The sequence below is a fragment of the Saccoglossus kowalevskii genome, chromosome 3 (genome assembly GCF_978046115.1).
Source record: "Saccoglossus kowalevskii chromosome 3, keSacKowa6.1, whole genome shotgun sequence".
NCBI classification, from domain to species: domain Eukaryota; kingdom Metazoa; phylum Hemichordata; class Enteropneusta; family Harrimaniidae; genus Saccoglossus; species Saccoglossus kowalevskii.
In genome coordinates this window covers 3,306,766-3,582,185 of record NC_140643.1, presented here as the reverse complement: position 1 = coordinate 3,582,185, position 275,420 = coordinate 3,306,766, and the positions used below count along the sequence as shown (strand labels likewise).

Genomic DNA, 275,420 nt, shown 5'->3' with positions numbered 1-275,420 from the left:
TTGAGTTACAAAAACATCAAATTACAAACTTGACCATGCCCATATTTTAGAAACCATGTCCACTTTGGCGAAAACATGCCAAAATTGTAACTCAATGTTCAATTAAATATTAACCAAACTTTGAGTTACGAGCAACATAAATTGTTCCTGTTGTTTAACGTCCACATAACTCAAACTTTAATTAACAGTTAAAGTACAGTAGTTTTCGCGCCACGCATGTGCGACATTTGTGTTGATAAACATTGATTTTCCCACAACTTGAATCCAATGCGCTTTTCTGATAGACTCCTTCCATACACCTGAAAATTCTTAATTAAAGCTTTGTAACCTCTCATTTTGTACTCGTTGATCTGCACAACAGTCAAAGTCGCCATCTTTTTTTATATGATGATACCCATATATCTTGCGCATGCGTGGTACGACTACCACCCTTTAACTGAACTACGAGTTACGGGCAACATATATGTTTTGTTTTGTTTAACATTTTATATTTCCCCGTAACTAGAAATTCTGTTAATTGAGAATTGAGTTACAATTTGGAGGATGTCTCGCAAAACTGGGCGTGGTTTCTAAAATGTAGGTGTAACTCAAAGTAACTCAAACAATTGAGCATTTTTATTTGTTATTAATGAACCACACACTGCAGTTCCAAGGTTATTAATGAACCACACACTGCAGTTCCAAGGTTATTAATGAACCACACACTGCAGTTCCAAGGTTATTAATGAACCACACACTGCAGTTCCAAGGTTATTAATGAACCACACACTGCAGTTCCAAGGTTATTAATGAACCACACACTGCAGTTCCAAGGTTATTAATGGACCACACACTGCAGTTCCAAGGTTATTAATGAACCACACACTGCAGTTCCAAGGTTATTAATGAACCACACACTGCAGTTCCAAGGTTATTAATGAACCACACACTGCAGTTCCAAGGTTATTAATGAACCACACACTGCAGTTCCAAGGTTATTAATGAACCACACACTGCAGTTCCAAGGTTATTAATGAACCACACACTGCAGTTCCAAGGTTATTAATGAACCACACACTGCAGTTCCAAGGTTTTTGTGAACCTTTATAAAGCAATGACAACTTTATTTATAATAACTTTATAGCTTATTTTAATTATCAAAAGTGTTAGTTGTTGTCATGGTTGCAATAAGTAGGAAGATTCATACACTTTTACAATTTGAAGGCTCTATATTAATATTAAAAGAATATATTAATAAATGATTTAAAATTATCCACATACTGATGTGTAAATGATTATTTATTATTTAAAATGGGCATTATCAATGTTTTTTCTCTCTTTCTTTTTATATTATGTTTAGTTCTGACAATATCAACCATCCAACATAGTGTACAAGTTCACAGGAAACAAAGCAACACTCTAGAAGCTAGTTAATTTCGAGTTTTCCTGACCAACTGTGAAACTCAAGCTGAGAGAATTACCAATTTGCATAATCATTACCCAGTGCAAACAGATATTTAAAATAAAGTGGCCATAACTCTCACATAAACACAACGATTGCTGTTTTGTAAATGTTATTAATAGTAAATATATGGATATTCTGATACCACCTTTCACAATCAAATTATATATGTACTATGTACACATTTGAAATTTATGGAAAGTGTTCAAAAAAAAAAAAAAAATACAATTAATGAATTTGCTCTAGCAAAAACCTTTTTTTAGGCTTGCCAATGCTCATCTATACCTTGATTTTTAATTCTTTAATAACAATTTGCAAAAGTTATTTCGACTCACAGATTGACGCACACTCAAACCACTATAATAATCGTCACAGTCTGACTGATTAAAATAAGATCCTAGCTTTTTTATTTTATTCTATTTTTTTTAAATATGTATTTATATATTTGTTTTTCATATATGATATTTTATTTCATTTCAATTTATAATTTACATGTATTTGCTGGTAGTCACTCGTAAGGGTTGGTGAATTAAGCCTTATTGGCACTTTAAACAAACTACCAGCAACTAAATATTAAAATAAAATAAAATAAAATAAAATAAAATAAAATAAAATATCTTAGGATCTTTATTTCAGTCATACTGCAGAGTAGAGCGATAACAGTTTGTTATCCTCTCAGCCTCGATTTGGCAATTGACATGCACAATCCTATTGGTCAATATTGACCCATAACCTGGACCTGTTCTTCACCGGAAAAGAAAGAACACACAACGCGATGGCGGGGCATATGAGTAGGCTAAAACTCGCTTTAGGACTTGTAATCAACTTATTTTCTTCCATCTGTATTGTTTTTCTAAACAAATGGATTTACGTGTCATATGGCTTCCCCAACATGACGCTGACGTGTATGCACTTCCTCGTCACTTCGCTGGGATTGATTATTTGCGAGAGATGGAATATATTTTACCGAAAAAATCTGCCTATAAGTGGTATGCTTCCACTTAGCTTGACTTTCTGTGGGTTTGTCGTCTTTACTAACTTATCCCTACAGAGTAATACAGTAGGCACGTATCAACTAGCTAAGACCATGACAACACCGACAATTATTTGTATACACTGGGCGTTTTACAACAAGCCGTACTCCACAAGGGTGAAGGCAACTTTGGTGAGTTACCCCATATAAATATTCGATGATACTGTATTTAATTTTATCCCATGTACCGTTCCCGTTCTACGTGATACATCTCAAATGATATTTTAATATCCCTCCACTGATATAAATCCGATTGGCTACTCATGATTTGATTGGCAGTGCAGTGGTGCGCGCGATTCGAAATTATGACGTCATTCACAAATATGTCAAAACATTTGACCACTCAGCAATATTTGAAAAAAAAAATAATTGTCAGGAACATGCGTAAGATTAATGTTTTCACTATATACTGGTAATTTCAGACATTCACAAAAGTGTCGCATATACACAAAATATTTCGGGATTCTACGAACCACAACTTAATTGCTTCTAGCAGCACAAGAGAATTTGTTACCCTGTTATATGGCTCATTAAATTCCCATAAAATTTGTAAAATAAACTTACTTCAAAAATTAGTAATTATGTTACCAATTTATCGTAAAATCAAAAATATATTTCCCAAGATGAATTGTTTGTAAAGTAATGACTTTCCAGTATGCAAATGAGATACAGATATGTATTGGCATTTCCCATTTATCCATAACATTACTATGCAGAGAATGCTTGTCCAAGATGGCTGCAATAATTTTTTTTTTGCAATTACATTATTCTATTACATCTGAGGGGTGTGAATATCAATATGATGTTTTTTTAAGGTTTTTCATTTGTTTTTGCAGAGCCATGCACTCAACAGATTTCAATACTAATGTGCATGTGCTCTGAAATACTACACAGACCTGATTAACATCTGAACATGTTATCAACTCTTTCTTACGCATGCAACGGCTTTGTACTGACATAACTCATGATGGGTTAATGATGCATCAAATATAGACAGGAACTACGTCACTAACAATGACTTTTTTGTTATATTTATTTTGTAGATTCCAATAACAATAGGAGTATTTTTAAATTCTTATTATGATGTGAAATTCAATGTATTAGGAACAGTATATGCAACGTTGGGTGTTTTAGTCACATCTCTCTATCAAGTGGTAAGTTTCATTAACTTGTTGATTTTGTATGCATTTTTTTATTTAATTGTTGAATTTTATAGCCTCCAATAAATTAAAAATGGTTTTAAAATTTATATGTTTTGAAACAACACAGTGTCACACTATATATGTTGTTTTCCATATTGGTGTTGGTTATACAACCAACAATTTCAACCACCCAGGCTATGTGCTATCCAGTTTTCTGCAACCACCCAGGCTATATGCTATCCAGTTTTCTGCAACCACCCAGGCTATATGCTATCCAGTTTTCTGCAACCACCCAGGCTATGTGCTATCCAGTTTTCTGCAACCACCCAGGCTATGTGCTATCCAGTTTTCTGCAACCACCCAGGCTATATGCTATCCAGTTTTCTGCAACCACCCAGGCTATGTGCTATCCAGTTTTCTGCAACCACCCAGGCTATATGCTATCCAGTTTTCTGCAACCACCCAGGCTATGTGCTATCCAGTTTTCTGCAACCACCCAGGCTATGTGCTATCCAGTTTTCTGCAACCACCCAGGCTATATGCTATCCAGTTTTCTGCAACCACCCAGGCTATGTGTTGTCTATTTTTCTGCAACCACCCAGGCTACCGGGTATATGCTATCCAGTTTTCTGCAACCACCCAGGCTATATGCTATCCAGTTTTCTGCAACCACCCAGGCTATGTGCTATCCAGTTTTCTGCAACCACCCAGGCTATGTGCTATCCAGTTTTCTGCAACCACCCAGGCTATGTGCTATCCAGTTTTCTGCAACCACCCTGGCTATGTGTTGTCCAGTTTTCTGCAACCACCCTGGCTATATGTTTGTCTAGTTGTGTTGTCTATCCTATGTCTGCACCGTACAACATATGACATTTTATTAGTTGCTCTAGGATAATGTGCAGACCTGATTAGTTTTTAGTTGAAATCAATGTGATGTGATGTGATGTAGGTATTGGAGTTATAAAGTATAAAAAAAGGAATGCTGTATTTATTATATACATGTATATTTTACAGTTAGCACATATGCTTCATATGCATATCATTTAAAATATAACTGCAAGCAATGATAAGTGTGGTTCCAAGTAGCTGTGGTTTAACAAATATTTAATGAAATAATGTTCATATATGATGATAGTTTATACAATGAAGCACCAGTTGCATGTTCCTATCTGCAACAGTACTCAATATATATTTTGAGAGGCTATTATCTTGGATATAATTTGAGTGGTTGAATCATAAAAACGAAAAAGAAACACCGATTTTGAGACAAAAAATTTGCCGATGGCCGTTACATGCACCACACCAGCACCACACAGTAAAAGACTTTATTGTAGTGTTTAGTAAACAATGTCTCAGTTCATTCTCGCTGCCTCAAAAAAAATACACTCGCCCAATCATTCTGTCATGGTATGGTTTATCTTTTTCAGGATTTGGTAGCCCTGGTACAATTCCGTTTTTACTTCCCAATAGCATGAGCATCGTCAAATCCCTGGTGCTAAAATGTGTGTTTGCAGATTACACAACGTTTTTTCTCGTCGAAAGCTATTTGGCCAATCAAAAATCATAATTCACGCATCGGTGAGGTGATTAGCACATGACATCATTTTGACCCCAAAGACGCACTTAGAGAATAATTTTCAGGCGTTTCGAAAAACAACTTTCGTAAATTAATTTGCCAAACTAAAATATGGCAACTTTTTGAAAATAGCACAATTCAACAAACAAAAAAAATATGGTAATTTCGTCCTTCTTAGGCATGCATTCAACCATTTGCATTTTTTTTGAAGATATATGTGAAACTAAAACACTCCAACGTTCTTTTAAATAGCATGATACAAGTAAAAATTACGATAATTTGATCAGCAGATGTTATATTTTATCGAAAACAGGCAAAACATATTTCCAACGACGACTACATCACGATCCCCAAACGTTGCCAGGACCAATCACAAACAAGAAAAAAGACAATGAATTTTCGGATTAGCACTTCTGTTTTTCCCCACGCTAACGAAAAAATCCTTTGTCTTCTACTGACCTGCTGACACAAAACAAGTCGGCGCAGCCATTTCCGGTCCTGGGTGACAGTTCGTAAATTTCGGAACAACAACTTTTGAACACTGATTTGCCCAACTAACAAACACTAATGTTTGAAATTAGTATGATTTTAGTCATCATCAAGACTAATTCCCGTATATACATTAGTTGTCGTTTTCAGAATAGTCAGTACAGAAAAAAGTCTGACAAATATTACGATTACTAATAGAATCGTGGATTCAAACAAAAGTGATGCAAATATCAAAATTGATAGTGATGATGAATAAACATTGCATTGTCATTGAAACTTTTACGCACAAATTAAACTTGGGTTGTTTATTTTTGTAGGTCTAGTGAGGTTGCGCTGCAAAATTAACCAACTTACATGACATTCGATGTTTTTTCGACTTCAGCATTTGAAAGTTTAGAGTACATTCCAAAAATAAAGAAATCATTTTTTGAATGCAAATACCGGTAATACTCTCGCTATGAAGTGAATGTAAGTGGTAGTAGCTTCGGCGACTTGAAGTCTGGATGCCTCAGGAATGTTTCAAAACAATGTTTATTGTAGCAAACCAGGGAGCTACAATTTTGTTTGTAGCTTCACAAGCAAACCAACATCAATAACTGACAAAGCAATTATATTTACCATCTTGAGAATTTTAATTTTGCTTGTTTTGTTGGGTTGCATTTATCACGTGGCTATGAGTATGAAGCCATGCAAATTACAGTTGTGTGCGTGAAGCTGTGAGCACGTCTGTTTTTGTAAAATACTAGACAGTGCAAAGACACGCAAGTTGTTGGCGTTGGAACTTCATAAAATCCCATGATGAAATACAAAAGAAGTGGCCGATGGAATGAGTACAATGAAGTGAAACATTGTTTCAACTACGTAACGGTAGACCTAGATTGCATCATATAAAACAACATTACATTGATGGCGCAGAATGACAGCTCAACTAGTGGGCAATTTCGATAAAAAAGGACTGTAAAATTAATATTGTACTCGACCGCGTTAGCGCCCATACTTGGTCTTGCGTAACGGATCTTGGTAATCGTTTTTATATGATACAGCGTGGATATCGACTGCTGTGAACATGTTGTGAATGCGTAGAACACAGTAACCGTGCATAAACTACGCTTTGACAATGACCTGTTGATACAAGTAAAATGCGGTAATTATTTCATGCCATATTCAGTTTACCTCTCAAAAATGACTAGTTATTAGTTTTTTTGGAAAAACCATGTCGTTTATTCGCTGAAATCAATTCCAACAGATTGTACTTCGACATCGATAATTCACTTTCGCATTGCATTACTGGAAAGTCTTCGAGAATTTCTGAAGAATTGCGTCAGTACAACACAGCATTCTGATTAGTTAATAACCAACTTGACCCATTAGGTCAAAGTACGCTGCTGCAGGTCAAATCTGCAAATGCATCATGGCGGAAAGTGATTTTCATCAAGCGTTTGTGTACGGGATCCAACATCTTCGTCAGTGGAGATAATATGACAATTTTGACTGTGTTCCAACAGACAAATGATTTTAATTTCGTAAATTTTGGTGGTACGTAATTAATATTGTAATAAAATGTGCATATTTTTTTTTATCATTTCTGTTTCTTCATTGTGAAAATCAATGACGACTCAACTAATTTCGTAATTTGATTTTCCCTCAAAGACGTATTCTGTCACTTGATGAATCAAATTTTTCATTTGGCACTCTTTTTCGAGGGGGGTGCTTGGGTAAGTGCCCACCCCTAAAAAATCATGAATTTTTGAGTTGAGGCCCCTGGGCGCTAACGCGGTAGAGTACGGTAGATCAAGAATGGAAATATTGTTTAAACTTGGTTACAATTGACCTAGATTGCGTCCTTGCATACAAAAATAGTTCGTACGCAAATAATGAGAGCAGAATGATTTGTTAGTTTCCAATAATTTTGTACTTTTCGATGCCCCTACAAATGTAATAACAGTATTTCACATAAAACCATCCCGATTGCGTTGATAGACAAGATTGAAAATCAATCATTTTGAACCCAGAATGGGGCACAGTATGAATTTCTCGATGGCGCAGAATGAGGGGCGCAGAATACGGCGCAGACTGGTGGCGCAACTAGGTAGCACACAATGTTTATTTTGGGTAATGTGCCGGTGCATTCCAGTGGTGCAGAGTACCAATTTCAAGCCTCACACATACCTCCTACATCTCTTCCTTTCAGTTCGCCACAAGATGGGGGCAGCACCACATGAACCACTATTCATGCTTCCTGAAAGAATACCACTCGACTGTGCCCATTTCACCAACTCACCCCGGTTTCTTCTTGCTAGGCTCGGCTTCAAAGCTCGCCTCTTTGTGGGACATTCATTTTGCATTGGGGCAGCCACAATTGCAGCAAGTGTGCATCTCCCATACAACCTTAATCAAACAATGGGCAGAGGGTCGAGCAACTGTTATCGCACATACATCATAACACCTGAAGAGTTGCTTCAGTCAGCTTTTAGTACACTTGCTTTTATATGATTATTCGAACTATACCAATCACTCTTGCTGTAAACCTGACATTCTGCTGCGTGCATTTAGCTTTTAGCAAATTGTATTTCCTTTTTACATCGTGTACACAATTCATTTTGCCTTTGCCTATTTTTATTTGTCTACATGTTTGCTCCCCCAGGCCGATGTACCAGTTACATCCTCTGGGTCGAGCAGCATTCACAACTACTTTCTCACCTGGGCCGTCATGCCTGTCTTCCAGCCACCACCCCCCAGACAGACATACCAATTATGTCCTCTGGGTCGGGCTCTGTTCTCATTCCTCTCTCTCGCATTTCTTCATGGGGGGGTCCCTTTGGTCACCACTTTATGCCTCCCTCGGTTTGGGCTCATGGACTCCATCCTGCCCCCGATTCAGGGCTCGGCGGCCAACTTCTTGGTCACCTCCCATCTATCTCAGCTTCGCAGCAGGATCTCCTTGACCCATCAAGGTCAAGACCTTGACCTACCTTGCGGGTGGGTCTCGGCTTTGACCTCTGTAGTGTGACTGAAGGAGCCCCTTCCAAATTTTGTACATGTAGTTATTTTTATTATTCCCTGTTCGAATGAAGTCCGAAAACGAGGACTTATAATTCGGTCTTCGTTCGTTCGTCCGTCCATCCAGAGTCATATTTCAGAATCCTTTCGACCGATTCTGTTCATTCTTTGCATGTGTCTAGTACTTTATGTGGGACATGTGCACAAGCAGTGGTTTAGTGATTATTTTGAACTGATATTTATTAAAACTGCAAATTTGAGGACACTGCCTTCACCATATTATTAAACACAAGAGGGCGCTTGACTTGTACAAAGGATCTATTAGCCACTTTAGTCCATAACTAACGATGCAATTACAAGGAGTAATTTTAGTGCCTCATTCCGATCCTCAGACTTGCTTTTTCTCAAACATACTTTAAACAATTTTAGCAAGTGCAATCATAGACATGCACCTCAATTTGTTTTACTTTCACTTGTAATCTATGTTTTTCTTTGCTATGTCTTAAACTGGAGGGGTCGTCTCGTAACACGTGTTCAAATTTGATGTAAATGAACAATCTGTTTTATATGCCACTTGGGACTCAAGTTTCAAAGACACGCTTGCGACAACCCCTCCACTTTAATATGACGAGCACAAAGGGAACTTTCAAAAATTGGGATTGATATTGTGATTTGTGCTTCTGTATTTGAATGTATCAATTACAATTATCAACAGCTCAAGTGGAGGTGAGGTTTCTATTACATACATACTGCAATCGCTAAATGGGCACAACACTTAACAAAATAAACAAACATTACACTGTACAATCTTTTGAATATAGGCATAACTCAAATTTAGGCGTCAGGGAAGAGTGATAAGCATCACTCAGCATAAAAAAAAACTTTTCACATTATAAAAAATTACTCAGTATATTTAATGTAATTTATATGCATTTATTGCTTTTAATTTTCTTCGTAATGGAAAGTATATTCTGACAGAAGTTTCAAATAAAAACAAACATGAATGCAATGCTTAGAAGAAAATGATCATGGTACGGCGCGGTTACTAAAAAAAGTACGATACCATGGTTACGGTAACAGAAACTGGCCATGCTTCGACCACGGAGCTATTTTTGCCTTGCCCGTAGTGTAGTGTAAACGAAGGGGAAGGTATAGTAAGGGGAAGATTTTGGCGGCGGCGACGTTGTTGGTGTTGTTGTTATTGGCATGACTTGTGGGTGTGATAACTCAAGTAATTTTTACATGATTGGTTTCAAATTTATGTATGTTATAAAAAAACATGCAAAGATGGCCAAGTTCGATGTTGGTGTATTTTTCTTACATAATTAATGAGAGATGGCTACTGATTGGTTTTCGCTTGTGGGTGCAATAACTTGAGCAATTTTTACATGATCGGTTACAAATTGATATATGGTATAAACAAACATGCAACAATGGCCAAGTTCGATGTTGGTGTATTTTTCTTGCATAATTAATGAGAGATGACTACTGATTGGTTTTCGCTTGTGGGTGCAATAACTTGAGTAATTTTTACCCGATCGGTTTCAAAGTTATAAACATGTATGTTATGAACAAAGGTGTAAGGATAACCAAGTTCAATATTGGTGCAATTTACATGCATAATTAATGAGATATGGAGTAATTATTTTTTCAGTTAAAACATAATTGTTGTGAAAGCTTTTTTTAGTTAAAGAAAAGTAATTTAAATGTTTTGAAATTCAATCCACCTAATCTGTATCAGGATTTAACCAGAAAATCCATAGTGTAATAGTTGTTTTGAAATCCTTTGGAATTTTTCATTGTTGTGTGATTATGTATACATTTTCATCTTATTGAAACCAGTGCCATCTTAAGTTCATTGTAGACAATGCCTTTGTTTTTACTCTAGTTAATATTTGACCTTTGTGTGAAGTCATTGTATGGTAATTAAATCTGTTCAAAGTTTATTTTCAAACACATTTGTGAGTTTATACTGTGAGCAGTAATATTCTCAAATAGCCGCATTGGGTTAATTTTGTACAAACCTGGTGCATAGATGCTCTGGGCCAATGCACAGATTTGATTAGGTTTTGATAGAAATCCATGCATATTAATTAATTTGCATGATAATTAGCTCATTTTTAGCTGTTCCATGACTGTTCCACTGATATCTAAACAACCACTCATTGTATTTTGATGAAACTTGGTGCATAAATGCACTGAACTTGTGCGCAGATTTGATTAGTTTTGGGTAAAATTCTGTGTTTATTAATTACCTAATTTGCATAATGATTAGTAAATTTTCTGCTTTTATACTGATATCTCAACTACTAATCATCACATTTCAATGAAACTTATTACATAGATGCTCAAGAACAATGTACAAATCTGATCAGTTTTGGGTTAAAATCTGTTCATATTAATTCCCTAATTAACATAATAATTCATAATTTGTTGGTTTTGATCACATTTCATTGGAACTTGGTACATAGATGGTCTGTTACATTGCACAGACCTTATTAGTTTTACACTCAAATTCGTTCATTTAATTTTTCTGATTTGCATTTCCATCAATATCTCGATTTTGAATTAATTTTTACTGTGTCTCTAATACTCTCAGCACACGGGTGTTCTTTCTAAGCTTTCTTTGACTCCATCTTACTATAATCAGAGCCATCTGGAGTTCATTATTAGAAAATGCCTTCTATTATACATTAGTTAACATTTGATCTTTGTGAGAAGTCATTGTATGGTAACTCGATACTTGTTCGCATTGTTCAGTGAGTTACAAACTATGCGCAATAAGCTTTGTAAAGTTGTTACTGTACATGTACAATAAGTTATGAAGGCGCGACAATGTCATATAAATCATTGGCCATTGTGTTTTTCTGTGATTTTCAACATTTTATGAGTAAAAATTTGCCGGAAAAATCCAAGTTTTAATGACATCTCGCAAGAGAACTGGCATTACCGTATTGCGCATGCGCCAGTCTAACCGCTGAGGAAATCGGCATCGTTTTCGTCTGAGGATATTGTATTCCGGGACTGTATCGTTCTTTGCACAAGGCTTATATAGATTAAATTCTATCTCAAAGGTAAGAAACTGTGCTTATGGTATTTATTATGAACTTTGATTTATCCTTTTGTGTCCTGACTTTAGTGAGAAACTAGCGATCACACAGTGTCACACTTTGCCAGAAAAACAGTCCTGCTATTAGTTCAAGAACTGGTTATGAAACGCGTAAATCGAAAGATTATCTCGTCATTTAGGAGGCTGGGGAATAACGTTTGGCATATAAAATACTGGAATAATAAAAACGTAAAAGTTTAGAACACGCTGATCGTGATTCTGTTATGCACGATTTTTATTTCCGGTGTTTATTGGCAACGGCTAGCGAATTGAAACTTGGTTTCATGACGACATATTAGACTAGAATTATCGAGAAAACACAAGTCAAGTTCGGCGAACCGTGACTGCTTGAAAGCAGTGATGAAATTGAAAAGTACTGTAATTCAATATCATTGAATCTATCATCACTGTTAAATTACCTTTGAAGTAAATATGATACCCGAGTGCGTTACCGGGACCTCCATGCTCCATTTATCGGTAAATCGAAGCTCTGTCAACAGAGACACATTTCCTCAATCAGCTATTTATTTGGGTACTGAAGTCAGGGTGGCAATTTCAATGTTTAGCTCCCATAATTTATCTCCATTATGAGCAGGAAAATAAATTACGGACCTTGATTGAGATGGATTTAATGGCGGCCATGTTTTTAATTGTTGACATTGTGCATTATGTGAAACAATATTAGGAAGGAGGTCAAATTCACGTAATCCTCAATTTTAATGATGTTGACTTTACAGCAATTCCAGGCACTGATTTGACGCTGAAATAGTGCTAGATGTTGATAACTTACTACAATAAGTTACATACTTCGTTTTCACAATTACAGAAGTTGTTACAAATAATGCATACAGCATATCTGCAATTTGAAGCGCACCGGAAGAAAGCTCCGCCCATAAAAGAGGCGGTACATTAGTTTTGAATTTCTCCTCCAATAAATGATCGAGGCTCTCAACTTAGTTTTCTATTTCAATTTGCGTCATACATGTATGTTATTTCAATGAGAGAGGCGCATAACGTGGTAGCTCTGCAAAGAACGTTATTTTACAGAACCAGCTGACCGACTGATCATGACAGAATTATTGATCAAAGTGCATTCATTATTCCTACTGTGGAAATATCCGTATCACGCTGATGTATATAACTGAAAGCTGCCTGCAACAAATGTCCTATGAAGACTTCATCCAGTACATCAATAATGAAATTGAATACATAAGTAGAATGGGTGTTATTCGATTATTAGTTCTCAACGATGAGAACTAAAAGGTTGATGTGCCACCAAATAATCGCTTTAAAAAGCTTATCACTGGCACACATGATCACACGTCCGGGGAGGGTCGATTCGTCTCGCCTCGCAAGTTAATTCGCCCCACAAGACGATTCGTCAGATTTAAGGTTAGCCCACTACTAACTCGCCAAATAAGCACAACAAGATCTGAACAACAAACTGTTCACGTGCTCGTCATGCACTGGCATGCGTAATTGTTCGTTTGTTTTTGCCGACGTTGGGTTATACCACGGTTTCTAGTAACGGAACGGAAAAATAAACTACAAGACTTGAAAAAAAAGTTAAATCTGAATTAAAACTGTTCCTCTTTTTTCCCCTACTATCTTCCATGCACGGAACGTTCACGGAAGTTGTATATATTTATAAGATAAATAAAACTCTTGTTCTCACTTCAACTGGTTTTTCGACTCCTTGCTTCTCAATCGTGGTGCTTAAACAACTTGGACAAACGGTGATTTGTAGACACGCAATCGACACGATGACCGACCAAAAGTGAATGAAAGACAGACGCGCCTCAAAGTCTAGGTGTACCGGACTTTGTAGCAAAAATAGAAAACATTGTGGGCAATATCTGTCAATCATTCATCTGATTTGCAGCCGATGTTTATATTTCCAGTTACAACTTATGTAAGTTTGTAAACAAAGTATGTAATCTTGTAGGACGCAAACAAAAAGGCTAATGATCGGTCCCTTGTTGGATTATTGGGAGTTGTCAATGCGCTCTCCAAAAATATAAGAAACAAATGTCCGAACATAAACTTGACACTTTATTCCTTTCCACCACTGAGAAACGATTGACTGAAAGGTATACAGAGAAATAAAGCACATAAGTAAACAATACATTTCACGTAATCGATTGATATGCATAGTATACATGTACATTTTGTACAGTAATATTACTATCATCACAGTTAGCGACTACCTCACAAAAGGTAAAGATATCACAACACATCTTAGAAATACATGGAATTACACGCAGTAGATCGTAAAGCGTAAAGACTAGCGTGATCGGTAAACACGAGTCACATGTATACGAAGCAATGACCTCAAACAAACGTCGCAAAAGTCAGCAGTTCGTAACAAAGAAATCATATTTATGCTCACCGTAATATTAGACCCCAACAACCAACAACCTAAACTTCGCTTAGTGTAGTTCACTCGACTGCTGTAATTCATGCAAATGCGTCAAAACACCAGCAAGACATGATGCGATCCGCCATTTCTCTCTGCTTTTTCCCGGTGCTATAAATAGCCACCTTACCAAATCTCAACTACAGAGGGCGATGGACTGTACAATAGCAAATTAGTATAACGTTATTTGGCCATAACAAATCTATTGTAGTAGGTTATCAACATCTCGCACTACTTCAGCGTCAAATCAGTGTCTGGAATTGCTGTAATAGTCATAATTTTTGGCTCATCCGGCCTTAAGGCCTGATGAGCCTATGCCATGGCGAGGCGTCTGTCGTCCAGAAATTACAAAATCCATGAATAAGGATGCCATTCACTGATTCTAGGTTAGCTATTTGTGATATATCTGTATGTTTTTAAGAGAATAAAGTTCATTTAGGCAGTCAATGGGTGCATTCTTTCTTTCTTGATACATTGATTTAAAACCTTCCCCACACGTGTTCTAATGGAATTACCCAGAATGCTTAGCGCAACCAGCAGCGCTCTGCACATGCGCAGTTAATATTTCTCCCATAATGCACTCATTATCACGAAATTTAAAATGGTGGATCATTGCGGTCGCACATGTGGATCTTCTTGGCTATCCCCACAAAATTGGTGCCGAGAAACCAGGATTCTGCGAGTCGATTGATTCATCTACCAGTCAACTTCCAGGGAAGATCCACGATTCATCCCGACTTTCAAGTTAATCATCGTTATGCCAAGAGCAACGCAACTAATTCAACGGAGGAACAAAGCAAAGGCACAACTACAAGCCATTCTCACACACAGGCGCTCGAAACGTTTCCTGGATAATGAAAAATGACCTAAAGTGGGATCGGCATAGTTAGTCAGTCGCTGGTAAATTCCCCTACTACTAGTACTCATATAATAACACAAGGTAGGAAAGCGTTGACACCAAAACTTCCCGAAAATAACACTATTTTCCAAATTATATTTTGATCGGCTTCACATAACTCAAGCATGATATCAGTAGAAACCATTGATCGACTTACATTACCGTTATTCGAACTAAAACAGGTTAAATCCTGTGAAAATCGAAACACCAGAGCAATATGAATCAACCCATCTACGCAGTTATTTTGAAGCAGAGGCCCGAGCATGCGTATATGTTTGGAACTGTGCATGTTTGGAACTGCGCATGCTCGGGCCTCTGCTTCAAAATATCCGCATAGATGGGTTGATTCATATTGCTTGGGTGTTATTCATGTCTTGGTGTCAAAGCTTTCCTACCTTGTGTTATTATATGAGTAGTGGGGGAATTTACCGGCGACTGACTAACTATGCCGATCCCACTTTAGGTCATTTTTTATTATCCAGAAAACGTTCCATGCGCCTGTGTCCTCACACTGATTGAAGAGCTAATCACGCTGTACCCGATGCCAATGACAAAAACGCTGCGTACCGGGAAAAACTCACACGGAAATTAGCTGTCGACAACCGGCTATCAGCGCTAGTCAACGCGGACCAACAAGTCATCGATCATTACGATGAAGACCGTGCCGAATTTACCAAGACTGAGTCATATGAAGTCGAAATACACCCCCCGCTTCGCTCGACATCCAGAATTCCAGACTATTCGATTTCAACAACCAGTCATCCAACAAGCACCTCTCGATCACAACATGGCCGCCCTACAACCGGATCAACAAACCCACTACAAGTCAGTTTGTCTTCTGCATTTAGAAATACCCACTTTTCACGGCGATCTACTCACTTGGGCTGAATTCATTGATAATTTCAAAGCCGCTGTCCACAACGACCCTCATATATCCGATATCCAAAAGTTCACGTTCCTCCCAACCACCACCGGATTACAATACAACAAGTTTACGAGGATTTCCTGATGCATGAGAAACAACAGTACGAGCTTTGGATTTCTAGTCACCTCGATCCCTATCCCGTTCGACCCTGGACACCTCGACCCCAAATATAACACCTTGACCCCTTGCCCCCTAGTCACGTCAACCCCCGGAGTTACACACTGTGCGTCACTTCGATCCAAGAATTATACAACACTGATACGACAATATCATACTTTCCCTGAGTGTGTCGGCCACCGATTACATTTCACTGACTAGTTAATGTTCGTTGCTTGTCGATTTCTGTTCATTTTATCGCACGCAACTGCAAAATGACGCCATCTTGGACTGAACCACTGTACTTGATCGGTGACACCCTATTATCCTGCAAATGAGGTGACTTGATTTCTAGCTTTGAAATCCCGATGTTGTCAAAACTACCGCTTAATTTTCAACAACAACTGATACGTTCGAACGGTAACAAGGACTGGACATTAGCCACGCCAAGTACGAGTAAATGCATGCTTCAAAAAATGTGTGTTCTCAACGTCAACGTCCCTCATCAGTCACCGCGTTCAACATGGGGAGGCAGGCCATTCAAAACAACCGCCATAAAATATCCGCGTTTCACGGTTCGACTCAACACAGCCCTTCAAACCCACCAGCGACGACCGCCAACCATAGATCAAATTCACCACCTCCCACAACTCAACACTACAGTAAATCTGCAACGAAATCACGATTTATTCCGCGACCCTGCAGCTACTGTAAAAGCCGGCATTCGTCGAACGATTGCCAAACCGTAAGTACATGCGAATCCCGCTTAGACATTGTCAGACGTAATAAACTCTGTTTTAATTGTTTAGGCAAGCATGGTGTAAAACAGTGCCGTTCACGCTTCACCTGTAGGTAATGTAAAAGTGATCATCATGCGTGCCTACAATCGGACATGTCGATTCAATTCAATCTGTCACCTTTGCTGTTGCTCCACCATCTTGTTGTCTCTTGGTGTCCGAAATAAATCTATCAAATGACTAACTGATTCTCTCATTAAAAGGTGTAGTTGTTGTTGTTATCCATCGATATTATTGTCAGTTATATGAAATGCAATTTTAAATTTAGCGTTTACGATTTGTTTGAGATGTTTACGATGTCGAACGCAGAACATCACCATCAATAAAAGGCATGATGCAAAAAAAAAAAAGATTCTGAAATTTTGAAAACCCGGAGCTGCAGAAGAAAGCTCCCTGAAAAAAAACAACTCAGCATGGCAGCATGTGTACCTCCTGTGACTTTTGTCCTCAGTATCCATCATGCAGTGTGACAAAATAATTATTTTATTCTACTTTTTGAAAATTGTAATTTTGAAGCATGGTAATACATTGTATTTTTTTCATTTTTATTTTTTTAGTTTGTCTACTATTACAGTATTTTAATGCATATTTAAAACTCAACTGACTGAAAATACTCGACCTAAATTTTAGAATGTTGAATGTCAGACTAAAATTATAAACATAGTTGAACTCTGGTGACCTTGCCCTTTGTTATATAATATAATTCCCTTTAACATATTTTGTTTCAATATAAATATGCATTGTCATAATTAATTTTGAATACAAACAAGTTTTGGGGTTGAACCAACAGTGGGGAATCAGTCTACCAAATGTCCTTAAAAGATGTAAATATGTTACAAAAACATTGGTGCCTTATTTGTTTAATTATTTTAAGGGACATAATTTCCAGCTTTATTCAAAGTAATTCGTATAAAAACAAATGCCTCATCGCAACACAAAAAAAGTGCTGCATTTAGACGTGAATAAATTCATAAAACATGCAAGATAACAGAAAATCTTAGCTGGCTTTTATCCAAGTATTTTGTACAGGTGTCTGTCAAAAATTAATGATTCACTGAGACAAATATGAACTGCCTCATTGTGGGACTACTGTATTATATGAAAAGTAAAAAAAAAAAACACCCTTTATGAATAGCTATCATGTTGCAAGCTCTGCTTTGTATGCAAATCAACTTAAATAGTTACATGTAGTTGGTGTCCAGTGGAGGGAGAAGTCAACAGTACTGTTGTCTCCTGAAAATCTACATCTTCAAACACTGCAATCTTTGAAGTGCGTTTTTAAACCAGTATTATAAAAACTCTATCATTCTGTTCTAATAGCTGAAACATATTCCTGTGAGTTTTCATTTGTCGAATGAACTGTTTGTCAAATACAGAATACATATATTTTAGAACAATTTTCTTTTTAAAATGTGGATGAAATGTTTTGCTTTTTATGTATTTTTTATGTATTGTTTTTGATTTGATAACTTTGAACTAAACAGATTTTCTATTAGCTTCAGATCTTGATCAAAGTTTGGCACCCAGTTCATAGGAGTGCTTATATTGATTTTCTGACATCTTGTTTTCTATAAAGATTTTATTGGTAGGTTTGCAAATGTGTATCAGACTGTGCAATCTCTCCATGAGTTGGTTTTGAAACCCAGTATGGGATTCTGAGATACATTACCAAGGATATTATTACATAAATCATTTGCTTCATTGAACACATACAACAATGCATATTTCCACTGAGATCAGTGACCTTTGATGTGTATCACCAGTGATCAGTCAAGTAGAAACAGTCAAAATATTTTATCAGATTTTCTCAATTTTTGCATGATATTTTCATACAGGACATCTGTTGTTCAAACTCAGGGAAGACTTTATACTGATGAATAAGGTGACCAAGTTTGATGAAGTTTGGAATAGAATTAGTAAAGTTATTATGCACACAATAACAATTATTAACAACAACGACGACGACAACAACAACAACAACGCAGGACAAAATTTTTCCCTTAATATCTTTCCCTTCCATCTTTGATGGTACGGGCAAGGTAACAAAACAACTCGAAATTGTAAAATTATACTGGCCAACAAATCTGCCCGACACTGGCAGGACATACTGACCATGAACAAATTAAGATCCATTCCAGAATGGCATTTAGTTTTAACAAACGATTTTTAAAAACATACTTCAAGGCTGAAGTTGATTTGCATACAAAGCAGAGCTTGCAACATGATAGTTACCCTGAGAGGGCGCTTTTTACTTTTCAAATAATATTGTCATGGTACAATGAATATAATGTGACAGTTCATATTTGTCTCAGTAAATCATTAGTTTTTAACTGAGATACCTGTACAAAATCCAACTAAAATTTTCTGTTATCTTGCATGTTGTACAATTCAATACATGTCTAAATGCAGCACTTTTTTTCTGAGTTGAGGCATTTGTTTTTATTCTAAAATATCTGAATTAATTATCTGAAATAATATTAATACAGAAGTACAATTGATGTTTAATTATTACTGATTTGATGTATTGAGATGGAAATCACTACTATAAATACTTTTATTTTATTTTCTGTCTTTTGTATTCTAATTAAGTACAAAGTGGGGATATCCCTTAACATTTTATTTCTTTGAAATGTGTTTTCAAATTAGTATTATACAAATGTAAAATTACATCCTAATAGCTGAGGCAAATTGCTGCGAATTTTGATTCTCAAAGTTTATATACTTCAACAAAGAAACTTTTTTTTTTTTTCAAATGAACTGTATGTCAAATACAGAATACATATTTTTGAGTATAATTTTCCTCTCAAAATGTGGATGAGACTAAACAGACATAATTTTCTATCGGCTTCAGATCTTAACCAAAAGTTTGGCACCCACTTCATAGGAGTGCTTATATTGATTATCTGACATCTTGTTTTCTGTTAAGATTTTATTGGTAGGTTTGCAAATCTGTATCAGACTGCAACAACTCTCTCCATGAGTTTGCATTGAAATCCAGTCTAGCATATATATACATTACCAAGGATATTATTACAAGATAAATGATTTGCTTCATTGAACACATACAGCAATGCACATTCACACTGGGATCAGTGACCTTTGAATGTGTATCACGAGTTATCAGTCAAGTAGAAAATATTTTATCAGATTTTCTCAATTTTTGCGTGATATTTTCATACAGGACATCTGTTCTTCATACCCAGGGAAGACTTTATACTCATGAATAAGGTGACCAAGTTTGATAAAGTTTGGATTAGAATTAGTAAAGTTATTGTGCACACAATAACATTATTAACGACGACGACGACAACGACGACGACGACAACGCCGGACAGAAATTTTTCCCTTAATATACCTTTCCCTTCCATCTTTGATGTTACGGGCAAGGTAAAAACTCATTTCTCATAAAAAGATTACTGGTAGGTTGATTAAAACAAAAACATTAGATTGAAAGTTTGTTTTTACACCAAAATGTTTTTGGTTTAATTTTTTTTAAAGATAATTCCAAATATCCTATTGTATGACGTTGGTACAAAAATAAGTTTTTTTTTTGTTTTTTTAAGTATAGTGCTACATGTATGCTAGTTAATCAGACTATTATTATGCAATGTTACAATAACATAGTGAATAGACTATGCACAGACTAGCTCGAATGCTTCAATATTTAGTATATACTTTGGGTGGACCTCTACTAGATTTGTTCATTTCATGACCATGTCTTCAATTCTCTATTTTTGGCGAATATTTCGTAATTTTTGGTCAAAAATGTAATTTTCGATTTCTTCAAAACCGGTAGCCCGAATGCTTCGTAACTTAGATTTTTGTCTGATTTGTTTATTTTATGTTGCGTCATTTTATGTTATTTACGACTTTAGCTCTATTTACATTTATAGACATTTTTAGAGATTATTAGACGCCCAGACAGACCTGTCTTACCTAGTCATTATTAGACATTGTTAGACGATATTATCGATAATATCGGAAAAAACAAATTGTCCCAATAGTTGCCCAGACAGACCTGTCTAACTTACACATTATTAGACGATTTTATCGATAATATTGGAGAAAAACGAACTGTCCCAATAGTTGCCCAGACAGACCTGTCTAACTTAGACATTGTTAGACGATTTTATCGATATTATCAATAATATCAAAGAAAAACGAACTGCCCCAATAGTTGCCTAAGAAAGGCTTGTCTAACTTTGACATTTTTTGACGATAATTTCGGATAACGTTAAAAAGTGCAATGTCGCGCCTTCCTCCAATAAGTTATATCCTAGAGTTCACATAAAATAATTATACTATAAATTGCTATAAAGCATATACAGTATTGTTCAGTGCAATAAGTTTTCTAAAGTTATTACTGTACAATCAGTTATATCCTATTAAGTCACATAAGATAATTAGTCCCCGTTCAGGCGCAGCCTGAAAAGGGGACTTATAATTCAGGTTTTGTCTTTTTTCCGTCTCCAACATTTTCTCAGAAATTCTACAGCAGGTATCAGTGAAACTTGGCAGGTTGATGAGTATGCACGTAATTTTTTTTTCCAGATCTGAAAATTCCAAGTGGGTCTTTTTCACGATTTTCATCAAAAATTATCTCTCCCGGCAACATTGACAGAACGTCTGCGCATGCTCAGAATAAATTAATTACTGTAAAATACTTTATTTTTGCTTGCAACATTTTTTTGCTATTTTCGCTGAAGGAATGTTTCAGTTAAAATAAAATCCAGCGAATATACCCTTTTCTTATATTTTACAGTCAACTTGTCAAAAATCAATGAAAATAAATTCAATACAAAACAGCCAGAAAAAGTCTTTTCAGCGAATGATAATTCCAGCTGAAATAAAATATTTTACAGCAGATTAGATCTGTGAGTAACGCTGCTGTTATTATGGCATGTGATTTCTCCATTGCGTGCAATTTATGATAGTACTGTTTATACATGTGTTCTGTTTGGCTCAGTGGTCTCATTCACTAGTTGCTAGAAGAACTAGTAACCTTATTTGATTTCAAGAACTTCAAGAAGGCGGCATAAGAGACGTGTTTGCAAAGGTAAGTTTCCCAGTTTCTACAAAATTGAATGTATTTTGGGGTACGATTGGTGTACATTCCGTGACGTACATACGGACGTGAATATTATGATGATTGCCAGCTTTATATTCTTGTGAAAAGCCAAAAAAGCAAACAATTGTCTCCAATCTACGAAACTAGTTTGTAAATTGTATACCCTGTCAAATTATTGTACACGGACGATTAATTCATGGGGACATAGTTTCAAGTTAGTAAATCGTTATCCGGTCTTTTGCTTGTGATGCGATTTCTGAAATATCCACAACTCGGGGGGGGGGGGGGGGGATGTCCCTGTGTCGATCAATTTATTCATTATATAATAGTAGGTTGCATATGATTATATTCGTATTTTTATGTTGTGAGCATTAAACTGTTAGTTGTAATGAAGATTTTGCCGATCTCGTACGATTCAACATGGCCGATGTGCAGTGACAACACGTGTATGGACGTTCGGTCGAGTAGTCTGCAACGGACCATGAAATCGCCCGGCGTTTTTTCGGCATTTTTTTTTTAGTTTTTTTTTTAAATATTTTAGATATTTCATTCACTCCTGACGCCTAAAAGAGTCTACTTTATATTTTACCGTAGTCATTGACACCTATTGTGAATAGCCCGAATGGGTAAGCTTCGTTTCGACAATGAGCTGTTATTTCTGCGAACAATGTTAAATTATTCTTTGAATGCTCAGTTTATATTTTGAAAACAACTAATTTTTTGATTAAAAAAAGATCATTCCGTTTTCCCTGTCAAAATCAAAGCATAAAGATCTTGCCAGAACATCGGTAAATCTACTACCGCGTTGCGTTCACCACGAGGTCACTGAACCGTCATTAACATATTTAAATGAGCCACGTGTAAATGAGAACAAGGCGGATATCTATCGCTTCGCGCATTTACATTCGACCGAAATCATTCGTTTACGATGAAACTAAGTTGAATATTACTTCCAATTTATAAAAATTCAACGAATTAAATTTTTGTGCGTTATTATAATCATTACTGAATAATAATCAACAATTGCAATACTTCGAAAACAAGTTATTCACTTGCGAAACACAGAATGACCAGATTGTGCTACCGTGATCATTCGCTACCGGTACTAACCACTAAGCAATGTATTCGTGTTTGTATTTATTCAAACCTTCTTTTAGAACATACTTTTCGTTATCAACAAGATTATAAAAAAATAATGGATGTTACAGTATGTGAATTTTTGGGGGGATTCAATTGATTATTCCAACATTTCGCGATGCCTATGAACCAAAGGCTTTTCACTCTTCTCTGAGTGTGACACCTAAACCAGAGGTTTTATGGTGTATAAATTGGCACTAAATGAAAAGGCCGTTGAACCTTATTCAAATTTATAAATACATGTTATTATGTATTTCATTATGAAAACTGACTAAATTAAATGTGATCTTATTTTTAATTATGATTATGATTTATATCGGTAATGACGTTTTCATCCAATATTAATTGTGCAATTGTTAAAATGCCTACCTACACATTTATTGTTTTTGTTTCTGTTGCCCTGAAATAGACATTTGTAAAAAAAAAAAAAAAAAAAAAAAAAAAATCATGCTTGATTAAAATTAAAAAAAAAAGATGTAGTCATGTAGCCCCTTCCTGTTACCTGTTTTCAACTTCTTCCAAAGTAAAACTGGCGAAGCCTTGTAATTGCCATACAATCATCAACTTGTATGTTATTGAAAATCTTTATTTTGTTGTCTGTGAATTAATATAATATTTGAAATGGCGTAATGGTGCAAAATATTCTCAAACAATCAGTCTTCTGATGACACTACACTGCGCATTTATGCACAGTCAGTATCCCAATGCGCGATCACAGCTTACTAAGTGATGATTGTGGTTGAAATGGAAAACTGAATACAAAAATCCAGTAATATCTCAAACGAATTTCCGTCTGCTGTGAATGCATGTTTCGTTACATTAAATAAATAACCCAATTTTATGATAGAAACTTGCAATCTTGTGCCATACAGGGTCAAGTGATTGAGCAATAACAAATGTGATTTTATGTATTTGATCATTGAATGTATCCAAAAACATGGTACCAATGATCTGAAATTTCAGGAGTGCTCGCTGAAGGTTTATCAATCCTGCGTATTGTCTTGTTCTTTTTCAATCCTGCATTTCAGTTACTAGAATTCATACTAAAAATAGTTTGTTTTTTTTCTAATAATTTGTCCACTTTCAAAAACAAATATTTTTCCATAGTCGAAATGCTAGAAGAATACAAAACTACTGTGATTTCATAGCGATACCTGTAGAGCCATTGTCAATTAGTTCGCCTGATCAACACAGCGTTATACATAGGACTGATATTGAATCACGGAGAGTAAAATCTGGTGATACTAATCCCTAGAACCACTCAGATTGGGACATATGTCTTATGAACCCACATGTGTATGTCTTTGACTATACTTATTTTAACCTTTTTTTTTTTTTTTTTTTTTTACAGTGGTGCTGTGAACTGCTTTAATTTCGCAAGGCAATTTTTTCTGGGTTCCTACAACATGGAGTGTCAGGGACTTTATTGAAATGTTGTACACAAATTTCACAAAATCCTGAATATATCTAGAAGTGAAAATTAAATGGTTTACAGTATCTTATACCCATTAATAATGATTGAAATGCAATAATATCACTGCACTAAAAAGACTTCAAACAATTATTTGTTTCTTCTCCATTGAAGGGAATGAGCAGACCAACCTTTATCGCAACTGGCTTTCTTAATTATTACATGTACTTGCTCTGAAAACATAGCTTTTACAATTGTTTAAATTAACAGATGTTGTTCTATGTACAATGAATACATTTTAAATAATAAACCTTACTGTGTTAATAACAAATTGTATTTGACAACATGAGAATGATTCTGATGCCCAGTGGTGATGTTGAAACAAACCCAGGTCCTGGTAATATACTAAGACCTGATTAACAAAGAAGTACCAGTACATCAAGGTTCACTCAGATTTATGAATGCAGTTTCTTGAGCAAGTATATATGTATGACAAATAGTTTTGTTGCACTTGTGTACTCTGAGATTCTGAACATGGGTCAGTGGAAGTTTTTAGTTGTCAGTACAAAACTAGATCATCGGAAATCACTTTATGATGAGTTGTAACTACAAAGAGTACATATTTATTCATCTGTTTGCAGATGTTCCTTGTACAACTTTATAATCAAATAACGGGGACTGTGACATTTCATGTCTTGTTATACTATAAGTTGCTGTAAAGCATATTCAGTATTGTTCAGTGCAATAAGTTTTCTAAAGTTATTACTGTACAATCAGTTATATCCTATATATTCAGTCACATAAGATAATTATACTATAAGTTGGCATATATAGTAGTTGTTAACTGAGCAGTATTTGCTAATATCCAGACTATTGAGTTAACTTTGCACAATTTTTCTGTTGACTTACTCAATGTTAAACTCCCATTATTCTATTACACTTTACTAAAACAGTGGAGTGAAGTTCGGCCTAATAAAAACATCTCGCATGAATATGAAATCATATGGAATAACAAAAATATCCTCATTCAAAATAAAAGTATCTTTTACAGAGCGTTTTTTAATGCAGGAATAATTTATATTGCAGATATATTTGACACAAATGGTAAAATTAAAAATTGGGCTAATTTCCAGGCACTAGGGCTCAATTATGTTCAGCTACTTCAGTGGTATGGCATTATCTCTGCACTGCCATTAGACTGGAGGAATAGTCGTGCAATTTGTGTACGTCCAGAGCCTCCTATTAGTCTAGTCACCGGTGAACAAATAATTATACTTGAAAATACCACCCAAAAGCAATTACGTAAGCTGTTCACCTCCCATGTTTTTACAACACCCAAAAGTCAACTCTTTCTTAATACTTTGTGTAATCTGGATAACAAGGATTGGGAATTTTATTATTCCATGCCTTTTTTGGTAACTCTATGCAGCAAACTACGGGAGTTTCAGTGGAAATTAAACCACAATATCCTGTACACAAATGAAATGTTATTCCATATGAATTCACCATTAGTATCGTCAGATTTATGCTCATTTTGTCATGGTACCACCGAGAACCTAGTGCATCTTTTTGTCGAATGCGAGTCTATTAAAGTCGTCTGGACATCAATTTTTAATCTATGGGGAACAAAACTAGGATGCCCAAGAACATTGTCAGCAAAACAGATTATATTAGGAGACAAGGACTTCTCCCCTCTACTAAACCATATAATTATAATTGTTAAAAGAAATATCTATACGTGTAAATTAAAAAAGGAACTACCATGCCTTAATCTCATAAAATCTGACATACGTTACACGCAGAAGATAGAGTTAGAAATTTCAAATAGAAGACATACAATGTCCATTTTCCTGGACAAGTGGGGAGACTTCAATTGTTAATGGGTATTCAGTGTCTATTTTGTATGGGTTATACTAGCTGTGACATTTGTTGTATGTTGACATTGTGCTGTAAAGAATTTCTATTATATGGAATAAAAGATAGTTAAAATGAAAAAAAAAAAAAAAAAAAAAAAAAAAAAAAAAAAAAAAAAAAAACTTTGCACAATTATATGCGAGTCACAGCTTGAACAGTACAGTAAACAACACAACTTTGAAGTAAATAGTGAAGTATTTTCTCAGGTAATCATGTAGAATTAGATGTTGTTACCCATAAAGTTGATAATCTTATGAATCAATTAATGAACAAATTTAACTGACTTAAATCAAAGTGAAATATCTTCAAATGTAATGCAATTACTAAATCAGTTTCACCTGTATCAAAAGAATATTGTGAGTACTGATTGGATAGATATTATAAATAGACTCCCTGGTGCTGGTTTACAAAACCGTGGCCTTGTTATCAAAATGTTATTATACAAGTATTAATACATACTCCAGCATTTGCAAGCTACATTCTTAACAAATCAAAAACCCATCAATGCAGAAAAAATAAAACACCATCTTGTTTGTCATGTGAATGGGAATCATTTATAATCCACATGTATTTGGATAACAACAGTTTTAATAGTGCAGCATGGTTACATAAATACAATAAAAGTACAGATTTATTTAATCCTCTTGTAGAAAATGCTGCCCATGAGTTTCTTGTGATTATATTTGATATATTAGAACAATATGACGTAAACAGTAATAATATGTCAGTACATACGTTTTTTTAACTATCCTTTATTCCATACAGTAGAAATTATTTACAGCACAAAGTATTTACATAGTATCTATAATAACACATATAAATTAAAACACTGTAAATATCACAATGTAAGACTTGAACCGGTCAATGGTTTACAACTTCCTATCACATATTCTAGTAATAATGAACCAGTTTCTATTTCAAATTGCCTTAATGATTATTTTAGTGAAGAAACAATACATGAATATTCGTGTAGTCATTGCAACAATCAGAGAAGAAGAAGAATGCAATGAGATTAAGGTAGAGGTTTGTGGGCACTTGGGAGTGAATTTTTTTTATTGCTTTTTATTATCCAAAAAGTCTTGGCTATAGACTGTTAAAATTGTGTAGAATTGTGAATAGTGGAACATACTCAAAAAACGATTTTAAAATTTACTACATGGACCTTATCAAACATGTGCATAAACCCAACTATTTTTCATCTGGGATCCACCAGTCAGTAAAAACAAATTTTATGTGTCAGTTTACATTATTACTATATCAGGGATTTTCAGGGTAGGGAACAGAAGCGCAGTACCCCTCTGCCATGGCCATGCACCCCCTTACTCTGGGGAGCAGATCCTCTGGCAACCATAAAATTCTGATTGACCAGGGATCACATGTGGCCATAGTCTTCAACTGTGACCCCAAGGAAGCCATAGAATGCTCCATTTTAAACTAGAATTATCAAAAACGTCACACCCTGGTAGGGAAAACTCTATCTCCCCCACTTGGTGGCGCCGCTGAATTATAAAATGAATTGAGAACATCTTATAAATGCAAGTTAATTCACCACTCACCAAATAAAAATGTGAGCATGCTGTTTTCATGAACTTACCCGCACTTCTATCTGTATTCTCGCGTACATCACTCAACTGCATGGCTAAAGTTCCTTCAAAACCCTATGTGATATATAGGGTATCAATGCTTTTGACCCATGATACAATGAATTTGTATGAATATTTTCTATGAAAATTTATAAAATATAAAATCTTTCACTTTATTCAAAATCCCCCCAAAAGTCTGTGTTTCCTGCATTCATTGGACGATTTACCAGCATGCATATGAAAGATATCATAAACAAACAGTATGGTCTTAATAAGGCACTGTGATTGGTCAAGTTGTTTTCATACACCAGTTGAAAGCAACTTGACCAGTCACAGTGCAAAACAATTTTTTTTTATTGCTTTTTATTATCCAAAAAGTTTTGGCTATAGAATGTTGAAACTTTGTAGAATTGTGAATAGTAGAACATACTCAAAAAACGATTTTAAAATATAGATAACAGGTGCAGACATTCTCTCTTTTGAATGCTTAGCAAGATTTAGCAAGGCTGTACATAAATAATAAAAAAGAAACATGGTGGAAAAAAGAAATGACGGGATCTCCATATTATGCACTATATTTAACTTTTAACAAAACTATAATATATTTAAATTTGGAACTGTTACAGCCATTATAATTATGAGCATTTTCTGAGTGAATTGTTATGCAAATTAGCAATTATCTCTGCTTCTTTTTAGTGCACATCCCTTTGCTTTGACCTTTTGTTCTGAAATTTTCACAAATGATTGACAATGTGTTTATCTTGAAACTCCGTCGGGCATTGTTTTTGGTTGAACAGTGTTGCAACAATCGTACAGACAACTAGCCTGGGTGTTAATTAATATGCATAAACTTGAAGTAGTGAAATTTGGGCTGCTGCCCTGCACAATTGACAACTGGTAGACAGTTTTCAAGATGGCGCTTTCTTCATAGTAAACAGATGTACCCACAAACTAATTTTGACAGGAAACAGAAGCATGGTTTAGGAGCTAATTTTTTTTTAAATCACTTTTGACCAAAAAAGCACATTTTTGTGCATATTTCAAACTACAGTGTCCATAAAAAAAAAAAAAATACTAAAAATTTGTTAAAATTCATACAATAAGTTTTTCGAAAATATATAGTTTTGTGGACAAGGGAGGTCATCTTGGTTTTCTAATTAACTAATTAAAATACCTGTCAGGCAAACTGCATCTCTACCTTAAGTTGAAAAAATTACAGATTCAACAAATTCAAAACACTGCAAATGTATCAATTTGTAAATGTAAATTAAAAGATACACTTACAGCTGGTGCACTGAAAGCTTCTAATGGCATTGAAAAACTTGTAAACATAGATCAAGGATTCAGAGTATTTAAAACTTTTCATGGTTTGCCTCTCTATTTTGAAAAAGCTAAACGAGATTTATTTGCCATGATCAGACAGTTAGCTATTATCTTTTTCTGCAGCTGAAACTAGATGGCTACATTTAGTCCGAATACTTGGATGTATGCAAGATAGTATAGAATACAGTGATGATCAACTTAATGCTATGGCATGGAAAAAATAGTGTAATTTCATTCAATCAGATCACTATGACTTCATGGTTCAAAAACTGTTACATAATATGCTAAAGTCAGATGATGCTCCTATTGTCAAATCTCCACATATTCATATGTTAACTGAGAGGTGCCCCACAGTATGGTATTAACAGTTATTAGTGTTATTAACAAACACATTTTTGTACGAATGGTTTTGATCTGGAAGAACTGATTAACTATCAAATACATAAACATACTAAAACATGTAGAAAGAAAGGTCAAAAGATATGTTGTTTTAACTTTCCACAGCCACCTATGGCTACAAACTTTCCACAGCCACCTATGGCTACAAACTTTCCACAGCCACCTATGGCTACAACTGTGATGTTGAAACCACTATGGCTACAACTGTGATGTTGAAACCACTTTCCACAGCCACCTATGGCTACAACTGTGATGTTGAAACCACTTCCCACAGAATTTGATAATGAGAACAATCAAAGTCATAAAAATAATTATGAGAAAGTTAAATCTTTACTAGATGAGATGAAGTTTGGAGAAAATATCACATTTGACATATTTTTAGTGAAATTAGGGATGTCATATGATAGCTATATATTAGCTATACATTCTTCTTTAAGTAAAAATACAATATTTCTTAAAAGAGAACCATCTGTAATTAGAATCAATAATTACAATCCATAAAACACATTTCAATTCATCGCCAAGTAAATCCCACCAACAGTACCAGTAATAGCTGCAGAGCTTTTAACTCGATGAAGACGCTTCCAAAGGTTTTCTCTTCATAATGATCAACCACTATTCTAGAGAAACTACAAAAATCTATGGAAGCAGAACATCACAAAATCAACATTCCCTCCCCCAAATGTATAGCTTAGAGTGATATTTGGTAATAAGAAATGAAAATTATGTTATAAAATTTTACTATTTCATAAATTTAGCCAATTCTTGGTCTCAACATAACCAGTTGCATCAACTACAATGTATTCCCTTGCGGGCAAGGATTCAATAGTTTTGCTATGTTTTCAGCTTCATGCTTTGGCTCACAAATGAATAACTTGCTTGTTTTTGAAGTGTTGAAATTGTTGATTATTACTCAGTTGTCATTATAATAACGCACGGAAAATAAATTCGTTGAATTGTTATCAAATTTCAAGTAAAATTCAACTTTGTTTCACCGTAAGCAAATTATTTCGGTCACATGTAAACGATCGATGCGATACGATATCCGCCATGTTTGAATACACTCAAGACTAGTTTCTTGATCGGATAGGTCAAGTTGCTAATTAACCAATCAAAATCAATATGCTAATTTTCCCCTAAGAGGTCTTGTATCCGCTACTAAATACCCGAGCGTAACTTGTAAAGTTACTAATAGGCCGCTGGAAAAAAGCATTATTGCTTGGGTGAAGCTTACTTGTATAATTTAGAATGGCCATAACAGGACAAAGTGGGAAGTCTGTTTTGTACATCTGTTTCTCTGATTCAAAGTCATCCTTCAAATCCCTGGGGTGGTTTTTGGTTGCTTCCAAATAGGCCAAAGTGATATAATTTTTCTTTAAAACAAAACTGTTTTTGTGTAAACCCCGAAGACCCTCCCGTCCCCTTTGTCAGAAAAACTCCACATAAAACCACACCAAACGTAAAAGGGACACCGGGTCACGGTCGGACAGTGTCCTGATGGTAAACATCTTACTCATGTCTCCCACACTAATAACCGTTTTGTGTTGGATTTTATCTTCCCCCTCCCGCTTCAAACTTTTTACTTTCTCTATAAATACATTATTGGTAGTTTGGAATTCCCAATCTTTGATAATGTTAATGGGGCGATTGAATAGGACATTGGTTATGTGGCGATGGATTGCTGCTTGAATTCCAGCGTAGATTCTTATGCTGTATTCTTTCTCGTCTCTAGCCCTGACCTTGGCATAAAAATGCTTCAATATTTTCGCCAGCTCATGCACTTCCACCATTTTGAAGGCTCAGTCCAAAAACGAAGTCCAAAAACGGGGACTTACGATTCGGTCTCCGTCCGTGCGTCCGTCTGTGCGTCCGTCCGGAGTCATATCTCAGAATCCCTCAGACCGATTCTGTTCATTCTTTGCATGTGCCTAGTACTTTATGTGGGACATATGCACATGCAGTGGTTTAGCGATTCGATTCAAAATGGCCGACTGGCAGCCATCTTGTTTTTTGAAAATGTTGTATTTTGGACATGCTTTGTCAGTTTTCATTCAAACTTAGTACATAGATTATACATGTTAAGATACATGTCCATGATGATTTATTTCACAATTGGATCAAAGATGGCCGACTGGCAGCCATCTTGTTTGTGAAATTGTCGTTTTTTGGACATGCTTTGTCAGTTTTCATTCAAATTTAGTACATAGATCATATGTGTTAGGATACATGTCCCCGGCCGTCCGTGAGTTCCTGAGTCTGTCCATCCGTCCGTCTGTGTGTCCGTCCGTCTATGCGTCAGTCTGTTCAGAGTCATATTTCAGAATCCTGTGGACCGATTCTGTTCATTGTTTGCATGTGTCTAGTACCTTATGTGGGACATATGCACATGCAGTGGTTTAGCAATTCGATTCAAAATGGCCGACTGGCAGCCATCTTGTTTTTTTGAAAATGTTGTATTTTGGACATGCTTTATCAGTTGTCATTCAAACTTGGTACATAGATTATACATGTTAGGATACATGTCCATGACGATTTATTTCGCAATTGGATTAAAGATGGTCAACTGGCAGTCATCTTGTTTTGGTTTTTTTAAGAGGTATCTTGGACGTGCTCTGTCAGTTTTCATTCAAATTTGGCACATACATGTACTTTATACATGTTAGGATGCATGTCCATGACAATTTGTTTCAAAATCAAGGATGGCCGATTGACAGCCACCCGACTTTTTGGCCTTACTACTATATTTCCACAATTTATGTACCATTTTCATTCGTATTTGGCACATACATCATACATATCAGTGTGTTTCATAATCAGATCAAAGATGGTTGAATAACGGCTGTTTTTATTTTTGGCCATATTATTACTACATGGAACACGTGTTTTACAATCTGTTGTATATGCCACTTGGAACTCAAGTTTCAAGGACATGCTCGCGACAACCCCTCAGCTTTAATGCGACGAGCACAAAGAGAACTTTCAAAAATTTAACGGGGACTGTGTCATTTTCAATGACTTGTTCGTTCAGAACACCACACTATACAAAAAAAAAACATAATTTTAGTACGGAAATTGGGTCATCATGGGGTCAAATGGTGGCGTTCGCTGGTACAAACTATAGTTACAATATGTCATTTATTTTTAATTTTGACTTTTATCACACTTACATTTGAGTAATTTCACACCCTATTTTGTGGAGGCGTTAGTATTCACTTCATTTTTCATTGCTGCCAAATTTTTGACCATTTCTTCAGAAAATTCTGGGAATCTGTTAATCTAGCTTGTTATTACCGCCGGCGTTCTGCTGCTCCCATTCAATTGTAGCTTGAAGAAGTATTTCATCAGTAGCGTCAATTTGATCCAGCTGGTTCCATTTGAAATTAAGATCAAAATTGATCTGAGGCTCGTCGTCTGACATAATTACTATGTTCTGAAAATGCTGCTTGTGACTTGCAGACAACAATATTTATTATATTTCAATCTAGTTTATTCCAGTTTTTGTTTTATTAATAATTCATCAAACAGGACCTGAGTCGTATATTGCCAGATATAAACCCTGGCTTCAGCCAATTAGATGGCTAGATTCACACTGGTCATATTATAATGACAGTTCAGCGACTTCATGGTGAATGCAGCTCGGAAGAGATTTACTGATAATGTAGTGCGATCTTTTGGCTTTGATTTCCGTGGGAAAACGACATGATTTTTTTTTAAATCAAGAAATTAGTTGAAAAAGAATTTAACAGTTTTAGGGTGATAACAGCACATTGTCAAAAACTTGCGAAACACGTATTCGTCACTGCATAAGGAGTATTGACAAAGCTTGCCGCAAGAACAAAAGCAGTTTCACTGCGTGTCGGACTTCTTATCACTGCTGAACAATAAAGAGGTGTGAATATTTTTAGGCATGTTGTCGAAACAAATGAATAGGATTAGGAACAATGCTGTTTTCGACCAGCTGGTTGAAACAAAGTCAGTCACGGTCTTGCTGAATTGGGGGTGCGGTTAGTAATAAGTACTTTTCCTGTTTTCAATTTTTGTTGAGAACTCTTTTTAACACTGAAGCCAAAATCGGGGGTGCAGTTACTATTACATATGCGGTTTATATTAGGATTTTAATGGTAATACTTATTTACTATTCTACATTAATGTGAGTTATTGTTTTGAAAAGTGCTGTAAAATAAGTATGTGGAAGTGCAAATGTCACATATTTATCATATCATATAGGATGTAGGACAATGAGGGCGCCATCACAGAAGGCCAGTAAAATCCTTCAACACACAGCATTAAACATACAATATTTTCCCAAAGATGGCTTTACAAATTTACGTCAACCGTCAACCAAAAATAAAAAAATGTTTTCCCACCACACACCATCTGTCCAGTCTGGAAAACATGTGAATTCTTATCAATGCAATATTTTTTAGTCCGCAGTCCGAAAACGGGGACTTATGTTTTGACCTCTGTGCGTGTGTGCGAGTGTGCGAGTGTGCGTGCATCTGTGCGTGCGTCCGGACCTGTATCTTAGAAATGCCTGGACCAATCACAATCAAACTTCACACATACATCATACATGATATTATGCATATGCACGTCAATTTGTTTCACGATCTGATTCAAGATGGCCGAATGGTGGCCATTTTTGTGCTAAAAATCAAAATCAAGCATTTCTTGGCTGTTTACAGATGGATTTTGTTCAAACTTGGTATATACATTATACATTATAGAACCTTGATGCACATCATTTTGTTTTACCATCTGATTCAAGATAGCCGAATGGCGGCCATTTTTGTGCTAAAAAATCCTAAAAAATCAAGCATTTCTCAGCTGTTTACAGATGTATTTTGTTCAAACTTGTTACATATATTAGACATTACAGGTTCCTGATGCACATCATCTATTTTTGACTCCCATGTGCGAAGCACATAATGGGAGTCTTTGCAGTTAGTGTGTGTGTGTGTGTGTGTGTGTGTGTGTGTGTGTGTGTCCGACTGTTCCACTGCTATCTCAAGAACCATACTTCGTTTTTTTATGAAACTTGGTGCATAGATGCTCTGGGCCAATGCGCAGATTTAATTAGGTTTTGGTAAAAATCCGTGCATATTAATTACCTAATTTGCATGATAATTAGCTAATTTTTAGCTGTTCTATGACTGTTCCACTGATTTTTGAAGAACCACTCATTGGATTTTGATGAAACTTGGTACATATATGCTCTGAACTAATGCTAGGTTTTGATTAGTTTTTGGTAATAATCCGTGGATACTAATTACCTAATTTGCATAATGATTAGTCAATTTTTGGTTTTTACACTGATATCTCAAGTACTAATCATCACATTTCAATGAAACTTGGTACATATATGTCATATGACACTGCACAGACCTGATAGTCTTTATGGTAATATCAGTACATATTAATTACCTAATTTGCATAATTAATAAATTTTCAGCATTTGATATAAGAAGTGAGCATTACATTTCAATGAAACTTGGTACTTATATACTCAAGGACTATGCAGAGATTGATTGTTTCCGATAAATATTTGTGCATATTAATCACCTAATTTGCATAGTTAGTTAATTTTCAGCTTTTCCACGGGTATCTCAAGTACGCATTTCAATGAAACTTGGTACATAGATCCTTTAGGACTATGCAGAGACCTGATTAGTTTTAGGGTAAATAATTGTGCATATTAATTACCTAATTTGCATAATTAATTTTCAGCTTTTCTACTGATATCTAAAGTACTAATCATCACATTTCAATGAATCTAGAATTATGCAGAGACCCAATTAGTTTTCGGTAAATGTTTGTGCATAGTAATCACCTAATTTGCATAATTAACCAATTTCCAACTTTCACACTGATATCTCAGGTACTAAACATCACATATTAATGAATGTTTGTACATGGATGCTGTAGGACAATAGACAGACCTGGATAATTGTGGGTTAAAATCTGTACATATTAATTACCTAATTTGCATAATTAACCAAGCATTCACATTGATATCTAAAATACTAATTATTCCATTTCAATGAAACTTAGTACAAAGATGCTCTAGGACAATGTACAAACCTAATTAGTTTGGGGTAAAAATCTGTTCATATTAATTCCCTAATAAGCATAATAATTCATAATTTTTTGGTTCTAATCACATTTCAATTAAACTTGGAAACATAGATTTTCTGTTACATTGCGCAGACCTCATTAGTTTTACACTCAAATCAGTTCATATTAATTTTCTGATTTGCATAATTAGTTTTCAGCTAAGTAATTTCGAATTATATTTAATGTGTCTCCAATACTCTCAGCACATGGGAGTTCTTTCTAAGTTTTCTTTGATTCAGATTGGATTCAAAATGGCTGTCTGGTAGCCATTTTGTTTTAATGAATAGGCATCTAGAGCCATATCTCTTAAATGCTTTGACTGATTATATTCAAATTTTATATATTCGTTATACATCATGTTATATATATATACATGTATTCAAAATGGCTGATTTTGAATGCTGTTTCAGAGCAATATCTCTCAATATGGACAAGTACCTGTTTGACGATCAGATACAAATGTCAATCATTTTAATGTTAAAAAATCATATTCCTGACATGGTCATATTCCAGCTTTATTACTGTAAACAAAACTATATATCTTAAATTTGATAACTAACGGGGACTGTGCCATGCATGACTTGTTTTTCTTATCATGTGATTTTTTGTTTTCAAAGACTGTTTGCTTAGAACATTTTTTGTATAATCAGCTTGTTCTATTGTTGATTACTTTCACTGTATGCAGTTTGTTTTATTTCATATAATTATTTTGTTTTCTTTATTAGTGGGTTGGTACAAAACAACATGAATATCAAGTAAATTCAATGCAGTTACTGTTCTACCAAGCACCACTTTCAGCTACATTATTAGTCTTTGTCTTACCAGCCTTTGAACCTCCCTGGCATCAGGATGGATTGTTTCATGTCCACTGGCCATTTGAGGCTTTGGTAAGCATTTTTCACTTAATTTTAGAATCTTTTTGAATTATTTGAGATTATTGTTCATGTTTACACTAAGACATTTTAAATATAGACTAATAGCTTCGAGGGGAGTAGGGCTTTGTCTCAGTAACTGTTCCTTTCATCCTTGTTGAGAATTGAAGTTTTATGTTTCTTTAACAACTGGCACTATTCTGGGAATACCATCCTGGCAGGAGTTCCAAAATAAAACCCATGCTCTGATAATGCCTCTAGTTTCAAGGAGCAATAAACATTACCATTATGATCTTATTGGTGTTGCAAAGGATAGTTTAAGATAGAATATTGTTTATTGAAATTAATAATCCCCTTAACCGTTTTCCAATATAGTTAAATTGAAGTACGTAACAAACTGTATAACTCAGTCTCAACAATCAAATAAAAGAATGTATATATATATTTACATTATTACTAATGCATTGCAATGCAACTAATTCAAATTGAAAGAAATTACAATATAACATATTCTATCAGTAATACTTCTCAAAGGCGTATTTCGCGGTCAGTGTTATTTAAAAAATATTTGTTTATAATTTTATACACTTGCTTGGCAATACCCACCCCAATTAGATATAATGTGTACATATTTTAATAAATAAAGATATACTAACAAAAGAGAAATATTAATTATTTCATATTTTATTATATAACAGGAATCAATATTTTTCCTTGCTAGAATGATGTGTAACTTCATACGGAAATCCTGATAAAGTTCACAACTGGCAATTTAGCACTATTTGGGATTATCAACTTGTCAGCAAATAATTAAGCCAAAGCGGTTTCGATATCGAAATCGAGAATCTCTCCGATTTTACATAAAGTAGAACATTCCGAAGGAGGTGAAACAGAAGAGCCATTTTTAACGCGTAAAAAGAGAAAGTGTAATTTGACCTCTATGTGGCCAACCAATGGCTGGACACGATACGTTTATGGTCGTTGCCAAAGAGCCCCGCGACCATCGCCTGGCGATGCTATTCTGTTTCATCCCCTCCAGAATGTTCTACTTTCGCAGCCTAATCACAGGTTTTTTGAAAAACGTCGAAAAAACACAAGAATTAGTAGAAATGTTGGATTATTGATGGAGAATAATGTCTTTATTACAATAATGCTGAAAAACCGTGAGTTTTTGCCTTAGTTATTTTTTTATCGGCGAAAAACTCGGCAAATTTAGTTGCACAACTTTCCTCTATCATATACACCCAGCGACACCGATGCCAGCTGACTATGGTTTTGTAATAGCAGTGTTCAAATGACCATGCTTTTTATTTTGGCTACGTTGCGCGCTGGTAGGAGATCGCCGGCACCGACATTGTTACCACTGTCAACGTAATCCCAACGCAACTTTGAACTTTGAATGAACTGTAAATGCTGCCTTCATTCTAGAAAATACTATCGCAAAACGATTGGAAATAATAAATGTAACAGCAGAATACGTCCTAGTAATAAACTAAGTGACTTCTAAAGACTGAATGTTTTTTGAAAACTTTGTATATAGGCCCATTTAGTTATAAACCAACGTTAGCGTCACGTTTATGCCACAACCAAAACATGTTGCTTGTTTTTGAGCGAAGCGGATCGTCAACCAGCCTACCGGCTTGTAGATTTGTATGTGTGTGTCTGTGTGTGTGATTTCCAGTGTTTTCACGTATTATTTCTTCTGTTATTTTTTTCGCTTGGCCGATTTCGCTCAAAATTGGCAGATAGGTCACACCTTCACCCTAGTTATTGGAAAAAATCTTAAAAAAAAAATTTGGCCCACCGTTGCCGTAGCAGCAGCCAAAAAAAATGTTTGGATAGTTTCGCGCCAAATGTATCTCCTCCTACAAATTTGGGATAAAACACTTCAGACATAGCTCATTCTACTCAGCTTGAGTGTGGGCACAAAATTACTACTTGAATTTTTGATATCTTTTTTCATTACCGAGAAATTTGACCCCAAAATTGGGGTAACTGTTCACCAAAACTGGCTTTTTAACTCTTCTGTGATTTTTTAGGCTTGGCTGATTTTGTTCATATTTGACAGGCAGGTCGCACTGCCACTAATTGGAATACTTTTGCCCCTAATTTATTACCTCTTACCAGTCTTGTAATAGCAGTGTTTAAATGATCATGCTTTTTATTTTGGCTACGTTGCCTGCACACCGGTAAGATTTCACTGGCGTCAACACTGTTACACTGTATCAACGTATTCCCAACGCAACTTTGAACTTTGAATGAACTGTAAATGCTGCCTTCATTCTAGAAAATACTATCGCAAAACGATTGGAAATAATAAATGTAACAGCAGAATACGTCCTAGTAATAAACTAAGTGACTTCTAAAGACTGAATGTTTTTTGAAAACTTTGTATATAGGCCCATTTAGTTATAAACCAACGTTAGCGTCACGTTTATGCCACAACCAAAACTTGTTGCTTGTTTTTGAGCGAAGCGGATCGTCAACCAGCCTACCGGCTTGTAGATTTGTATGTGTGTGTCTGTGTGTGTGATTTCCAGTGTTTTCACGTATTATTTCTTCTGTTATTTTTTTCGCTTGGCCGATTTCGCTCAAAATTGGCAGATAGGTCACACCTTCACCCTAGTTATTGGAAAAAATCTTAAAAAAAAAATTTGGCCCACCGTTGCCGTAGTAGCAGCCAAAAAAAAATGTTTGGATAGTTTCGCGCCAAATGTATCTCCTCCTACAAATTTGGGATAAAACACTTCAGACATAGCTCATTCTACTCAGCTTGAGTGTGGGCACAAAGTTACTACTTGAATTTTTGATATCTTTTTTCATTACCGAGAAATTTGACCCCAAAATTGGGGTAACTGTTCACCAAAACTGGCTTTTTAACTCTTCTGTGATTTTTTAAGCTTGGCTGATTTTGTTCATATTTGACAGGCAGGTCGCACTGCCACTAATTGGAATACTTTTGCCCCTAATTTATTACCTCTTACCAGTCTTGTAATAGCAGTGTTTAAATGATCATGCTTTTTATTTTGGCTACGTTGCCTGCACACCGGTAAGATTTCACTGGCGTCAACACTGTTACACTGTATCAACGTATTCCCAAGGCAACTCTGAACTTTGAATGAACTGTAAATGCTGCCTTCAATCTAGAAAATACTATTGCAAAACGGTTGGAAATAATACATTTAACAGCAGAATACATCCTAGCAATAAAATAAAGTGACTTCTAAAGACTAAGTGTTTTTTTGCCGAACTTCGCATACGGTGCCTACCGTGGCAACAACCGAAAACATGTTACTTGTTTTTTGAGTGGAGCCGATTGCAAACCAGCCCACCGGCTTGTTTTAGTATAAGCTAGTAACAACTTGTCAATAATTATGGGATGATTTGTAAGCATAAGATTGTTATGTGAACTTGGTTCATTAATGGAATACTGTGCAATGATGCTATTTTCAGGGCCTAACCGATTCTGACTCCTATATCGACTATGTCCTGGGCTGTTTACTAGTACCAACCTACTTACTTGTCAGTGTCTAACTGTTATATACAGCCCAGAACACGTCAGAATAGTAAAAAAAAAGTCAGAGCCGGCCACAGAACCAAAACAATCTGTCAGCCTTTGCTGCCCACAGCATCGATATGATTTTATATTGCATAGAAATGAACACTAAATGCAGCTATCCCGGTCAGCAATCGAATCATCAATCTTAGTGGTCCATATGTGAATGTTGTCAAGTTCGAGAGTGTGTTTTAACGTAATCATTATTGCTACAATTTTGGGCTTGAACATCTTCTATATTCACCCAAAACAACAACAAACCTGAAACAAAAGCAACCGTCTGATCTAAACAACCTGAGTCTATGAAAATCGAGTCTTATCTCCTTTGCGTTTCAGAAAGTCAGGGCCAATCTACCATGATTGTTTGCTTATCATCAATTCACAAAGGTCAAAAATGTTTTTAAACATGAATTTAACGACGAACGTTTTTGGAACAAACTTGAGGGACTGTAAAACGCAATTTATGATATGCGACTTAAAAACGCAATTTATACGTGAATTTCCCAACAAAGGTTTGAATGTTTTAGTTGTATCTGGTGTGGCACTGGCGTGGAAAGTGGTTGAATAAAATGGCGAAAACCTTCGAATGCATTGTTATGCTAATTTGATTTCCAGCATGTTCGTTGACAAAGAAAAGAAAGATTTCTTGAATTTTCGGCAATAGCTACGTGGATTTGAACCAAAATGTTATCGCAAGACTCAGAATATGACAGTGACAGCCACTGAAACGTAATTGAAGGCAAATGAACACGTCAAGCAAAAAGGACTTTTTCCAGTAAAATGGAGGCACATACCATTTTGACTCTTGAGAGGAAAGGAAATCAGTTGATTTAAGGGTGTCACAATAATCAAGGGAGCAAATCATTTTTATGCTACGAAAAAAATGCAGACTTTGAACGTACTTTTTGGACTTTAGTACTACGTCATTTTTGTTTGATTACCTAACGTTTTTATGTTCATGATCTGTAAGTAACAGAGCATATACCTAAGCGGCAATCCCTCAGCAAATAATGAAGCAAAGGCATTTTCGATGTTGAAATTGCGAAACTCGCCCTTTTTACGCAAACTGGGAAGTTTGAATTACTAAACGAAGTACAGGACTACGAAAATAAAATATCCAAGAATAACACATACCAACAATTATATCATAAAAGTGAATATTCGTGGTGTATTTTAGGTCTAACCGGACCATAAGTGGAAATTTGTTAGTACTCTAAATATTCAAATATATTTTAGTATAAGGTAGTAATAATTACTATTGATTGGTTTATTTGTTTCATGGCAACATGGCATGCTACATTGTTCTGTCAAGAGCAGGAAAATGAGTCGTAATTAGGGGTTATCAAAGAAAACTAACTGACTACAGCCATGATAATTGGGAAGGTGTGAATTAATTATTTAACATTGTTAAATCTATCAGATTAGGAATGATAGCGTCATTCTTACTCTTTATGCCCACACAAATATGTAAATGTTGAAACTAATAATTATCACTACAATTTATTTTCAGATATTGGTTTTTCTGTCTAGTCTTGTGGCATTTTCAGTTAACCTTTCCATCTATTGGATTATTGGCAACACTTCTCCAGTCACGTATCCTTTTTACTTCCCTTTCAAACATGTTCAGAAGACAGTGGGTTACATGTATGTTTGGTTTCCACCCATGCTTTTGTGTAGCTAGAGTGATTTTCCAGATGTACCTTGCACTGGTTGTATAAAAAATTGGTATGTAGACAAGACATGTACAAGGACATGCCTGGACTGACTGTATTAAAAATTGGTATGTAGAAAAGACGTGTACATGGACATCCCTGGACTGACTGTATTAAAAATTGGTATGTAGACAAGACATGTACAAGGACATCCCTGGACTGACTGTATTAAAAATTGGTATGTAGACAAGACATGTACAAGGACATGCCTGGACTGACTGTATTAAAAATTGGTATGTAGACAAGACATGTACATGGACATTCCTGGACTGACTGTATTAAAAATTGGTATGTAGAAAAGACATGGACATGCCTGGACAGACTGTATTAAAAATTGGTATGTAGAAAAGACATGGACATGCCTGGACTGACTGTATTAAAAATTGGTATGTAGACAAGACATGTACATGTACATGCCTGGACTGACTGTATTAAAAATTGGTATGTAGAAAAGACATGTACAAGGACATGCCTGGACTGACTGTATTAAAAATTGGTATGTAGACAAGACATGTGCATGGACATGCCTGGACTGACTGTATTAAAAATTGGTATGTAGACAAGACATGTACATGGACATGCCTGGACTGACTGTATTAAAAATTGGTATGTAGAAAAGACGTGTACATGGACATGCCTGGACTGACTGTATTAAAAATTGGTATGTAGACAAGACACGTACAAGGACATGCCTGGACTGACTGTATTAAAAATTGGTATGTAGAAAAGACGTGTAAGTGGACATGCCTGGACTGACTGTATTAAAAATTGGTATGTTGACAAGACATGTACATGGACATGCCTGGACTGACTGTATTAAAAATTGGTATGTAGAAAAGATATGTACATGGACATGCCTGGACTGACTGTATTAAAATTGGTATATAGACAAGACATGTACATAGACATGCCTGGACTGACTGTATTAAAAATTGGTATGTAGAAAAGACATGGACATGCCTGGACTGACTGTATTGTATGTAGACAAGACATGTACATGGACAAGCCTGGACTGACTGTATTAAAAATTTGTATGTAGACAAGACATGTATATGGACATGCCTAGACTGACTGTATTAAAAATTGGTATGTAGACAAGACATGTACATAGACATGCCTGGACTGACTGTATTAAAAATTGGTATGTAGACAAGACATGTACATAGATATGCCTGGACTGACTGTATTAAAAATTGGTATGTAGACAAGACATGTACATGCCTGGACTGACTGTAGTAAAAATTGGTATGTAGACAAGACATGGACATGCCTGGACTGACTGTAGTAAAAATTGGTATGTAGACAAGACATGTACATGGACATGCCTGGACTGACTGTATTAAAAATTGGTATGTGGACAAGACATGTACATGGACTGACTGTATTAAAAATTGGTATGTAGAAAAGACGTGTACATGGACATGCCTGGACTGACTGTATTAAAAATTGGTATGTAGACAAGACATGTACATGGACATGCCTGGACTGACTGTATTAAAAATTGGTATGTAGACAAGACATGTATATGGACATGCCTGGACTGACTGTATTAAAAATTGGTATGTAGACAAGACATGTACATGGACATTCCTGGACTGACTGTATTAAAAATTGGTATGTAGAAAAGACATGGACATGCCTGGACAGACTGTATTAAAAATTGGTATGTAGAAAAGACATGGACATGCCTGGACTGACTGTATTAAAAATTGGTATGTAGACAAGACATGTACATGTACATGCCTGGACTGACTGTATTAAAAATTGGTATGTAGAAAAGACATGTACAAGGACATGCCTGGACTGACTGTATTAAAAATTGGTATGTAGACAAGACATGTGCATGGACATGCCTGGACTGACTGTATTAAAAATTGGTATGTAGACAAGACATGTACATGGACATGCCTGGACTGACTGTATTAAAAATTGGTATGTAGAAAAGACGTGTACATGGACATGCCTGGACTGACTGTATTAAAAATTGGTATGTAGACAAGACACGTACAAGGACATGCCTGGACTGACTGTATTAAAAATTGGTATGTAGAAAAGACGTGTAAGTGGACATGCCTGGACTGACTGTATTAAAAATTGGTATGTTAACAAGACATGTACATGCCTGGACTGACTGTATTAAAAATTGGTATGTAGAAAAGATATGTACATGGACATGCCTGGACTGACTGTATTAAAATTGGTATATAGACAAGACATGTACATAGACATGCCTGGACTGACTGTATTAAAAATTGGTATGTAGACAAGACATGTACATAGACATGCCTGGACTGACTGTATTAAAAATTGGTATGTAGACAAGACATGTACATAGATATGCCTGGACTGACTGTATTAAAAATTGGTATGTAGACAAGACATGTACATGCCTGGACTGACTGTAGTAAAAATTGGTATGTAGACAAGACATGGACATGCCTGGACTGACTGTAGTAAAAATTGGTATGTAGACAAGACATGTACATGGACATGCCTGGACTGACTGTATTAAAAATTGGTATGTGGACAAGACATGTACATGGACTGACTGTATTAAAAATTGGTATGTAGAAAAGACGTGTACATGGACATGCCTGGACTGACTGTATTAAAAATTGGTATGTAGACAAGACATGTACATGGACATGCCTGGACTGACTGTATTAAAAATTGGTATGTAGACAAGACATGTATATGGACATGCCTGGACTGACTGTATTAAAAATTGGTATGTAGACAAGACATGTACATGGACATTCCTGGACTGACTGTATTAAAAATTGGTATGTAGAAAAGACATGGACATGCCTGGACAGACTGTATTAAAAATTGGTATGTAGAAAAGACATGGACATGCCTGGACTGACTGTATTAAAAATTGGTATGTAGACAAGACATGTACATGTACATGCCTGGACTGACTGTATTAAAAATTGGTATGTAGAAAAGACATGTACAAGGACATGCCTGGACTGACTGTATTAAAAATTGGTATGTAGACAAGACATGTGCATGGACATGCCTGGACTGACTGTATTAAAAATTGGTATGTAGACAAGACATGTACATGGACATGCCTGGACTGACTGTATTAAAAATTGGTATGTAGAAAAGACGTGTACATGGACATGCCTGGACTGACTGTATTAAAAATTGGTATGTAGACAAGACACGTACAAGGACATGCCTGGACTGACTGTATTAAAAATTGGTATGTAGAAAAGACGTGTAAGTGGACATGCCTGGACTGACTGTATTAAAAATTGGTATGTTAACAAGACATGTACATGCCTGGACTGACTGTATTAAAAATTGGTATGTAGAAAAGATATGTACATGGACATGCCTGGACTGACTGTATTAAAATTGGTATATAGACAAGACATGTACATAGACATGCCTGGACTGACTGTATTAAAAATTGGTATGTAGAAAAGACATGGACATGCCTGGACTGACTGTATTGTATGTAGACAAGACATGTACATGGACAAGCCTGGACTGACTGTATTAAAAATTTGTATGTAGACAAGACATGTATATGGACATGCCTAGACTGACTGTATTAAAAATTGGTATGTAGACAAGACATGTACATAGACATGCCTGGACTGACTGTATTAAAAATTGGTATGTAGACAATACATGTACATAGATATGCCTGGACTGACTGTATTAAAAATTGGTATGTAGACAAGACATGTACATGCCTGGACTGACTGTAGTAAAAATTGGTATGTAGACAAGACATGGACATGCCTGGACTGACTGTAGTAAAAATTGGTATGTAGACAAGACATGTACATGGACATGCCTGGACTGACTGTATTAAAAATTGGTATGTGGACAAGACATGTACATGGACTGACTGTATTAAAAATTGGTATGTAGAAAAGACGTGTACATGGACATGCCTGGACTGACTGTATTAAAAATTGGTATGTAGACAAGACATGTACATGGACATGCCTGGACTGACTGTATTAAAAATTGGTATGTAGACAAGACATGTATATGGACATGCCTAGACTGACTGTATTAAAAATTGGTATGTAGACAAGACATGTACATGGACATGCCTGGACTGACTGTATTAAAAATTGGTATGTAGACAAGACATGTACCGGTACATAGACATGCCTGGACTGACTGTATTAAAAATTGGTATGTAGACAAGACATGTACATGCCTGGACTGACTGTATTAAAAATTGGTATGTAGAAAAGACATGGACATGCATGGACTGACTGTAGTAAAAATTGGTATGTAGACAAGACATGTACATGGACATGCCTGGACTGACTGTATTAAAAATTGGTATGTGGACAAGACATGTACATGGACATGCCTGGACTGACTATTAAAAATTGGTATGTAGACAAGACATGTACAAGGACATGCCTGGACTGACTGTATTAAAAATTGGTATGTAGAAAAGACGTGTACATGGACATGCCTGGACTGACTGTATTAAAAATTGGTATGTAGACAAGACATGTACATGGACATGCCTGGACTGACTGTATTAAAAATTGGTATGTAGACAAGACATGTACATGCCTGGACTGACTGTATTAAAAATTGGTATGTAGACAAGACATGTACATGCCTGGACTGACTGTATTAAAAATTGGTATTTAGACAAGACATGTACATGGACATCCCTGGACTGACTGTATTAAAAATTGGTATGTAGACAAGGCATGTACATGGACATGCCTGGACTGACTGTATTAAAAATTGGTATGTAGACAAGACATGTATATGGACATGCCTAGACTGACTGTATTAAAAATTGGTATGTAGACAAGACATGTACATGGACATGCCTGGACTGACTGTATTAAAAATTGGTATGTAGACAAGACATGTACATGCCTGGACTGACTGTATTAAAATTGGTATGTAGAAAAGACATGGACATGTCTGTACTGACTGTATTAAAAATTGGTATGTAGACAAGACGTGTACATGTCTGGGCTGACTGTATTAAAAATTGGTATGTAGAAAAGACATGTACATGCCTGGACTGACTGTATGTATACTTTTGGGCATATTCTTGTAATATTTATGGATGTAATGACATGCTTCATATTCTTTAACTTGATATCATTAGATACAACATGGTTGGTCATTTTAAGTTTTGTCTGACTTTGCTGGGTGGTTATTTCCTGTTTGATGACCAACTCCAAACTAATCAATTACTTGGCATAGGCATGACGTTAACTGGCATCATTTTGTACACTCACTTCAAAATGCAAGAAAGAGAACTTCCATCAAGAACAGTTATTAGAGCTTAGCATAGTAAATGAACCCATGTTTGTAGGCTCTAGTTGACCTCAATGCATCCGTGCCCAACGTATCTTGTGTTCAAACTTTACGTATACATCACATCCAATCCAATTCAAGATGGCCAAATGGCAGCCACTTAACGTATGAAAGCAACAAAATTAATAGACCTCAGCCATGCATATAGAGATACAGAAAACTTTGCACATACATTGAATATAATAGGACCATGATGCACATCATATTGTTTTTATGATCAGATTTAAAATGGCTGACTAGTTGCAATTTTGTTTTAAAGTGAATGCTGCATACTTCAGACATGTCTGAACCGTTCATGTCCAAACTTTCACACATCATGGTATACACCTGCATATGCATTTGTTTCCAATCCAATTAAAGAATCCTGAATGGTGTATATTTAAAAGCTTAAATTATATCAATAGTTCAAATGCAACTGATGTCAGTCATGTTTACTATATTGCATGATAAGAACTGTGTGTTGTCAATGACTGGTTAATTATTTAATTTTTGTTAGCCTCAATGGAGAAGCAACTGCTCAATGGCTTTTATGAATGTTAAAAAATTGCCTTATGGGGCATGTACTGTGAACAAAATAAATAGAATATATTATTTGTTATATCATTTTAATTGCTGAAGATGTAATTGTGATTGAGTGAAAGCATATTTAGCTCTGCTGTCATAGTATATAGCATGGCTGGTCATATAAGTGATTGTCCGTCCATCAACAATTTTCCATTCTCTTCCTAAAAACTACCAGCTCAACTGCTGAAATTTATGTTTAGTATGTACCAGTAGGTATTTTGAAGTGGACCTCTGTCGGATTTGTTCATTTTGTGACAATATCTTCAATTCTCTACTTTTTGTGAATATTTTTGCCATTATTTAGGTTATTTTCGACTTCTTCTTGAAAACTGCTACTCTATTTGCTTTGATATATACTTGATATCCCTCTGTGACTTTGGGGGAACTTTCAAAGCTCTGCTGAAACAGTGGAACTATTTCACTTGACTTGTTTAGAAGTAGGGTTTATTTGAAACTATGTTTCAAGGCATATCAGTATTTCTGTTACCAAAAATAAATGTGGACCTTGTAGTAAATACAGGTACGAATTTTTACCATCACTTTGATGTATTCATGTATGCTGGTTCATTTAACCAAGGTTGAACGTTTTTAATGGTGTGTCACATTATGTTTTTTTGTTATTTCCATGTATCAGAATTGCATTTATAATGAAGTTGGTCTGTATAATGTACAGTCAATGCAGTCAAGTATACCCCTTGATATTGCACAATTCACTCCATACTGATGTATTAACTTGCCTGTGCCTGTATGATGTGAATTGTGTATCTTAAGGTATACTTGATTACAGCGGTGATTTATTTTATTAAATAATACGGTATTATTTGTTTCCATGAACAAACTGTCAACTTGTAATGTACATTATTTGAGGTATATTATGATCATTACTTCAGTGACAGATTATTGTATGAAATTGGCAAAGTATTCAGTTCAGGCGAAGCCTGAAAGGGGAATACTCGTTTTACTTTCTTCCTCATTTTCAAGTTGCTGCAAGTTATCTCCAACATTTTCTCAGAAACTCTGCAGCAAATGTCAATGAAACTTGGCAGGTTGATGAAAAAGGCTGTGTTACATATGCACGTAATTTTTTTTCCAGATCTGAAAATCCTAAGTGGTTTTTTTTCAAGATTTTCATTCAAAATTACCTCTCTCTACTACACTGACAGAGCAACTGAGCATGCTCAGAATAATTGATTCTGTTAAATTCAGATTCAGATTCATGAATTCCTGATTTCTGATTCACAAGTTTTACCAAATGTATTTGATCTGTAGTGTATAATTTTCAGAACTCAGAACCAACTTTACAGAACCTCAGAACCAAATTTCAAAATACAAGCTTCGTTATCATCGAAAGACATCTTTTAGGTTATTATTGATATGACCATACCCTACCCAAAAAATATGCAAATTAGCTAAATCCAGTTACTGTGAAATACTTTATTTTCACTTGGAATTAATTTTCACTATTTTCGCAAAACACCCAAAACGTCTTTTCAGCGAAAATTAATTACAGCTAAAATAAATTATTTTACAGTACTTCCTTTGATCTCAGCAACCATTGAGCTGATTCTGTTCATATTTGGTAGGATTACACCTTGACACGAGTAGATGTGCTTCTGACAGTAATGGCCACACCCTTACAAAAATATGCAAATTAGATCAATGCAGTTATTTGCTGCTATCTCTACCACCACAGTGTCAATTTTATTCATATTTGGTTTGATTACACCTTGGCACGAGTAGATGTGCTTCTTACAGTAATGACCACACCCTCCCAAAAATATGCAAATTAGATCAATGCAGTTATTTGCTGCTATCTCTACCACCACCGTGTCAATTTTATTCATATTTGGTATGATTACACCTTGACACGAGTAGATGTGCTTCTGACAGTAATGACCTCGCCCTCTCAAAAATATGCAAATTAGATCAATGCAGTTATTTGCTGCTATCTCTACCACCACCGTGTCAATTTTATTCATATTTGGTATGATTACACCTTGACACGAGTAGATGTGCTTTTGGCAATAATGACCACACCTTCCCAAAAATATGCAAATTAGATCAATGCAGTTATTTGCTGCAATCTCTACCACCACCGTGTCAATTTTATTTATATTTGGTATGATTACACCTTTGCATGAGTCAATGTGCTTTTGGCAATAATGACCACACCCTCCCAAAAATATGCAAATGCAAATTAGATCAATGCAGTTATTTGTTGCTATCTCTACCACCACGGTGTCAATTTTATTCATATTTGGTATGATTACACCTTGGCACGAGTAGATGTGCTTTTGGCAATAATGACCACACCCTCGCAAAAATATGCAAATTAGATCAATGCAGTTATTTGCTGCAATCTCTACCACCACCGTGTCAATTTTATTTATATTTGGTATGATTACACCTTTGCATGAGTCAATGTGCTTTTGGCAATAATGACCACACCCTCCCAAAAATATGCAAATGCAAATTAGATCAATGCAGTTATTTGCTGCTATCTCTACCACCACCGTGTCAATTTTATTCATATTTGGTATGATTACACCTTGGCACGAGTAGATGTGCTTTTGGCAATAATGATCACACCCTCCCAAAAATATGCAAATTAAAACTGCAGTTATTTGGTCTTTGATTTGACCCAGGTCCTGGTAATATACTAAAACCTTAAATAACAAAGAAGTCATATACATCAAAGTTCACTCAGATTTATGAATGCACCTTTTTGAGCAAGTATACATGTATGACAAATAGTTTTGTTGCACTTGTGTACTTGATTCTGAACATGGGTCAGTGGAAGTTTTTAGTTGTCAGTACAAAACTAGATTATGGGGAATCACTTTATGACGAGTTGTAACCACAAAGAGTACATATTCACCTATTTGCAGATGTTCCTTGTACTACTTTATAATCAAATAACTAAGACTGTGACATTCATGTCTTGTTATATCTATATAATTAATGTATTTAAAACTATGTATTCACTTTATAAATTTTGTTACCATTGCGTATCATATTCTTGGCACACAGTGTTGTTTACTCTCTGTGTGTGCATATGCTATGTATGTCATCTGTGAGGCTGTTAGCATTAGTAAATTTGATTGTCTTTTAACCTACTCAACCAACAATTGGATTTGTGGATATAATAGAACTATTGGGCAGTGTTTTAATTATGAGAGAAATGACAAAATAAATAAGTTGATACAAAGGCAGATTAATTAGGAATTTTCAGTTCTACTTGAAACAGTGACTCAAAATAACATGAAACAAGTTCAATTTTATGCATTATGGGAGAGAGTCTTTCATTGTTTATAATGGAATAATATTACCCTGGAAACTAAATTATATATTCAGGTATTTCAGTTTAACCACTTTCTGTGAGAAATGTGAACTGAATTTTGGAATGTATTCATATGGTACAACTCGCCATCTGGTCACAATTACCTCATTACCGTCTTAAATTTACATGTGCATATTTACTGGTTTTATTAGAACTGACTAATTATTATGCAAATTTGGTAATTACCATGAACAGATTTTAATCCATAATTGAGCAGGGTTGTGGATTGTCCTCAAACATCCAAGTTTCATTAAAATCCATTGAATTGTTGCAAATTAGGTAATTGATATGCACAAATTTCAATCAAAAACTAATAAATTATGTACATTATCCCAGGATCTATGCATCAAGAAACCAACCTAACTTTCATGTTCAGTGGAACTGACATACACACACTCTAACTGCAGATTCCCATTGTGTGCTTCACATACAGGCGTCAAAAATGAGCTATGGAAGGTGGAATTAGCGAGATAATTGCATGAAAACTGCAAATTTTGGAAGGTGAGAATATTGCCCGACATGCCATAATCTTAAAAAAATGTGATACGAGAAGGTGTGAATGTTTCAAGAAAAGTCATAAAAGACATGTTCACAAAGCTGCCAAAGATTTGTAATGTCACCTTGGAAAGTTGCCTGAAAAGTCACCAAAGCTTAAGAATGTTCTGAAACGGAATCTGGAAATCCAGAAGAGTATGGGAAAAAAAAATTGGCCTTTTGTCACGATTTTTTATTTATGTTCACAATAACAGTGGAAGTTTTACCCCATATCTTGACACCAAAACTACTACATACATATACATACTGTATTAATCTCATTGACAAGATCGTTTTGAAAGAACTGCACACCAGATTCAACAACTTCAACAGCAATATTTTTTTTAATATTATCAGACTTCAAAAATGTGTTCACATACAACACATTTAAAACAATAACAATCTTATTTGTGCTATCACTACTTTCTCCATTGCCATATGAACTTCACTCCTTTGTTTCCATCCCAGAGTTAGTCCTGTGTCTATGTCTTTATATCATTAAGTACAATACAATAGCAAACAATGAGCTGTAATACAACTTTGAAAAATAAAAATTCATTTTATACACAAATAAATGACCATTTCAACAGCTAAACACAAAAATATTAAAAGGGTTGCATCAAACTTGGTCAATATATTTCGCATTTTAGTTAATTTGCTATAATAGAAAAATTGCCGACGATCAGTTACCTTGTCAATATATTTTTAATCACATTACAACTTATAAACATTTAACCTGGAAGGCCCCCCATGTTACATTCAAATTATCATGATTAATATAAGGGAAACATTCACTCACAGATATACAATGAGTATCTTCACTACAGTTTAGCACTGAACATTTAAATTGTCATGTTGTGCCAAATAAAGACCTTACTGACCAGTATGATATTTTAAACAGTTATTGTCATTTGAGATAGCTTCACTGTCAGCAATGCACATTTCAATTAGAGAATTCTAAATGTCATCACAATAGGAACAAATCTGAGATACGTATTTGTATAATATTAAACTGTCGAAAATATCACTTTACCAAAAATATTCATCGCTAAAAAGTCTATAATCCCTAAGTGAAATTCAGTGTGCACACTTGTGAATATGAATCAGCAATTTTTACATAAATAAGCATTAAAAATGATTTACCTGCAAGAATCCATTCAAAATTATGTAAAACTGATGCTTATTGCTAACAGTAAAACCATGCTAGATACATAAATTATTATGAAAGTGTTGAAACTTATTGCAGGAATCTGATTTCTATATAAGTATTATAAAATGGATATTGTTTAGGAAATTCCTTGTAGATCATGAGAGAAAACGTGAGTTGTAGATTAGTGGAAAATGATTATTACAGGTACCCATACAAGCCGTTTTGAGATGCTTATAAAAAAAGAAGTTGACTAGTTGGCTCCAGCATTTGATGGTGGTTCTCTATCCTGAAATGAGATAACATTCAATCAGTGCTCACTCTTGTGTATATGATGTTGGAACTTCAATAACCAATGGCCACCAGTATGTACAATCTCAGTGCTGTCACCAGACATGAAACATTTGCCTCATACATATTAATTAAATTTTTTGTCCCAGTTTTTTTACACTCATGACAAATTGTTTCACAAAAATGTAAAAAAAATACAAGCAACAATTTAATAATAAACATTTGAGTACACTTTCTCCACTATAAGAGAAACAAAATAGTTCCACATGGATGGGTAATTGTCTCATAAGCTGAAGAATCAATTCCATGTATTTAATTCCTGGTGAGAACACTGCAGTCATAATACTGAGTTTGATTAAAATAGAAATACCAACAAAATCAGGTATAGTGTGTCTGAGATCAAGTTAGAATAATGAAAAAGTAACAGCTGACTGGTAAGACGTATCTAAGACGGATGGACATGCACACACAAGTGAAATTTTAAGTTTGAATGAAGACTAATTTGGTGGTAGTCCATAATCTGTGTTGTCACTGAATTCATGCTTACTTACCATTTGCAAGAAATCAACCAGTTTATTGAGATCATTGCCATGACTCAGATCAATAAAATCTGCCGGCATTCTGTGGAGATGAACGGGATTAGGCAATATACATACAGCAGTCTTAACATATCTCAACAAACCACTCTGTAACAAACAAAAAAAACAAATCTTATAATTTACTGGTAATGTTTTTAACATTGGATTTATGCATTACACATGACATACTGCATCCATCATATGTAGTATTGAAGTATTGTAGTACAAAGTTAAACTTCTTAACCTACACAAAAAAAATAAAAAAAATAAACTCAAGTGCAACACTGAAAACAGAATATATTTTTAGGTTCAGATTATTGTAATTGAACTGAATCAGTGTACATTGGCGCTATTTTTCTTCATGCTGTTGTATGCTTTGTATATTCTGGAAATCCTCCATGTCCAAAGAATGTAAATGAATGCTGTGACTTTAAACCACAAAGGTTTTTCATATTATATGACCAGATAAATTCCCTACCTGAGACACACCCGGTACTACTGCATCACTGTCACTAGATGGTGCACTAACTGCTAGATCATCGGTTGAAATAAGTTCTTGCCAACTGAACAACAAAGGATCGGTGACTTCTCCAAATGCATTGAAATCCACAACCAAAATGCCACCCTGCAATAGAAAGCAATCAGAATGATTTTGATACAAACATCAGTTATATTAGTCATCATTATTATATTCTGTGATTAGAATTTTATTTATTATGTAAAACCGGACATTTAACTAGATACTTCTTGACTGTGACTAATATAACATGACGGATATCACACAGTAAATGATCATCAGTTGTGCATGTCATAAATGACTACCTGCTAATAATAGTCTAAGTATGGCCCAACATAAGCTACCAGACCATAACTATTTTGAATCATATCCACAAGTGACAATGCTCCATTACAATACATTCATGTACACCAAGTTATGTGCCAAGTATGTAAGTCTGCGAAAGAGCCTAATCCACCAGTTGGCCATATTGAATCACTGTAACCCAATATGTGTATCCACCAGTTGACCATATTGGATGACTGTAACCCAATATGTATATCCACCAGTTGGCCATATTGGATGACTGTAATCAATATGTATATCCACCAGTTGGCCATATTGGATGACTGTAACCCAATATGTATATCCACCAGTTGACCATATTGGATGACTGTGACCCAATATGTATATCCACCAGTTGACCATATTGGATGACTGTGACCCAATATGTATATCCACCAGTTGGCCATATTGGATGACTGTAACCCAATATGTATATCTACCAGTTGGCCATATTGGATCACTGTAACCCAATATGTATATCCACCAGTTGGCCATATTGGATGACTGTAATCCAATATGTATATCCACCAGTTGGCCATATTGAATGACTGTAACCCAATATGTATATCCACCAGTTGGCCATATTGAATGACTGTAACCCAATATGTATATCCACCAGTTGGCCATATTGGATGACTGTAACCCAATATGTATATCCACCAGTTGGCCATATTGGATCACTGTAACCCAATATGTATATCCACCAGTTGGCCATATTGGATGACTGTAATCCAATATGTATATCCACCAGTTGGCCATATTGGATGACTGTAATCCAATATGTATATCCACCAGTTGGCCATATTGGATGACTGTAACCCAATATGTATATCCACCAGTTGGCCATATTGAATGACTGTAACCCAATATGTATATCCACCAGTTGACCATATTGGATGACTGTAACCCAATATGTATATCCACCAGTTGGCCATATTGGATGACTGTAACCCAATATGTATATCCACCAGTTGGCCATATTGGATGACTGTAACCCAATATGTATATCCACCAGTTGGCCATATTGGATGACTGTAACCCAATATGTATATCCACCAGTTGGCCATATTGGATGACTGTAACCCAATATGTATATCCACCAGTTGGCCATAAAGAATGACTGTAACCCAATATGTATATCCACCAGTTGGCCATAAAGAATGACTGTAACCCAATATGTGTATCCACCAGTTGGCCATAAAGAATGACTGTAACCCAATATGTATATCCACCAGTTGACCATATTGGATGACTGTAACCCAATATGTATATCCACCAGTTGACCACATTGGATGACTGTAATCCAATATGTATATCCACCAGTTGGTCATATTGAATGACTGTAACCCAATATGTATATCCACCAGTTGACCATATTGGATGACTGTAACCCAATATGTATATCCACCAGTTGGCCATATTGGATGACTGTAACCCAATATGTATATCCACCAGTTGGCCATATTGGATGACTGTAACCCAATATGTATATCCACCAGTTGGCCATATTGGATCACTGTAACCCAATATGTATATCCACCAGTTGGCCATATTGGATGACTGTAATCCAATATGTATATCCACCAGTTGGCCATATTGGATGACTGTAATCCAATATGTATATCCACCAGTTGGCCATATTGGATGACTGTAATCCAATATGTATATCCACCAGTTGGCCATATTGGATGACTGTAACCCAATATGTATATCCACCAGTTGGCCATATTGAATGACTGTAACCCAATATGTATATCCACCAGTTGACCATATTGGATGACTGTAACCCAATATGTATATCCACCAGTTGGCCATATTGGATGACTGTAACCCAATATGTATATCCACCAGTTGGCCATATTGGATGACTGTAACCCAATATGTATATCCACCAGTTGGCCATATTGGATGACTGTAACCCAATATGTATATCCACCAGTTGGCCATATTGGATGACTGTAACCCAATATGTATATCCACCAGTTGGCCATAAAGAATGACTGTAACCCAATATGTATATCCACCAGTTGGCCATAAAGAATGACTGTAACCCAATATGTGTATCCACCAGTTGGCCATAAAGAATGACTGTAACCCAATATGTATATCCACCAGTTGACCATATTGGATGACTGTAACCCAATATGTATATCCACCAGTTGACCACATTGGATGACTGTAATCCAATATGTATATCCACCAGTTGGTCATATTGAATGACTGTAACCCAATATGTATATCCACCAGTTGACCATATTGGATGACTGTAACCCAATATGTATATCCACCAGTTGGCCATATTGGATGACTGTAACCCAATATGTATATCCACCAGTTGGCCATATTGGATGACTGTAATCCAATATGTATATCCACCAGTTGGCCATATTGAATGACTGTAACCCAATATGTATATCCACCAGTTGACCATATTGGATGACTGTAACCCAATATGTATATCCACCAGTTGGCCATATTGGATGACTGTAACCCAATATGTATATCCACCAGTTGGCCATATTGGATGACTGTAACCCAATATGTATATCCACCAGTTGACCATATTGGATGACTGAAACCCAATATGTATATCTACCAGTTGGCCATATTGGATCACTGTAACCCAATATGTGTATCCACCAGTTGGCCATATTGAATGACTGTAACCCAATATGTGTATCCACCAGTTGACCATATTGGATCACTGTAACCCAATATGTATATCCACCAGTTGACCATATTGGATCACTGTAACCCAATATGTATATCCACCAGTTGACCATATTGGATCACTGTAACCCAATATGTATATCCACCAGTTGACCATATTGGATGACTGTAACCCAATATGTATATCCACCAGTTGGCCATATTGGATGACTGTAACCAAATATGTATATCCACCAGTTGACCATATTGGATGACTGTAACCCAATATGTATATCCACCAGTTGGCCATATTGGACTACTGTAACCCAATATGTATATCCACCAGTTGACCATATTGGATGACTGTAACCCAATATGTATATCCACCGGTTGGCCATATTGGATGACTGTAACCAAATATGTATATCCACCAGTTGACCATATTGGATGACTGTAACCCAATATGTATATCCACCAGTTGGCCATATTGGACTACTGTAACCCAATATGTATATCCACCAGTTGGCCATATTGGATGACTGTAACCAAATATGTATATCCACCAGTTGACCATATTGGATGACTGTAACCCAATATGTATATCCACCAGTTGGCCATATTGGATGACTGTAACCCAATATGTATATCCACCAGTTGGCCATATTGAATGACTGTAACCCAATATGTATATCCACCAGTTGACCATATTGGATGACTGTAACCCAATGTCTATCCACCAGTTGACCATATTGGATGACTGTAACCCAATGTCTATCCACCAGTTGGCCATATTGGATGACTGTAACCCAATATGAATATCCACCAGTTGACCATATTGAATGACTGTAACCCAATATGTATATCCACCAGTTGGCCATATTGGATGACTGTAACCCAATATGTATATCCACCAGTTGACCATATTGGATGACTGTAACCCAATATGTATATCCACCAGTTGGCCATATTGGACTACTGTAACCCAATATGTATATCCACCAGTTGGCCATATTGGATCACTGTAACCCAATATGTCTATCCACCAGTTGACCATATTGGATGACTGTAACCCAATATGTATATCCACCAGTTGGCCATATTGGATGACTGTAATCCAATATGTATATCCACCAGTTGGCCATATTGAATGACTGTAACCCAATATGTATATCCACCAATTGACCATATTGGATGACTGTAACCCAATATGTAATAATAATAATAATAATAATAATCTTTATTGAAACCGTATCCCGGAGTGGGATCTTAGTTGAAAATACAATAAAGTAATACAAAAAAGATAAAAAATAACACAAGACATTCAAAGACAATAGAAAATAAAAAATAAAATTAAATTATTTGGCGGTTGGTTGAGGCAACTGGCATTTTAAGATTTTTTCTTGTCGTAATTTGAAACAAGTGTGGATGAATTTTCCTAGTTCAATGATTGTTTTGTCATTTTTAATTTTTAGTATATTTGTAAGTTTTTCGTCATCCGTCCCCAAGTTGCTTATATTGTATTTAATATTCTTGATCATGATTTCTCGTTCCTTCTTGTATAAATCACAATTGAGAAGAAAATGTTTTTCGTTTTCAATTTCCTGTTTGTCACAAACTGGGCAAATTCGGTCCTCCGCTAAAATGTTATTATATGTATATCCACCAGTTGGCCATATTGGATGACTGTAACCCAATATGTATATCCACCAGTTGGCCATATTGGGTGACTGTAACCCAATATGTATATCCACCAGTTGGCCATATTGAATGACTGTAACCCAATATGTATATCCACCAGTTGACCATATTGGATGACTGTAATCCAATATGTATATCCACCAGTTGGCCATATTGGATGACTGTAACTCAATATGTTTATCTACCAGTTGGCCATATTGGATGAATGTAACCAAATATGTATATCCACCAGGTGGCCATATTGAATGACTGTAACCCAATATGTATATCCACCAGTTGGCCATAAAGAATGACTGTAACCCAATATGTATATCCACCAGTTGACCATATTGGATGACTGTAACCCAATATGTATATCCACCAGTTGACCATATTGGATGACTGTAACCCAATATGTATATCCACCAGTTGGCCATATTGAATGACTGTAACCCAATATGTATATCCACCAGTTGGCCATACTGGATGACTGTAACCCAATATGTATATCCACCAGTTGGCCATATTGGATGACTGTAATCCAATATGTATATCCACCAGTTGGCCATATTGAATGACTGTAACCCAATATGTATATCCACCAGTTGACCATATTGGATGACTGTAACCCAATATGTATATCCACCAGTTGGCCATATTGGATGACTGTAACCCAATATGTATATCCACCAGTTGGCCATATTGGATGACTGTAACCCAATATGTATATCCACCAGTTGGCCATATTGAATGACTGTAACCAAATATGTATATCCACCAGGTGGCCATATTGGATGACTGTAACCCAATATGTATATCCACCAGTTGGCCATAAAGAATGACTGTAACCCAATATGTATATCCACCAGTTGGCCATAAAGAATGACTGTAACCCAATATGTATATCCACCAGTTGACCATATTGAATGACTGTAACCCAATATGTGTATCCACCAGTTGACCATATTGGATGACTGTAACCCAATATGTATATCCACCAGTTGACCATATTGAATGACTGTAACCCAATATGTGTATCCACCAGTTGGCCATATTGGATGACTGTAACCCAATATGTATATCCACCAGTTGGCCATAAAGAATGACTGTAACCCAATATGTATATCCACCAGTTGGCCATAAAGAATGACTGTAACCCAATATGTGTATCCACCAGTTGACCATATTGGATGACTGTAATTCAATATGTATATCCACCAGTTGGCCATATTGGATGACTGTAACCCAATATGTATATCCACCAGTTGACCATATTGAATGACTGTAACCCAATATGTGTATCCACCAGTTGGCCATATTGGATGACTGTAACCCAATATGTGTATCCACCAGTTGGCCATATTGGATGACTGTAACCCAATATGTATATCAACCAGTTGACCATATTGGATCACTGTAACCCAATATGTATATCCACCAGTTGACCATATTGGATGACTGAAACCCAATATGTATATCCACCAGTTGGCCATATTGGACTACTGTAACCCAATTAGTATATCTACCAGTTGGCCATATTGGATCACTGTAACCCAATATGTGAATCCACCAGTTGGCCATATTGGATCACTAACCCAATATGTATATCCACCAGTTGGCCATATTGGATGACTGTAATCCAATATGTATATCCACCAGTTGGCCATATTGAATGACTGTAACCCAATATGTGTATCCACCAGTTGACCATATTGGATCACTGTAACCCACCCAATATGTATATCCACCAGTTGACCATATTGGATCACTGTAACCCAATATGTATATCCACCAGTTGACCATATTGGATCACTGTAACCCAATATGTATATCCACCAGTTGACCATATTGGATCACTGTAACCCAATATGTATATCCACCAGTTGACCATATTGGATCACTGTAACCCAATATGTATATCCACCAGTTGACCATATTGGATGACTGTAACCCAATATGTATATCCACCAGTTGGCCATATTGGACTACTGTAACCCAATATGTATATCCACCAGTTGGCCATATTGGATCACTGTAACCCAATATGTCTATCCACCAGTTGACCATATTGGATGACTGTAACCCAATATGTATATCCACCAGTTGGCCATATTGGATGACTGTAATCCAATATGTATATCCACCAGTTGGCCATATTGAATGACTGTAACCCAATATGTATATCCACCAATTGACCATATTGGATGACTGTAACCCAATATGTATATCCACCAGTTGGCCATATTGGATGACTGTAATCCAATATGTATATCCACCAGTTGGCCATATTGAATGACTGTAACCCAATATGTATATCCACCAGTTGACCATATTGGATGACTGTAACCCAATATGTATATCCACCAGTTGGCCATATTGGATGACTGTAACCCAATATGTATATCCACCAGTTGACCATATTGGATGACTGTAACCCAATATGTATATCCACCAGTTGGCCATATTGGATGACTGTAACCCAATATGTATATCCACCAGTTGACCATATTGGATGACTGTAACCCAATATGTATATCCACCAGTTGGCCATATTGGATGACTGTAACCCAATATGTATATCAACCAGTTGACCATATTGGATCACTGTAACCCAATATGTATATCCACCAGTTGACCATATTGGATGACTGAAACCCAATATGTATATCTACCAGTTGGCCATATTGGATCACTGTAACCCAATATGTGTATCCACCAGTTGGCCATATTGAATGACTGTAACCCAATATGTGTATCCACCAGTTGACCATAATGGATCACTGTAACCCAATATGTATATCCACCAGTTGACCATATTGGATCACTGTAACCCAATATGTATATCCACCAGTTGACCATATTGGATCACTGTAACCCAATATGTATATCCACCAGTTGACCATATTGGATCACTGTAACCCAATATGTATATCCACCAGTTGACCATATTGGATGACTGTAACCCAATATGTATATCCACCAGTTGGCCATATTGGATGACTGTAACCAAATATGTATATCCACCAGTTGACCATATTGGATGACTGTAACCCAATATGTATATCCACCAGTTGGCCATATTGGACTACTGTAACCCAATATGTATATCCACCAGTTGACCATATTGGATGACTGTAACCCAATATGTATATCCACCAGTTGGCCATATTGGATGACTGTAACCAAATATGTATATCCACCAGTTGACCATATTGGATGACTGTAACCCAATATGTATATCCACCAGTTGGCCATATTGGACTACTGTAACCCAATATGTATATCCACCAGTTGGCCATATTGGATGACTGTAACCAAATATGTATATCCACCAGTTGACCATATTGGATGACTGTAACCCAATATGTATATCCACCAGTTGGCCATATTGGATGACTGTAACCCAATATGTATATCCACCAGTTGGCCATATTGAATGACTGTAACCCAATATGTATATCCACCAGTTGACCATATTGGATGACTGTAACCCAATGTCTATCCACCAGTTGACCATATTGGATGACTGTAACCCAATGTCTATCCACCAGTTGGCCATATTGGATGACTGTAACCCAATATGAATATCCACCAGTTGACCATATTGAATGACTGTAACCCAATATGTATATCCACCAGTTGGCCATATTGGATGACTGTAACCCAATATGTATATCCACCAGTTGACCATATTGGATGACTGTAACCCAATATGTATATCCACCAGTTGGCCATATTGGACTACTGTAACCCAATATGTATATCCACCAGTTGGCCATATTGGATCACTGTAACCCAATATGTATATCCACCAGTTGACCATATTGGATGACTGTAACCCAATATGTATATCCACCAGTTGGCCATATTGGATGACTGTAACCCAATATGTATATCCACCAGTTGGCCATATTGGATCACTGTAACCCAATATGTATATCCACCAGTTGACCATATTGGATGACTGAAACCCAATATGTATATCTACCAGTTGGCCATATTGGATCACTGTAACCCAATATGTGTATCCACCAGTTGGCCATATTGAATGACTGTAACCCAATATGTGTATCCACCAGTTGACCATAATGGATCACTGTAACCCAATATGTATATCCACCAGTTGACCATATTGGATCACTGTAACCCAATATGTATATCCACCAGTTGACCATATTGGATCACTGTAACCCAATATGTATATCCACCAGTTGACCATATTGGATGACTGTAACCCAATATGTATATCCACCAGTTGGCCATATTGGATGACTGTAACCAAATATGTATATCCACCAGTTGACCATATTGGATGACTGTAACCCAATATGTATATCCACCAGTTGGCCATATTGGACTACTGTAACCCAATATGTATATCCACCAGTTGACCATATTGGATGACTGTAACCCAATATGTATATCCACCAGTTGGCCATATTGGATGACTGTAACCAAATATGTATATCCACCAGTTGACCATATTGGATGACTGTAACCCAATATGTATATCCACCAGTTGGCCATATTGGACTACTGTAACCCAATATGTATATCCACCAGTTGGCCATATTGGATGACTGTAACCAAATATGTATATCCACCAGTTGACCATATTGGATGACTGTAACCCAATATGTATATCCACCAGTTGGCCATATTGGATGACTGTAACCCAATATGTATATCCACCAGTTGGCCATATTGAATGACTGTAACCCAATATGTATATCCACCAGTTGACCATATTGGATGACTGTAACCCAATGTCTATCCACCAGTTGACCATATTGGATGACTGTAACCCAATGTCTATCCACCAGTTGGCCATATTGGATGACTGTAACCCAATATGAATATCCACCAGTTGACCATATTGAATGACTGTAACCCAATATGTATATCCACCAGTTGGCCATATTGGATGACTGTAACCCAATATGTATATCCACCAGTTGACCATATTGGATGACTGTAACCCAATATGTATATCCACCAGTTGGCCATATTGGACTACTGTAACCCAATATGTATATCCACCAGTTGGCCATATTGGATCACTGTAACCCAATATGTCTATCCACCAGTTGACCATATTGGATGACTGTAACCCAATATGTATATCCACCAGTTGGCCATATTGGATGACTGTAATCCAATATGTATATCCACCAGTTGGCCATATTGAATGACTGTAACCCAATATGTATATCCACCAATTGACCATATTGGATGACTGTAACCCAATATGTATATCCACCAGTTGGCCATATTGGATGACTGTAACCCAATATGTATATCCACCAGTTGGCCATATTGGATGACTGTAACCCAATATGTATATCCACCAGTTGGCCATATTGAATGACTGTAACCCAATATGTATATCCACCAGTTGACCATATTGGATGACTGTAATCCAATATGTATATCCACCAGTTGGCCATATTGGATGACTGTAACTCAATATGTTTATCTACCAGTTGGCCATATTGGATGAATGTAACCAAATATGTATATCCACCAGGTGGCCATATTGGATGACTGTAACCCAATATGTATATCCACCAGTTGGCCATAAAGAATGACTGTAACCCAATATGTATATCCACCAGTTGACCATATTGGATGACTGTAACCCAATATGTATATCCACCAGTTGACCATATTGGATGACTGTAACCCAATATGTATATCCACCAGTTGGCCATATTGAATGACTGTAACCCAATATGTATATCCACCAGTTGGCCATATTGGATGACTGTAACCCAATATGTATATCCACCAGTTGGCCATATTGGATGACTGTAATCCAATATGTATATCCACCAGTTGGCCATATTGAATGACTGTAACCCAATATGTATATCCACCAGTTGACCATATTGGATGACTGTAACCCAATATGTATATCCACCAGTTGGCCATATTGGATGACTGTAACCCAATATGTATATCCACCAGTTGGCCATATTGGATGACTGTAACCCAATATGTATATCCACCAGTTGGCCATATTGAATGACTGTAACCCAATATGTTTATCTACCAGTTGGCCATATTGGATGACTGTAACCAAATATGTATATCCACCAGGTGGCCATATTGGATGACTGTAACCCAATATGTATATCCACCAGTTGGCCATAAAGAATGACTGTAACCCAATATGTATATCCACCAGTTGGCCATAAAGAATGACTGTAACCCAATATGTATATCCACCAGTTGGCCATAAAGAATGACTGTAACCCAATATGTATATCCACCAGTTGACCATATTGAATGACTGTAACCCAATATGTGTATCCACCAGTTGACCATATTGGATGACTGTAACCCAATATGTATATCCACCAGTTGACCATATTGAATGACTGTAACCCAATATGTGTATCCACCAGTTGGCCATATTGGATGACTGTAACCCAATATGTATATCCACCAGTTGGCCATAAAGAATGACTGTAACCCAATATGTATATCCACCAGTTGGCCATAAAGAATGACTGTAACCCAATATGTGTATCCACCAGTTGACCATATTGGATGACTGTAATTCAATATGTATATCCACCAGTTGGCCATATTGGATGACTGTAACCCAATATGTATATCCACCAGTTGACCATATTGAATGACTGTAACCCAATATGTGTATCCACCAGTTGGCCATATTGGATGACTGTAACCCAATATGTGTATCCACCAGTTGGCCATATTGGATGACTGTAACCCAATATGTATATCAACCAGTTGACCATATTGGATCACTGTAACCCAATATGTATATCCACCAGTTGACCATATTGGATGACTGAAACCCAATATGTATATCCACCAGTTGGCCATATTGGACTACTGTAACCCAATTAGTATATCTACCAGTTGGCCATATTGGATCACTGTAACCCAATATGTGAATCCACCAGTTGGCCATATTGGATCACTAACCCAATATGTATATCCACCAGTTGGCCATATTGGATGACTGTAATCCAATATGTATATCCACCAGTTGGCCATATTGAATGACTGTAACCCAATATGTGTATCCACCAGTTGACCATATTGGATCACTGTAACCCACCCAATATGTATATCCACCAGTTGACCATATTGGATCACTGTAACCCAATATGTATATCCACCAGTTGACCATATTGGATCACTGTAACCCAATATGTATATCCACCAGTTGACCATATTGGATGACTGTAACCCAATATGTATATCCACCAGTTGGCCATATTGGACTACTGTAACCCAATATGTATATCCACCAGTTGGCCATATTGGATCACTGTAACCCAATATGTCTATCCACCAGTTGACCATATTGGATGACTGTAACCCAATATGTATATCCACCAGTTGGCCATATTGGATGACTGTAATCCAATATGTATATCCACCAGTTGGCCATATTGAATGACTGTAACCCAATATGTATATCCACCAATTGACCATATTGGATGACTGTAACCCAATATGTATATCCACCAGTTGGCCATATTGGATGACTGTAACCCAATATGTATATCCACCAGTTGGCCATATTGGATGACTGTAACCCAATATGTATATCCACCAGTTGGCCATATTGAATGACTGTAACCCAATATGTATATCCACCAGTTGACCATATTGGATGACTGTAATCCAATATGTATATCCACCAGTTGGCCATATTGGATGACTGTAACTCAATATGTTTATCTACCAGTTGGCCATATTGGATGAATGTAACCAAATATGTATATCCACCAGGTGGCCATATTGGATGACTGTAACCCAATATGTATATCCACCAGGTGGCCATATTGGATGACTGTAACCCAATATGTATATCCACCAGTTGGCCATAAAGAATGACTGTAACCCAATATGTATATCCACCAGTTGGCCATATTGGATGACTGTAATCCAATATGTATATCCACCAGTTGGCCATATTGAATGACTGTAACCCAATATGTATATCCACCAGTTGACCATATTGGATGACTGTAACCCAATATGTATATCCACCAGTTGGCCATATTGGATGACTGTAACCCAATATGTATATCCACCAGTTGGCCATATTGGATGACTGTAACCCAATATGTATATCCACCAGTTGGCCATATTGAATGACTGTAACCCAATATGTTTATCTACCAGTTGGCCATATTGGATGACTGTAACCAAATATGTATATCCACCAGGTGGCCATATTGGATGACTGTAACCCAATATGTATATCCACCAGTTGGCCATAAAGAATGACTGTAACCCAATATGTATATCCACCAGTTGACCATATTGGATGACTGTAACCCAATATGTGTATCCACCAGTTGGCCATATTGGATGACTGTAACCCAATATGTATATCCACCATTTGGCCATAAAGAATGACTGTAACCCAATATGTATATCCACCAGTTGGCCATAAAGAATGACTGTAACCCAATATGTGTATCCACCAGTTGACCATATTGGATGACTGTAATTCAATATGTATATCCACCAGTTGGCCATATTGGATGACTGTAACCCAATATGTATATCCACCAGTTGACCATATTGAATGACTGTAACCCAATATGTGTATCCACCAGTTGGCCATATTGGATGACTGTAACCCAATATGTGTATCCACCAGTTGGCCATATTGGATGACTGTAACCCAATATGTATATCAACCAGTTGACCATATTGGATCACTGTAACCCAATATGTATATCCACCAGTTGACCATATTGGATGACTGAAACCCAATATGTATATCCACCAGTTGGCCATATTGGACTACTGTAACCCAATTAGTATATCTACCAGTTGGCCATATTGGATCACTGTAACCCAATATGTGAATCCACCAGTTGGCCATATTGGATCACTAACCCAATATGTATATCCACCAGTTGGCCATATTGGATGACTGTAATCCAATATGTATATCCACCAGTTGGCCATATTGAATGACTGTAACCCAATATGTGTATCCACCAGTTGACCATATTGGATCACTGTAACCCACCCAATATGTATATCCACCAGTTGACCATATTGGATCACTGTAACCCAATATGTATATCCACCAGTTGACCATATTGGATCACTGTAACCCAATATGTATATCCACCAGTTGACCATATTGGATGACTGTAACCCAATATGTATATCCACCAGTTGGCCATATTGGACTACTGTAACCCAATATGTATATCCACCAGTTGGCCATATTGGATCACTGTAACCCAATATGTCTATCCACCAGTTGACCATATTGGATGACTGTAACCCAATATGTATATCCACCAGATGGCCATATTGGATGACTGTAATCCAATATGTATATCCACCAGTTGGCCATATTGAATGACTGTAACCCAATATGTATATCCACCAATTGACCATATTGGATGACTGTAACCCAATATGTATATCCACCAGTTGGCCATATTGGATGACTGTAATCCAATATGTATATCCACCAGTTGGCCATATTGAATGACTGTAACCTAATATGTATATCCACCAGTTGACCATATTGGATGACTGTAACCCAATATGTATATCCACCAGTTGGCCATATTGGATGACTGTAACCCAATATGTATATCCACCAGTTGACCATATTGGATGACTGTAACCCAATATGTATATCCACCAGTTGGCCATATTGGATGACTGTAACCCAATATGTATATCCACCAGTTGACCATATTGGATGACTGTAACCCAATATGTATATCCACCAGTTGGCCATATTGGATGACTGTAACCCAATATGTATATCAACCAGTTGACCATATTGGATCACTGTAACCCAATATGTATATCCACCAGTTGACCATATTGGATGACTGAAACCCAATATGTATATCTACCAGTTGGCCATATTGGATCACTGTAACCCAATATGTGTATCCACCAGTTGGCCATATTGAATGACTGTAACCCAATATGTGTATCCACCAGTTGACCATATTGGATCACTGTAACCCAATATGTATATCCACCAGTTGACCATATTGGATCACTGTAACCCAATATGTATATCCACCAGTTGACCATATTGGATCACTGTAACCCAATATGTATATCCACCAGTTGACCATATTGGATGACTGTAACCCAATATGTATATCCACCAGTTGGCCATATTGGATGACTGTAACCAAATATGTATATCCACCAGTTGACCATATTGGATGACTGTAACCCAATATGTATATCCACCAGTTGGCCATATTGGACTACTGTAACCCAATATGTATATCCACCAGTTGACCATATTGGATGACTGTAACCCAATATGTATATCCACCAGTTGGCCATATTGGATGACTGTAACCAAATATGTATATCCACCAGTTGACCATATTGGATGACTGTAACCCAATATGTATATCCACCAGTTGGCCATATTGGACTACTGTAACCCAATATGTATATCCACCAGTTGGCCATATTGGATGACTGTAACCAAATATGTATATCCACCAGTTGACCATATTGGATGACTGTAACCCAATATGTATATCCACCAGTTGGCCATATTGGATGACTGTAACCCAATATGTATATCCACCAGTTGGCCATATTGAATGACTGTAACCCAATATGTATATCCACCAGTTGACCATATTGGATGACTGTAACCCAATGTCTATCCACCAGTTGACCATATTGGATGACTGTAACCCAATGTCTATCCACCAGTTGGCCATATTGGATGACTGTAACCCAATATGAATATCCACCAGTTGACCATATTGAATGACTGTAACCCAATATGTATATCCACCAGTTGGCCATATTGGATGACTGTAACCCAATATGTATATCCACCAGTTGACCATATTGGATGACTGTAACCCAATATGTATATCCACCAGTTGGCCATATTGGACTACTGTAACCCAATATGTATATCCACCAGTTGGCCATATTGGATCACTGTAACCCAATATGTCTATCCACCAGTTGACCATATTGGATGACTGTAACCCAATATGTATATCCACCAGTTGGCCATATTGGATGACTGTAATCCAATATGTATATCCACCAGTTGGCCATATTGGATGACTGTAACCCAATATGTATATCCACCAGTTGGCCATATTGGATGACTGTAACCCAATATGTATATCCACCAGTTGGCCATATTGAATGACTGTAACCCAATATGTATATCCACCAGTTGACCATATTGGATGACTGTAATCCAATATGTATATCCACCAGTTGGCCATATTGGATGACTGTAACTCAATATGTTTATCTACCAGTTGGCCATATTGGATGAATGTAACCAAATATGTATATCCACCAGGTGGCCATATTGGATGACTGTAACCCAATATGTATATCCACCAGTTGGCCATAAAGAATGACTGTAACCCAATATGTATATCCACCAGTTGACCATATTGGATGACTGTAACCCAATATGTATATCCACCAGTTGACCATATTGGATGACTGTAACCCAATATGTATATCCACCAGTTGGCCATATTGAATGACTGTAACCCAATATGTATATCCACCAGTTGGCCATATTGGATGACTGTAACCCAATATGTATATCCACCAGTTGGCCATATTGGATGACTGTAATCCAATATGTATATCCACCAGTTGGCCATATTGAATGACTGTAACCCAATATGTATATCCACCAGTTGACCATATTGGATGACTGTAACCCAATATGTATATCCACCAGTTGGCCATATTGGATGACTGTAACCCAATATGTATATCCACCAGTTGGCCATATTGGATGACTGTAACCCAATATGTATATCCACCAGTTGGCCATATTGAATGACTGTAACCCAATATGTTTATCTACCAGTTGGCCATATTGGATGACTGTAACCAAATATGTATATCCACCAGGTGGCCATATTGGATGACTGTAACCCAATATGTATATCCACCAGTTGGCCATAAAGAATGACTGTAACCCAATATGTATATCCACCAGTTGGCCATAAAGAATGACTGTAACCCAATATGTATATCCACCAGTTGGCCATAAAGAATGACTGTAACCCAATATGTATATCCACCAGTTGACCATATTGAATGACTGTAACCCAATATGTGTATCCACCAGTTGACCATATTGAATGACTGTAACCCAATATGTGTATCCACCAGTTGACCATATTGGATGACTGTAACCCAATATGTATATCCACCAGTTGACCATATTGAATGACTGTAACCCAATATGTGTATCCACCAGTTGGCCATATTGGATGACTGTAACCCAATATGTATATCCACCAGTTGGCCATAAAGAATGACTGTAACCCAATATGTATATCCACCAGTTGGCCATATTGGATGACTGTAACCCAATATGTATATCCACCAGTTGGCCATATTGGATGACTGTAACCCAATATGTATATCCACCAGTTGGCCATATTGAATGACTGTAACCCAATATGTATATCCACCAGTTGACCATATTGGATGACTGTAATCCAATATGTATATCCACCAGTTGGCCATATTGGATGACTGTAACTCAATATGTTTATCTACCAGTTGGCCATATTGGATGAATGTAACCAAATATGTATATCCACCAGGTGGCCATATTGGATGACTGTAACCCAATATGTATATCCACCAGTTGGCCATAAAGAATGACTGTAACCCAATATGTATATCCACCAGTTGACCATATTGGATGACTGTAACCCAATATGTATATCCACCAGTTGACCATATTGGATGACTGTAACCCAATATGTATATCCACCAGTTGGCCATATTGAATGACTGTAACCCAATATGTATATCCACCAGTTGGCCATATTGGATGACTGTAACCCAATATGTATATCCACCAGTTGGCCATATTGGATGACTGTAATCCAATATGTATATCCACCAGTTGGCCATATTGAATGACTGTAACCCAATATGTATATCCACCAGTTGACCATATTGGATGACTGTAACCCAATATGTATATCCACCAGTTGGCCATATTGGATGACTGTAACCCAATATGTATATCCACCAGTTGGCCATATTGGATGACTGTAACCCAATATGTATATCCACCAGTTGGCCATATTGAATGACTGTAACCCAATATGTTTATCTACCAGTTGGCCATATTGGATGACTGTAACCAAATATGTATATCCACCAGGTGGCCATATTGGATGACTGTAACCCAATATGTATATCCACCAGTTGGCCATAAAGAATGACTGTAACCCAATATGTATATCCACCAGTTGGCCATAAAGAATGACTGTAACCCAATATGTATATCCACCAGTTGACCATATTGAATGACTGTAACCCAATATGTGTATCCACCAGTTGACCATATTGGATGACTGTAACCCAATATGTATATCCACCAGTTGACCATATTGAATGACTGTAACCCAATATGTGTATCCACCAGTTGGCCATATTGGATGACTGTAACCCAATATGTATATCCACCAGTTGGCCATAAAGAATGACTGTAACCCAATATGTATATCCACCAGTTGGCCATAAAGAATGACTGTAACCCAATATGTGTATCCACCAGTTGACCATATTGGATGACTGTAATTCAATATGTATATCCACCAGTTGGCCATATTGGATGACTGTAACCCAATATGTATATCCACCAGTTGACCATATTGAATGACTGTAACCCAATATGTGTATCCACCAGTTGGCCATATTGGATGACTGTAACCCAATATGTGTATCCACCAGTTGGCCATATTGGATGACTGTAACCCAATATGTATATCCACCAGTTGACCATATTGGATGACTGAAACCCAATATGTATATCCACCAGTTGGCCATATTGGACTACTGTAACCCAATTAGTATATCTACCAGTTGGCCATATTGGATCACTGTAACCCAATATGTGAATCCACCAGTTGGCCATATTGGATCACTAACCCAATATGTATATCCACCAGTTGGCCATATTGGATGACTGTAATCCAATATGTATATCCACCAGTTGGCCATATTGAATGACTGTAACCCAATATGTGTATCCACCAGTTGACCATATTGGATCACTGTAACCCACCCAATATGTATATCCACCAGTTGACCATATTGGATCACTGTAACCCAATATGTATATCCACCAGTTGACCATATTGGATCACTGTAACCCAATATGTATATCCACCAGTTGACCATATTGGATGACTGTAACCCAATATGTATATCCACCAGTTGGCCATATTGGACTACTGTAACCCAATATGTATATCCACCAGTTGGCCATATTGGATCACTGTAACCCAATATGTCTATCCACCAGTTGACCATATTGGATGACTGTAACCCAATATGTATATCCACCAGTTGGCCATATTGGATGACTGTAATCCAATATGTATATCCACCAGTTGGCCATATTGAATGACTGTAACCCAATATGTATATCCACCAATTGACCATATTGGATGACTGTAACCCAATATGTATATCCACCAGTTGGCCATATTGGATGACTGTAACCCAATATGTATATCCACCAGTTGGCCATATTGGATGACTGTAACCCAATATGTATATCCACCAGTTGGCCATATTGAATGACTGTAACCCAATATGTATATCCACCAGTTGACCATATTGGATGACTGTAATCCAATATGTATATCCACCAGTTGGCCATATTGGATGACTGTAACTCAATATGTTTATCTACCAGTTGGCCATATTGGATGAATGTAACCAAATATGTATATCCACCAGGTGGCCATATTGGATGACTGTAACCCAATATGTATATCCACCAGGTGGCCATATTGGATGACTGTAACCCAATATGTATATCCACCAGTTGGCCATAAAGAATGACTGTAACCCAATATGTATATCCACCAGTTGACCATATTGGATGACTGTAACCCAATATGTATATCCACCAGTTGGCCATATTGAATGACTGTAACCCAATATGTATATCCACCAGTTGACCATATTGGATGACTGTAACCCAATATGTATATCCACCAGTTGGCCATATTGGATGACTGTAATCCAATATGTATATCCACCAGTTGGCCATATTGAATGACTGTAACCCAATATGTATATCCACCAGTTGACCATATTGGATGACTGTAACCCAATATGTATATCCACCAGTTGGCCATATTGGATGACTGTAACCCAATATGTATATCCACCAGTTGGCCATATTGGATGACTGTAACCCAATATGTATATCCACCAGTTGGCCATATTGAATGACTGTAACCCAATATGTTTATCTACCAGTTGGCCATATTGGATGACTGTAACCAAATATGTATATCCACCAGGTGGCCATATTGGATGACTGTAACCCAATATGTATATCCACCAGTTGGCCATAAAGAATGACTGTAACCCAATATGTATATCCACCAGTTGGCCATAAAGAATGACTGTAACCCAATATGTGTATCCACCAGTTGGCCATATTGGATGACTGTAACCCAATATGTATATCCACCAGTTGACCATATTGGATGACTGAAACCCAATATGTATATCCACCAGTTGGCCATATTGGACTACTGTAACCCAATTAGTATATCTACCAGTTGGCCATATTGGATCACTGTAACCCAATATGTGAATCCACCAGTTGGCCATATTGGATCACTAACCCAATATGTATATCCACCAGTTGGCCATATTGGATGACTGTAACCCAATATGTATATCCACCAGTTGACCATATTGGATCACTGTAACCCAATATGTATATCCACCAGTTGACCATATTGGATGACTGAAACCCAATATGTATATCCACCAGTTGGCCATATTGGACTACTGTAACCCAATTAGTATATCTACCAGTTGGCCATATTGGATCACTGTAACCCAATATGTGAATCCACCAGTTGGCCATATTGGATCACTAACCCAATATGTATATCCACCAGTTGGCCATATTGGATGACTGTAATCCAATATGTATATCCACCAGTTGGCCATATTGAATGACTGTAACCCAATATGTATATCCACCAGTTGGCCATATTGAATGACTGTAACCCAATATGTATATCCACCAGTTGACCATATTGGATGACTGTAACCCAATATGTATATCCACCAGTTGACCATATTGGATGACTGTAATTCAATATGTATATCCACCAGTTGACCACATTGGATGACTGTAATCCAATATGTATATCCACCAGTTGGTCATATTGAATGACTGTAACCCAATATGTATATCCACCAGTTGACCATATTGGATGACTGTAACCCAATATGTATATCCACCAGTTGGCCATATTGGATGACTGTAACCCAATATGTATATCCACCAGTTGGCCATATTGGATGACTGTAATCCAATATGTATATCCACCAGTTGGCCATATTGAATGACTGTAACCCAATATGTATATCCACCAGTTGACCATATTGGATGACTGTAACCCAATATGTATATCCACCAGTTGGCCATATTGGATGACTGTAACCCAATATGTATATCCACCAGTTGGCCATATTGGATGACTGTAACCCAATATGTATATCCACCAGTTGGCCATATTGAATGACTGTAACCCAATATGTATATCCACCAGTTGACCATATTGGATGACTGTAATCCAATATGTATATCCACCAGTTGGCCATATTGGATGACTGTAACCAAATATGTATATCCACCAGGTGGCCATATTGGATGACTGTAACCCAATATGTATATCCACCAGTTGGCCATAAAGAATGACTGTAACCCAATATGTGTATCCACCAGTTGGCCATATTGGATCACTGTAACCCAATATGTGTATCCACCAGTTGGCCATATTGGATGACTGTAACCCAATATGTATATCCACCAGTTGACCATATTGGATGACTGTAACCCAATATGTATATCCACCAGTTGGCCATATTGGATGACTGTAACCAAATATGTATATCCACCAGGTGGCCATATTGGATGACTGTAACCCAATGTGTATATCCACCAGTTGGCCATAAAGAATGACTGTAACCCAATATGTATATCCACCAGTTGGCCATAAAGAATGACTGTAACCCAATATGTGTATCCACCAGTTGGCCATATTGGATGACTGTAACCCAATATGTATATCAACCAGTTGACCATATTGGATCACTGTAACCCAATATGTATATCCACCAGTTGACCATATTGGATGACTGAAACCCAATATGTATATCTACCAGTTGGCCATATTGGATCACTGTAACCCAATATGTGTATCCACCAGTTGGCCATATTGAATGACTGTAACCCAATATGTGTATCCACCAGTTGACCATATTGGATCACTGTAACCCAATATGTATATCCACCAGTTGACCATATTGGATCACTGTAACCCAATATGTATATCCACCAGTTGACCATATTGGATCACTGTAACCCAATATGTATATCCACCAGTTGACCATATTGGATGACTGTAACCCAATATGTATATCCACCAGTTGGCCATATTGGACTACTGTAACCCAATATGTATATCCACCAGTTGGCCATATTGGATGACTGTAACCAAATATGTATATCCACCAGTTGACCATATTGGATGACTGTAACCCAATATGTATATCCACCAGTTGGCCATATTGGACTACTGTAACCCAATATGTATATCCACCAGTTGGCCATATTGGATGACTGTAACCAAATATGTATATCCACCAGTTGACCATATTGGATGACTGTAACCCAATATGTATATCCACCAGTTGGCCATATTGGATGACTGTAACCCAATATGTATATCCACCAGTTGGCCATATTGAATGACTGTAACCCAATGTCTATCCACCAGTTGACCATATTGGATCACTGTAACCCAATATGTATATCCACCAGTTGGCCATATTGGATCACTGTAACCCAATATGTATATCCACCAGTTGGCCATATTGGATGACTGTAACCCAATATGTATATCCACCAGTTGGCCATATTGGATGACTGTAATCCAATATGTATATCCACCAGTTGGCCATATTGAATGACTGTAACCCAATATGTATATCCACCAGTTGACCATATTGGATGACTGTAACCCAATGTCTATCCACCAGTTGACCATATTGGATGACTGTAACCCAATGTCTATCCACCAGTTGGCCATATTGGATGACTGTAACCCAATATGAATATCCACCAGTTGACCATATTGAATGACTGTAACCCAATATGTATATCCACCAGTTGGCCATATTGGATGACTGTAACCCAATATGTATATCCACCAGTTGACCATATTGGATGACTGTAACCCAATATGTATATCCACCAGTTGGCCATATTGGACTACTGTAACCCAATATGTATATCCACCAGTTGGCCATATTGGATCACTGTAACCCAATATGTCTATCCACCAGTTGACCATATTGGATGACTGTAACCCAATATGTATATCCACCAGTTGGCCATATTGGATGACTGTAATCCAATATGTATATCCACCAGTTGGCCATATTGAATGACTGTAACCCAATATGTATATCCACCAATTGACCATATTGGATGACTGTAACCCAATATGTATATCCACCAGTTGGCCATATTGGATGACTGTAACCCAATATGTATATCCACCAGTTGGCCATATTGGATGACTGTAACCCAATATGTATATCCACCAGTTGGCCATATTGAATGACTGTAACCCAATATGTATATCCACCAGTTGACCATATTGGATGACTGTAATCCAATATGTATATCCACCAGTTGGCCATATTGGATGACTGTAACTCAATATGTTTATCTACCAGTTGGCCATATTGGATGAATGTAACCAAATATGTATATCCACCAGGTGGCCATATTGGATGACTGTAACCCAATATGTATATCCACCAGTTGGCCATAAAGAATGACTGTAACCCAATATGTATATCCACCAGTTGACCATATTGGATGACTGTAACCCAATATGTATATCCACCAGTTGACCATATTGGATGACTGTAACCCAATATGTATATCCACCAGTTGGCCATATTGAATGACTGTAACCCAATATGTATATCCACCAGTTGGCCATATTGGATGACTGTAACCCAATATGTATATCCACCAGTTGGCCATATTGGATGACTGTAATCCAATATGTATATCCACCAGTTGGCCATATTGAATGACTGTAACCCAATATGTATATCCACCAGTTGACCATATTGGATGACTGTAACCCAATATGTATATCCACCAGTTGGCCATATTGGATGACTGTAACCCAATATGTATATCCACCAGTTGGCCATATTGGATGACTGTAACCCAATATGTATATCCACCAGTTGGCCATATTGAATGACTGTAACCCAATATGTTTATCTACCAGTTGGCCATATTGGATGACTGTAACCAAATATGTATATCCACCAGGTGGCCATATTGGATGACTGTAACCCAATATGTATATCCACCAGTTGGCCATAAAGAATGACTGTAACCCAATATGTATATCCACCAGTTGGCCATAAAGAATGACTGTAACCCAATATGTGTATCCACCAGTTGACCATATTGAATGACTGTAACCCAATATGTGTATCCACCAGTTGACCATATTGGATGACTGTAACCCAATATGTATATCCACCAGTTGACCATATTGAATGACTGTAACCCAATATGTGTATCCACCAGTTGGCCATATTGGATGACTGTAACCCAATATGTATATCCACCAGTTGGCCATAAAGAATGACTGTAACCCAATATGTATATCCACCAGTTGGCCATAAAGAATGACTGTAACCCAATATGTGTATCCACCAGTTGACCATATTGGATGACTGTAATTCAATATGTATATCCACCAGTTGGCCATATTGGATGACTGTAACCCAATATGTATATCCACCAGTTGACCATATTGAATGACTGTAACCCAATATGTGTATCCACCAGTTGGCCATATTGGATGACTGTAACCCAATATGTGTATCCACCAGTTGGCCATATTGGATGACTGTAACCCAATATGTATATCCACCAGTTGACCATATTGGATGACTGAAACCCAATATGTATATCCACCAGTTGGCCATATTGGACTACTGTAACCCAATTAGTATATCTACCAGTTGGCCATATTGGATCACTGTAACCCAATATGTGAATCCACCAGTTGGCCATATTGGATCACTAACCCAATATGTATATCCACCAGTTGGCCATATTGGATGACTGTAATCCAATATGTATATCCACCAGTTGGCCATATTGAATGACTGTAACCCAATATGTGTATCCACCAGTTGACCATATTGGATCACTGTAACCCACCCAATATGTATATCCACCAGTTGACCATATTGGATCACTGTAACCCAATATGTATATCCACCAGTTGACCATATTGGATCACTGTAACCCAATATGTATATCCACCAGTTGACCATATTGGATGACTGTAACCCAATATGTATATCCACCAGTTGGCCATATTGGACTACTGTAACCCAATATGTATATCCACCAGTTGGCCATATTGGATCACTGTAACCCAATATGTCTATCCACCAGTTGACCATATTGGATGACTGTAACCCAATATGTATATCCACCAGTTGGCCATATTGGATGACTGTAATCCAATATGTATATCCACCAGTTGGCCATATTGAATGACTGTAACCCAATATGTATATCCACCAATTGACCATATTGGATGACTGTAACCCAATATGTATATCCACCAGTTGGCCATATTGGATGACTGTAACCCAATATGTATATCCACCAGTTGGCCATATTGGATGACTGTAACCCAATATGTATATCCACCAGTTGGCCATATTGAATGACTGTAACCCAATATGTATATCCACCAGTTGACCATATTGGATGACTGTAATCCAATATGTATATCCACCAGTTGGCCATATTGCATGACTGTAACTCAATATGTTTATCTACCAGTTGGCCATATTGGATGAATGTAACCAAATATGTATATCCACCAGGTGGCCATATTGGATGACTGTAACCCAATATGTATATCCACCAGTTGGCCATAAAGAATGACTGTAACCCAATATGTATATCCACCAGTTGACCATATTGGATGACTGTAACCCAATATGTATATCCACCAGTTGACCATATTGGATGACTGTAACCCAATATGTATATCCACCAGTTGGCCATATTGAATGACTGTAACCCAATATGTATATCCACCAGTTGACCATATTGGATGACTGTAACCCAATATGTATATCCACCAGTTGGCCATATTGGATGACTGTAATCCAATATGTATATCCACCAGTTGGCCATATTGAATGACTGTAACCCAATATGTATATCCACCAGTTGACCATATTGGATGACTGTAACCCAATATGTATATCCACCAGTTGGCCATATTGGATGACTGTAACCCAATATGTATATCCACCAGTTGGCCATATTGGATGACTGTAACCCAATATGTATATCCACCAGTTGGCCATATTGAATGACTGTAACCCAATATGTTTATCTACCAGTTGGCCATATTGGATGACTGTAACCAAATATGTATATCCACCAGGTGGCCATATTGGATGACTGTAACCCAATATGTATATCCACCAGTTGGCCATAAAGAATGACTGTAACCCAATATGTATATCCACCAGTTGGCCATAAAGAATGACTGTAACCCAATATGTGTATCCACCAGTTGGCCATATTGGATGACTGTAACCCAATATGTGTATCCACCAGTTGGCCATATTGGATGACTGTAACCCAATATGTATATCAACCAGTTGACCATATTGGATCACTGTAACCCAATATTTATATCCACCAGTTGACCATATTGGATGACTGAAACCCAATATGTATATCCACCAGTTGGCCATATTGGACTACTGTAACCCAATTAGTATATCTACCAGTTGGCCATATTGGATCACTGTAACCCAATATGTGAATCCACCAGTTGGCCATATTGGATCACTAACCCAATATGTATATCCACCAGTTGGCCATATTGGATGACTGTAATCCAATATGTATATCCACCAGTTGGCCATATTGAATGACTGTAACCCAATATGTGTATCCACCAGTTGACCATATTGGATCACTGTAACCCACCCAATATGTATATCCACCAGTTGACCATATTGGATCACTGTAACCCAATATGTATATCCACCAGTTGACCATATTAGATCACTGTAACCCAATATGTATATCCACCAGTTGACCATATTGGATGACTGTAACCCAATATGTATATCCACCAGTTGGCCATATTGGACTACTGTAACCCAATATGTATATCCACCAGTTGGCCATATTGAATGACTGTAACCCAATATGTCTATCCACCAGTTGACCATATTGGATCACTGTAACCCAATATGTATATCCACCAGTTGGCCATATTGGACTACTGTAACCCAATATGTATATCCACCAGTTGGCCATATTGGATCACTGTAACCCAATACGTCTATCCACCAGTTGACCATATTGGATCACTGTAACCCAATATGTGTATCCACCAGTTGACCATATTGGATCACTGTAACCCAATATGTATATCCACCAGTTGACCATATTGGATGACTGTAACCCAATATGTATATCCACCAGTTGGCCATATTGGACTACTGTAACCCAATATGTATATCCACCAGTTGGCCATATTGGATCACTGTAACCCAATATGTCTATCCACCAGTTGACCATATTGGATGACTGTAACCCAATATGTATATCCACCAGTTGGCCATATTGGATGACTGTAATCCAATATGTATATCCACCAGTTGGCCATATTGAATGACTGTAACCCAATATGTATATCCACCAATTGACCATATTGGATGACTGTAACCCAATATGTATATCCACCAGTTGGCCATATTGGATGACTGTAACCCAATATGTATATCCACCAGTTGGCCATATTGGATGACTGTAACCCAATATGTATATCCACCAGTTGGCCATATTGAATGACTGTAACCCAATATGTATATCCACCAGTTGACCATATTGGATGACTGTAATCCAATATGTATATCCACCAGTTGGCCATATTGCATGACTGTAACTCAATATGTTTATCTACCAGTTGGCCATATTGGATGAATGTAACCAAATATGTATATCCACCAGGTGGCCATATTGGATGACTGTAACCCAATATGTATATCCACCAGTTGGCCATAAAGAATGACTGTAACCCAATATGTATATCCACCAGTTGACCATATTGGATGACTGTAACCCAATATGTATATCCACCAGTTGACCATATTGGATGACTGTAACCCAATATGTATATCCACCAGTTGGCCATATTGAATGACTGTAACCCAATATGTATATCCACCAGTTGACCATATTGGATGACTGTAACCCAATATGTATATCCACCAGTTGGCCATATTGGATGACTGTAATCCAATATGTATATCCACCAGTTGGCCATATTGAATGACTGTAACCCAATATGTATATCCACCAGTTGACCATATTGGATGACTGTAACCCAATATGTATATCCACCAGTTGGCCATATTGGATGACTGTAACCCAATATGTATATCCACCAGTTGGCCATATTGGATGACTGTAACCCAATATGTATATCCACCAGTTGGCCATATTGAATGACTGTAACCCAATATGTTTATCTACCAGTTGGCCATATTGGATGACTGTAACCAAATATGTATATCCACCAGGTGGCCATATTGGATGACTGTAACCCAATATGTATATCCACCAGTTGGCCATAAAGAATGACTGTAACCCAATATGTATATCCACCAGTTGGCCATAAAGAATGACTGTAACCCAATATGTGTATCCACCAGTTGGCCATATTGGATGACTGTAACCCAATATGTGTATCCACCAGTTGGCCATATTGGATGACTGTAACCCAATATGTATATCAACCAGTTGACCATATTGGATCACTGTAACCCAATATTTATATCCACCAGTTGACCATATTGGATGACTGAAACCCAATATGTATATCCACCAGTTGGCCATATTGGACTACTGTAACCCAATTAGTATATCTACCAGTTGGCCATATTGGATCACTGTAACCCAATATGTGAATCCACCAGTTGGCCATATTGGATCACTAACCCAATATGTATATCCACCAGTTGGCCATATTGGATGACTGTAATCCAATATGTATATCCACCAGTTGGCCATATTGAATGACTGTAACCCAATATGTGTATCCACCAGTTGACCATATTGGATCACTGTAACCCACCCAATATGTATATCCACCAGTTGACCATATTGGATCACTGTAACCCAATATGTATATCCACCAGTTGACCATATTAGATCACTGTAACCCAATATGTATATCCACCAGTTGACCATATTGGATGACTGTAACCCAATATGTATATCCACCAGTTGGCCATATTGGACTACTGTAACCCAATATGTATATCCACCAGTTGGCCATATTGAATGACTGTAACCCAATATGTCTATCCACCAGTTGACCATATTGGATCACTGTAACCCAATATGTATATCCACCAGTTGGCCATATTGGACTACTGTAACCCAATATGTATATCCACCAGTTGGCCATATTGGATCACTGTAACCCAATACGTCTATCCACCAGTTGACCATATTGGATCACTGTAACCCAATATGTGTATCCACCAGTTGGCCATATTGGATCACTGTAACCCAATATGTATATCCACCAGTTGACCATATTGGATGACTGTAACCCAATATGTGTATCCACCAGTTGGCCATATTGGATCACTGTAACCCAATATGTATATCCACCAGTTGACCATATTGGATGACTGTAACCCAATATGTATATCCACCAGTTGGCCATATTGGACTACTGTAACCCAATATGTATATCCACCAGTTGGCCATATTGGATCACTGTAACCTAATATGTCTATCCACCAGTTGACCATATTGGATCACTGTAACCCAATATGTGTATCCACCAGTTGGCCATATTGGATCACTGTAATCCAATATGTATATCCACCAGTTGGCCATATTGGATCACTGTAACCCAATATGTCTATCCACCAGTTGACTATATTGGATCACTGTAACCCAATATGTGTATCCACCAGTTGGCCATATTGGATCACTGTAACCCAATATGTATATCCACCAGTTGACCATATTGGATGACTGTAACCCAATATGTATATCCACCAGTTGGCCATATTGGATGACTGTAATCCAATATGTATATCCGCCAGTTGGCCATATTGAATGACTGTAACCCAATATGTATATCCACCAGTTGACCATATTGAATGACTGTAGCCCAATATGTATATCCACCAGTTGACCATATTGGATGACTGTAATCCAATATGTATATCCACCAGTTGGCCACATTGAATGACTGTAACTCAATATGTCTATCCACCAGTTGGCCATATTGGATGACTGTAACCCAATATGTATATCCACCAGTTGGCCATATTGGATGACTGTAATCCAATATGAATATCCACCAGTTGGCCATATTGGATGACTGTAACCCAATATGTATATCCACCAGTTGGCCATATTGGATGACTGTAACCCAATATGTATATCCACCAGTTGGCCATATTGGATGACTGTAACCCAATATGTGTATCCACCAGTTGGCCATATTGGATCACTGTAACCCAATATGTATATCCACCAGTTGACCATATTGGATGACTGTAACCCAATATGTATATCCACCAGTTGGCCATATTGGATGACTGTAATCCAATATGTATATCCGCCAGTTGGCCATATTGAATGACTGTAACCCAATATGTATATCCACCAGTTGACCATATTGAATGACTGTAGCCCAATATGTATATCCACCAGTTGACCATATTGGATGACTGTAATCCAATATGTATATCCACCAGTTGGCCACATTGAATGACTGTAACTCAATATGTCTATCCACCAGTTGGCCATATTGGATGACTGTAACCCAATATGTATATCCACCAGTTGGCCATATTGGATGACTGTAATCCAATATGAATATCCACCAGTTGGCCATATTGGATGACTGTAACCCAATATGTATATCCACCAGTTGGCCATATTGGATGACTGTAACCCAATATGTATATCCACCAGTTGGCCATATTGGATGACTGTAACCCAATATGTATATCCACCAGTTGGCCATATTGGATGACTGTAACCCAATATGTATATCCACCAGTTGGCCATATTGGATGAATGTAACCCAATATGTATATCCACCAGTTGGCCATATTGGATGACTGTAACCAAATATGTATATCCACCAGGTGGCCATATTGGATGACTGTAACCAAATATGTATATCCACCAGGTGGCCATATTGGATGACTGTAATCCAATATGTATATCCACCAGTTGGCCATATTGGATGACTGTAACCCAATATGTATATCCACCAGTTGGCCATATTGGATGACTGTAACCCAATATGTATATCCACCAGTTGGCCATATTGGATGACTGTAACCAAATATGTATATCCACCAGGTGGCCATATTGGATGACTGTAACCAAATATGTATATCCACCAGGTGGCCATATTGGATGACTGTAATCCAATATGTATATCCACCAGTTGGCCATATTGAATGACTGTAACTCAATATGTCTATCCACCAGTTGGCCATATTGGATGACTGTAACCAAATATGTATATCCACCAGGTGGCCATATTGGATGACTGTAATCCAATATGTATATCCACCAGTTGGCCATATTGGATGACTGTAACCCAATATGTATATCCACCAGTTGGCCATATTGGATGACTGTAACCCAATATGTATATCTGTTGGCCATATTGGATGACTGTAATCCAATATGTATATCCACCAGTTGGCCATATTGGATGACTGTAACCCAATATGTATATCCACCAGTTGGCCATATTGGATGACTGTAATCCAATATGTATATCCACCAGTTGGCCATATTGGATGACTGTAACCCAATATGTATATCCACCAGTTGGCCATATTGGATGACTGTAACCCAATATGTATATCCACCAGTTGGCCATATTGGATGACTGTAATCCAATATGTATATCCACCAGTTGGCCATATTGGATGACTGTAACCCAATATGTATATCCACCAGTTGGCCATATTGGATGACTGTAATCCAATATGTATATCCACCAGTTGGCCATATTGGATGACTGTAACCCAATATATATATCCACCAGTTGGCCATATTGGATGACTGTAACCCAATATATATATCCACCAGTTGGCCATATTGGATGACTGTAACCCAATATGTATATCCACCAGTTGGCCATATTTGATGAATGTAACCCAATATGTATATCCACCAGTTGGCCATATTGGATGACTGTAATCCAATATGTATATCCACCAGTTGGCCATATTGGATGACTGTAACCCAATATGTATATCCACCAGTTGGCCATATTGGATGACTGTAATTCAATATGTCTATCCACCAATTGACCATATTGGATCACTGTAACCCAATATGTATATCCACCAGTTGGCCATATTGGATGACTGTAACCCAATATGTATATCCACCAGTTGGCCATATTGGATGACTGTAACCCAATATGTATATCCACCAGTTGGCCATGTTGGCCATATTGGATGACTGTAACCCAATAGTTTTGACCAGAACAATCACAATTAGGTCATATTTGATTAGATACATGTGGATCTTCCTTACCTGTCGTCTTCTGTAAATATCAACAACAACTGAAAATAAAGAATATAACAAAATGACTAAATTTGTTAAGTCTTGGTAAGTCATCTAATCAAAAACTCACTCACAAAGTACAGGGCCTAAAATGGAGAATGTCTATTTTCGTCAGAGGGAAACCTAACATGAAAACAGGTTTCTAATTTGGACAACCGTGAAAATATATACAGTAACCAAACTATAACATAGGCTAATACAGCATTTTCATTTTAGTAACACATGAAATCTTACTGGTGAATCGTCTAAAAAAAAGGAAGATGTATGGCCATGACAGACAAACAAACTTCTAATTGAGCAAATACAATATTTACAAATATAACTGCAAGCAGTGATCCTGGTGGTTCTTAGTACATGTAGCTTTGGTTTCAACAAATATTTTGGTAATGTATCTTATTCGACAAAAACATAATATTGGTTACTGCTATGTGCAACACTTGAGATATTACATAAATGAGGTAACATGGTCATCTGATACATTAGTCATCTCTTGATCTAAGCATTCAATATAGCACTGGTTGCATGACACGATCTGCAGCACTGCTAAAAATACTATAGTTATGCATATTAATTAGGTTTCATATGGCCACATTTTGTATATTATAGTATTATTTGTATGTCTCAAACCATACTTTATGCATAATAATGACGTCACATAAATATATATATGGCTTCCAAAAAGCATAGATCTTGTCTGATGCTTTCAATATTATACTGACTGAATTGTCCTACATGTATCTGCAACAGAGTTTAAGATATTACAGTTACTATAATGAGGTCACACGACCATATATGGACATGCGATGAGACATTTTTCTTGTCCAATGTCTATCTGCAATAGTTCTCTAAATATTGAAATTAAACATGTCTGACATGTACTAGCGCTTATGGTCTCTTAAAATTATCCCACTTCTTTGTGATTTCTACCAGTGTATTTCTACTTGTATAAAGTATTGTTTATGATAATATCACAACAATCAGAATATGGAATAACCATAGCATTAAATTCACAGGTAGTGTTATTTATGACGGATCAAATCTTCTAATTATACACACAATGTGTGTGAAGACTACGGCACACAATCTGTGATTTACAATTTTGCAACTTACAATGATCATCTGGAAACTGAGTTTTGATGTGCTCTTCAAAGAAATCAACAATTTCTTCTTGTATCTCTTCTTTCATTTTATCAATATGAGGATAATGGTTTGTGTAATGTCTCTGGGATATACCTACAAAGAAATACACAAGTCATTCAAGGCTATTACCAGAGATAACATTTGGTATTACCACTCATTTAACATGTTTAGAATTGGCTGTGAATGACCTCTTTATGATTTGTGCAACTGTAAAGACATGACACTAAGCATGATAAAGTGTAGCAGCATAAAAAGAAGAAAACCAAGATTAGTCTATGGCTGTATCAGAGATAACAGTACTGTGCATTGTGTAGAACATTGTAGAATACACTAATATTTCATGTGTGGGTTATATGACTTAATTTAATGATTCCAAAGAGATCCTAAACTCACAACAAGTTAAATATATATTTAGTTTTTTTCATGGTGCTATTAAGTATTTTAAATATATGAACAATTCAGCATGTACTCATTTCTAAAATATCCACATTATGAAATGAAATAAACCAAAGACTACAGGTACGTACTACTAACTATTGGTTTCAATAAATTAAGTAATGATTGTGAATCACCATACCTATAATTTTTCTATTCTTCACAAATATTCGAAATTCCATACCATCTATTATGTTATACCATTTTCTTAAAACAAGCTTGGAAGATATAATAATGCATTTGTTACTGGGATAAAGCTTAAAAGTACGATGTAGCACTTTGGTTGATTAAAATCACCACTGCCATTAACTACAGGTTTGGATGCATGTTTAAGTATTTTCACATCAAACATGGCCACTTGGGTTTGATTACAACCCAATATGTACCATGCAAGGTTTAATTATGACCACCCTGTATTCCCATGCCATGCAAGGTTTAATTATGACCACCCTGTATTCCCATGCCATTTTGTGCTGCAGTCGTTCCAAACCACAAATAGATGTATTTCTCAGCTGAACTTTGATTGACAATATGTTATACTAAGCTACATTTAAAGCTGACTAGAAAATACACAAGTGAATGGATTATTATACCTCATATTGCACGTTTTCCTTCTCTTCACAGTCTGTACAACCAGCAAACCTTGTAAAGACAACACATATTGCACATTTCTATTTAGCTCAATTGATATAAATTTGCTTTTGACTTTAAAAAATGAATCTTTGCATTGTTTTTAGGTTTATTCAGGTTTTTTTAGTTAACAAGTCGTGAATGACACTGCCTTCGCTAGTTGTCATTCTAAAGTTACATGGACATAAATTGGCAAACGTGATTTCTATGGCATTTTCAAGTTTATAGCACTCTCCATCCAGGTCAGCATTATTCTTAGCAAGGAAACCAGATAGCACCAAACCAGTACAACAGGTACCGTAAAATGACAAGTAAGTATACAAATCAGATCTGCAAATATGTAGAGTCAGTGTTGTGTCAGTTTGGATAAACTAGTTTGTGGCCCTGGATTAGTTTCAATATCTCTAATAAGGACAAGAGTAATTCTCATATGACAATGATACAAATAAAGTGCAAAAATCCAGAAGAATATTATCAATTTTTTATTATCATACATTAATATTAACAAATCGTGTGAAATTTTATGTACAGAGAAACACATATTTTATGCTTTGGTTGACAGAACTTCTCAAAGTAAGAAACAGAGGACCTGCGAAACTTTATACAATTGTCGGACACGCAGTGAATAGTACCGGTATGTTTTTGTAATACATGCAGTTCCAGTGGCTTTGCTTTCTGAGAGAAAAAAATCTGGCTATGCACCTGAAAAAAAAACAAAAAAAACCATTTAGCCCAAAATAAGCAGAGGTTGTAGCAAATGTGCTCCCATTGGCTGTTAGATTTAATTAAAAAAGATATTTGAGTCTTTTTAGTACGAAAAAATCTTACTTAATAAATTTATACCAGCCAGAAAGAAATTGCAGTTCACACTGTACTATTTTAAACATGTTCTATAAAAGTCTAGGATGAACTAATTCAACAGTCTGTTTCCACTCTACAAAGTTGTCAAATAAATATTTACGGGATTAAGAATGTGCAAAAAGCCACTTGAGCTGAACCAAATGGATGCCAAGCTATCAAAAGAAATAACAAGCAGCCTCTCGGCTGAGATAGCTCTGTTGTTAGCACTGCACATTTCAATTAAAGAACAGAAGATATCATTAGAAAATGAACAATATGCATAGTATCAATGCAACGGGGCTTGCTGTTTTCAACAAGAATTCAAAAATATCATTTTTCACCATAAATGATTGTGGTTTTTAACAAGAAGTCGAAAATATCACTTTTTACCAAAAATGATAAAAATATTCATCAAAATTAGAGAATTAAAGATATCATTACAAAATGAACAAATCTGAGAGAAGTCCACATGTAGTACCTATATATGTAATATCAAAGCATTTCGACTTGTGGTTTTTAACAAGAAGTCAAAAATATCCTTTTTTACCAAAAATGACAAAAATATTCACCAAAATTAAGAGAATTAAAGATATCATTACAAAATGAACAAATCTGAGAGCGGTCCACATGTAGTACCTATATATGTAATATCAAAGCAATTGGACTTGCGGTTTTTAACAAGAAGTTGAAAATATCACTTTTTACCAAAAATGACAAAAATATTCACCAAAATTAGAGAATTAAAGATATCATTACAAAATGAACAAATCTGAGAGAGGTCCACATGTAGTACCTATACATGTATTATCAAAGCAATTGAACTTGCGGTTTTTAAGAAGAAGTCGAAAATATCACTTTTTACCAAAAATTACAAAAATATTCACTAAAATTAGAGAACTAAAGATATCATTACAAAATGAACAAATCTGAGAGAGGTCCACATGTAGTACCAATATATGTAATATCAAAGCAATTGGACTTGCGGTTTTTAACAAGAAGTCGAAAATATCACTTTTTACCAAAAATGACAAAAATATTCACCAAAATTAGAGAATTGAAGATATGATCATGAAATGAACAAATCTGAGAGAGGTCTACTCAAGGTACATATACACCAAGTATCAAAGCATTCAGGCTTGTAGTTTTCAAGAAGAAGTCGAAAAAGTCAAACATTGACACGGACGACGACGACGGACAATCACTCATATGATAAGCTCCGCTCGACAAAGTCGACAGCGGAGCTAAAAAAAAACTATTGAGAAAAATACAAAAAAATACATTTAATATAAAAGCAGATAGAAGTGCATTGGCTGCTAATTTGCATATTAATTTGCATACTAATTAACATATTGTAGTTGTATTGAAATATATAAAATAATATCCGAAGTTTTGAAAAAAAAAATTATGACTATTAAGGTAGCGGGACTATTATTTGCATACTTTTTTTTCATTCATCTTCTAATTGGGACCAAACGACTACAAATAGACCCAGGAAAGTATATATTTTTGGAATCGCCAGACTTCAAGCTTTTCAAAGGTGTGTTTGTCATGCCCGTATCTGCATTCTGCGGTGCGTTACTTAATCAAAAGTGAAAAATTACTTTTTTTGTAAAAAAAATAATTACGCATTTATGCTGGTGATAATAAGTTTTGTTTTCACTTTTTCTAGTTGTGCAATAGTCCGGTAAATTGAATGTGTCTGATCAGTTTTATTCAAGCAACGCGTTTTGAAAAATAGTGTCCTAAATTTTAATTTCTGTTTTAGTCACATTGACCCCAACTCAAACCACAACACATTGGTAAATAATCCATGAAATAGTTTGTCTGGACACATTCAAGTTCCTCTCATTGTCACCTTAAAGATGTGAAAATTTGGTGTTAATCCAACGACAATAAGTATACGTTATTTTTTGTTAAAAACCTTGTATTTTGAAAAACATAAACTCCTAGAAAACGTCCATGAAGTCACAGCAAAGATTTTCAAGCTTGTTTATCGGCACAAACGATTTGTTTTCCCATCAAGGTCTGTTTACATGTGTAGGGACATCCAAATGTGTAAGGCTATTGGAAACCAAAAAATTAAAGGAATGGGATAGCTATAGTTCGATAAAACGGCAGATGAAAACACTAAAATCAATGATTTTTTTCAGTGGCTGTGTGACCTTGTGTCTGACACATTCATATGCAAATGACTAATCTGTGAAATAAACAGGGGCGGAGACAAACCACTCAATTGTTTGGAAACACTCATTGTGTGTCAGATAGCTACTGATAACACATCCTAACATTGCTTTGTCTTGAGTTAATCTTTGAAACTTATAGGCACACAAATTAAACCTGTGTTGTTGGTTTTAGAAAACACTACTGAAGCTGCCTTGCTTCCCTTCAGAAAATCTACATTTTAACCAACTTACATGACATTCTAGGTTACGTTGACTTTGTCAGATGAAAGTTTATAGTGCATTTCATCAATTAATAAATAAATGTGAAAATCGGAATTTTCAACACAAATAATAGTCTCGCTACCTTAAGTCAACATCATTAAAATTGAGGATTACGTGAATTTGACCCCCTCCCTAATATTGTTTCACATATCCCTTAAAAACATGGCCGCCGTTAAATCCATCTCAATCGAGGTCCGTAATTTATTTTCCTGCTCATAATGGGGATAAATTATGGTAGCTAAACATTGAAATTGCCACCCTGACTTCAGTACCCAAATAAATAGCTGATTGGGAAAATGTGTCTCTGTCGACAGAGGTTCGATTTACCGATAAACTTCAACACAGCATGGAGCATAGAGGTCCCGGTCACGAGTGCAGTAACACACTCGGTTATCATATTTACTTCAAAGGTAATTTAAAAGCGATGATAGATTCATTGATATTTAATTACAGTACTTTTCAATTTCATCATTGCTTTCGGTTGGCCGAACTTGACTTGTGTTTTCTCGATAATTCTAGTCTAATATGTCGTCAGGAAACCAAGTTTCAATCTGCTAGCAGTTGCCAATGAACACCGGCAACAGCAATCGTACATAACAGAATCACGATCAGCGTGTTCTAAACTTTTTATTATTCCAGTATTTTATATGCCAAACGTTATTCCCAAGCCTCCTAAATGACGAGATAAACTTTCGATTTACACGTTTCATAACCAGTTCTTGAACTAATAGCAGGAGTGTTTTTCTGGCAAAGTGTGACACTGTGTGATCGCTAGTTTCTCACTAAAGTCAGGACACAAAAGGATAAATCAAAGTTCATAATAAATACCATAAGCACAGTTTCTTACCTTTGAGATAGAATTTAATCTATGTAAGCCTTGTGCAAAGAAAGATACAGTCCCAGAATACAATATCCTCAGACGAAATCGACGGCGATTTCCTTAGCGGTTAGACTGGCGCATGCGCAATACGGTATGCCAGTTCTCTTGTGAGATGTCGTTAAAACTCAGATTTTTCCGGCAAATTTCGGTACTTGTACATGTACTCGTAAAATGTTGAAAATCACAGAAAAACACAATGAAACTTTGGCGAATCAAAAAAATACTTGGCGTGCATATGTATGGCAGTGAGAATTACATTTGCACCAACTTTGAAAAAAATTGGACAGAGCATATAAAAGTTATAAGAGGTAAAAGACGGATGAACGAACAGACGGACGGACGGACAGACAGACAGAACGAACCCAATCTATAGGCCTTCGGCAGACTTCGTCTGCGAAGGCTAAAGTATATTGCAAGCATTTTTAGAACATGAAGGAGACAATAATGGTTTCTTTGCAAATTGTAGAGAGAAGAGAACAAATATTTTTATTCTGATGTTTTTTAAACACATGAAAACATTCTTTCAAACACAAATGAATCACTATTATAGCTAATTATTCCACTAAATTCCATTAAAGTATGATAAAAATCCATACAATTCTGTAGAATTCAATAGAAATTCTTCAGATCATTTCTGTAAGAGGTTTTGAGATCCAATGCTTTGCCCCAGAATAATGACCCATCAAAGGTGTTAAAGCTGAGGGGTATAGTCACCTGAGCATGTCCCAAGTGACGATAACAACGCACAATTAAAACGCAAATGCTCACAGGTAAACGTTAGTTTGTAAACAACGAGTGCACAAGTGGCACTTCTCTGTAAACAATTATAACACAAGTTCTAACAAGCAGCTTGACGGCTGAGATAGCTCCGCTGTTAGCAATGCACATTTCAATTAAAGAACAGAAGATATCATTAGAAAATGAACAATATGTATAGTATCAAAGACTTGCTGTTTTCAACAATTCAAAAATATCACTTTTCACCAAAAATAATCATCAAAATTAATTAATTGAAGATATCACCACGAAATTAACAAATCTGAAAGAGGTCCACATTTACTACCTATATATGTAATATAAAAGCAATCAGACTTGCGGTTTTCAACAAGAAATCGAAAATATCACTTTTTATCAAAAATTACAAAAATATTCACCAAAATTAGAGAGTTAAAGATATCATTACAAAATGAACAAATCTGAGAGAAGTCCACATGTAGTACCTATATATGTAATATCAAAGCATTTTGACTTGTGGTTTTTAACAAGAAGTCAAAAATATCACTTTTTAACAAAAACGACAAAAAATATTCACCAAAATTAGAGAATTAAAGATATCACTACAAAATGAACAAATCTGAGAGAGGTCTACCCAAGGTACATATACACCAAGTATCAAAGTTTTCAAGAAGAAGTCGAAAAAGTAAAACATTGACACGGACAACGACAACAGACAATCACTCATATGATAAGCTCCGCTCGACAAAGTCGACAGCGAAGCTAAAAAGCAATCGAGATACGTTTACATAAACTTAGTAAGACTTAGGGCATACTGTAAATTTCAGCAAGAAATACTGCAGTGTTTTCTTAAAATCATGTAATTAGTGGGATCATGGATGCTTATGTCAACAAATGACTTCCTATGTTCAAATGTGTTCCTCTGAATCCAGGCTTTCAAACAATGTATGGTAAATGGAAGTTATGAATGAATGAGACAAAAACGTTGCAACACCCTTTCAGCTACCTTAACATCAGCTTGGTATTATGAACATGTATCCTGCCTTTTGTGTCAACTTTGAACATAATGTATATCATTATGTCTTGCTATTACACTTAGTCAAGTTTAAATCTGAAAGTCAATTACAGTAAAACCTGTCAAAACCGAACCCTGGATAAACCGACCCACTGTAAGAACCGACCGATTTATGCAGCCCCAAAAATTTCTCAATAGACGCGTATGTTAAAACAACCTGTGAAATCCGACCACTGTCTACTCCGAACACCGACCGCATTGATCGGTCCCAAGTCCAATTTTCACACTGAATACATCGACCATCCGACCAGTTGCATCACATCCGCTGTCTAGTAATCCGGTCTGTCCGACCTGAAAAGTGTGCATTGTGTTCAATTTACCGTGAACAATACCAAATCTCACACTCCAAGTAACGTCCCGCGTAAAACAATGGCAACTTATTAAGTTTCTCACACCACACGCCCAGACATCGCGTGGTGTCTGGACAGTATAATGACACCAGATATAAACAAAAAGATTGTTTACAGGAAAAGTGTGAAATAATGTTTTATCAGTTTTCTGTAATTAAAACAAAAGAATTTTTCCCATAAGAAGACCTTTCGATCAGTTTTCCAGTCACTCTGTTTTTGACAGCAATCACTACAAGCACCACGCTCTACAACTATCGATATCGTTTATTTACTGCTTTTATTTACCATGAGCCGACCACCACAGAAACGTCGTAGGGTAGAACTTACCCTAGCTGACAAAGTCAAGCTTATCAAGGATTCCGAGTCAACGAATCTAACTCGACAACAACTTGGCCAGAAGTATGGCATCGGGAAATCTACAGTGACAGACATCATAAAGAAAAAGGCGGACTACATGAAGCAGTTTGAAAATAACATCGATGGATCCAGACAGCGCATCAAAACTTCATCGAAATTTGAAGAAATCAATGGCTTAGTTTGGACATGGTTTCAGCAGGCTCGTGCAAAGCATATTCAGGCCAGAAGATATTTTTAATACCGATGAAACTGGTGTTTATTTTAGAGCCTTGCCTGATAGAACACTTGGAACAAAATCAGACGATTGTAAAGGCGGCAAAGTTTCAAAGGAGAGACTGACCGCGTTGTTTACATGCAGCATGAAAATAAAACCGTTCGTCATCGGAAAGGCAGCGAAACCACGCTGTTTTAAAAATATTGATCCAAAAACTTTGCCTGTATACTGGAATTCAAATAAAAAAGCCTGGATGACAAGTGCCTTATTTGAAGAATATCTCCGTGATTTGAACAATCAAATGCGTCGTAAACGTCGAAAAATCTTGCTTTTTCTTGACAACGCCACTTCACACTGCCCGAACATTAGGCTATCGCATGTCACTCTGAAATTCTTTCCTGCCAATACCACATCTGTTTTACAACCGCTAGACCAGGGAATTATTAGAGCATTTAAAGCTCGATACAGAAAGAGACTCCTACGTTCTGTTATTGCAAAGATTGACACAGAATCGAGTGCGAGTGAAGTGGCGAAATCCGTAAATGTACTCGACGCCGTACACTGGATCAACAGTTCGTGGATTGACACGAAATCTGAGACAATAACAAAATGTTTTCACAAAGGTGGTTTCCATCAACTGGACAGTGAAATCACCGATGTGGAAGAAGCAGACGACACAGAAGAGATAAGAAATCTTATCAATGAAGTCACAGGGCCAGATGTTCAATGCACCGTTGACGAATATCTTAACTTCGATGACAATATGCCGACAGAGGAAACTTACGATGGCGAATGGGAACAACAAATTTTAGAGAATTTTATTGAAGACAAAGAAAACCAAGACTGTCTAGATGATGATACAGAAAGCAGTGAAAATCAAATCGTCAATGAATGTGACGAGGGCAGCGACATGACACATCAGGATGTGCTGCACATGTTGACAAAAATAAAGAACTTCGCAATAAACAAAGACTCGTGTTACCTGACTGCAGTCCAAGACCTGCAAACCATGACTGAACGAAAAATTGTACAGAAAAGATGTTCTTTGAGGCAGTCAACTTTGGACAGTTTTTCACACCATAAACTGACATTTATTGACGTACTTAACCTAAGTTTAGTGACTTTTTTCAACGTGAATCAGTGACGTCATTAAAAATGGATGCCTTCATTAACATGTATACGTACCTGTCATCAGCCGACGATCTCCAGTTGTTGTTTTTTTTCTTTGTACATGTACAAATTAATTCATAAATGTACAGTACTACATGTAATAAAATAATGTGTGAACTTTCGTTTTATTGATAATAAACGTAAATACAATGACGTTTACAATGTTGGTATTGTGATCTCTCTGATTAAAAATAAGTGCAAATATATGCCCCATTTTTTTAAAGCCACGCCCACCCTGGATAAACCGACTCCCTCTGAAAACCGACCATACATTATGGGCCCACTCAAGGTCGGTTTTGACAGGTTTTACTGTATATTATTTTGTCTTTTGCTTGTATCAATACAAAATGTAAAAACTTGATTAATTCGCAGTCTCTATTAATTCGCGCACCCATTTTATTTTCAAACGCTAATTTTTAAATGTATTCTTTTAATTCGCGGCGTTTAAAAACATGTTTAAAATTGTATCCTTTTAATTCGCGGGCCAGAATAAAGTGGATAACTAAGAATATATTGCATGAAGACATTAAAAATACACATTTTATTTGAGTTTTTATGTTATCAGTACTTGGTGTAGCCGCAATCGCAGATAATTTCCATCATCACAGCCTTTCAGTTAGCAAGCAGAAGCAGTTCAGGTTCGGTCAAGATTTGACCTGAAAAAAATCCCCCACGACACTATAGATGTTGGGCAAGATTATTACTTAGTCGATAAATATCCATCGGTCAGCACATCGATTAAGAATTTCCGTGATGGAAAGCTTAGTACAGGGCTTTTCGTAGCTGGTCCACAGGGTTGCATCGACCATGTGTCCGCCATTTTGGAAAGTGATTTGATTCTATTACGTCATTTAAGTGAACCGCCCTATGGCGGATTCGGTAAAAAACAGAGTTAAGCGGTCATGTACATTCTATAAATCTAACCTTACACACATAATCTTGTACTGACGTGTTTTTTGTCCAAAAAGACGTTCCTTTTCATTTAACCCCTAGTTAACTCTTCGCATTCATGGTATTTGTGAGAGTTGAAAGATTTTTTGAACAAATGACAAATAACTATATTGATTTGCGTCAAGCTGGGTGGCCCAAATTTAAATATGAGTGCATGAACGCGTGGTTATTAGAGTTCAGTCGAAATGTACGTGAATGAAATGTATGCGATCGAAGTGCGCTGCCCAGAGTTTATTATATTATAGTAAAATTTAATTTGACGTATGGTATGTTTATGTTTGCGTAATTATTACGAATGCAACGCATTATCGCGTCGGTGATATTGAAATATTCACAGACCCAATACCCCGGGTCAGTCAATAGTAAAAAAAAATAATTTTCATGAGAGCAACACATTACGAAGTTGAAATATTCAGAGCCGGTACAATATGTTACAATATGCTGATGTTCTTTTGTTTGCATGACCTTTATGACCGTTACGCGCATGCTCTGTGTTGTTGTTGTTTTTTTTACCCAAGATGTCGGCTTAATAAATGTTGCGTCTGCAATGCATCCAGACCACGGTCTCTTCGTGACTACTTTCACTTATAAGCCCGTATCGAAACATGGTGGCAGCATAGCGACTGGAAGTCCTGAAGATTTCTGAACAAGTGAAAGAATCCACAGACTGTCGATAGAACTGAATTCTGATCACAAAACGCAGTGAGTGAATTGAACTTTCCCGCATTACTGTAATCACGTGACCTGGTCGTGTCGAGTTAAAAACTCTACATAATTAGCCAGTGACATCAAAATATAGACATTGTTGAATTAATTATGGCTGACCCCCCTGTTATCGATCAACAACCTAGCCAGAATGTACCAAACCCTGTCTTACCACCAACTGCACCACAAATTCCATTGCCTGCCCACTTGGATATGGGTGACAGCGCCACCAGTGTTGACAAATGGAAACTCTGGAAACAGATTTGGAGCAATTATAGCATTATTACTAACCTGCAGAACCAAGCTCCAGCGTACCAACTAGCACTGTTTTTACATTCTATTGGGCCTGAAGCTCTAAGTGTATACAACAGCTTTGATTATGGTGCTGGGGAAGATAAAAGTCTAGTTGATACAGTTATCAAGAAAATTGACAAGCATTTTATTGGAGAAACGAATGAAACCTACGAGAGATATCTATTTAACAAGAGAGTCCAAGAGCCGGGTGAGAGTATTGATGTATATGTAACTGCTCTCAGAACACTAGCAAAAACGTGTAATTTTTGTCAGTGTCTGCATGACTCCATCATCCGCGACCAGATAGTGATTGGTATAAAAGACAACGTAGTCCGTAAATGTCTACTACAAGAGCGTGACCTGAAATTAAACGCCTGTATTGATATTTGCCGCGGGGCTGAAGCAACTGCCTCACAACTGAAGGAAATGGGAGGTCAACATGAAGTGCACAAGGTGAAGTCAACTCAGTCCAGAGAGCCACGAAAGAAAATGGAGAAAAAATATTCAAAGCCTGAAGCAAAAACTAGGGATATTGACTGTAAATTTTGCGGTTATAAACATGTTTCTGACAAATTGAAATGCCCAGCGTGGGGTAAAACTTGTTCATTCTGTAAGGGTAGAAATCATTTTTCAAAGAAATGTAGGAAATCTAGTAGGGCACATGCTGTACTTGACTGCGACTATGACACTAACAACCGACCTGACAGTGACTCTGACTCTGACTCTGACTCTGACCCTGAGTGGATATCCTGTGTAAAAGTCTACACTGTTGGTTCTCAAGGGAAACAAGTCTATGCTGAAATGGTCATTGATAGGCAACCAGTGAAATTTCATTTGGACAGTGGAGCTAGTGTCAACCTTTTGCCTGCTAGATACGTTAAAGAGAGACAAATCAAGCCTTGTACCACAACCTTAGTAATGTGGAATGGTACTAAAGTAAAGCCTGTTGGAGTTTGCAATCCTAAGTCGGGCAGGAAATTTTCCGTAGAGTTCATCATAGTGGGAGATAACTTAACTCCACTACTTGGTCTTCGTGCTACTGAACAAATGAACTTATTTTAATACATAGGGGAAATTTCAAGCAAGTCAATGCAGTGAAGACTGACAGCAAAGATAATATCATCGCCAACTATCCTGATGTGTTCGATGACACTGCCCTAGGCAAGTTTGAGGGCGAAGTGCACCTCCATGTGAATCCTGCTGCAGTCCCTGTCACTCTTCTGTGTCGACCAGTCGCAGTTTCAGTTCGAAGTAAACTGAAAGCTGAACTTGACCGACTTGAGAACTTAGGAGCTCTAGCCCCGGTAGACAAACCCACAGAATGGTCTGGTCAGTTTGTTACTACCACTAAAAAATCAGGTGAAATCCGAGTATGCATTGACCCGAAACCCCTCAACGAAGCTCTTCGACGAGAAAGGTACCAGTTGCCGACACTTGACGAGTACCTACCTAATTTAGCGAAGTCTAAAGTCTTCACAAAAGTTGATCTGTCTTCTGCATACTGGCATCTAGTCCTTGACGAAGAGTCTAGTCTTTTAACTACATTCATTACTCCATATGGCAGATACCGTTGGCTTAGACTCCCATTTGGTCTCAATGTCTCAAGTGAGATATTTCAAAAACGATTACATCAAGCTTTAGAAAACTTGCCTGGTGTAATATGTATTGCTGATGACGTTATTGTTCACTCCGAGACTGTTACTGAACATGATACTCACCTTGAGAAACTGCTGAACAGATGTCGTGAGAAAGGGATAAAGCTCAATAAGGAAAAACTTGAACTTCGTTGTTCTGAGATTCGCTTCCATGGACATTTGTTAACATCAGAAGGTCTCAAAGTTGACCCGGATAAAGTGAAGGCAATACAAGACATGCCTACCCCAAGAAATACTGAAGACGTCCAACGTCTCAATGGCATGGTGAACTACCTCAGCCGATTCCTACCTCATCTGTCTGATATAATGAAGCCAATTCGACTGCTGACACATTCTGATACCCCATGGGAATGGAGCGCAGTTCACAAATCAGCTTTCACTGAACTTAAGTCTAAGATTGGTTCAGCACCTATTCTAGCCTACTACAATCCAAGCAAAGACCTGGAAATACAATGCGATAGTAGTCAGTTTGGACTTGGTACTGTTCTAATGCAAGAGGGTCGTCCGATTGCCTACGCCAGTAAAGCACTAACACCTACTGAAGTCAGGTATGCTCAAATTGAGAAGGAGATGCTCGCGATAGTTTTCTCTATGGAGAAATTCCACCAGTACACATACGGCCACCACACCATTGTTTATAGTGATCATAAACCACTAGAATCAATAGTGAAGAAGCAGCTACACAAAGCACCCAAACGACTACAACGTATGATGATACGATTACAGAATTATGACATTCGTGTTGTGTACTGCAAAGGTAAAACAATGTACATTGCAGATACACTGTCAAGGGCACACCCACCCACCACTGCAAGTACAAAAGAAACGGTCTTTGACAGAATTAATATGATTAGTTTCCTACCCATCAGAGAAGAACGACTGGCCAAAATTCGTGACGCTACTGAGAATGATGAGTCATTACAACTGCTGCAGAAAACAATTATCGCAGGATGGCCACACAGCAAACACCAACTTCCTGCGCAGGTCACACCATACTTCAACTGTAGAGATGAACTCTCTATTCAAGATGGCCTGATATTTCGAGGAGAGAGAGTAGTCATTCCGCATAGCATAAGAAAAGACATGCTAATTCGCATACACTCATCTCATATTGGTGTGGAGGGATGCCTACGAAGAGCACGCATTAGCCTGTATTGGCCGGGCATGTCAGCAGAAGTGAAACATCATATCTCATCATGTGAAACCTGCAGAACTTACGAGACTAGTCAAGCAAAGGAAACACTGATGAGTCATGAGTTACCTCAACGCCCATGGCAGAAGGTTGCGACTGATCTCTTTACACATGACAACACTGACTATCTCGTGACTGTTGACTATTACAGCGACTTTTACGAACTAGATAAACTACCAAACACACGATCAGCGACTGTGATAAAGGCAACAAAGAGCCATTTTGCAAGACATGGTATACCTGAACAAGTCGTATCCGACAATGGACCCCAATATGTTTCATCTGAGTTTAGAACATTTGCACAAGCATGGGACTTTGAACACTTGGTCACCAGTCCTTACAATAGCAAAGCCAATGGAAAGGTAGAGTCTGCAGTCAAGAAAGCAAAACGCATTCTAAGGAAGTGCAAGGACTCCAATAGCGATACATACCTTGCCATACTCGACCAGCGCAACACCCCTACACAAGGAGTAGAATCCAGTCCAGTACAAAGACTCATGAATCGACGTACAAGAACACTACTCCCTACAACAGCTAGACTACTGCAACCAAGGTATGTCAACTCAGAACAAGAGCTGGAAAAAATGAGACACAAACAACTCATACAAGCTAAGTATTACAACAGACAAGCCCATGATCTACCAGTTTTAGAGAAGGGTGATGTCATCAGGATGAAACCGTTTGTCCTCGGCGAGAAGAAATGGCGTAAAGGCATCGTGACACAACGTCTCGATCAGAGATCTTATACCATAGACACACCAGATGGCACCTACCGACGCAACAGAATGCACCTGAAAAAATCTGCTGAATCACCACCTGTTGAATCTCACTACACTCCTGACAGACAAACATCACCACCTCATGACAGACGTACAGTACCCACAAATACTCGGTCGAATACCACATCTGATTTGAAATCAGCTGCTGCACTGCCGGCTACACCCACGCTGACTGCACCATACAAATCACCCACCAAGACACGAAGCGGACGTACTGTCAAACCACCAGCCTACCTTGACCAATACACCACTTGACTGACTATGTGACATGAAAGTCTGTTTTAGTAGCCAGTTTACTGTTATTAGTTTGCACCTGTTGAGTATTTTTACTGTTTGAAATGTTATTGGCGATCCGCTCCGCTAGGATTGCCCTTATAATCACTTTTGTCGTTTTGTGTGTGTGTGTGTGTCTGTGTGTGTACATTTCCAGTGTTCCAGTGTTCACGTATTATTTCTTCTGTGATTTTTTTGGCTTGGCCGATTTCGTTCAAACTTGGCAGGTAGGTCACACCTTAACCCTAGTTATAAGGAAAAATCTGGAAAATTGTTTTGGCCCGCCGTTGCCATAGCAACAGCCAAAAAACTGATTTTTGGATAGCTTCGCGCCAAATGTATCTCCTCCTACAAATTTGGGATAAAATACTTCAAACATAGCTCATTCTACTCAGCTTGAGTGTGGGCACAAAGTTACCATTTGAATTTTTGATATCTGTTTTCATTACCGAGAAATTTGACCCTAAAGTTGAGGTAACTTTTCACCAGCAATGGCTTTTAACTCCTCTGTGATTGTTTCCGCTCGGCCGGTTTTGTTCATACTTCACAGGTAGGTCGTGCCGTCACTAATTGGAAAACAATCCTGGCCCACCATTGCCATTGCAACATCCAAAAACTGATTTTTGAATACTTTCGCCCCAAATGTATTACCTCCTACCAGTTTTATCGGTGTCGCTGGGTGTATATGATAAAGGGAAGTTGTGCAACCAAATTTGCCGAGTTCGCAGTTTTTCGCCAATAAAAAAATAACTAAGGCAACAACTCACGGTTTTTCAGCATTTTTGTAATAAAGACATTATTCTCCATCAATAATCCGCCCAAAACAGGAACATTTCTACTAATTCTTGTGTTTTTTCTACGTTTTTCGAAAAACCTGCGATTAGGCTGTGAAAGTAAAACATTCCGGAGGGGGCGAAATGGAAGAGCCATATTTAACGCCTAAAAATAGAACGCGTATTTTGACCTCTATGCGGTCGTCGCCAAAGAGCCCCGCGTCCATCGCCTGGCAATGCTCTTCCGTTTCACCAGTTGCGTTTTTTTGACTAAAATTTGGGCAGTACTGTCAATCACGAAAATTGATGAATAAATTAATACACATAAAAAATGAATCACGGGCTAATTCAATGGTCACCGAACACTCCACTGTGGCAAGATAGTAGCGTACTGTATATTTGACCCAGATTTGACAAGCGTGGTACAGTTTTTTGCGCGTGTCCATAATAACACGCACAAAGGATTGTGGGGCAGAGTCCTTTATTTGCTGGCATTCTTGACTTTTGACTGCAGTTCTTTTTTATATTTTAGAGTAAATGCTTTTGATATGCTCTTAGGTTTCTTAATATCCGTCTGAAATTCTGGACTGTGGTCATATTTTTCGATTAGGAGTCGTATATTTAAATAACTCACCGTGACTAATGTTTTGCATTATGAAGTATATTATTATGAAGGTCAACACACTGTACTTTAGGTAAATATTTACCATCTCGTTATTTCATTATTTCGCTTTCCAGCATTTACAGGAAACGCTTCATTCTAGAAAATGCTATCGCAAAACGGTTGGAAATAATAAATGTAACAGCAGAATACGTCCTAGCACAGTCACTCGACTAGGAGAGTGATTGTGGTCCTTGTAATAAACTAAGTGACTTCCAAAAACTGAATGGTGTTTGCGAACTTCGTATTAGTTATAAACCGACGTTAGCTTCGCGTTTATGTCACACCATGGAAACAGCCAAAAACATGGTGCTTGTTTTTGAGCGGAGCGGATCGCCAACCAGCCTACCGGCTTGTTATTATAAATGTTATTCAGTATTTAGCATATCCAGATGGAGCATGTACTTTATATTCATACCCTAATGTGAATGCGATTGTTTCATTATGAACTATTCACAAGCACTGCCAGAACTCTTATATACAACAAATTGTAGTTCATCAACTCATTCTTTGAAAAGGAAGGATGTTACAATATGCTGATGTTCTTTTGTTTGCATGACCTTTATAACCGTTACGCGCATGCTCTGTGTTGTTGTTGTTTTTTTTACCCAAGATGTCGGCTTAATAAATGTTGCGTCTGCAACGCATCCAGACCACGGTCTCTTCGTGACTACTTTCACTTATAAGCCCGTATCGAAACACAATATTGTAAACAAATTTGCGTAATTAGAAAAGCAATGCACTAAGTAAACGACGTTGATATACTAGTATTCAAAGCCAGTACAGTGTTGCATACAAGTTGCGTAATTACAGTACCATCGGATATAATAACAATTTTACTAGATTGACGCGCAGGGCACGAAAGAAAAAGGTTGCTAAGTTAACGCGCCAGTTCAGTGCGTGACTTGGGTTCAAACTTCGGTCAACACACACTTGATGTCAGCATCGCCGCGCATCAAGTTTTGCAAAGAAGTACTTGAAGTTCAATTGCGTCCCAAAATGATGTCGCTGATCACTCAGTGGTCGCAGCGTGTGTTGTGTCATGCACCCCGTTTCGACTTTGGCTTGCTTTTCCTTCTTAGTGCATGTTCTTGTTCACGTAAAATGCAATCTCTCACCAATGTATTAAAACACTTTGAATTTATACTTTGCATGATTATATTTGGTCAAACGCAAAACATTATTTTTTCTAAACATTTTCTGAGACCATTTTTATCAACGCAGGGTTATTATTCCAGACAAGATGGGCTTCGTAATATCTGCCATAACATCGCCCGGGCAATCTTTTGGTCCACATTTTTCTAAAAAAAATCGAATCCTCCATATGATCGCCCAGGGCGGGGTATCAGCCGAATCCGGTAGATGAAAGTGCTTGACAAAAAAAAATTATGTAAACAATGAACACATGGCTACAAAAATGCAATCAACGGGGCAGAAGACCACCTTATCCGAAGCAACACTGAAATAGCAGAAATCATTGCCGATCTGCTGTTAAACGACGATGTCGTCGACGAAGATGGTGATTGGTTTGACGGCTTCACTGCCGACGACCTGTCGAACAATTAATAATTTGTGTACTGCTGAGAAAAATAAAAAAAGGCCGTGCAGCCAGACGGCTACTTTGTAGCCACGTGTTCATTGTTGTTTGTGCACAGTGTGACCTTTGCCATTTCACTGTTCCATTTCAAGTGTAACACGGTGCATGGTTCTTGACGCAGTGCGTGTTCTCTGTCCGACTATACGCCATGAATGTCGCTAGCCACGAGTCTCAGAGGCACTAAAACAACGTCCTGTAATTGTGTTCATTGGAAAACAAAACAAATTACTAATAAATTTATGAAAACGACTCCTTTTTGAATCGATCTAAAAGTACTCTTTTAATTCGTGCACCAAAAACCAATAATTTCCGTTTTGACGCTATTAATTCGTGCACTTGAAAAAATAATTATTTTTACTACCGTGAATTAATCGAGTTTTTACGGTATGTCCCAGAAACAAAACAATACACAGATAGTTTTGAGATTACACTGAGGGAAAGGATGAAAGTAATGGTGATAGACTTACGGTTTAGTCAAATCATGTGTAATATAATCAGAACTTTTTAAAAGTAAGTAAACATCATTTGGGGAAGAGCATTTCAGTGATCCATTGAACGCTATCCATGTGGCATCCTAGGAATATAAAGATGACATAATAAATGAATTTATGAATATAGGTCAAAATGGATTGAGTTTCCTTGATTAAGTAGGTATGTTCAATCTATATTGCATATGCTCGTTTTTGGACATCATCTCATGACATGTCTCACTAAGTTATTTCTCGCATATGCTTGTTTCTGAACACCATCTCATTACGTCACACTAAGTTATTTCTCACATATGCTTCTTTCTGAACACCATCTCATGACATGTCTCACTGTGTTATTTCTCGCATATGCTTGTTTCTGAACACCATCTCATTACGTCTCACGAAGTTATTTCTCACATATGCTTGTTTCTGAACACCATCTCATGACATGTCTCACTAAGTTATTTTTCACATATGCTTGTTTCTGAATATATCTCATTACATCTCACTAAGTTATTTCTCACATATGCTTCTTTTTGAACACCATCTCATGACATGTCTCACTGTTATTTCTCACATAATGCTTGTTTCTGAACACCATCTCATTACATCTCACTAAGTTATTTCTCACATATGCTTGTTTCTGAACACCATCTCATGACATGTCTCACTAAGTTATTTCTCACATATGCTTGTTTCTGAACACCATCTCATGACATGTCTCACTGTGTTATTTCTCACATATGCTTGTTTCTGAACATATCTCATTACATCTCACTAAGTTATTTCTCACATATGCTTGTTTCTAAACACCATCTCATTACGTCTCACTAACTTATTTCTCACATATGCTTGTTTCTGAACACCATCTCATGACATGTCTCACTAAGTTATTTCTCACATATGCTTGTTTCTGAACACCATCTCATTACGTCTCACGAAGTTATTTCTCACATATGCTTGTTTCTGAATATATCTCATTACGTCTCACTAAGTTATTTCTCACATATGCTTGTTTCTGAACACCATCTCATTACGTCTCACTAAGTTATTTCTCGCATATGCTTGTTTCTGAACACCATCTCATAACATGTCTCACTGTGTTATTTCTCGCATATGCCTGTTTCTGAACACCATCTCATAACATGTCTCACTGTGTTATTTCTCACATATGCTTCTTTCTGAACACCATCTCATTATGTATCACTAAGTTATTTCTCACATATGCTTCTTTCTGAACACCATCTCATGACATGTCTCACTGTTATTTCTCACATATGCTTGTTTCTGAACACCATCTCATTATGTTTCACTGTGTCATTTCTCACATAATGCTTGTTTCAGAACACCATCTCATTACGTCTCACTAAGTTATTTCTCACATATGCTTCTTTCTGAACACCATCTCATGACATGTCTCACTGTGTTTTTTCTCACATATGCTTGTTTGGTGTTCACCATCTCATTACATGTCTCACTGTGTTATTTCTCACATATGCTTGTTTCTGAACACCATCTCATTACGTCTCACTAAGTTATTTCTCACATATGCTTGTTTCTGAACACCATCTCATTACGTCTCACTAAGTTATTTCTCACATATGCTTGTTTCTGAACACCATCTCATTAGGTCTCACTAAGTTATTTCTTGCATATGCTTGTTTCTGAACACCATCTCATAACATGTCTCACTGTGTTATTTCTCACATATGCTTGTTTCTGAACACCATCTCATAACATGTCTCACTAAGTTATTTTTCACATATGCTTGTTTCTGAACATCATCTCATTATTAGTCCCCGTTCGGACGAAGTCCGAAAACGGGGACTTATAATTCGGTCTCCGTCCGTCCGTGTGTCCGTGCGTCCGTCCGGAGTCATATCTCAGAATCCCTTGGACCGATTCCTTTCATTCTTTGCATGTGCCTAGTACTTTATGTGGACATATGCACATGCAGTGGTTCAGCGATTCGATTCAAAATGGCCGACTGGCAGCCATCTTGTTTTTTGAAAATGTTGTATTTTGGACATGCTTTGTCCGTTTTCATTCAAACTTGGTACATAGATTATACATGTTAGGATACATGTCCATAACGATTTATTTCACAATTGGATCAAAGATGGCCGACTGGCAGCCATCTTGTTTTTTGAAAATGTTGTATTTTGGACATGCTTTGTCAGTTTTCATTCAAATTTAGTACATAGATCATACATGTTAGGATACATGTCCTGACCGTCCGTGAGTTCCTGAGTCTGTCTGTCCGTCCATCCGTGTGTCCGTATGTCCATGCATCAGTCTGTCCAGAGTCATATTTCAGAATCCTGTTGACCAATTCCCTTCATTATTTGCATGTGCCTAGCACCTTATTTGGGACATATGCATATGCAGTGGTTGAGCGATTCGATTCAAAATGGCCGACTGGCAGCCATCTTGTTTTTTGAAAATGTTGTATTTTGGACATGCTTTGTCAGTTTTCATTCAAACTTGGTACATAGATTATACATGTTAGGATACATGTTCATGACGATTTATTTGGCAATTGGATCAAAGATAGTTGACTGGCAGGCATCTTGTTTTTTTTTTATGCGGTATCTTGGACGTGCTCTGTCAGTTTTCATTCAAATTTGGCACATACATGTTTATACATGTTAGGATGCATGTCCATGACAATTTGTTTCAAAATCTGGTCAAAGCTGGCCGATTGACAGCCATCGGACTTTTTGGCCTTACTACTATATTTCCACAATTTATGTACCATTTTCATTCATATTTGGCACATACATCATACATATCAGTTTGTTTCATAATCAGATCAAAGATGGCCGAATTACGGCTGTTTTAATTTTTTGCCATATTACTACTACACAGAACACGTGTTTTAATGAAAATAAACAATCTGTTGTATACGCCACTTGGAACTCAAGTTTCAAGAACATGCTCACGACAACCCCTCCGCTTTAATATGATGAGCACAAAGAGAACTTTCAAACATTTAACGGGGACTGTGTCATTTTTAATGACTTGTGTTTCACTAAGTTATTTCTCACATATGCTTGTTTCTGAACACCATCGCATGACATATCTCACTAAGTTTTTTCTCACATATGCTTGTTTGGTGTTCACCATCTCATGACATGTCTCACTGTGTTATTTCTCACATATGCTTGTTTCTGAACACCATCTCTTTATGTTTCACTAAGTTTTTTTTCAGATATGCTTGTTTCTGAACACCATCACATGACATGTCTCACTAAGTTTTTTCTCACATATGCTTGTTTGGTGTTCACTATCTCATGACATGTCTCACTGTGTTATTTCTCACATATGCATGTTTCTGAACACCATCTCATGACATGTCTCACTAAGTTTTTTCTCACATATGCTTGTTTGGTGTTCACCATCTCATGACATGTCTCACTGTGTTATTTCTCACATATGCTTGTTTCTGAACTCCATCTCATGACATGTCTCACTGTGTTAAAGACAGTACAAGATAATAATTGCTACACCTAACTGTAGATAACATAATGAAAATTTACCCTTGGGGAACTCCAGTTCAATTTGGGAAAAACTGAACCACCAAGCTCCTTTATTGTTTCTTTAACTTTACAGCTAAATGTTGGAAAACATGGAACCTGAAATAAGAACATAATTACTATAAGTGTTATGAATATAATTCACATACACCTCAGTCACTGATATCCAATTGCTATAATATAATTCACATACACCTCAGTCACTGATATCCAATTGCCATAATATAATTAACATACACCTCAGTCACTGATATCCAAATGCCATAATTTGATTTACATACACCTCAGTCACTGATATCCAAATGCCATCATATAATTCACATACACTGATATCCAAATGCCATAATACAATTCACATAAAACTGATATCCAAATGCTATAAAATAATTCACATACACCTCAGTCACTGATATCCAAATGCCATAATATAATTCACATACTGAGTACACCTCAGTCACTGATATCCAAAATGCCATAATATAATTCACATACACCTCAGTCACTGATATCCAAATGCCATGATATAATTCACATACACTTCAGTCACTGATATCCAAATGCCATAATACAATTCACATACACTAATATCCAAATGCTATAATATAATTCACATACACCTCAGTCACTGATATCAAATGCCATAATATAATTCACATACACCTCAGTCACTGATATCCAAATGCCATAATATAATTCACATACACCTCAGTCACTGATATCCAAATGCCATAATACAATTCACATACACTGATATCCAAATGCTATAATATAATTCACATACACCTCAGTCACTGATATCAAATGCCATAATATAATTCACATACACCTCAGTCACTGATATCCAAAATGCCATAATACAATTCACATACACTGATATTAAAATGCCATAATATAATTTACATACACCTCAGTCACTGATATCCAAATGCCATAATATAATTCACATACACTTCAGTCACTGATATCCAAATGCCATAATACAATTCACATACACCTCAGACACTGATATCCAAATGCTATAATATAATTCACATACACCTCAGTCACTGATATCCAAAATGCCATAATACAATTCACATACACTGATATTAAAATGCCATAATATAATTCACATACACCTCAGTCACTGATATCCAAATGCCATAATATAATTCACATACACTTCAGTCACTGATATCCAAATGCCATAATACAATTCACATACACCTCAGTCACTGATATCCAAATGCTATAATATAATTCACATACACCTCAGTCACTGATATCAAATGCCATAATATAATTCACATACACCTAGGTCACTGATATCCAAAATGCCATAATATAATTCACATACACCTCAGTCACTGATATCCAAATGCCATAATATAATTCACATACACTTCAGTCACTGATATCCAAATGCCATAATACAATTCACATACACTGATATCCAAATGCTATAATATAATTCACATACACCTCAGTCACTGATATCCAAATGCCATAATATAATTCACATACACCTCAGTCACTGATATCCAAATGCCATAATATAATTCACATACACCTCGGTCACTGATATCCAAATGCCATAATATAATTCACATACACCTCAGTCACTGATATCCAATTGCCATAATATAATTCACATACACCTGTCACTGATATCCAAATGCCATAATTTAATTTACATACACCTCAGTCACTGATATCCAAATGCCATCATATAATTCACATATACTTCAGTCACTGATATCCAAATGCCATAATACAATTCACATAAACTGATATCCAAATGCTATAAAATAATTCACATACACCTCAGTCACTGATATCAAAATGCCATAATATAATTCACATACACCTCAGTCACTGATATCCAAATGCTATAATATAATTCACATACACTTCAGTCACTGATATCCAAATGCCATAATACAATTCACATACACTGATATCCAAATGCCATAATATAATTCACATACACCTCAGTCACTGATATCCAAATGCCATAATTTAATTCACAGACACCTCAGTCACTTATATCCAAATGCCATAATATAATTCACATACACCTCAGTCACTGATATCTAAATGCCATAATATAATTCACATACACTTCAGTCGCTGATATCCAAATGCCATAATACAATTCACATACACTGATATCCAAATGCCATAATATAATTCACATACACCTCAGTCACTGATATCCAAATGCCATAGTATAATTCACATACACTTCAGTCACTGATATCCAAATGCCATAATATAATTCACATACACCTCAGTCACTGATATCCAAATGCCATAATATAATTCACATACACCTCAGTCACTGATATCCAAAATGCCATAATATAATTCACATACACCTCAGTCACTGATATCCAAATGCCATAATATAATTCACATACACCTCAGTCACTGATATCTAAATGCCATAATATAATTCACATACACTTCAGTCGCTGATATCCAAATGCCATAATACAATTCACATACACTGATATCCAAATGCCATAATATAATTCACATACACCTCAGTCACTGATATCCAAATGCCATAGTATAATTCACATACACTTCAGTCACTGATATCCAAATGCCATAATATAATTCACATACACCTCAGTCACTGATATCCAAATGCCATAATATAATTCACATACACCTCAGTCACTGATATCCAAAATGCCATAATATAATTCACATACACCTCAGTCACTGATATCCAAATGCCATAATATAATTCACATACACCTCAGTCACTGATATCCAAATGCGATAATATAATTCACATACACCTCGGTCACTGATATCCAAATGCCATAATATAATTCACATACACCTCAGTCACTGATATCCAATTGCCATAATATAATTCACATACACCTGTCACTGATATCCAAATGCCATAATTTAATTTACATACACCTCAGTCACTGATATCCAAATGCCATCATATAATTCACATATACTTCAGTCACTGATATCCAAATGCCATAATACAATTCACATAAACTGATATCCAAATGCTATAAAATAATTCACATACACCTCAGTCACTGATATCAAAATGCCATAATATAATTCACATACACCTCAGTCACTGATATCCAAATGCTATAATATAATTCACATACACTTCAGTCACTGATATCCAAATGCCATAATACAATTCACATACACTGATATCCAAATGCCATAATATAATTCACATACACCTCAGTCACTGATATCCAAATGCCATAATTTAATTCACAGACACCTCAGTCACTTATATCCAAATGCCATAATATAATTCACATACACCTCAGTCACTGATATCTAAATGCCATAATATAATTCACATACACTTCAGTCGCTGATATCCAAATGCCATAATACAATTCACATACACTGATATCCAAATGCCATAATATAATTCACATACACCTCAGTCACTGATATCCAAATGCCATAGTATAATTCACATACACTTCAGTCACTGATATCCAAATGCCATAATATAATTCACATACACCTCAGTCACTGATATCCAAATGCCATAATATAATTCACATACACCTCAGTCACTGATATCCAAAATGCCATAATATAATTCACATACACCTCAGTCACTGATATCCAAATGCCATAATATAATTCACATACACCTCAGTCACTGATATCCAAATGCGATAATATAATTCACATACACCTCAGTCACTGATATCCAAATGCCATAATATAATTCACATACACCCCAGTCACTGATATCCAAATGCCATAATTCAATTCACATACACCTCAGTCACTGATATCCAAATGCCATAATGTAATTCACATACACCTCAGTCACTGATATCTAAATGCAGTAATATAATTCACATACACCTCAGTCCCTGATATCCAAATGCCATAATTCAATTCACATACACCTCAGTCACTGATATCCAAATGCAGTAATATAATTCACATACACTGATATTCAAATGCCATAATTTAATTCACATACACCTCAGTCACTGATATCCAAATGCCATAATTCAATTCACATACACTGATATCCAAATGCCATAATTTAATTCACATACACTGATATCCAAATGCCATAATTTAATTCACATACACCGATATCCAAATGCCATAATATAATTCACATACACCGATATCCAAATGCCATAATTCAATTCACATACACCGATATCCAAATGCCATAATATAATTCACATACACCTCAGTCACTGATATCCAAATGCCATAATTTAATTCACATACACTGATATCTAAATGCCATAATTTAATTCACATACACTGATATCCAAATGCCATAATTTAATTCACATACACCGATATCCAAATGCCATAATTCAATTCACATACACTGATATCCAAATGCCATAATTTAATTCACATACAGATATCCAAATGCCATAATTTAATTCACATACACCGATATCCAAATGCCATAATTCAATTCACATACACCGATATCCAAATCCCATAATATAATTCACATACACCTCAGTCACTGATATCCAAATGCCATAATTTAATTCACATACACCGATATCCAAATGCCATAATTCAATTCACATACACTGATATCCAAATGCCATATTATAATTCACATACACCTCAGTCACTGATATCCAAATGCCATAATTCAATTCACATACACTGATATCCAAATGCCATAATTCAATTCACATACACTGATATCCAAATGCCATAATTTAATTCACATACACTGATATCCAAATGCCATAATTTAATTCACATACACTGATATCCAAATGCCGTAATTTAATTCACATACACTGATATCCAAATGCCATAATTCAATTCACATACACTGATATCCAAATGCCATAATTTAATTCACATACACTGATATCCAAATGCCATAATTCAATTCACATACACTGATATCCAAATGCCATAATTTAATTCACATACACTGATATCCAAATGCCATAATTTAATTCACATACACTGATATCCAAATGCCATAATTTAATTCACATACACTGATATTCAAATGCCATAATTCAATTCACATACACTGATATCCAAATGCCATAATTTAATTCACATACACCTCAGTCACTGATATCCAAATGCCATAATTTAATTCACATACACTGATATCCAAATGCCATAATTTAATTTACATACACTGATATTCAAATGCCATAATTCAATTCACATACACTGATATCCAAATGCCATAATATAATTCACATACACCTCAGTCACTGATATCCAAATGCCATAATTTAATTCACATACACTGATATCCAAATGCCATAATTTAATTCACATACACTGATATTCAAATGCCATAATTTAATTCACATACACTGATATCCAAATGCCATAATTTAATTCACTTACACTGATATCCAAATGCCATAATTTAATTCACATACACTGATATCCAAATGCCATAATTTAATTCACTTACACTGATATCCAAATGCCATAATTTAATTCACATACACTGATATCCAAATGCCATAATTTATTTCACTTACACTGATATCCAAATGCCATAATTTAATTCACATACACTGATATCCAAATGCCGTAATTTAATTCACATACACCTCAGTCACTGATATCCAAATGCCATAATTCAATTCACATACACTGATATCCAAATGCCATAATTTAATTCACTTACACTGATATTCAAATGCCATAATTTAATTCACTTACACTGATATCCAAATGCCATAATTTAATTCACTTACACTGATATTCAAATGCCATAATTTAATTCACATACACTGATATCCAAATGCCATAATTTAATTCACATACACCTCAGTCACTGATATCCAAATGCCATAATTCAATTCACATACACTGATATCCAAATGCCATAATTTAATTCACTTACACTGATATTCAAATGCCATAATTTAATTCACATACACTGATATCCAAATGCCATAATTTAATTCACATACACTGATATTCAAATATACATACCTTAGCACCATCATTCTGGAATAAGAACAAACAAGTTATTTGTCAATGACAGAATATACATTTATTGGATAGTCAAATATTTGATTTTTAAAGATGTCATGAATCACAGTGTAAAGTGTTTTGCTGTCTTAGAAGAGATGATGCCATAATCAATCCATCTATACTACCAATCAAATAAATACTAAATATACTATCAAGAATTTTGATGCTCCACAGAAATGATTTTGTGAGTGAGGATATTACCTTTGTTGCTAAGGACACACCCACTGACATCTCATCAATGGGCAACATAAAAACACCATTCTATAATATTCTAGACAAAAACATTCCCCTACAAGAGATTGTAGTAATGACCAGAATATTCTCTGACAGGTACTCAAACACATAGCAAGAAAGTTGTAACTTGCCCTAGCACAGTTTCACTTTGCATTGGACAACATTTTTGTTGAAATTTTGGAGTACAATATTAATTAAAAATAAACAAGACATGAAATGTCACAGCCCCCGTTATTTGATTATAAAGTTGTACAAAGAACATTTGCAAACAGGTGAATAAATATGTACTCTTTGTGGTTACAACTCATCATAAAGTGATTTCCGATGATCTAGTTTTGTACTGACAACTAAAAACTTCCACTGACCCATGTTCAGAATCTCAGAGTATACAAGTGCAACAAAACTATTTGTCATACATGTATACTTGCTCAAGAAACTGCATTCATAAATCTGAGTGAACCTTGATGTACATGACTTCTTTGTTAATCAGGTCTTAGTATATTACCAGGACCTGGGTTTGTTTGAACATCATCACTGGGCATCAGAATCATTCTCATGTTGTCAAATACAATTTGTTATTAACACAGTAAGGTTTATTATTTAAAATGTATTCATTGTACATAGAACAACATCTGTTAATTTAAACAATTGTAAAAGCCATGTTTTCAGAGCAAGTAAAGGTTGGTCTGCTCATAACCTTCAATGGAGAAGTAACAATAATTGTTTGAAGTCTTTTTAGTGCAGTGATATTATTGCATTTCAATTATTAATGGGTATAAAATACTGTAAACCATTTAATTTTGACTTCTAGATATATTCAGGATTTTATGAAATTTGTGTACAACATTTCAATAAAGTCCCTGACACTCCATGTTGTAGGAACCCAGACAAAATTCAGTTCACAGCACCACTGTAAAAAAAAAAAAGTTTAAAATGAGTATAGTCAAAGATATACACATGTGGGTTCATAAGACATGTGTACCAATCTGAGTTGGTTCTAGAGATTAGTATCACAAAATTTTACTCTCCGTGATTCAATATCAGTCCTATGAATAATGCTGTGTTGATCAGACGAACTAATTGACAATGGCCCTACAGGTATCGCTATGAAATCACAGTAGTTTTGTATTCTTCTTGCATTTCGACCATGGAAAAATATTTGTTTTTGAAAGTGGCCGAATTATTAGAAGAAAAACAGAAACTATTTTTTTAGTATGAATTCTAGTAACTGAAATGCAGGATTGATAAACCTTCAGCGAGCACTCCTGAAATTTCAGATCATTGGTACCATGTTTTTGGATACATTCAATGACCTAATACATAAAATCACATTTGTTATTGCTCAATCACTTGACCCTGTCTGGCACAAGATTGCAAGCTTCTATCATAAAATTGGGTTATTTATTTGATGCAACGAAACATGCATTCACAGCAGATGGAAATTTGTTTGAGATATTACTGGATTTTTGTATTCAGTTTTCCATTTCAACCACCATCATCACTTAGTAAGCTGTGATTGTGCATTGGGATACTGACTGTGCATAAATGTGCTGTGTAGTGTCATCAGAAGACCGATTGTTTGAGAATATTTTGCACCATTACGCCATTTCAAATATTATATTAATTCACAGACAAGAAAATAAAGATTTTCAATAACATATAAGTTTTCCCACAGTTGATGATTGTATGGCAATTACAAGGCTTCGCCAGTTTTACTTTGGAAGAAGTTGAAAACAGGTAACAGGAAGGGGCTACATGACTACATCTTTTTTTTTTTAATTTTAATGAAGCATGATTTCTTTACTTTTTATTTTTTTTTACAAATGTCTATTTCAGGGCAACAGAAACAAAAACAATAAATGTGTAGGTAGGCATTTTAACAATTGCACAATTAATATTGGATGAAAACATCATTACCGATATAAATCATAATCATAATTAAAAATAAGATCACATTTAATTTAGTCAGTTTTCATAATGAAATGCATAATAACATGTACTTATAAATTTGAATAAGGTTCAATGGCCATTTCATTTAGTGGCACAGTTTATTCACCATAAAACCTCTGGTTTAGGTGTCACACTCAGAGAAGAGTGAAAGGCCTTTGGTTCATAGGCATCGCGAAATGTTGGAATTGAATCCCCCCAAAAAATTCACATACTGTAACATGCATTATTTTTTTTATAATCTTGTTGATAACGAAAAGTAAAGTATGTTCTAAAAGAAGTTTTGAATAAATACAAACACGAATACATTGCTTAGTCGTTAGTACCGGTAGCGAATGATCACGGTGGCACAATCTGGTCATGCTGTGTTTCGCAAGTGAATAACTTACTTGTTTTCGAAGTATTGCAATTGTTGATTATTATTCAGTAATGATTATAAAAACGCACAAAAATTTAATTCGTTGAATATATATAAATTGGAAGTAATATTCAACTTAGTTTCATCGTAAATGAATGATTTCGGTCGAATGTAAATGTTCGAAGAGATACGATATCCGCCATGTTCTCATTTACTTGTGGCTCATTTAAATATGTTAATGACGGTTCAGTGACCTCGTGGTGAACGCAACGCGGTAGTAGATTTACCGATGTTCCGGCAAGATCTTTATGCTTTGATTTTGACAGGGAAAACGGCATGATTTTTTTTTAATCAAAAAATTAGTTGTTTTCAAAATATAAACTGAGCATTCAAAGAATAATTTAACATTGTTCGCAGAAATAACAGCTTCGAAACGAAGCTTACCCATTCAGGCTATTCACAATATGTGTCAATGACTACTATGGTACAATATAAATTAGACTCTTTTAGGCGCCAGGAGTGAATGAAGTATCTAAAATATTTTTAAATAAAACTATCAAAAAATGCCGAAAAAACGCCGGGCGATTTCATGGTCCGTTGCAGACTACTCGACCGACCGTCCATACACGTGTTGTCACTGCACATTGGCCATGTTGAATTGCACGAGATCGACAAAATCTTCATTACAACTAACAGTTTAATGCTCACAACATAAAAATACGAATATAATCATAGGCAACCTACTATTATATAATGAATAAGTTGATCGACACAGGGACCCCCCCCCCCCCCGAGTTGTGGATATTCCGGAAATCGCGACACAAGCAAAAGACCGGATAACGATTTTACTTGAAACTATGTCCCCATGAATTAATTGTCCGTGTACAATAATTTGACAGGGTATACAATTTACAAACTAGTTTTGTAGATTGGAGACAATTGTTTGCTTTTTTGGCTTTTCACAAGAATATAAAACTGGCAATCATCATAATATTCACGTACGTCGATCACGGAATGTACACCAATCGCACCCCAAAATACATTCAATTTTGTAGAAACTGGAGAACTTACCTTTGCAAACACGTCTCTTATGCCGCCTTCTTGAAGTTCTTGAAATCAAATAAGGTTACTAGTTCTTCTAGTAACTAGTGAATGAGACCACTGAGCCGAACAGAATACATGTATAAACAGTACTATAATAAATTGCACGCAATGGAGAAATCACGTGCTGTAGCGTTACTCACAGATCTAATCAACTGTAAAATATTTTATTTCAGCTGGAATTATCATTCGCAGAAAAGACTTTTTCTGGCTGTTTTTGTATTGAATTTATTTTCATTGATTTTTGACAAGTTTGACTGTAAAATATAGGAAAAAGGGAATATTCGCTGGATTTTATTTTAACTGAAACATTCCTTCAGCGAAAATAGCAAAAAAATGTTGCAAGCAAAAATAAAGTATTTTACAGTAATTAATTTATTCTGAGCATGCGCAGACGTTCTGTCAATGTTGCCGGGAGAGGTAATTTTTGATACAAATCGTGAAAAAGACCCAATTAGGGTTTTCAGATCTGGAAAAAAAATTACGTGCATACTCGGAATACACTTGTTCATCAACCTGCCAAGTTTCACTGATACCTGCTGTAGAATTTCTGAGAAAATGTTGGAGACGGAAAACGGACAAAACCTGAATTATAACTCCCTTTTAAGGCTGCGCCTGAACGGGGACTAATAAATATACTAACCTCTTCATCACTGGAATCATCTGAATCACTGAAAATATAATTTAGATATTAGACATTTACTGTGCTATTGTATTTGGATGATTAACCAGTTCCCTCGTTTGTAGTCTGCACTTTCCTTCAGAAGATTGGAACAAAAAGCTGAGAATTTACTTAGATTTTTTCTGTTGGCTCCAAAATTAGGGTATATTTCCAGAAATATTGAAGAATATTAGAAATATGTGCAGAAAAATTTGGGTGAGAAAGGTTGGTGGTGAAAAGGTTTAAATAGTAATTACTGCTATGATAAGTTTGTGTGAATCTATGCAATAACAAATGAATGAATTAAATAGTTAGTAATTACTGCTATGATAACTTTGTGTAAATCTATGCAATAACAAATGAATGAATTAAATAGTTAGTAATTACTGCTATGATAAGTTTGTGTGAATCTATGCAATAACAAATGAATGAATTAAATAGTTAGTAATTACTGCTATGATAACTTTGTGTGAATCTATGCAATAACAAATGAATGAATTAAATAGTTAGTAATTACTGCTATGATAAGTTTGTGTGAATATATGCAATAACAAATGAATGAATTAAATAGTTAGTAATTACTGCTATGATAAGTTTGTGTGAATCTATGCAATAACAAATGAATGAATTAAATAGTTAGTAATTACTGCTATGATAAGTTTGTGTGAATCTATGCAATAACAAATGAATGAATTAAATAGTTAGTAATTACTGCTATGATAACTTTGTGTGAATCTATGCAATAACAAATGAATGAATTAAATAGTTAGTAATTACTGCTATGATAACTTTGTGTGAATCTATGAAATAACAAATGAATGAATTAAATAGTTAGTAATTACTGCTATGATAACTTTGTGTGAATCTATGCAATAATAAATGAATGAATTAAATAGTTAGTAATTACTGCTATGATAACTTTGTGTGAATCTATGAAATAACAAATGAATGAATTAAATAGTTAGTAATTACTGCTATGATAACTTTGTGTGAATCTATGCAATAACAAATGAATGAATTAAATAGTTAGTAATTACTGCTATGATAACTTTGTGTGAATCTATGCAATAACAAATGAATGAATTAAATAGTTAGTAATTACTGCTATGATAACTTTGTGTGAATCTATGCAATAACAAATGAATGAATTAAATAGTTAGTAATTACTGCTATGATAAGTTTGTGTGAATCTATGCAATAACAAATGAATGAATTAAATAGTTAGTAATTACTGCTATGATAACTTTGTGTGAATCTATGAAATAACAAATGAATGAATTAAATAGTTAGTAATTACTGCTATGATAACTTTGTGTGAATCTATGCAATAACAAATGAATGAATTAAATAGTTAGTAATTACTGCTATGATAAGTTTGTGTGAATCTATGCAATAACAAATGAATGAATTAAATAGTTAGTAATTACTGCTATGATAACTTTGTGTGAATCTATGCAATAACAAATGAATGAATTAAATAGTTAGTAATTACTGCTATGATAAGTTTGTGTGAATCTATGCAATAACAAATGAATGAATTAAATAGTTAGTAATTACTGCTATGATAACTTTGTGTGAATCTATGCAATAACAAATGAATGAATTAAATAGTATCAAGTATAATATAAGAGTACATGCAAGCAGTATGATATGAAATGAAGATCTAGCATGAATTTATGAAGTCATTCCAATTGGAAGATTATTATTATTCTAGAAATACTGATTGCAAATTACTGATTCTGTGAAAGTACTCTTTTTCTAGTGTCCTTGCTTTGAAAATGCCTTTTTTAGAATACTGTAAAAAACTTTTAGCTGTAATTAATTTACGCTGAAATAATCTTTTTGGTGTTTCTTATGGAATTTATTTTCACTTATGTTTGATGAGTTAAATGCAAGATACAATGTATAAGGAAAAAAGTATATTATCTGGATTTGATTTTTGATGAAGCACACCTGCAGCAAGAAGTATTTGACAGTACTGTGATAATATTGCTCATTTCTGTGTACTCTTATAAATCCTTAATAATAATTATTTTGGCTTTATTGTTTTCAATTATTCTTTCAAAGCTAAAACCTGACCAAAAATATTGAACCACTCAACTTTTGTGAGTCAGTGCAGCTTGGCTGCTGTTTCTGTAAGCATTCAATGGATGATAACTTTGAAAACATCTTCTCATCTTGAACTAAAAGGTATTTAAACCTGAAACTGAGAAATCAACTTACCTTTGAGGGAGGACCAGACTGCCATCAGACATCAAATAATCATGAAAGTTTTGGGAGAAAGGCAGAACTTTACTACAAAATGAAAATAGAGTTGTAATATAGTTAGATTTTGTCATTGCTATAGTCTGGTAAGTAAATTACCGGTACACTAAACTTGTCCCAAACTGACAGCAATCAAGTAACTAAATTGCGCCCTCACACAACCAAATGTAATTATTTATTTTCACCTAAACAACACACCTCAGGCAAAAAAAATTCTTAGCAGGTGGGCAGAAACAATAAATTGTTGCTGTTCTTTCAAATTGACAATGCTGGTGTGCTGGTCCCAGTAATCATTCAATGTTTGTAACACTGTGGTGGGGGGGGGGGGGCATTGTCATTAGTGCACCCCAATCAACACAACACTATACTAGGGATAATACATATATACAGAATAGAATAGAATATTGCTTTATTACAACGTTAAAGAAAATTTGACAATTCTTTTTTGGTTTCTACACATGTAGAAGGTAATAAAGTTAAAAACAAACAAAACAAAAAGTGTGACAAACAAACAAGAATCAAAGAAAGCTTATAAAGAACTCCCGTGTGCTGAGAGTTTTGGAGACACATTAAAAATTAATTCAAAATTACTTATACTTGAGATATTGATGGAATAGCTGAAAACTAATTATGCAAATAAGGTAACTAATATGAACAGATTTAGGTGTAAAACTAATAAGGTCTGCACAATGTACCAAGTTTCATTGAAATATGATTAGAACCAAAAAAATATTAATTATTATACTAATTAGAGAATTAATATGAACAGATTATAACCCAAAATTAATAAGGCTGTCTATTGTCCTAGAGCATTTATGTACCAAGTTTTATTCAAATGTGATGATCAATACTTGAGATATCAGTATTAATTAATTATGTTAATTATATGATTAAGAAGCATAAATATTTACCAAAAACTAATATGGTGCATAGTCTTAGGTTCATTGAAATGTGATGGGTACTCTTTAAAAGTTTCATTAAAATCCAATGAGTGGTTTTTAGACATCAGTGCAATAGCCATAGAACAGCAAAAAATTAACTAAGTATGCAAATTAGGTAATTGATATGCACACATATTTACCCAAAAACTAATCAGGGGTCTGCACAGTCCTCAAGTAACTATGTACCAAGTTTCATTGAAACGTGATCATTACTACTCGAAATATCAAAAGCTAAAAATTAATTAATTATGCAAATTAGGTAATTAATAAGAACTGATATTACCCTGAAAACTATCAGGTCTGTGCAGTGTCATATGACATCTATGTACCAAGTTTTATTGAAATGTTATAATTAGTACTTTAGATATCAGTGGAAAAGCAGAAAATTGATTAATCTTTATGTAAATTAGATAATTAATATTGCACAGATTTTTACCCAAAACTAATCAAATCTGCGCATTAGTTCAGAGCATCCATGTGCCAAGTTTCATTGAAATCCAATGAGTGGTTCTTCAAAAATCAGTGGGACAGTCATAAAACAGCTTGAAATCAGTTAATTATCATTCAAATTAGGTAATTAATATTCATAGATTTTTACCTAAAACTAATCAAATCTTCGCACTAGTTCAGAGCATCCATGTGCCAAGTTTCATCAAAATCCAATGAGTGGTTCTTCAGATATCAGTGGAACAGTCTTGCAACAGCTAAAAATCAGCTAATTATCATGCAAATTAGGTAATTAATATTCATAGATTTTTACCAAAACCTAATCAACTCTGCGCATTATCCCAGAGCATCTATGTACCAAGTTTCAACAAAATTTGATTAGTAGTTCTTGAGATAACGGTGGAACAAAAAAAGTGACATACATACATACAGACAGGGTAACTGCAAAGACTCCCTTTTGTGCTTCGCACACGGGAGTCAAAAAGTAAGCTACTGTGGTAATATTATTTGCTCTCTTATTGCTCTTTTATATATACAACAAAAACCATAGGAAGTTTACTGCATATATGATAGATGGACTGTGATATATGTATAGCATAGTGTCAATTTAGTTATTCATATGAACAGACAAAACTGACTGACTAAATATTACAATATTTTGTGTACACGAAAATAAAAGCATTATCTTTCCCGCTTATATAATACGGCGTTCATTTTTATTATATATTTTTGTAGTGGAGGTACTAATTTTTGTCTTAAGTCGTTATTAAATGTTCTGGACATAACCGCCCCTCCCCCAACAAAATACTGAACATCGGACTGAAATCGAAGACGACTCGTCCGTCTACGGATAACAATCAAAACGAATTAATTGAACTTACATACCTTTTTATAGTTAAGTGTTTGAACTTTGGATACCATGATGAAAACATGCAATTAATAACGTTCTCTTTCTTCATTTTAAAACAACTGCGAGAAAACTCTAATCTTCAATTTTTGAAACTGCACTGTCGATAGGTGAGAATTAAAAAAAACGATTGCTTTTAGAGCGATGTAACAGTGCGATGACTGGATTCTGCCATTAGTTTACAGTAGATATTGTTCGCAAAGTTATAAACGGAATTTGCCAACGACATGTACACCAATAATGATGAAATTCAGTCCAGATCTTGAAGACCCCACCTAATTATATCATGGAGGTAGCCATTTTGTTTTTTTAGCGACTGAATTAAAGTGAGGCTTGTTGTCGTAAAATGTATTATTGTGCACTTGTATACAGTTAATCAAAATTACAATTTTTATATAAAATATAGATGTTGCTGTAATTTGGAAATTATTGATAAAAACAACATGGCAAGATTAATCTAGAATTAAAATTATTTTGCGACAATACCCACGAATGTTGCCGTAGTTGGCGCTTGTTACTGAGGAAGACAATCTGGTTCTGCACTTGAAGTGCTTGTGATGAGACAGTCATGGACATCCCAGAAGACGACGAATCGGACGAAGTTGTAGTTTTTGAGGTATATAATTAAGTAATCGGGAAAGACTTGCCTATGAACTCCCACCTCTAATCCTACCTCTACCCAAACTCTCTACCCCCCCCCCCTCCAAATTAATAGTATATGTCCCTCTTGAGGACACCTATAGATATCTAGGGGGCATGTGCAGCTGAACTGGGAGGCTGGAGGGTTAGGATTAGTATTTGAGTAAGGGGTGGGGTACATTGGTAAGTCTTTCCAGTACGTGTTGTCTATCATTCAGTTATATAGAATAGAATATATCATTTTACACAGCATATAACAATCAAATGGATGGTGTCAGCAGAGAGCATGGGAAAGATGAGTGATGGAAGTAGAGTGGACAAACTAGAAAACATATAATGGTACTGAAATATTGGGTATCAAATTAAGTAGAAAAAAGATTGTACCTCAAAATTTCAGGCATTCAAAACTCTTAACCACCCTCTCAACACCAACAAATTGGGGTACCCAACTTTAAATTTTACACCAAGCATAGCGGTAAAAAGTTTTTTTATTTAAAATTACCGTTGCTGCATGTAGTGTTTGAACAGCAATGCAGTGCTTAAGTGACCAAATTGCTAGTCAATCTGTTAATGATGTTGCTTTCTGACAAGCATCCAGTACTTAAATTGATTGTGACAAGGTTGTGGACAAACATGATAAACCAGTAATTTTCCAATGTAAACCAGGACTTCCATAGTTTGTAGAAATTTCAAAATAAGATATTAATTTAAGAGCAAAAATAAAAATAGAGAAAATGTTTCATATGTGAAGCTAAATGACAAGGCTACAAGTAATTCTACTGAAAAAGGACACATTCTTAAACAACGTAGTATACCACAACAACTAGAACATTTGATAATCAGTGACTCTCAATCTAAACACATCTATAACAGTGATCTTGCAAAGAACCAGACGGTTCTCACTTTAGTGGTGCAAAGATTGAAACATTCCAACAAGTTATTAACAATAATCATTTCCCACAAAGTCTAAAAAGTACAAGTAACCTGTAGAATGCTGTGTGGGTAATATTTTTATATTGATTTTTGTTGCATTTGCAGCAAATAGTTACCAAACAATGAGAAATCTATTGGATTGGATCAGCTGGCTTCAAATACATAGTTCAAGCCTGCCTAACCGGTACTTATACCAGGATTTAGCTACAGAACATAGACAGTCTGTGGTTACAGCTTCATGTTCCGAGTAATCGCAAAAAATTGACATTACAATAGAAAAATAAAAGACTGGCACACCAATGCAATTAAATGCAATTAATCCTCGGATTGAAACGTAGACTTTGAAGTCAATGGTGTAAGCAATGAATAACTTCAAGTTGGCATAGAGACGAGATAGTTTATTTAACCAGTGCTGAACTAGAAGCTGAAATTATAATTAAGTTCGTTGTCATATAATTTGTTTATTTCAATTTCTCCTGAGAAGTCAAATAGAATACATCGGTGAATGGATGTTTTGGGGGTGTAGTTTACACTGTGTATGGAATGGTAGGGTTGGGTGTCATATAATTTGTTCATTTCCAACTCTCATGAAGTCATATAGAATTTCACTTAATTATTTTTAACTCCGCTGTCGACTTTGTCGAGCTGAGCTTATCATATGAGTGATTGTCCGTCGTCGTCCGTCTCCGTCTGTCGTCCGTGTCAATGTTTGACTTTTTCGACTTCTTCTTGAAAACTACAAGCCTGAATGCTTTGATACTTGGTGTGTATGTACCTTGGGTAGACCTCTCTTAGGTTTGTTCATTTCAATGTGATATCTTCAATTCTCTAATTTTGGTGAATATTTTTGTCATTTTTGGTAAAAAGTGATATTTTCGACTTCTTGATAAAAACCGCAAGTCCGATTGCTTTGATATTACATATATAGGTACTACATGTGGACCTCTCTCAGATTTGTACATTTTGTGATGATATTTTCAATTCTCTAATTTTGGTAAATATTTTTGTAATATTTGGTAAAAAGTGATATTTTCGACTTCTTGTTAAAAACCAATAGTTCAATTGCTTTGATATTACATATATAGATACTACATGTAGACCTTTCTCAGATTTGTTCATTTTGTGATGATATCTTCAGTTCTCTAATTTTGGTGAATATTTTTGTCATTTTTGGTAAAAAGTGATATTTTCGACTTCTTGTTGAAAACTGTAAGTCCGATTGCTTTGATATTACATATATAGGTACTACATGTGGACCTCTCTCAGATTTGTTTGTTTTGTGATGATATCTTCAATTCTCTATTTATTTTGGTGAATATTTTTGTAATTTTCGGTAAAAAGTGATATTTTCGACTTCTTGTTAAAAACTGTAAGTCCGATTGCTTTGATACTATTCATATTGTTCATTTTCTAATGATGTCTTCAGTTCTTTAATTGAAATGTGCATTGCTAACAGCGGAGCTATCTCAGCCGACAGGCTGCTTGTTGTTTTCAAGCATCACGTGTGAATCCAATTTTTACTGTGCTGTGTCAAGTCTCAATGGGGTATGTGGGAAATGGCATTTTCACTGGAATTTATTTTAGCGGAAAAATGTTTACAGTGAAAATGAAGTATTCCACATTATTGCATATGTACTGCAGTTTATTTTGATTCGTCCCTGAAATCAAAATCGGTATTTCCACACCACATATGCAAATGAGGTCTTTCAAGAGTAGCGTTTTTCGAAACATAGCAGAAATAAACTATATTTAGAAGTACGATATTTTACGCTTGGGTACATGGATGTACTTGCCGAGTGAAATGAAATTTGAACAAGAGTAATGGTACTTCTAGGCAGTCACTTATTTTGACTAAAATTATTAAATTTGCATATCGGTATTTTCACGGTCGATATGCAAATGAACATGGTATTGGCGATCCGCTCCACTGGGTTTGCTCTTACAGCCAAAACAAAGTCAGCTTGGACGTTCAGTTGCGAGACGTAACAAAAAAAAAACGCAGCCAGTGATACATTTTGAAAATAAAAATACAAAATAAATGCAATCAGAGGTGCCGACCACGCGCGTTGGTAATGAATAGAACGCGTTGTGACACAGTCTCATCAGCCTCTTTCACTGACACAATATAATTATGCTATTTCCCAATGCACTTATATTTAATACATTGACAAAAAACATCCCAAGAAAAATGTAAATCAAGCTTGTAATTACAAGTAACTCAACTCAAACGCAATATTCATCACTGTAAAAGTGGATAAATTCGAACCAGCCAGCTCATGATCGGAGACGTCCCGTCGTCTTCGTTGATAACTCGCCAATTCACCATAATCGTGGTGGTGAACTGTTTTAATAGCTGATTTGTAAAAGATGGACATTCAATTCATATTTATCCCAACTTATTTGAATATTCTTTCGGAAATTTGAGACATTGTTAAAAAATCCTGTACAGGGTTATGTCTGATGTAAACTAATAATACGCAATTATCCAGGCAGTACTAGAAATTATTGCTGATACTAAAAAAAATTTGTATTGGGAAGTTGGATACTTGAACGTGTAGTCCCGGGGCATGTAGTAGACGAACATAATCGTACTGTCACATGTTTTTCGTCTTAGCCTTGTCTTTTCGTCTTAACCGTCGCAGTCCGCTTCATTGAATGTTTAGTTTGATAATTTATAAACATATATTCAGTGTGAAACTGTTGCTTTCAAAGATGATTTAAACTTGTCCCTTCCGCTGCCAAAGTATTCAATATACGGAAATAGCATGCGTGTGTGCATTTGCGTGAGTGAAAGATGCAGGTGAGATTTCACATCGCAACGTGTTCTATTTATTTCCAACGCACGTGGTCGGCTCCTTTGATTGCGTTTATTTTGTTCTTTCATACTCAAAATCTATCGCTGGCACAGTTTATTTTGTCATGTCTCACAATTGAACGTCCAAGCTTTGTTGATAACTTCTCACTAAACGTATCTCCTGCTACAAATTTAGGATACAACACCCCAGACATAGCTCATTTTACTTAGCTTGAGTGTGGGCACAAAGTTACTTTTTGTAAAATCCGAAAACAAATTCTGACCACCGTTTCCATGGCAACATCCAAAAACTGATTCTTTTAATACCTTCACGCCAAATGTATCACACCTTACATTACTTTAATTAAAAAGCACGGACATAGCTCATTCTACTCAGCTTGAGTGTAGGCAACAATTTACTGTTTTTTATGTCTATTTTCATTATCGAGAAAATGGACCCCAACGTTGGGGTAACTCTTCACCAGCAACAGCTTCTAACTCCTCTCTTGGCTAATTTTGTTCATACATGACAGGCAGGTTGTACCGTCACTAATTGGAAAAACAATCCTAGCCCACAGCTACCATGGCAACAGTCAGAAACTGCCAAGTGTTTTTTTGAATACTTTCGCACCAACTTTATTACCTCCTACCAGTCTTGTGATAGCAGTGTTTAAATGATTATGCCTTTTATTTTGGCTACGTTGCACACCGGCGCCGATGGACATTGTTACACTGTATCAACGTAATCTCAACGCAACTTTGAACTTTGACTGAAATGTAAATACTGCCTCCAATCTAGAAAATACTATCGCAAAACGGTTGGAAATAATACATTTAATGGCAGAATACGTCCTAGCAATACAATTAAGTGACTTCTAAAGACTGAATGTTTTTTGCGAACTTAATATACGGTGCCCGGTTTTAGTTATAAACCGACGTTAGCTTCATGTTCATGTCCTACCATCGCCAACCAGCCTACCGGCTTGTTTTCATTGGCAACCGGACTACTTTTATTTTGTATACAATTTTTCGTCTGCTATTTTTATCCAGTTCAAATCGTTAAGCGACATTTTTGGCATATTAAGTGTACATCACATGGAATACTACGATTGAGAGAACTTGGTGTACCGGTATGTTGAGTTTTATAAACCCTGAAGGGCTCTCGGAAGATCCCCCCCCCCCCCCCGCAGTAAGATTAGCGATTGCCATGGAGGCGCAACCGTCAAGATCAAAGTACCAGGAGGTTTCTGCTGGCGACGTTGCCCAGTTACCAATAAAGATTACCAACGCCAAATGAACAACATTTTAACCGGTAATGAAGATTCATTCAATCCACGGCTAACAAGTTACATCACAAGCGAAGTTGTAGCGTGCGGCTCAGCGACGACCGCTGTCGACGAAAGTCATCCCGTCAGTGGAGTACCGCAGTAGCATGACATGTTTGCCAATGCAAAATTCTGTGGAGAAACTTTTAACTTCAACATAAATTTGTGTCAACCCTTCACCATTGTATTCAAACGAATCACGTGGTGTGCCGTTCTTCTTCAAACCCGACATTCAATCAATAGGGGAGTTTCAGTTAAAAAAAAACATCGGGAGTGAGACTATTCGACTCTGTCACTAAAAAATAGGGGTGTTTTCAGCAAAAAACGAATAACCCTGGAATACACACAATATACTGAATTTCAGAACAAATCGTGCATTACTTACAGCAGCAGAATATCACAGAAATATCAGACGAAACATGAAAACACTATATATTGTATTTCGGCCTGAACCCTCTCTATTGCAATTCAAGGAATTACCGTAACCCATATGTGCATCCATTTCCCACCCTGGTATCACCCACCCCTGAAAACAAACTCTTAATACCATGCTGAAGCGTTTGGTAATAACAATGAATATTGGTGGAAATGACATAGATAAAGAGACAGACTCTGAATCAATCAAGAATGAACTCCGTCAACAGGAATTTTTCTGTGTGAAATGATACCACGTCAACACTGGAAGATAAAGAGAACAAATATAATGTACAAAATAAATTCTTACATTAGGAGTGAAGAAACTAAAAATGTATATATTATACCACTAGGCAATATCACCACTGCATGAAAAATCGAATTTCCGTCGTAACCGCTTGCCGGATTAGCAACGTGTTTTGCAGTAAATTCGTTGTTAACATTTGGGTGTGTAAACGTTTGAATTTTCCTCGCGTAACCGTCGAAACTGAAACAACGTAAATTTAGAAGTTGTGCATTCAAGTATCTTGAACTGCTGCACTACTGGCTTGACATGGTAGAAATTATTCACTTTTCATATAAACCTGTATTTCTAACTAATCCGTTTATAATTTACTAATTTATCGTCAACTATATATTTTTTGTTGTGTGCATATATTTATAATGGTGTCGTTTGAACTAATACTCAATGATTAGATTGTGGCGAAGTGCTTATCTAGCGACTGTAATTGTACATTACATAAATATGCTATTATAGCGACATATAATAATTTATTACATATGCATACGTAGTGACTAATAATAATATTACTTCTGTTATTGTGTCCTCGCCGATATCATATCCAGTTGAACTTTACAATTCATGCGCCCTCTGTAAATTGTGTATGTTTGTCTATGGAATTAACACTTTAGCGACTATTGACATTTTGTGAAGTGGCCTTGAACCTTCCATGGATAAGGTGTTGGTTTGACCTGCACCTTCGCTAATCCTACGAGCGCGAAATATGTTTTGAGGTTAACCTGAATTTGAGATTTACTGGATTCCGGCAGAGCAAGATCCCGGCAGACATTATCTCAGAAAACATGTGTTTAGATAATGTACTTTTATAAGTTACTGCCAACACATTACAATAAAACACGATCGTCAAGAAACGTTGATGTAGATCTAAAAGGTCACCAATTTCATTTTAAAATACAAATAGGGGCTTTATAAATCATGTAAAATAATATATAGTCAAAAAAAATAGGTGGTTTAACAATTAACGGATTATGGTATTATTATGAGTTTGTTCTACCCGGATTGTGTCTACCGGGAATGTTTTCTATATCATCACTTAAATTACAATTTAAACAAAATGCTATAATACATTGTAGTGTATTGCAATACTTGATGACCATGTAATTTTCATGATCTTGTTTTATAAATGAGTTATGAGTTACTGTAGCACACGAATCTACAGGAGTGTTTTTGTGAACGGCAGGTCGGCCCTGGGATTCTGGCCCTGGATTTACGCGACTAATTGACGTAATATTAAAACATACGACAATTCGTTCCACTCAAACCACTCTGTAAAATAGCGTTATTTCAAAAAACACCAATTAGCATTAAGTAGTAATTATCCCTCGAGGGTGTATATTCGGACAAATTGAAGCGGGTGAGACAACATAGTGACAGGCGTATTTATAACTGTTGAGACGTTGCTTCTCTTTCACGGGCTAAAAATCGTTCTACGATTACATCACTTCCGCTTTAGGATCTCGTAATCGTGACAAGCACTATGGTTGACGCTGTGACATCACGTCTGTAAATAAACAACATGTTTAATACGTCGCTATGAGTCCGTATCGAACACGACGCGGCGCGACGACCATCGCATTTCAATCCCAAGATTAGGTGGCCCACAGTAGAGGGACTGTGGGTGGCCTAACTGCAGCATGATCAAGCGCTAGATTGCATAACCGCAACTATCATTGACCATGGAGGTATAAACAGGTACCTCCATGCATTGACTAAATTAGGTTCATGACATTTGTTTTTACACTTGCAACATCGATGGCTGCGAGAGGTGTCAATTACCAAGGAAACAAAACCAATGGTTGGTATATTAAAAAAATACTAATTTCTCAATGGTTATTTCAAAGACAGCATTGTAAAAAAAGAAAGCAGAGACTTCTATTTAAGACACTGTTCCGATGATGCAGACTACCTTTTTGTCGAAATTTGCACATAAAGGAAAACACTGAAAAACAGAGAAACGACACGCTGAGGTCCGGCGTGTTGGACACTTCTTACGTAGCCAAACTGCCGGCCTAAATAATAATGTGTCAAAGTAGCGAAAAAAGTAACTGATGTCACTTCCTTTTATACTGCAATCTGAATTTTCTGAATTTGCTTTGGCATCGTTTTATAACTATAAATCGAACATGTATACCTTCCTTGTTACTTTACTGAGTAATCATATTTAAATATGACTGAAGATTAGGTTTAGGTCCAGTGGATGGACGTTTCTGCCAAGGGTTTCGACCAGCACGGACATTTCGGTCCATGATTCTCTTCTGTAAAATAAACGATCTTCGCACCCATCATTATATGTGTAGGTATCAGTTACTAGTATTTCATTAGTATGATTTTTTGGCCATTGAAAAAATGATGTATGCTTGTATTTTGTGCATGTATTTATAACCAATTTCAACAGTAAGAGTCGTAACTTTTGAAAGTACAAGTATCGTGACTCGTCCATACATTTCACTTACGTTCATTACACTTGAATAAAGTCACCGCTTGAAAAGAATGCTATTTACGAAGTTTAAAATAGCCAAGCCTTCCGGATTCAAGCCTCTTGGTTGAATTGACAACGGTGGGTATAATTTATTCTAAAAAGGTAAAGATCGGTAAACATGAAACTAAACTAAAATTTCTCCTGCGTTTTACGTGTGACATCTTTACGAAAGAAACAGAGTTAAGCAAATTTATTTAGATATGAGTGCATTGCCGCACATAATTCAAACACATTGTTACTGCCATCGCCATAATGTTCCGAACACCAAAAACATGCCCTGACCAAAACAGTAACATTGCCAGCTAAGTTGCTGACTGCTTTGGTGTGTGCGTCTGAAGATCGTTATCTTACTTGACCCCCCTTGGATCAAACTAACACCAGAGGGAGACGTCGCACTCACTAATTACGAGGTGTCACACGCAACGTAATATTACCGTAATTGGTATAGTACAGGTGTGATGGTTCAAATACCAAAATGGCAACAGTAACAGAAAGACTTCCCTGGCGGCGATGATAAAATACGAACACGGTGCCAACAGATGAGGTTTCAACTGGTACTGGTGTTATTATACTCTGCAAACATCAAGTACAATAACGCGGTAAAACTCCACTACTCCAATAACTAGATACTTAAATTCCAATACAATTCAACGAGATCTCCGATCCGATCTGAACTCAATGCTGAACAACTCCCTCTATATATACCCCCACTGTCTATAAATAGACCATTACATCAGCATACATAATGAGTCTGGAACTTACTACAAATTTCTAGAATGTTCCATTACCTTCTATTGCCTCCTACAGTGTTCTATTACCTATTCAACCAGTTTCTAAAAATTCCACCCAGACACAGTACGGTTCTAGAACATTCTCAGTGACACGGAAGTGGTAAATAAGTTGTATGCGACATAAGGAATACATACAAGTCAAGTGTTCTGGAAATCGGATCAGAGATTACACCCCAAATTTCAATGTATTTAAATATTCTGTTTACGTTGCCATATATTACAATGTATGAGATATCACAATATAGGAAACACTGTATGTACTGTGTCGAACTAAAAGCGACAGCCCCCAAATTATAATGAAATGTTCTATCTGTTGAAGTTTTGCGCGCAAGTTTGTGTTTATTATTACATTATATTGCGTTGTTCAATAAAGTGTTATCGGTAAAACGTACGTAATTTTTTTTCATGACTATTTTAATAATTTCACAATGCAAAATTCTAGGTTCGTTGATCCTACAACCCGGTCATATATAGTACGTCAGAGACTGAATGGATTTTCATTGCGATATTTAGCCAATGACTGGGAGGTCAATCAGTACTATACGCAAAGTCGAAAAACTCGGGGAAACGGAATCAACTCGTGCCTCTAAGTCGACCGGTCAACACGTACAAAGGCGACCCCCGAAGTAGTGGAATTTACTGAGTTTTTGAAGGCCAGAAAGCATCTATGTCAGCTAGCGAAGTGAAATGAATGCTGTTGGATGAGGGTGTTTGTACGCCCAACAGACTGCCATACGCAATAAGATTTAGACTACTCATACTCAGCCCAAAAAGATGTCGCTGATCACTCAGTTGTCGCAGCGTGTGTTGTACCTAGTCCATGATGCACCAAGTTTCGACTTCTGTAAAATGCGACAGTAAAAATATACGTTTCCCTTGGTATCACATTAGGATAAAGCTGTGGGGTGGGGCGCTAAACGGCAGGATATTAGATACCCTTAAACATGCAATTAAAATCACGTGTGTACAGTGCTTTCTAATTATTCGTCACAAATAAAACAACAACACAAATAAGTACTTTTCATTATCTAATTTACATAATACTGTACATAATAATGACCGAGAAGACCGTTTGTTACAGTTGTTTACAGAAATATATAATACATAGTCTATTACGTGATGTCGGCATTCAGTTTTACAAAAATATTAAAACATACTAGTAATCTATTACGTGATATCGGTGATCAGTTGTTCACAGGAATATTTAATACGTAGTCTATTACGTGATGTCGGCATTCAGTTTTACAAAAATATTAAAACATACTAGTAATCTATTACGTGATATCGGTGATCAGTTGTTCACAGGAATATTTAATACGTAGTCTATTACGTGATGTCGGCATTCAGTTTTACAAAAATATTAAAACATACTAGTAATCTATTACGTGATATCGGTGATCAGTTGTTCACAGGAATATTTAATACGTAGTCTATTACGTGATGTCGGCATTCAGTTTTACAAAAATATTAAAACATACTAGTAATCTATTACGTGATATCGGTGATCAGTTGTTCACAGGAATATTTAATACGTAGTCTATTACGTGATGTCGGCATTCAGTTTTACAAAAATATTAAAACATACTAGTAATCTATTACGTGATATCGGTGATCAGTTGTTCACAGGAATATTTAATACGTAGTCTATTACGTGATGTCGGCATTCAGTTTTACAAAAATATTAAAACATACTAGTAATCTATTACGTGATATCGGTGATCAGTTGTTCACAGGAATATTTAATACGTAGTCTATTACGTGATGTCGGCATTCAGTTTTACAAAAATATTAAAACATACTAGTAATCTATTACGTGATATCGGTGATCAGTTGTTCACAGGAATATTTAATACGTAGTCTATTACGTGATGTCGGCATTCAGTTTTACAAAAATATTAAAACATACTAGTAATCTATTACGTGATATCGGTGATCAGTTGTTCACAGGAATATTTAATACGTAGTCTATTACGTGATGTCGGCATTCAGTTTTACAAAAATATTAAAACATACTAGTAATCTATTTCGTGATTTCGGCGTAGAGTATAGTTGTTTACATGAATATTTAGTGTATAACCACTTTTCGGAATAACGTTTTTTAAAATGTTATTTTCCAAACTAAAAAACGCCAACATCCTTGAAAATGGTATGATACAGGTAAACATTTGATGGGCGCTGGTCGTTGCGCAGCGCGTTTTCGTACTTCATGTAATGAAGCAATGTTTACATGTGTTGTATACGTCGCTATGAGTCCCCTATCCAACAGGACGCGATGACCGCCATTTGAACAAAAGATTTTTAGCTCTGCTGTCGACTTTGTCGAGCGGAGCTTATCATATGAGTGATTGTCTGTCGTCGTCCGTCGTCGTCGTCCGTGTCAATGTTTTACTTTTTCGACTTCTTCTTGAAAACTACAAGTCTGAATGCTTTGATACTTGGTGTATATGTACCTTGGGTAGACCTCTCTTAGGTTTGTTCATTTCATGTTGATATCTTCAATTCTCTAATTTTGGTGAATATTTTTGTCATTTTTGGTAAAAAGTGATATTTTTGACTTCTCGATAAAAACCGCAAGTCCAATTGCTTTGATATTACAAATATAGATACTACATGTGGACCTCTCTCAGATTTGTTCATTTCGTGATGATATCTTAAATTTTCTAATTTTGGTGAATATTTTTGTAATTATTGGTAAAAAGTGATATTTTTGACTTCTTGTTAAAAACCGCAAGTGCAATTGCTTTGATATTACATATATAGGTACTACATGTGGACCTCTCTCAGATTTGTTCATTTTGTAATGATATCTTTAATTCTCTAATTTTGGTGAATATTTTTGTCATTTTTGGTAAAAAGTGATATTTTCGACTTCTTGTTAAAAACCGCAAGTGCAATTGCTTTGATATTACATATATAGGTACTACATGTGGACCTCTCTCAGAATTGTTCATTTTGTAATGATATCTTTAATTCTCTAATTTTGGTGAATATTTTTATCATTTTTGGTAAAAAGTGATATTTTCGACTTCTTGTTAAAAACCGCAAGTCCAATTGCTTTGATACTACATATATAGGTACTACATGTGGACCTCTCTCAGATTTGTTCATTTTGTGATGATATCTTCAATTCTCTAATTTTGGTGAATATTTTTGTAATTTTTGGTAAAAAGTGATATTTTCGACTTCTTGTTAAAAACCACAAGTCTGATTGCTTTGATATTACATATATAGGTACTACATGTGGACCTCTCTCAGATTTGTTCATTTTGTGATGATGTCTTCAATTCTCTAATTTTGGTGAATATTTTGGTCATTTTTGGTAGAAAGTGATATTTTCGACTTCTTGTTAAAAACTGTAAGTCTGATTGCTTTAATACTATACATATTGTTCATTTTCTAATGATATCTTCAGTTCATTATTTGAAATGTGCATTGCTAACAGCGGAGCTATCTCAGCCGACAGGCTGCTTGTTTATTTTATATGCTGACCAACAAATTTCAGAATAACAATGTTTTAAACGTTTGTAAAACTATCAACGCAAATCTTCCTGAAAATGGTGCGAATTGAAAAAAAAACAACATATTTTGAGGAGGTGTTAAGAGATGCCGCGGTGTAAATATACATTGCAAACAGGGTATGTTTCGTTCGTAAAATTTTTGTTTATTTTGGCTCATTAAAAAAATACGTGCTGCATTTGTTTCTGTATTTTGCGTACTTCAGAATGTTTATTCGTTAACCCATGTGAACGCAAGCCTAATTTTCTATTAACATAAAATTAGCATATGGTATGACTTAATTTTTAACAAAAGCCTTTTTGAATCACATCTACGCATGCGTATACATTTCGTTACGATGTTTGGCACAACGCGAGAGACAGTACATTATTTACCGAAATGTGGGAAAACTACAAGGATTTTGTCGATTTTGATATCGATTAGAATGATATATTGCAAGAGGGACCACAGAATGTTGCTGCTGAATGCATGAAACAAGGCTACAGAAACGGAGACATCGACGCAGCCATCCATTCTGTCAGGGCTGTAAAAACGTATCAAACGTAGTTTATGTGTTAAAACACGATCGAAAAAAAAAAAAAAAAATTAACAGAACTGCCATTAAACAGCAGTGGGCACTTTTTTGCCATCTTGATATAACATGAACAAAATTTGTATGCTTTAAAAGTGGGCACTTTTTCGAACTTCCACCTTAATATTAATAAAATAATAGTTCAAGCTGGAAAAGTGTGTTTGGGAGGTTTGTTAGGATCAGATACTCTCACTATAACATCGAATTTGGTCATTCGTATCGCCATCTTGATATAACAATATAAAAAAATGTGTACGTTCTGAATTAGGGAGCTGTTTAATTCAGTGATTTTCTGAGAAGAATATCGGAATCCGACTACACCAAAATGATTCGGTTATTTCTAAGATATAAATCAATGGTTCTTCAAAATTGTAGGCATCAATATTAAAAAAAAAACAATACTCGACGACCATCGAGTACCTACGGGGCCAAAACCACAGTCCCTCTCATTACAGCTCCCTGATCATAGATAGATAGAGGGACTGTGGCAAAACTAACGATCAAATAATCAACTGAAATGAACCAATTAATACTGCTTCTTCACAAAATAATCTATATTGGGGAACAATTAAAATATGACAAGTGTGATCGTTTTAGATATAGGGAAGCATTTTCACAGGGTGAAAACTTACAGAAACTCCATAACACATCTCCCTGCAATGAACAGTGCTGGCTGTGACGGTCTGAAAATCTTATATTATATCTATATTTAATTTCTTCACCGATTTGACACGTACTGGATATTCTCGGGCCGACATCCGGGCATTTTCATTGCATGGCAACCATCACCGTGAAAACAACTCAGAAAACGGTACTTTGGGATGGTTGTTGAGACTCCCCTGAACAGTGTAACAAGATTACCGCTGCATGTGTGACGCATTTGATTGTTCAGAATTACTTTAAAGTTGAATTTCTGTTGTTTTCTCGAATTTTCACCGATTCTTCGGTCCGCGTTCCGTGTTCCTCAGCAGCGTGCGCAGATCCCGTAGAAATATGTGGTACTGTGGTCCATGTCTCAGCAATGTGGAACGTAGCTCCGCCCTGAGAATATTGAGGAAGCAGTGCGCATACAAGAGAGTTGTAAACAATATTTAGTGTCGGCAAGGGGTAATTTCGTAAGCTGTAATCAATTATTTTTATTTTCTTAATAATGTAATTTAAATAAACAAAAAACGTAAATTCGTAGACATGGACAATGCGTTAAATGTAATCAGTTATTTTGTTCGTCCGTAATTTGTAGAAAGATATTATTTTTTGTAAGCGTATAAAGTATTCTCCACATTAAATGTTGTAATTCTTTGTTTCTTAAACACAAATTATGAAAAATGTAAAATGGAATTTGCTTTATTTGTAAATTGTAAAAACCTGTAAATGAAACTTTCATTTTATTTCCTGTAAAAACATAAAATGCATTTTTAGCTTTGTTTGATTGCTTTGATATTACATATACAGGTATTACATGTGGACCTCTCTCAGATTTGTTCATTTCGTATTTATATCTTCAATTATCTAATTTTGATGAATATTTATGTCATTTTTGGTAAAAAGTGATATTTTTGAATTCTTGTTGAAAACAGCAAGTCCGATTGCTATACATACTATACATATTGTTCATTTTCTAATGATATCTTCAGTTCTTTAATTGAAATGTGCCTTGCTAACAGCGGAGCTATCTCAGCCGAGAGGCTGCTTGTTTTAGCTTTGCTGTCGACTTTGTCGAGCGGAGCTTATCATATGAGTGATTGTCCATCGTCCATGTCAATGTTTTACTTTTTCGACTTCTTCTTGAAAACTACAAGCCTGAATGCTTTGATACTTGGTGTATATGTACCGTGGGTAGACCTCTAAATAAACTGCAAGATTATTGCCAAAAATGGGAAATCAAAGTAAATCTTGCGAAAACTAAAATTCTTGTATTCAGAAGGGGAACATTACAAAGAAATGAACAATTGTTTTATCAAAATGAAAAACTTTGCTGTGTCAAATCATATAATTATCTTGGAATAATCTTTCAGTCAAATGGTAAATTTACAGAAGCTAGAGACAACCTAGCAGATAAAGCAATCAAAGCCATGTATGTACTAAACCAGTCTTTACCAGAAATGTACATCCATCTGTTTAATATATGTATCAAACCAATTTTACTGTATGGATCTGAAATTTGGGGAATGGAAAATATGAGTAACAATAACTCTGACAAAATGAAAACAGGAAACAACTACTTGGGCTTAATAAATACACAGCGAATAGTGCATGTCAGGGTGAAATTGGAGCATTTCCATTGATAACTGAAGTGAAAATCAATATGATTAAGTTCTGGTCCCGTGTCACAGACAAGTCACAAAATAAGCGATCAGACTTTGTCAAAAGCACAATGGGAAACATCAGTCAAAAATATCTTGAAAGATGCATCACAGCTATCACATCAAAATATTAAGGAAATTAGCAGCACTATTAAACAACAATACATAACATACTGGATAGAGAATATGACAAAAGAAAAAACAAAACTGAGAACATACATTAAATTTAAAATTAATTACAATCTGGAAATTTTTTTGGATTAATTAATTAATGTTTTGGATAATAATCAAAGAATATCAATGACTAGATTCAGGACAAGTAGTCACAATCTAGCCATTGAAAAAGGCAGACATACATGTACCAATCCAAAAACCCCATTAGAAAATAGAATTTGTAAACAATGCCCATTACAGGAAGTTGAAGACGAATTACACTTACTTTTAGTTTGCCCACGATATCAAACAGATAGAAATGATTTTATTTCCAATATTTTATTCCCCAAAGAAATCATTACCAACCTGCAAAAATTCACATATTTAATGAAAAGTAATGACAGAAATATAATAAAACTTTTAGGGGAATTTTTACATAAATCATTTATTTTAAGAAATGAGCTTTTTTTGGATATAATACCTTGACTCTTTTTTTTTCTATTTTTTTACGTTATCATACTTTGATATTATTTTAATCACTTATATATTTATTGATGTAAACCAATAGAATATTTGTACTTCTAAGGATGCAATAAAGTTATTATTATTATTAAACATTGTGGTTTGGCAGTATGTGGCGTCAAACATTGTGGTTTGGCAGTATATGACGTCAAACATTGTGGTTTGAAAGTATGTGGCGTCAAACATTGTGGTTTGAAAGTATGTGGCGTCAAACATTGTGGTTTGGCAGTATGTGGCGTCAAACATTGTGGTTTGGTAGTATATGACGTCAAACATTGTGGCTTGGCAGTATGTGACATCAAACATTGTGGTTTGGCAGTATGTGACGTCAAACATTGTGGTTTGGCAGTATGTGACGTCAAACATTGTGGTTTGGCAGTATGTGGCGTCAAACATTGTGGTTTGGTAGTATATGACGTCAAACATTGTGGCTTGGTAGTATATGACGTCAAACATTGTGGCTTGGCAGTATGTGACGTCAAACATTGTGGTTTGGCAGTATGTGACATCAAACATTGTGGTTTGGCAGTATGTGGCGTCAAACATTGTGGTTTGGCAGTATGTGGCGTCAAACATTGTGGTTTGGCAGTATGTGACGTCAAACATTGTGGTTTGGCAGTATGTGGCGTCAAACATTGTGGTTTGGCAGTATGTGACGTCAAACATTGTGGTTTGGCAGTATGTGGCGTCAAACATTGTGGTTTGGCAGTATGTGAAGTCAAACATCGTGGTTTGGCAGTATGTGAAGTCAAACATCGTGGTTTGGCAGTATGTGACGTCAAACATTGTGGTTTGGCAGTGTGTGATGTCAAACATCGTGGTTTGGCAGTATGTGACATCAAACATTGTGGTTTGGCAGTGTGTGATGTCAAACATTGTGGTTTGGCAGTATGTGGCGTCAAACATTGTGGTTTGGCAGTATGTGACGTCAAACATTGTGGTTTGGCAGTATGTGACATCAAACATTGTGGTTTGGCAGTGTGTGATGTCAAACATCGTGGTTTGGCAGTATGTGACATCAAACATTGTGGTTTGGCAGTGTGTGATGTCAAACATTGTGGTTTGGCAGTATGTGGCGTCAAACATTGTGGTTTGGCAGTATGTGACGTCAAACATTGTGGTTTGGCAGTATGTGACGTCAAACATTGTGGTTTGGCAGTGTGTGATGTCAAACATCGTGGTTTGGCAGTATGTGATGTCAAACATTGTGGTTTGGCAGTGTGTGATGTCAAACATTGTGGTTTGGCAGTGTGTGATGTCAAACATTGTGGTTTGGCAGTATGTGGCGTCAAACATTGTGGTTTGGCAGTATGTGACGTCAAACATTGTTGTTTGGCAGTATGTGACATCAAACATTGTGGTTTGACAGTACATGTATGTGAAGTCAAACATCGTGGTTTGGCAGTATGTGACATCAAACATTGTGGTTTGACAGTACATGTATGTGATGTCAAACATTGTGGTTTGGCAGTATGTGACGTCAAACATTGTGGTTTGGCAGTGTGTGATGTCAAACATTGTGGTTTGGCAGTATGTGACATCAAACATTGTGGTTTGGCAGTATGTGGCATCAAACATTGTGGTTTGGCAGTATGTGAAGTCAAACATTGTGGTTTAGCAGTATGTGGCATCAAACATTGTGGTTTGGCAGTATGTGAAGTCAAACATTGTGGTTTGGCAGTATGTGAAGTCAAACATTGTGGTTTGGCAGTATGTGAAGTCAAACATTGTGGTTTGGCAGTATGTGGCATCAAACATTGTGGTTTGGCAGTATATGACGTCAAACATTGTGGTTTGGCAGTATGTGGCGTCAAACATTGTGGTTTGGCAGTATGTGACGTCAAACATTGTGGTTTGGCAGTATGTGACGTCAAACATTGTGGTTTGGCAGTATGTGACGTCAAACATTGTGGTTTGGCAGTGTGTGATGTCAAACATCGTGGTTTGGCAGTATGTGACATCAAACATTGTGGTTTGGCAGTGTGTGATGTCAAACATTGTGGTTTGGCAGTATGTGGCGTCAAACATTGTGGTTTGGCAGTATGTGACGTCAAACATTGTGGTTTGGCAGTATGTGACATCAAACATTGTGGTTTGACAGTACATGTATGTGAAGTCAAACATCGTGGTTTGGCAGTATGTGACATCAAACATTGTGGTTTGACAGTACATGTATGTGACGTCAAACATTGTGGTTTGGCAGTATGTGACGTCAAACATTGTGGTTTGGCAGTGTGTGATGTCAAACATTGTGGTTTGGCAGTATGTGACATCAAACATTGTGGTTTGGCAGTATGTGGCATCAAACATTGTGGTTTGGCAGTATGTGAAGTCAAACATTGTGGTTTGGCAGTATGTGGCATCAAACATTGTGGTTTGGCAGTATGTGAAGTCAAACATTGTGGTTTGGCAGTATGTGAAGTCAAACATTGTGGTTTGGCAGTATGTGAAGTCAAACATTGTGGTTTGGCAGTATGTGGCATCAAACATTGTGGTTTGGCAGTATATGACGTCAAACATTGTGGTTTGGCAGTGTGTGATGTCAAACATCGTGGTTTGGCAGTATGTGAAGTCAAACATTGTGGTTTGGCAGTATGTGGCGTCAAACATTGTGGTTTGGCAGTATGTGAAGTCAAACATTGTGGTTTGGCAGTATGTGGCGTCAAACATTGTGGTTTGGCAGTATGTGGCATCAACTATTGTGGTTTGGCAGTATGTGAAGTCAAACATTGTGGTTTGGCAGTATGTGAAGTCAAACATTGTGGTTTGGCAGTATGTGGCGTCAAACATTGTGGTTTGGCAGTATGTGGCATCAAACATTGTGGTTTGGCAGTATGTGGCATCAACTATTGTGGTTTGGCAGTATGTGAAGTCAAACATTGTGGTTTGGCAGTATGTGAAGTCAAACATTGTGGTTTGGCAGTATGTGACGTCAAACATCGTGGTTTGGCAGTATGTGGCATCAAACATTGTGGTTTGGCAGTATATGGCATCAAACATTGTGGTTTGGCAGTATGTGAAGTCAAACATTGTGGTTTGGCAGTATGTGAAGTCAAACATTGTGGTTTGGCAGTATGTGACATCAAACATTGTGGTTTGGCAGTATGTGATGTCAAACATTGTGGTTTGGCAGTATGTGAAGTCAAACATTGTGGTTTGGCAGTATGTGGCGTCAAACATTGTGGTTTGGCAGTATGTGGCATCAAACATTGTGGTTTGGCAGTATGTGGCATCAAACATTGTGGTTTGGCAGTATGTGGCGTCAAACATTGTGGTTTGGCAGTATGTGAAGTCAAACATTGTGGTTTGGCAGTATGTGGCGTCAAACATTGTGGTTTGGCAGTATGTGAAGTCAAACATTGTGGTTTGGCAGTGTGTGATGTCAAACATCGTGGTTTGGCAGTATGTGACATCAAACATTGTGGTTTGGCAGTGTGTGATGTCAAACATTGTGGTTTGGCAGTATGTGGCGTCAAACATTGTGGTTTGGCAGTATGTGACGTCAAACATTGTGGTTTGGCAGTATGTGGCATCAAACATTGTGGTTTGGCAGTATGTGAAGTCAAACATTGTGGTTTGGCAGTATGTGGCATCAAACATTGTGGTTTGGCAGTATGTGAAGTCAAACATTGTGGTTTGGCAGTATGTGAAGTCAAACATTGTGGTTTGGCAGTATGTGAAGTCAAACATTGTGGTTTGGCAGTATGTGGCATCAAACATTGTGGTTTGGCAGTATATGACGTCAAACATTGTGGTTTGGCAGTGTGTGATGTCAAACATCGTGGTTTGGCAGTATGTGAAGTCAAACATTGTGGTTTGGCAGTATGTGGCGTCAAACATTGTGGTTTGGCAGTATGTGAAGTCAAACATTGTGGTTTGGCAGTATGTGGCGTCAAACATTGTGGTTTGGCAGTATGTGGCATCAACTATTGTGGTTTGGCAGTATGTGAAGTCAAACATTGTGGTTTGGCAGTATGTGAAGTCAAACATTGTGGTTTGGCAGTATGTGGCGTCAAACATTGTGGTTTGGCAGTATGTGGCATCAAACATTGTGGTTTGGCAGTATGTGGCATCAACTATTGTGGTTTGGCAGTATGTGAAGTCAAACATTGTGGTTTGGCAGTATGTGATGTCAAACATCGTGGTTTGGCAGTATGTGATGTCAAACATTGTGGTTTGGCAGTGTGTGATGTCAAACATTGTGGTTTGGCAGTGTGTGATGTCAAACATTGTGGTTTGGCAGTATGTGGCGTCAAACATTGTGGTTTGGCAGTATGTGACGTCAAACATTGTTGTTTGGCAGTATGTGACATCAAACATTGTGGTTTGACAGTACATGTATGTGAAGTCAAACATCGTGGTTTGGCAGTATGTGACATCAAACATTGTGGTTTGACAGTACATGTATGTGATGTCAAACATTGTGGTTTGGCAGTATGTGACGTCAAACATTGTGGTTTGGCAGTGTGTGATGTCAAACATTGTGGTTTGGCAGTATGTGACATCAAACATTGTGGTTTGGCAGTATGTGGCATCAAACATTGTGGTTTGGCAGTATGTGAAGTCAAACATTGTGGTTTAGCAGTATGTGGCATCAAACATTGTGGTTTGGCAGTATGTGAAGTCAAACATTGTGGTTTGGCAGTATGTGAAGTCAAACATTGTGGTTTGGCAGTATGTGAAGTCAAACATTGTGGTTTGGCAGTATGTGGCATCAAACATTGTGGTTTGGCAGTATATGACGTCAAACATTGTGGTTTGGCAGTATGTGGCGTCAAACATTGTGGTTTGGCAGTATGTGACGTCAAACATTGTGGTTTGGCAGTATGTGACGTCAAACATTGTGGTTTGGCAGTATGTGACGTCAAACATTGTGGTTTGGCAGTGTGTGATGTCAAACATCGTGGTTTGGCAGTATGTGACATCAAACATTGTGGTTTGGCAGTGTGTGATGTCAAACATTGTGGTTTGGCAGTATGTGGCGTCAAACATTGTGGTTTGGCAGTATGTGACGTCAAACATTGTGGTTTGGCAGTATGTGACATCAAACATTGTGGTTTGACAGTACATGTATGTGAAGTCAAACATCGTGGTTTGGCAGTATGTGACATCAAACATTGTGGTTTGACAGTACATGTATGTGACGTCAAACATTGTGGTTTGGCAGTATGTGACGTCAAACATTGTGGTTTGGCAGTGTGTGATGTCAAACATTGTGGTTTGGCAGTATGTGACATCAAACATTGTGGTTTGGCAGTATGTGGCATCAAACAATGTGATATAAATTTATCAGTAACATTTTTATTTTCCTAAGTACTAGTAAATATTAACACAAAACATACACGTGTTCTTTCTAAAGATATGTACACTGCCATGGCTGCATTCTTAATAATAGTTCTAATCACATTTAAACTATTATTCATTTTTTCTCACTACCTCAAAGCCATTAATGAAAACACTAAGTTTCTTTTCTTTTGACAGAATTCTCCACTTTACCATCATTTGAAGGATGTGGGATGTGAGGATTTTGAGGTATCACCATTATTGAGTTCTACAAGACCTTCACAGCAAACTATACCAACATCATTAAATCTTTTACATAAATTAAAGGTAATGCAGTTTACATATTTTGGTTGGTGTTAATATAATGTATTTATAAACATCTTCTAAAAAGGTTATTACTTTAACCCTTGTCCAGATGATGTATTATATTAAACAGTCGGATTCCCCCGGTCCGTACCAGTTCTGAGCCGGCCTCTTCTCGCCGGCCGAGGCTTCCGCTGAGGACAGACTGCCCAGCCCAGGTCCGACGCCCACCCGCGAAGGAGGGAGAACGAAAAAGAACCGAGAGCACCCTGACGGCCGCACAGCTGAGACGGTCCACGGGAAGGAACCCGACGCGTCCGAGCTTGAATCGAAACCGCCCCGAGAGAACCCTTGCCCTCACCCTCCAAGCGAACACCCCGCAAAGGAAACCGAAGAAGGAGAGAGGGAGGAGAACAAACGAGTAGGCAACGAGCCTCGCACAGCCGCGGTGCCGGTTCTGGTCCCGCCTCTCGCCCCAGCCCAACCGACCCGGCCCATCAGAACCAATCCTTGTCCCGAAGTTACGGATCTGACTTGCCGACTTCCCTTACCTACATTGTTCTATCGGCCAGAGGCTGTGCACATTGGAGACCTGCTGTGGATATGGGTACGACCCGGCACGAGAATCACTGGCATCTCCCTCAGATTTTCAAGGTCCGGCACCGGCGCACCGCACACCGCAAGACTCGCGGCTCTTTTCGGGGCTTTGGCCTCTATCTCCGGTCGAGCCGATTCCAGGCACGTCCGCCCCCCTTACAAAGAAAAGGGAACTCTTTCCGGGGCCACCGCCGGTGTCTCCGAGTTCGTTTGCGTCGTCGCACTGGCCGAGCCCCGACCAACGCCCCGCGCCAGCTCCTCGCGAAAGGAACGTGGAACGAAAACGCGACCGGGAGGGACGGCAATCTCCGTGCTTGGGTTCGAGAATATTGACCCAATTCTCTTTCGAGGAGGTGCGAGGGGAAAGTTGCGGGCACACCGACGAACGGTGACCCGAACGCCCCGGCATCCAAGCGGAACTCTCCTGTCTCTTAGAATCGACTGACCCATGTTCAACTGCTGTTCACATGGAACCCTTCTCCACTTCGGCCTTCAAGGTTCTCACTTGAATATTTGCTACTACCACCAAGATCTGCATCTGCGGCGCTCACCACAGCGGCCCTCCTACACGCCGCGGCCTAAACCAGGAGTACGGTTAGCTTCCCTCTGCCGCGGCGGCCGGGTATGGGCTCGTCGGACGCTCCAGCGCCATCCATTTTCAGGGCTAGTTGATTCGGCAGGTGAGTTGTTACACACTCCTTAGCGGATTCCGACTTCCATGGCCACCATCCTGCTGTCTGTATCAACCAATGCCTTTCATGGACTCTGATGAGCGTCCCCGTCGGGCGCCTTAACTCGGCGTTCGGTTCATCCCGCAGCGCTAGTCCTGCTTACCAAGAGTGGCCCACTTGGTACTCGCGTTCGTACGGCCCAGCTCCAATCGAGCGATTCGGACTTCTCACCAATTTAAAGTTTGAGAATGGGACGAGGGCGTTTCGCCCCAGAGACACCTAATCATTCGCTTTACCAGATGAAACCGCGTCTTCTCGAGCGCCAGCTATCCTGAGGGAAACTTCGGAGGGAACCGCTACTAGACGGTTCGATTAGTCTATACCCAAGTTTGATGATCGATTTGCACGTCAGAATCGCTGCGGGCTTCCACCAGAGTTTCCTCTGGCTTCTCCCTGCTCGGGCATAGTTCACCATCTTTCGGGTCCCAACGCGTGCGCTCTTGCTCGACCTCACCGACGCAGCGGACGAGATCGGCCGGTGGTGCGCCCGCCAGCCTCTTACGAAGACAGGACGGAATCCCACTTCGGGCGGACCGGGCCGCCTTTCACCTTCACTGCGCCCGAGGGTTTCGCTCGACCCTGCAATTCGCGCACGTGTTAGACTCCTTGGTCAGTGTTTCAAGACGGGTCAGGTGGGCGACCGATGCTCCTCGCTGACCACAGGCGCCCGTTCATCCCGGCCCTCCCTTTGGAAAAAAGGAGAGCGGGCGCGTCATAGTCCTCGGTCCGGCCCAAGCTCCCCGACGCCAAAGCCAGCTGTAAGCTCCGCGGTGAGACGAAAAAACCCTTAATAAGGGCACGCCCCGAACCACTGCCATCTTCCGATCAGAGACGGGTCGTGGCCGAGGCCGAACCGGTCGCGAGCACTTCGCCCGGGGAGCAGTGCGCCCGACTCTGGTGCCAGGGGCCGTACCCCGCGTTCCTCGACGGATCTGCCGACGCGGGCAGGCCAGGCACCGAACGAAGCCGAGCTGAATCTCCCAGGCCGACACTGCAGGCCCACCCGTTTACTTCTCGGCACTTTCACGTACTCTTGAACTCAACTTACCCTCGCGGTACTTGTTCGCTATCGGCCTCGTGCCAGTAGTATGACCGGCACTTCCTTACGCCACAGTTCCTGCCCGCTGCTAGAAGGACGAGGGGATTCGGCGCTGGGCTCTTCACGCTTCACTCGCCGTTACTGGGGAAATCCTGGTTAGTTTCTTTTCCTCCGCTTAGTGGTATGCTTAAATTCAGCGGGTAGTCACGTCTGATCTGAGGTCGCTTGGGTGAATCGAATCGAGTCACATCGAATACGGTGAGCGTTGGGTGAAACCACACTGCCTCGTCGCGCCGCGTCGCACTTGACTCGCCCAACGCATTACCAGTGTCTTTTTTATATTGGGAGCCGAGAGATGGAAAGGAGAGGCAGTGTGCGACGCGGAGACGGTTGGTGCGAGGTGTCCCCAGCATCGGGCCTCGTCTTCTATAGCGCTCGCAGGCACCAAGCCGGCAAGAGGAAGGAAGAGAATGAGGGAAGAAAGGGGAACAGTGCCTTACTTGCTCCACCTCACCTCGCCAAACTCGTTGCCGTGCCCCTCGATAGCTCAGCGTCTGCCAATTGTGCACCAGTCCAAGGTGGTCGTGGTGAGGCAGGAAGAATCCTACAAGCAAACCAGACAACCGAGAACGGCGCGATCGCCCTTACGAACTGTCGCCGACCCTCAGACAGGCGTGGCCCCGAGCATGAAACCCGGGGCTGCAATGTGCGTTCGAAGTGTCAGTGATCGATGTGTCCTGCAATTCACACTAGTTCACGCAGCTGGCTCCGTTCTTCATCGACGCACGAGCTGAGTGATCCACCGCAGCGAATTGTCGGTGTTATTTTGTTCGTTCAATATGAAGTAGCAAAACCAGAGAGAGACAACAACAAATAAAACATGGGGAGAGGGAGCTTGTCGTTCGATCGAACGAACGAACACGACCTCCGCATCAAACCGAGATGCACCGTCCCCTTGACGGTGACCTGCCAGGCCCTCTTGAAAAAAGGCCCGGACCACATGGGTACTCCCCGCAACGAGACGCAATTGCAGAGCACACAGACCACTCGCGGAACCGAGAGATTCACACTGATTCAGCCCTGCCTCCTGTTCGACAGTAGCAGCAGAGGAGTAGGAGGTAGTGGTGAACGAAGTCAATCGCACACCACCGACCAGCCGACCGACCGACCGACCGCTGCCGAGGAGGCGACGGTGACGTGGCGAGAAAAGAGAGAAGCATCTCTCCTCTTCGAGATGGTAATGATCCTTCCGCAGGTTCACCTACGGAAACCTTGTTATGACTTTTACTTTCTCTAAACGATCAAGTTCGATCGTCTTCTCGGCGCGCGAGCGAGGCCGGCAGAACCAGTCCCCGTCGCATGCCGATCCGAAGATCTCACTAAACCGTTCAATCGTTAGTAGTGACGGGTGGTGTGTACAAAGGGCAGGGACGTAATCGACACGAGCATATGACTCGCGCCTACTGGGAATTCCTCGTTCAAGGGAAATAATTACAATTCCCTATCCCTAGCACGTAGGGGGCTCATCGGATTGCCTGGGTCCTGTCGGCCAGGGAGGCGACACCCGCTGATCCCTTCAGTGTAGCGTGCGTGCGGCCCCGGACATCTAAGGGCATCACAGACCTGTTATTGCTCAATCTCGGGTGGCTGAACGCCGCTTGTCCCTCTAAGAAGTCGGTCACTGACACGTTAAGGGTCGCACGACTATTTAGCAAGCCAGAGTCTCATTCGTTATCGGAATCAACCTGTCAAATCGCTCCACCAACTAAGAACGGCCATGCACCACCACCCACAAAATCAAGAAAGAGCTCTCAATCTGTCAATCCTCAACGTGTCTGGGCAGGGTGAGTTTTCCCGTGTTGAGTCAAATTAATTTGGGGTCTAAAGACACTAGAACTTCCGTTACTTTCTTTGGGGGTCCAAGCCTTTCATTTCTGCTTTAGTTCTTTTCTTCGTCTGCCAGTTTTTCATCAGGTAGTTTAAGGGAATCGCTGAGCAAAATTGTCTGAAACTTTCTATACTCATGGGCTAATTTTTTTTTTTTTTTTTTTTTTATTTAATAATAATAACAAAAATGTTGTCGTCATCTTGAATTTTTGGCAAATATGCCAACAAATGTTGACATTTTTTTTGTCATCCGTGCTTAATTTAACCATATATATGATTTTATGTATGACCTAAGCTATTTATAAGAAAAAAAATGTTGGATAACATCACAATTACTGTATGCAGTGATTGTTTATGAATGGCAGCACAACATGTCACTTAACATTAATTTATACCATCTGCATAGACATTACCATGGTTACATACATGTATAGGGTTGAAATGCTTTTTTCCATTTTACAATTTTCTCCCTCAATCCCTCCATTGTGTCATCCATCAAGATCAAGTCATCGGCATACAACATCTCTCCCATCAGCCCTTCTCTTGCGCTCTCTGTAACTACATCAATGACAACTGCAAATATCAATGGTGATAGTACAGAGCCTTGATGCACACCCACCTTCACCTCAAACTCCTCTGACAACTCCGATCCTACTCTAACTCTTGTCTTTGCTCCTTCATATAAACTCATCACTGCTCTTACCATTGCCTCTGGTATACCTCTCTTCCGCATTGCCCACTCCATCACCTTCCTCGGGACTCTATCAAAGGCCTTCTCCAAATCCACAAAACACATATACAGTTTCTTCCCTTTTGCACGATATTCCTCTTGCATCCTCCTCAGAATAAACACTGCATAAATTGTTCCTTTCCCTGGCATAAAACCAAACTGCATCTCATTCAAACTTGGTACTTAGATTATACATGTTAGGATACATGTCCTATACATCTAAGGGCATCACAGACCTGTTATTGCTCAATCTCGGGTGGCTGAACGCCGCTTGTCCCTCTAAGAAGTCGGTCACTGACACGTTAAGGGTCGCACGACTATTTAGCAAGCCAGAGTCTCATTCGTTATCGGAATCAACCTGTCAAATCGCTCCACCAACTAAGAACGGCCATGCACCACCACCCACAAAATCAAGAAAGAGCTCTCAATCTGTCAATCCTCAACGTGTCTGGGCTGGGTGAGTTTTCCCGTGTTGAGTCAAATTAATTTGGGGTCTAAAGACACTAGAACTTCCGTTACTTTCTTTGGGGGTCCAAGCCTTTCATTTCTGCTTTAGTTCTTTTCTTCGTCTGCCAGTTTTTCATCAGGTAGTTTAAGGGAATCGCTGAGCAAAATTGTCTGAAACTTTCTATACTCATGGGCTAATTTTTTTTTTTTTTTTTTTTTTATTTAATAATAATAACAAAAATGTTGTCGTCATCTTGAATTTTTGGCAAATATGCCAACAAATGTTGACATTTTTTTTGTCATCCGTGCTTAATTTAACCATATATATGATTTTATGTATGACCTAAGCTATTTATAAGAAAAAAAATGTTGGATAACATCACAATTACTGTATGCAGTGATTGTTTATGAATGGCAGCACAACATGTCACTTAACATTAATTTATACCATCTGCATAGACATTACCATGGTTACATACATGTATAGGGTTGAAATGCTTTTTTCCATTTTACAATTTTCTCCCTCAATCCCTCCATTGTGTCATCCATCAAGATCAAGTCATCGGCATACAACATCTCTCCCATCAGCCCTTCTCTTGCGCTCTCTGTAACTACATCAATGACAACTGCAAATATCAATGGTGATAGTACAGAGCCTTGATGCACACCCACCTTCACCTCAAACTCCTCTGACAACTCCGATCCTACTCTAACTCTTGTCTTTGCTCCTTCATATAAACTCATCACTGCTCTTACCATTGCCTCTGGTATACCTCTCTTCCGCATTGCCCACTCCATCACCTTCCTCGGGACTCTATCAAAGGCCTTCTCCAAATCCACAAAACACATATACAGTTTCTTCCCTTTTGCACGATATTCCTCTTGCATCCTCCTCAGAATAAACACTGCATAAATTGTTCCTTTCCCTGGCATAAAACCAAACTGCATCTCATTCAAACTTGGTACTTAGATTATACATGTTAGGATACATGTCCTATACAATTGTTTTGCAATTGGATCAAAGATGGCCGACTGGCAGGAATCTTGTTGTTTTTTTTAAGTGTGATATTTTTGACATGCTTTGTCAGTTTTCATTTAAATTTGGCACATACTTTATACATGTTAGGATACATGTCCATGACAATTTGTTTCAAAATTGGATCAAGGATGGCTGATTGACAGCCATTTGACTTTTTGGCCTTACTACTATATTTCCAAGATTTATGTACCATATTCATTTGTATTTGGCACATACATCATACATGTCAGTTTGTTTCATAATCAGATCAAAGATGGCTGAATAACAGCTGTTTTTATTTTTGGCCATATTACCATATCACTGTCACCCATGTATCATTTTCATTGATGTTTAGCATGTCATAAATGGATACATGTACATGTCAATTCAATTTGCAATTTGATCAAATATGGCCGACTGATGGCCATCTTGTTTGTTTAAAATGTGATAACTTAGACAAGCTTTCACTTGTGATCTATGTTTTTCTTTGCTATGTCTAAAACTAGATGGGTCATCACCCAAACGTGTTTGAATTTGATGTAAATAAACAATCTGTTGTATATTCCCCTTGGGACTCAAGTTTCAGGGACACGCGCGCGACAACCCCTCCACATTAATATATGACGAGCACAAAGAGAACTTTCAAAAATTTAATAGGGACTGTGTCATTTTCAATGACTTGTGAAATTTCAATGACATTGGAGGGCTGGGATAGTCCACAGACCTGATCAGTTTTGGGTTAAAATCAGTGCATATTAATTGGACCTATTTTACGTATGTAAATTTGCCAATATTTTTGAATTTCAATTTATCAGATTTGAATTGAACTTGGCACATAGATGTAACTTAGTGTATTGATGCTTTCAAATAATCCCCTGTCCTGATTAGTTTAGATTTGAAATCTATACAAACTGAAAACATATCGGTAATCAAATTGTTTTGTTGTCTTATAATGCCAGAGTATTCTCTCAGTTATAACATTTGTTGTTGTAGATCTGATTACTTTCACATTTTGTATCTCAAAGCTACATTAACTTTAGCTGACATTATAGTTGTTGTTCAAAATTCTTTTCTTCAATTTTTAATTCTGCTATTCTACTGCATAAAATTGTGTTTGTTATGATGTACATTTGTATATGAAACAAATCTGTTAATGCATAGAGACTTCAGGTGTTAAGTTTCAGAAATAAACACATGCTGAGGACAATGAGTCAGATATGAGTATAAAACTATATTATACATGAACATGTTCTGTTTTCTCACTAATTCCATGTAAGTTATGATGATGACAATTCTTCTATTATGTACTATGTTAATGACAGGATGCAACATGGTATGTATTGAGATTTGTAAAAGATAAATTGTTCATTGGTGACAGTTTTACAGCATCAGAGACTGCATTTGTGAGTATTGTATGTATTTCATGTATAATTGTCTCTTTTTAGCTTCCATAATTTTTAGCTCAGTTTGTCTGTCCAAACTACATATTTTCTGCAATGATTTTACTCAAAATTAGAAGATTTGTAATGGTGTACATTCATACAAACATACATACCTGCATGTAGATTTATTGTCTGCCCTTGGGCTGTTGGTCATGACCATAATATTGATGATACCTTCGGCTCTGGCATCATCAATATTATGGTCATGACCACCATCTGCAGCATCCCTTGGGCAGGCAACAATTACCTTCACAAGCATGTGTTATTATTTAAATAACAAGCGGCAAGGTCACCAGAGTTCAACTATGTTTTTGATTTGATGATCTATGACTATCTGACCATTTTTGTACAAATCATCAAATGTTTCTTAACATGGGCCAAACTTTGACATGACTCTTAGTGGGTCAAGTGGCAGACATTTTTTTTTACCAATATTTGTTATTGTGCAAGTTGAATTCATATTGGTAATTTGTACAACAATCAATGTTCTATCATATACATGCTAATGTATCATTTCATCTATAGAGTGTAGCTCCTTGTTATAGGGATGTTGATTCATGTATGTGTTTTATTTCAGAGTTCATATTTGATGTACCGATGTCTTTACAAAACATCACTCTTACTGCCTGGTGATAAAGAGCTCATACAGTCATATGGCAATAACACCAATCAATGTGTACCAATTAAGGATGGAAAAGTCACTTCACAAATTATGGGGTATGTTGAATATCCCACCACTCCCCAATATACAATTTTTAGCTCTGCTGTCATCAATCAGCTGCATTGCTATGATGGTATGACTAATTGTCTGGTGCTAGTATCTGGCATCACTTATGGTATGACTGATTGTCTGGTGTAAGTGTCTGGCATCATCTTATGGTATCACTGATTGTCTGGTGTAAGTGTCTGGCATCATCTTATGGTATGACTGATTGTCTGGTGTTAGTGTCTGGTATCATCTTATGGTATGACTGATTGTCTGGTGTTAGTGTCTGGCATCATCTTATGGTATGACTGATTGTCTGGTGTTAGTGTCTGGCATCATCTTATGGTATGACTGATTGTCTGGTGTAAGTGTCTGGCATCATCTTATGGTATGACTGATTGTCTGGTGTTAGTGTCTGGCATCATCTTATGGTATGACTGATTGTCTGGTGTTAGTGTCTGGCATCATCTTATGGTATGACTGATTGTCTGGTGTTAGTGTCTGGCATCATCTTATGGTATAGTAGTGTCAGCCAATCATAGTAGTGTCGGCCATTCATACTGCTTAATCATTATTCTTACCTTCTCATTTTAATGACATTGTTTTCCCAGATTGTCAGCATCAGTTGTTTTGTTGGTGGGTTGTCTGACTGGTATCGTCTTACAGTATCATATTGACAGATTTAACAGTGCCCTCACACTGCTGTCACTATCTATTTTATTGGTACTTCTGTCATGCACTGTAATGATTGCAAAATCTTGTGTCACAGTTTTTAAACTGAAACACTTAAATCAATCAAATCTCAATATATTACGCACATTCTTAGAAGATAGTGAAAAATATTCAACCAATATGAAGAAGTCTCTCAGATTGATCCAAGAGTTTGAAGTCATAGCAAGAGGATTTCTTCTGTAAGTATATTGGTCATATCATTTGTTATCAGCACTAAGTTATAATAATATTAATCATGACATAGATACCAAGTTATAATGATATCAATCAAGGCATAGGTACCAAGTTATAATGATATCAATCATGGCATTGGTACCACGTTATAACAATATCAATCATGGCATTGGTACCAAGTTATAATGATATTAATCATGGCATTGGTACCAAGTTATAATAATATCAATCATGGCATTGGTACCAAGTTATAATGATATTAATCATGGCATAGGTACCAAGTTATAATGATATCAATCATGGCATAGGTACCACGTTATAACAATATCAATCATGGCATTGGTACCAAGTTATAATGATATCAATCATGACATAGGTACCAAGTTATAATGATATCAATCATGGCATAGGTACCACGTTATAACAATATCAATCATGGCATTGGTACCAAGTTATAATGATATCAATCATGACATAGGTACCAAGTTATAATGATATCAATCATGACATAGGTACCAAGTTATAATGATATCAATCATGGCATAGGTACCACGTTATAACAATATCAATCATGGCATTGGTACCAAGTTATAATGATATCAATCATGACATAGGTACCAAGTTATAATGATATCAATCATGACATAGGTACTATGTTATAATGATATTAATCATGACATAGGTACCAAGTTATAATGATATTATTCATGGCATAGGTACCAAGTTATAATGATATTAATCATGACATAGGTACCAAGTTATAATGATATTAATCATGACATAAGTACCAGTTATAATGATATTATTCATGGCATAGGTACCAAGTTATAATGATATCAATCATGGCATAGGCACCAAGTTATAATGATATCAATCATGACATAGGTACCAAGTTATAATGATATCATCATGACATAGGCACCAAGTTATAATGATATTATTCATGGCATAGGTACCATGTTATAATGATATCAATCATGACATAGGTACCAAGTTATAATGATATCAATCATGACATAGGTACCAAGTTATAATGATATTATTCATGGCATAGGCACCAAGTTATAATGATACTAATCATGGCATAGGTACCAAGTTATAATGATATTAATCATGACATAGGTACCATGTTATAATGATATCAATCATGACATAGGTACTAAGTTATAATGATATCAATCATGACATAGGTACCAAGTTATAATGATATCAATCATGGCATAGGTACCAAGTTATAATGATATCAATCATGGCATAGGTACCAAGTTATAATGATATTAATCATGGCATAGGTACCAAGTTATAATGATATTAATCATGACATAGGTACTAAGTTATAATGATATCAATCATGACATAGGTACTAAGTTATAATGATATCAATCATGACATAGGTACTAAGTTATAATGATATCAATCATGGCATAGGTACCAAGTTATAATGATATTAATCATGACATAGGTACCATGTTATAATGATATCAATCATGACATAGATACCAAGTTATAATGATATCAATCATGACATAGGTACTAAGTTATAATGATATCAATCATGGCATAGGTACCAAGTTATAATGATATCAATCATGACATAGGTACCAAGTTATAATGATATCAATCATGACATAGGTACCAAGTTATAATGATATTATTCATGGTATAGGTACCAAGTTATAATGATATCAATCATGGCATAGGTACCAAGTTATAATGATATCAATCATGACATAGGTACCAAGTTATAATGATATTAATCATGACATAGGTACCAAGTTATAATGATATTAATCATGACATAGGTACCAAGTTATAATGATATTATTCATGGTATAGGTACCAAGTTATAATGATATCAATCATGGCATAGGTACCAAGTTATGATATCAATCATGACATAGGTACCAAGTTATAATGATATTATTCATGGTATAGGTACCAAGTTATAATGATATCAATCATGGCATAGGTACCAAGTTATAATGATATTAATCATGGCATAGGTACCAAGTTATAATGATATCAATCATGACATAGGTACCAAGTTATAATGATATTATTCATGACATAGGTACCAAGTTATAATGATATTATTCATGACATAGGTACCAAGTTATAATGATATTATTCATGGTATAGGTACCAAGTTATAATGATATCAATCATGGCATAGGTACTAAGTTATAATGATATCAATCATGACATAGGTACCAAGTTATAATGATATTAATCATGACATAGGTACCAAGTTATAATGATATTAATCATGACATAGGTACCAAGTTATAATGATATTATTCATGGTATAGGTACCAAGTTATAATGATATCAATCATGGCATAGGTACCAAGTTATGATATCAATCATGACATAGGTACCAAGTTATAATGATATTATTCATGGTATAGGTACCAAGTTATAATGATATCAATCATGGCATAGGTACCAAGTTATAATGATATTAATCATGGCATAGGTACCAAGTTATAATGATATCAATCATGACATAGGTACCAAGTTATAATGATATTATTCATGACATAGGTACCAAGTTATAATGATATTATTCATGACATAGGTACCAAGTTATAATGATATTATTCATGACATAGGTACCAAGTTATAATGATATTATTCATGACATAAGTACCAAGTTATAATGATATTATTCATGGCATAGGTACCAAGTTATAATGATATTATTCATGGTATAGGTACCAAGTTATAATGATATCAATCATGACATAGGTACCAAGTTATAATGATATTAATCATGACATAGGTACCAAGTTATAATGATATCAATCATGACATAGGCACCAAGTTATAATGATATCAATCATGACATAGGTACCAAGTTATAATGATATCAATCATGACATAGGTACCAAGTTATAATGATATCAATCATGACATAGGCACCAAGTTATAATGATATCAATCATGGCATAGGTACCAAGTTATAATGGTATTATTCATGGCATAGGTACTAAGTTATAATGATATTAATCATGACACAGGTACCAAGTTATAATGATATTAATCATGACATAAGTACCAAGTTATAATGATATTAATCATGACATAAGTACCAAGTTATAATGATATTAATCATGACATAAGTACCAAGTTATAATGATATTAATCGTGACACAAGTACCAAGTTATAATGATATCAATCATGACATCGGTACCAAGTTATAATGATATCAATCATGGCATAGGTACCAAGTTATAATGATATCAATCATGGCATAGGTACCAAGTTATAATGATATTAATCATGGCATAGGTACCAAGTTATAATGATATTAATCATGACATAGGTACTAAGTTATAATGATATTAATCATGACATAGGTACATGTACTAAGTTATAATGATATTAATCATGACATAGGTACCAAGTTATAATGATATCAATCATGACATAGGTACTAAGTTATAATGATATTAATCATGACACAGGTACCAAGTTATAATGATATTAATCATGACATAAGTACCAAGTTATAATGATATTAATCATGACATAAGTACCAAGTTATAATGATATCAATCATGGCATAGGTACCAAGTTATAATGATATTAATCATGGCATAGGTACCAAGTTATAATGATATTAATCATGGCATAGGTACCATGTTATAATAATATCAGTCATGGCATTGGTACAAAGTTATGATATCAAGCATAATCAAGCATCTGCTTATGAATCCATATCTCTGACTAGTTTATGTTCCAACTATATTACTATAAACAAAGCTATATAAGAAGTTTGATAACTGTGCCATGCATGGCTTGTGTTTTTCTGATCCGATTCAAAATGACTGACTAGTGATCATTTTGTTTTAATGAATGCGGCTCTAGAGCCATATCTCTGACATGCTTTGATTGGTGTTAAAATTTATGTACTCATCATACTTCATGTTATAGATATACAGATGCATTGGTTTGACGATCTGATTCAAAATGGCTGACCGATGGCCATTTTGTTTTAATTGATGTTGTTCTTTGCAATATCTCTCAATATAGAGAAGTACTCATACTATATTACCATATACAAAACTATATAACTTAAATTTAATAACTAACTGGGACTGTGTCATGCAAGGCTTGTTCTTTATTTTAAGACTCCTTGTCTGCAAATATCAGCTAAGAATTGCTTGGTTCTACAAGTGTCTAAGAGACGGGATGGTCAGCTTGTTATGTCTACCATTGTATGACAGTGACAATAAGTCTTCTTTGTGAAATATCTTTAATGTGTCATCTCAATTAACTGTATTCTCATTTCACATAGGGCTACTCCTCAAACACCCATTGGTCGATTGGAGCAGAGTCTCTTTCACAGATCTCAACGCCAGTGTCCTGTGCTTAGAAAACTGCTTTTCTGCAGTGCCAGAGATATGATACTTTCCCTAAGGCAGCAAACTTATCTTCTACTGGAGACATTCCCACTAAATACAGAGATTGATAATGTTGGTAACTACGTTTCTACAATACCATTAGAAGAATTGGGTCTGTGTTTCCTCTCTTATCAGGTTAGTTATCTTGTGAGCCACCACAGTTACTTTTCTGTTTCTTCAAAGTAATAACTGCTTAGTTAATAATTTTGTCAATGAATAAATTTTAGATTAAATAGATTATATACAGCCTTTGTGATTGTTGGGATGTATGGTTTTTAAGACATTAGTTGTATTGTAGACATATTTGCACCTGCAAAGAATGTCAATAACACACATAAAAATTGATCGTTGACAGTGTGGAAATGAAAGATTTTTAATCAGTCCCCGTTCAAACGCAGTCTGAAAATGATGACTTGTGTTTGAGCTTTATTTGTCCTCAAACAACTAACCACAAAATACCTGAGCAACAAAAAGACTTTGTTTGCTTGTTTCATTGACTTCCAGAAAGCCTTTGATTCCATCTGGCATCTAGGTCTCTTCTGGAAACTTATCCAAAGTGGTATTACAGGTAAATTCTACAACATCATAAAATCCATTTATCTGAACTCAACAGGATGTGTTAAACTTAAACAGTGTGTAACAGACAGCTTCACAATTAATAGAGGAATTAGACAAGGGGATGGACTCAGCCCACTCCTTTTCAATATCTATGTAAATGACATTAAAACATCATTAGACTTGGCTCATAATGACCCACCAAGTCTCCTAAACACAAGTCTCCCATGTCTGCTATATGCAGACGACCTTGTAGTATTATCCCAATCACATACTGGCTTACAAAATGCCATAAATTCTCTTGAAACTTACTGTCAGAAATGGAAACTCAATATTAATATCTCTAAGTCAAAAATCATCATGTTTAGTAGGTCAAAAAAATCACAGGACAAACTAAAATTCTATGTTGATGGAAAGGAACTTGAAAATACAAAAACCTACACATACCTCGGCATTAAACTACACAAATCAGGTAAATTCATCGGAGCACAAGAAGACCTCAGAGCTAGAGCAATGAAGGCATGTTTCAAAATGAAACAAATGCTATTCTCAGAAAAACTAACTCCAATCAAAACATACTTAAAAATGTTCGATGCAATTGTAAAACCAATTATGCTTTACTGCAGTGAAATTTGGACGAGCGAGAACATCAATAAATCGCATCTAATGGCAAATCTGTCAACACCAATGGAAAAAGTACAAATACATTTCTGCAAATACCTTCTAAAAGTAAATAGCAAAGCAAGTAATTTGGCAAGCCTACTAGAGTTGGGAAGATATCCTCTCCTAGCATCAAGCTTAAAATATATGATCAAATATTGGATCAAAATTAATAATTCTAACCCAAATTCGCTAGTACATGAAGCTTACAATCTTGGGATACATCTTGATAAAAAAGGAAAAGACAACTGGGTAACAGACATAAAACAAATTTTAGAAAATTTAAATATGGGAAATATTTGGGAAAACCATAAATCTCTTGATGAAAAACAAATCACTGAAACAGTAACGCGCAAACTAGAACAATCCTTTGAAATACATAGTACAGAAACATTACACAATGACAATAAAGGTAAAAACCATAAAAACAAGTTACGAACCTATAGGAAAATTAAAACAGAATTTGCATATGAAAAATATCTCACCACAATCAAAAATCCAAATCATAGAGCAGCTATGACAAAACTCAGAATAAGTGCTCATACCCTTCAAATCGAAAGGGGCAGATACAATAACATTTTAGCGGAGGACCGAATTTGCCCAGTTTGTGACAAACAGGAAATTGAAAACGAAAAACATTTTCTTCTCAATTGTGATTTATACAAGAAGGAACGAGAAATCATGATCAAGAATATTAAATACAATATAAGCAACTTGGGGACGGATGACGAAAAACTTACAAATATACTAAAAATTAAAAATGACAAAACAATCATTGAACTAGGAAAATTCATCCACACTTGTTTCAAATTACGACAAGAAAAAATCTTAAAATGCCAGTTGCCTCAACCAACCGCCAAATAATTTAATTTTATTTTTTATTTTCTATTGTCTTTGAATGTCTTGTGTTATTTTTTATCTTTTTTGTATTACTTTATTGTATTTTCAACTAAGATCCCACTCCGGGATACGGTTTCAATAAAGATTATTATTATTATGTGTGTGTATGCATCACATGTATCATAATTTTTCTGATCTTATTCAAACTGCTTCAAATTTTATGTATTTCCTAAATCACAGAGGCTATATAATGCAGTTACTTGTTCAGAATGGTGTGGTATCTCAGGATGGAAATATACTACACAAAATGTATACAGTTGTCAATCAGTGGGCATGAACAACATTCAAAAATCTAACAATCTAATAGGCTACACAGTTGTTAAATAGACAATCAGATACTTACAGTAGGATAAATGGGAGGAAAGGGTGAATATATTTAATGTGAATTGCTGTAGAATTTCATGCAGTATATGATCATCCTCAGTTTGTAGATCCAAAAATTCTGCTTGCAATTTTGTAATTTGATGACACACTAAGATGGAGGCAATATCAATTGTAATGGTTCAATACTGTCTTGTTGTGTGCATTTACCAGTTAGATTTGTTGTAATTTGATGACACACTAAGATGGAGGCAATATCAATTGTAATGGTTCAATACTGTCATGTTGTGTGCATTTACCAGTTAGATTTGTTGTAATTTGATGACACACTAAGATGGAGGCAATATCAATTGTAATGGTTCAATACTGTCATGTTGTGTGCATTTACCAGTTAGATTTGTTGTAATTTGATGACACACTAAGATGGAGGCAATATCAATTGTAATGGTTCAATACTGTCTTGTTGTGTGCATTTACCAGTTAGATTTGTTGTAATTTGATGACACACTAAGATGGAGGCAATATCAATTGTAATGGTTCAATACTGTCTTGTTGTGTGCATTTACCAGTTAGATTTGTTGTAATTTGATGACACACTAAGATGGAGGCAATATCAATTGTAATGGTTCAATACTGTCATGTTGTGTGCATTTACCAGTTAGATTTGTTGTAATTTGATGACACACTAAGATGGAGGCAATATCAATTGTAATGGTTCAATACTGTCTTGTTGTGTGCATTTACCAGTTAGATTTGTTGTAATTTGATGACACACTAAGATGGAGGCAATATCAATTGTAATGGTTCAATACTGACATGTTGTGTGCATTTACCAGTTAAATTTGTTGTAAATTTACATGTATGTAAATGTGTCGAAATGGGCGTAGAACGAGTGGCAAGTGCTAGTAGCACTAATCCGAAAAAGTACTAGTGCTAAAATGGTACTAGATCTAGTGCTAAAATGTGCACAGTGCGAGTGGCATTGTTATCGCATTGTCAACGACGTTGAATAATAGGAGGGGCATCAACAACCACTTTCATATGCAAACTACAAACAGTATAAAACATCTGTGGGAAGTCTTATTTTTGGACGTAATATTCTTTATAATACCAGCAGTCCAGCAGTCAGACAAGACCAATACTTTCAAGAGTAGAACACAAGTTGTTTATTCGTGAACATAACATAGAAGAGCCCTGAAACAATTACAATGGATGCTTATATACCCTCGTGGGGATTCTGAATTCGAGCGGGGAAACTTAGATACAAATCTACAATACTGTGATTGGTCAATACAAATATTGTGGTGTTGCCTCTCACGTTCGCTCATAGCACAGTGTTCAAAGTCGTATCCCGTTTTGTTACATTCAAGCTTAGGCGATATAAACGATGTATATAGCAGTATAATAATATAACACGATACACAGTATCAGTAATAATAGTAAACAATAATTCTATCCATATCTATTTCCGACAACATCGGCAATATGCGCGAGATGTCCATAATAATACTTTCTTTATATAATACCGAATTCTGCCGTAAATTCGGCCATCCGAAAAATCGCCCTTGGGATTTCACAGGTGATGGGTTATTTGGGGTTCAAAATTTTAAAAAATAATTATCAAATATTTTGGGGGGAAATGTTCATTGTATCTAACTACACAGACTTTCTACGCCGTCAGTTGGGCCACCCAAGACGAAAGAAACTATTGCAGAATTAACAATAATTAATAATCCTTGCTGAATTAAAAAGTAGACCACCTGGAATGTCATTACAGTGTCGCCCAGTGTCATTTTTCAAATACATTTGTTTTTATTTTATTGGTAACAAAAGTATATTTTAAACGAACACAACTGCATTGCGTAGCAGCAAGCGATCACAGATGATCAATCCGAACATGCTACGTTTCACAAACATTGAATATTACTCAGTAGTGATTATAATAATGCACAAAAAATATATTCGTTGATTCAAATAAAATTCAACTTAGTTTCATCGTAAGCAAATGATTCCGATCGCATATAAACGCTCGATGCGGTAGGGTATCCGCCATGTTTCTCTTGCGTGAGTTGAGCTAATAGGTCAAATCGCTAATTAACCAATCAAAATGCTGGATGATGCCAACGCGTTCAAATCACCATAGCTCATTTAAATATGTTAATGTTATTGAACGCAACGCGAAAAAGATTTGCCGATGTTGTAGTACGCTTTTTTGGCTTGAATTTTGATGGGAAAATGGCGTGATTTTTTTTAAATAAAAAAATAGTTGTTTTCAAAGATGAACTTAGCATAAGAAGAAAAATTTAACATTGTTTACAGTGATAACAGCTCTTTGTCCAAACGGAGCTTACACTAGTCAAAATAAACACGCTCTTGAATAAAAACTTAAATACTAATAGACCATGGAGCTAAAATGATCTTATTTTAGCTCCATGAATAGACTGATTTAGGCGTCAGGAACGATTGAAATGTCCGATAAATTACGACAAAATGTTTTAAAAAATAAATTTAAAAACTGCCGAAAAATCGCCCTGGACGATGTCTTGGTCCCATTTTTTTAAAGCGACCATACACTGTTTTTTTTTTTTGGTTTTTTTTATGTTAATAACAATTTTTTTTTTTATTCTGAAATACAGAAAAAAAAATACAGAGCAGATGACAAAATCCCCTCTGGGAAAAAAAAAAAGTACATGACAAACGCTGTCTGGTATACGGTGGTGAGACAAAAACAAAAATAAGATTAATTTACTTGTATTAAGCCAACCTATTATTTAAGAGCTCCCATTTACGATAGTGATATTGTTCCTTTCCTTTATATAGGGCTATTTCCAACTCTATTTTTCTATTTTCACGGACTAGTGATTTAAACGCAATTGCAGAAGGGATTGTAGCATTTCTTCTACAGCTATAAATATACTTTTTGAACAGTAAAATAAAATGGTTCAAAATTAGATTGTCATCATTTAAAATACCTAAAATTATATTTACTTTATTACACTCTATTTGTTGAATAATACTACACCCTGCCTGCAATGCATTCCATAATTTTTGAACATGGTGACAGTCAACTAAAAGATGTTCAATTGTTTCATTATACAATTGGCAGAGTGAACACAAAGGAGAATTTACAAGGCTCCATTCAAATAATTTTGCATTAACAGGTAGGTATCTATGTAAAATTTGAAACTGAAAAGCTCTCATGGCTGAAGCTATAGTTGGGTTTGTTTAGCTGTGAAGGGTTAAAATACGTATTTCACAACCGGAAATTCAACAGACGAACTTGTTACTTAGCAACTGTAACAAGAACAAGATTTCGAGAGTCTACAACAAAAAATCTTAAGGGCTTCTAAAAATATTATTGCAGAGAAAGTGCCTAGACATATATAATATGGTCACGATAAAAAATCAAAAAATCGGCGAGGTTACATCATATTCCGTTAGTTCCTCCGTGATACAAGGTAACAACAGGATTGCGTGAATATGTACATGCCCATTCACAGGTCGCAGTACACACAACATCAACCGAGCTTTACAGGGACCCGGGACTTAGACTAGGAGTATACTAATTTTTTATTTAGTTCACATATGGCATCATAATTTCATTTTCGAAGATCTATTTTCATTAAGTGTGGCGCCGACCAGAAATAAAACGGCAGATCAGCGATTTAAAAAAAAAATCAACGCTGAATTCCACCATTTACATAAAGTTTCCATTCGCCAAAGTTGAAAACACAAACTTCCTCACAATACCATTTCATACAGTATATCTATTCACAATTTGTAAAAATTTCGAAGTTCGACCTGCAGTTTCACTGTTTCAGCTAGTTTCCCGGCCGATCGCGTTGTTCCAACGGTCTATTACGACAAGCGTGGACAATGACATTCTCAATTTTCCCACTGTAGCACATTTCCAATGAATGAAAGATACAACAATTTTACGTAAATATTAATTTATTTTCAGAGAATTACGGGATATCTTGACGTCGTTGACAACGCGATATCAATGCCACTCGCACTATGTACATTTTAGCACTAGACCTAGTGCCGTTTTAGCACTAGATCTAGTGCCGTTTTAGCACTAGATCTAATGCCATTTTAGCACTAGATCTAGTAGTTTTTCGGATTAGTGCTACTAGCACTAACCACTCGCACTATGTCCATTTCGACACATTTACATACCTCAAATTTATCACAAATATTTATATATAGTTGTTAAGTGTGTGTTTTTTATTCCAGGAAAGTCAAAATGTAGAAGAAGAATTGAAAGCATTAACAGATAACTACTCTATAGGTGCCTTAAAGGTACATTAATCTTTCATTTGTGGTCAATTCTACACACAGAAGTTTTTGAACTATCTTTGATTTTCTATTGTACTCTCTATTAACCATTTAGTGTTAATTTTTACCATTAAAGGCTATTCACTCATGAGGGCACTATTTACCATTAAATGTACTAAATACCATTATGGGCATTATTTACTATTGAAGGTGTTATACAGTATTTGAGGGGTCTATATTTCTTGAAGGGCACTATTTACAACTGAGAGTACTATTTACCATTAAAAGCTATTTACTATTTGAGGGCATTATTTACTATTAAGAGCATTATTTACTATTGAGGTTATTATTTACCATTGAAGGCAGTATTTTCATTACCATATGTGACTGACTAATTTGCATATATCCCAATTATGTTACAGGCAGTATCACAACTTTTTAATGATCAGATGTCAGAGTTCATTCGGAGACTAGCACTGTGTTTTTGTTCTGATTGTTACAGTGACAATACACAGTGGACAGGTAAAATGGTTACCACATATTTCTCAATTGTTTCACATTTTTAAAGTATTGATATCTCCAAAAAAAACTTGTTTTGTTATGTGACTGTAACGCAGAAAATATGACACCAGGCAGATGTCAAGTCACCATGCGTTCTTTTAATTTCCAATATGAGCAACTATGAAAGTTAACACGACTGAAACCTACATAAATACAATACATAGTCAAGATTAATACAATGCCATTGGAGGTATGGAGATCATAATTCCAAGTAGAAACCATGATATGTAAATAGAATAGTTTAGCTACTATGTAAGTACTGAATGTACAAACTACACAATAAACTGAATCATGTCTCTCAATAGACTCAAGTCGACGCATAGAGACTTCCTTTTTTCATGAATATAAATAAATAACATCTAATGCGAGTCACAGAAATAATATTGCACTAGAGTAAAGCGTATATAAACTCACCCCAACCAGTACAATTCAGTGACGCCCTATATGATTACATAGTTTCTTTTTACACGCAAACACACCTACAATAATTTAGAACAAATAAACGAGTCGTGATAACTGCTAAACTTGAATCATTACCATTCGCACATTTAAACAGTGCCACAAACTCGAACCAGTTCTCATTTAGAAAAACTACAATTACATAAATATTACATAAATATTACATAAATATTACATAAATATTACGCAAATACAATAAGCAAATGAACAATTCATAATAAGTTTATGTATCTCAAATAACTAATTACCACGATGAACAGGTGAAAAATGGGCTTTCAACGTTGTTCTGTGCAAACAATGGGTACACGCTCCTACTCGTTTTTTACAAGTTAACGAAATATACAATGTTTACACTAAATTGCTACAAAATACGTTTCAAATATTAGCTATCATCTTACCGAAAGTAAATCCATAAACGTGGAAAGTAGATGGGAAATACTGCATGGGTTGTCTTCCCTCAGTGGTTTCAAAACGATGCTCACGCCGCAAATCTCAGTGACCAACTGACTGGATGTCAAGTTGAGCACCACCGCGCATACGCAAAGTAAATTACAAGGCTAATTAGAATGTTAATGCATTTGACCTGTCACACACTTCCCTACCTAAGTGGTTGATGTCCTCAGCAACCGTTTCAGTTGATTTACAAAGCTGTGTGATTATGTTGTGTAACTATGTATAATTGTATCCCCAGTAAGGGCGACTGCAGGGTTACTCTCACTTGTCAAGGTGCGACCCCAAGGCTTGTCTCACATTTCCCATACAGATCCGTCAGACCTGTCCACTGCCCAAAATTACAAATCTTATGAATTAGTATTATGTATTAACATTATGTGCCATTCCTGACAGCACTTGCATAAACAGTAAATTTGATTTGGCGATATCAGCGATTACTTGTAGATCAACTTGTGGAGTAGCTTTAACTTCTTGGATCGCGGATTCGGGTAGATGGTGGAGATTCGAATGTGTTCCAGCATTTGCACGAGTTGTACGTCTCAGTTTTACTGGTTCACTGGCAGCAGCTACAGTGGGAGGCTCTTCAACTAACTCTTCCGGGTTATCCTCACCCGATATAACAGACAATGGAATACCTTCTGGCTTTTCCACAATTGGTTGTTTAAGTGCTTTGAACGATCCAGAAAGAGGCTTCCCTACTTTGTCTATGGCATGATCACCACCATGTACAAATCTGTTGGTTTGATTGTCATGACGTCTAGCACTACCACCGCCGCCATCCAGACAACTAACCTTTATGCCAATGTCATACTCATCCTCACTCGAATCTTCACTCACATTATCACCATAATCATCTGTCACATCATGTTTTTCATTACTACTTTCTGTGTGTACATCTTTCACCAGGCTTCGGGAGTCTAAAAGTTCGCCTCTATGCACAGTTTTTCTTGGTCCATCTCCATCTAGTGGTTCTACCACATAGGTGTTGCCTCCAGTATCCAATCGCTTCACCACCTTATGGGGTGTAGAGTTCTATGCGTCTTGTATTTTGTTGCGACCTTTAACACTTCTATTGCGTAAAAAAACTCTTGCGCCAATTGGTAGATCAGTGTTTTTTGCATCTCTATCATTTCTAACTTTCCTTCGCAACACTTCTTTTTCGCTTTTCTCGGACACTTTCTCAAATGCACCCATCAATCGTTCATGATGCTTGGAAATCCAATCCTCAACTTGACCATTTCCAATGTCATCACTGTTTTCTATGCCAAGAACATGGTCAACAGGGAGAACAGGCTCTCTACCAAAGAACAAATAATGTGGGGAATACCCAGTTGAGGAATGTGGAGTACAGTTATAGGCATAAATGGAGGAAGAGTACGGAGTCTATCGTTTAATGTCCTATTAAATCTTTCACATTGGTCATTACCCTCTGGATGGTAGGGAGTAGTCCTACTCTTTGCAATTCCATAAAGTGCACACAATGCCTGTATAATTTTACTTTCAAAATTGCGACCTTGATCGCTGTGGATTCTGTGTGGAACTCCAAACCTCAAGAACCAATCTCGAACTAACACACGAGCACCTGTACTGGCTTTCTGGTCACGCGTAAGAATTGCTTGGGTGAATTTCGTGAATACATCTGTTAATATCAATACATTTTCTATCCCATTAATACCAGGTTCAAGTACAGTAAAATCCATTGCAAGAACTTCTAAGGTTTTCTTGGTCGTTAAAGATCCCATAGTAGGACGGACTTTCTTACCTGCTTTGGCCAGGATACATCGAGTACAATCCTGACAGTGTTCAGCAATTTCTGCCAGCATGCCTGGCCAATAGCATCGACTTCTGGCGAGGGCTGCCGTTTTTTCAGTGGCTTGGTGACCAACACTGTCATGAATGGCTGAAAATAGTTGGGACTTTAGTGATTCTGGAAGTATCAGCTGTTTGACCTCTTGACCAGCATCATGCACAACACGGTAAAGAACACCGTCTTCCTCCCTGCACCTCTTCCAGTTTCGAAGTAGTTTTCTAGTCGATCTAGACTCTTTCATCAGCTGTCTTGTTGTTGGGGGATGCTTACTATCCCAATAATGACGGAACCTACTAATCACTTCGTCTACCCTCTGCATTTTTGACAGATCATGTTTTGAGGGGTAAGTAGATGTTGACTCCGGCTTTATTACTTGTGACCGTACACGAACTTCATCAAGTAGTACGTCTCATGTCAACTGACACATCTGTGTTTGAAGTTCACTTGGAACCTGTGTGGATACATATTCTCTCGGGATGCAACTATGAATAACATGACCACTAACTTGTTCAAACCTCACGGTTTGTGGTTCAATGCCATGGTCATTTTTTCTGCTTAAAGCATCAGCACTTGTATTGCTCTTGCCTGATCGGTACTTGATTACAAAATTGAATTGTGCTAGTTCGGCAGCCCACTGAGTTTCTGTTGCGCCCAATTTAGCTGACGTTTGCAGGTAACTTAGTGGATTATTGTCAGTATACACCGTGAACTCTGCTCCAACTAAATATGTCTCTAAACTTCTGGGTAATGGCCCACTTTAATGCCAAAAGTTCCAACTTCATGCTGGAGTAGTTTTGCATATTTCTTTCATTCGTCTTCAAACTACGACTGGCATACGCCAAGACTACAGTTCCATTCTCTTGATTTTGAGAAAGTACAGCACCAAGGCCATTCAAACTGGCATCTGTTTCGACTACAAAGGGTTTATATAAGTCTGGGTAACCTAGTACAGGTGCACTAGTTAGGGCATTCTTAATTGCAACAAAAGCCTCCTCGCAAGAAGCGTCCCATAACAGCTTGATTTTCATTGACGAATTTTTCTTTCCATACATCGTGTCATTCTTCCCTCCTTTCAACAAGTTGTGTAGTGGGGCGGCTATCTTTGCATACCCCTTGATGAACCTTCTATAATAAGTGCGCAAAGTAAATTACAAGGCTAATTAGAATGTTAATGCATTTGACCTGTCACATGACAATTTTCTGATTTTTTCTTGTCATCTTAAAAATGGTTAGACTGATTAATTTGATATTTTTAGTCCCCGTTCGGACGAAGTCCGAAAACGGGGACTTATAATTCGGTCTCCGTCCGTCCGTGCGTCCGTCCGGAGTCATATCTCAGAATCCCTTGGACCTATTCCGTTCATTCTTTGCATGTGCCTAGTACTTTATGTGGGACATATACACATGTAGTGGTTAAGCGATTTGATTCAAAATGGCCGACTGGCAGCCATCTTGTTTTTTGAAAATGTAATATTTTGGACATGCTTTGTCAGTTTTCATTCAAATTTAGTACATAGATCATACATGTTAGGATACATGTCCCCGACCGTCCGTGAGTTCCTGAGTCTGTCTGTCCGTCCGACTGTCCGTGTGTCCGTGCGTCAGTCTGTCCGTCATATTTTAGAATCCTGTGGATCGATTCCGTTCATTCTTTGCATGTGCCTAGTACTTTATGTGGGACATATGCACATGCAGTGGTTCAGCGATTCGATTCAAAATGGCTGACTGGCAGCCATCTTGTTTTTTGAAAATGTTGTATTTTGGACATGCTTTGTCAGTTGTCATTCAAACTTGGTACATAGATTATACATGTTAGGATACATGTCCATGACGATTTATTTCACAATTGGAACAAAGATGTGACACATAAATTGTTAACTATATTCGTATCCAGCTATTTGTCTTGGTGCTTTCAAAGTTATAAAAAATTCAACTGCTATGGCTTAAACGTAAATAATACAACAACAGGTTTGCTATTATAGTGTTGGTGACAGTATTGATAACACTGGAGGCTAATATCCTAATTTTGATTTTCTTACAGTTAGAGAACTAGTTAATAAGTTCAAAGAGATGATGAACACGCCTATAAAAGCAACTAAGAGTTCATTGGATGTATTACAAAAAAGTTACAATTTTCATAAAATCGGAATCCAGGAAAAAGAAGAAAGAAAATGGAGCAGCTCTGCTGTTGAAGACAATCACCATGGCAACAGTGTTTTAGTTGCTATGCACAGCTTGCAATTACATTTACAAATGGCATTGAAAGAGTAAGTGTTCTCCATAACTGTATTTTCAGCTAATAATAAAACACATTAAATAGCCAAATAATATTTATCATATTCATTAACACAGTTCCTCATGCATAGACAAATTTCTAATTTCTGTCAAATGATATGGCTATTTGACAAACCGAAAGGGCCAAAATACAAGCATGCACAGACCACTATAATTTTGAACACGCAGTCAAACACTGCTATCTCAAACCTCCAGGTTCAGCGGGAATATGCCACTGCACTGCACTGCACTGCACTGTACTGCACTGCACTGTAATGCACTGCACTGCACTGCACTGCAATGCACTGCAATGCACTGCAATGCACTGCACTGCACTGCACTGAACCGCACTGCACTGCACTGCACTGCACTGCACTGCACTGCACTGCACTGCACTGCTCTGTAATGCACTGCACTGCACTGCACTGCACTGCACTGTAATGCACTGCACTGCACTGCACTGCACTGTACTGCACTGTACTGCACTGCACTGCACTGCACTGCACTGTAATGCACTGCACTGCACTGTACTGAACCGCACTGCACTGCACTGCACTGCACTGTAATGCACTGCACTGCACTGCACTGCACTGTAATGCACTGCACTGCACTGCACTGTAATGCACTGCACTGTAATGCAGTGCAGTGCACTGTATTGCATTGTACTGCACTGCACTGCACTGCACTGAATTGCACTGCACTGCACTGCACTGCACTGCACTGCACTGCACTGCACTGCACTGCACTGTAATGCACTGCACTGCACTGCACTGCACTGCACTGTACTGCACTGTACTGCACTGCACTGCACTGCACTGCACTGCACTGCACTGAACTGCACTGCACTGCACTGAACTGCACTGCACTGCACTGCACTGCACTGCACTGAACTGCACTGCAGAAATGTACAAAACACATAGTACAATACACATGTACATAGTTTTACTCAGTACATGTTTAATTTTTGTTGTATTTTTGCATGTTTCATAACATTTCAAACTTGTTTTCAGTAGTAAAAAAATGTAAATATTCATGCAAAATAATAGCTTCTCAATTTGCCTCAACCAGAGTTGGATTTTTCCAGGAGCAACTGGAATGTTCAAAAGAATTAAAAGAAATTAAATGTAAAGAAAATGAGTTGTTTCTTAGCTTGAAACACCTCAGGACTGAATTAGACGCATGTAAAGAATGCTGGGAAGGAGGTTCCTCAAGACTGCAAAGTTTACTGGGAAATGTTTCATCCCAAAGTAAGTATGGTTTATATCAAAATGAGTAGGGTGTATTAATAAAAGCTTAAGAAAAATATTCTGTTATCATTTTCTTGTTTTGTTGATGTTTAATCATCCATGAGAGCATCCTTTTGGTTGCTCAGATGCTGTGCTTCAGAATTTGGTTGCTCAGATGCTGTGCTTCAGGACTTGGTTACTCAGATGCTGTGCTTCAGGACTTGGTTGCCCAGATGCTGTGCTTCAGGACTTGGTTGCCCAGATGCTGTGCTTCAGGACTTGGTTGCCCAGATGCTGTGCTTCAGGACTTGGTTGCCCAGATGCTGTGCTTCAGGACTTGGTTGCTCAGATGCTGGGCTTCAGGACTTGGTTGCTCAGATGCTGTGCTTCAGGACTTGGTTGCTCAGATGCTGTGCTTCAGGACTTGGTTGCTCAGATGCTGTGCTTCAGGACTTGGTTGCTCAGATGCTGTGCTTCAGGACTTGGTTGCTCAGATGCTGTGCTTCAGGACTTGGTTGCTCAGATGCTGTGCTTCAGGACTTGGTTGCTCAGATGCTGTGCTTCAGGACATGGTTGCTCAGATGTTGTGCTTCAGGACTTGGTTGCTCAGATGCTGTGCTTCAGGACTTGGTTGCTCAGATGCTGTGCTTCAGGACTTGGTTGCTCAGATGCTGTGCTTCAGGACTTGGTTGCTCAGATTGTGTGCTTCAGGACTTGGTTGCTCAGATTGTGTGCTTCAGGACCTTGTTGCCCAGATGCTGTGCTTCAGGACTTTGTTGCCCAGATGCTGTGCTTCAGGACTTGGTTGCCCAGATGCTGTGTTTCAGGACTTGGTTGCTCAGATTTTGTACTTCAATACTTGGTTGCTCAGATTTTGTGCTTCAGGACTTGGTTGCTCAGATGCTGTGCTTCAAGACTTGGTTGCTCAGATGCTGTGCTTCAGGACTTGGTTGCTCAGATGCTGTGTTTCAGGACTTGGTTGCTCAGATTTTGTAATTCAGGACTTGGTTGCTCAGATTTTGTGCTTCAGGACTTGGTTACTCAGATGCTGTGCTTCAGGACTTGGTTGCCCAGATGCTGTGCTTCAGTACTTGGTTGCCCAGATGCTGTGCTTCAGGACTTGGTTGTCCAGATGCTGTGCTTCAGGTCTTGGTTGTCCAGATGCTGTGCTTCAGGACTTGGTTGCCCAGATGCTGTATTTCAGGACTTGGTTGCCCAGATGCTGTGCTTCAGGACTTTGTCCAGTATTAAATAGTATAAATTATTTTGTGGCCAGTCTCTGCATTGCCTGTGTGTGTTTTAATGTTGGACTTGATCATCCAGTGCCCAGTTTCAAGTCTTGAGCCCCCTTGCAATTGAGAGCATGGCAGCCTGTGTACTGTATGATCATTCACTCATGTCACAGCCACCACCATCTTCTACAGACATGACACTTCTACTTACTTGGAATTTGATGAGATGGGCCAAACCCATGAACACTAATACATGTAAGGGTGATGCGAGTCTCACTGTGAGCTTTCATGCTTGGCTACACATCTGTTTTCCTTTCATCCCTGTCTAATCACAGGTACACTATCTTTCTAAATGTCTGTATGTCAATGTGTCTTCTATTAACCATAACATCTATTTACAAATGTATATGACAGGTAAGTCTTCTGCAAGGGCTGCTACTATTGGTGAAATCAGTGATGATGTAACCAAATCACAACAAGAACCAATACAGTTATTTGGTCTACCAGAACCACAGATAGAATTTGATGATCAGGTGAGTGTCCTTTGTTACAAGAGACTTTTGACACATGTGTGTAGTGTATAGAATAGGACTCTTCCAGGATATAAATCAAACCCAAGACCAAATGTCAACAAGAGTTGGAGTATGATGGCTTTATCTGATTTAAATTGAATTGCTCAGTATAGATATATTCTATCCTGCAATACATGAATACAGTACATATGTACATGAACCTTGACTTTTATCAAATTGTAGTCATTGTTCTGATTTTCATTCTGAATTTGACCCTATACGCAAGATCTGCATAATGATCAACTTATATTTATATTCATGATCTAAGATAGATATCCCAAAGGCTACATAGCTAATAGGTAGCATGTCTGTCACATCACCAATTTAATATTTATTTATTCAACACTAAAACAAACTACAGTGAGTTGCTCTATGGTCATATAATTATAAATATAAAATAAAGATAAAATAAAATAAAATAAACTACATGTACACTAAGATACAGTAAAGTTAATCAACTACACAGAATGCAAAATAAAGCTAAATAATATTACAAACATGCAAAGGATTACAATAAACTTATACGGTACAATACAATACAATACAATACACTAGGTAATATTGTTAAGAGGTAACAAAATCACATTAAAATCACATTATAGTCATAATTATGGTGGAAGGAATATTTTGACTCCCGAGTGCGAAGCACAAAAAGGGAGTCTTTGCAGTTAGTGTGTCGGTCTGTCGGTCTGTGTGTGTGTCTGTTCCACTGATATCTCAAGAACCATACATTGATTTTTGATGAAACTTGGTGCATAGATGCTCTGGGTCAATGCGCAGATTTGATTAGGTTTCGGTAAAAGTTCATGCATATTAATTACCTAATTTGCATGATAATTAGCTGATTTTTAGCTGTTCCATCACTGTTCCACTGATATCTAAAGAACCACTCATTTGATTTTGATGAAACTTGGCACATAGATGCTCCAAACTAATGCGCAGATTTGATTAGATTTGGGTAAAAATCTGCAATATTACCTAATTTGCATAATGATTACTAAATTTTCGGCTTTTCCACTGATATCTCAAGTACTAATCATCACATTTCAATAAAACTTGGTACATATATGTCATAGGATACTGCACAAACCTGATAGTTTTTAGGGTAATATCAGTACATATTAATTACCTAATTTGCATAATTAATTAATTTTCAGCTTTTGATATTTCAAGTAGTAATCATCACATTTCAATGAAACTTGGTACATAGATCTTCTAGGACTATGCAGAGACCTGATTAGTTTTAATTGGATATTAATTACCTAATTTGCATAATGTTGCACTGATATATAAAGAACCACGAATTGGATTTTAATGAAACTTTTAAAGAGAACTATGCAGAGACCCAATTAGTTTTTGGTAAATTGTTATGCTTATTAATCACCTAATTAACATAATTAATTAACACTGATATGTCAATTACTGATCATCACATTTGAATAAAATTTGGTACATAAAAATGCTCTAGGACAATAGACAGGCCTGATTAATTTTGGGTTAAAATTTGATCATATTAATTCTCTAATTAGCATAATAATTCATAATTTTTTTTGTTCTGTTCATATTAGTTACCTGATTTACATAATTAGTTTTCAGATTTTCCATCAATATCTCGTGTACAAGTAATTTTGAATTAATTTTTAATGTGTCTTCAACTCTCAGCACACGGGAGTTCTTTCTAAGCTTTCTTTGATTAATTTTGGTGGAGCTGCTCACATCTTATTTGCATACATTGAATGTATTGTGCAGTTCTTATTCCTGTACAATATTTCATAATTGCATTGTTCATTTAACTTCCTGAAATTTTGTATAATTTGTACAGTACTTGAATAATTCAATTCTGTGTGTATTGTACAGACTGCAGTGCATAAGGAAATGTATCTCATCTTCAATCTGCTTTTTATCACAGTATTTACAGACTTTCATTTCTTGGAGTTCTGCAATGCCTGCCAGTTTCAATATGAAGTTTGTGATCAGAGATTCTTAACTGGCATAGGGCATGTCTAAGTTTAATATTACTCATTGTTAGTCCCCGTTCGGACGTAGTCCGAAAACGGTGACCTATGTTTTGCCCTGTGTGCGTCCGTGCGTCCGTGTGTGCGTCCGTGATCACCTGTATCTCGAACATGCATGGACCGATTAAGTTCAAACTTCACTCATACATCACACATTATATGGGACATATGCACATGCATTTTTTTCATGATCCGATTAACGATAGCCGAATAGCGGCCATTTAAGGCCGAAAATGCATCAAAATCGCACATTTTCACCATTCCGAACCCAGATCTCAGTTATGCAAGGACAGATTTTGTTCAAATTTGGTACATACATTAAACATAATAGGACCTTGATGCACGTCATTTTTTTTTTTCGGATCAAGTTCGAAATGGCCGACTGGCGGCCATTTTGTTTTAAAGAATTCAGTTCTGGATCCGTATCCGAGACATGTCTGGATTGATCAAGTTCAAAATTCACACACACAAGGTACATCATGTCAAAAATATGTATGTGCATTTGTTTTATGATCTCATTAATGATAGCCAAATGGCGACCGCTTTAAGGCCGAAAATGCATTGAAATCGCACATTTTCACCATTCCGGACCCAGATCTCAGTTATGCATGAACGGATTTCGTTCAAATTTGGTACATACATTAAACATAATAGGACCTTGATGCTCGTCATTTTTTTTTTTCGGATCAAGTTCGAAATGGTTGACTGGCGGCCATTTTGTTTGCAGGTGCATTTCGGTCATGATCTGCTTTGAATGTATATGTCACTCAAATATGAACGGAACAGGGACGTGTCATTGACAATGACTTGTTATTAAATATTTTTCCATTTTAAACTGTGTTTTGAATGTTCTATAATTTGCCAATTTAAGTCAGTGTTATTTCTTTGATGTCATGTGATTTATATAGAAGTCCTAGTGCATGAAACGTCCTGAAACAAAGCATTCTGAATGACCAAGAAGATCTAAATAAGTTTTTGATATGTACATACATATTACTAGAAATCTGTTCAATTTTGCCGCAGACATTTGAAGCCTATACAGATCCAAATGAAGAGGATTGCACTGACTGGGATTATGAACCAATCACACTTGTAGAAAGAGTAAGTAAATTAAGTTGATGTATTTCATACAGTCCCTGCTCTATTGTTGAAAGATTCAACCTAGTGGAAGCTATTCATAGCAATGATCGTTCATCCCCCATTTTCAACTTCACAATTTTTGACTCCCGTGTGCGAAGCACAAAAAGGGAGTCTTTGCAGTTAGTGTGTCTGTATGTGTGTGTGTGTGTGTATGTATGTATGTGTGTGGGTGTGTGTGTGTGTGTGTGTGTGTGTGTATGTGTATGTGTGTCCGTCTGTTCCACTGATATCTCAAGAACCATACATCAGTTTTTGATGAAACTTGGTGCATAGATGCTCTGGGCCAATGCGCAGATTTGATTAGGTTTTGGTAAAAATCCATGCATATTAATTACCTAATTTGCATGATAATTAGCTGATTTTTAGCTGTTTCATGACTGTTCCACTGGTATCTAAAGAACCACTCATTGGATTTTGATGAAACTTGGCACACAGATGCTCCAAACTAATGCGCAGATTTGATTAGTTTTGGGTAAAAATCTCTGCAATATTAATTACCTAATTTGCATAATGATTAATCAATTTTCGGCTTTTCCACTGATATCTCAAGTACTAATCATCACATTTCAATAAAACTTGGTACATAGATGTCATAGGACACTGCACAAACCTAAAAGTTTTTAGGGTAATATCAGTAGATATTAATTACCTAATTAGCATAATTAATTAATTTTCAGCTTTTGATATTTCAAGTACTAATCATCACATTTCAATGAAACTTGGTACATAGATGTCATAGGACACTGCACAGACCTGATAGTTTTTAGGGTAATATCAGTAGATATTAATTACCTAATTATCATAATTAATTAATTTTCAGCTTTTGATATTTCAAGTACTAATCATCACATTTCAATAAAACTTGGTACATAGATGTCATAGGACACTGCACAAACCTAAAAGTTTTTAGGGTAATATCAGTAGATATTAATTACCTAATTAGCATAATTAATTAATTTTCAGCTTTTGATATTTCAAGTAGTAATTGTCACATTTCAATGAAACTTGGTACATAGATGTCATAGGACACTGCACAAACCTAAAAGTTTTTAGGGTAATATCAGTAGATATTAATTACCTAATTAGCATAATTAATTAATTTTCAGCTTTTGATATTTCAAGTACTAATCATCACATTTCAATGACACTTGGTACATAGATGTCATAGGACACTGCACAGACCTGATAGTTTTTAGGGTAATATCAGTATATATTAATTAGCTAATTTGCATAATTAATTAATTTTCAGCTTTTGATATTTCAAGTACTAATCATCACATTTCAATGAAATTAGGTACATAGATGTCATAGGACACTGCACAGACCTGATAGTTTTTAAGGTAATATGAGTACATATTAATTACCTAATTTGCATAATTAATTAATTTTCAGCTTTTGATATTTCAAGTAGTAATCATCACATTTCAATGACACTTGGTACATAGATGTCATAGGACACTGCACAGACCTGATAGTTTTAGGCTAATATCAGTATATATTAATTAGCTAATTTGCATAATTAATTAATTTTCAGCTTTTGATATTTCAAGTAGTAATCATCACATTTCAATGACACTTGGTACATCGATGTCATAGGACACTGCTTAAACCTGATAGTTTTTAGGGTAATATGAGTACATATTAATTATTTAATTTGCATAATTAATTAATTTTCGGCTTTTGATATATCAAGTAGTAATCATCATATTTCAATGAGACTTGCTACATAGATCTTCTAGGATTATGCAGAGACCTAATTAGTTTTAATTGGATATTAATTACCTAATTTGCATAATGTTCCACTGATATATGAAGAACCACAAATTGGATTTTAATGAAACTTTTAAAGAGAACTATGCAGAAACCCAATTAGTTTTTGGTAAATATTTATGCTTATTAATCACCTAATTAACATAATTAATTAACACTGATATCTCAATTACTGATCATCACATTTGAATAAAATTTGGTACATAAATGCTCTAGGACAATAGACAGGCCTGATTAATTTTGGGTTAAAATTTGTTCATATTAATTCTCTAATTAGCATAATAATTCGTAATTTTTTTGTTCTGTTCTGTTCATATTAGTTACCTGATGTACATAATTAGTTTTCAGCTTTTCTATCAATATCTCATGTACAGGTAATTTTTAATTAATTTTTAATGTGTCTTCAATACTCTCAGCACACGGGAGTTCTTTCTAAGCTTTCTTTGATTACTTTTTTGGCTACCTTGTCATCCACAGTTCTGGCTTTGATAGATATTATGAATGATTATGTCCACATTTATTTTTGGCAAATTTTATTTTGATGTTTGGTTAAAATTCTTTTTTCAACATCTTTTTCTCAGAACTATAAATCTGACTTCTTTTATATTTTTCATCCAAGTGATGGTAGTCTCAGCTTTGTCGATACTTTAAGTCAGATTGCTTTCACAGTATGCATTTTAAACAGTGCAGCTGACTTAGCTGACAGACAGCTTGTTCTATTACAATTGAGGTATTGTGTACCTACCTTCTAGTGGCTGGAATAATTATATTAATTCACCAACTTAATGCTGGCAATTCTCATGAGAGTCATAATGCCAAACACACCTGATTTTATCTAGGAGAAACCCCATTGTATTTTCATCTTGTTTACTTCCATACTGTGGTCTATATTCTAATGGCTCACAAAAAATATTACTTCAATAGGAGAGAAGACAACAACAAAAACAAGAGTCATTGAGAATGTTATCAGAACTCAGAACTGTACTCGCAGTGAGAAGCACAGAAAGAGAGAAATTAAAGCTAGAACGGCTTGCTCAGAAACAGAGGGACGATAAAACAAGTGATTCAGATAGAAAGAATGAGAATGAAGTAGAATCCACAACAAAGCTTGATGTAGTTGACTTGAATGCTGAATGTGATGGTACAGACACTCAACCTGCAGGAGATGATCAGAGAGTAAAGTCCAATATAAGTATATATGAAAGTAAGCAATGTGAGGACCAGGAAGGCACTTGTGATGGAAAAGATGTTACTGATCAGTTCAGTGTCAGTAATGAAGGGAGGCATAATATTGGTATAAATGAGAGCAATATGATGACTGATGACGTTGACAAAGATGATGATGTTCAATGCCTTCCCACTGTGATCAACAGGCAGAAACTTGTGGCCAACTTTGGTGATCATGGGTTTGACCTCGCCAGTCTGGCAGCACAGGTTGCGGCCAGGTCACATAATCTTAATTTACAAGAACAGACATTTGGAGATGGTGATAAGGAAAGTTGTGACGATTTATTATTAGAAGGTTAAGAATTATCACAATCTAACAGGTGGCTTATTGTGTTACTCAGAGAGTACCTTGTATGGATGTGGATTGTCGCAATCTAACAGGTGGCTTTGTGTTATTCTGTGAGTACCTGGTATGTATGTGGATTGTCACAATCTAACAGGTGGCTTTGTGTTACTCAGAGAGTACCTGGTATCGATGTGGATTGTCACACAAAGCCATCTGTTAGATTGCAACAATCCACATCCATACAAGGTACTCACTGAGTAACACTATAAGCCACATATTAGATTGTGACAATCCACATCCATACCAGGTACTCTCACAGTAACACAAAGCCACCTATTAGATTGTGACAATACACATCGATACCAGGTACTCACAGAATAATTCTAGCAGGTGGCTATGTGTTACTGTGAGAGTACCTGGTATGGATGTGGATTGTCACAATCTAACAGGTGGCTATATGTTATTGTGAGAGTTACTGGTTTGGATGTGGAATGTCACAATCTAATTGGTGGCTATATGTTATTGTGAGAGTACCTTGTAAGGATGTGGATTGTCACAATCTAATATGTGGCTTTGTGTTATTGTGAGAGTTCCTCGTATGGATGTGGATTGTTACAATTTAATAGGTGGCTATATGTTATTGTGAGAGTTACTGGTTTGGATGTGGATTGTTACAATTTAATAGGTGGCTATATGTTATTGTGAGAGTTACTGGTTTGGATGTGGAATGTCACAATCTAACAGGTGGCTTTGTGTTACTCTGTGAATACCTGGTATGTATGTGGATTGTCAAAATCTAACAGGTGGCTTTGTGTTATTCTGTGAGTACCTGGTATGTATGTGGATTGTCACAATCTAACAGGTGGCTTTGTGTTATTCTGTGAGTACCTGGTATGTATGTGGATTGTCACAATCTAATAGGTGGCTATATGTTATTGTGAGAATTCCTTGTATGGATGTGGATTGTCACAATCTGATAGGTGGTTTTGTGTTATTCTGTGAATACCTGGTATGGATGTGGATTGTCACAATCTAACAGGTGGTTTTGTGTTATTCTGTGAGTACCTGGTATGGATGTGGATTGTCACAATCTAATAGGTGGCTTTGTGTTATTCTGAGAATACCTGATATGGATGTGGATTGTCACAATCTAATATGTGGCTATATGTTATTGTGAGAGTTCCTTGTATGGATGTGGATTGTCACAATCTGATAGGTGGCTATATGTTATTGTGAGAGTTACTGGTTTGGATGTAGATTGTCACATTCTAACAGGTGGCTATATGTTATTGTGAAAGTTTCTTGTATGGATGTGGATTGTCACAATCTAATAGGTGGCTATATGTTATTGTGAGTTTCTTGTATGGATGTGGATTGTCACAATCTAACATGTGGCTTTGTCTTACTCAGAGCGTACCTGGTATGGATGTGGATTGTCACAATCTAACAGGTGGCTTTGTGTTACTGTGAGAGTACCTGGTATGGATGTGGATTGTCACAATCTAATAGGTGGGTATATGTTATTGTGAGAGTTCCTTGTATGGATGTGGATTGTCACAATCTAATATGTGGCTTTGTGTTATTCTGTGAGTACCTGGTATGGATGTGGATTGTCACAATCTAATAGGTGGCTTTGTGTTACTGTGAGAGTACCTGGTATGGATGTGGATTGTCACAATCTAATAGGTGGCTTTGAGTTATTCTGTGAGTACCTGGTATGGATGTGGATTGTCAGAATCTAATAGGTGGCTTATTGTCTTACTCAGAGAGTACCTGGTATGGATGTGGATTGTCACAATCTAATAGGTGGCTTTGTGTTACTGTGAGAGTACCTGGTATGGATGTGGATTGTCACAATCTAATAGGTGGCTTTGTGTTACTGTGAGAGTACCTGGTATGGATGTGGATTGTCATAATCTAATATGTGGCTTTGTGTTACTGTGCGAGTACCTGGTATGGATGTGGATTGTCACAATCTAATAGGTGGCTTTGTGTTACTGTGAGAGTACCTGGTATGGATGTGGATTGTCACAATCTAATAGGTGGCTTTGAGTTATTGTGTGAGTACCTGGTATGGATGTGGATTGTCAGAATCTAACAGGTGGCTTTGTGTTACTCTGTGAGTACCTGGTATGGATGTGGATTGTCACAATCTAATAGGTGGCTTTGTGTTATTCTGAGAGTACCTGGTATGGATGTGGATTGTCAGAATCTAACAGTTGGCTTTGTGTTACTCTGTGAGTACCTGGTATGGATGTGGATTGTCACAATCTAACAGGTGGATTTGTGTTATTCTGTGAGTACCTGGTATGGATGTGGATTGTCACAATCTAATAGGTGGCTTTGTGTTATTCTGAGAGTACCTGGTATGGATGTGGATTGTCAGAATCTAACAGGTGGCTTTGTGTTACTCTGTGAGTACCTGGTATGGATGTGGATTGTCACAATCTAACAGGTGGCGATATCTTATTGTGAGAGTTTCTTGTATGGATGTGGATTGTCACAGTCTAATAGGTGGCTTTGTGTTACTCTGAGAGTACCTGGTATGGATGTGAATTGTCACAATCTAACCGGTGGCTTTGTGTTATTCTGTGAGTACCTGGTATGGATGTGGATTGTCACAATCTAACAGGTGGTTTTGTGTTATTCTGTGAGTACCTGGTATGGATGTGGATTGTCACAATCTAACAGTTGGCTTATTGTGTTACTCAGAGAGTACCTTGTATGGATGTGGATTGTTGCAATCTAACAGGTGGGTTTGTGTTATTCTGTGAGTACCTGGTATGTATGTGGATTGTCACAATCTAACAGGTGGCTTATTGTGTTACTCAGAGAGTACCTGGTATGGATGTGGATTGTCACAATCTAACAGGTGGCTTTGTGTTATTCTGTGAGTACCTTGTATGGATGTGAATTGTCGCAATCTAACAGATGGCTTTGTGTTATTCTGTGAGTACCTGGTATGGATGTAGATTGTCACAATCTAACAGGTGGCTTTATGTTATTCTGTGCATGGAAGGTACTAACGGAAAGAGCCACGACACTATTGTTTCAGCTTTGCCCCATGATCGTTTGTCAATGTTTGTTCACAAATATTGGTTCTGTTAGCTCTTAACACCTTTGTACAATGGGTTATGCTAGTCTCAAGCATTCGGTAAAATTCGAAGCATGTTCGGAAGCGATAGACGAACCTTGCATGTAAAATGCTGAAAATGGCGTCTAGTTTGAATGTTGTTGTTTCTGGAGATCTTGGCGAAATTTATTGAAAATTAGCAGATATAACATCGATTGGAGAAGAACTGATGAACTATCATGAATCTTTTTGTATTTGTAACGGTGATGAGACTTAATCAATGATTGGCTGTGATAATAACGACTGCATTATTCAATGGAACTATTGTCATTGCGTGGGTTTGACGCCCGAAACTATTGAAATTTTCGACAACCGGGCATCAGCGTACACCACCAGAAAAGAAGGGTATGCCTAGACACTTTCGCTGCCATAATATTTTTAGACACTTGAAATCTTGTTTTAGTTATTAGCAACTGTAACAATAACATGTGAAATCTGTGAAGTCAAACGTTCTTCTGTTGAATTCCCGGTTGTGAAATACGTATTTTGACCCTTCACACCTAAAACCAACCAAGTGCGCATGTGTGATGACTGTAGTTTCATAATGCGCATATATTTTATGGTCACATTGAGAGGCGTCGTGGCTCCTTCCGTTAGTACCTTCCATGTTCTGTGAGTACCTTCCATGTTCTGTGAGTACCTGGTATGGATGTGGATTGTCATACTAATAGGTGGCTATATGTTATTTTGAGAGTGTGTACAATTGAAAACTGCTCATCAGATTTTAATGAAATGTACACAACTGCAATCCTGATTTACTTTCTGCAAATATCTATACATATCATAATATTTAGCTTATTTTAAATTTTGCCTGGTATATTTGAAGGACCGCTCATAAGGTAAAGGTATTCTTTTGGAAAATCTACTGGCCTAAAAAATTTGTGTAAATTTTAGATATGCTTATTTAAAGGGGAATTGATACTATAAATAAGGGTCAAGATGGCCACCGTATCAGTATGCTAATCCGAACCAAGCCGCTCACATTGTGGCAGGAGCTCCGTGAAATGTGCCATTTATGAGCTGTGATTCCAAATACATATATACGAGGGCATGAATATGTGCGCAAGCGATTACACTCTGTTTGGGCTTTTGATGTATAAATGTATATATAAATAAATGTAAATCACAGTTGGAGTAAACGAAAAATTTAAATCTTCTAGATATTTATTCAATCTACAAAGCTTGTTGATTTACAAACAGCATTATCGTTACGTAGTTTGTCTATGTCTAACCATCGGTAACACTGGGACATGAAGAAGTGAGACAGTCAACAATGTCAATAACATTAGGTTACGGGCTCTTGGATATCCATTGCAATAACTGTAGAAGTAGAAATTATTCGCGTGGTTTTAATTTCGCAGTGAGTACAAAAGCGCAAAATTAAAAACAGGCGAAAATGTCTTGCTGGAATGTAAAACACAATACCCAAGTCAAAGCAACAGTCATCACCCACATCACCGAGACGTCGATCAGGAAAGCGATGTTTGAAGCCAAAAACCAGTCAGTGGAGAGAGGGAGTTTTGGCCAGTCTCATAACTCAACTAACTATTAGTATATGCTACCTAAAATTACAATTTATTTGAATAAGTTATACATACATGTAATATCGTTTCTTTTAATATAATATGTAACACAATGTGCAATGATAATAAAACAACACAATCAAGAGCCTGAAAAAAAATAAGATCTGTATGATTTTTTTTTTACTCCCGTGTGCGAAGCACAAAAGGGAGTCTTTGCAGTTACCCTGTATGTCTGTATGTATGTATGTCTGTATGTATGTATGTCACTTTTTTTGTTCCACCGTTATCTCAAGAACCACTAATCAAATTTTGGTGAAACTTGGTACATATATGCTCTGGGATAATGCACAGAGCTGATTAGGTTTTGGTAAAAATCTATGAATATTAATTACCTAATTTGCATGATAATTAGCTGATTTTTAGCTGTTCCAAGACTGTTCCACTGATATCTGAAGAACCACTCATTGGATTTTGATGAAACATGGCACATGGATGCTGTGAACTAGTGCGCAGATTTGATTAGTTTTGGGTAAAAATCAATGAATATTAATTACCTAATTTGCATGATAATTAACTGATTTTAAGCTGTTCTACGACTGTTCCACTGATTTTTGAAGAACCACTCATTGGATTTCAATGAAACTTGGCACATGGATGCTCTGAACTAATACGCAGATTTGATTAGTTTTGGGTAAAAATCTATGAATATTAATTACCTAATTTACATAATGATTAATCAATTTTCGGCTTTTCCACTGATATCTCAAGTACTAATCATAACATTTCAATAAAACTTGGTACATAGATGTCATATGACACTGCACAGACCTGATAGTTTTTATGGTAATATCAGTACATATAATTACCAAAAATGCATAATTAATTAATTTTCAGCTTTTGATATAAGTAGTGAGCATTACATTTCAATGAAACTTGGTACTTACATACTCAAGGACTATGCAGAGATTGATTGTTTCGGATAAATATTTGTGCATATTAATCACCTAATTTGCATAAATAGTTAATTTTCAGCTTTTCCACGGGTATCTCAAGTACTAATCATCGCATTTCAATGAAACTTGGTACATAGATCCTTTAGGACTATGCAGAGACCTGATTAGTTTCAGGGTAAATAATTGTGCATATTAATTACCTAATTTGCATAATTAATTTTCAGCTTTTCTACTGATATCTAAAGTACTAATCATCACATTTCAATAAATCTAGAATTATGCAGAGACCCAATTAGTTTTTGGTAAATATTTGCATATTAATCACCTAATTTGCATAATTAACCAATTTCCAACTTTCGCACTGATATCTCAGGTACTAACATCACATATCAATGAATGTTTATACATGGATGCTGTAGGACAATAGACAGACCTGGATAATTGTGGGTTAAAATCTGTACATATTAATTACCCAATTTGCATAATTAACCAATTTTAAGCTTTCACACTGATATCTAAAATACTAATTTCCATTTTAATGAAACTTAGTACAAAGATGCTCTAGGACAATGTACAAACCTAATTAGTTTGGGGTAAAACTCTGTTCATATTATTTCCATAATTAGCATAATAATTCATAATTTTTTGGTTCTAATCACATTTCAATTAAACTTGGTACATAGAGTTTTTGTTACATTGCGCAGACCTCATTAGTTTTACAAACAAATCTGTTCATGTTAATTTTCTGATTTGCATAATTAGTTTTCAGCTAAGTAATTTCAAATTATATTTAATGTGTCTCCAATACTCTCAGCACATGGGAGTTCTTTCTAAGCTTTCTTTGATTTTGTCAAGGCTATATACTAAATTCCCTTATTTTGGGTGTATTTTTGTGAGTGTACATGTATCCATAAAATTATCAAAACTTAAAATGTAATCATAGTACAAATGTAAATTAAACAAAATTATCGAGTGATTTTGGATTTGTTGGAAAAGTACTTGAAATGCTGTGACATGGTCTACTATTGGTGGTGGGAATTACCAAGCCAGTTTATAAAACAAGCCGGTAGGCTGGTTGGCATCCGCTCCGCTCAAAAACAAGTATCATGTTTTCGGTTGTTGTACGGCAACCGAGGTGGCTCACAACATGGCATTTTATAAAACTATCTTCACAATTAATTTTTATTTATAATTCCTTTTCAATAACCATTCTCGGTTCTGAAATTGATTATAAAAACCCACTTTTGCTTCTGATATGTTTTCATTATAAAAAAACAATTGTTTGAATCCATTTTCATTTTTTTAAATCCGTTTTCAAAATCCGTTTTCATTTTTAAAATCCATTTTTTGATTTCAAAATCCATTTTCGTTTTCAAAATCCATTTTCATTTTTTAAATCCATTTTCATTTTCAAAATCCATTTTTGATTTCAAAATCCATTTTCGTTTTCACAGAAGAATTAATACGTGAAAACACCGGAAACCACACACACAAAAACACAAAAAGGGCAATCCTAGCAGAACGGATCGCCAATAGTGAACACAAATGTTCGTAAATATTACTGACCGCAAAAGACGCTCATCGCGAAGTGTCTTGTCAGTTTTGTTAAAAATGTTATTTTTGGTTTCTCATAATAACCATGAGTGTCATTTTTGTTAAAACATTTTTACTTTCAACATAATAACCATATATATGCGTATGACATTTGAGACGTGTCATATGCAAGTTTGCAGTTATTTGTGCTGTATTTATTTAATTACCTTGGTGTTATTTTGAGGCAGCTGGTAAATTGCTTTTCATGAAATTCTCTCTTTTAGTGAAACAGTCGCTGATAGACTTGGCAATTGCTTGGACGGTTTCAGAATTTTTGTTATTGAGAAGTGCTTTCGAATTACCGGATAAGTTTACGTTTTCAAACAAAGCATCTCTTTCAAATTTGTACAGGTTACAATTGAAGAGAAAGTGTTCTTCATCTTCAATTTCATTGGAGTCACAGACAGGGCATGTTCTATTTAAGATATCTATGTTGTGGTATCGCCCAACTCTAATCTGAAGTATGTGGGCACTTATCCTCAGTTTAGTCATAGATGATCTGTGGATGGGGTTTTTAATAATTTCAAGGTATTTTTCAAGTGCAAAATCAGTTTTCAGCTGTCTGTAGGTACGAAGTTTATTTTGGTGATTAGTGCCTTTATTGTCATTATGCATTGTTTCTGTGCAGTGTTTCTCAAACATATTTTTTAGTTTTTTTGTAGCTAATGGGATAATATTGGTTTTTTCGCAAACATCACTAATTTCTAAAAGGTTCAGTAATTTTTTTATGCCTGTGGTCCAATTACTGATGTTTTCTTTGTCCAAATTGGTGCCAAGTTTGTTGGCCTCAGAGATCAGAGTGTTTTCATCCATATGTTTTATTTTCAGCCAGTAATTAATCATACGTTTGATGCTTGAGATGATAAGTGGATATCTTCCCAGTTCAAGTAAACATGCCAAGTTTGTGGCTTTACAGTTTACTTGTAGTAGGTACTTGCACATTTTGTGATGTAATTTTTCCATAGGCAAGGATTGTTTAAACAAGTCTGTTGAGTGCATATTAATAATATCGAAGTATGTCACACCGATTTAATTTTGTGGATGACATCCGCGCGCGCATTAGTTTTCGCCTGTTCTCAACAACAACAACAAAAAATTCCGACGACGAGTCTCCACAGATCTGTTTTCTGTCCGGAACTTGCCGACTCATTGTCACAAAGCGTCGGCTTGTCATAAAACTCGTTTTGGACTACCTCAAAACATGCCAATTTTGTCGTAAATGATTCCAACATGGCGACCACGCCACCAAAATAATGGAGGGATTGTTGTAGACTGGTACGCAATTGACGTCGGCCAGGGAGATGCGACGTTTACACAGCTATACGAGAGATTGGTACCGGCAAGTGAGTTTCTCCCAGACAACTTTAAGGACATATTGTCCAGAGTGGCTGTCCCACGTTTCTTCTGCAACAATGAGTGAAATGGGAGAGGAGTGGAGGAGTATGGTGGCCTAAAAATCGGTCATGCGACAAGTCAGTTTGGTTGTTTTGTTAGCATTGAAGTCGACAAAACTGCAAAGAAAGCAGAGGAAGTTCCTCGGCTGAAGTCCACTTTCGAGGTGAAGACAATTTTCTTCTTATTTTTTTTTTCATTTTCTGATTCGGATAATTTTCTTGCACACCCAGTGCAATGTTTTGTTAGTTATTGTCATAAAGTAGTGATATGTACATGTGTACATTCTGCCTTGACTTGTACTGAAAATGGTGTTCATGCTGTACCTTGAATGCAGTGTTTCTGACTGAACGTACTTCATCATGACTACATGTACTAGAGCTTGTCTGAAATAGTTATACCTGTGACAGTAATACAGTACGAGATGTGTACATCAACATGTGCCTCCTACAAATAAAGACTTCTTGTTGTTTTTTTGGTACACTCTGTTCTTTGGTTCAATTCGTAATACCAGCTCCGTAGTTCTGTGGTTTTAGCAGCATTTTTTTTATTTTGGCAGGATTTCTTTTTTTCACCCTCTCGCATTAGTTTTCGGGTCTCCAGAGGATGTCATCCATAAATTAAATCAATGTGGCCTCACGATTGTCAACTTATATACAAATATTTAATCATGATTGACTCAAGAGGTCAGCCTTGTCTACACTCATAATACACATGCATGCTTTCACCAAACATAGCAACTCTGACAGCCTAGTTATTAAAAATAATATGCTTTCTAATTCAATAATATTATTTTGAACTGACGAGTTAGTTACAATACCATTTCTGGATTGGCCATTTTTATTCATTCAATTTATATTTATAAAAACGATTATAACATCACTAGGTTTCTGCCATTCAATCAATCACTAATTAGTGACAATAGAACTATTTACTTATTTCTCATGCATCCTTGAACCTTATTGCTCAATTTCCTTATTTTTTTGAGCAGTTCCAAAAACTATTTTCTGAATGGACTGATTCGTCTGTTTGTGCATTGAGAAATATTGTTAAACACTACCAGGTCAACGATATATCTGCGCATAAATTACCACAATTCTTTGTTGGTTAGAGTGATTAAATGAGTTAATGAATTAGGAATCAATGAATCACAAATTACAATTGAATACATGTGAATTACAACTATCAACAGAGATTTATTAATATTCAACAAGATACCTTGCTTGTATCGTAGATGAAAAGTATATGAGGGGAATGTTGTTGTTGTCTCTGGCTTAAATTTAATAAGTTTTTATTTATTTTTTGTTGCAAATTTGGATATTTAATTAACCAATGAGAGATCTCTGCCAAACTATATATTTTTCAAAATATTGGTGAAATTCCTCTTAAAATTATCTTCTTCTTGTGATTACATTAACTCAAAGAGATCAACTTCAAAGTTGACAATCTTATTCATCGCATGAAGACATCAAAGTTCAAAATTTGGCATTCCATGTTTTTGTATATTCCACCTTTGTGCATGTTTGAATACATTAACAGCTTGCTTACATCAGAAGTGTGAGTTATGTCAGTGATTAAAGTAGATATCACACACATGTACTGACATAGAATTTACATCAGAAGTGTGGGTTATGTCAGTGATTAAAGTAGATATCACACACATGTACTGACATAGAATTTACATCAGGAGTGTGAGTTATGTCAGTGATTAAAGTAGATATCACACACATGTACTGACATAGAATTTACATCAGGAGTGTGAGTTATGTCAATGATTAAAGTAGATATCACACACATGTACTGATATAGAATTTACATCAGAAGTGTGAGTTATGTCAGTGATTAAAGTAGATATCACACACATGTACTGACATAGAATTTACATCAGAAGTGTGAGTTATGTCAGTGATTAAAGTAGATATCACACACATGTACTGATATAGAATTTACATCAGAAGTGTGAGTTATGTCAGTGATTAAAGTAGATATCACACACATGTACTGACATAGAATTTACATCAGAAGTGTGAGTTATGTCAGTGATTAAAGTAGATATCACACATATGTACTGACATAGAATTTACATCAGAAGTGTGGGTTATGTCAGTGATTAAAGTAGATATCACACACATGTATTGATATAGAATTTACATCAGAAGTGTGAGTTATGTCAGTGAATAAAGTAGATATCACACACATGTACTGATATAGAATGTACATCAGAAGTGTGGGTTATGTCAGTGATTAAAGTAGATATCACACACATGTACTGACATAGAATTTACATCAGAAGTGTGAGTTATGTCAGTGATTAAAGTAGATATCACACATATGTACTGACATAGAATTTACATCAGAAGTGTGGGTTATGTCAGTGATTAAAGTAGATATCACACACATGTACTGATATAGAATTTACATCAGAAGTGTGAGTTATGTCAGTGAATAAAGTAGATATCACACACATGTACTGATATAGAATGTACATCAGAAGTGTGGGTTATGTCAATGATTAAAGTAGATATCACACACATATACTGACATAGAATTTACATCAGAAGTGTGAGTTATGTCAGTGATTAAGGTAGATATCACACACATGTACTGACATAGAATTTACATCAGAAGTGTGAGTTATGTCAGTGATTAAAGTAGATATCACACATATGTACTGATATAGAATTTACATCAGAAGTGTGAGTTATGTCAGTGATTAAAGTAGATATCACACATATGTACTGACATAGAATTTACATCAGAAGTGTGAGTTATGTCAGTGATTAAATTAGATATCACACACATGTACTGATATAGAATTTACATCAGAAGTGTGAGTTATGTCAGTGATTAAAGTAGATATCACACACATGTACTGACATAGAATTTACATCAGAAGTGTGAGTTATGTCAGTGATTAAAGTAGATATCACACACATGTACTGATATAGAATTTACATCAGAAGTGTGAGTTATGTCAATGATTAAAGTAGATATCACACACATGTACTGATATAGAATGTACATCAGAAGTGTGAGTTATGTCAGTGATTAAAGTAGATATCACACACATGTACTGACATAGAATTTACATCAGAAGTGTGAGTTATGTCAGTGATTAAAGTAGATATCACACACATGTATTGATATAGAATTTACATCAGAAGTGTGAGTTATGTCAGTGATTAAAGTAGATATCACACACATGTATTGATATAGAATTTACATCAGAAGTGTGAGTTATGTCAGTGAATAAAGTAGATATCACACACATGTACTGATATAGAATGTACATCAGAAGTGTGGGTTATGTCAGTGATTAAAGTAGATATCACACACATGTACTGACATAGAATTTACATCAGAAGTGTGAGTTATGTCAGTGATTAAAGTAGATATCACACATATGTACTGACATAGAATTTACATCAGAAGTGTGGGTTATGTCAGTGATTAAAGTAGATATCACACACATGTACTGATATAGAATTTACATCAGAAGTGTGAGTTATGTCAGTGAATAAAGTAGATATCACACACATGTACTGATATAGAATGTACATCAGAAGTGTGGGTTATGTCAATGATTAAAGTAGATATCACACACATATACTGACATAGAATTTACATCAGAAGTGTGAGTTATGTCAGTGATTAAGGTAGATATCACACACATGTACTGACATAGAATTTACATCAGAAGTGTGAGTTATGTCAGTGATTAAAGTAGATATCACACATATGTACTGATATAGAATTTACATCAGAAGTGTGAGTTATGTCAATGATTAAAGTAGATATCACACACATGTACTGATATAGAATTTACATTAGAAGTGTGAGTTATGTCAGTGATTAAAGTAGATATCACACATATGTACTGATATAGAATTTACATCAGAAGTGTGAGTTATGTCAGTGATTAAAGTAGATATCACACATATGTACTGACATAGAATTTACATCAGAAGTGTGAGTTATGTCAGTGATTAAATTAGATATCACACACATGTACTGATATAGAATTTACATCAGAAGTGTGAGTTATGTCAGTGATTAAAGTAGATATCACACACATGTACTGACATAGAATTTACATCAGAAGTGTGAGTTATGTCAGTGATTAAAGTAGATATCACACACATGTACTGATATAGAATTTACATCAGAAGTGTGAGTTATGTCAATGATTAAAGTAGATATCACACACATGTACTGATATAGAATGTACATCAGAAGTGTGAGTTATGTCAGTGATTAAAGTAGATATCACACACATGTACTGACATAGAATTTACATCAGAAGTGTGAGTTATGTCAGTGATTAAAGTAGATATCACACACATGTACTGATATAGAATTTACATCAGAAGTGTGAGTTATGTCAGTGATTAAATTAGATGTCACACACATGTATTGATATAGAATTTACATCAGAAGTGTGAGTTATGTCAGTGATTAAAGTAGATATCACACACATGTACTGATATAGAATGTACATCAGAAGTGTGAGTTATGTCAGTGATTAAAGTAGATATCACACACATGTACTGATATAGAATTTACGTCAGAAGTGTGAGTTATGTCAGTGATTAAAGTAGATATCACACATGTACTGACATAGAATGTACATCAGAAGTGTGAGTTATGTCAGTGATTAAAGTAGATATCACACATATGTACTGATATAGAATTTACATCAGAAGTGTGAGTTATGTCAATGATTAAAGTAGATATCACACACATGTACTGATATAGAATTTACATTAGAAGTGTGAGTTATGTCAGTGATTAAAGTAGATATCACACATGTACTGACATAGAATTTACATCAGAAGTGTGAGTTATGTCAGTGATTAAATTAGATATCACACACATGTACTGATATAGAATTTACATCAGAAGTGTGAGTTATGTCAGTGATTAAAGTAGATATCACACACATGTACTGACATAGAATTTACATCAGAAGTGTGAGTTATGTCAGTGATTAAAGTAGATATCACACACATGTACTGATATAGAATTTACATCAGAAGTGTGGGTTATGTCAATGATTAAAGTAGATATCACACATGTACTGACATAGAATGTACATCAGAAGTGTGGGTTATGTCAATGATTAAAGTAGATATCACACACATGTACTGATATAGAATTTACATTAGAAGTGTGAGTTATGTAAATGATCAAAGTAGATATCACACACATGTACTGATATAGAATTTACATCAGAAGTGTGAGTTATGTCAGTGATTAAAGTAGATATCACACACATGTACTGACATAGAATTTACATCAGAAGTGTGAGTTATGTCAGTGATTAAAGTAGATATCACACACATGTACTGATATAGAATTTACATCAGAAGTGTGAGTTATGTCAGTGATTAAATTAGATATCACACACATGTATTGATATAGAATTTACATCAGAAGTGTGAGTTATGTCAGTGATTAAAGTAGATATCACACACGTACTGATATAGAATGTACATCAGAAGTGTGAGTTATGTCAGTGATTAAAGTAGATATCACACACATGTACTGATATAGAATTTACGTCAGAAGTGTGAGTTATGTCAGTGATTAAAGTAGATATCACACATGTACTGACATAGAATGTACATCAGAAGTGTGGGTTATGTCGGTGATTAAAGTAGATATCACACATATGTACTGACATAGAATTTACATCAGAAGTGTGAGTTATGTCAGTGATTAAAGTAGATATCACACACATGTACTGATATAGAATTTACGTCAGAAGTGTGAGTTATGTCAGTGATTAAAGTAGATATCACACATATGTACTGACATAGAATTTACATCAGAAGTGTGAGTTATGTCAGTGATTAAAGTAGATATCACACACATGTACTGACACAGAATTTACATCAGAAGTGTGGGTTATGTCAGTGATTAAAGTAGATATCACACACATGTATTGATATAGAATTTACATCAGAAGTGTGAGTTATGTCAGTGATTAAAGTAGATATCACACATATGTACTGATATAGAGTTTACATCAGAAGTGTGAGTTATGTCAGTGATTAAAGTAGATATCACACACATGTACTGACATAGAATGTACATCAGAAGTGTGAGTTATGTCAGTGATTAAAGTAGATATCACACACATGTACTGATATAGAATTTACATCAGAAGTGTGAGTTATGTCAGTGATTAAATTAGATATCACACACATGTATTGATATAGAATTTACATCAGAAGTGTGAGTTATGTCAGTGATTAAAGTAGATATCACACACGTACTGATATAGAATGTACATCAGAAGTGTGAGTTATGTCAGTGATTAAAGTAGATATCACACACATGTACTGATATAGAATTTACGTCAGAAGTGTGAGTTATGTCAGTGATTAAAGTAGATATCACACATGTACTGACATAGAATGTACATCAGAAGTGTGGGTTATGTCGGTGATTAAAGTAGATATCACACATATGTACTGACATAGAATTTACATCAGAAGTGTGAGTTATGTCAGTGATTAAAGTAGATATCACACACATGTACTGATATAGAATTTACGTCAGAAGTGTGAGTTATGTCAGTGATTAAAGTAGATATCACACATATGTACTGACATAGAATTTACATCAGAAGTGTGAGTTATGTCAGTGATTAAAGTAGATATCACACACATGTACTGACACAGAATTTACATCAGAAGTGTGGGTTATGTCAGTGATTAAAGTAGATATCACACACATGTATTGATATAGAATTTACATCAGAAGTGTGAGTTATGTCAGTGATTAAAGTAGATATCACACATATGTACTGATATAGAGTTTACATCAGAAGTGTGAGTTATGTCAGTGATTAAAGTAGATATCACACATATGTACTGACATAGAATTTACATCAGAAGTGTGAGTTATGTCAGTGATTAAAGTAGATATCACACACATGTACTGATATAGAATTTACATCAGAAGTGTGAGTTGTGTCAATGATTAAAGTAGATATCACACATATGTACTGACATAGAATTTACATCAGAAGTGTGAGTTATGTCAATGATTAAAGTTTATATCACACACATGTACTGACATAGAATTTACATCAGAAGTGTGAGTTATGTCAATGATTAAAGTTTATATCACACACATGTACTGACATAGAATTTACATCAGAAGTGTGAGTTATGTCAGTGATTAAAGTAGATATCACACACATGTACTGACATAGAATTTACATCAGAAGTGTGAGTTATGTCAATGATTAAAGTAGATATCACACATATGTACTGGCATAGAATTTACATCAGAAGTGTGAGTTATGTCAGTGATTAAAGTAGATATCACACATATGTACTGACATAGAATTTACATCAGAAGTGTGAGTTATGTCAGTGATTAAAGTAGATATCACACACATGTACTGACACAGAATTTACATCAGAAGTGTGAGTTATGTCAGTGATTAAAGTAGATATCACACACATGTACTGACATAGAATTTACACCAGAAGTGTGAATTATGTCAATGATTAAAGTAGATATCACACACATGTACTGATATAGAATTTACATCAGAAGTGTGAGTTATGTCAGTGATTAAAGTAGATATCACACACATGTACTGATATAGAATTTACATCAGAAGTGTGGGTTATGTCAATGATTAAAGTAGATATCACACATGTACTGACATAGAATGTACATCAGAAGTGTGGGTTATGTCAATGATTAAAGTAGATATCACACACATGTACTGATATAGAATTTACATTAGAAGTGTGAGTTATGTAAATGATCAAAGTAGATATCACACATATGTACTGACATAGAATTTACATCAGAAGTGTGAGTTATGTCAATGATTAAAGTTTATATCACACACATGTACTGACATAGAATTTACATCAGAAGTGTGAGTTATGTCAATGATTAAAGTTTATATCACACACATGTACTGACATAGAATTTACATCAGAAGTGTGAGTTATGTCAGTGATTAAAGTAGATATCACACACATGTACTGACATAGAATTTACATCAGAAGTGTGAGTTATGTCAATGATTAAAGTAGATATCACACATATGTACTGGCATAGAATTTACATCAGAAGTGTGAGTTATGTCAGTGATTAAAGTAGATATCACACATATGTACTGACATAGAATTTACATCAGAAGTGTGAGTTATGTCAGTGATTAAAGTAGATATCACACACATGTACTGACACAGAATTTACATCAGAAGTGTGAGTTATGTCAGTGATTAAAGTAGATATCACACACATGTACTGACATAGAATTTACACCAGAAGTGTGAATTATGTCAATGATTAAAGTAGATATCACACACATGTACTGATATAGAATTTACATCAGAAGTGTGAGTTATGTCAGTGATTAAAGTAGATATCACACACATGTACTGATATAGAATTTACATCAGAAGTGTGGGTTATGTCAATGATTAAAGTAGATATCACACATGTACTGACATAGAATGTACATCAGAAGTGTGGGTTATGTCAATGATTAAAGTAGATATCACACACATGTACTGATATAGAATTTACATTAGAAGTGTGAGTTATGTAAATGATCAAAGTAGATATCACACACATGTACTGATATAGAATTTACATCAGAAGTGTGAGTTATGTCAGTGATTAAAGTAGATATCACACACATGTACTGATATAGAATTTACATCAGAAGTGTGAGTTATGTCAGTGATTAAAGTAGATATCACACACATGTACTGATATAGAATTTACATCAGAAGTGTGAGTTATGTCAGTGATTAAAGTAGATATCACACATATGTACTGACATAGAATTTACATCAGAAGTGTGAGTTATGTCAGTGATTAAATTAGATATCACACACATGTACTGATATAGAATTTACATCAGAAGTGTGAGTTATGTCAGTGATTAAAGTAGATATCACACACATGTACTGACATAGAATTTACATCAGAAGTGTGAGTTATGTCAGTGATTAAAGTAGATATCACACACATGTACTGATATAGAATTTACATCAGAAGTGTGAGTTATGTCAATGATTAAAGTAGATATCACACACATGTACTGATATAGAATGTACATCAGAAGTGTGAGTTATGTCAGTGATTAAAGTAGATATCACACACGTACTGACATAGAATTTACATCAGAAGTGTGAGTTATGTCAGTGATTAAAGTAGATATCACACACATGTACTGATATAGAATTTACATCAGAAGTGTGAGTTATGTCAGTGATTAAATTAGATATCACACACATGTATTGATATAGAATTTACATCAGAAGTGTGAGTTATGTCAGTGATTAAAGTAGATATCACACACATGTACTGATATAGAATGTACATCAGAAGTGTGAGTTATGTCAGTGATTAAAGTAGATATCACACACATGTACTGATATAGAATTTACGTCAGAAGTGTGAGTTATGTCAGTGATTAAAGTAGATATCACACATGTACTGACATAGAATGTACATCAGAAGTGTGAGTTATGTCAGTGATTAAAGTAGATATCACACATATGTACTGATATAGAATTTACATCAGAAGTGTGAGTTATGTCAATGATTAAAGTAGATATCACACACATGTACTGATATAGAATTTACATTAGAAGTGTGAGTTATGTCAGTGATTAAAGTAGATATCACACATATGTACTGACATAGAATTTACATCAGAAGTGTGAGTTATGTCAGTGATTAAATTAGATATCACACACATGTACTGATATAGAATTTACATCAGAAGTGTGAGTTATGTCAGTGATTAAAGTAGATATCACACACATGTACTGACATAGAATTTACATCAGAAGTGTGAGTTATGTCAGTGATTAAAGTAGATATCACACACATGTACTGATATAGAATTTACATCAGAAGTGTGGGTTATGTCAATGATTAAAGTAGATATCACACATGTACTGACATAGAATGTACATCAGAAGTGTGGGTTATGTCAATGATTAAAGTAGATATCACACACATGTACTGATATAGAATTTACATTAGAAGTGTGAGTTATGTAAATGATCAAAGTAGATATCACACACATGTACTGATATAGAATTTACACCAGAAGTGTGAGTTATGTCAGTGATTAAAGTAGATATCACACACATGTACTGACATAGAATTTACATCAGAAGTGTGAGTTATGTCAGTGATTAAAGTAGATATCACACACATGTACTGATATAGAATTTACATCAGAAGTGTGAGTTATGTCAGTGATTAAATTAGATATCACACACATGTATTGATATAGAATTTACATCAGAAGTGTGAGTTATGTCAGTGATTAAAGTAGATATCACACACATGTACTGATATAGAATGTACATCAGAAGTGTGAGTTATGTCAGTGATTAAAGTAGATATCACACACATGTACTGATATCGAATTTACGTCAGAAGTGTGAGTTATGTCAGTGATTAAAGTAGATATCACACATGTACTGACATAGAATGTACATCAGAAGTGTGGGTTATGTCGGTGATTAAAGTAGATATCACACATATGTACTGACATAGAATTTACATCAGAAGTGTGAGTTATGTCAGTGATTAAAGTAGATATCACACACATGTACTGATATAGAATTTACGTCAGAAGTGTGAGTTATGTCAGTGATTAAAGTAGATATCACACATATGTACTGACATAGAATTTACATCAGAAGTGTGAGTTATGTCAGTGATTAAAGTAGATATCACACACATGTACTGACACAGAATTTACATCAGAAGTGTGGGTTATGTCAGTGATTAAAGTAGATATCACACACATGTATTGATATAGAATTTACATCAGAAGTGTGAGTTATGTCAGTGATTAAAGTAGATATCACACATATGTACTGATATAGAGTTTACATCAGAAGTGTGAGTTATGTCAGTGATTAAAGTAGATATCACACACATGTACTGACATAGAATGTACATCAGAAGTGTGAGTTATGTCAGTGATTAAAGTAGATATCACACACATGTACTGATATAGAATTTACATCAGAAGTGTGAGTTGTGTCAATGATTAAAGTAGATATCACACATATGTACTGACATAGAATTTACATCAGAAGTGTGAGTTATGTCAATGATTAAAGTTTATATCACACACATATACTGACATAGAATTTACATCAGAAGTGTGAGTTATGTCAATGATTAAAGTTTATATCACACACATGTACTGACATAGAATTTACATCAGAAGTGTGAGTTATGTCAGTGATTAAAGTAGATATCACACACATGTACTGACATAGAATTTACATCAGAAGTGTGAGTTATGTCAATGATTAAAGTAGATATCACACATATGTACTGGCATAGAATTTACATCAGAAGTGTGAGTTATGTCAGTGATTAAAGTAGATATCACACACATGTACTGACATAGAATTTACATCAGAAGTGTGAATTATGTCAATGATTTAAGTAGATATCACACACATGTACTGATATAGAATTTACATCAGAAGTGTGAGTTATGTCAGTGATTAAAGTAGATATCACACACATGTACTGATATAGAATTTACATCAGAAGTGTGGGTTATGTCAATGATTAAAGTAGATATCACACATGTACTGACATAGAATGTACATCAGAAGTGTGGGTTATGTCAATGATTAAAGTTTATATCACACACATGTACTGACATAGAATTTACATCAGAAGTGTGAATTATATCAGTGATTAAAGTAGATATCACACACATGTACTGATATAGAATTTACATCAGAAGTGTGAGTTATGTCAATGATTAAAGTTTATATGACACACATGTACTGACATAGAATTTACATCAGAAGTGTGAGTTATGTCAATGATTAAAGTTTATATCACACACATGTACTGACATAGAATTTACATCAGAAGTGTGAGTTATGTCAATGATTAAAGTTTATATCACACACATGTACTGACATAGAATTTACATCAGAAGTGTGAGTTATGTCAGTGATTAAAGTAGATATCACACACATGTACTGACATAGAATTTACATCAGAAGTGTGAGTTATGTCAATGATTAAAGTAGATATCACACATATGTACTGGCATAGAATTTACATCAGAAGTGTGAGTTATGTCAATGATTAAAGTTTATATCACACACATGTACTGACATAGAATTTACATCAGAAGTGTGAGTTATGTCAGTGATTAAAGTAGATATCACACACATGTACTGACATAGAATTTACATCAGAAGTGTGAGTTATGTCAATGATTAAAGTAGATATCACACATATGTACTGGCATAGAATTTACATCAGAAGTGTGAGTTATGTCAGTGATTAAAGTAGATATCACACACATGTACTGACATAGAATTTACATCAGAAGTGTGAATTATGTCAATGATTAAAGTAGATATCACACACATGTACTGATATAGAATTTACATCAGAAGTGTGAGTTATGTCAGTGATTAAAGTAGATATCACACACATGTACTGATATAGAATTTACATCAGAAGTGTGGGTTATGTCAATGATTAAAGTAGATATCACACATGTACTGACATAGAATGTACATCAGAAGTGTGGGTTATGTCAATGATTAAAGTAGATATCACACACATGTACTGATATAGAATTTACATTAGAAGTGTGAGTTATGTAAATGATCAAAGTAGATATCACACACATGTACTGATATAGAATTTACATCAGAAGTGTGAGTTATGTCAGTGATTAAAGTAGATATCACACACATGTACTGATATAGAATTTACATCAGAAGTGTGAGTTATGTCAGTGATTAAAGTAGATATCACACACATGTACTGATATAGAATTTACATCAGAAGTGTGAGTTATGTCAGTGATTAAAGTAGATATCACACACATGTATTGATATAGAATTTACATCAGAAGTGTGAGTTATGTCATGGTTAAAGTAGATATCACACATATGTACTGACATAGAATTTACATCAGAAGTGTGAGTTATGTCAGTGATTAAAGTTGATATCACACACATGTACTGATATAGAATTTACATCAGAAGTGTGAGTTATGTCAATGATTAAAGTAGATATCACACATGTACTGATATAGAATTTACATCAGAAGTGTGAGTTATGTCAGTGATTAAAGTAGATATCACACACATGTATTGATATAGAATTTACATCAGAAGTGTGTGTTATGTCAGTGAATAAAGTAGATATCACACACATGTACTGATATAGAATGTACATCAGAAGTGTGGGTTATGTCAGTGATTAAAGTAGATATCACACACATGTACTGACATAGAATTTACATCAGAAGTGTGAGTTATGTCAGTGATTAAAGTAGATATCACACATATGTACTGACATAGAATTTACATCAGAAGTGTGGGTTATGTCAGTGATTAAAGTAGATATCACACACATGTACTGATATAGAATTTACATCAGAAGTGTGAGTTATGTCAGTGAATAAAGTAGATATCACACACATGTACTGATATAGAATGTACATCAGAAGTGTGGGTTATGTCAATGATTAAAGTAGATATCACACACATATACTGACATAGAATTTACATCAGAAGTGTGAGTTATGTCAGTGATTAAGGTAGATATCACACACATGTACTGACATAGAATTTACATCAGAAGTGTGAGTTATGTCAGTGATTAAAGTAGATATCACACATATGTACTGATATAGAATTTACATCAGAAGTGTGAGTTATGTCAATGATTAAAGTAGATATCACACACATGTACTGATATAGAATTTACATTAGAAGTGTGAGTTATGTCAGTGATTAAAGTAGATATCACACATATGTACTGATATAGAATTTATATCAGAAGTGTGAGTTATGTCAGTGATTAAAGTAGATATCACACATATGTACTGACATAGAATTTACATCAGAAGTGTGAGTTATGTCAGTGATTAAATTAGATATCACACACATGTACTGATATAGAATTTACATCAGAAGTGTGAGTTATGTCAGTGATTAAAGTAGATATCACACACATGTACTGACATAGAATTTACATCAGAAGTGTGAGTTATGTCAGTGATTAAAGTAGATATCACACACATGTACTGATATAGAATTTACATCAGAAGTGTGAGTTATGTCAATGATTAAAGTAGATATCACACACATGTACTGATATAGAATGTACATCAGAAGTGTGAGTTATGTCAGTGATTAAAGTAGATATCACACACATGTACTGACATAGAATTTACATCAGAAGTGTGAGTTATGTCAGTGATTAAAGTAGATATCACACACATGTACTGATATAGAATTTACATCAGAAGTGTGAGTTATGTCAGTGATTAAATTAGATGTCACACACATGTATTGATATAGAATTTACATCAGAAGTGTGAGTTATGTCAGTGATTAAAGTAGATATCACACACATGTACTGATATAGAATGTACATCAGAAGTGTGAGTTATGTCAGTGATTAAAGTAGATATCACACACATGTACTGATATAGAATTTACGTCAGAAGTGTGAGTTATGTCAGTGATTAAAGTAGATATCACACATGTACTGACATAGAATGTACATCAGAAGTGTGAGTTATGTCAGTGATTAAAGTAGATATCACACATATGTACTGATATAGAATTTACATCAGAAGTGTGAGTTATGTCAATGATTAAAGTAGATATCACACACATGTACTGATATAGAATTTACATTAGAAGTGTGAGTTATGTCAGTGATTAAAGTAGATATCACACATATGTACTGACATAGAATTTACATCAGAAGTGTGAGTTATGTCAGTGATTAAATTAGATATCACACACATGTACTGATATAGAATTTACATCAGAAGTGTGAGTTATGTCAGTGATTAAAGTAGATATCACACACATGTACTGACATAGAATTTACATCAGAAGTGTGAGTTATGTCAGTGATTAAAGTAGATATCACACACATGTACTGATATAGAATTTACATCAGAAGTGTGGGTTATGTCAATGATTAAAGTAGATATCACACATGTACTGACATAGAATGTACATCAGAAGTGTGGGTTATGTCAATGATTAAAGTAGATATCACACACATGTACTGATATAGAATTTACATTAGAAGTGTGAGTTATGTAAATGATCAAAGTAGATATCACACACATGTACTGATATAGAATTTACATCAGAAGTGTGAGTTATGTCAGTGATTAAAGTAGATATCACACACATGTACTGACATAGAATTTACATCAGAAGTGTGAGTTATGTCAGTGATTAAAGTAGATATCACACACATGTACTGATATAGAATTTACATCAGAAGTGTGAGTTATGTCAGTGATTAAATTAGATATCACACACATGTATTGATATAGAATTTACATCAGAAGTGTGAGTTATGTCAGTGATTAAAGTAGATATCACACACATGTACTGATATAGAATGTACATCAGAAGTGTGAGTTATGTCAGTGATTAAAGTAGATATCACACACATGTACTGATATGGAATTTACGTCAGAAGTGTGAGTTATGTCAGTGATTAAAGTAGATATCACACATGTACTGACATAGAATGTACATCAGAAGTGTGGGTTATGTCGGTGATTAAAGTAGATATCACACATATGTACTGACATAGAATTTACATCAGAAGTGTGAGTTATGTCAGTGATTAAAGTAGATATCACACACATGTACTGATATAGAATTTACGTCAGAAGTGTGAGTAATGTCAGTGATTAAAGTAGATATCACACATATGTACTGACATAGAATTTACATCAGAAGTGTGAGTTATGTCAGTGATTAAAGTAGATATCACACACATGTACTGACACAGAATTTACATCAGAAGTGTGGGTTATGTCAGTGATTAAAGTAGATATCACACACATGTATTGATATAGAATTTACATCAGAAGTGTGAGTTATGTCAGTGATTAAAGTAGATATCACACATATGTACTGATATAGAGTTTACATCAGAAGTGTGAGTTATGTCAGTGATTAAAGTAGATATCACACACATGTACTGACATAGAATGTACATCAGAAGTGTGAGTTATGTCAGTGATTAAAGTAGATATCACACACATGTACTGATATAGAATTTACATCAGAAGTGTGAGTTGTGTCAATGATTAAAGTAGATATCACACATATGTACTGACATAGAATTTACATCAGAAGTGTGAGTTTTGTCAATGATTAAAGTTTATATCACACACATGTACTGACATAGAATTTACATCAGAAGTGTGAGTTATGTCAATGATTAAAGTTTATATCACACACATGTACTGACATAGAATTTACATCAGAAGTGTGAGTTATGTCAGTGATTAAAGTAGATATCACACACATGTACTGACATAGAATTTACATCAGAAGTGTGAGTTATGTCAATGATTAAAGTAGATATCACACATATGTACTGGCATAGAATTTACATCAGAAGTGTGAGTTATGTCAGTGATTAAAGTAGATATCACACATATGTACTGACATAGAATTTACATCAGAAGTGTGAGTTATGTCAGTGATTAAAGTAGATATCACACACATGTACTGACACAGAATTTACATCAGAAGTGTGAGTTATGTCAGTGATTAAAGTAGATATCACACACATGTACTGACATAGAATTTACATCAGAAGTGTGAATTATGTCAATGATTAAAGTAGATATCACACACATGTACTGATATAGAATTTACATCAGAAGTGTGAGTTATGTCAGTGATTAAAGTAGATATCACACACATGTACTGATATAGAATTTACATCAGAAGTGTGGGTTATGTCAATGATTAAAGTAGATATCACACATGTACTGACATAGAATGTACATCAGAAGTGTGGGTTATGTCAATGATTAAAGTAGATATCACACACATGTACTGATATAGAATTTACATTAGAAGTGTGAGTTATGTAAATGATCAAAGTAGATATCACACACATGTACTGATATAGAATTTACATCAGAAGTGTGAGTTATGTCAGTGATTAAAGTAGATATCACACACATGTACTGATATAGAATTTACATCAGAAGTGTGAGTTATGTCAGTGATTAAAGTAGATATCACACATATGTACTGACATAGAATTTACATCAGAAGTGTGAGTTATGTCAGTGATTAAAGTAGATATCACACATATGTACTGATATAGAATTTACATCAGAAGTGTGAGTTATGTCAATGATTAAAGTAGATATCACACACATGTACTGATATAGAATTTACATTAGAAGTGTGAGTTATGTCAGTGATTAAAGTAGATATCACACATATGTACTGATATAGAATTTACATCAGAAGTGTGAGTTATGTCAATGATTAAAGTTTATATCACACACATGTACTGACATAGAATTTACATCAGAAGTGTGAGTTATGTCAATGATTAAAGTTTATATCACACACATGTACTGACATAGAATTTACATCAGAAGTGTGAGTTATGTCAGTGAATAAAGTAGATATCACACACATGTACTGATATAGAATGTACATCAGAAGTGTGGGTTATGTCAATGATTAAAGTAGATATCACACACATATACTGACATAGAATTTACATCAGAAGTGTGAGTTATGTCAGTGATTAAGGTAGATATCACACACATGTACTGACATAGAATTTACATCAGAAGTGTGAGTTATGTCAGTGATTAAAGTAGATATCACACATATGTACTGATATAGAATTTACATCAGAAGTGTGAGTTATGTCAGTGATTAAAGTAGATATCACACATATGTACTGACATAGAATTTACATCAGAAGTGTGAGTTATGTCAGTGATTAAAGTAGATATCACACATATGTACTGATATAGAATTTACATCAGAAGTGTGGGTTATGTCAATGATTAAAGTAGATATCACACATGTACTGACATAGAATGTACATCAGAAGTGTGGGTTATGTCAATGATTAAAGTAGATATCACACACATGTACTGATATAGAATTTACATTAGAAGTGTGAGTTATGTAAATGATCAAAGTAGATATCACACACATGTACTGATATAGAATTTACATCAGAAGTGTGAGTTATGTCAGTGATTAAAGTAGATATCACACACATGTACTGACATAGAATTTACATCAGAAGTGTGAGTTATGTCAGTGATTAAAGTAGATATCACACACATGTACTGATATAGAATTTACATCAGAAGTGTGAGTTATGTCAGTGATTAAATTAGATATCACACACATGTATTGATATAGAATTTACATCAGAAGTGTGAGTTATGTCAGTGATTAAAGTAGATATCACACACATGTACTGATATAGAATGTACATCAGAAGTGTGAGTTATGTCAGTGATTAAAGTAGATATCACACACATGTACTGATATAGAATTTACGTCAGAAGTGTGAGTTATGTCAGTGATTAAAGTAGATATCACACATGTACTGACATAGAATGTACATCAGAAGTGTGGGTTATGTCGGTGATTAAAGTAGATATCACACATATGTACTGACATAGAATTTACATCAGAAGTGTGAGTTATGTCAGTGATTAAAGTAGATATCACACACATGTACTGATATAGAATTTACGTCAGAAGTGTGAGTAATGTCAGTGATTAAAGTAGATATCACACATATGTACTGACATAGAATTTACATCAGAAGTGTGAGTTATGTCAGTGATTAAAGTAGATATCACACACATGTACTGACACAGAATTTACATCAGAAGTGTGGGTTATGTCAGTGATTAAAGTAGATATCACACACATGTATTGATATAGAATTTACATCAGAAGTGTGAGTTATGTCAGTGATTAAAGTAGATATCACACATATGTACTGATATAGAGTTTACATCAGAAGTGTGAGTTATGTCAGTGATTAAAGTAGATATCACACACATGTACTGACATAGAATGTACATCAGAAGTGTGAGTTATGTCAGTGATTAAAGTAGATATCACACACATGTACTGATATAGAATTTACATCAGAAGTGTGAGTTGTGTCAATGATTAAAGTAGATATCACACATATGTACTGACATAGAATTTACATCAGAAGTGTGAGTTTTGTCAATGATTAAAGTTTATATCACACACATGTACTGACATAGAATTTACATCAGAAGTGTGAGTTATGTCAATGATTAAAGTTTATATCACACACATGTACTGACATAGAATTTACATCAGAAGTGTGAGTTATGTCAGTGATTAAAGTAGATATCACACACATGTACTGACATAGAATTTACATCAGAAGTGTGAGTTATGTCAATGATTAAAGTAGATATCACACATATGTACTGGCATAGAATTTACATCAGAAGTGTGAGTTATGTCAGTGATTAAAGTAGATATCACACATATGTACTGACATAGAATTTACATCAGAAGTGTGAGTTATGTCAGTGATTAAAGTAGATATCACACACATGTACTGACACAGAATTTACATCAGAAGTGTGAGTTATGTCAGTGATTAAAGTAGATATCACACACATGTACTGACATAGAATTTACATCAGAAGTGTGAATTATGTCAATGATTAAAGTAGATATCACACACATGTACTGATATAGAATTTACATCAGAAGTGTGAGTTATGTCAGTGATTAAAGTAGATATCACACACATGTACTGATATAGAATTTACATCAGAAGTGTGGGTTATGTCAATGATTAAAGTAGATATCACACATGTACTGACATAGAATGTACATCAGAAGTGTGGGTTATGTCAATGATTAAAGTAGATATCACACACATGTACTGATATAGAATTTACATTAGAAGTGTGAGTTATGTAAATGATCAAAGTAGATATCACACACATGTACTGATATAGAATTTACATCAGAAGTGTGAGTTATGTCAGTGATTAAAGTAGATATCACACACATGTACTGATATAGAATTTACATCAGAAGTGTGAGTTATGTCAGTGATTAAAGTAGATATCACACATATGTACTGACATAGAATTTACATCAGAAGTGTGAGTTATGTCAGTGATTAAAGTAGATATCACACATATGTACTGATATAGAATTTACATCAGAAGTGTGAGTTATGTCAATGATTAAAGTAGATATCACACACATGTACTGATATAGAATTTACATTAGAAGTGTGAGTTATGTCAGTGATTAAAGTAGATATCACACATATGTACTGATATAGAATTTACATCAGAAGTGTGAGTTATGTCAATGATTAAAGTTTATATCACACACATGTACTGACATAGAATTTACATCAGAAGTGTGAGTTATGTCAATGATTAAAGTTTATATCACACACATGTACTGACATAGAATTTACATCAGAAGTGTGAGTTATGTCAGTGATTAAAGTAGATATCACACACATGTACTGACATAGAATTTACATCAGAAGTGTGAGTTATGTCAATGATTAAAGTAGATATCACACATATGTACTGGCATAGAATTTACATCAGAAGTGTGAGTTATGTCAATGATTAAAGTAGATATCACACACATGTACTGATATAGAATTTACATCAGAAGTGTGAGTTATGTCAGTGATTAAATTAGATATCACACACATGTACTGATATAGAATTTACATCAGAAGTGTGAGTTATGTCAGTGATTAAAGTAGATATCACACACATGTACTGACATAGAATTTACATCAGAAGTGTGAGTTATGTCAGTGATTAAAGTAGATATCACACACATGTACTGATATAGAATTTACATCAGAAGTGTGAGTTATGTCAATGATTAAAGTAGATATCACACACATGTACTGATATAGAATGTACATCAGAAGTGTGAGTTATGTCAGTGATTAAAGTAGATATCACACACGTACTGACATAGAATTTACATCAGAAGTGTGAGTTATGTCAGTGATTAAAGTAGATATCACACACATGTACTGATATAGAATTTACATCAGAAGTGTGAGTTATGTCAGTGATTAAATTAGATATCACACACATGTATTGATATAGAATTTACATCAGAAGTGTGAGTTATGTCAGTGATTAAAGTAGATATCACACACATGTACTGATATAGAATGTACATCAGAAGTGTGAGTTATGTCAGTGATTAAAGTAGATATCACACACATGTACTGATATAGAATTTACGTCAGAAGTGTGAGTTATGTCAGTGATTAAAGTAGATATCACACATGTACTGACATAGAATGTACATCAGAAGTGTGAGTTATGTCAGTGATTAAAGTAGATATCACACATATGTACTGATATAGAATTTACATCAGAAGTGTGAGTTATGTCAATGATTAAAGTAGATATCACACACATGTACTGATATAGAATTTACATTAGAAGTGTGAGTTATGTCAGTGATTAAAGTAGATATCACACATATGTACTGACATAGAATTTACATCAGAAGTGTGAGTTATGTCAGTGATTAAATTAGATATCACACACATGTACTGATATAGAATTTACATCAGAAGTGTGAGTTATGTCAGTGATTAAAGTAGATATCACACACATGTACTGACATAGAATTTACATCAGAAGTGTGAGTTATGTCAGTGATTAAAGTAGATATCACACACATGTACTGATATAGAATTTACATCAGAAGTGTGGGTTATGTCAATGATTAAAGTAGATATCACACATGTACTGACATAGAATGTACATCAGAAGTGTGGGTTATGTCAATGATTAAAGTAGATATCACACACATGTACTGATATAGAATTTACATTAGAAGTGTGAGTTATGTAAATGATCAAAGTAGATATCACACACATGTACTGATATAGAATTTACATCAGAAGTGTGAGTTATGTCAGTGATTAAAGTAGATATCACACACATGTACTGACATAGAATTTACATCAGAAGTGTGAGTTATGTCAGTGATTAAAGTAGATATCACACACATGTACTGATATAGAATTTACATCAGAAGTGTGAGTTATGTCAGTGATTAAATTAGATATCACACACATGTATTGATATGGAATTTACATCAGAAGTGTGAGTTATGTCAGTGATTAAAGTAGATATCACACACATGTACTGATATAGAATGTACATCAGAAGTGTGAGTTATGTCAGTGATTAAAGTAGATATCACACACATGTACTGATATAGAATTTACGTCAGAAGTGTGAGTTATGTCAGTGATTAAAGTAGATATCACACATGTACTGACATAGAATGTACATCAGAAGTGTGGGTTATGTCGGTGATTAAAGTAGATATCACACATATGTACTGACATAGAATTTACATCAGAAGTGTGAGTTATGTCAGTGATTAAAGTAGATATCACACACATGTACTGATATAGAATTTACGTCAGAAGTGTGAGTTATGTCAGTGATTAAAGTAGATATCACACATATGTACTGACATAGAATATTCATCAGAAGTGTGAGTTATGTCAGTGATTAAAGTAGATATCACACACATGTACTGACACAGAATTTACATCAGAAGTGTGGGTTATGTCAGTGATTAAAGTAGATATCACACACATGTATTGATATAGAATTTACATCAGAAGTGTGAGTTATGTCAGTGATTAAAGTAGATATCACACATATGTACTGATATAGAGTTTACATCAGAAGTGTGAGTTATGTCAGTGATTAAAGTAGATATCAGACACATGTACTGACATAGAATGTACATCAGAAGTGTGAGTTATGTCAGTGATTAAAGTAGATATCACACACATGTACTGATATAGAATTTACATCAGAAGTGTGAGTTGTGTCAATGATTAAAGTAGATATCACACATATGTACTGACATAGAATTTACATCAGAAGTGTGAGTTATGTCAATGATTAAAGTTTATATCACACACATGTACTGACATAGAATTTACATCAGAAGTGTGAGTTATGTCAATGATTAAAGTTTATATCACACACATGTACTGACATAGAATTTACATCAAAAGTGTGAGTTATGTCAGTGATTAAAGTAGATATCACACACATGTACTGACATAGAATTTACATCAGAAGTGTGAGTTATGTCAATGATTAAAGTAGATATCACACATATGTACTGGCATAGAATTTACATCAGAAGTGTGAGTTATGTCAGTGATTAAAGTAGATATCACACACATGTACTGACATAGAATTTACATCAGAAGTGTGAATTATGTCAATGATTAAAGTAGATATCACACACATGTACTGATATAGAATTTACATCAGAAGTGTGAGTTATGTCAGTGATTAAAGTAGATATCACACACATGTACTGATATAGAATTTACATCAGAAGTGTGGGTTATGTCAATGATTAAAGTAGATATCACACATGTACTGACATAGAATGTACATCAGAAGTGTGGGTTATGTCAATGATTAAAGTTTATATCACACACATGTACTGACATAGAATTTACATCAGAAGTGTGAATTATATCAGTGATTAAAGTAGATATCACACACATGTACTGATATAGAATTTACATCAGAAGTGTGAGTTATGTCAATGATTAAAGTTTATATGACACACATGTACTGACATAGAATTTACATCAGAAGTGTGAGTTATGTCAATGATTAAAGTTTATATCACACACATGTACTGACATAGAATTTACATCAGAAGTGTGAGTTATGTCAATGATTAAAGTTTATATCACACACATGTACTGACATAGAATTTACATCAGAAGTGTGAGTTATGTCAGTGATTAAAGTAGATATCACACACATGTACTGACATAGAATTTACATCAGAAGTGTGAGTTATGTCAATGATTAAAGTAGATATCACACATATGTACTGGCATAGAATTTACATCAGAAGTGTGAGTTATGTCAATGATTAAAGTTTATATCACACACATGTACTGACATAGAATTTACATCAGAAGTGTGAGTTATGTCAGTGATTAAAGTAGATATCACACACATGTACTGACATAGAATTTACATCAGAAGTGTGAGTTATGTCAATGATTAAAGTAGATATCACACATATGTACTGGCATAGAATTTACATCAGAAGTGTGAGTTATGTCAGTGATTAAAGTAGATATCACACACATGTACTGACATAGAATTTACATCAGAAGTGTGAATTATGTCAATGATTAAAGTAGATATCACACACATGTACTGATATAGAATTTACATCAGAAGTGTGAGTTATGTCAGTGATTAAAGTAGATATCACACACATGTACTGATATAGAATTTACATCAGAAGTGTGGGTTATGTCAATGATTAAAGTAGATATCACACATGTACTGACTTAGAATGTACATCAGAAGTGTGGGTTATGTCAATGATTAAAGTAGATATCACACACATGTACTGATATAGAATTTACATTAGAAGTGTGAGTTATGTAAATGATCAAAGTAGATATCACACACATGTACTGATATAGAATTTACATCAGAAGTGTGAGTTATGTCAGTGATTAAAGTAGATATCACACACATGTACTGATATAGAATTTACATCAGAAGTGTGAGTTATGTCAGTGATTAAAGTAGATATCACACACATGTACTGATATAGAATTTACATCAGAAGTGTGAGTTATGTCAGTGATTAAAGTAGATATCACACACATGTATTGATATAGAATTTACATCAGAAGTGTGAGTTATGTCATGGTTAAAGTAGATATCACACATATGTACTGACATAGAATTTACATCAGAAGTGTGAGTTATGTCAGTGATTAAAGTTGATATCACACACATGTACTGATATAGAATTTACATCAGAAGTGTGAGTTATGTCAATGATTAAAGTAGATATCACACATGTACTGATATAGAATTTACATCAGAAGTGTGAGTTATGTCAGTGATTAAAGTAGATATCACACACATGTACTGATATAGAATTTACATCAGAAGTGTGAGTTATGTCAATGATTAAAGTAGATATCACACATGTACTGACATAGAATTTACATCAGAAGTGTGAGTTATGTCAATGATTAAAGTAGATATCACACACATGTACTGATATAGAATTTACATCAGAAGTGTGAGTTATGTCAGTGATTAAAGTAGATATCACACACATGTACTGATATAGAATTTACATCAGAAGTGTGAGTTATGTCAGTGATTAAAGTAGATATCACACACATGTACAGATATAGAATTTACATCAGAAGTGTGAGTTATGTCAATGATTAAAGTAGATATCACACATATGTACTGACATAGAATTTACATCAGAAGTGTGAGTTATGTCAGTGATTAAAGTATATATCACACACATGTACTGATATAGAATTTACATCAGAAGTGTGAGTTATGTCAATGATTAAAGTAGATATCACACACATGTACTGATATAGAATTTACATCAGAAGTGTGAGTTATGTCAGTGATTAAAGTAAATATCACACATATGTACTGACATAGAATTTACATCAGAAGTGTGAGTTATGTCAGTGATTAAAGTAGATATCACACACATGTACTGATATAGAATTTACATCAGAAGTGTGAGTTATGTCAGTGATTAAAGTAGATATCACACACATGTACTGACACAGAATTTACATCAGAAGTGTGGGTTATGTCAGTGATTAAAGTAGATATCACACACATGTATTGATATAGAATTTACATCAGAAGTATGAGTTATGTTAGTGATTAAAGTAGATATCACACATATGTACTGATATAGAGTTTACATCAGAAGTGTGAGTTATGTCAGTGATTAAAGTATATATCACACATATGTACTGACATAGAATGTACATCAGAAGTGTGAGTTATGTCAGTGATTAAAGTAGATATCACACACATGTACTGATATAGAATTTACATCAGAAGTGTGAGTTGTGTCAATGATTAAAGTAGATATCACACATATGTACTGACATAGAATTTACATCAGAAGTGTGAGTTATGTCAATGATTAAAGTTTATATCACACACATGTACTGACATAGAATTTACATCAGAAGTGTGAGTTATGTCAGTGATTAAAGTAGATATCACACACATGTACTGACATAGAATTTACATCAGAAGTGTGAGTTATGTCAATGATTAAAGTAGATATCACACATATGTACTGGCATAGAATTTACATCAGAAGTGTGAGTTATGTCAGTGATTAAAGTAGATATCACACACATGTACTGATATAGAATTTACATCAGAAGTGTGGGTTATGTCAATGATTAAAGTAGATATCACACATATGTACTGACATAGAATTTACATCAGAAGTGTGAGTTATGTCAATGATTAAAGTTTATATCACACACATGTACTGACATAGAATTTACATCAGAAGTGTGAGTTATGTCAGTGATTAAAGTAGATATCACACACATGTACTGACATAGAATTTACATCAGAAGTGTGAGTTATGTCAATGATTAAAGTAGATATTACACATATGTACTGGCATAGAATTTACATCAGAAGTGTGAGTTATGTCAGTGATTTAAGTAGATATCACACACATGTACTGATATAGAATTTACATCAGAAGTGTGGGTTATGTCAATGATTAAAGTAGATATCACACATGTACTGATATAGAATTTACATCAGAAGTGTGAGTTATGTCAGTGATTAAAGTAGATATCACACACATGTACTGATATAGAATTTACATTAGAAGTGTAAGTTATGTAAATGATCAAAGTAGATATCACACACATGTACTGATATAGAATTTACATCAGAAGTGTGAGTTATGTCAGTGATTAAAGTCGATATCACACACATGTACTGATATAGAATTTACATCAGAAGTGTGAGTTATGTCAGTGATTAAAGTAGATATCACACACATGTACTGATATAGAATTTACATCAGAAGTATGAGTTATGTCAGTGATTAAAGTAGATATCACACACATGTACTGATATAGAATTTACATCAGAAGTGTAAGTTATGTAAATGATCAAAGTAGATATCACACACATGTACTGATATAGAATTTACATCAGAAGTGTGAGTTATGTCAGTGATTAAAGTAGATATCACACACATGTACTGATATAGAATTTACATCAGAAGTGTGAGTTATGTCAGTGATTAAAGTAGATATCACACACATGTACTGATATAGAATTTACATCAGAAGTATGAGTTATGTCAATGATTAAAGTAGATATCACACATATGTACTGACATAGAATTTACATCAGAAGTGTGAGTTATGTCAATGATTAAAGTAGATATCACACATATGTACTGGCATAGAATTTACATCAGAAGTGTGAGTTATGTCAGTGATTAAAGTAGATATCACACACATGTACTGACATAGAATTTACATCAGAAGTGTGAATTATGTCAATGATTAAAGTAGATATCACACACATGTACTGATATAGAATTTACATCAGAAGTGTGAGTTATGTCAGTGATTAAAGTAGATATCACACACGTACTGATATAGAATTTACATCAGAAGTGTGGGTTATGTCAATGATTAAAGTAGATATCACACATGTACTGACATAGAATGTACATCAGAAGTGTGGGTTATGTCAATGATTAAAGTAGATATCACACACATGTACTGATATAGAATTTACATTAGAAGTGTGAGTTATGTAAATGATCCAAGTAGATATCACACACATGTACTGATATAGAATTTACATCAGAAGTGTGAGTTATGTCATTGATTAAAGTAGATATCACACACATGTACTGATATAGAATTTACATCAGAAGTGTGAGTTATGTCAGTGATTAAAGTAGATATCACACACATGTACTGATATAGAATTTACATCAGAAGTGTGAGTTATGTCAATGATTAAAGTAGATATCACACACATGTACTGATATAGAATTTACAACAGAAGTGTGAGTTATGTCAGTGATTAAATTAGATATCACACACATGTACTGATATAGAATTTACATTAGAAGTGTGAGTTATGTCAGTGATTAAAGTAGATATCACACACATGTACTGATATAGAATTTACATCAGAAGTGTGAGTTATGTCAATGATTAAAGTAGATATCACACACATGTACTGATATAGAATTTACATCAGAAGTGTGAGTTATGTCAATGATTAAAGTAGATATCACACACATGTACTGATATAGAATTTACATCAGAAGTGTGAGTTATGTCAGTGATTAAATTAGATATCACACACATGTACTGATATAGAATTTACATTAGAAGTGTGAGTTATGTCAGTGATTAAAGTAGATATCACACACATGTACTGATATAGAATTTACATCAGAAGTGTGAGTTATGTCAGTGATTAAAGTAGATATCACACACATGTACTGATATAGAATTTACATCAGAAGTGTGAGTTATGTCAGTGATTAAAGTAGATATCACACACATGTACTGATATAGAATTTACATCAAAAGTGTGAGTTATGTCAGTGATTAAAGTAGATATCACACACATGTACTGACACAGAATTTACATTAGAAGTGTGGGTTATGTCAGTGATTAAAGTAGATATCACACACATGTACTGATATAGAATTTACATCAGAAGTGTGAGTTATGTCAGTGATTAAAGTAGATATCACACACATGTACTGATATAGAATTTACATCAGAAGTGTGAGTTATGTCAGTGATTAAAGTAGATATCACACACATGTACTGATATAGAATTTACATCAGAAGTGTGAGTTATGTCAGTGATTAAATTAGATATCACACACATGTACTGACACAGAATTTACATCAGAAGTGTGGGTTATGTCAGTGATTAAAGTAGATATCACACACATGTACTGATATAGAATTTACATCAGAAGTGTGAGTTATGTCAGTGATTAAAGTAGATATCACACACATGTACTGATATAGAATTTACATCAGAAGTGTGAGTTATGTCAGTGATTAAAGTAGATATAACACACATGTACTGACACAGAATTTACATCAGAAGTGTGGGTTATGTCAGTGATTAAAGTAGATATCACACACATGTATTGATATAGAATTTACATCAGAAGTGTGAGTTATGTCAGTGATTAAAGTAGATATCACACATATGTACTGATATAGAATTTACATCAGAAGTGTGAGTTATGTCAGTGATTAAAGTAGATATCACACATATGTACTGACATAGAATGTACATCAGAAGTGTGAGTTATGTCAGTGATTAAAGTTGATATCACACACATGTACTGACATAGAATTTACATCAGAAGTGTGAGTTATGTCAGTGATTAAAGTAGATATCACACACATGTACTGATATAGAATTTACATCAGAAGTGTGAGTTATGTCATTGATTAAAGTAGATATCACACACATGTACTGATATAGAATTTACATCAGAAGTGTGAGTTATGTCAGTGATTAAAGTAGATATCACACACATGTACTGATATAGAATTTACATCAGAAGTGTGAGTTATGTCAATGATTAAAGTAGATATCACACACATGTACTGATATAGAATTTACATCAGAAGTGTGAGTTATGTCAGTGATTAAATTAGATATCACACACATGTACTGATATAGAATTTACATTAGAAGTGTGAGTTATGTCAGTGATTAAAGTAGATATCACACACATGTACTGATATAGAATTTACATCAGAAGTGTGAGTTATGTCAGTGATTAAAGTAGATATCACACACATGTACTGATATAGAATTTACATCAGAAGTGTGAGTTATGTCAGTGATTAAAGTAGATATCACACACATGTACTGATATAGAATTTACATCAAAAGTGTGAGTTATGTCAGTGATTAAAGTAGATATCACACACATGTACTGACACAGAATTTACATTAGAAGTGTGGGTTATGTCAGTGATTAAAGTAGATATCACACACATGTACTGATATAGAATTTACATCAGAAGTGTGAGTTATGTCAGTGATTAAAGTAGATATCACACACATGTACTGATATAGAATTTACATCAGAAGTGTGAGTTATGTCAGTGATTAAAGTAGATATCACACACTTGTACTGATATAGAATTTACATCAGAAGTGTGAGTTATGTCAGTGATTAAATTAGATATCACACACATGTACTGACACAGAATTTACATCAGAAGTGTGGGTTATGTCAGTGATTAAAGTAGATATCACACACATGTACTGATATAGAATTTACATCAGAAGTGTGAGTTATGTCAATGATTAAAGTAGATATCACACACATGTACTGATATAGAATTTACATCAGAAGTGTGAGTTATGTCAGTGATTAAAGTAGATATCACACACATGTACTGATATAGAATTTACATCAGAAGTGTGAGTTATGTCAGTGATTAAAGTTGATATCACACACATGTACTGATATAGAATTTACATCAGAAGTGTGAGTTATGTCAATGATTCAAGTAGATATCACACACATGTACTGACATATAATTTACATTAGAAGTGAGTTATGTCAATGATTAAAGTAGATATCACACATGTACTGACATAGAATTTACATCAGAAGTGTGAGTTATGTCAGGGATTAAAGTAGATATCACACACATGTACTGATATAGAATTTACATCAGAAGTGTGAGTTATGTCAGTGATTAAAGTAGATATCACACACATGTACTGATATAGAATGTACATCAGAAGTGTGAGTTATGTCAGTGATTAAAGTAGATATCACACACATGTACTGATATAGAATTTACGTCAGAAGTGTGAGTTATGTCAGTGATTAAAGTAGATATCACACATGTACTGACATAGAATGTACATCAGAAGTGTGAGTTATGTCAGTGATTAAAGTAGATATCACACATATGTACTGATATAGAATTTACATCAGAAGTGTGAGTTATGTCAGTGATTAAAGTAGATATCACACACATGTACAGATATAGAATTTACATCAGAAGTGTGAGTTATGTCAATGATTAAAGTAGATATCACACTTATGTACTGACATCGAATGTACATCAGAAGTGTGAGTTATGTCAGTGATTAAAGTTGATATCACACACATGTACTGACATAGAATTTACATCAGAAGTGTGAGTTATGTCAATGATTAAAGTTTATATCACACACATGTACTGATATAGAATTTACATCAGAAGTGTGAGTTATGTCAGTGATTAAAGTAGATATCACACACATGTACTGATATAGAATTTACATCAGAAGTGTGAGTTATGTCAATGATTAAAGTAGATATCACACACATGTACTGATATAGAATTTACATCAGAAGTGCGAGTTATGTCAGTGATTAAATTAGATATCACACACATGTACTGATATAGAATTTACATCAGAAGTGTGAGTTATGTCAATGATTAAAGTAGATATCACACACATGTACTGATATAGAATTTACATCAGAAGTGTGAGTTATGTCAGTGATTAAAGTAGATATCACACACATGTACTGATATAGAATTTACATCAGAAGTGTGAGTTATGTCAGTGATTAAAGTTGATATCACACACATGTACTGATATAGAATTTACATCAGAAGTGTGAGTTATGTCAATGATTCAAGTAGATATCACACACATGTACTGACATATAATTTACATTAGAAGTGAGTTATGTCAATGATTAAAGTAGATATCACACATGTACTGACATAGAATTTACATCAGAAGTGTGAGTTATGTCAATGATTAAAGTAGATATCACACACATGTACTGATATAGAATTTACATCAGAAGTGTGAGTTATGTCAGTGATTAAAGTAGATATCACACACATGTACTGATATAGAATTTACATCAGAAGTGTGAGTTATGTCAGTGATTAAAGTTGATATCACACACATGTACTGATATAGAATTTACATCAGAAGTGTGAGTTATGTCAATGATTCAAGTAGATATCACACACATGTACTGACATATAATTTATATTAGAAGTGAGTTATGTCAATGATTAAAGTAGATATCACACATGTACTGACATAGAATTTACATCAGAAGTGTGAGTTATGTCAGGGATTAAAGAAGATATCACACACATGTACTGATATAGAATTTACATCAGAAGTGTGAGTTATGTCAGTGATTAAAGTAGATATCACACACATGTACTGATATAGAATTTACATCAGAAGTGTGAGTTATGTCAGTGATTAAAGTAGATATCACACACATGTACAGATATAGAATTTACATCAGAAGTGTGAGTTATGTCAATGATTAAAGTAGATATCACACATATGTACTGACATAGAATTTACATCAGAAGTGTGAGTTATGTCAGTGATTAAAGTAGATATCACACACATGTACTGATATAGAATTTACATCAGAAGTGTGAGTTATGTCAATGATGAAAGTAGATGTCACACACATGTACTGATATAGAATTTACATTAGAAGTGTAAGTTATGTAAATGATCAAAGTAGATATCACACACATGTACTGATATAGAATTTACATCAGAAGTGTGAGTTATGTCAGTGATTAAAGTAGATATCACACACATGTACTGATATAGAATTTACATCAGAAGTGTGAGTTATGTCAGTGATTAAAGTAGATATCACACACATGTACTGATATAGAATTTACATCAGAAGTGTGAGTTATGTCAGTGATTAAAGTAGATATCACACACATGTACTGATATAGAATTGACATCAGAAGTGTGAGTTATGTCAATGATTAAAGTAGATATCACACACATGTACTGATATAGAATTTACATCAGAAGTGTGAGTTATGTCAGTGATTAAAGTAGATATCACACATATGTACTGACATAGAATTTACATCAGAAGTGTGGGTTATGTCAGTGATTAAAGTAGATATCACACACATGTATTGATATAGAATTTACATCAGAAGTGTGAGTTATGTCAGTGATTAAAGTAGATATCACACATATGTACTGATATAGAATTTACATCAGAAGTGTGAGTTATGTCAGTGATTAAAGTAGATATCACACACATGTACTGATATAGAATTTACATCAGAAGTGTGAGTTATGTCAGTGATTAAAGTAGATATCACACATATGTACTGACACAGAATTTACATCAGAAGTGTGGGTTATGACAGTGATTAAAGTAGATATCACACTCATGTACTGATATAGAATTTACATCAGAAGTGTGAGTTATGTCAGTGATTAAAGTAGATATCACACACATGTACTGATATAGAATTTACATCAGAAGTGTGAGTTATGTCAGTGATTAAAGTAGATATCACACACATGTACTGACACAGAATTTACATCAGAAGTGTGGGTTATGTCAGTGATTAAAGTAGATATCACACACATGTATTGATATAGAATTTACATCAGAAGTGTGAGTTATGTCAGTGATTAAAGTAGATATCACACACATGTACTGATATAGAATTTACATCAGAAGTGTGAGTTATGTCAGTGATTAAAGTAGATATCACACACATGTACTGACACAGAATTTACATCAGAAGTGTGGGTTATGTCAGTGATTAAAGTAGATATCACACACATGTATTGATATAGAATTTACATCAGAAGTGTGAGTTATGTCAGTGATTAAAGTAGATATCACACATATGTACTGATATAGAATTTACATCAGAAGTGTGAGTTATGTCAGTGATTAAAGTAGATATCACACATATGTACTGACATAGAATGTACATCAGAAGTGTGAGTTATGTCAGTGATTAAAGTTGATATCACACACATGTACTGACATAGAATTTACATCAGAAGTGTGAGTTATGTCAATGATTAAAGTTTATATCACACACATGTACTGATATAGAATTTACATCAGAAGTGTGAGTTATGTCAGTGATTAAAGTAGATATCACACACATGTACTGATATAGAATTTACATCAGAAGTGTGAGTTATGTCAATGATTAAAGTAGATATCACACACATGTACTGATATAGAATTTACATCAGAAGTGCGAGTTATGTCAGTGATTAAATTAGATATCACACACATGTACTGATATAGAATTTACATCAGAAGTGTGAGTTATGTCAATGATTAAAGTAGATATCACACACATGTACTGATATAGAATTTACATCAGAAGTGTGAGTTATGTCAGTGATTAAAGTAGATATCACACACATGTACAGATATAGAATTTACATCAGAAGTGTGAGTTATGTCAGTGATTAAAGTTGATATCACACACATGTACTGATATAGAATTTACATCAGAAGTGTGAGTTATGTCAATGATTCAAGTAGATATCACACACATGTACTGACATATAATTTACATTAGAAGTGAGTTATGTCAATGATTAAAGTAGATATCACACATGTACTGACATAGAATTTACATCAGAAGTGTGAGTTATGTCAATGATTAAAGTAGATATCACACACATGTACTGATATAGAATTTACATCAGAAGTGTGAGTTATGTCAATGATTAAAGTAGATGTCACACACATGTACTGATATAGAATTTACATTAGAAGTGTCAGTTATGTAAATGATCAAAGTAGATATCACACACATGTACTGATATAGAATTTACATCAGAAGTGTGAGTTATGTCAGTGATTAAAGTAGATATCACACACATGTACTGATATAGAATTTACATCAGAAGTGTGAGTTATGTCAATGATTAAAGTAGATATCACACACATGTACTGATATAGAATTTACATCAGAAGTGTGAGTTATGTCAGTGATTAAAGTAGATATCACACACATGTACTGATATAGAATTTACATCAGAAGTGTGAGTTATGTCAGTGATTAAAGTTGATATCACACACATGTACTGATATAGAATTTACATCAGAAGTGTGAGTTATGTCAATGATTCAAGTAGATATCACACACATGTACTGACATATAATTTACATTAGAAGTTAGTTATGTCAATGATTAAAGTAGATATCACACATGTACTGACATAGAATTTACATCAGAAGTGTGAGTTATGTCAGGGATTAAAGTAGATATCACACACATGTACTGATATAGAATTTACATCAGAAGTGTGAGTTATGTCAGTGATTAAAGTAGATATCACACACATGTACTGATATAGAATTTACATCAGAAGTGTGAGTTATGTCAGTGATTAAAGTAGATATCACACACATGTACAGATATAGAATTTACATCAGAAGTGTGAGTTATGTCAATGATTAAAGTAGATATCACACATATGTACTGACATAGAATTTACATCAGAAGTGTGAGTTATGTCAGTGATTAAAGTAGATATCACACACATGTACTGATATAGAATTTACATCAGAAGTGTGAGTTATGTCAATGATTAAAGTAGATATCACACACATGTACTGATATAGAATTTACATCAGAAGTGTGAGTTATGTCAGTGATTAAAGTAGATATCACACACATGTACAGATATAGAATTTACATCAGAAGTGTGAGTTATGTCAGTGATTAAAGTTGATATCACACACATGTACTGATATAGAATTTACATCAGAAGTGTGAGTTATGTCAATGATTCAAGTAGATATCACACACATGTACTGACATATAATTTACATTAGAAGTGAGTTATGTCAATGATTAAAGTAGATATCACACATGTACTGACATAGAATTTACATCAGAAGTGTGAGTTATGTCAATGATTAAAGTAGATATCACACACATGTACTGATATAGAATTTACATCAGAAGTGTGAGTTATGTCAATGATTAAAGTAGATGTCACACACATGTACTGATATAGAATTTACATTAGAAGTGTCAGTTATGTAAATGATCAAAGTAGATATCACACACATGTACTGATATAGAATTTACATCAGAAGTGTGAGTTATGTCAGTGATTAAAGTAGATATCACACACATGTACTGATATAGAATTTACATCAGAAGTGTGAGTTATGTCAATGATTAAAGTAGATATCACACACATGTACTGATATAGAATTTACATCAGAAGTGTTAGTTATGTCAGTGATTAAAGTAGATATCACACACATGTACTGATATAGAATTTACATCAGAAGTGTGAGTTATGTCAGTGATTAAAGTTGATATCACACACATGTACTGATATAGAATTTACATCAGAAGTGTGAGTTATGTCAATGATTCAAGTAGATATCACACACATGTACTGACATATAATTTACATTAGAAGTTAGTTATGTCAATGATTAAAGTAGATATCACACATGTACTGACATAGAATTTACATCAGAAGTGTGAGTTATGTCAGGGATTAAAGTAGATATCACACACATGTACTGATATAGAATTTACATCAGAAGTGTGAGTTATGTCAGTGATTAAAGTAGATATCACACACATGTACTGATATAGAATTTACATCAGAAGTGTGAGTTATGTCAGTGATTAAAGTAGATATCACACACATGTACAGATATAGAATTTACATCAGAAGTGTGAGTTATGTCAATGATTAAAGTAGATATCACACATATGTACTGACATAGAATTTACATCAGAAGTGTGAGTTATGTCAGTGATTAAAGTAGATATCACACACATGTACTGATATAGAATTTACATCAGAAGTGTGAGTTATGTCAATGATTAAAGTAGATGTCACACACATGTACTGATATAGAATTTACATTAGAAGTGTAAGTTATGTAAATGATCAAAGTAGATATCACACACATGTACTGATATAGAATTTACATCAGAAGTGTGAGTTATGTCAGTGATTAAAGTAGATATCACACACATGTACTGATATAGAATTTACATCAGAAGTGTGAGTTATGTCAGTGATTAAAGTAGATATCACACACATGTACTGATATAGAATTTACATCAGAAGTGTGAGTTATGTCAGTGATTAAAGTAGATATCACACACATGTACTGATATAGAATTTACATCAGAAGTGTGAGTTATGTCAATGATTAAAGTAGATATCACACACATGTACTGATATAGAATTTACATCAGAAGTGTGAGTTATGTCAGTGATTAAAGTTTATATCACACACATGTACTGATATAGAATTTACATCAGAAGTGTGAGTTATGTCAGTGATTAAAGTAGATATCAGACACATGTACTGATATAGAATTTACATCAGAAGTGTGAGTTATGTCAATGATTAAAGTAGATGTCACACACATGTACTGATATAGAATTTACATTAGAAGTGTAAGTTATGTAAATGATCAAAGTAGATATCACACACATGTACTGATATAGAATTTACATCAGAAGTGTGAGTTATGTCAGTGATTAAAGTAGATATCACACACATGTACTGATATAGAATTTACATCAGAAGTGTGAGTTATGTCAGTGATTAAAGTAGATATCACACACATGTACAGATATAGAATTTACATCAGAAGTGTGAGTTATGTCAATGATTAAAGTAGATATCACACATATGTACTGACATAGAATTTACATCAGAAGTGTGAGTTATGTCAGTGATTAAAGTAGATATCACACACATGTACTGATATAGAATTTACATCAGAAGTGTGAGTTATGTCAATGATTAAAGTAGATGTCACACACATGTACTGATATAGAATTTACATTAGAAGTGTAAGTTATGTAAATGATCAAATTAGATATCACACACATGTACTGATATAGAATTTACATCAGAAGTGTGAGTTATGTCAGTGATTAAAGTAGATATCACACACATGTACTGATATAGAATTTACATCAGAAGTGTGAGTTATGTCAGTGATTAAAGTAGATATCACACACATGTACTGATATAGAATTTACATCAGAAGTGTGAGTTATGTCAGTGATTAAAGTAGATATCACACACATGTACTGATATAGAATTTACATCAGAAGTGTGAGTTATGTCAATGATTAAAGTAGATATCACACACATGTACTGATATAGAATTTACATCAGAAGTGTGAGTTATGTCAGTGATTAAAGTAGATATCACACATATGTACTGACATAGAATTTACATCAGAAGTGTGGGTTATGTCAGTGATTAAAGTAGATATCACACACATGTATTGATATAGAATTTACATCAGAAGTGTGAGTTATGTCAGTGATTAAAGTAGATATCACACATATGTACTGATATAGAATTTACATCAGAAGTGTGAGTTATGTCAGTGATTAAAGTAGATATCACACACATGTACTGATATAGAATTTACATCAGAAGTGTGAGTTATGTCAGTGATTAAAGTAGATATCACACATATGTACTGACACAGAATTTACATCAGAAGTGTGGGTTATGTCAGTGATTAAAGTAGATATCACACACATGTACTGATATAGAATTTACATCAGAAGTGTGAGTTATGTCAGTGATTAAAGTAGATATCACACACATGTACTGATATAGAATTTACATCAGAAGTGTGAGTTATGTCAGTGATTAAAGTAGATATCACACACATGTACTGACACAGAATTTACATCAGAAGTGTGGGTTATGTCAGTGATTAAAGTAGATATCACACACATGTATTGATATAGAATTTACATCAGAAGTGTGAGTTATGTCAGTGATTAAAGTAGATATCACACATATGTACTGATATAGAATTTACATCAGAAGTGTGAGTTATGTCAGTGATTAAAGTAGATATCACACATATGTACTGACATAGAATGTACATCAGAAGTGTGAGTTATGTCAGTGATTAAAGTTGATATCACACACATGTACTGACATAGAATTTACATCAGAAGTGTGAGTTATGTCAATGATTAAAGTTTATATCACACACATGTACTGATATAGAATTTACATCAGAAGTGTGAGTTATGTCAGTGATTAAAGTAGATATCACACACATGTACTGATATAGAATTTACATCAGAAGTGTGAGTTATGTCAGTGATTAAATTAGATATCACACACATGTACTGATATAGAATTTACATCAGAAGTGTGAGTTATGTCAGTGATTAAAGTAGATATCACACACATGTACAGATATAGAATTTACATCAGAAGTGTGAGTTATGTCAATGATTAAAGTAGATATCACACATATGTACTGACATAGAATTTACATCAGAAGTGTGAGTTATGTCAGTGATTAAAGTAGATATCACACACATGTACTGATATAGAATTTACATCAGAAGTGTGAGTTATGTCAATGATTAAAGTAGATGTCACACACATGTACTGATATAGAATTTACATTAGAAGTGTAAGTTATGTAAATGATCAAAGTAGATATCACACACATGTACTGATATAGAATTTACATCAGAAGTGTGAGTTATGTCAGTGATTAAAGTAGATATCACACACATGTACTGATATAGAATTTACATCAGAAGTATGAGTTATGTCAGTGATTAAAGTAGATATCACACACATGTACTGATATAGAATTTACATCAGAAGTGTGAGTTATGTCAGTGATTAAAGTAGATATCACACACATGTACTGATATAGAATTTACATCAGAAGTGTGAGTTATGTCAGTGATTAAAGTAGATATCACACACATGTACTGATATAGAATTTACATCAGAAGTGTGAGTTATGTCAGTGATTAAAGTTTATATCACACACATGTACTGATATAGAATTTACATCAGAAGTGTGAGTTATGTCAGTGATTAAAGTAGATATCAGACACATGTACTGATATAGAATTTACATCAGAAGTGTGAGTTATGTCAATGATTAAAGTAGATGTCACACACATGTACTGATATAGAATTTACATTAGAAGTGTAAGTTATGTAAATGATCAAAGTAGATATCACACACATGTACTGATATAGAATTTACATCAGAAGTGTGAGTTATGTCAGTGATTAAAGTAGATATCACACACATGTACTGATATAGAATTTACATCAGAAGTGTGAGTTATGTCAGTGATTAAAGTAGATATCACACACATGTACAGATATAGAATTTACATCAGAAGTGTGAGTTATGTCAATGATTAAAGTAGATATCACACATATGTACTGACATAGAATTTACATCAGAAGTGTGAGTTATGTCAGTGATTAAAGTAGATATCACACACATGTACTAATATAGAATTTACATCAGAAGTGTGAGTTATGTCAATGATTAAAGTAGATGTCACACACATGTACTGATATAGAATTTACATTAGAAGTGTAAGTTATGTAAATGATCAAAGTAGATATCACACACATGTACTGATATAGAATTTACATCAGAAGTGTGAGTTATGTCAGTGATTAAAGTAGATATCACACACATGTACTGATATAGAATTTACATCAGAAGTGTGAGTTATGTCAGTGATTAAAGTAGATATCACACACATGTACTGATATAGAATTTACATCAGAAGTGTGAGTTATGTCAGTGATTAAAGTAGATATCACACACATGTACTGATATAGAATTTACATCAGAAGTGTGAGTTATGTCAGTGATTAAAGTAGATATCACACACATGTACTGATATAGAATTTACATCAGAAGTGTGAGTTATGTCAGTGATTAAAGTAGATATCACACATATGTACTGACATAGAATTTACATCAGAAGTGTGGGTTATGTCAGTGATTAAAGTAGATATCACACACATGTATTGATATAGAATTTACATCAGAAGTGTGAGTTATGTCAGTGATTAAAGTAGATATCACACATATGTACTGATATAGAATTTACATCAGAAGTGTGAGTTATGTCAGTGATTAAAGTAGATATCAAACACATGTACTGATATAGAATTTACATCAGAAGTGTGAGTTATGTCAGTGATTAAAGTAGATATCACACATATGTACTGACACAGAATTTACATCAGAAGTGTGGGTTATGTCAGTGATTAAAGTAGATATCACACACATGTACTGATATAGAATTTACATCAGAAGTGTGAGTTATGTCAGTGATTAAAGTAGATATCACACACATGTACTGATATAGAATTTACATCAGAAGTGTGAGTTATGTCAGTGATTAAAGTAGATATCACACACATGTACTGACACAGAATTTACATCAGAAGTGTGGGTTATGTCAGTGATTAAAGTAGATATCACACACATGTATTAATATAGAATTTACATCGCAAGTGTGAGTTATGTCAGTGATTAAAGTAGATATCACACATATGTACTGATATAGAATTTACATCAGAAGTGTGAGTTATGTCAGTGATTAAAGTAGATATCACACATATGTACTGACATAGAATGTACATCAGAAGTGTGAGTTATGTCAGTGATTAAAGTTGATATCACACACATGTACTGACATAGAATTTACATCAGAAGTGTGAGTTATGTCAATGATTAAAGTTTATATCACACACATGTACTGATATAGAATTTACATCAGAAGTGTGAGTTATGTCAGTGATTAAAGTAGATATCACACACATGTACTGATATAGAATTTACATCAGAAGTGTGAGTTATGTCAATGATTAAAGTAGATATCACACACATGTACTGATATAGAATTTACATCAGAAGTGCGAGTTATGTCAGTGATTAAATTAGATATCACACACATGTACTGATATAGAATTTACATCAGAAGTGTGAGTTGGGTCAATGATTAAAGTAGATATCACACACATGTACTGATATAGAATTTACATCAGAAGTGTGAGTTATGTCAGTGATTAAAGTAGATATCACACACATGTACTGATATAGAATTTACATCAGAAGTGTGAGTTATGTCAGTGATTAAAGTTGATATCACACACATGTACTGATATAGAATTTACATCAGAAGTGTGAGTTATGTCAATGATTCAAGTAGATATCACACACATGTACTGACATATAATTTACATTAGAAGTGAGTTATGTCAATGATTAAAGTAGATATCACACATGTACTGACATAGTATTTACATCAGAAGTGTGAGTTATGTCAGGGATTAAAGTAGATATCACACACATGTACTGATATAGAATTTACATCAGAAGTGTGAGTTATGTCAGTGATTAAAGTAGATATCACACTCATGTACTGATATAGAATTTACATCAGAAGTGTGAGTTATGTCAGTGATTAAAGTAGATATCACACACATGTACAGATATAGAATTTACATCAGAAGTGTGAGTTATGTCAATGATTAAAGTAGATATCACACATATGTACTGACATAGAATTTACATCAGAAGTGTGAGTTATGACAGTGATTAAAGTAGATATCACACACATGTACTGATATAGAATTTACATCAGAAGTGTGAGTTCTGTCAATGATTAAAGTAGATGTCACACACATGTACTGATATAGAATTTACATTAGAAGTGTAAGTTATGTAAATGATCAAAGTAGATATCACACACATGTACTGATATAGAATTTACATCAGAAGTGTGAGTTATGTCAGTGATTAAAGTAGATATCACACACATGTACTGATATAGAATTTACATCAGAAGTGTGAGTTATGTCAGTGATTAAAGTAGATATCACACATATGTACTGACACAGAATTTACATCAGAAGTGTGGGTTATGTCAGTGATTAAAGTAGATATCACACACATGTACTGATATAGAATTTACATCAGAAGTGTGAGTTATGTCAGTGATTAAAGTAGATATCACACACATGTACTGATATAGAATTTACATCAGAAGTGTGAGTTATGTCAGTGATTAAAGTAGATATCACACACATGTACTGATATAGAATTTACATCAGAAGTGTGAGTTATGTCAATGATTAAAGTAGATATCACACACATGTACTGATATAGAATTTACATCAGAAGTGTGAGTTATGTCAGTGATTAAAGTTTATATCACACACATGTACTGATATAGAATTTACATCAGAAGTGTGAGTTATGTCAGTGATTAAAGTAGATATCAGACACATGTACTGATATAGAATTTACATCAGAAGTGTGAGTTATGTCAATGATTAAAGTAGATGTCACACACATGTACTGATATAGAATTTACATTAGAAGTGTAAGTTATGTAAATGATCAAAGTAGATATCACACACATGTACTGATATAGAATTTACATCAGAAGTGTGAGTTATGTCAGTGATTAAAGTAGATATCACACACATGTACTGATATAGAATTTACATCAGAAGTGTGAGTTATGTCAGTGATTAAAGTAGATATCACACACATGTACAGATATAGAATTTACATCAGAAGTGTGAGTTATGTCAATGATTAAAGTAGATATCACACATATGTACTGACATAGAATTTACATCAGAAGTGTGAGTTATGACAGTGATTAAAGTAGATATCACACACATGTACTGATATAGAATTTACATCAGAAGTGTGAGTTATGTCAATGATTAAAGTAGATATCACACACATGTACTGATATAGAATTTACATCAGAAGTGTGAGTTATGTCAGTGATTAAAGTTGATATCACACACATGTACTGATATAGAATTTACATCAGAAGTGTGAGTTATGTCAATGATTCAAGTAGATATCACACACATGTACTGACATATAATTTACATTAGAAGTGAGTTATGTCAATGATTAAAGTAGATATCACACATGTACTGACATAGTATTTACATCAGAAGTGTGAGTTATGTCAGGGATTAAAGTAGATATCACACACATGTACTGATATAGAATTTACATCAGAAGTGTGAGTTATGTCAGTGATTAAAGTAGATATCACACACATGTACTGATATAGAATTTACATCAGAAGTGTGAGTTATGTCAGTGATTAAAGTAGATATCACACACATGTACAGATATAGAATTTACATCAGAAGTGTGAGTTATGTCAATGATTAAAGTAGATATCACACATATGTACTGACATAGAATTTACATCAGAAGTGTGAGTTATGTCAGTGATTAAAGTAGATATCACACACATGTACTGATATAGAATTTACATCAGAAGTGTGAGTTATGTCAATGATTAAAGTAGATATCACACACATGTACTGATATAGAATTTACATCAGAAGTGTGAGTTATGTCAGTGATTAAAGTTTATATCACACACATGTACTGATATAGAATTTACATCAGAAGTGTGAGTTATGTCAGTGATTAAAGTAGATATCAGACACATGTACTGATATAGAATTTACATCAGAAGTGTGAGTTATGTCAATGATTAAAGTAGATGTCACACACATGTACTGATATAGAATTTACATTAGAAGTGTAAGTTATGTAAATGATCAAAGTAGATATCACACACATGTACTGATATAGAATTTACATCAGAAGTGTGAGTTATGTCAGTGATTAAAGTAGATATCACACACATGTACTGATATAGAATTTACATCAGAAGTGTGAGTTATGTCAGTGATTAAAGTAGATATCACACATGTACAGATATAGAATTTACATCAGAAGTGTGAGTTATGTCAATGATTAAAGTAGATATCACACATATGTACTGACATAGAATTTACATCAGAAGTGTGAGTTATGACAGTGATTAAAGTAGATATCACACACATGTACTGATATAGAATTTACATCAGAAGTGTGAGTTATGTCAATGATTAAAGTAGATATCACACACATGTACTGATATAGAATTTACATCAGAAGTGTGAGTTATGTCAGTGATTAAAGTTGATATCACACACATGTACTGATATAGAATTTACATCAGAAGTGTGAGTTATGTCAATGATTCAAGTAGATATCACACACATGTACTGACATATAATTTACATTAGAAGTGAGTTATGTCAATGATTAAAGTAGATATCACACATGTACTGACATAGTATTTACATCAGAAGTGTGAGTTATGTCAGGGATTAAAGTAGATATCACACACATGTACTGATATAGAATTTACATCAGAAGTGTGAGTTATGTCAGTGATTAAAGTAGATATCACACACATGTACTGATATAGAATTTACATCAGAAGTGTGAGTTATGTCAGTGATTAAAGTAGATATCACACACATGTACAGATATAGAATTTACATCAGAAGTGTGAGTTATGTCAATGATTAAAGTAGATATCACACATATGTACTGACATAGAATTTACATCAGAAGTGTGAGTTATGACAGTGATTAAAGTAGATATCACACACATGTACTGATATAGAATTTACATCAGAAGTGTGAGTTATGTCAATGATTAAAGTAGATGTCACACACATGTACTGATATAGAATTTACATTAGAAGTGTAAGTTATGTAAATGATCAAAGTAGATATCACACACATGTACTGATATAGAATTTACATCAGAAGTGTGAGTTATGTCAGTGATTAAAGTAGATATCACACACATGTACTGATATAGAATTTACATCAGAAGTGTGAGTTATGTCAGTGATTAAAGTAGATATCACACATATGTACTGACACAGAATTTACATCAGAAGTGTGGGTTATGTCAGTGATTAAAGTAGATATCACACACATGTACTGATATAGAATTTACATCAGAAGTGTGAGTTATGTCAGTGATTAAAGTAGATATCACACACATGTACTGATATAGAATTTACATCAGAAGTGCGAGTTATGTCAGTGATTAAAGTAGATATCACACACATGTACTGATATAGAATTTACATCAGAAGTGTGAGTTATGTCAGTGATTAAAGTAGATATCACACACATGTACAGATATAGAATTTACATCAGAAGTGTGAGTTATGTCAATGATTAAAGTAGATATCACACATATGTACTGACATAGAATTTACATCAGAAGTGTGAGTTATGACAGTGATTAAAGTAGATATCACACACATGTACTGATATAGAATTTACATCAGAAGTGTGAGTTATGTCAATGATTAAAGTAGATATCACACACATGTACTGATATAGAATTTACATCAGAAGTGTGAGTTATGTCAGTGATTAAAGTTGATATCACACATATGTACTGATATAGAATTTACATCAGAAGTGTGAGTTATGTCAGTGATTAAAGTAGATATCACACACATGTACTGATATAGAATTTACATCAGAAGTGTGAGTTATGTCAGTGATTAAAGTAGATATCACACATATGTACTGACACAGAATTTACATCAGAAGTGTGGGTTATGTCAGTGATTAAAGTAGATATCACACACATGTACTGATATAGAATTTACATCAGAAGTGTGAGTTATGTCAGTGATTAAAGTAGATATCACACACATGTACTGATATAGAATTTACATCAGAAGTGTGAGTTATGTCAGTGATTAAAGTAGATATCACACACATGTACTGACACAGAATTTACATCAGAAGTGTGGGTTATGTCAGTGATTAAAGTAGATATCACACACATGTATTGATATAGAATTTACATCAGAAGTGTGAGTTATGTCAGTGATTAAAGTAGATATCACACATATGTACTGATATAGAATTTACATCAGAAGTGTGAGTTATGTCAGTGATTAAAGTAGATATCACACATATGTACTGACATAGAATGTACATCAGAAGTGTGAGTTATGTCAGTGATTAAAGTTGATATCACACACATGTACTGACATAGAATTTACATCAGAAGTGTGAGTTATGTCAATGATTAAAGTTTATATCACACACATGTACTGATATAGAATTTACATCAGAAGTGTGAGTTATGTCAGTGATTAAAGTAGATATCACACACATGTACTGATATAGAATTTACATCAGAAGTGTGAGTTATGTCAGTGATTAAATTAGATATCACACACATGTACTGATATAGAATTTACATCAGAAGTGTGAGTTATGTCAATGATTAAAGTAGATATCACACATATGTACTGACATAGAATTTACATCAGAAGTGTGAGTTATGTCAGTGATTAAAGTAGATATCACACATATGTACTGACACAGAATTTACATCAGAAGTGTGGGTTATGTCAGTGATTAAAGTAGATATCACACACATGTACTGATATAGAATTTACATCAGAAGTGTGAGTTATGTCAGTGATTAAAGTAGATATCACACACATGTACTGATATAGAATTTACATCAGAAGTGTGAGTTATGTCAGTGATTAAAGTAGATATCACACACATGTACTGACACAGAATTTACATCAGAAGTGTGGGTTATGTCAGTGATTAAAGTAGATATCACACACATGTATTGATATAGAATTTACATCAGAAGTGTGAGTTATGTCAGTGATTAAAGTAGATATCACACATATGTACTGATATAGAATTTACATCAGAAGTGTGAGTTATGTCAGTGATTAAAGTAGATATCACACATATGTACTGACATAGAATGTACATCAGAAGTGTGAGTTATGTCAGTGATTAAAGTTGATATCACACACATGTACTGACATAGAATTTACATCAGAAGTGTGAGTTATGTCAATGATTAAAGTTTATATCACACACATGTACTGATATAGAATTTACATCAGAAGTGTGAGTTATGTCAGTGATTAAAGTAGATATCACACACATGTACTGATATAGAATTTACATCAGAAGTGTGAGTTATGTCAGTGATTAAATTAGATATCACACACATGTACTGATATAGAATTTACATCAGAAGTGTGAGTTATGTCAATGATTAAAGTAGATATCACACATATGTACTGACATAGAATTTACATCAGAAGTGTGAGTTATGTCAGTGATTAAAGTAGATATCACACACATGTACTGATATAGAATTTACATCAGAAGTGTGAGTTATGTCAATGATTAAAGTAGATGTCACACACATGTACTGATATAGAATTTACATTAGAAGTGTAAGTTATGTAAATGATCAAAGTAGATATCACACACATGTACTGATATAGAATTTACATCAGAAGTGTGAGTTATGTCAGTGATTAAAGTAGATATCACACACATGTACTGATATAGAATTTACATCAGAAGTGTGAGTTATGTCAGTGATTAAAGTAGATATCACACACATGTACTGATATAGAATTTACATCAGAAGTGTGAGTTATGTCAGTGATTAAAGTAGATATCACACACATGTACTGATATAGAATTTACATCAGAAGTGTGAGTTATGTCAATGATTAAAGTAGATATCACACACATGTACTGATATAGAATTTACATCAGAAGTGTGAGTTATGTCAGTGATTAAAGTTTATATCACACACATGTACTGATATAGAATTTACATCAGAAGTGTGAGTTATGTCAGTGATTAAAGTAGATATCAGACACATGTACTGATATAGAATTTACATCAGAAGTGTGAGTTATGTCAATGATTAAAGTAGATGTCACACACATGTACTGATATAGAATTTACATTAGAAGTGTAAGTTATGTAAATGATCAAAGTAGATATCACACACATGTACTGATATAGAATTTACATCAGAAGTGTGAGTTATGTCAGTGATTAAAGTAGATATCACACACATGTACTGATATAGAATTTACATCAGAAGTGTGAGTTATGTCAGTGATTAAAGTAGATATCACACACATGTACAGATATAGAATTTACATCAGAAGTGTGAGTTATGTCAATGATTAAAGTAGATATCACACATATGTACTGACATAGAATTTACATCAGAAGTGTGAGTTATGTCAGTGATTAAAGTAGATATCACACACATGTACTAATATAGAATTTACATCAGAAGTGTGAGTTATGTCAATGATTAAAGTAGATGTCACACACATGTACTGATATAGAATTTACATTAGAAGTGTAAGTTATGTAAATGATCAAAGTAGATATCACACACATGTACTGATATAGAATTTACATCAGAAGTGTGAGTTATGTCAGTGATTAAAGTAGATATCACACACATGTACTGATATAGAATTTACATCAGAAGTGTGAGTTATGTCAGTGATTAAAGTAGATATCACACACATGTACTGATATAGAATTTACATCAGAAGTGTGAGTTATGTCAGTGATTAAAGTAGATATCACACACATGTACTGATATAGAATTTACATCAGAAGTGTGAGTTATGTCAATGATTAAAGTAGATATCACACACATGTACTGATATAGAATTTACATCAGAAGTGTGAGTTATGTCAGTGATTAAAGTAGATATCACACATATGTACTGACATAGAATTTACATCAGAAGTGTGGGTTATGTCAGTGATTAAAGTAGATATCACACACATGTATTGATATAGAATTTACATCAGAAGTGTGAGTTATGTCAGTGATTAAAGTAGATATCACACATATGTACTGATATAGAATTTACATCAGAAGTGTGAGTTATGTCAGTGATTAAAGTAGATATCACACACATGTACTGATATAGAATTTACATCAGAAGTGTGAGTTATGTCAGTGATTAAAGTAGATATCACACATATGTACTGACACAGAATTTACATCAGAAGTGTGGGTTATGTCAGTGATTAAAGTAGATATCACACACATGTACTGATATAGAATTTACATCAGAAGTGTGAGTTATGTCAGTGATTAAAGTAGATATCACACACATGTACTGATATAGAATTTACATCAGAAGTGTGAGTTATGTCAGTGATTAAAGTAGATATCACACACATGTACTGATATAGAATTTACATCAGAAGTGTGAGTTATGTCAATGATTAAAGTAGATATCACACACATGTACTGATATAGAATTTACATCAGAAGTGTGAGTTATGTCAGTGATTAAAGTAGATATCACACATATGTACTGACATAGAATTTACATCAGAAGTGTGGGTTATGTCAGTGATTAAAGTAGATATCACACACATGTATTGATATAGAATTTACATCAGAAGTGTGAGTTATGTCAGTGATTAAAGTAGATATCACACATATGTACTGATATAGAATTTACATCAGAAGTGTGAGTTATGTCAGTGATTAAAGTAGATATCACACACATGTACTGATATAGAATTTACATCAGAAGTGTGAGTTATGTCAGTGATTAAAGTAGATATCACACATATGTACTGACACAGAATTTACATCAGAAGTGTGGGTTATGTCAGTGATTAAAGTAGATATCACACACATGTACTGATATAGAATTTACATCAGAAGTGTGAGTTATGTCAGTGATTAAAGTAGATATCACACACATGTACTGATATAGAATTTACATCAGAAGTGTGAGTTATGTCAGTGATTAAAGTAGATATCACACACATGTACTGACACAGAATTTACATCAGAAGTGTGGGTTATGTCAGTGATTAAAGTAGATATCACACACATGTATTGATATAGAATTTACATCGCAAGTGTGAGTTATGTCAGTGATTAAAGTAGATATCACACATATGTACTGATATAGAATTTACATCAGAAGTGTGAGTTATGTCAGTGATTAAAGTAGATATCACACATATGTACTGACATAGAATGTACATCAGAAGTGTGAGTTATGTCAGTGATTAAAGTTGATATCACACACATGTACTGACATAGAATTTACATCAGAAGTGTGAGTTATGTCAATGATTAAAGTTTATATCACACACATGTACTGATATAGAATTTACATCAGAAGTGTGAGTTATGTCAGTGATTAAAGTAGATATCACACACATGTACTGATATAGAATTTACATCAGAAGTGTGAGTTATGTCAATGATTAAAGTAGATATCACACACATGTACTGATATAGAATTTACATCAGAAGTGCGAGTTATGTCAGTGATTAAATTAGATATCACACACATGTACTGATATAGAATTTACATCAGAAGTGTGAGTTGGGTCAATGATTAAAGTAGATATCACACACATGTACTGATATAGAATTTACATCAGAAGTGTGAGTTATGTCAGTGATTAAAGTAGATATCACACACATGTACTGATATAGAATTTACATCAGAAGTGTGAGTTATGTCAGTGATTAAAGTTGATATCACACACATGTACTGATATAGAATTTACATCAGAAGTGTGAGTTATGTCAATGATTCAAGTAGATATCACACACATGTACTGACATATAATTTACATTAGAAGTGAGTTATGTCAATGATTAAAGTAGATATCACACATGTACTGACATAGTATTTACATCAGAAGTGTGAGTTATGTCAGGGATTAAAGTAGATATCACACACATGTACTGATATAGAATTTACATCAGAAGTGTGAGTTATGTCAGTGATTAAAGTAGATATCACACACATGTACTGATATAGAATTTACATCAGAAGTGTGAGTTATGTCAGTGATTAAAGTAGATATCACACACATGTACAGATATAGAATTTACATCAGAAGTGTGAGTTATGTCAATGATTAAAGTAGATATCACACATATGTACTGACATAGAATTTACATCAGAAGTGTGAGTTATGACAGTGATTAAAGTAGATATCACACACATGTACTGATATAGAATTTACATCAGAAGTGTGAGTTATGTCAATGATTAAAGTAGATGTCACACACATGTACTGATATAGAATTTACATTAGAAGTGTAAGTTATGTAAATGATCAAAGTAGATATCACACACATGTACTGATATAGAATTTACATCAGAAGTGTGAGTTATGTCAGTGATTAAAGTAGATATCACACACATGTACTGACACAGAATTTACATCAGAAGTGTGAGTTATGTCAATGATTAAAGTAGATGTCACACACATGTACTGATATAGAATTTACATTAGAAGTGTAAGTTATGTAAATGATCAAAGTAGATATCACACACATGTACTGATATAGAATTTACATCAGAAGTGTGAGTTATGTCAATGATTAAAGTAGATATCACACACATGTACTGATATAGAATTTACATCAGAAGTGTGAGTTATGTCAGTGATTAAAGTTTATATCACACACATGTACTGATATAGAATTTACATCAGAAGTGTGAGTTATGTCAGTGATTAAAGTAGATATCAGACACATGTACTGATATAGAATTTACATCAGAAGTGTGAGTTATGTCAATGATTAAAGTAGATGTCACACACATGTACTGATATAGAATTTACATTAGAAGTGTAAGTTATGTAAATGATCAAAGTAGATATCACACACATGTACTGATATAGAATTTACATCAGAAGTGTGAGTTATGTCAGTGATTAAAGTAGAAATCACACACATGTACTGATATAGAATTTACATCAGAAGTGTGAGTTATGTCAGTGATTAAAGTAGATATCACACACATGTACAGATATAGAATTTACATCAGAAGTGTGAGTTATGTCAATGATTAAAGTAGATATCACACATATGTACTGACATAGAATTTACATCAGAAGTGTGAGTTATGACAGTGATTAAAGTAGATATCACACACATGTACTGATATAGAATTTACATCAGAAGTGTGAGTTATGTCAATGATTAAAGTAGATGTCACACACATGTACTGATATAGAATTTACATTAGAAGTGTAAGTTATGTAAATGATCAAAGTAGATATCACACACATGTACTGATATAGAATTTACATCAGAAGTGTGAGTTATGTCAGTGATTAAAGTAGATATCACACACATGTACTGACACAGAATTTACATCAGAAGTGTGAGTTATGTCAATGATTAAAGTAGATGTCACACACATGTACTGATATAGAATTTACATTAGAAGTGTAAGTTATGTAAATGATCAAAGTAGATATCACACACATGTACTGATATAGAATTTACATCAGAAGTGTGAGTTATGTCAATGATTAAAGTAGATATCACACACATGTACTGATATAGAATTTACATCAGAAGTGTGAGTTATGTCAGTGATTAAAGTTTATATCACACACATGTACTGATATAGAATTTACATCAGAAGTGTGAGTTATGTCAGTGATTAAAGTAGATATCAGACACATGTACTGATATAGAATTTACATCAGAAGTGTGAGTTATGTCAATGATTAAAGTAGATGTCACACACATGTACTGATATAGAATTTACATTAGAAGTGTAAGTTATGTAAATGATCAAAGTAGATATCACACACATGTACTGATATAGAATTTACATCAGAAGTGTGAGTTATGTCAGTGATTAAAGTAGAAATCACACACATGTACTGATATAGAATTTACATCAGAAGTGTGAGTTATGTCAGTGATTAAAGTAGATATCACACACATGTACAGATATAGAATTTACATCAGAAGTGTGAGTTATGTCAATGATTAAAGTAGATATCACACATATGTACTGACATAGAATTTACATCAGAAGTGTGAGTTATGTCAGTGATTAAAGTAGATATCACACACATGTACTGATATAGAATTTACATCAGAAGTGTGAGTTATGTCAATGATTAAAGTAGATGTCACACACATGTACTGATATAGAATTTACATTAGAAGTGTAAGTTATGTAAATGATCAAAGTAGATATCACACACATGTACTGATATAGAATTTACATCAGAAGTGTGAGTTATGTCAGTGATTAAAGTAGATATCACACACATGTACTGATATAGAATTTACATCAGAAGTGTGAGTTATGTCAGTGATTAAAGTAGATATCACACACATGTACTGATATAGAATTTACATCAGAAGTGTGAGTTATGTCAGTGATTAAAGTAGATATCACACACATGTACTGATATAGAATTTACATCAGAAGTGTGAGTTATGTCAATGATTAAAGTAGATATCACACACATGTACTGATATAGAATTTACATCAGAAGTGTGAGTTATGTCAGTGATTAAAGTAGATATCACACATATGTACTGACATAGAATTTACATCAGAAGTGTGGGTTATGTCAGTGATTAAAGTAGATATCACACACATGTATTGATATAGAATTTACATCAGAAGTGTGAGTTATGTCAGTGATTAAAGTAGATATCACACATATGTACTGATATAGAATTTACATCAGAAGTGTGAGTTATGTCAGTGATTAAAGTAGATATCACACACATGTACTGATATAGAATTTACATCAGAAGTGTGAGTTATGTCAGTGATTAAAGTAGATATCACACATATGTACTGACACAGAATTTACATCAGAAGTGTGGGTTATGTCAGTGATTAAAGTAGATATCACACACATGTACTGATATAGAATTTACATCAGAAGTGTGAGTTATGTCAGTGATTAAAGTAGATATCACACACATGTACTGATATAGAATTTACATCAGAAGTGTGAGTTATGTCAGTGATTAAAGTAGATATCACACACATGTACTGACACAGAATTTACATCAGAAGTGTGGGTTATGTCAGTGATTAAAGTAGATATCACACACATGTATTGATATAGAATTTACATCAGAAGTGTGAGTTATGTCAGTGATTAAAGTAGATATCACACATATGTACTGATATAGAATTTACATCAGAAGTGTGAGTTATGTCAGTGATTAAAGTAGATATCACACACATGTACTGACATAGAATGTACATCAGAAGTGTGAGTTATGTCAGTGATTAAAGTTGATATCACACACATGTACTGACATAGAATTTACATCAGAAGTGTGAGTTATGTCAATGATTAAAGTTTATATCACACACATGTACTGATATAGAATTTACATCAGAAGTGTGAGTTATGTCAGTGATTAAAGTAGATATCACACACATGTACTGATATAGAATTTACATCAGAAGTGTGAGTTATGTCAATGATTAAAGTAGATATCACACACATGTACTGATATAGAATTTACATCAGAAGTGCGAGTTATGTCAGTGATTAAATTAGATATCACACACATGTACTGATATAGAATTTACATCAGAAGTGTGAGTTATGTCAATGATTAAAGTAGATATCACACACATGTACTGATATAGAATTTACATCAGAAGTGTGAGTTATGTCAGTGATTAAAGTAGATATCACACACATGTACTGATATAGAATTTACATCAGAAGTGTGAGTTATGTCAGTGATTAAAGTTGATATCACACACATGTACTGATATAGAATTTACATCAGAAGTGTGAGTTATGTCAGTGATTAAAGTAGATATCAGACACATGTACTGATATAGAATTTACATCAGAAGTGTGAGTTATGTCAATGATTAAAGTAGATGTCACACACATGTACTGATATAGAATTTACATTAGAAGTGTAAGTTATGTAAATGATCAAAGTAGATATCACACACATGTACTGATATAGAATTTACATCAGAAGTGTGAGTTATGTCAGTGATTAAAGTAGAAATCACACACATGTACTGATATAGAATTTACATCAGAAGTGTGAGTTATGTCAGTGATTAAAGTAGATATCACACACATGTACTGATATAGAATTTACATCAGAAGTGTGAGTTATGTCAGTGATTAAAGTAGATATCACACACATGTACTGACACAGAATTTACATCAGAAGTGTGGGTTATGTCAGTGATTAAAGTAGATATCACACACATGTATTGATATAGAATTTACATCAGAAGTGTGAGTTATGTCAGTGATTAAAGTAGATATCACACATATGTACTGATATAGAATTTACATCAGAAGTGTGAGTTATGTCAGTGATTAAAGTAGATATCACACACATGTACTGACATAGAATGTACATCAGAAGTGTGAGTTATGTCAGTGATTAAAGTTGATATCACACACATGTACTGACATAGAATTTACATCAGAAGTGTGAGTTATGTCAATGATTAAAGTTTATATCACACACATGTACTGATATAGAATTTACATCAGAAGTGTGAGTTATGTCAGTGATTAAAGTAGATATCACACACATGTACTGATATAGAATTTACATCAGAAGTGTGAGTTATGTCAATGATTAAAGTAGATATCACACACATGTACTGATATAGAATTTACATCAGAAGTGCGAGTTATGTCAGTGATTAAATTAGATATCACACACATGTACTGATATAGAATTTACATCAGAAGTGTGAGTTATGTCAATGATTAAAGTAGATATCACACACATGTACTGATATAGAATTTACATCAGAAGTGTGAGTTATGTCAGTGATTAAAGTAGATATCACACACATGTACTGATATAGAATTTACATCAGAAGTGTGAGTTATGTCAGTGATTAAAGTTGATATCACACACATGTACTGATATAGAATTTACATCAGAAGTGTGAGTTATGTCAATGATTCAAGTAGATATCACACACATGTACTGACATATAATTTACATTAGAAGTGAGTTATGTCAATGATTAAAGTAGATATCACACATGTACTGACATAGAATTTACATCAGAAGTGTGAGTTATGTCAGGGATTAAAGTAGATATCACACACATGTACTGATATAGAATTTACATCAGAAGTGTGAGTTATGTCAGTGATTAAAGTAGATATCACACACATGTACTGATATAGAATTTACATCAGAAGTGTGAGTTATGTCAATGATTAAAGTAGATATCACACATATGTACTGACATAGAATTTACATCAGAAGTGTGAGTTATGACAGTGATTAAAGTAGATATCACACACATGTACTGATATAGAATTTACATCAGAAGTGTGAGTTATGTCAATGATTAAAGTAGATGTCACACACATGTACTGATATAGAATTTACATTAGAAGTGTAAGTTATGTAAATGATCAAAGTAGATATCACACACATGTACTGATATAGAATTTACATCAGAAGTGTGAGTTATGTCAGTGATTAAAGTAGATATCACACACATGTACTGATATAGAATTTACATCAGAAGTGTGAGTTATGTCAGTGATTAAAGTAGATATCACACACATGTACTGATATAGAATTTACATCAGAAGTGTGAGTAATGTCAGTGATTAAAGTAGATATCACACACATGTACTGATATAGAATTTACATCAGAAGTGTGAGTTATGTCAATGATTAAAGTAGATATCACACACATGTACTGATATAGAATTTACATCAGAAGTGTGAGTTATGTCAGTGATTAAAGTAGATATCACACATATGTACTGACATAGAATTTACATCAGAAGTGTGGGTTATGTCAGTGATTAAAGTAGATATCACACACATGTATTGATATAGAATTTACATCAGAAGTGTGAGTTATGTCAGTGATTAAAGTAGATATCACACATATGTACTGATATAGAATTTACATCAGAAGTGTGAGTTATGTCAGTGATTAAAGTAGATATCACACATATGTACTGACATAGAATGTACATCAGAAGTGTGAGTTATGTCAGTGATTAAAGTAGATATCACACACATGTACTGATATAGAATTTACATCAGAAGTGTGAGTTATGTCAGTGATTAAAGTAGATATCACACACATGTACTGATATAGAATTTACATCAGAAGTGTGAGTTATGTCAGTGATTAAAGTAGATATCACACACATGTACTGATATTGAATTTACATCAGAAGTGTGAGTTATGTCAATGATTAAAGTAGATATCACACACATGTACTGATATAGAATTTACATCAGAAGTGTGAGTTATGTCAGTGATTAAATTAGATATCACACACATGTACTGATATAGAATTTACATTAGAAGTGTGAGTTATGTCAGTGATTAAAGTAGATATCACACACATGTACTGATATAGAATTTACATCAGAAGTGTGAGTTATGTCAATGATTAAAGTAGATATCAAAAACATGTACTGATATAGAATTTACATCAGAAGTGTGAGTTATGTCAATGATTAAAGTAGATATCACACACATGTACTGATATAGAATTTACATCAGAAGTGCGAGTTATGTCAGTGATTAAATTAGATATCACACACATGTACTGATATAGAATTTACATCAGAAGTGTGAGTTATGTCAGTGATTAAAGTAGATATCACACATATGTCCTGACATAGAATTTACATCAGAAGTGTGAGTTATGTCAGTGATTAAAGTAGATATCACACACATGTACTGATATAGAATTTACATCAGAAGTGTGAGTTATGTCAGTGATTAAAGTAGATATCACACACATGTACTGATATAGAATTTACATCAGAAGTGTGAGTTGTGTCAATGATTAAAGTAGATATCACACACATGTACTGATATAGAATTTACATCAGAAGTGTGAGTTATGTCAGTGATTAAAGTAGATATCACACATATGTACTGACACATAATTTACATCAGAAGTGTGAGTTATGTCAGTGATTAAAGTAGATATCACACACATGTACTGATATAGAATTTACATCAGAAGTGTGAGTTGTGTCAATGATTAAAGTAGATATCACACATATGTACTGACATAGAATTTACATCAGAAGTGTGAGTTATGTCAGTGATTAAAGTTTATATCACACACATGTACTGATATAGAATTTACATCAGAAGTGTGAGTTATGTCAGTGATTAAAGTAGATATCAGACACATGTACTGATATAGAATTTACATCAGAAGTGTGAGTTATGTCAATGATTAAAGTAGATGTCACACACATGTACTGATATAGAATTTACATTAGAAGTGTAAGTTATGTAAATGATCAAAGTAGATATCACACACATGTACTGATATAGAATTTACATCAGAAGTGTGAGTTATGTCAGTGGTTAAAGTAGATATCACACACATGTACTGATATAGAATTTACATCAGAAGTGTGAGTTATGTCAGTGATTAAAGTAGATATCACACACATGTACTGATATAGAATTTACATCAGAAGTGTGAGTTATGTCAATGATTAAAGTAGATATCACACATATGTACTGACATAGAATTTACATCAGAAGTGTGAGTTATGTCAGTGATTAAAGTAGATATCACACACATGTACTGATATAGAATTTACATCAGAAGTGTGAGTTATGTCAATGATTAAAGTAGATATCACACACATGTACTGATATAGAATTTACATCAGAAGTGTGAGTTATGTCAGTGATTAAAGTTGATATCACACACATGTACTGACACAGAATTTACATCAGAAGTGTGGGTTATGTCAGTGATTAAAGTAGATATCACACACATGTATTGATATAGAATTTACATCAGAAGTGTGAGTTATGTCAGTGATTAAAGTAGATATCACACATATGTACTGATATAGAATTTACATCAGAAGTGTGAGTTATGTCAGTGATTAAAGTAGATATCACACATATGTACTGACATAGAATGTACATCAGAAGTGTAAGTTATGTCAGTGATTAAAGTAGATATCACACACATGTACTGATATAGAATTTACATCAGAAGTGTGAGTTGTGTCAATGATTAAAGTAGATATCACACATATGTACTGACATAGAATTTACATCAGAAGTGTGAGTTATGTCAGTGATTAAAGTAGATATCACACACATGTACTGATATAGAATGTACATCAGAAGTGTGAGTTATGTCGATGATTAAAATTTATATCACACACATGTACTGACATAGAATTTACATCAGAAGTGTGAGTGAGTTATGTCAGTGATTAAAGTTTATATCACGCACATGTACTGACATAGAATTTACATCAGAAGTGTGAGTTATGTCAGTGATTAAAGTAGATATCACACACATGTACTGATATAGAATTTACATCAGAAGTGTGAGTTATGTCTATGATTAAAGTAGATGTCACACACATGTACTGATATAGAATTTACATTAGAAGTGTAAGTTATGTAAATGATCAACGTAGATATCACACACATGTACTGATATAGAATTTACATCAGAAGTGTGAGTTATGTCAGTGATTAAAGTTTATATCACACACATGTACTGATATAGAATTTACATCAGAAGTGTGAGTTATGTCAGTGATTAAAGTAGATATCAGACACATGTACTGATATAGAATTTACATCAGAAGTGTGAGTTATGTCAATGATTAAAGTAGATGTCACACACATGTACTGATATAGAATTTACATTAGAAGTGTAAGTTATGTAAATGATCAAAGTAGATATCACACACATGTACTGATATAGAATTTACATCAGAAGTGTGAGTTATGTCAGTGATTAAAGTAGATATCACACACATGTACTGATATAGAATTTACATTAGAAGTGTGAGTTATGTCAGTGATTAAAGTAGATATCACACACATGTACAGATATAGAATTTACATCAGAAGTGTGAGTTATGTCAATGATTAAAGTAGATATCACACATATGTACTGACATAGAATTTACATCAGAAGTGTGAGTTATGTCAGTGATTAAAGTAGATATCACACACATGTACTGATATAGAATTTACATCAGAAGTGTGAGTTATGTCAATGATTAAAGTAGATGTCACACACATGTACTGATATAGAATTTACATTAGAAGTGTAAGTTATGTAAACGATCAAAGTAGATATCACACACATGTACTGATATAGAATTTACATCAGAAGTGTGAGTTATGTCAGTGATTAAAGTAGATATCACACACATGTACTGATATAGAATTTACATCAGAAGTGTGAGTTATGTCAGTGATTAAAGTAGATATCACACACATGTACTGATATAGAATTTACATCAGAAGTGTGAGTTATGTCAGTGATTAAAGTAGATATCACACACATGTACTGACATAGAATTTACATCAGAAGTGTGAGTTATGTCAATGATTAAAGTAGATATCACACATATGTACTGGCATAGAATTTACATCAGAAGTGTGAGTTATGTCAGTGATTAAAGTAGATATCACACACATGTACTGACATAGAATTTACATCAGAAGTGTGAATTATGTCAATGATTAAAGTAGATATCACACACATGTACTGATATAGAATTTACATCAGAAGTGTGAGTTATGTCAGTGATTAAAGTAGATATCACACACATGTACTGATATAGAATTTACATCAGAAGTGTGAGTTGTGTCAATGATTAAAGTAGATATCACACATATGTACTGACATAGAATTTACATCAGAAGTGTGAGTTATGTCAGTGATTAAAGTTTATATCACACACATGTACTGATATAGAATTTACATCAGAAGTGTGAGTTATGTCAGTGATTAAAGTAGATATCAGACACATGTACTGATATAGAATTTACATCAGAAGTGTGAGTTATGTCAATGATTAAAGTAGATGTCACACACATGTACTGATATAGAATTTACATTAGAAGTGTAAGTTATGTAAATGATCAAAGTAGATATCACACACATGTACTGATATAGAATTTACATCAGAAGTGTGAGTTATGTCAGTGATTAAAGTAGATATCACACACATGTACTGATATAGAATTTACATCAGAAGTGTGAGTTATGTCAGTGATTAAAGTAGATATCACACACATGTACTGATATAGAATTTACATCAGAAGTGTGAGTTATGTCAATGATTAAAGTAGATATCACACATATGTACTGACATAGAATTTACATCAGAAGTGTGAGTTATGTCAATGATTAAAGTAGATGTCACACACATGTACTGATATAGAATTTACATTAGAAGTGTAAGTTATGTAAATGATCAAAGTAGATATCACACACATGTACTGATATAGAATTTACATCAGAAGTGTGAGTTATGTCAGTGATTAAAGTAGATATCACACACATGTACTGATATAGAATTTACATTAGAAGTGTGAGTTATGTCAGTGATTAAAGTAGATATCACACACATGTACAGATATAGAATTTACATCAGAAGTGTGAGTTATGTCAATGATTAAAGTAGATATCACACATATGTACTGACATAGAATTTACATCAGAAGTGTGAGTTATGTCAGTGATTAAAGTAGATATCACACACATGTACTGATATAGAATTTACATCAGAAGTGTGAGTTATGTCAATGATTAAAGTAGATGTCACACACATGTACTGATATAGAATTTACATTAGAAGTGTAAGTTATGTAAATGATCAAAGTAGATATCACACACATGTACTGATATAGAATTTACATCAGAAGTGTGAGTTATGTCAGTGATTAAAGTAGATATCACACACATGTACTGATATAGAATTTACATCAGAAGTGTGAGTTATGTCAGTGATTAAAGTAGATATCACACACATGTACTGATATAGAATTTACATCAGAAGTGTGAGTTATGTCAGTGATTAAAGTAGATATCACACACATGTACTGACATAGAATTTACATCAGAAGTGTGAGTTATGTCAATGATTAAAGTAGATATCACACATATGTACTGGCATAGAATTTACATCAGAAGTGTGAGTTATGTCAGTGATTAAAGTAGATATCACACACATGTACTGACATAGAATTTACATCAGAAGTGTGAATTATGTCAATGATTAAAGTAGATATCACACACATGTACTGATATAGAATTTACATCAGAAGTGTGAGTTATGTCAGTGATTAAAGTAGATATCACACACATGTACTGATATAGAATTTACATCAGAAGTGTGAGTTGTGTCAATGATTAAAGTAGATATCACACATATGTACTGACATAGAATTTACATCAGAAGTGTGAGTTATGTCAGTGATTAAAGTTTATATCACACACATGTACTGATATAGAATTTACATCAGAAGTGTGAGTTATGTCAGTGATTAAAGTAGATATCAGACACATGTACTGATATAGAATTTACATCAGAAGTGTGAGTTATGTCAATGATTAAAGTAGATGTCACACACATGTACTGATATAGAATTTACATTAGAAGTGTAAGTTATGTAAATGATCAAAGTAGATATCACACACATGTACTGATATAGAATTTACATCAGAAGTGTGAGTTATGTCAGTGATTAAAGTAGATATCACACACATGTACTGATATAGAATTTACATCAGAAGTGTGAGTTATGTCAGTGATTAAAGTAGATATCACACACATGTACTGATATAGAATTTACATCAGAAGTGTGAGTTATGTCAATGATTAAAGTAGATATCACACATATGTACTGACATAGAATTTACATCAGAAGTGTGAGTTATGTCAGTGATTAAAGTCGATATCACACACATGTACTGATATAGAATTTACATCAGAAGTGTGAGTTATGTCAATGATTAAAGTAGATATCACACACATGTACTGATATAGAATTTACATCAGAAGTGTGAGTTATGTCAGTGATTAAAGTTGATATCACACACATGTACTGACACAGAATTTACATCAGAAGTGTGGGTTATGTCAGTGATTAAAGTAGATATCACACACATGTATTGATATAGAATTTACATCAGAAGTGTGAGTTATGTCAGTGATTAAAGTAGATATCACACATATGTACTGATATAGAATTTACATCAGAAGTGTGAGTTATGTCAGTGATTAAAGTAGATATCACACATATGTACTGACATAGAATGTACATCAGAAGTGTGTGTTATGTCAGTGATTAAAGTAGATATCACACACATGTACTGATATAGAATTTACATCAGAAGTGTGAGTTGTGTCAATGATTAAAGTAGATATCACACATATGTACTGACATAGAATTTACATCAGAAGTGTGAGTTATGTCAGTGATTAAAGTAGATATCACACACATGTACTGATATAGAATGTACATCAGAAGTGTGAGTTATGTCGATGATTAAAATTTATATCACACACATGTACTGACATAGAATTTACATCAGAAGTGTGAGTGAGTTATGTCAGTGATTAAAGTTTATATCACGCACATGTACTGACATAGAATTTACATCAGAAGTGTGAGTTATGTCAGTGATTAAAGTAGATATCACACACATGTACTGATATAGAATTTACATCAGAAGTGTGAGTTATGTCTATGATTAAAGTAGATGTCACACACATGTACTGATATAGAATTTACATTAGAAGTGTAAGTTATGTAAATGATCAAAGTAGATATCACACACATGTACTGATATAGAATTTACATCAGAAGTGTGAGTTATGTCAGTGATTAAAGTTTATATCACACACATGTACTGATATAGAATTTACATCAGAAGTGTGAGTTATGTCAGTGATTAAAGTAGATATCAGACACATGTACTGATATAGAATTTACATCAGAAGTGTGAGTTATGTCAATGATTAAAGTAGATGTCACACACATGTACTGATATAGAATTTACATTAGAAGTGTAAGTTATGTAAATGATCAAAGTAGATATCACACACATGTACTGATATAGAATTTACATCAGAAGTGTGAGTTATGTCAGTGATTAAAGTAGATATCACACACATGTACTGATATAGAATTTACATTAGAAGTGTGAGTTATGTCAGTGATTAAAGTAGATATCACACACATGTACAGATATAGAATTTACATCAGAAGTGTGAGTTATGTCAATGATTAAAGTAGATATCACACATATGTACTGACATAGAATTTACATCAGAAGTGTGAGTTATGTCAGTGATTAAAGTAGATATCACACACATGTACTGATATAGAATTTACATCAGAAGTGTGAGTTATGTCAATGATTAAAGTAGATGTCACACACATGTACTGATATAGAATTTACATTAGAAGTGTAAGTTATGTAAATGATCAAAGTAGATATCACACACATGTACTGATATAGAATTTACATCAGAAGTGTGAGTTATGTCAGTGATTAAAGTAGATATCACACACATGTACTGATATAGAATTTACATCAGAAGTGTGAGTTATGTCAGTGATTAAAGTAGATATCACACACATGTACTGATATAGAATTTACATCAGAAGTGTGAGTTATGTCAGTGATTAAAGTAGATATCACACATATGTACTGATATAGAATTTACATCAGAAGTGTGAGTTATGTCAGTGATTAAAGTAGATATCACACACATGTACTGATATAGAATTTACATCAGAAGTGTGAGTTATGTCAGTGATTAAAGTAGATATCACACACATGTACTGATATAGAATTTACATCAGAAGTGTGAGTTATGTCAGTGATTAAAGTAGATATCACACATATGTACTGATATAGAATTTACATCAGAAGTGTGAGTTATGTCAGTGATTAAAGTAGATATCACACACATGTACTGATATAGAATTTACATCAGAAGTGTGAGTTATGTCAATGATTAAAGTAGATATCACACACATGTACTGATATAGAATTTACATCAGAAGTGTGAGTTATGTCAGTGATTAAAGTTGATATCACACACATGTACTGACACAGAATTTACATCAGAAGTGTGGGTTATGTCAGTGATTAAAGTAGATATCACACACATGTATTGATATAGAATTTACATCAGAAGTGTGAGTTATGTCAGTGATTAAAGTAGATATCACACATATGTACTGATATAGAATTTACATCAGAAGTGTGAGTTATGTCAGTGATTAAAGTAGATATCACACATATGTACTGACATAGAATGTACATCAGAAGTGTGTGTTATGTCAGTGATTAAAGTAGATATCACACACATGTACTGATATAGAATTTACATCAGAAGTGTGAGTTGTGTCAATGATTAAAGTAGATATCACACATATGTACTGACATAGAATTTACATCAGAAGTGTGAGTTATGTCAGTGATTAAAGTAGATATCACACACATGTACTGATATAGAATGTACATCAGAAGTGTGAGTTATGTCGATGATTAAAATTTATATCACACACATGTACTGACATAGAATTTACATCAGAAGTGTGAGTGAGTTATGTCAGTGATTAAAGTTTATATCACGCACATGTACTGACATAGAATTTACATCAGAAGTGTGAGTTATGTCAGTGATTAAAGTAGATATCACACACATGTACTGATATAGAATTTACATCAGAAGTGTGAGTTATGTCTATGATTAAAGTAGATGTCACACACATGTACTGATATAGAATTTACATTAGAAGTGTAAGTTATGTAAATGATCAAAGTAGATATCACACACATGTACTGATATAGAATTTACATCAGAAGTGTGAGTTATGTCAGTGATTAAAGTTTATATCACACACATGTACTGATATAGAATTTACATCAGAAGTGTGAGTTATGTCAGTGATTAAAGTAGATATCAGACACATGTACTGATATAGAATTTACATCAGAAGTGTGAGTTATGTCAATGATTAAAGTAGATGTCACACACATGTACTGATATAGAATTTACATTAGAAGTGTAAGTTATGTAAATGATCAAAGTAGATATCACACACATGTACTGATATAGAATTTACATCAGAAGTGTGAGTTATGTCAGTGATTAAAGTAGATATCACACACATGTACTGATATAGAATTTACATTAGAAGTGTGAGTTATGTCAGTGATTAAAGTAGATATCACACACATGTACAGATATAGAATTTACATCAGAAGTGTGAGTTATGTCAATGATTAAAGTAGATATCACACATATGTACTGACATAGAATTTACATCAGAAGTGTGAGTTATGTCAGTGATTAAAGTAGATATCACACACATGTACTGATATAGAATTTACATCAGAAGTGTGAGTTATGTCAATGATTAAAGTAGATGTCACACACATGTACTGATATAGAATTTACATTAGAAGTGTAAGTTATGTAAATGATCAAAGTAGATATCACACACATGTACTGATATAGAATTTACATCAGAAGTGTGAGTTATGTCAGTGATTAAAGTAGATATCACACACATGTACTGATATAGAATTTACATCAGAAGTGTGAGTTATGTCAGTGATTAAAGTAGATATCACACACATGTACTGATATAGAATTTACATCAGAAGTGTGAGTTATGTCAGTGATTAAAGTAGATATCACACACATGTACTGATATAGAATTTACATCAGAAGTGTGAGTTATGTCAATGATTAAAGTAGATATCACACACATGTACTGATATAGAATTTACATCAGAAGTGTGAGTTATGTCAGTGATTAAAGTAGATATCACACATATGTACTGACATAGAATTTACATCAGAAGTGTGGGTTATGTCAGTGATTAAAGTAGATATCACACACATGTATTGATATAGAATTTACATCAGAAGTGTGAGTTATGTCAGTGATTAAAGTAGATATCACACATATGTACTGATATAGAATTTACATCAGAAGTGTGAGTTATGTCAGTGATTAAAGTAGATATCACACACATATACTGATATAGAATTTACATCAGAAGTGTGAGTTATGTCAGTGATTAAAGTAGATATCACACATATGTACTGACACAGAATTTACATCAGAAGTGTGGGTTATGTCAGTGATTAAATTAGATATCACACACATGTACTGATATAGAATTTACATCAGAAGTGTGAGTTATGTCAGTGATTAAAGTAGATATCACACACATGTACTGATATAGAATTTACATCAGAAGTGTGAGTTATGTCAGTGATTAAAGTAGATATCACACACATGTACTGACACAGAATTTACATCAGAAGTGTGGGTTATGTCAGTGATTAAAGTAGATATCACACACATGTATTGATATAGAATTTACATCAGAAGTGTGAGTTATGTCAGTGATTAAAGTAGATATCACACATATGTACTGATATAGAATTTACATCAGAAGTGTGAGTTATGTCAGTGATTAAAGTAGATATCACACATATGTACTGACATAGAATGTACATCAGAAGTGTGAGTTATGTCAGTGATTAAAGTTGATATCACACACATGTACTGACATAGAATTTACATCAGAAGTGTGAGTTATGTCAATGATTAAAGTTTATATCACACACATGTACTGATATAGAATTTACATCAGAAGTGTGAGTTATGTCAGTGATTAAAGTAGATATCACACACATGTACTGATATAGAATTTACATCAGAAGTGTGAGTTATGTGAATGATTAAAGTAGATATCACACACATGTACTGATATAGAATTTACATCAGAAGTGCGAGTTATGTCAGTGACTAAATTAGATATCACACACATGTACTGATATAGAATTTACATCAGAAGTGTGAGTTATGTCAATGATTAAAGTAGATATCACACACATGTACTGATATAGAATTTACATCAGAAGTGTGAGTTATGTCAGTGATTAAAGTAGATATCACACACATGTACTGATATAGAATTTACATCAGAAGTGTGAGTTATGTCAGTGATTAAAGTTGATATCACACACATGTACTGATATAGAATTTACATCAGAAGTGTGAGTTATGTCAATGATTCAAGTAGATATCACACACATGTACTGACATATAATTTACATTAGAAGTGAGTTATGTCAATGATTAAAGTAGATATCACACATGTACTGACATAGAATTTACATCAGAAGTGTGAGTTATGTCAGGGATTAAAGTAGATATCACACACATGTACTGATATAGAATTTACATCAGAAGTGTGAGTTATGTCAGTGATTAAAGTAGATATCACACACATGTACTGATATAGAATTTACATCAGAAGTGTGAGTTATGTCAGTGATTAAAGTAGATATCACACACATGTACAGATATAGAATTTACATCAGAAGTGTGAGTTATGTCAATGATTAAAGTAGATATCACACATATGTACTGACATAGAATTTACATCAGAAGTGTGAGTTATGACAGTGATTAAAGTAGATATCACACACATGTACTGATATAGAATTTACATCAGAAGTGTGAGTTATGTCAATGATTAAAGTAGATGTCACACACATGTACTGATATAGAATTTACATTAGAAGTGTAAGTTATGTAAATGATCAAAGTAGATATCACACACATGTACTGATATAGAATTTACATCAGAAGTGTGAGTTATGTCAGTGATTAAAGTAGATATCACACACATGTACTGATATAGAATTTACATCAGAAGTGTGAGTTATGTCAGTGATTAAAGTAGATATCACACACATGTACTGATATAGAATTTACATCAGAAGTGTGAGTTATGTCAGTGATTAAAGTAGATATCACACACATGTACTGATATAGAATTTACATCAGAAGTGTGAGTTATGTCAATGATTAAAGTAGATATCACACACATGTACTGATATAGAATTTACATCAGAAGTGTGAGTTATGTCAGTGATTAAAGTAGATATCACACATATGTACTGACATAGAATTTACATCAGAAGTGTGGGTTATGTCAGTGATTAAAGTAGATATCACACACATGTATTGATATAGAATTTACATCAGAAGTGTGAGTTATGTCAGTGATTAAAGTAGATATCACACATATGTACTGATATAGAATTTACATCAGAAGTGTGAGTTATGTCAGTGATTAAAGTAGATATCACACATATGTACTGACATAGAATGTACATCAGAAGTGTGAGTTATGTCAGTGATTAAAGTAGATATCACACACATGTACTGATATAGAATTTACATCAGAAGTGTGAGTAATGTCAGTGATTAAAGTAGATATCACACACATGTACTGATATAGAATTTACATCAGAAGTGTGAGTTATGTCAGTGATTAAAGTAGATATCACACACATGTACTGATATTGAATTTACATCAGAAGTGTGAGTTATGTCAATGATTAAAGTAGATATCACACACATGTACTGATATAGAATTTACATCAGAAGTGTGAGTTATGTCAGTGATTAAATTAGATATCACACACATGTACTGATATAGAATTTACATTAGAAGTGTGAGTTATGTCAGTGATTAAAGTAGATATCACACACATGTACTGATATAGAATTTACATCAGAAGTGTGAGTTATGTCAATGATTAAAGTAGATATCAAAAACATGTACTGATATAGAATTTACATCAGAAGTGTGAGTTATGTCAATGATTAAAGTAGATATCACACACTTGTACTGATATAGAATTTACATCAGAAGTGCGAGTTATGTCAGTGATTAAATTAGATATCACACACATGTACTGATATAGAATTTACATCAGAAGTGTGAGTTATGTCAGTGATTAAAGTAGATATCACACATATGTACTGACATAGAATTTACATCAGAAGTGTGAGTTATGTCAGTGATTAAAGTAGATATCACACACATGTACTGATATAGAATTTACATCAGAAGTGTGAGTTATGTCAGTGATTAAAGTAGATATCACACACATGTACTGATATAGAATTTACATCAGAAGTGTGAGTTGTGTCAATGATTAAAGTAGATATCACACACATGTACTGATATAGAATTTACATCAGAAGTGTGAGTTATGTCAGTGATTAAAGTAGATATCACACATATGTACTGACACATAATTTACATCAGAAGTGTGAGTTATGTCAGTGATTAAAGTAGATATCACACACATGTACTGATATAGAATTTACATCAGAAGTGTGAGTTGTGTCAATGATTAAAGTAGATATCACACATATGTACTGACATAGAATTTACATCAGAAGTGTGAGTTATGTCAGTGATTAAAGTTTATATCACACACATGTACTGATATAGAATTTACATCAGAAGTGTGAGTTATGTCAGTGATAAAGTAGATATCAGACACATGTACTGATATAGAATTTACATCAGAAGTGTGAGTTATGTCAATGATTAAAGTAGATGTCACACACATGTACTGATATAGAATTTACATTAGAAGTGTAAGTTATGTAAATGATCAAAGTAGATATCACACACATGTACTGATATAGAATTTACATCAGAAGTGTGAGTTATGTCAGTGATTAAAGTAGATATCACACACATGTACTGATATAGAATTTACATCAGAAGTGTGAGTTATGTCAGTGATTAAAGTAGATATCACACACATGTACTGATATAGAATTTACATCAGAAGTGTGAGTTATGTCAATGATTAAAGTAGATATCACACATATGTACTGACATAGAATTTACATCAGAAGTGTGAGTTATGTCAGTGATTAAAGTAGATATCACACACATGTACTGATATAGAATTTACATCAGAAGTGTGAGTTATGTCAATGATTAAAGTAGATATCACACACATGTACTGATATAGAATTTACATCAGAAGTGTGAGTTATGTCAGTGATTAAAGTAGATATCACACACATGTACTGACACAGAATTTACATCAGAAGTGTGGGTTATGTCAGTGATTAAAGTAGATATCACACACATGTATTGATATAGAATTTACATCAGAAGTGTGAGTTATGTCAGTGATTAAAGTAGATATCACACATATGTACTGATATAGAATTTACATCAGAAGTGTGAGTTATGTCAGTGATTAAAGTAGATATCACACATATGTACTGACATAGAATGTACATCAGAAGTGTGTGTTATGTCAGTGATTAAAGTAGATATCACACACATGTACTGATATAGAATTTACATCAGAAGTGTGAGTTGTGTCAATGATTAAAGTAGATATCACACATATGTACTGACATAGAATTTACATCAGAAGTGTGAGTTATGTCAGTGATTAAAGTAGATATCACACACATGTACTGATATAGAATGTACATCAGAAGTGTGAGTTATGTCAATGATTAAAATTTATATCACACACATGTACTGACATAGAATTTACATCAGAAGTGTGAGTGAGTTATGTCAGTGATTAAAGTTTATATCACGCACATGTACTGACATAGAATTTACATCAGAAGTGTGAGTTATGTCAGTGATTAAAGTAGATATCACACACACGTACTGATATAGAATTTACATCAGAAGTGTGAGTTATGTCTATGATTAAAGTAGATGTCACACACATGTACTGATATAGAATTTACATTAGAAGTGTAAGTTATGTAAATGATCAAAGTAGATATCACACACATGTACTGATATAGAATTTACATCAGAAGTGTGAGTTATGTCAGTGATTAAAGTAGATATCACACACATGTACTGATATAGAATTTACATCAGAAGTGTGAGTTATGTCAATGATTAAAGTAGATATCACACACATGTACTGATATAGAATTTACATCAGAAGTGCGAGTTATGTCAGTGACTAAATTAGATATCACACACATGTACTGATATAGAATTTACATCAGAAGTGTGAGTTATGTCAATGATTAAAGTAGATATCACACACATGTACTGATATAGAATTTACATCAGAAGTGTGAGTTATGTCAGTGATTAAAGTAGATATCACACACATGTACTGATATAGAATTTACATCAGAAGTGTGAGTTATGTCAGTGATTAAAGTTGATATCACACACATGTACTGATATAGAATTTACATCAGAAGTGTGAGTTATGTCAATGATTCAAGTAGATATCACACACATGTACTGACATATAATTTACATTAGAAGTGAGTTATGTCAATGATTAAAGTAGATATCACACATGTACTGACATAGAATTTACATCAGAAGTGTGAGTTATGTCAGGGATTAAAGTAGATATCACACACATGTACTGATATAGAATTTACATCAGAAGTGTGAGTTATGTCAGTGATTAAAGTAGATATCACACACATGTACTGATATAGAATTTACATCAGAAGTGTGAGTTATGTCAGTGATTAAAGTAGATATCACACACATGTACAGATATAGAATTTACATCAGAAGTGTGAGTTATGTCAATGATTAAAGTAGATATCACACATATGTACTGACATAGAATTTACATCAGAAGTGTGAGTTATGACAGTGATTAAAGTAGATATCACACACATGTACTGATATAGAATTTACATCAGAAGTGTGAGTTATGTCAATGATTAAAGTAGATGTCACACACATGTACTGATATAGAATTTACATTAGAAGTGTAAGTTATGTAAATGATCAAAGTAGATATCACACACATGTACTGATATAGAATTTACATCAGAAGTGTGAGTTATGTCAGTGATTAAAGTAGATATCACACACATGTACTGATATAGAATTTACATCAGAAGTGTGAGTTATGTCAGTGATTAAAGTAGATATCACACACATGTACTGATATAGAATTTACATCAGAAGTGTGAGTTATGTCAGTGATTAAAGTAGATATCACACACATGTACTGATATAGAATTTACATCAGAAGTGTGAGTTATGTCAATGATTAAAGTAGATATCACACACATGTACTGATATAGAATTTACATCAGAAGTGTGAGTTATGTCAGTGATTAAAGTAGATATCACACATATGTACTGACATAGAATTTACATCAGAAGTGTGGGTTATGTCAGTGATTAAAGTAGATATCACACACATGTATTGATATAGAATTTACATCAGAAGTGTGAGTTATGTCAGTGATTAAAGTAGATATCACACATATGTACTGATATAGAATTTACATCAGAAGTGTGAGTTATGTCAGTGATTAAAGTAGATATCACACATATGTACTGACATAGAATGTACATCAGAAGTGTGAGTTATGTCAGTGATTAAAGTAGATATCACACACATGTACTGATATAGAATTTACATCAGAAGTGTGAGTTATGTCAGTGATTAAAGTAGATATCACACACATGTACTGATATAGAATTTACATCAGAAGTGTGAGTTATGTCAGTGATTAAAGTAGATATCACACACATGTACTGATATTGAATTTACATCAGAAGTGTGAGTTATGTCAATGATTAAAGTAGATATCACACACATGTACTGATATAGAATTTACATCAGAAGTGTGAGTTATGTCAGTGATTAAATTAGATATCACACACATGTACTGATATAGAATTTACATTAGAAGTGTGAGTTATGTCAGTGATTAAAGTAGATATCACACACATGTACTGATATAGAATTTACATCAGAAGTGTGAGTTATGTCAATGATTAAAGTAGATATCAAAAACATGTACTGATATAGAATTTACATCAGAAGTGTGAGTTATGTCAATGATTAAAGTAGATATCACACACATGTACTGATATAGAATTTACATCAGAAGTGCGAGTTATGTCAGTGATTAAATTAGATATCACACACATGTACTGATATAGAATTTACATCAGAAGTGTGAGTTATGTCAGTGATTAAAGTAGATATCACACATATGTACTGACATAGAATTTACATCAGAAGTGTGAGTTATGTCAGTGATTAAAGTAGATATCACACACATGTACTGATATAGAATTTACATCAGAAGTGTGAGTTATGTCAGTGATTAAAGTAGATATCACACACATGTACTGATATAGAATTTACATCAGAAGTGTGAGTTGTGTCAATGATTAAAGTAGATATCACACACATGTACTGATATAGAATTTACATCAGAAGTGTGAGTTATGTCAGTGATTAAAGTAGATATCACACATATGTACTGACACATAATTTACATCAGAAGTGTGAGTTATGTCAGTGATTAAAGTAGATATCACACACATGTACTGATATAGAATTTACATCAGAAGTGTGAGTTGTGTCAATGATTAAAGTAGATATCACACATATGTACTGACATAGAATTTACATCAGAAGTGTGAGTTATGTCAGTGATTAAAGTTTATATCACACACATGTACTGATATAGAATTTACATCAGAAGTGTGAGTTATGTCAGTGATAAAGTAGATATCAGACACATGTACTGATATAGAATTTACATCAGAAGTGTGAGTTATGTCAATGATTAAAGTAGATGTCACACACATGTACTGATATAGAATTTACATTAGAAGTGTAAGTTATGTAAATGATCAAAGTAGATATCACACACATGTACTGATATAGAATTTACATCAGAAGTGTGAGTTATGTCAGTGATTAAAGTAGATATCACACACATGTACTGATATAGAATTTACATCAGAAGTGTGAGTTATGTCAGTGATTAAAGTAGATATCACACACATGTACTGATATAGAATTTACATCAGAAGTGTGAGTTATGTCAATGATTAAAGTAGATATCACACATATGTACTGACATAGAATTTACATCAGAAGTGTGAGTTATGTCAGTGATTAAAGTAGATATCACACACATGTACTGATATAGAATTTACATCAGAAGTGTGAGTTATGTCAATGATTAAAGTAGATATCACACACATGTACTGATATAGAATTTACATCAGAAGTGTGAGTTATGTCAGTGATTAAAGTAGATATCACACACATGTACTGACACAGAATTTACATCAGAAGTGTGGGTTATGTCAGTGATTAAAGTAGATATCACACACATGTATTGATATAGAATTTACATCAGAAGTGTGAGTTATGTCAGTGATTAAAGTAGATATCACACATATGTACTGATATAGAATTTACATCAGAAGTGTGAGTTATGTCAGTGATTAAAGTAGATATCACACATATGTGCTGACATAGAATGTACATCAGAAGTGTGTGTTATGTCAGTGATTAAAGTAGATATCACACACATGTACTGATATAGAATTTACATCAGAAGTGTGAGTTGTGTCAATGATTAAAGTAGATATCACACATATGTACTGACATAGAATTTACATCAGAAGTGTGAGTTATGTCAGTGATTAAAGTAGATATCACACACATGTACTGATATAGAATGTACATCAGAAGTGTGAGTTATGTCAATGATTAAAATTTATATCACACACATGTACTGACATAGAATTTACATCAGAAGTGTGAGTGAGTTATGTCAGTGATTAAAGTTTATATCACGCACATGTACTGACATAGAATTTACATCAGAAGTGTGAGTTATGTCAGTGATTAAAGTAGATATCACACACATGTACTGATATAGAATTTACATCAGAAGTGTGAGTTATGTCTATGATTAAAGTAGATGTCACACACATGTACTGATATAGAATTTACATTAGAAGTGTAAGTTATGTAAATGATCAAAGTAGATATCACACACATGTACTGATATAGAATTTACATCAGAAGTGTGAGTTATGTCAGTGATTAAAGTTTATATCACACACATGTACTGATATAGAATTTACATCAGAAGTGTGAGTTATGTCAGTGATAAAGTAGATATCAGACACATGTACTGATATAGAATTTACATCAGAAGTGTGAGTTATGTCAATGATTAAAGTAGATGTCACACACATGTACTGATATAGAATTTACATTAGAAGTGTAAGTTATGTAAATGATCAAAGTAGATATCACACACATGTACTGATATAGAATTTACATCAGAAGTGTGAGTTATGTCAGTGATTAAAGTAGATATCACACACATGTACTGATATAGAATTTACATCAGAAGTGTGAGTTATGTCAGTGATTAAAGTAGATATCACACACATGTACTGATATAGAATTTACATCAGAAGTGTGAGTTATGTCAATGATTAAAGTAGATATCACACATATGTACTGACATAGAATTTACATCAGAAGTGTGAGTTATGTCAGTGATTAAAGTAGATATCACACACATGTACTGATATAGAATTTACATCAGAAGTGTGAGTTATGTCAATGATTAAAGTAGATATCACACACATGTACTGATATAGAATTTACATCAGAAGTGTGAGTTATGTCAGTGATTAAAGTAGATATCACACACATGTACTGACACAGAATTTACATCAGAAGTGTGGGTTATGTCAGTGATTAAAGTAGATATCACACACATGTATTGATATAGAATTTACATCAGAAGTGTGAGTTATGTCAGTGATTAAAGTAGATATCACACATATGTACTGATATAGAATTTACATCAGAAGTGTGAGTTATGTCAGTGATTAAAGTAGATATCACACATATGTACTGACATAGAATGTACATCAGAAGTGTGTGTTATGTCAGTGATTAAAGTAGATATCACACACATGTACTGATATAGAATTTACATCAGAAGTGTGAGTTGTGTCAATGATTAAAGTAGATATCACACATATGTACTGACATAGAATTTACATCAGAAGTGTGAGTTATGTCAGTGATTAAAGTAGATATCACACACATGTACTGATATAGAATGTACATCAGAAGTGTGAGTTATGTCAATGATTAAAATTTATATCACACACATGTACTGACATAGAATTTACATCAGAAGTGTGAGTGAGTTATGTCAGTGATTAAAGTTTATATCACGCACATGTACTGACATAGAATTTACATCAGAAGTGTGAGTTATGTCAGTGATTAAAGTAGATATCACACACATGTACTGATATAGAATTTACATCAGAAGTGTGAGTTATGTCTATGATTAAAGTAGATGTCACACACATGTACTGATATAGAATTTACATTAGAAGTGTAAGTTATGTAAATGATCAAAGTAGATATCACACACATGTACTGATATAGAATTTACATCAGAAGTGTGAGTTATGTCAGTGATTAAAGTAGATATCACACACATGTACTGATATAGAATTTACATCAGAAGTGTGAGTTATGTCAGTGATTAAAGTAGATATCACACATATGTACTGACATAGAATTTACATCAGAAGTGTGAGTTATGTCAGTGATTAAAGTAGATATCACACACATGTACTGATATAGAATTTACATCAGAAGTGTGAGTTATGTCAGTGATTAAAGTAGATATCACACACATGTACTGACACAGAATTTACATCAGAAGTGTGGGTTATGTCAGTGATTAAAGTAGATATCACACACATGTATTGATATAGAATTTACATCAGAAGTGTGAGTTATGTCAGTGATTAAAGTAGATATCACACACATGTACTGATATAGAATTTACATCAGAAGTGTGAGTTATGTCAGTGATTAAAGTAGATATCACACACATGTACTGATATAGAATTTACATCAGAAGTGTGAGTTATGTCAGTGATTAAAGTAGATATCACACACATGTACTGATATTGAATTTACATCAGAAGTGTGAGTTATGTCAGTGATTAAAGTAGATATCACACACATGTACTGACACAGAATTTACATCAGAAGTGTGGGTTATGTCAGTGATTAAAGTAGATATCACACACATGTATTGATATAGAATTTACATCAGACGTGTGAGTTATGTCAGTGATTAAAGTAGATATCACACATATGTACTGATATAGAATTTACATCAGAAGTGTGAGTTATGTCAATGATTAAAGTAGATATCACACACATGTACTGACATAGAATTTACATCAGAAGTGTGAGTTATGTCAGTGATTAAAGTAGATATCACACACATGTACTGATATAGAATTTACATCAGAAGTGTGAGTTATGTCAGTGATTAAAGTAGATATCACACACATGTACTGACATAGAATTTACATCAGAAGTGTGAGTTATGTCAGTGATTAAAGTAGATATCACACACATGTACTGACATAGAATTTACATCAGAAGTGTGAGTTATGTCAATGATTAAAGTAGATATCACACACATGTACTGATATAGAATGTACATCAGAAGTGTGAGTTATGTCAGTGATTAAAGTAGATATCACACACATGTACTGATATAGAATGTACATCAGAAGTGTGAGTTATGTCAATGATTAAAGTAGATATCACACACATGTACTGATATAGAATTTACATCAGAAGTGTGAGTTATGTCAATGATTAAAGTAGATATCACACATGTACTGACATAGAATTTACATCAGAAGTGTGAGTTATGTCAATGATTAAAGTAGATATCACACACATGTACTGACATAGAATTTACATCAGAAGTGTGAGTTATGTCAGTGATTAAAGTAGATATCACACACATGTACTGACATAGAATTTACATCAGAAGTGTGAGTTATGTCAGTGATTAAAGTAGATATCACACACATGTATTGATATAGAATTTACATCAGAAGTGTGAGTTATGTCAATGATTAAAGTAGATATCACACACATGTACTTACATAGAATTTACATCAGAAGTGTGAGTTATGTCAATGATTAAAGTAGATATCACACACATGTACTGATATAGAATGTACATCAGAAGTGTGAGTTATGTCAGTGATTAAAGTAGATATCACACACATGTACTGACATAGAATTTACATCAGAAGTGTGAGTTATGTCAATGATTAAAGTAGATATCACACACATGTACTGATATAGAATTTACATCAGAAGTGTGAGTTATGTCAGTGATTAAAGTAGATATCACACATATGTACTGATATAGAATTTACATCATAAGTGTGAGTTATGTCAGTGATTAAAGTAGATATCACACATATGTACTGGCATAGAATTTACATCAGAAGTGTGAGTTATGTCAGTGATTAAAGTAGATATCACACACATGTATTGATATAGAATTTACATCAGAAGTGTGAGTTATGTCAATGGTTAAAGTAGATATCACACATATGTACTGACATAGAATTTACATCAGAAGTGTGAGTTATGTCAATGATTAAAGTAGATATCACACACATGTACTGATATAGAATGTACATCAGAAGTGTGAATTATATCAGTGATTAAAGTAGATATCACACACATGTACTGATATAGAATTTACATCAGAAGTGTGAGTTATGTCAATGATTAAAGTTTATATGACACACATGTACTGACATAGAATTTACATCAGAAGTGTGAGTTATGTCAGTGATTAAAGTAGATATCACACACATGTACTGACATAGAATTTACATCAGAAGTGTGAGTTATGTCAATGATTAAAGTAGATATCACACATATGTACGGCATAGAATTTACATCAGAAGTATGAGTTATGTCAGTGATTAAAGTAGATATCACACACATGTACTGACATAGAATTTACATCAGAAGTGTGAGTTATGTCAATGATTAAAGTAGATATCACACATATGTACTGGCATAGAATTTACATCAGAAGTGTGAGTTATGTCAGTGATTAAAGTAGATATCACACACATGTATTGATATAGAATTTACATCAGAAGTGTGAGTTATGTCAATGGTTAAAGTAGATATCACACATATGTACTGACATAGAATTTACATCAGAAGTGTGAGTTATGTCAGTGATTAAAGTAGATATCACACACATGTACTGATATAGAATGTACATCAGAAGTGTGAATTATATCAGTGATTAAAGTAGATATCACACACATGTACTGATATAGAATTTACATCAGAAGTGTGAGTTATGTCAATGATTAAAGTAGATATCACACACATGTACTGATATAGAATTTACATCAGAAGTGTGGGTTATGTCAATGATTAAAGTAGATATCACACATGTACTGACATAGAATGTACATCAGAAGTGTGGGTTATGTCAATGATTAAAGTAGATATCACACACATGTACTGATATAGAATTTACATCAGAAGTGTGAGTTATGTCAGTGATTAAAGTAGATATCACACACATGTACTGATATAGAATTTACATCAGAAGTGTGAGTTATGTCAGTGATTAAAGTAGATATCACACACATGTACTGACGTAGAATTTACATCAGAAGTGTGAGTTATGTCAGTGATTAAAGTAGATATCACACACATGTACTGACATAGAATTTACATCAGAAGTGTGAGTTATGTCAGTGATTAAAGTAGATATCACACACATGTATTGATATAGAATTTACATCAGAAGTGTGAGTTATGTCAATGATTAAAGTAGATATCACACACATGTACTGACATAGAATTTACATCAGAAGTGTGAGTTATGTCAGTGATTAAAGTAGATATCACACACATGTACTGATATAGAATTTACATCAGAAGTGTGAGTTATGTCAGTGATTAAAGTAGATATCACACACATGTACTGACATAGAATTTACATCAGAAGTGTGAGTTATGTCAGTGATTAAAGTAGATATCACACACATGTATTGACATAGAATTTACATCAGAAGTGTGAGTTATGTCAATGATTAAAGTAGATATCACACACATGTACTGATATAGAATGTACATCAGAAGTGTGAGTTATGTCAGTGATTAAAGTAGATATCACACACATGTACTGATATTGAATGTACATCAGAAGTGTGAGTTATGTCAATGATTAAAGTAGATATCACACACATGTACTGATATAGAATTTACATCAGAAGTGTGAGTTATGTCAATGATTAAAGTAGATATCACACATGTACTGACATAGAATTTACATCAGAAGTGTGAGTTATGTCAATGATTAAAGTAGATATCACACACATGTACTGATATAGAATTTACATCAGAAGTGTGAATTATATCAGTGATTAAAGTAGATATCACACACATGTACTGATATAGAATTTACATCAGAAGTGTGAGTTATGTCAATGATTAAAGTAGATATCACACACATGTACTGATATAGAATTTACATCAGAAGTGTGGGTTATGTCAATGATTAAAGTAGATATCACACATGTACTGACATAGAATGTACATCAGAAGTGTGGGTTATGTCAATGATTAAAGTAGATATCACACACATGTACTGATATAGAATTTACATCAGAAGTGTGAGTTATGTCAGTGATTAAAGTAGATATCACACACATGTACTGATATAGAATTTACATCAGAAGTGTGAGTTATGTCAGTGATTAAAGTAGATATCACACACATGTACTGACATAGAATTTACATCAGAAGTGTGAGTTATGTCAGTGATTAAAGTAGATATCACACACATCTACTGACATAGAATTTACATCAGAAGTGTGAGTTATGTCAGTGATTAAAGTAGATATCACACACATGTATTGATATAGAATTTACATCAGAAGTGTGAGTTATGTCAATGATTAAAGTAGATATCACACACATGTACTGACATAGAATTTACATCAGAAGTGTGAGTTATGTCAGTGATTAAAGTAGATATCACACACATGTACTGATATAGAATTTACATCAGAAGTGTGAGTTATGTCAGTGATTAAAGTAGATATCACACACATGTACTGACATAGAATTTACATCAGAAGTGTGAGTTATGTCAGTGATTAAAGTAGATATCACACACATGTATTGACATAGAATTTACATCAGAAGTGTGAGTTATGTCAATGATTAAAGTAGATATCACACACATGTACTGATATAGAATGTACATCAGAAGTGTGAGTTATGTCAGTGATTAAAGTAGATATCACACACATGTACTGATGTAGAATGTACATCAGAAGTGTGAGTTATGTCAATGATTAAAGTAGATATCACACACATGTACTGATATAGAATTTACATCAGAAGTGTGAGTTATGTCAATGATTAAAGTAGATATCACACATGTACTGACATAGAATTTACATCAGAAGTGTGAGTTATGTCAATGATTAAAGTAGATATCACACACATGTACTGACATAGAATTTACATCAGAAGTGTGAGTTATGTCAGTGATTAAAGTAGATATCACACACATGTATTGATATAGAATTTACATCAGAAGTGTGAGTTATGTCAATGATATGTGAGTCTTTGATAAAATTAACAGTGGGAGATTGTTGATGTCATTTTATATCATTTGACAATTAAAAAAAAGCCAAAGACATCCATACATTGTCACACTAACTATAGTAACCTAATACATATATTGGATGCAAGAGCTCACTATAAGGTTGCTAGCACAGCTAAATTGTACTCAAAGTCGGTGGAAAGGTTACAAAAATTGACATAAAGTACTCATTCCGCCCAACCTCCCGCTTTTATCGCTTTTTTCCGACCGCTTATCGCTTAATTTCCGACCGCTCGCTGCTTTCCGACCGGAAACCGACCGCTTTTTTTCCGCTCGCTCGCGTTCGCTTTTGTTCGCTCGCTCGCTCCTGCTATGGCTGGCTTCAGAAACATCGTTCGCTTGCCAACCGACCGCTGGAGTAACAATGGTCGTACATAGTATGTATAAACTTAAGTTTTTATTCGTAATAAATTTAGGTTTTAATGACGATTCAAAACACAACGCCTATTGCTTCTCTGTTTTGGTGTGTTTGTGTGTGTGTGTGTGATTTTGACTTGATTTTGAAATTTATTCCGAACGGCGCTCAAAATAATTTGACACTGTTATTTGCGAACGCAACTCACACTATGACCCTTACTCAATTTGCATAAGTAATACGAATGCTGTAGTTCAGAAAATCTATTGGTTAACTTTTGCTCGTGTCTGGGTGCGCAAAACAAAACTGCATATATAATTATCGCATAGCTGAATTTCTACAAATCAATTGGACTTAAACCTACTAGTATAATGACTGTGACGATTAATCGCTTGTCTGAGTACATGCGGCGACGAATTTGTGGATTGGCAGCAGCCGGACAAAAAATGAAAGAGATCTCGGAACAGTTAATTTGTTGAGGAAAACAAAACAGTGATACATTTTGAAAACAAAAATACAAAATAAACGCAATCAGAGGCGCCAACCACGGGCGTTGGAAATAAATAAAACGTGTTGTGACAGTCTCACCAAACTCTTTCACTCGCCCAATATAATTATGTTATTTCCCAAAGCACTTATATTTAATACATTGACGAAAAACACCGCAAGAAAAATGTAAATCAGGCTTATTATTACTAGTAACTCTACTCGAACGCAATGTTGATCACTGTAAAAGTGGATAAATTCGAACCGTCATCAAATTCAAAATTCAAGCGATCTCGTTGAATGTCAAAAATAAACTCGATGTTTAGAAAGACAAAAACAACACCATATTAGAGTGCAAAAAAGTTAGCAGCAAAGAACGAGAAGTGCATGTGGGAAAGCGATGAGTGAACTCCATCGTATTTTTTCAACGGTCATTCTATAAATTTCTGATTGTATTTATTCTTATTTTAACATCATAAAAACAAAAATGATACACTTGTACATGAAACAGTAGGTAATGAACTGTAAATGCGGGCGGTTGCGCTGTCAGGCGAGCGAGCGAACGACCGATTGCGCCAGCGGATACCCCGCGGATTTGCGCGGTCGAATTGAACAAAGCGAGCGAAAAAAAAGCGATCGAAATCCGGAAGCGGGCGGGAGGTTGGGCGAAATGAGTACTGTATCACAGAAATTTTAAGTCACTGCTTTTGGGGAGATTGTTTTTACTGGAATTTGGCTGTCACAAGCCTTTGTGTTGAATAAATATACCTTCATTTCTCGTTGACTTACAAGGAAATGTTTACTACTTGTTGCGAAGCACAAAATGGGAGTCTTTGCAGTTAGTGTGTGTGTATGTATGGGTGGGTGTGTGTGTGTGTGTGTGTGTGTGTGTGTCTGTCTGTCTGTTCCACTGATATCTCAAGAACCATACATCAGTTTTTGATGAAACTTGGTGCACAGATGCTCTGGGGCAATGCGCAGGTTTGATTAGTTTTTTTGGTTAAAATCCGTGCATATTAATTATCTAATTTGCATGATAATTAGCTGATTTTTAGCTGTTTCATGACTGTTCTACTGATATCTAAACAACCACTCATTGGATTTTGATGAAACTTGGTACATAGATGCTCTGAACTAATACTAGGTTTTGATTAGTTTTTGGTAAAAATTACCTAATTACTAATTACCTAATTTGCATAATGATTAGTCAATTTTTCGTTTTTTCCACTGATATCTCAAGTACTAATCATCAAATTTCAATAAAACTTGGTACATAGATGTCATAGGACACTGCACAGACCTGGTAGTTTTTAGGGTAATAGTGCATATTAATTACCTAA

General features: G+C 35.0%; 3 protein-coding genes, 1 long non-coding RNA gene, 1 other non-coding gene and 2 pseudogenes across 5 annotated transcripts; 2 read left to right on the top strand and 5 right to left on the bottom strand.

The window, feature by feature from the left end:
- The first annotated feature begins 2,179 nt into the window (after window positions 1–2,179).
- Window positions 2,180–47,937, top strand: LOC100371066 (solute carrier family 35 member E3-like). The gene is made up of 5 exons (XM_002736461.3): window positions 2,180–2,606; window positions 3,518–3,628; window positions 36,597–36,758; window positions 41,810–41,892; window positions 47,128–47,937. Exons 1-5 carry the CDS (start codon window positions 2,217–2,219, stop codon window positions 47,309–47,311), a joined length of 930 nt encoding a protein of 309 aa, XP_002736507.1. The 5' UTR covers window positions 2,180–2,216; the 3' UTR covers window positions 47,312–47,937.
- Window positions 13,822–14,386, bottom strand: LOC146747444 (uncharacterized). Its single transcript, XR_014929021.1, has 2 exons — window positions 14,180–14,386; window positions 13,822–13,873 (listed from the first exon to the last, which is right to left on the bottom strand). It is a non-coding gene; the product is annotated as an uncharacterized LOC146747444 (long non-coding RNA).
- Window positions 47,938–52,102: 4,165 nt separating the features above from the next.
- On the bottom strand, window positions 52,103–125,070 carry LOC144347874 (translation initiation factor eIF2 assembly protein-like). Its single transcript, XM_085496695.1, has 13 exons — window positions 124,746–125,070; window positions 122,431–122,502; window positions 120,190–120,217; window positions 115,865–115,879; window positions 109,904–109,999; window positions 106,362–106,468; window positions 88,913–88,961; window positions 88,462–88,537; window positions 87,855–87,977; window positions 86,715–86,743; window positions 54,272–54,418; window positions 53,767–53,901; window positions 52,103–53,213 (listed from the first exon to the last, which is right to left on the bottom strand). The coding sequence occupies exons 1-13, from the start codon at window positions 124,817–124,819 to the stop codon at window positions 53,178–53,180; spliced, it is 987 nt and encodes a 328-aa protein (XP_085352821.1). The 5' UTR covers window positions 124,820–125,070; the 3' UTR covers window positions 52,103–53,177.
- Window positions 125,071–125,272: 202 nt separating this feature from the next.
- On the top strand, window positions 125,273–182,774 carry LOC102801326 (vezatin-like). Its single transcript, XM_085496694.1, has 13 exons — window positions 125,273–125,383; window positions 146,990–147,118; window positions 154,866–154,946; window positions 155,563–155,702; window positions 156,303–156,602; window positions 160,899–161,139; window positions 167,677–167,742; window positions 168,141–168,240; window positions 173,043–173,268; window positions 174,344–174,522; window positions 176,148–176,266; window positions 179,344–179,421; window positions 182,155–182,774. The coding sequence occupies exons 1-13, from the start codon at window positions 125,336–125,338 to the stop codon at window positions 182,755–182,757; spliced, it is 2,310 nt and encodes a 769-aa protein (XP_085352820.1). The 5' UTR covers window positions 125,273–125,335; the 3' UTR covers window positions 182,758–182,774.
- LOC144355876 (large subunit ribosomal RNA) lies at window positions 147,661–149,662 on the bottom strand (annotated as a pseudogene).
- On the bottom strand, window positions 150,120–150,275 carry LOC144355875 (5.8S ribosomal RNA). Its single transcript, XR_013421331.1, has one exon. It is a non-coding gene; the product is annotated as a 5.8S ribosomal RNA (ribosomal RNA).
- Window positions 150,700–151,671, bottom strand: LOC146747443 (small subunit ribosomal RNA; annotated as a pseudogene; the record flags this gene model as incomplete).
- Window positions 182,775–275,420: the final 92,646 nt, after the last annotated feature.

What these genes read in the sequence shown, in the direction of transcription:
- LOC100371066 (XM_002736461.3), top strand. Translation starts at nt 2,217, where the DNA reads ATGGCGGGGCATATGAGTAGGCTAAAACTCGCTTTAGGACTTGTAATC. An exon ending in TCACATCTCTCTATCAAGTG is followed by an intron (nt 3,629 to 36,596) that starts GTAAGTTTCATT and finishes TTTCTTTATTAG; the next exon opens with TGGGTTGGTACAAAACAACA. An exon ending in GGCAACACTTCTCCAGTCAC is followed by an intron (nt 41,893 to 47,127) that starts GTATCCTTTTTA and finishes TGATATCATTAG; the next exon opens with ATACAACATGGTTGGTCATT.
- LOC144347874 (XM_085496695.1), bottom strand. Translation starts at nt 124,819, where the DNA reads ATGAAGAAAGAGAACGTTATTAATTGCATGTTTTCATCATGGTATCCA. An exon ending in TGAACTGGAGTTCCCCAAGG is followed by an intron (nt 106,469 to 109,903) that starts GTAAATTTTCAT and finishes TTATATTCCTAG; the next exon opens with GATGCCACATGGATAGCGTT. An exon ending in TGGTTGATTTCTTGCAAATG is followed by an intron (nt 53,214 to 53,766) that starts GTAAGTAAGCAT and finishes ATCTCATTTCAG; the next exon opens with GATAGAGAACCACCATCAAA.
- LOC102801326 (XM_085496694.1), top strand. Translation starts at nt 125,336, where the DNA reads ATGGACATCCCAGAAGACGACGAATCGGACGAAGTTGTAGTTTTTGAG. An exon ending in ATAGCAAGAGGATTTCTTCT is followed by an intron (nt 156,603 to 160,898) that starts GTAAGTATATTG and finishes CATTTCACATAG; the next exon opens with GGCTACTCCTCAAACACCCA. An exon ending in TGACAATACACAGTGGACAG is followed by an intron (nt 168,241 to 173,042) that starts GTAAAATGGTTA and finishes ATTTTCTTACAG; the next exon opens with TTAGAGAACTAGTTAATAAG.